The sequence below is a fragment of the Eschrichtius robustus genome, chromosome 14 (genome assembly GCF_028021215.1).
Source record: "Eschrichtius robustus isolate mEscRob2 chromosome 14, mEscRob2.pri, whole genome shotgun sequence".
Lineage (NCBI taxonomy): Eukaryota > Metazoa > Chordata > Mammalia > Artiodactyla > Eschrichtiidae > Eschrichtius > Eschrichtius robustus.
In genome coordinates this window covers 20,418,480-20,705,074 of record NC_090837.1, presented here as the reverse complement: position 1 = coordinate 20,705,074, position 286,595 = coordinate 20,418,480, and the positions used below count along the sequence as shown (strand labels likewise).

General features: G+C 46.1%; 4 protein-coding genes and 1 long non-coding RNA gene across 30 annotated transcripts in view; 2 read left to right on the top strand and 3 right to left on the bottom strand.

Moving 5' to 3' along the window:
• Positions 1-73,500, top strand: part of SFI1 (SFI1 centrin binding protein) — a 79,738-nt gene extending 6,238 nt beyond the window's left edge. Inside the window, exons 2-32 of one of the 12 annotated variants that reach the window (XM_068563622.1) lie at positions 1,578-1,707; positions 9,979-10,152; positions 11,414-11,485; positions 20,216-20,326; positions 24,323-24,417; positions 28,310-28,427; positions 29,461-29,563; positions 38,078-38,234; positions 40,078-40,239; positions 42,001-42,071; positions 43,100-43,192; positions 44,853-44,950; positions 46,049-46,115; positions 49,376-49,506; positions 61,144-61,225; positions 61,543-61,721; positions 62,413-62,488; positions 62,996-63,091; positions 63,504-63,580; positions 64,415-64,517; positions 65,687-65,783; positions 68,248-68,408; positions 68,844-68,918; positions 69,467-69,541; positions 69,633-69,803; positions 69,883-70,145; positions 70,767-70,871; positions 70,976-71,189; positions 72,317-72,654; positions 73,127-73,238; positions 73,313-73,500. In XM_068563622.1, coding sequence (XP_068419723.1) covers positions 1,610-1,707; positions 9,979-10,152; positions 11,414-11,485; positions 20,216-20,326; positions 24,323-24,417; positions 28,310-28,427; positions 29,461-29,563; positions 38,078-38,234; positions 40,078-40,239; positions 42,001-42,071; positions 43,100-43,192; positions 44,853-44,950; positions 46,049-46,115; positions 49,376-49,506; positions 61,144-61,225; positions 61,543-61,721; positions 62,413-62,488; positions 62,996-63,091; positions 63,504-63,580; positions 64,415-64,517; positions 65,687-65,783; positions 68,248-68,408; positions 68,844-68,918; positions 69,467-69,541; positions 69,633-69,803; positions 69,883-70,145; positions 70,767-70,871; positions 70,976-71,189; positions 72,317-72,654; positions 73,127-73,238; positions 73,313-73,417 — 3,879 coding nt within the window. In that variant the 5' untranslated portion in view covers positions 1,578-1,609 and the 3' untranslated portion in view covers positions 73,418-73,500. The other 11 variants (XM_068563623.1, XM_068563621.1, XM_068563625.1 and 8 more) reach the window with 11 other exon arrangements.
• Positions 73,452-112,837, bottom strand: PISD (phosphatidylserine decarboxylase). 6 transcript variants are annotated; one of them, XM_068563633.1, is made up of 9 exons: positions 112,753-112,771; positions 106,009-106,088; positions 101,582-101,757; positions 78,159-78,324; positions 76,483-76,719; positions 76,172-76,310; positions 75,789-75,935; positions 75,363-75,523; positions 73,452-74,773 (listed from the first exon to the last, which is right to left on the bottom strand). In XM_068563633.1, the coding sequence occupies exons 3-9, from the start codon at positions 101,755-101,757 to the stop codon at positions 74,549-74,551; spliced, it is 1,251 nt and encodes a 416-aa protein (XP_068419734.1). In that variant the 5' UTR covers positions 106,009-106,088; positions 112,753-112,771; the 3' UTR covers positions 73,452-74,548. The 6 variants fall into 6 exon arrangements, with proteins under 6 accessions (XP_068419734.1, XP_068419735.1, XP_068419739.1 ...); XM_068563634.1 differs by lacking the exon at positions 78,159-78,324 and having other exon boundaries at positions 112,753-112,837; XM_068563638.1 differs by lacking the exons at positions 76,483-76,719; positions 78,159-78,324 and having other exon boundaries at positions 112,753-112,837.
• A 10,750-nt stretch (positions 112,838-123,587) lies between these two features.
• PRR14L (proline rich 14 like) lies at positions 123,588-178,881 on the bottom strand. Of its 5 annotated transcripts, XM_068562292.1 has the most exons (10): positions 178,703-178,881; positions 171,193-171,716; positions 159,909-159,981; positions 144,680-149,849; positions 141,400-141,471; positions 140,582-140,753; positions 139,959-140,065; positions 129,092-129,163; positions 127,575-127,866; positions 123,588-126,162 (listed from the first exon to the last, which is right to left on the bottom strand). In XM_068562292.1, the coding sequence occupies exons 2-9, from the start codon at positions 171,664-171,666 to the stop codon at positions 127,587-127,589; spliced, it is 6,420 nt and encodes a 2,139-aa protein (XP_068418393.1). In that variant the 5' UTR covers positions 171,667-171,716; positions 178,703-178,881; the 3' UTR covers positions 123,588-126,162; positions 127,575-127,586. The 5 variants fall into 5 exon arrangements, with proteins under 5 accessions (XP_068418393.1, XP_068418391.1, XP_068418392.1 ...); XM_068562290.1 differs by having other exon boundaries at positions 123,588-127,866; XM_068562291.1 differs by lacking the exon at positions 178,703-178,881 and adding an exon at positions 172,258-172,330 and having other exon boundaries at positions 123,588-127,866.
• Positions 178,882-181,884: 3,003 nt separating this feature from the next.
• Positions 181,885-273,103, top strand: DEPDC5 (DEP domain containing 5, GATOR1 subcomplex subunit). Of its 6 annotated transcripts, none has more exons than XM_068563220.1 (43): positions 181,885-181,926; positions 182,785-182,902; positions 186,643-186,730; positions 187,125-187,171; positions 188,345-188,430; positions 189,101-189,184; positions 190,538-190,587; positions 193,888-193,957; positions 198,180-198,258; positions 199,134-199,195; positions 201,861-201,930; positions 202,263-202,335; positions 206,039-206,142; positions 206,805-206,879; positions 208,372-208,506; positions 209,297-209,358; positions 209,500-209,573; positions 210,358-210,427; positions 210,622-210,658; positions 211,556-211,676; positions 213,980-214,200; positions 217,242-217,445; positions 219,300-219,435; positions 220,422-220,519; positions 227,967-228,032; positions 231,428-231,584; positions 231,775-231,935; positions 234,908-235,025; positions 235,500-235,667; positions 237,583-237,802; positions 239,128-239,261; positions 244,589-244,697; positions 247,544-247,687; positions 253,488-253,642; positions 255,897-255,974; positions 256,446-256,578; positions 257,687-257,795; positions 259,173-259,397; positions 263,955-264,124; positions 267,261-267,432; positions 270,195-270,255; positions 272,243-272,325; positions 272,473-273,103. In XM_068563220.1, exons 2-43 carry the CDS (start codon positions 182,845-182,847, stop codon positions 272,763-272,765), a joined length of 4,860 nt encoding a protein of 1,619 aa, XP_068419321.1. In that variant the 5' UTR covers positions 181,885-181,926; positions 182,785-182,844; the 3' UTR covers positions 272,766-273,103. The 6 variants fall into 6 exon arrangements, 5 of the variants coding, with proteins under 5 accessions (XP_068419321.1, XP_068419320.1, XP_068419322.1 ...); XM_068563219.1 differs by having other exon boundaries at positions 181,913-182,095; XM_068563221.1 differs by lacking the exon at positions 247,544-247,687 and having other exon boundaries at positions 181,913-182,095.
• Positions 273,104-284,787: 11,684 nt separating this feature from the next.
• Positions 284,788-286,595, bottom strand: part of LOC137776125 (uncharacterized) — a 2,537-nt gene continuing 729 nt past the window's right edge. The window contains exon 3 of the long non-coding RNA XR_011076178.1: positions 284,788-285,163. This is a non-coding gene — a long non-coding RNA (uncharacterized lncRNA). The remainder of the gene's footprint in view (positions 285,164-286,595) is intronic.

Sequence of the window (286,595 nt, the reverse complement as noted above, 5' to 3'; positions counted from 1 at the left end):
ATGTTGGCACAGAGTGTCAGAGGAGTCTTTGACCACAGAAAACATTCCATAGCATCATTATTAAACCTAAAGCAGTGACCCATTTATTATAGCAGTATTTCACACCAAAAAAACTCTATTTGAATCATCTTTCAGTTTAATTTATTTACAGAAGTAGTCACTAATTGTGACTTTTGTTACTTGGAATGCAGTACCGGAAAGACTAGGACATAGGTTTGAGCTCAATAAGGACTATTCATTTTGTATGGATAAACTCTCTTTTCTGGCTGATTCCTTGTCTGATTGTCATTGAAATATGTGACCTTGATTATAAGGGGTAATTTCATTCTTTTAGAATTAATGTCTCATGAATGCATCACAGTTACTCAACACAGGACGTGTCCAACCTGTTAGCTTTCCTCCACCACATACTTAAATTTTCCTCCTTTGTTTTACTACTTATGTTAGTTTCCAGAGGCTGCTGTAACAAAACCCACAAACTGGGAGGCTTAAAACAACAAATTTATTGTCTCATAGTTCTGGAGGCTGGAAATCTGGAATCAAGATGTAGGCAGGGCCATCCTCTTTCTGCATGTTCTGGGGACAGATCTGTTTTCTGTGCCTTTCTCTAGCTTCTGGTGTTGCCAACAGTCCTTGGTGTTCCTTGGCTTGTAGACCCATTACTCCAATTTCAGCTTTCATCATAGTATGCTGTTCTCCTTGTGTGTCTGTGTCTTCACATGGCATTCTCCTCTCTGTGTGTATCTGTCCCTCTGTCTCTTCTCCTCTTTTTATAAAAACGCCAATCATTATTGGATTAAGCGTCCACCCTATTCCAGTAAGACCTCATCCTAACATATCTTAATTACATCTGCAAAGGCTGTTTCCAAACAAGGTCACATTCATAGGTACTAGGGGTTAGGACTTCAATATATCTTTCTGGGAGGCACAATTCAACCTACAACATTGCTATTCTTTGCACTAAGAAATAAATAAAAACTATGTTATTTATTAAGTTCATAATGAATATTATTGGTAGACATTATCACTAAATGAAAATGAAAACTGTACACTGATCAAAAACTGCCTGAAGATTCTTATAGGTAACATTGACAACCATAAATATTAATCTTGGAGTGGGGGGGAATAGGAAATCTTGGCCTCTACTGGTGTTCTTATGAAGGGAAGTTGACGGTCTTGGAGCATCACCTGAACAGGATGGATGAGTCAGTCATAACCTTTTTAGTGTGGCTCACTCTCCTCTCAGTTTTGTTTCTTAGAAAATAACTTTTAAAAATGCAATGAAAAATTTTGTTTTTAAATCAGCGACTTCCCAGGAATTCCTTGGAGGTCCAGTGGATAGGACTCCCGCGCTTCCACTGCTGAGGGCGAGGGTTCGATCCCTGGTCGGGGAACCAAGATCCTGCAAGCCAGTCAGTGAGGCCCAGAAAGAAAAAAAAAATCAGTGACTTCTCATGTTCATCTATTGTTGAATTAAGAAGGAGGTGTAGGAGACTAGAAGCTGATGTGTAGCTGTTGAGAAATGTGGCTCCTTAGAGGCTTCAGGTAAATTACTCTCATTCTACTTTTTCTTATAGTTAGAAGAGGAAGATAAAAGACTTTTTGATTCATGAAGAATCTGCTCACTGAGAAGTGTGTATCAAGCCACTGGTTGAATTTTCATCAAAAAGGGATTAAGTGGAGAATGGAAAGGAAGGTTGATTCCAGGTGAGTGATGGGACTTGACAAAAAAGATAACTGAAACTATGGCCCATATAAAAGCCTGTAAATATTTTGTGTGTGAAAATAATAAATTTTTTAAAAGTAGTTTTTTCCTAAATCATGAATAGTGAGATAGGAATTTTGGTTAACAGTTTTTTGTTGGTATTTTGGGTTTCTCATCTAGAGTGTAGCGTATAATGCACATTTCATACTTTATGTCACAGTCAAAATCCATTTTGAGTGTGTGGAGATACCTATCATTGAAACTTTGAGCTGAAATAAGGATGATTTTCTCGAGAAGTTATTTCATCGAGGCTAGCTAGTATATCTTTCTCCTACTTTTGATTGCTTTCAGCCTGCTTTAAGGTTCTTTTGATTCCAAATAGGAGACTCCCAACTATGGCTCGCCTAGGAAAAAGGAGGGAGTTTACAAGGAGACTGCAGTTTACTAACAAACCTCAGACTCACAGTGGCGGGCCTATGACTTGCAGCTGGCCCTTCATAAGTATCCCGCCTCCTAAGAGGGATTGGTTCAGGGGTGTGCATGTGACTGCATGGGGCCAATCAGAAGTTCTCCTCTAAGGCCGAGACAGGCATTAAAGAGAGAGAGAGAGAGACCCACCTAATGGGTTGCTGTGGCAGCTGTTTCGGTCTCCACCCTGCATAGGCAATAGGGACCCTATACTGTAGGAGTTACGCAGGTCAGCACACTGAGAGAAGCAGGAAGAGCTAACAATTTGAGACACCGGTTCTAGTCCTTGAGGCTCTGGTTCAGAATTCTTCTGAAGTACGTGAGCTAGGGAATTACCTCTTTGTGCTGGCTGTCTTCAATATAACCATCCAGATCTAATCTCTACTCGTGTATCCAGTGCTTCCCATTGGATTTGGCCAAAGAGGTGCTCTGGCATGAGATAGTGAGGAGGGAGAGAGGAGAGTGAGGCCAGACTATTTATCCCCTTGGCTCCCTCCTTGCAAGATGCCTTGGGTTGGCTGTGTCCCTCTGCTGAAGCCCACAGTACCTCATAAGGTAGCAGACTTTGTATGACTCTCCTGGATTCTAGTGATTATTCTCTCTTTTATCCCTTTGGGCCTAGAGGTGGTACCGCCTTCTCTTTCACCAGCTTCAGGTTTCTGCACTTTCCCTAGTGGTTCGTCTACACCCATACCTTTGTTAATATGCCATCCTCAAATTATCCTGTGTTTAGTATGTCATCTGTTTTCTTTTGGGATCCTAGAGAGTTTTTTTTTGTTTGTTTGTTTTTTGTTTTTTGTTTTCCCTTGAGAGTTTTTATCATGACTGGTGTTGGGTTTTGTCAAATATTTATTTGGCATCTATTGAAATGATCATATGGTTTTTGTCCTTTTTTCTATTAGTAAGGTGTATTACATTAATCGATTTTCAGATGTTAAACTAGCTTTGTATTCCTAGTATAAATCCAACTTGGTCATAGTATTTGTTATATGGTTTTTATATGTTGGATTTGGTTTGCTAATATTTTTCGATCATTTCTGTGTTTATAGCCACAAGGGATATTGGTCTGTATTTTGTGTGTGTGTCATATCTTTGTCTGCTTTTGGCATCAGGGTGTGATACTGGCCTAAAAGAATGACTCTGGAAGTGTTCTGACCTCTTTTGTTTCTGGAAGAGTTTATAGAGTACTGATATCATTTATTTTTTAAATGTCTGATAGAACTCATCAGTGAAGCTATCAGGATCTGGACTTTTGTTTTTAGGAAAATTTTTAGTCACTAATTCAATTTCTTGTTATAGATCTATTCAGAGTTTCTATTTATTCTCTAGTCAGTTTTTGTGATTTGTGTTTTTCTGGGAATGTGTTCATTTTCTCTAAGTTAGTCTAATTTGTTGGCATAAAGTTCATAGTATTCCTTTATAATTCTTTTAATTTATGAAGGGTCAATGATAATGTCCTTTCTTTCATTCCTACTTTTGGTGATCTGTGTCTTTCCTCTCTTTTTTCTTGGTTTTAGCTAAAGGGTTATCAATTTTGCTGAAGGACTCCTGTTGTTATACTAACAGCAGCTAATTTGAGTTGGGTTCCTATTGCTTGAAACCTAGGATCCTAACTAACATACAGAAGTTTTTTATAGAATCGACTAGGTCTTGGACAAGGTGGAAGCCAGGTAGCTGGAGAGACCTATTCAGCAGTGTTTGGACCCTTCCTCCTGAGCAGTGCCATCTTTGTGCTTCACCCCCCACCTCCTGTTCAGACTGTCTCCGCTCAAAATTCAGTCCTGGGAGAATTAATCTGGTTCGTCCAGCGTGAGTCAAATTCTCCTGCTGCTCTAATCAAGTGGGACTTGGAGGAGGGTCATGGAACTCCCAGCATAGCTGCTGAGGTCCTACCCCTGCTGATCCCACAGAAGAGGGATCCATCCTTGAAAGCTGAATCAACACCCTGACAGTGTTTACCAATGATCCACAGAGTACTCGTCAGGCCTGCCTTACTTCATCTTCTGAAGCAAATTAACCATGGCCTTAAAATGAAGCTCTGTTTCCTCAAATACTCTGCAGCTTTAGGTTGGGGAGCCTTGAGAAGGGAATGAATTCCCTGGGTATTCTGCTGTAAAGCAATCTGAGATCCCCTGTTGTGAGTCCTATAGGACTCCTTGGAGTTCCTTGACTCTCCGTGAACTTTCCTTCTACACTGCATGTGCCGAGTATTCCCACCCAATTCTTTCCAGTTCCCTACTCCTGGCTAATTTCTACTCATATTTCCAAACTCAACTCTAATATGATCTCCAGGAAGCCTCTTCTGACCACCCTATTCCCACCCAGTGTGTATGTTCCCATAACACCCTAAATTTACCTTTTTCTTAGCATTTAATGATTGGTATTCTCATTGTCATCTCAATACATCATAAGCTCTTGAGAAACTGTCTTTTATAGATATTGGGTGTGTGTCAGTGTCCTATGCTTGCTGTAAGCTATCAACGTCTTGTTTTCTCATTGTAAGACATGAGAAACACATTGAATACATATTTGTCTTTGTAGCCCCTGGCCTTGCTATGTTGCTGGGCGTATAGTAGGTCCTTGATACTGAGTGAATAAACAAACATTACAGGATACACCTGCCAAGTAAACAGTTAAATGAATTGGTCAGTGCATGCCTTCCCCTTGGCACTTTTTTGTTTTTCTAATTTTTCTTAATTTTTCAAAAATTGAAGTATAGTTGGTTTACAATGTTGTGTTAGTTTCAGGTGTACAGCAAAGTGATTCAGTCATATATATATATATATCTATTTCAGATTCTTTTCCATTGTAGGTTATTACAAGACATTGAATGTAGTTCCCTGTGCTATACAGTAGGTCCTTGTTGTTTATTTTATATATAGTAGTGTGTATCTGTTAATCCCAAACTCCTAATTTATCCCTCCCCCGCCTTTCACTTTTGGTAACTAGAAGTTTTCTATATCTGTGAGTCTGTCTCTGTTTTGTAAGTTCATTTGTATCATTTTTTAGGTTCCACATATGTGTATCATATGAAATTTGTCTTTGTCTGACTTACTTCACTTAGTGTGATAATCTCTAGGTCCATCCATGTTGCTGCAGATGGCATTATTTCATTCTTTTTTATGGCTGAGTAATATTCCATTGTGTATATGGAATATACACATCTTGTCTATCCATTCATCTGTTGATGGACATTTAGGTTGCTTCCATGTCTTCGCTATTGTAAATAGTGCTGCTGTGAACATTGGGGTAGATGTGTCTTTTCGAATTAGAGTTTTTAAATTTTATTTATTTATTTATTTTGGCTGTGCTGGGACATGGCACGTGGGATCTTAGTTGTGGCATGCAAACTCTTAGTTGAAGCATGCATGCAGGATCTAGTTCCCTGACCAGGGATCGAACCTGGGCCCCCTGCACTGGGAGCATGGAGTCTTACCCACTGGACCACCAAGGGAAGTCCCTCAAATTAGAGTTATCGTCTTTCCCCCTTGTCACTTTTGGATGAACATTTTCAAATTCTGTCTTTCTCCTCACTTCCATTTTTCTGTATTTCTTGGCTAATCATAGTCCTCCCGTTGACATTAAAAAAAAAATTGTATTCCTATGTTTTTATTCTCCTCCCCCATTCTTCATGATTTTTGGATTCCGATACTGTTTTTGAAGTGCCTTCTGTTTCATATTTCTTTCCATCATTCTGCCTTTCCTCTGTTCCATAATTTAACAATTTTTTTTAATATTTATATATTTTTATTTTACTTGTTTTATTTTTGGCTGTGTTGGGTCTTCATTGCTGCACATGGGCTTTCTCTAGTTGCGGCGAGTGGGGGCTACTCTTTGTTGCGGTGCGCGGGCTTCTCATTGCGGTGGCTTCTCTTGTTGTGGAGCACGGGCTCTAGGCATGCAGGCTTCAGTAGTTGTGGCACGTGGGCTAAGTAGTTGTGGCGCACGGGCTTAGTTGCTCCGCAGCATGTGGGATCTTCCCGGACCAGGGCTCGAACCCGTGTCCCCTGCATTGGCAGGCGGATTCTTAACCACTGTCACCAGGGAAGACCAATTTAACAAATTTTATATGCCTACCTACTATGAGTGCCTGGCAATATATTAGGGGCTCAGTATATATTAGCAGATAAAAATGGTCCCTATCATCATGAGGTCTTCCGATGGGAAACAGGTACATATGTATATAGACAAATGTGTGGTTTCAGTTTGTGATCTCTTCCTTTAGGTGTTAGAATAACTTAGATTTCTGAGGCCACCTGACTTACACCAATGTTGGTATCTTTATGGTCTTTAAATTTCCAGAGCTGTAAACAGTTCATCTGCTGCTTGATTCAGTAGCTGGTGAGGAGGAGCTCAGAGTCTGATGAAAGGAGAGAGCAGTGGGCAGGGATGACTTTAGGCATGGGCTTCCCAGTCTGACTACCTATTTCATTATGTAACAGGGCTTCAAGAGGGCACTGTCCCAGCACACCTTCCGTCAATTTGCTGTTTCATAGGCTCTTAACTTTTTAGAGCCTCTTTCATTTTTATTTTAAAATGACTGGGATGAAAGTCTTATTTTTAAAATTTTTGTTACTGTTTTATTTTGAAATAATTTCAAATTTAGAGAAAAGTTGCAAGAATAGGACAAAGAACCTTTCTTCTCCCAGATTCTCCTGTTGTTAACATTTTACCACATTCGTCTGTCTGCCTGTTTGTTTCTCTCTCTCTCTCTCTCTGTCTCTCAGCATTTTCATTTCATTTGTGGACATGTGCAGAGGGGCAAAACATTTTACTCACTGATGCACATGCTCCCAGCTGAGGTCAAACAAGGCAGTGTTCTGCCTTTTTGTTTCAGTTCATACTTCAAGCAAGGGTCCTTTTCCCAGTCTGTGTAGTGCCACGTTTTCACAGTTTTGTGCTTTTTGTTGACAGTTTTGCTGTTTAAAGTGGCCCCCAAGCGTAGTGCTGAAGTTCCGTCTAGTGTTCTTAAGTGCAGGAATGCTGTGATGTACCTTATGAAGAAAGTGTATGTTAGGTGAGCTTTGTCCAGGCGTGAGTTATAGGGCTGTTGGCCGTGAGTTCAATTTAATGACTCACTATATGTATTAAATAAGGTGTCTTTAAACAGAAGTACACATAAAACAAGGTTCTGTATTGATTAGTTGATGAGAATGTTTTTGAAGGCTGGCAGGAACCTAACCATGTATTTTCCCTTAGGGACAATGGTTCAGTATATTCACTAACTCAGTGTTTATGGACTTTATAGAACTTACCGCAAATAACGAGAATCAACTATATCTATATTTCCCCCCTCCCTTGGACCATTTGAGAGTAAGTTGAAGCCAGTTGTCCCAAAAATGTTATTTATAGCAAAAAGAAAACAACAAAATGTAAGAAAAACTTCCCTTTTTGTTCATTTTGTACTTTTAGTCCCCTTTAATTTGGAAATATTTCTCAGTATTTCCTTATCTTCCATGACCTAAGCATTTTTGAAGAGTTCAGATCACTTACCTTTTATGTATATTTCTCAGTTTGGGTTTGTTCAGTGTTTCTTCATGATTGAACTCAGGTTGTGCATTTTTGGCAGGAATTTCGCAGAAGTGATGCTGTGTTCTCAGTGCATCAGTACCAGGAGATTTGGTCCTATTACCATTGATGTTAACTTTTTTCTTTTTTTAATTTATTTTTGGCTGCGTTGGGTCTTCGTTGCTGTGCGTGGGCTTTCTCTAGTTGTGGCGAGCAGGGGCTACTCTTTTTTTTTTATTTAATTAATTAATTTATTTTTGGCTGTGTTGGGTCTTCATTGCTGTGTGCGGGCTTTCTCTAATTGCGGCGAGTGGGGCCTACTCTTCATTGTGGTGTGCCGGCTTCTCATTACAGTGGCTTCTCTTGTTGCGGAGCATGGGCTTTAGGCACACGGGCTTCAGTAGTTGTGGCTCGCAGGCTCAGTAGTTGTGGCGCACGGGCTTAGTTGCTCCACGGCATGTGGGATCTTCCCGGACCAGGGCTCGAACCTGTGTCCCCTTCATTGGCAGGCGGATTCTTAACCCCTGAGCCACCAGGGAATCCCGGGGCTACTCTCCTTTGCGGTGCACAGGCTTCTTACTGTGGTGGCCTCTCGTTGCGGAGCATGGGCTCTAGGCATGCTGGCTTCAGTAGTTGTGGCACGTGGGCTCAGTAGTTGTGGCTCACGGGCTCTAGAGTGCAGACTCAGTAGTTGTGACACACGGGCTTAGTTGCTCAGCGGCATGTGGGGTCTTCCCGGACCAGGGCTCTAACCCATGTCCCCTGCACTGGCAGGCAGATTCTTAACCACTGTGCCACCAGGGAAGCCCGATGTTCACTTTTATCACTTGGTTAAGATGATGTCTGCCAGGTTTCTTCACTGTAAAGAAATGAATAAGTATCTTGTGGCAAGATATTTTGAAACTACATTAATAGCCTGTTTCTCATCAAACTAGCACCCACTTGTTTTTACATCCGTTGATGATTCTTGTCTGAATCAGTTGCTACTGTGATGGTTCTTAAAAGTTTATTAATTGCATTCTACTGCAAAGTAGAGCTTTCCATTCTCTCTCATGTATTTATTTACTCATTTACTTATATCAGTATTTTGTGGATTCGTATTTTGTTTGGTGGGTTTTAATCTATTACTGCCGAAATTGTTCCAGGTTTGGCCAGTGGGAACCCTTTCAAGCTGGCTCCTGTGTCCTTTTGACACACCCCTGTCATTCTTTGATCATTTCTTTACTTTTTGACCCATTAAGATATTCCAGGCTCATCTTGTATTTTCCTTGTCTCAGACCTGAAAGTCAGCTATATTTCCAAGGACTGCTGCTTCCTCTTAGTTGGCAATGGTATTTTATTTTGTTTTGTTTTGTTTTGTTTTATTTTATTCTTTTTAGAGACTGCTTTCCTAGGGCCCGTTACTTGGAATACTAGTTGGCAGTGGTATTTTAGAAACAGTATTTGAGCTATCGGTTTGCTTATTGCTGATGGGATGTTGTTGCCTCTAGGTATTTCCTGCAGGCAGATCTCTGACATACATTTTTTAAAAATCTCGAGTTCATACCAATAAGATGATCTCTTAATGTTTCTGGAATGGGATTAAAAGTCATAAGTTTAGTGTTTAGTAAAAGTGTGTAGTTTCATATTGTTATAGTTGTCACATAATCTGAAAATCATTCCTAGTTTTTTTTTGTTTTATTTATTTATTTATTTATTTTTGGCTGTGTTGGGTCTTCGTTCCTGTGCGAGAGCTTTCTCCAGTTGCGGCAAGTGGGGGCCGCTCTTCATTGCGGTGCGCGGGCCTCTCACTATCGTGGCCTCTCTTGTTGCGGAGCACAGGCTCCAGACACGCAGGCTCAGTAGTTGTGGCTCACGGGCCTAGTTGCTCTGCAGCATATGGGATCTTCCCAGACCAGGGCTTGAACCCGTGTCCCCTGCATTAGCAGGCAGATTCTCAACCACTGCGCCACCAGGGAAGCCCCCATTCCTAGTTTTTTACGTAAAGGAACCTGTTTCCAATTTGTAAATGATTCCTGTTAAATGACACATTAAAAAAGAGTGTGTTAGGACTAATGACTCCAAGGTACCCTCCAGCTCTATAGCTCCTGCTTAGAGCCGAGCCAGCAGTACCCACCTCCAGAGAGGGTGGGTATTTCTGTCAGAGATTGGGCTGCTTATTGTCCTTGAAGCAGAGTTATTATCTTTCCGTCTCAGTGAGCTTATCTGTTCAATTTCACTTGTATGTTAAAAAGTATTTGTGTCACATGCAGAGATAATTTGATTCTCTCCTTTATCCCTTACTCCTCAAATTTAAGGTCTTCAAGGGATGGTGCAGTTAAGAAACCTTATTCTCCAAAGATAATATCCAAAAAGAAGTCTTCTGCCTTTTCTGGGATCTGGAGTGAGATACCTAGGGCCAGGCACCCTGTACAGTATCATCCCTCATATGCCTGGACCCGAAGGGGCAGGCTAAGAGAACTGCGCATCACGTGAGTTTGCGAGGGGTCCCCTCCCCTGCCTCAGTGACTTTTCCATTGTTCTCCCTTGTTGCTTAAAATGAGGGGATGATTCTTATTCTCTTATCTCAGTTAATTGGAGACCTTGCTGACTGTTCTTCATGGCACAATGTTCAGAATATTTAGGAATCTGCTGATGTAAAATCTGTCATTGAGTGTTTTCATTCATGGTCTCCAGTTGTGCCCCACAATATATAAGCTATAAAGAGTCTTCCAGAAGAAGTCTAAACATAGTCCAAGAAAATGATCATTTTCTGCTACTCTTGATTAGGTCTTTGAAAGGTATCCTTTTACTCATTCAACAAAAATTTATCAGGTGTCTACCCAGCCAGGTGTTACGCTAGATGCTGAGCGTACAAGGTGAATAAGACATTCCTGGTCCAAGACCTCATGAAAGCGTAAAATCAGGTAGGCTTGGCAGACTGTTAAACAAGCCACAACAGCGAAGTGTGGTAAGTGCTGTGAGAAGGGAGGATGTGGTGCCATAGGCCACCTGGCAAGAACAGCCATGCCAGCATAGCCAGCAGTGACTTCCTGGAGGAGGTGGAGTTTAGCCAAATCCTGAAGGATAATGTAAGAATAAGCCAGGTAAAGGGCAGGAGGAAGAGCATTCCAAGCTGAACCTGGAGATCAACTGGCCAAGACAAGCCAACTTTTTCTGTGTGTTCCAGGCACTGTGCTAGCTGGGGATACTGTGAGCCATGGTCCCTGCTCTCAGGGGCTCACAGTGCAGAGGGAACAACAGGCACCCTGCGAACCGCTTCCTGGGATTTGGTGTCATAATGTTACACTAGGGGTTGGAGCAGGGGTCTGAGAGTACCAAGCTACTTGCTCTGTTTGGTTGGGGAAGGTCCAGGAACGCTTCATGTAGGAGTGAGCATTGAAGATAAGCCTTGGTGGGTAAGTGGGCATTTGCCAGGTGTTTTAGGCAGGAAGAATAATATGAACAAAAGCACTAGCATGTACTTCCTTTTTCTCATCTCTGAAATCTTTATCAACAAAATACTTTATATTGAAAGTATTTTTTAAAAATAATCTGCTTGATGTTAGCTTTAGAAATCTGTCCCATCCTGTGCTCTGTTTGATGCAAGATTATCTATATATGATTCACCTTTTGACTCACACTAGTATCCCACTCCCTGGGACCTTAAAGTTTCCGTCTCCTTTCCAGAAAATTGACGATATAAACTAAATGGAGTTTTAAAATATGTATGTATTTCTTTCCTTCTTTCAGATGCATGGCCAGAAAGTTCTTGTATTTGTGGATTCGAATGACTTTTGGAAGAGTATTTCCCTCTAAAGCCAGGTAGTATTAGTTCAGAACACCAAACTTCTGCTGAGTTCATGCTAGGATTTTGTTTTGTATTAAGCCCATGTATAGCCTTTACTATGGCATGTGTTGCATTCCTTCCCTGCTCCTCCCCAACCTCCAGGAGGTATATCATATAATGGTAACTTAACACATATTAGTTTGACTGAATGAATGTTTGCCCAGGAGAAGTAAATGAGCTCTTTCAGGTCCCTGGCGAGACTGGCAGATTGACTTGGTCTAGGGCAGAACCTGGGGAAAAAGTTGGCATTTGCAAGAGGAGTGAAACTGAGTCAAGTGAAAGTCCCTCTGCCCGGTAGCTTCACTTTGTCTAGGCTGCCACCTGCTGCTGCGGGTTTTGGTTAACATTGCTTTAGCTGCAGCGCCCTAAGTGGGTCGCAAGGGGGAACCACCGGGGTCAGGGACACTGTGCGGGAGGCCAGAGGGATGGAGAGAAGGGGCAGTGTAGGGGATGTTTCAGCGAACTGACAGCCATTGAAAATGTAAGTGTTTTTTAAAAACTGAAATGTTATGGGTTCTCACCCTTCACCTCTCCCCTTACTATAGCCTTTCCTGTTTCATTTTTCTGATAGTATGGCTTTCCTGATCTGGAACATCAAGGTCTCTTGATTCAAGGTTTCTCAAGCAAATTTGGCCTGTGTGTGTTCTCTGAAATTTTTTCTTGGTATACCTTGTGGAGGGCCTTGCTATTCCCATCTTCTTCGTGTGTCTTTACCAGTGAGGCTCCCAGTGTGGCCACAGCCCATCGCAGCTGCAGGGATGAGGCATAGTCTACCTCTGCTTTTCCTTCTTTCCCTGGACCTTGGCCCTGCCCTTCTTTACTGCCTTGGTAGCTCTTCTTGCCTTCAATAATTTTTTTTTTTGTCTTTTCTTGTTCTCAGTGGGAGAACTGATCGGAGTAACATAGTTTGCCATTATCGGAAGACTCTTGTTTTTCTTTTTTTTTACTCAATTGAGTATTTTATTTATCTTCCTCCCTGTTAGCTTAGAAATTATATACTCTTTTATCCTTCTTTTACTGACTGCCGTAACAAATATAATATGTTTGTTTAACTTACTGGGATCTAATGTTAATTGGTTTTTTTGCCCTCTTCCCAAACAAGGCAGGGTCCTTCGAACACTTTAACTCTCCTGTCGCTGTCCCCACTTATATCCCCTTATCGTAATGTATTTTAATTGTTTATTTTTGTTTTTTTAAATTAAATTAAAAATTTTTTTTTTTGGCTGAGCTGTGCAGCTTACAGGATCTTAGTTCCCTGACCAGGGATCGAATCCAGGCCACAGCAGTGAAAGTGCCGAATCTTAACCACTGGACCTCCAGGGAATTCCCTTAATTCAGTTTATATTTTAAAATCTGCAGAACGTTATTACTCTTATTTTACACAGCCAATATTCATTTATATTTATTCATGTGTTTACACTTCTTGTTCTTCTTTGTTTCTTCCTGTATCTCCAGGTTTCCATCTGTGATCCAGGTTTCATATCTTTCACAGATGTGGCGGCTTGCTCTATGGGGTATCCTGGCTTGTTCCCCTACCACGCTTGGTCTGATCCTCTCTTTCCTTGTCTCCTTGTCCTTCTCCTGCTCAGTTTCTATTCTGCTCCCAGCAGTTCCTCCTCAGTATGAAGCCCTGTCTGTTTTTGAGGTCAGGTCGGTTTTGAGACCGTTGGGGCCAGACTGCTCCAGCAGCTTCAGCTCTTACATGAGCCCTGGTTTTGGAGAGAACAAAACTCCTCTCAGTTTCAGCTTCTGGTCTCAAGTTGGGCCTCTGCACTTTCCAGTGACTACTTATTGGCTGATTCAGGTTCTCCTGTTCTCAGCTTCCTCAGATACCACCTTCATCGCTCCTTCTTTCTTCTGTACAAATGTTAATACCATGGCGGTCTTTTGACTCTGGGTGATTTGTCCGCACCTGCTTGCATTTTGGGTTTGTAGGGATACCTTGTCACCTAGTTTTGTTGTAATAGATATGTGAGTTTTTGGTTTTACTACATGGTTGCTCTGTGTGTTTTGTAAGGATTCAGAGACTGAAAAGCTATGTTGCTGCCTTCACTCTCTTCCCCAAATCCTTTTCCTGCTTGATTTTGTTAAACTCATATTTGACTCATATTTAACTGGAAACCTCTTTTCAAATAATACCTATTTATATTCCAAGTACTCGGGAAACGCTGATTATGTTAGAAATGCATTTGACTCAAAGTAAGAGAAAGTCTGACGATGGCTCAAACAAATCGGGATTTGCTTTTTCTCACAGTTTGGAGGTTGGTATTGGTTCAGGTGTTTAGTGATGTCATCAGAGACTCAGGCTTTTAGATCCTTTCCAGTTTACCATCCTTAGTGTACTGGCCCTTTGTCCTTAGAGATGACACTGTATAGTTGCAAGATGACTGTTCTAGCTTTACACAGGAAGGGGGAGGAAGGGTGGTGTCAGCTGGACCTGTCTCTATCAGGAAGGCAAAACTTTCCTAGAAACCCTCAGCTGCTTCTGCCTCATTGGCCAGAGCTATGTCATTGGCCATCTTTAGCTTCTGAAGAGGCTGGGAGAGAAACCTTTCCAGCCTTCCTAGTGGATGCTGGTGAGGAAGCAGAGGCTTGGCGGTGGGTGTCGGGTATCTGCGACTGATGTCTGCCTCACTGTGTTAGAGCATTCACATTGTACTCTTTTTCCTTTCTTTGCTCTTGAATGGTGGCAGGAAAGAATACTGGACTGGATTTTAGGAGACCTGAATTTTGGTTCTTACCTAGACCCTAGATAATGGTTTGATCTGGGGTTAAGTTACGGCTCTAGGCCTCAGTTTCTCAAATTGTAAAATGAGAGAGTGAGAATATTTTTTCTCTAAGCATCTACCAGAATTATAATTCTGATACTATGTTTTCATTGACTTTGAAATTTGTGATGGGGTGGTCAGTTTCAACTTGTAATCTCTTTTTTTTTTTTTTTAAATTATTTATTTATTATTTTTATTTTTGGCTGTGTTGGGTCTTCGTTTCTGTGTGAGGGCTTTCTCGAGTTGCGGCGAGTGGGGGCCACTCTTCATCGCGGTGCGCGGGCCTCTCACTATCGCGGCCTCTCTTGTTGCGGAGCACAGGCTCCAGACGCTCAGACTCAGCAGTTGTGGCTCACGGGCCCAGTTGCTCCGCGGCATGTGGGATCTTCCCAGACCAGGGCTCGAACCCGTGTCCCCTGCATTGGCAGGCAGATTCTCAACCACTGCGCCACCAGGGAAGCCCTGTAATCTCTTTTTAAATCAAGTGGGTTATTTGTTACTTTGGGTAAAGTTGGGCATATTGATCTTTGCTTTTTTTTTTTTTTTTTGGTCTTTTTCCATATTGAATTATTTATTTCTCACTTTTAGGAATGTTAGAGGGGAATGATATCATACCAGAAACTTCAGAATAATACCTTTATGTGCTTGGAGAATGTTTTAACTTCTATAAACTGGAGTTGTTTTATCATTAATAAATGGAACCAAAATGACCACTGAATTAGTAGGGCAAAAATAATACATACAGTATGTGTCCATATGTAAGGCAGTCTTAAATAGGAAGTAGTCACCTCTTTTTCTGAAGAGAAGATCTGAACAAAATTACTTGGCTAATTTGGGAAGTAGATAAAACAGTCACGTCCACTTATAGTATTTAATTTATCAGTATTTTTCGTCATTCTTAGTTAAGGCTTTGCTTCCTATTTTCTTGAGAAAATAGAAGTAACAGAAGAGACCATCACTCAGTCTACTGACCGCCAGCATCTATCGCCATATGACCTGCTTTCCCAACTGTTAGACAAATGAACTGGCCATGTATTCATCTGTGGCAAAATCCTTTTGTGTTGCATTCCCCTTGTGCCTACTCCAGGCCATCACACTAGCAGTTTTTTTTCTGTCTCTTCTGTATCAATTTTTCCCTCTTTACTGGATCATTTGTACCAGCATATAATGCTATTATTTTCCTATCCTGAAAAAAAAAAATCCCTTTGATGCTACTTCCTCCTGCAGCTAGCTCTCCATCTCTTTGCTTCCCTCTACATTTCCTGCCATCCCCAACCTCTCCAGCACCTCTTTTTGTAGTCTCAAGTCCATCCTACGAGGCTTTTGATTCCATCATGACACCAAAATTGTTTTTGCTTTTGTAAGGTCACTACATTTGCTAAAATCAATGGTGAATTCTTAAATTTCCTCTCACTTGACTTACCAAGAAGCATTAGACAACCCATCATTCCCTTCTTCAAGGAGCCCTTTCTTCTCCCAGTGTCAAGGTTACCATCCTCTCTGTTTCCCTTCCACCTCTTTGTTCCCTCTAACTCTCTTTTGTTGGTTCCTCCTCATCTAAGTATCCCACCCCCAGTCCTTACACTGCCTCTCTGTCTACCTCCCAACCGTGGCAACCTCATCCCATGATTCCCAAAGGTACACACCCAGCCCAGACCTCTTCCTGGACTGCTACACACGTGACACTCCACTCTGCGTCCAATAGACGTCACAACTCAGTATGTTCGTAACCAAAGTCTAGACCTTGCCCACAGACCTCCCTGCTGAGTGTTCCTCTCTCCAGTAAAGGAAGCTCCCATCCTTCCAGGGACTCGGGTCAGAAACCTAGGAGTCATCCTTGGTATCTTATTCCCTCACTCCCCGATTGCAATGCCAAATGCCAAATGCCAAAATTACGTTGATTCAACCTTCAAAATAGATTCAGACTCCAAGCTCTTTTCAGTACCTCCAGTTGCTACCACCCTGGTCCAGGCCATCATGTCTCCCCTGAATGACTCCAGGAACCTCCTCACTGGTCTCCTGCTCCCAGCCTTGTCCTTAGTCAGTCTCTTCACACAGGCAGTCTTGAGTAATCCAGTCACGTCACTCTTCGGCTCAGACCTCGGGCAGCTTCCCATCCTGCTTACAGTAAAAGCCAGAGTCCTTACTGTGGCCTATAGGCCAGTCACCTTTTTGTTTTACCTATCTATGGATCTTTTCTTTTTCATTTCTGCCATCATAGTTTTAATTTCCAAGAGCTCTTTTTTGTCCTCTGAATATTTCTTTTTTTAAAAGAATAACATCCTGGAGGCTCATAATTTTTTTGATTTATTTAGGGTTTCCCTTTAGGCTTTTGAGGCAGAGACCAGATAGTTTCATTGGGGGAACTCCATCTGTCTGTATCTGAAGGCCTTTTCCCTTAGGTTGATCAATTTTCCCCAGAGGAGAGGAGTCCTCCAAACTCCTTCTGGGGTAGAGTGGGGCGGAGGTGGGGGGTGGTGGTTATAAGCTTGGCGGCAAGCAGAGGAGAGGGAATGTGGGTCTCACTGTTCCGTATGTAGACTCTCGGTTTAGGACTGTCTCCCGAGCTCTGCCTGGTGTTGGAGAGTCCAGTGCCCCTCAGGTTCAGCCTCTCCAGAGATAATCCTGAGTCTCTGCCTGGGTGAATAATGGGATCCAAGGGCCTAACTGCTTCTTACGCACAGGCTTCCAAACAATCCTGTGTTTTCATTTCCACCCAGGGCTCCCCCTTTCCTGATGGCTTCTTGTTCCCATGCCTCTCTGGGGTTCATGCCACCAGCCACTTGCCTCTTGACTCTCCTCCCACCGACACTTAGTTCTCTGCCTTCTTTCACCTGTTGATTCAGTTGCCACTCGCCTGCCTGCTTTCTGTCGTCTAAAATTTGTTGGCATCTCTTGCCTAACATTGTTGCTCCTGTTCTCTTTCTTTGTGGGCTTACACCTTTTGAAAGTATTTGCTGTTATTTTAGTGAGGTTTTGGGAAAGGAAGGAAGTAGATGGATAGATAGTAGATGGTAGAAGGAAGTAAATGTGCAAATGGGTGTGGTTCTTTTCCACTAAAAATTTTAAAAATTATGAACAAAGCTGTTGCTCAAAAATTTTTTCAAACTAAAGAAATGTGTAATACAGGAAATACTAGTCTCCTGGTAATAACAATCCCTCCCTGAGACAGAACCACTGGTAACAGTTTAGTATTTTGGAGATCTTTTCAGGCTTTTAATTTGTATAATATAATAACTTATATATGTACACATACATGTATGCATATAGATAGATATGTTTTTATGTATACATACAAATATGTTGGTGTGTGCATACATTTTATACATATATATTTGGTGTATATTATATTAATTCCAACATATGAGTCCTGGAAATACAAAAAAAAAAATTAGCTTTAAAAAAGAGTTTAGGGGCTTCCCTGGTGGCGCAGTGGTTAAGAATCCTCCTGCCAGTGCAGGGGACACGGGTTCGAGCCCTGGTCCGGGAAGATCCCACATGCCGTGGAGCAACTAAGCCCATGCGCCATAACTACTGAGCCTGCGCTCTAGAGCCCACAAGGCACAACTGCTGAGCCCGTGTGCCACAACTACTGAAGCCCACGTGCCTAGAGCCTGAGCTCCGAAACAAGAGAAGTCACCGCAATGAGAAGCCCACACACTGCAACAAAGAGTGCCCCCGCTCGCTGCAACTAGAGAAACCCCGCGCGTAGCAACAAACAACCAAAGCAGCCAAAAATAAATAAATAAAATAAATTTAAAAAAAAGAGAGTTGAGGGGATTTCACTGGTGATCCAGTGGTTAAGACTTCATGCTTCCCCTGTAGGGGGCGGGGGTTCAATCCCTGGTCAGGGAACTAAAACCCCACGTGCTGCAGCATGGCCCCAAAAAATAGTAATAAAAAATAATAAATAAAAAAATAAATTTTAAAAAGGTTAAAAAACATATCATACCTACCACAAGGTAGCTTTATTTTTTCATCCAGCAATTTTTCTGGAGCATCTTCCATTTCAGTATCTTTTGCTCTACTCTATTCATTAAAAAATTACTGAGTAGCGTTGATTGAATTTAAGCTGTCCCCTTTTGATGGGTACTTATGGTGATTTTCTCTTTTTATTTATTACTATGAACAACAGTGAGGTGAATTTCTTTTATTTTTATTTTTTTCCATTCTTTTTCAAATTCTTTTCCCGTTTAGGTTATTACAGAATATTGAGCAGAGTTCCCTGTGCTATACAGTAGGTCCTTGCTGGTTATCTGTTTAATTTAATTAATTAATTTAAATTCTTATCTTTATTTATTTATTTTATTTTATTTATTTTTGGCTGTGTTGGGTGTTCGTTGCTGTGCGTGGGCTTTCTCTAGTTGCGGTGAGCGGGGGCTACTCTTTGTTTCAGTGCGCGGGCTTCTCATTGAGGTGGCTTCTCTTGTGGAGCACGGGCTGTAGGTGTGTGGGCTTCAGTAGTTGTGGCACATGGGCTAAGTTGCTCCGCGACATGTGGGATCTTCCTGGACCAGGGCTTGAACCCATGCCCCTCCATTGGCAGGCGGATTCTTAACCACTGCGCCGCCAGGGAAGCCCTGGTTATCTATTTAAAATATAGCAGTCAATCCCAAATTCCCAGTCTGTTCTTCTCCCCCAGCCTTCCCCCCTGGTAACCATAAGTTCATTCTCTAAGTCTGTGAGTCTGTTTCTGTTTGTAGATAAGTTCATTTGTATCTTTTTTTTTTTTTTTTAGATTCTGCATATAAGTGATATCATATGCTATTTGTCTTTCTTTGTCTGACTTACTTCACTTAGTATGGTAATCTCCAGGTCCATCCATGTTGCTACAAATGGCATTTTTTCATTCTTTTTTATGGCTGAGTTATATTCCATTGTATATTTATGTACCACATCTTCTTAATCCATTCATCTGTCGATGGACATTTAGGTTGCTTCCATGTCTTGGCTATTGTTTTTTTTTTTTTTTTTTAATATTTATTTATTTATTTAGGCTGCAAAGGGTCTTAGTTGCGGCATGCTGGATCTTTGTTGTGGCATGCAGTCTTCTTAGTTGGGGCATGCAGGCTTTTAGTTGCAGCATGTGGAATCTAATTCCCCAACCAGGGATCAAACCCAGGCCCCCACATTGGGAGCATGGAGCCCTACCCACTGGACCACCCGGGAGTCCCATGTCTTGGCTGTTGTAAATAATGCTGCAATAAACATTGGGAGGTGAATTTCTCTATGTATAGTTTTGCCAGCCAGTTTTTTAAAACCTGTGAGTGGGTGAGGATGAAGGACATGTTAGTAACCTACAGAACCATGAAAAGAAATTTGGAGTGACTGACAGGCCAGAGTTCCTGAGTTACCAGTCTTCTTGACAATGCCTGTTAGCATCAGCACAATCTCACTGCCCTGCTGCTTTCTTTCTTAGTAGCTTTTTCCCTTCTTATTTTCTCTTCTCTTTTGCTCCTGTTATAACTCCCCTAGTCTGATTTCAGTTAAACTAATATATTCTGTTAAGTCCTAGGAATACCATTAGGCATTTGCTTATTTTATAACTTTTAATCTCCTGGGTATGTAAATGAGAAGTGTAGCTACTATCTTTTACTAATCAAATATATTTTTTAGTCTGGTGAATGAAAAAAATTGAGAATGTTAATTCTCAACTCACTTATGGTATTTGAAAAGTCAGATTTTTTTACTTTCACCTCTTTAATTGGTAAGATCTAGAGTATAAAATTTTTTAGCCTCATTTCTAGTTTAAGTAGTTCTAACGTTTTGATCTGAAAAAGTTAAATATGTCTATTTTTAATCTATTTTGGTGTTATCAAATAATGAACCACACTTTTCTATGAGAAAGCAATGGCCATGTGAAACGGTGATTTGGGAGTAGATACCAGCTCCAACATTGTCAGTTATGTCTCTCTGATTTTTTTTTCATTGCCCTAGGTTTTACTATGAGCAAAGAATTCTGCAGAAGGTCTTTGAAGAATGGAAAGAAGAGTGGTGGGTTTCCCATCGAGAGTGGAAACTCCGTGTTCGAGCTGACTGTCACTATAGGTAGGATTTCATGTTACATTACTTTAATTTTACTGATACACGTTATGAGATAATTACTTGTTGGCATGTTTCTGGTCAAAAGGATAGAAGTTTTTTTTCTGGTTTTATTGAGATATAATTGACATATATTAATTACTGTATGAGTTTTAGGTGTACAGAATAAAGGTTTGACTTACATATTATGAAATGATTACCACAATAAGTTTAGTTAATGTTTATCATCTCATATAGATACAATAAAAAGAAAAGGGAAAAAAAAAAGAAAAAAATTTTCTCCTTGTAATGAGAACTTCTAGGATTTACTTACTGTCTTAACAACTTCCGTATATATCATACAGCAGTAGTAACTATAGTCATCATGTTGTACATTACATCCCTAGAACTTCTTTGTCTCATAACTGGAAGTTTGTATCTTTTGACTGCCGCCCCCAACCCACCCGGCCTCTGGTAACCACAAATCTGATCTTTTTCTGAGTTTTTTTTTTTTAAGATTCCACATATAAGTGAGATCATATAGTATTCGTCTTTCTCTGTCTGACATATTTCACTTACCCTTATGCCCTCAAGGTCCATCCATGTTGTCGCAAATGGCAGGGTTTCCTCTTTTTTTTAATGTATATGTTTTTACGGGGTTTCCTCATTTTTTAATGGCTGAGTAATTCCATTGTATATAGATACCACAACTTTACCCATTCATCCACCTTTGGACACTTAGGTTGTTTCCCTGTCGTGGCTATTGTAAATAATGCTGCTGTGAACACGGTGGTGCAGATATCTTTTCAAGTTAGTGTTTTTGTTTCCTTTGGATATATTCCCAGAAGTGGGATTGCTGGATTGTCTGGTAGTTCTATTTTTAATTTTTTAAAGATCCTGCATACTGTTTTCCTTGGTGGCTATACCAATTTACAATCCTACCAACAGTCCACAAGGTTCCCTTTTCTCCATATCCTCACCAGTGTGTGTTATCTCTTGTCTTTTTTTTTTCTTTTTTATGTCTTATTTTTTGGAGACCTAATTTCCTACTTTTCCTTTTTTTAATTGAGGTAAAATTGGTTTATAACATTATATAAATTTAGGTGCACATTATAATTCTATCTTGTCTTTTTGATGATGGCCATTTTAACAGGTGTGTGGTGATTTTGATCTCATTGTGATTTTGATTTATATTTTCCTAATGACTAGTAGTGTTGAGCATTTTTTCATGTACTTGTTGACCATTTGTATATCTCCTTTGGAAAAATGTCTGTTTAGGTCCTTTGCCCACTTTTAAATTGGATTATTCTTTTTTTTGCTATTGAGTTATATGAGTTCTTCATATATTTTGGATATTAATCCCTTATCAGCTATATGGGTTGCAAATATTTTTTTCCCATTTTGTAGGTTGTCTTTTTCACTTTGTTGGCTGTGTCTTTTGCTGTGCATAAGCCTTTTGGTTTGCTGTAGTCCCACTTGTTTATTTTTTATTTTGTTGCTTGTGCTTTAGGTGTCATATCCAAAAAATCATTGCTAAGACTTATGTGAAGGAGCTTTTTTCCTATATTTTCTTCTAGGAATTTCATGGTTTCAGGTCTTGCATTTAAGTCTTTAATCCATTTCTGGTTAATGAGTGGTGTTAGATATGAATCTAGTTTCATTCTTTTACATGTGAATATCCAGTTTTCCCAGCACCATTTATTGAAGAGACTGTCTTTTTTCCATTGAATATTCTTGGCTCCCTTGTCAAATATTAGATGACGGTATATACTTGGGTTAATTTTGGGGCTCTCAACTCTATTCCATTAGTCTGTTTGTTTTTATGCCAGTGCCATAATATACTATAGCTTGAAAACAGGAAGTGTGATGCCTCCTGCTTTGTTCTTTCTCTGGATTGCTTTGACTATTTGGGGTCTTTTGTGGTTCCACATAAATTTTAGGATTGTTTTTTCTACTTTTGTAAACATGCCATTGGAATCTTGATAGGGATTGTATTGAATCTATAGATGGCTTTTGGTAGTACTAACATTTTAACAATATTTTTCCAATTCATGGACATGGAATACCTTTCCATTTATTTGTCTTCTTTGATTTCTTTCATCAGTGTCTTGTAGTTTTCAGAGTAGAGACCTTTCACCTCCTTGGTTAAATTTATTCCTAAGCTTTTTGTTATTTTTGATGCTATTGTAAATGAGATTGATTTATTTCTTTTTCAGATAATTTGTTGTTATTGTATAGAATTGCTACTTAGTTTTTTACGTTAATTTTATATCCTATGATTTTACTGAGTTCATTGATTAGATCTAACAATTTTTTGGTTGAGTCTCTAAGAGTTTCTGTATGTAAAATCATGGCATCTGCAAATAGAGACAGTTTTACTTCTTCCTTTCCAATTCCAATGCCTTTTCTTTCTTTTTTTTTTGTTTCCCAATTGCTCTGGCTAGGACTCCCAGTACTATGTTAAGTAGGAGTGGTGAGAGTGAGCACCCTTGTCCTGTTCCTGATCTTAGAGGAAAAGCTTTCAGCCTTTCTCCATTGAGTATGATGTTACCTGTGGGCTTATCATATGTGGCCTTTATTATATTGAGATACTGATGATCATATGATTCTTTTCTTTCATTCTATTATGTGAGGTATCACATTGATTGAGTTTGTGGAGGTTGGACCATCCTTGCAACGAGAAGAGTTTTGGATTATTTTCTGTATTTCTTCAAATTCTTTTTAGAGTAAGCAAGATCAAAGTCCTAAATTAAGACCAAGCACACAATACTGTGTGCATGTGAGCACATATACACAGAGATACCCCTCTAATTCAAGTAATCATTATGTAATGATCATGCTAATGATTTGAATAGGTTTTTCTCACTGACTCTCACTTCTATATAATTTCTAATTCTGTGTTTTAAAATAATAAAGTTGTTTTAATTTGTATTGATTGGGAGAAAATATATGCCCAATATAGAACATTAAGAAAATAGAAATAGAAAAAACTTTAAAATTTTATTTATTTATTTTTTTAGCAATAGAGAGAAGAAACTCTTAATCTTTGACATTTGTATTCCCAAGGATAAGTGGAAGAAAAAGTAAAAATTGGGAATTACATCACATACATATTTTTATACCTTTTTTAAAGTAAAAACTTAGTATGTCTTATACATTGTGTCTTTTTCAAATGGTATTCACTCATTATAATCATGTCTTTAAGCTCTTCGGGGCAGGGTTTCTGATTTATGGATATTTCAGATATCCATAAATATAGACATCGTTGAATCGTTCTATGAAGCTGGCAGAGTATGAAATCAAGTTTTAGGAAATGGGATAGTGAAGATATGGAGGGACTGACAGTCTTTTTTTTTTGGGGGGGGGGGTGCTTTTTGGTTCTTTGCTGTGCGCGGCTTTCTCTAGTTGCAGCAAGGAGGGGCTACTCTTCCTTGCGGTGCACAGGCTTCTCATTGCGGTGGCTTCTCTTGTTGCGGAGCGTGGGCTTCAGTAATTGTGGCTCGCGGGCTCTAGAGCACAGGCTCAGTAGTTGTGGCGCACGGGCTTAGTTGCTCTGCGGCATGTGGGATCTTCCCGGACCAGGGCTCGAACCCGTGTCCCCTGCATTGGCAGGTGGATTCTTAACCACTGCGCCACCAGGGAAGCCCTGGGACTGACAGTCTTAATGTGCATAATGTATGTATTGAGACAGAAAAGACAAAGGAGAACATTGACTGTGTTTTAGTGCAAAGGAGAGGTTATGTTTTACATGGTGTGGATGATTAAGATATGACTGTCATTCCAAATGCCACAGCTTTGTGGGTGCTGAAGGTGAAGTTATTCTAGGATAATTCACACCTTTCTTCCTTGGTAATAATATAAGGTGTGGAGAACGACACTCCAATTTTAGCTTAGGATATAGATTGGCTTTTATGTGTCAGAAGTGTTCCTGTTAATTTCTCCTAAGTACAGAACGGACTGGGTATGTCGGATTCGGAGTTGTTTTGTTCTAAAGAAACACCATTTGGTTTTTTGGCTCCTCAGATATTACTTGTACAACCTGATGTTCCAGACCTGGAAGACCTACATGCATCAGCAGCGGGAGATGAGGAACAGGTACCTGAGAGCCGAGGATCATGGTGAGAAAAGGAAGTACACGTCTAAAGAAAATGCCTCTGTTTATTTGTCTTTTTTTTCCTTTATTAAGATTTTATTTTTTAAGAGCAGTTTTAGGTTCACAGCCAAGTTGAGGGGAAGGTAGCAATTGCCCATACACCCCCTCCCCAACACATACATAGCCTCTCCCATTATCAGCATCCCCCATCAGTGTGGTACATTTGTTACAGCTGGTGAACTTACACTGACACATCATAATCACTCAAAGTCCATGGTTTACATTAGGGTGTATTTTCTTTGGTGAGGTGTCTATTAAGTTCTTTTGCCCATTTTTAATTGGATCGTTTGTTTTCTTGTTGAGTTTTAAGAGTTCTTTGTATATTTTGGATAATAATCCTTTGTCAGATGTGTCTTTTGCAAATATTTTCTTCCACTCTGTGGCTTGTCTTCTCATTCTCTTGACATTGTCTTTTGCAGAGCGGAAGTTTTTAATTTTAATGAAGTCCAGCTTATCAATTTTTTCTTTCATGGATGGTGCCGTTGGTGTTGTATCTAAAAAGTCATCACTATACCCAGGGTCATCTAGGTTTTCTCTTACGTTATCATCTAGAAGTTTTATAGTTTTGTGTTTTACATTTAGGTCTGTGATCCATTTTGAGTTAATTTTTATGAAGGGTGTAAGGTCTGTGTCTAGATCCTTTTTTGCATGTGGATATCCAGTTGTTCCTATACCATTTGTTAAAAAGACTATCTTTGCTCCATTGTATTGCCTTTGCTCCTTTGTCAAAGATAAGTTGACTATATTTATGTGGGTCTGTTGCCAGGCTCTCTGCTGTGTTCCACTGATCTATTTGTCACTTCTTTTGTCAATATCACACTGTTTTGGTTACTGTAGCTTTATAGTAATTCTTTTTTTTTTTTTTTTTTTTTTAAATTTTTATTTATTTTATTTTTGGCTGTGTTGGGTCTTCATTGCTGCACGTGGGCTTTTCTCTAGTTGCGGCGAGCGGGGGCTAGTCCTCATTGCGGTGCGCAGGCTTCTCATTGTGGTGGCTTCTCTTGTTGCAGAGCATGGGCTCTAGGCACGTGGGCTTCAGTAGTTGTGGCACACAGGCTCCATAGTTGTGGCCCACGGGCTCTAGAGCTCAGGCTCAGTAGTTGTGGCGCACGGGCTTGGTTGCTCCACGGCATGTGGGATCTTCCCGGACCAGGGCTCGAACCTGTGTCCCCTGCATTGGCAGGCAGATTCTTAACCACCGCGCCACCAGGGAAGCCCTATAGTAATTCTTCAACTCAGGTAGTGTCAGTCCTCCAGCCTTCTTCTTTAATATTGTGTTGGGTATTCCAGGTCTTTTGCCTCCATATAAATGTTATAATCAGTTTGTGATATCCACAGGATAACTTGCTGGGATTTTGGTTGGGATTGCATTGACTCTATAATCAGGTTGAGAAGAACTGACATCTTGACATATTGAGTCTTCCTATCCTGTACATGGATTCTCTCCCCATTTATTTAGTTCTTCTTTTATGTCTTTCATCACAGTTTTGTAGTTTCCTCACACAGATTTTATATATGTTTTGTTAGATTTATACCTAAATATTTCATTTTTTGAGTGCTACTGTAAATGGTGGTGTATTTTTAATTTCAAATTCCACTTGTTCATTGCTGGTATATAGGAAATCAGTTGACTTTTGTATATTAACCTTGCATCCTGCAGCCTTGCTATGAATTGCTTATTAGTTCCAGGAGTTTTTTGTCAATTCTTTTTGGCTTCTTTACATAGACAGTCATGTCATTTGCAAACAAAGACAGTTTTATTTCTTCCTTCCCAATATATATACCTTTTATTGCTTTTGTCTTGTTGCATTAGCTAGAACTTCTTATATGATGTTGATAAGGAGTGAGAGGGGTCATCCTTGCCTTATACTTGATTAGTGGAAAAGCTTTTGAGTTTCTCACCATTAAGTATGATATAGGCTTTCTGTAGATATTCTTTATCAAGTTGAGGAAGATCCCCACTTTTCCTAGTTTACTGAGAGCCCAGATTTACTTTTGCCATCACAAAAGCTCAGAAGCTTTTGTGAAGGATGAGTACATTGTCTCTGAGAGAGAATAACTCCAAGTCAAAGGGAAGACTTGTTCGATTCCCTTTCCTGTTTTCCAGGATGTGTGATCTCTGAGCAGGAACTCCTGTGTGATCATATTCCTATGGTTTTCTCTATATGGCATGGTTTTGGCACCTACCACTCACTTAAGCATGATTTGTGTGAACTGGCTGTTCCTGCCCTGCTGGTGCAGTGTTCCGGCTGTGTTTCTCTCGCAGCACTTGGGACTGTTATCTGTCTTGCTGCCATGTGTCACGTTGCAGTGCTTACTTCTGATCTTCTTTGTCCAGGTTGCCCCTTAGTGATCTTGTGGCCAGTTTAGCTCTGGTCAGTGTCTGATTCCTCGAGTTGCACCCAGAAACCCATGTGGGGAGCCTAAGGGAAAAAAGGCACTAACTTTCAAAATGATAATGCAGCCTGCTGTTTTTCATAGCCATTTCACATGAATGCCCTGCAGGCACCTCAAACTCAGCAAGTCCCCAGTACAGCTTGTCCACTGCTCCCCGTTTAGACCTGCTCTTCCTACTTTTCGTAGCTAAGCAAGAAACCTTACTTACGAATGGCTTCGTCGTAACAGCATTTAGTTATCTTCTCTTAGAACATGCCTCCCTGAGGTGTCCCTTGCACTCATCTTTTCTTTGCCAATGCCTGAGATTAAGCCTCATCCGTTTCCCCAGAGTATTATAAGTACCTCTTCTTTTATCTCCTTGCATTTATTTTCTTCTTTTCATAGATAATCTCATTTACTCTTTGCAAACATACCTTGAAGGGAAGCACCATTTTGCAGATGAGGAACTCGTGTGAGGTTACTTAGCTCAGTGACAAGGTCAGTACTCAGGCCCAGCTTATCTTACTCAGGAGCCTAAACTCTAAGCTACAGCACCATACTAGTCCTTATTGCCCGAGATGTGCTGATTCCTGAGGTCTGAGGTGGGCCCAAAGAAGCTACATGTTAAATTCTTCTTCATATTTTGACTTGACTTGTCAACAACTATGAAATATAAAGTATAGCTCTAGTCATCCTGACCACATTTTGGAGAATGTCCTGAAAATGTTTTACATAATTTTATTTTCTCCTTTGTGTTCTAAAAAGAAAAGAAACTTATTTCGTCAGTGATGACTTTCATAATGAAAATGGAATTTACCACAAAGGGAGACCTATGGACTTTTGTGCCTCCCATATTTAGTAAATTCTCTTTCCTCCAGGATCATTACTGGTCCTTCTTATTCTGTTTCTCAAACAGATACAAACAGATACAGATAGTATCCTTTCCTTTTGTCTTGCTTATTGTACTTTACAATTATTGTTTCAAACAGCAAATTTTATAACATGACTTCTTCTTTAACTTTATATTATGGAAATTTAAAAATATCTACAAAATGGAAAGATAGAATAATGAACTTCCGTGTACCCATCATCCAGCTTCCAATAATTACCGACTCACACTAGTCTTGTTATATCCATATCCACATTCACTTCTCTGCTTCCTGTGTTATTTCATGTGTAAATATTGCAGAATATAACTCTAAAAAAAAAGGACTTTTAAAATAAAAGATTTCTGAACAGTGCAGTACATTGATTTTCCTTTAAAAGTTTTGTAAATGTTATCACTTATATAACCATTCTTCACATCCAGCATCCTTATTAATTTTGTAGAGCTTCACAAGTTTTCCAGCAGAGGGCACTAGAAGACTGGAGGAATTTAGACATTCAAAGGAAGGATGAGTCAGAGCTTTTGAACCTTTGTCTTAACCCAGAGTGATCCATCTCCCCCAGCCCCTTTTTGAAAATCTCTTTGGTGCATCTAGATGCGAAACACAAGATGCGACAGGCCTGGAAGTCCTGGTTGATCTACGTGGTTTTTCGTAGGACCAAACTTCGGATGCAGACCACCGCCCTGGAGTTTAGACAGCGGAGTATTTTGTGGTGAGTGTGCTCCATTGCCCTACAGATAGCAGTGTTCATTTTACCTCAGCTTTGCTTTATGCTACTGGAAAACCAGCATAAAAACCCACCTTAAAACAATGTTTTGGGGATTTCCCTGGTAGTTCAGTGGTTAAGAATCTGCCTTCCAATGCAGGGGACGTGGGTTTGATCCCTGGTTGGGGAACTAAGATCCCACATGCCGCGGGGCAAGTAAGACCACACGCTCTGGAGCCCGCGCGCCACAACTAGACAGAAGAAGCCCGCGTGCCGCAACTAAGACCCAATCAGCCAAATAAATAAATATTTTAAAAAACCCCAAAAAACAATGTTTTGAACATAATTGATACCTAATAAATATTTATTGATAACTTGTTCAACATTAAGATCAGGTTTTCACCAAATCATAAGTAACACTAATTGAGTACTTACTAGTAAACCCTGTGTTAAGTTTCTGTGTGTGTTAATTTTTTAATGTAAAGTGTCTCATTTAATCCTTACCGTAAACTATAACATAAGTACTGTTATTGCACAGATTAAGATATATGAGCTCAAGCAAGTTACTCAACCTTTCTGAGACTTACTATATAAGTTGTAATTAGCAGAACTAGGGCTCACCCACCCATCTCTCTGATGCCAAAGCTCATGCTCTTAACTGCTGTCTTGCACTGCATCTCAGCAGCATTGTCCACACATTGGAGGGTGAGTTAGTCCACTCTGAAAGCCAGGTGTGTGTAGCAGTGAGCTGCTTTATAATGGGACTGATTCCACTGTGCATTGTTCCCAGTGGTCCTCTGGTGTCCCAAATGGCAGTGTCTTCAAAGCTCAGTTCCAGAGCATGTCTGTAGTGTCTAAGGCTGGATCTGGCCTTAGGAACCATCTGTTTCCAACCCTTAACTGGCAGCTCTAGAACTGTTTCTTGGCTGTTTAGGGAGAGGGACTTGAGCTCAGGGTCTGAGGCCCAGCCCTCACTGCCCTTCTCTTTTCTGGCTGGCCTTGCTCTGACTGGTCGCATCTTCGATTTGCTCTCTGACAGGGTGTGGTGGAGCACGTGGAGACGGCAACTGGGACAGGTCCGCCTGGGCCATGCCCTCCATGCCTCGGCTGTGAAGCACAGGGCCTGGAGCCTCCAGCTGCAGGTGAGTCCAGCAGACTCGGGCTTTGGTGTCCTCTGTCCACGTTGTCAGGCACCATGACCACAATGGGAGCTTGGGCAGGTGGGGTCGGACTCCCAAACAGAAAGCTGACCGTCATGCTGCTGCCTCTCTGCTGGGCCCTCCCTGCAGCTCAAGCGATGGAAGGGGGGAGTGGGAGGCAACTTGGAAGGCTGGACTCTTCAACAGACAGAGGCCGCTGGAAGGAATATGCTAGATGTGATTGCTAGTGATCTTTAGAGAGCTCCTGTTAATTGTGGAGCTGGAACGGGATTTATGAATTAATTATAAATATGTTTAAAGAAACAGCAGTATATTCTTTAATTTCCTCGTTACTCTTTTCCTACAGCAAATTAGAAAACGAGGGCAGAAAAGAAACTAAGACTGAAAAGAAAACCTGGCTTTTTCATATAATTTTGCTTATTTCTTAGAGTTCCTTTTGGGAAAGCCACTAGCTTTTGGTCAGTTATAAAGGCTTAACATCTGTACCAAACGTATGCTGTGGTGAAGCTTTTTTATGGCCTTTGATAAGCTATCTGAATTTCTGTCACTTTTTAGTGTCTCCTGGGTACTTAAAGGGCTGCCAAGTCAGTCATAGAGAATAGAACAGGGAGGAGGAGAAAAAGAAGTGCGTGTTACTATATTGTAGGAGTAATAACTTCTTTTTTCCATTTATTTATTGATTTATTTTTGGCTGCATTGGGTCTTCGTTTTTGCGCACGGGCTTTCTCTAGTTGCGGCGAGCAAGGGCTACTCTTCGTTGCGGTGAGCGGGCTTCTCATTGCGGTGGCTTCTCTTGTTGCAGAGCACAGGCTCTAGGCATGCAGGCTTCAGTAGTTGTGGCACGTGGGCTCAGTAGTTGTGGCTTGTGGGCTCTAGAGCTCAGGCTTGGTAGCTGTGGCACATGGGCTTAGTTGCTCTGTGACATGTGGGATCTTCCCGGACCAGGGCTCGAACCTGTGTTCCCTGCATTGGCAGGCGGATTCTTAACCACTGCACCACCAGGGAAGTCCCTGTAGGAGTAATAGCTTTTTAATCTGACAACATTTTGTATCATCCATGCAAGAATATGCAATATATGGAGATCATATGCAAACAGCATAGATTGGGGTCAGCAAACTTGCCCACGGATCAGATTTGGCCAGCTGATTGTTGTTGTAAATAAAGTTTTATTGGCATGCAGTTACACCTGTTCATTTATGTATTGTCTAAGCTGCTTTCAGGCTACAACGGTGAAGTTGAGTAGTTGCAACAGAGACCATGTGGCCTGCAAAGCCTAAAAAAATTATTATCTGACCCTTTAAGAAAAGAATATGCCGACCTCTGAACTCATAAGGTCTTCTGAAGCAGTAGCAAGGAAATAGACTTAGTTCTTGCCAGTGATAATAAAGGTAACAAGAACAGCAGGAGCAGTAATAGTATTTATTGTGGTCTTACTGTCCTAGGTGCTGGACTAAGTGCTTTACATGTGTTATCTCAATTTTCAAAATTATTATTATTTTTTTAAATAAATTTATTTATTTATATTTATTTTTGGCTGTGTTGGGTCTTCGTTTCTGTGCGAGGGCTTTCTCCAGTTGCGGCGAGCGGGGGCCACTCTTCATCGCGGTGCGCGGGCCTCTCACCGTCGCGGCATCTCCTGTTGCGGAGCACAGGCTCCAGACGCGCAGGCTCAGTAGTTGTGGCTCACGGGCTTAGTTGCTCCGCGGCATGTGGGGTCTTCCCAGACCAGGGCTCGAACCCGTGTCCCCTGCATTGGCAGGCAGATTCTTAGCCACTGCGCCACCAGGGAAGCCCCAAAATTATTTTTTAAATCCCGTATTATTATAGGTTAAATAACTCGAATGAGGGTCATGCACCTAGCAAAGGTCAGAGCCAGTATTTGAACCGAGGCAGCCTGAAAAGTGCAGAGAGCCGTTCCTTTAACTATCATGCTGCCTTGTCCTCAGTAGACTTGTGCTCTCAGGAGGGAGAGGGAACTATGAATGTGAAAATGCCAGAAGCATAGGAACATAATGAGGCTGGTTTTCTGTTGCTGATGGACTCCAGCTATGTGAGCGCTCGTCCCTTTCAGATAGTCACTTTGAGAGCCTGTAAACTCATTCTACTGGTGCCGCTATTGCTCAGAACACTTTTAGAATTCCTTTTTTGACTGTTGCCTTCAAAGCTTGCAACAACAGATTTGAATGAATATTTTTAGTGATAGCAGGTTTTCGTGGTTTGAGGTTGGATTTAACTTAGAAGACAGCCGAGAGTCATTCAGAATCAAATCCAATGAAAAACGTGAGCAATCAAGATAACACTGATACGGACCACACTATATGAGACTCTAAGGCAAATTTTATAGTGCAGATTATAAATAAAATCCTTGTCTGATAAATACCATATGATTTACCAAGAACTTAAATTTAAGTCATTTCTCTTAATCCTCACAGCATCTCTGAACTAGGCAGGGCAGACGTCATGAGATATGTGAAATTTTAAAAAATTAAATTATGTACTTCAAAATAAAAACATTAAGTATAAAACATGTATTAAAAATACTAACAGATATCCAAGTACCCAACATACAGGTTTAAAAGGTGTTAGCATTTTCCATACTTGCTCCAGAATTTAATGTAATTTAATGTAATTAAATTCACAGTTCAAGCCTTCCCCTTCCTTCCTTCTGCCACCTTTCCTCCTTAGAGATAACCTGTACCCTGATACTGAAGTCCTCATTTTCTTGTGTTCTTTTGCACTTGTAAAAATGTGTGCATACATATACATAAAGAATAAATGTTCTGACTTTGTGTTGTTAGGAAACTTATGAATGGTGTCATACTGTACATTTACTTTGCAGCTTGCTTTTTTTTTAATGCAACAGTGTATTTTTGAGGTTTATCCATGTTGATACATAGAGATCTGTTAACTACCTATAATATGCCTTTGTACTGAATAAGGCTCAGTTTACCTGCTCAGTGCTGCTGAACTGTTGATTCCTTCTGATTACGTTTTTTACAATTACAAACAATGTGGCAGACAGCACTCTTAAACACAGATCCCTGTGCAAGAGTCTGAGTTTCTCTTGTTGCTGGAAGTGAAACTTCTTTGGGTATCATCTCGTCATCCTTATCAAGCATCACCCATTTGCTCCAGTGCTGTGCCAGTTTATGTGCTAAAATTTCGGTTCCCATTTCTTTTGGCCTCATCAGCACTTTGCATTGTCAGACTTGGTCATTTTCACCAGTTTGGTAGGTCTGAAGTGGTAATTCCTTGTTGCTTTAATTTACATTTCGCTGATTCCTAGTGAAGCCCAGCATCTTTTCAGATGCTTGTTTGCCATTTGAGTTTCTGTTTTTCAGCTTGTTACTATCCCTCACTCCTTTTTTTCTGTTGGGTTATTTGGCTTTTTCTGCTCTGTGGACATTGTTGTAGATTCTGCTTACTAATCTTTTGACTATTAGGTACATTGCAAGTATTTTCTTCTAGCCCATAGCTTGCTTTTTTGCTTTGTTTATGGTGCTTTTTTTTTCATACAAGTGTTATTATTTTCAGTGTACCTAATTCTTGTATCTTATGGTTTGGTCTTTAATCCATCTTGGGTTTAATTTTATAAATTGTGTGTAACAGGGTCTTAGTTTGTCATTTTCCTTATGGATAATTTCTGCAGCACTGTTTACTGGTTAGTTCATCCTTTATCTTTTTTATACTGACTATTAGTCCACCTCCATTATAGAGCAAGGTCCCATTTGTTCATAGGTCTATTCTGGGCTCTGTATTCCATTGGTCTATTTGTCTATCTATGAGCCAGTACACACTGTTTTGATTATGATTTAATGAAGCAGGTAGGAAAGAACAAAGGTTCTCTAGTCAGACTGCCCAGGTGGAAATTCTGCTGCCATTACCTATTAGCTTTGTGCCTTTTTTAATGAGTTACCTAATCTCCCTGTACCTTAGACTTCTTTTTTTTTTTAATATTGCATTTTGGTTTTTATTTTTTATTGCATTTTATTTTTTATTTTTTAATTTTATTTTTTTTATACAGCAGGTTCTCATTAGTTATCTATTTTATACATATTAGTGTATATATGTCAATCCCAGTCTCCCAATTCATCCCACCACCCCCCCCCCACCTTAGATTTCTTATCTGTAAGTAAGTAATAATGGTACCGACCTCATAGGATTGTTGAGGATTAAGTGTGGTGATAACGTGTAATATGCTTAGAGCAATGCTTTGAGTATGGAAATCCTCAGTAAATGCTAACTGTTCATTACTACTCCTGATCTTACTGTATAGCTCTTAAGTTTTCATATGTGGAAAGAGATCTTCTTTATTCTTGTTCTTTTTAAAAATTGTCTTGTCAGTTGTTCTTTACTCTTATTAATTTTAGGATCAACTCGTCAAGTTCCACAACAAAGTCTACTAGGATTTTTTATTATAGTACACTGACTTTTTACATTAGATTGGAGAATATTGTCATGTTTGTGATGTTGAGTCACCCCGCCCGTGAGCTTGATGTAGCGTGAGAGGGAGAGTAGGAAAGATTAGGCCATGAGGTGACAAGGAGGCAGATGTAATAGTAAGGCTCTGCAGGCTGTGCCCACAAAGGCTTTGGCTCTTTTTCCAGGGGAGGGGGAAGCTACTGGCTTTGAGAGGAAGAGTGGTGTGATCACACCCCTGCTCTTAACAGGCTCCCTCTGGTTCATCGTGTGCTGCCTTTTGAGGAAGGAAGGGAGAGAGAGAGAGAGAGATGAGAGAGAGGGAGAGAGTGTGTGTGTGTGTTATATTTTCAAGAAGAAACAATGGAAAAATAAACCAAAAACTAAGGCAAAGTGGTTACCTATGGGGGAAGGGAGGGAACAAAATACTTCTGTGCATTTACTTTGTTACATAGGTTTAACTTTGGAACCATGTAAATATTTGATATAATTAAAAACAAAAAATCAAAAAGGAAACGAACCAATCCCTAGGATTTTAGAACACACTGAAACAAACTTATATCAAGTTTGTAGCAATGACTACAAAGAGAAAAGAATTACTTTAAAATACAATATTTTGGCTGTTCATCCCAAGTGGGATGTGTTCTAAGGACACAAAGAACTACTAAGAGATCTAAAATTGCATTCAGTGGTCTTATTGTAAGTAGCAGGTTTGGATTGTTGTGTTGAATCTGTTACAGCTACATTGTAAGATAAAGCAAATAACTATGGCTGTGTCATTAGGAAGCATGATTTTCAGTGTAAAAGGAAAGATTACAGGTACAAAATCAGAAATTAAACAAAAGCCCTGTTATCTGAAATTGGAAATGTCAATATCAGTATGGACTCATGATTTTTTTCCCTAAAATAGTGAATTTCTAACTCTATTTACTGAAAAGACTTAAATGCTTTATTACTGGCACTGCTTCTAGCATCCCCAGTGCCCAAGTTGTGGTCTCTTCTATTTCCCACTAAAGGGAACTGAGGCTTTTTGGAGAAATGGCTGATTCCAGGTATAGAGCAGGAAATAGACATCATAAGCCTAGGAGATAGTGTGCAGGAGTATGAGGAAATGAACAGAGGTTAATGGGGTTGTGTCAGAAGGACTCCCATAGGCTTAAGATAGAACAATTTGAGCATCGAAAAGAATAATGACTGCCGTGGATTGAAAACATATCAAATATGTAAAAATTCATGCATTCATAATGAGAAAAAAAAAGGAGTTCATTGGTCACAATTTTGGGTTGTTAGAGCATTAATTCAGTTCTTTGGAAATTAATGAAGGCCAAAGTCAAGCACTTATCCTGCCTTTCCTATACAAACTAATCTTTGAAAAACGAGAGGGTTAATGAGAGAGTAAGGCTTCTTTATAGAATTTCAGTTAATAAACGCAGGAGTATTAGAATTAGAAAATTGCCACTCCAGTGAGAAAATGGATCTAGGCAGCAATCACCCAGGGGAAAGACAACAGGGAAATATAAGGGAGGGATCATATTAATGCCATCTGAAGCCACTGAACAGTCTTGGCATTGCTAAAACTATGGCAGCCAACCACGATGTGATGTAACAGGAAGTACCCAGCAGCACTTGAGACATGTTCTTGTCTAAAATTTGAACATGATTCCCACCACGCCTAACATGAATCTGACTGTCAGTTCATGGGAAATACAGGGATCAGAGGGACAAGTTAAAGACATCTGGAGGAGACAATCGGACAAATCTAAAACGTGGGACAGTTTATAGCATACATGACCTGGTTTCTCTAACAAATTGGTAGCGTGAAGAGAAAAAAGGCAGGGAGGGAAATTGTCATATAAGATGGAGAGATTTAAGTGACATAACCACAGCAAATGAGAAAGGACAATTCTGGTTGTTGTGTTAAGAACAGACCTCAGAAAATCAAGGATAAAAGCAGGGAGGACAGTTAAGGAAGCAATTACAAAGTTCCAGGAGAGATTCTGGACAAGGATGATAGGAAGATGGTTTTGGACTCTGGGTATGTTTTGAAGGTATTGCCGACAGGATTTGCTAGTGGATAGGTAAGATGTGAAGTGTCAGAGAAAAAGTCTAAGAGGACTCCCAGGTTTTTGGCCTAAGTAACTGGAACAATGGAGTTGCTTTTTACTGAAATGGGGGTGTTGGAGGGAGAGGCAGGTTTGTGGGGAAAGATTAGGAGGAGCTCCATTCTGAGCTCCGTATCTTCAGCCTGATGGGCCTTCCAAATGTCCATGAGGGGGTGTCAGGGAGGCAGCCGGATATATGTGTGGAGTCTTGAGGATGAGTCCAGACCTGAGATGTAAAGTTGGGAGTCCTCAGCATGCAGATGACATTTAGAGCCATGAGATTAGGTGAAAGCACAAAGGGAGTGAGTATAGCCGGTGGAACTGAGCCTGTCCGCTGAAGAGATGGGAATCAGCGGCGGGAACAGAGGAGAGGCCAAGGTATACTGGAAGCCAGGTGGAGGCGGGTGTGATGAGCTGTGTCACATGCTTCTGGCAGGCCAGGGCAGGTGAGGACTGAGATTTGGCCTTCGGATTGAGCCACGTGGAGGTCATTGATGCCCTTGATAAGAGCAGTTTCAGTGAACCCGATGGGGAGAGGATTCAAGAAAACCAGCTTAGAAGAGAAATGAGAAAGGTAGAGAGCCCTTTTGAAGAGTTTGGAAGGGAAAGCACTTGGGTGTTAGCTGGGTGGCAAAGTGGTCTAGAGAGGGGTGCTTGGTGGTTGGTTTGAGGATCACTGATTTATTCCCTTCAGGAAGTATTTGTGTGACAATAATCTTTCATCCCCAACTTTTTAATTTTGACAAATACCAAATCACAGAAAAGGTGGATACTGGGTTCTCTTCACTAGTTTAACCCAGCCTTAACATATTTCCACATTTGCTTTCTCTCAAGTGTATCAGTATATTTTTTACATTTTCAGAGTTGCTTTAAAGTTGCAGACATAAGGTTTACCCTAAATACTTAAGCTCATATCTCCTAAAAATAAGGATGTTCTCCTATATAACCACAATATCACTGTCATATCTAAGAAATGTAATGTTGATATAGTAATATCTAGAATACAGTTCGTATTGCAGCTGTATATTGTTGCTCTTTTAGTGTCAGTTGCAGGGTCCAATCAAAGGTCACCCATTGCTTTTGGTTGTCACCTCCCCTAAGGGGGAAGTAACAACACACTCAAATGCTGATTTTAAAAATCTAGCAGAGAGTGGAAACTGATGATGCAGAAGGGAGTGGGGGGAATTGCCAGAGTGATAAACTTGAGAAGGTGAGAGAAGATGGGCTGTATGCATGGCAGGGGTAACCTGTGATGGGAGAGTGGACAGTTTATCCAGAGGAACAGGAGAGAAGGCAGAGCCTGTTGGCAGGTGGGGGGCGTGTGGGAGCTTGAGAAAATTGTCTTTTGATTGCTTTTATTTTCTTGGTGAAATAGGAAAAATGGTATTCAACTGAGAGGAAGGAAAGGGGAAGAGGTGTTACAGGTTTAAAAAGGTATAAGGTATAAGAGAAGGTATCAAGTCATCTATGACAGTCACCTTCAGAGTAGGGCATGTGTTTTGCTGAGTGTGCACGAAGACTTTCCCAAGGGTGTGCATTTATGGATAATCTTAAGGGAATCCTTTTGTAGACCCTCAGTTTCTGTAGGTCCACGTCTTGGAGACTAATGTCCCTGAGAAAGGGCCTCTTGACCATAGGCTTCCTCCCACTTTGAAAGAAAAGGCAGACCCTCCTCTCCTATCCCCGATCTGAATTAATTATATCACCCCTTGGATTGTCCCTGCTTCTTGTATATGCTCTGATTTTATTAGTCCTTTTTTTTTTCCTTCTTAATCCAGAAAAAAATTACTTTCTGGAAGCAGAGAATGCCCTTCTTAAAGATCTTTTCACCCCATATTCCCATCACTTACGATTCTCCTTGGGAATTTCCCCTCCTTTTTAGCCTTCCCAGTGTGTGTGTTTCTCTTTTCCCTCACCAGTACTTCACCTCTGTTTTCCTGCCTCCATTGACTGTTGTCTTTTCTCTGGTTTTCAGGCTTGGTCACGGTGGCAGGAACAGCTTCTGCATGTCTGGAGGGAGAAGCGGAAGATGGTCTCCGCAGTGAAACACCATCAGCACTGGCAACAGTGGAGGTCCCTGAGGGCCTGGCTGGAATACCTGCAGGTGCGCAGAGAGAAGAGGCAGCGGAAAGGTGAGCAGGAAGTCCTGCGCTCCAGGGACAGAGGGTTGGTCACAGTGCCCACTCTCCTGTTGCCTGTTACTGCCAATAGGGTGGTAACTTATTAAGGGGAGATATAACCGTGTTACACCACAGATTTTCAAAAAGGAGATTGAGGAGGAAGATAAATCATCCTCAATTCACAGTTAAGATATTTCCTTCTGTTTTTTTAATCAATATTTAATTCAATAGGATTTTAATTATGCTATAAATACTGTGATTATTATGATTAGTATGATACAATTTTGTATCTTTTTTTTCACTTTTAATTTTATATTGGAGTATATCCGATTAATAACGTTGTGATAGTTTCAGGTGCACAGCAGAGAGACTCAGCCATACATATACATGTATCCATTCTCCCCCAGACTCCTCTCCCATCTAGGCTGTATCTTGCTTTTTTTTTTTTTCACACAACTAATCAATACTTTCCTGTGTCTTTAAGTGTTGTTAATAAATGTTATTTTTTATTTATTTATTTTTTTTAACATCTTTATTGAAGTATAATTCCTTTACAATGGTGTGTTAGTTTCTGCTTTAAAACAAAGTGAATCAGTTATACATATACATATGTTCCAATAAATGTTATTTTTTAAATGATTGTATTTTACAGGAGAGGGGCTTACCTTAATCTACTTAACAATTCTTCTTTTTTTTTTTGCCTCGCTGTGCATCTTGCAGGATCTTAGTTCCCCGACCAGGGATCGAACCCATGCCCCCTGCAGTGGAAGCGCAGAGTCCTAACCACTGGATCGCCAGGGAAGTCCCTAGCCATTCTTGTATTAATAGATACTTGGGTTGTTTGTCCTCCGTTATGCAGATGCATGTGATTTATGATGTTGAGTTTTTGAACACTATTCTCATGGTTTTGTTTCCCCGAGAGAGGTCAGAAGTAATGATAAATAGGTCATGATTGTTAAGTACTTTTTGTACTTCAGTTTCTTGAGCCCACACAGAAGTGAGTTGAACACTGTGCTGGCCGCAGGGTTAGGCTCTCCTGCTTACCCTAGGCCTCCCTGTGGGATCTCCTAGGCTGCCTACACTGTCTCTTGGGAGAGGGAATGTGTCCGTGTGAAAATAGTGATGGGGGACCACCTGTCTGGTTGCCCAAGCCTGGAAGTTGAAGGCATGAAGCTATTTAATGATGAGCTGCCGACTAACATGCCTCCAGTTACGGCATTCTCATTCCAGGACCAGTACCCTTCCACTTGCTGGACTTATGCTCATCAGGCCATTAGCTAATTAGTCTTAAAAGGAGATGGAGCTGGCAGCCTGTAGCAGCCTGGCTGAAAGCTCACAAAAGCCTTTGACAGCATGTTGACCAAGTTGTGTGTCATTGACTCAGACCCTGAAATCCCATCCGGGAAACATTGATAAAGAGGCAAAAGTGAAATGCAGTCTTCTTTGAAAGCAGCAGTAGCCATTACTGCTCCTCAGTAACTAACTAGGAGTCTCAGCCCTTTGGTAGAACCCTTTTCTCTTTCCTGGGAGAGAAGAGATATACTGATAGCTAAGGGATTCCTCCTGTGTTTAAAAACCTTTTATTCTGGGACTTCCCTGGCAGTCCAGTGGTTAAGACTCGCGCTTCCAGTGCAGGGGGCATGGGTTTGATCCCTGGTGGGGGAACTAAGATCCCACATGCTGCATGGCATGGCCAAAAAAAAAAAAAAAACACCTTTTATTCTAACGTTCTTTGTGGGAGCAGCCTTGAAGCCCTGCTGCCTGCCAGTAGTGGGTTTCATCCTGTCTTAAAGGTGCTTCCAGCTCATCGCCCAACCTTGAGGGGGCAGCACTTAAGCTATTTTCTCTGTTGCAGAGATGGCTGAGGGATTCCACTGCATCATTGTGCTCCAGACACACTTCTGTGATTGGCGGTGGGCCTGGAAGCGGAGGGAGAGCTTGTACGTCCACCACGAGCGGGTAGAGGGGCTGGCCAGGAGGATGGTGCTGCGGAGGGCCTTTATTCACTGGAAACACTGTATCCTTTGCACCACCCAGCCCTGTCTGTACAGCAAGAACAGCAAGAGCTCACCAGCCTGTAAGACAGGAGTCAGGAGATACATGGGAAGTAGTTACCCAGCAGTTTAAGACAGTTCTGATCTCTGTTGACTTCTTTTTAAAATTTTTTGTTTCATTTTGGGAATATTCATGCAAAAGAGTGCATATAACAAACATTTATAGTCTAAAGAATAATGGTAAAATGACACAACTCAAAAAAATAGAACATTGCTCACACACCAGTCTGCTCCTCCCTGACTACATTCCCTTTCCTCCCCCTCAGAGGCATTGCCGCTGCCCTGATTTTGTTATCATTTCATTGCTTTTTTCTACCCATTAGATGGTAGAAATAGCCACAGCCATTTCTGCTTCATTTCATTTCTGTTTCAGATTTGTTTCATTTCATTGCTTTTTCAGAAAGCCATCTGACCTTGTTGGCCCTGTCATTATGATCCTAGCTTCCATTCATTGAGCTGTTTACTGTGTGCAGACATTTTGCATTATCTCGTTAATCGTCATAGCAACCCTGTGGAGTAGGTCTCACCGGCTCCATTTTACAGATGAGGAAACAGGTTGGGGGTTGCTAAGTGATTTTTCAAACTCATTGGCAGAGCCAGGCTTTTGACTCCAGTGCACCTTCTTAATCACTGCCCCTGCTGCAAATTGTGCCCAGGTGTGGGATTTGGACCGCCTTGGGTGTTCACCCACACTTTTATTTGTTCACTGAACTCTTGCTTTGTTTTAAACTCCTGCCTAAATTCTGGAATACAGGGAAACTTAGAGACTAACAGTAGCTCATTGTCTAGTGGGGAAAGTAGACATGAAAACCAGTCTTTGTAATGTGGCGTGATAAGTGCTATCATAAAAGTTTGTATCAAGTCCTGCTAGGGCTACTGTGGAGATCTAGCCGAGGAGGTGATGTTTGAGCTGAATTTAAGCCTTGGGGGATGACACATTCTCCCAACAGGGAGGTCGGGAAGGGCGGTTCAGGTGTAAGGAGTGGCATTTACGCAGGTGTAGGTGAGGAAGAGCAGCCAGGGGTGATGGCCGGGGTCTGCAGTGAGTTGTGGGGTATGGAGGGCAGGTGGATGCAGGCTGGGGACCGGCTTGTAGGGCCCTTGTGTGCAGTGGTCAGGAATTCGGGCTTAATCCCAGTGGCGCTGGGGATCCTCTGCAGGTTTTTGAGAAGAGAAGTGATGCAGCAGATCTGTACTTTAGAAAGGCTAAAGCTCGATGGTAGCAGCGAAGCTGGCACAGGGGGACCAAGTCAAGTGTACTGCACTGTGCTGGGGGTGGGGACAGAACCGGGGAGACCTAGGGGGGCAGCAGATGGACTTGGCAGCCGAGAAGATGGAGGGGGTGGGAGGAGAAAAGGTTTGAAAATAACTCCAAGGTTTTTAGCACAAACTTCTGACTGGATTGTGATGCCAAAACAGAATGCAGGAGAACTCGGAGCAGGTTCTGCTTAGATTTTGAAATGATTACTCAAACTGGTGGCAGTTTATCTCAACTATTTTTGCCTCTCATGAAATGGGCATGAGAGGGGAGAAAGGCAGATAAATAACTCACATGGTTCCCCTTAGTCCTTTCTTCCCTGGGTTGTCAGGGGGAGACAGAGGCGGACACCAGCCCACCTGGCATGCCCATCATCTCCTGCAGCCGGGACCCTTCAGATGGGTCATTAGGATCGCTCTGGGCTGGGGTGGGACCTTGTTGAGACAAGAAGCCTTAACTCTGGTAGACCTGCTGCTGTGTGCAGAGGCAGCTGTGCGGCGGCAGGTGGCAGAAGAACACCACAGGCGAGGCTTGCTGGTAAGGGCGCTACAGCCTCGCTCAGGCAGCCACTCCTGGGGGACCTGGCCCACGTCATGCTCCTTAAGTGCATCCGGTTATGTGGATGGCTTCCATCCTGAAGCCCCCTTCATTGTCACGTCCCTATTTTCATTTTGGATCAGAGATGGTGATGGTGTGGGGTCAGAGGGTTTTGGGGCTGCAAAGGAGCCTTAGAAGTGATCTAGTCCTGGGGTGTTCTACATGGCAGACCCCCTTTTTAAGTGGTGGAAACCTAGTCTTCGAAATCAATCAAAGTAGAGATGCTGTGGACAAGGCTAGGTCTGGGGAGTAGTGTCTGTTCTACCGGCTGCTCTTCCCCACCCTCACCACACGACGTGGCCTCCGAACACTTTCAGGAGCCTCTGGGGGTCCACAGAGCATGATATGAAAAGCCCTAGTTGCTTCACTTCTGTCTCAGAAAACTGAAGCCAGGCTGTGGGGGAATGTGCTTTGCTTAGTCATACATGAGGCATTTTTGACAGAGCTGGAGCCAGGCCAGCATGTCCTGCCTCTACCCCACCCGCACCCCCACCTCCCAGTCACCTTCTCTCAAAATTCCTTCTCTCCCTTCTATTTTACTCTTACAAAACTGCATTTATAATTGTGTAAGCATACACATTGACCCCACATGGTAAAAACAAACAAAAAAAAAACCCCACCATAGGCTGAAAGTCTGTCTCTTTTCTGAGAGGCAGAGTTGATGTTTTGACCTTTGTCTGGTGTTTCCATCTGGGTCACAGGGACCTCTCCTGGTCAGAGGTGCGGGTGCGTTTGTTCCTGTGCAGTATCTGTGGACGGCAGGGAGTGGTCCCACAGCTATTTATTAAGTGTCTACTGTGCAGGCTGGCTTGTATCAGGCTCTCAATTGAATCTCAAAACAGAGAAACACTCTCTGGGACATGGGAGCAGCTGTGAACAGCTACTACTGAGCTTCTTGCCACCCTCTTGGGCATTGCTCTTATTGTTACAGACACGCCACTGATTTGTGTCCATTCTTCTTTTCACAGCATTTTTGCTTTAGAGCCCTAAAAGACAATGTGGCCCGTGCCCATCTCCAACGAATAAGAAGGAATCTTGCTCACCAGCAACATGATGTCATGGTGAGAGTCCTCTTCTGTATCAAGGCACCTCTTCTGATGGCCATTCTCTTTTTCTTTTAACCTTTGTGCTTAGAGGTTTGTTCAGACCTTTAGACTCCAAAACCTTAGTGTCCATTTTCTTTAGTAATCTATGCCAGAGGCTAGAGAAACTCTTATTCTTCTCTTGTTTAATCCCATTTTTTTATCTGTTTGCTAAAAAAATTGATAGTTGAATCAGAGGTCAGGGACTGTGGATTCCAACCTTGACCTAGGGAATACACTTTGTCTTGCATTCCAGGAGGTTTTGGTTATGTTTGCACTGTGAGTCTGTTGTCTTCAGTGGTTAAATTTACCTGAGGGCAACAAACATTCTATCTCCACCTGTAGATTGTGTTTCTGGGTGTAGGAGAAAGGGACATTCTAATTGTGAAAATGTTCAAGCATACAGAAAAATAAAAAGAATAGTGTAATAAACCTCTATTTTACCATCTAAATTCAATAATTGTTAGTATTTGCTTTTTTTTTTCCCAAATCATTTCAAAGTAAATTACAGACATTATGACACTTTACACCTAAACATTTCAGTATGCATTGCCCAAAAATAAGAACATTTTCCTGCATAACCACAGTATCATTATCATCCCTAACAAAATGAACAGTAATGCTCTAATATTAACCAATACCCAACCCATATTCAAATTTCCCCAGTTGCCCCCAAAATGTCTTTATAGCTGTTTTTTTAAAACCAGGATTCAATTAAGGATTGATGGCTCACTCTACATTTGGTTATGTCTCTTAAGACTCTTATTAATCAATAACAGTCCCCCCACTTCTTTTGTTTAACATGTTTATTTTTTAATTGTAAAATACACAGAATTTATCATCTTAACCATTTTTAAGTGTACAGTTCAGTGGCATTAAGTACATTCACATTATTGTGCAACCATCACCATTATCCATGTCCAGAACCTTTTTCATCTTGCAAAACTGAAACTCTGTGAATTAAACAATAACTCCCATTCTCTTTCTCCTCCCCCAGCCCCTGGCAACCACCATTCTCCTTTCTGTCTCTTTGAATTTGACTGTTCTAGGTACCTCATATTTACAGTATTTGCCCTTTTGTGATTGGCTTATTTCACTTAGCATAATGTACACTATCTTTCTTAATAACATTGACTTTTTGAAAAGGAATGCCAGTTATTTTGTACAGTCTTCCATATTCTCCAGTTTTCTGTTTCCTTCTGACGTCATTTGATTTTCCTTTTTCCTGTGTAGCTCTTATAAACTAGAAGTTAGATATAAGGGCTTGATTAGATTGAAGTTAAACACTTTTTGGCAAGACTACTTTATAGGCAGTAGTAGGTGATAAGATCAGTTTTAACTTCTAAAATGGCTTTGTCTTCCATGAGGCCCAGATTAGGAATACCTTCTTCATTCTGATTTACATAGATTTGGTAGATCCAGCTTTTTGCCTTTTATGTTGGCCCAGAATAGATCCATATTGCTTGGCCAAAATTATTTTGCAAATCTCTTATATGTTGGGTGCTCCAAATTGAGGTAATTACTGCTTTGGGGGAGCTTACAGTCTTCTGGAATTACAGATTTGCTAACTAATGGGTCAAGAGAGATCATTTTACCTTTTGCCTTAATAAACTTCTGTTTCCTTCCTGTTTTGCTGCAGCTACTGCACAGGTTCTGGAACCTCTGGCAGTCTCAGATTGATCAGAGGGAGGAAAGTGAGCAGCTCCCCTTCCTGTGTGCTGCCTGGGACCACTACAGGTAGGGACTGTGGCCTTCAGGCTCCCCAGGGGCCCGTTGTGACTGACTGGCTGGTCTCCAGGAGTCATCATCACCCTCAGTGTGTTACTGCGGCAGATTGAGAAAGGCCCTGCTGTAAACCAGTGTTCCTGAGCTTGCCTTTTCCTTTTGGTTGATGGGATGGGAGGTAGAATGAGGATGTTTGTGCTGGTGCTCGGCCACCACTGCCTCAGTTTTCAGGTGTTAGTGACGTTCCATCTTGGAATGTAGGCACTGATAGTGTTACAGAGACGGCGCAGGCAGGTGGGTGTTTGTGGCTTGGTCTTGGAGGGTGTAGAGTGTGTCCTCAATTTTTTAGAGTTAATCATTCAGTTAAAATAAATAAATAAAAGCACCACATGTCCACAAGAAAAACTCAGAATGTATAGGAAAGAAGTAGAAAGTTAGAAATAAAGGCTGCCTGGACCCCTTCCTTCGACCCCTCAGTCTTACTATTCAGAGGGAACCACTGTTCACTTTCTTGCTGCAAGAAATGTTCGATAAACCCTCTCCCAAGAGTATAATTAACTTATTTTGCATAGTTATAGGTATGATTTTGGGGCACTTTTTAATGAGTCAGTGAGAATTGCAATATTTGACTGAGTCAGTTTGGAGTTGTCAGGATGTATCATTATTCTAAATCCTGGTTTACAAAGCTGAATGTGGTTCTCACTCTCAGTATCACTGTGTGAAAGCACAGTGTCACCTGTCACAGACCCAGGTGGTCCTAAACAGGCCCCAGAGTTTGGCCGTAAAATCAGAAAATTCAGGATATTTGGGGGATTTCACACATATTACCTGAGTTCCAGAGACACTGTGCTTGGTGGTCTAATTAGCTTTACAAGAAAGTTGTCAAATTTTGGGGGCAAGCCACAGTCCAAAATCGGGGTGGGGGTTTGGCAGATTTCATGTCAGAAAACAGGTTCTTATTTCCCTTAGAATGAAACCCCTGGGGTGCCTTTAACGCTCAAGATGTACCTATGCCCAGATTTACCTTCCTTAATATCAAAACAAAATTCTGAAAACCTGAAACCTGAAAGTGGGAGGGCAGTTACCTTGGTGTTGTGTGTTTCATTTCAGAATAACATTGCTACGCAAGTGTTTCAAATTGTGGTTACTGTATACTCAGAAGAGGCGATCCCAGCAGGTATGGAGTTCCTCAGAGCAGGGAGCTCTGCTGGCTTACATTCTTGGATGCGATTTCTTTGGAAAGATTCTTGGAAAAGGCCTGTACCAGGAGGTCTGGTGTTCTGATTTGGAAGAGAGGGTACTGTGAAAAGCTCAAAGGTATCTGCCCCAGACCCCCCCAGGGATGTCAGAAAGTCTGCATAACTCCTGTCCCTTCATCTGCTTTGAAAATGCAGCTGCTCTCTGAAGGTGGTGAGCGTATCAGCCATTCCATTCACATCTTGACCCAAATTGTTGATTATATTACTCAGCCAGCCCCTCCTGAGACCTTCAGGAGATGTTGGGGAAAGTGCAGAGCCTGAGCGCCATATCCCAGAGCTAAACGGTGTGAGACACAGGTGCCCACAGTGGTGGGAGGAGGTGGGGGTCAGGCTGAGGGATTAGTGAAGGCAGGTAGAGAAAGACGGATTCAGTTCCATTTAAGAAAGACTTACTGAGCGGCTGCTATGCCTTAGATGCCAGGCCAAGAACTGAGGATACAGCTGTGATGCAAAGCAGACAAAGTTCCTGCTCTCGGGGGGCTTGTAGTTTAGCCCCAGGGTGGCTCTAATGATGGCAGGTAGCCGTCTGGAGCGCAGAACCGAGAAGGATTTCCAGGCCACGTTCAGGCTCAGGGGAGTGTGTGTTCAACTGATGATGTCTGCACAGGCCTTGCAGTGGGAGGTGGACTGCGCAGGCCTCTGTTTGGCCATCCCTGCGGTGAAACGGGGAGGACACGAACGAAGCTCCTCCTGGGTATTTTTGTGCTGTCCTCTCCACCCCCTTCTCTATCTGCTGCTCGAGTCTAACAGTGAATCTAAAGAGTTTGGCTGGTTCCTCAGTTTTGGGAGGCATACAGACTCCTTTGGGAGCTGGTCCTGTCTACTTCTCTCCCCATTCCTGTTACCGCTCTGCCCCTTCACAGCTGCACACAGTCAAGCTGCCGGTCCTTCCCTGAATAGTCTCTGCTAGCTCCTGCTTCCCGATCTGCCTGCTGCCCTTTCAGCTCAGGTGTCACCTCTTCCCCCTGATCTACCCCTCGTGCAGCTTTCTCATAGCATGTTGTTGGCTGGCCTCCCTCCCTGCCAGGCTGGGGGCTCCTTGAGGGTACAGCCTGTCCTGCCTCATTCTTCTCCTGAACTGTTGACAAAGGGTACGTGCTGACTAGTATTTGGATGAGTGAATGAACACACGAGTGAACAAACAGATGAGCTGCCGGTGATTGCTTCAGAGTTTTCCCCAAGGATCACCTCAGTTCTTGGTGTTTGGATGGGGCTAACCCAGGGCATGGCTTGTTTTTGTGTCACCTTTGCCTTCCACACCTAGAAAATGTTTAGAATTGGTACATTCTTTGACGTCCCTTTGGATTATGTGGCTGTTTCGGAAAGGACATTGCCACTGGGTCTCTTAAGCTCATTGAATGCAAGCACAACAGAATGTGAAGAAAGAGCCCTTTTAGAAAAAGAACATGAGCCTCAGAGTTGAAAGGTTATGTTTATTCAAGGTGGAAAAGAAGCAAAGGGTCTCATTTAGTTTCTCCCTGAAAAAAGGGATATCCTCGACCCTGGGGCCCAGCACTGGTAGAAGGTCGAGGGTCAGAGTCCTTATCTCTTACAGGGCTCCAGCACGGCCTGCACAGTGGAAGGTCTCAAAAATAGTAAGAGCCCTGCTCAGCTGTTGTTTGTTTTGTTTTTTTTCAGCTGTTGTTTTTTAAAAAATCTTTAGCTAACAATCTGAATGTTATCTCTTGGTTTAGATATCCAAGAAGCTCATCAGTTCCTTCTATTTTAGGAAAAGATAAAAATATTATTTATTGTGGGTTTCTTTCTATTTAAAAAGTAATATATAAAGAATGGCAAGAATGTTTGCTAATTGTTGAAGCTGGGCAATAAGTTTGAGGGGATTCATTATATACTATTGCTTCTACTCTTGTTTACATTTGAAAATGCCCATAAGCAATATGTAGACATCACAGAAAATTTGGGAAGTATAGGAAGACATAAAGAAGAAAAAATTAAAACACCCATAATCCTGCCTCTTAAGATGACATTTGATGAGTAAACCTGGTATTTTTTTTCCTCTGTGTGGGTAGGAATGTGTGTACCCATGTATTCACAAACACACACATAGGCATGCTGTTTAGTTTTCTATTGCTCTGTAAAAACTCACCCCAAACTCAGTGGCTTAAAACAACCACCATTTTATTATGCTTAAGGATTTTGTGGGTCAAAAATTGAGACAGGACATAGCAAGGATGGCTGGTCTCTGCTCTTTGATTACTGGGACCTCCACTGGGAAGATTCTGGTGGCAGGGGGTTAGAGTCTTCTAGAAGTTTCTTCACTTACAAGTCTGGTTCCTGGGCTGGAATGACTTGAAGATGGGGCTCCACTGGGACTATTAACCAGAGTGCCTGCATATGACTTCTCCAAGAGGCTTGGGCTTCCTTACAGCATGGTGGCCCCTGGGTAGTCAGACTTCCTGTGTTGCAGCTCAGGGCTACAAAAGTGAGTGTTCAGTGAACAAGACAAAAGCTGTGTGGCCCTTTAAGACCTAGCCTAGGAAGTCACTTAGTGTCACTTTCGCCATACTCTACTGGTCAGAGTAGCCACTGTCCCCCCAGATTCAAGGGAAGGAGGATGAAAGAATTTGCAGTCCTGTTTTAAAAGCCGCCACACGTGTATATGCTTTTCCTCCCAAATTTTGGATCATGGAGGCATATATAGTCTTAAGTCAGTTGTCTGTCTTCTTACTAATGTATCAGTGAAATTTATAATTACATAAAAATTTAAAGAATCTGTACCACAAATAAACATTATAAACAAAATCAAAAGATATTTTACAGGGTAGGAACAAAATTGATAACACACAAGACAAAGGACTAATAAATTTAAGGTTGAAAAAGCCCTTATATATCAGAGTTAAAATGCTGACAACCAATAAAATGGGCAATGAGGATGAACACTTAGACCATAGGAAAAAAGTTTAGATAAATATATATCTATACACACACATACATAGACAAATGTATAGAGAGATGCTTAACTCACTTTTAATTAAAGGGAAGCATTTTCACCTATCATATTTCATTTTTCACCTGTCATGTTGGCAAAGATTAGAAATAATGATTTTCATTTTAAAAAATGTGTAGGAAGCAACCCTTCCTCGAGAGTGTGACCCTGAAAGGTCTTTTTCTTTTTAATGTAAAGTACAAATAAAGGTGTTTCATTGTTTTACTTTAGCTGTTGCAGGCCAGAGCAGACAGTCACTTTCAGCGGAGAGCCCTCCCTGGGGCCTTCCAGTCATGGAGAAGGCTCTGGCAGTGGCACCAGCAGGAGAGAGTCCTCTATGCCAGAGCAGCACGCTTTCACAGGTATGCCGTGAGGCTCCTGTCTGCCCTGGGCCAGGCGTCTCAGGTCAGTTCTGCCACCCACATAGCCATTTGCTTTGTTTCTTAGCCTGCCAGTCCCCTAGGCCCTGGTTCTTCCTTGATTTTCAATAATGTGGGCTCTTTGAGCTCATCTAGCAGAAAAAGACAGCCATTGTTTCCCCTGGGAAAACTTGTGTCTATCTGTGTAGCAAGTGCTTTCAGAACAGCCCTGGTTTTATGCCCGTTCCCTCGTTACAAGCCGCAGTGAGCCGCATTAAAGCTGCCCATTAGCTTTCTGGATCAGAGTGTGGTTGGACCTCGCATTGCCTTGGCAGGCTTTCTTGAGCGTGATTTCCCTGAAACGCTTGGTTCCTGTTCTGCTAGACCTGGCTTTTTGAAGTCTTGGAATTATCGTTGTCAACAAAATTAGAACGGGCAAGGAGCAGAGCTCCATCCTTTTAGCTCTCACAGGAGCAAACTTGCCCAGAGCCAGGTCCGTGCTACCTGTTGGTGGAATGTCATGAAGAGATTATTAATGACTAACTGTTGGCCACTGTGGTGGGTGCGGTGTGATGGGTAAAACGAAAATATAGAAGCTCATTTGCCTGTGATATCGTCATCTTCACTAATAATTTCCTTCTCACAGCAGTCCTGAGAGAACAGGTTCAAAGTGATAAATGACTCACCCATGTAACAACCATTAAGTGGCAGAGCCAGGGTTTACATTCAGTCTCCCTGATTCCAAAGTCCAAGTACTTGCTACTGGATCAAGAGGAATATCTTTTTGATGACTGGGTAGGAACTTTAAATCTTGGTGAGGAGGAGAGACTGATATACAAGGGACAATTGAAGAACAATCCAAGAGAATAGACCCATGTGTCCTCAATGGTGTCAGCACAAGTTCTTCCAGAGCTCAGACCTGGTGCTGAGGGAGGTGCCCTGGGGAGACTCTCTGTGAGCTGGCGGTGAGGATGGCTGGTGGGATGAAGAGGGCCAGACTGAGGGGCTGCCTGCTCCTACAGGTAGATGATGGACAGATGTTTGAGCAGGTGCGTGGAACTAGTACGGTGACAGTTTGGGAGATTGCCCTGAGGACAGTGTGCATCAACTTAGGACAGTGAAACAAGGGGGAGGGACATGCATTGGGAGAAGTTGCAGTGAACTTGGCTTTGGAGGACTCTGAATGCTGGTTTGAGAGGATCAGCCAGAACCCCGGGCTCCTTACACGAAGTTCAAGATGTTTCTAGGGGGTGGCCACAAGGAAAAGTGGCTGACGTGGGCTAGCATTTACCTCTGCCCCCTCCCCGGCAGAGAGCAGCTGCACCTTTCCTTAGTTCCTGTGTTGAGGTCTAGTGTAAGATTCATTCAAAAAATGGCTTCACTACGAAAACACACACATACACGCCCCTTTGTTTTCTTTACAAATGAGTCATGTTTGGTTCTATTGCTTTTTTGTATTTTGGCATGTTGTGGGGACCAGAAATTGAGGGTACCTTCAAAGCAGCCAAGAGGAGCTCCTAAAAGGGCTTTTGCTGGGGGGCAGGCATGGGTGAGTTTAGAACCATCACTTGAGACAAAAGGGTGGAAGGTGAATCAGAGGCAGGAAGTAGCACGGAGGCTTGAAGGATGGCGAAGAGGATCTAGGCGTTATCTTTTTCGGGTTTAGTGAGATCTTTTTAGAAAAGTTAGTTTTTCAGGTTCCCGCCTTCCTGGTTCACAGGAAGGCAGAGTGATTGAGAACCTGGCCTAGAAGCCGACAGGCCTGACCGAGTTCAGACCCTTGCTCCATGCTTGCCAGCTCTGTGACCCTGGACAAGCCACTCAGTCTCTCTGAGCCCCTGTTTCCTCAAGTTTAAAATGGAGGTGATTTGATAATAGTCCTTATCTCACAGGGTTGTCATGAAAACTAAGTGGGATAATCCATGTAAAATACAAGCAGAGTGCCCAGCATAAAATATTAACTGTCCCCTGACCCCTAGAATTGATTTGTGACTCTTAGGGTAAATTAATATCCATAGGTTTGGTTTGGAGTTTAGCAAATCAAAGTTCTAAATAGATGTGTATGTTCTATCTTTCCATAATTCTTAGGGTATTTAAAATATTTTAGGAATACGGATGGAATTTATGGTGGAATCTCATGAATTATGAATAAAAATGGTAGTTTATTAACCTGCCAGTGAAATATTATACTGAGAATGAGACAAGACTGGTTTGCCTTTTTTTTTTTTAATTGAGCTAAAATTTACATACAGTGAAAGGTACAGATGTTAAGTAAACATATTGATGAGTTTTTACAAATTACATCTCTGGATAATCAACACCCCAGTCAACATACGGAACATTTCCATCACCCCAGAAAGTTCCTTCAAGCCCTTTTCCAGCCAGTTCCTATCCTGCATAAATAACCACTGTTCTGATTTCTGGCATTCTAGGTTAATTTTGCATGTTTTTGAACTTTGTACAGTGGGATCAGGCAGTAATGTACTCTATTGTGTCTGCAAGTCTTTTAAAGCTCAGCGTAATGTTTTTGAGATTGTGCCAGGTTGTTGCATGTATCTGTAGCTGTTTTTTATTTGCTGAGTAGTATTCTATTGTATGAATCGAAGACAGTATTTTGATCCATTTTAACAGAGGAGTTGTTTCCAGTTTGAGGCCATTATGCGTAAGGCTGCCGTGAACATTTGTTTTAGTGGAATATGTTTTCATTTCTCTTGGGTAGATACCAAGAAGTAGACTTCTGGATCAGGGGTGGGTTTATGCTTAATCTTACAGGTGGTTGCATCATTTTATGCTCCCACCAGCAAATCTGAGAATTCTGGTTGCTCCAGATCCTCACCAGCTTTGTTTTTGACAGTCTTTTTAACTTAGCCATTACAGTGGGTGTGGAGTGCTGTCTCATTTTCCTGATGACTAATGATTTTCCAGCATTTCTTTAAAGCCTAATGAGCCAGGAACGGAAGCCTCTGTAATTTGACCAAGTCAGATTGATTGCCAGGAAGGAGGGAATTCCAGAGGAACTCTGGAATGCTGCTGTACCTGAGGGAAGGGAATTTGTAACCTTTGGGCTCCCACTGAAGGAACTGAGGAGACTCTAAGAGAAACAGGGATCTGTTTTGGATTGATTGCTGTTTCTGAGGCAAGTTGAGGAGGGACTCACTAGGGAGAGCTGTCATGAGTATCCTCAGGAGTGAATGAATGGACATAGCAAAGCTTGTCTGGGGCATCGCTGGTGAGGAAGCAATAACCATCCAAAGAGGGGGTCCTTGTGGCCTCTTACAACTGCTGCATGACGTTGGGAGAAACAGTTTCTTTGCAGTTGGCTTTCTGTGTGACTGATGAATGGTAGAGCTGTTCTTTCTTTTCAATCTGAGCTGATTTTCATTCTTTGAATACCAGACAGGTTTTGACTCTTTCAGCCTTTATCATGTGCTTATTGACCATTTTATATCTTTTGTGAAGTGTCTGTTCAAGTCTTTTTCCTAGCTTTTTAAAAAATTAGGTTATATGTCTTTTTAAAATTATTATTGATTTGTAGAAGTTTTTAAAAAATATATTCTGGTTCGTATTATTTCTTTTATTGGACTAGGTATTAAAAATATTTTCTTCCAGTGTGTGACTTGCTTTTCCATTTTTTAACAGTATTTTTTTTTAATTGAGAGCAAAGTAGGTGGTTATATATGTACTGAAATGAATTAATAGGTTTTTTTTTTTTGATGAGTGGAAGTGTTTAATTTCGATACAGTCCAGGGGAACTTTCCTGGTGGTCCAGTGGTTAAGACTGTGCTTCCAATGCAGGGGGCCTGGGTTCAATCCCTGGTCAGGGAACTAAGATCCCACATGCTGCACAGCATGGCCAAAAAAAAGAAATTAAAAATAATAATAATAAAAATAAATAAAAAGTAGAAAAATTATATTGTGGTGGTTTAAAACAATTTTTGATACAGTCCATTTCCTCAGTTTTTTTCTTTTATAATTAGTGATTTGGGGGTTCTCTCTAAAATAATTTGCCTACTCCAAGATCTCAAAAGATATCTTCCTACATTTTCTCCAGAAGCTTTATAGTTTTAGCATTTACACTTAGGTCTGTGATCATCTTGAATTTTTTTCTGTATATGGTATGAGGTAGGAGTCAAGGATTTTTTTTTTTTTTCTGTTCTTCGGTGTTTTCCAGCACCATTTCTTTTTTTTTTAATATTTATTTATTCATTCATTCATGCATGCATGCTGCGCCAGGTCTTAGTTGTGGCACACAGGATCTTTGTTGTGGCATGCGGACTTCTTAGTTGTGGCATGAGGACTTCTTAGTTGTGGCATGAGGACTTCTTAGTTGAGGCATGAGGACTTCTTAGTTGCGGCTTGCGGACTCTTAGTTGCGGCATGCAGTCCAGCACCATTTCTTGAGAAGACTTTCATTCCCCCATTGAATTGCCTTGGCACCTTTGTTGAAAATCAATTGGCCGTATATGTTTGTATCTATTTCTGGACTTTCTTTTCTGTTTCATGTATCTGTGTGTTTAATGTGTTTATTCTTAATGCCATTAAGATACTATCTTGATTACTGTATCTTTATAGCAGGTTTTGAAATGAGCTTATTCTTCCTGGGATTTTGTTTGGAATCACACTGAATCTGTATAGATCAATTTAGGGGAGATTGGATATCTTAACCATATTGAGACTTACCATAAAAAGAACTTGGTACATCCTCCATTTATATAGGTTTTCTTTAATTTTTCTCAGCAGTGTTTTGTAACTTTGCATTGAAGTTATATATATATTTTGTTAAATTTATTCCTAAATATCTTATTTTTTTGATGCTGTTGTAAATGGAATTACTTTTAAAATTCATTTTCTAATTGTTTGTCCTAATATATAGAAGGACAGTCGATACCTTGAGTTCCATGACCATTCTAAATTTCTAAATTCACTTACTAGTTTTAGTTCATCCTTCCTTTCTTCTTTTAAAATTGCATAGGGTTTCTGCATAAATAATCATGTCATATGTAAACAAAGGCAACTTAATTTATACTTCCCAGTCTGTTTGCTTTTTTTTTCCCTCTTATTGCACTGGCTAGGATCTCCAATAAGGTATTGAATAGAAATGATAAGAGGGTACATACTTGTCTTCTTCCCAATCTTAGGGGGAAAACAAAAGCAGTTAGTATTTCACTGTTGAGGCGTTAGCTTTTTATAGATGCCCTTTATTAGATTGAGAATGTTCCCTTCTATTCTTAGTTTTCTGACTGTTTTTATTATGAATGGTGGATAAATTTTGCCAAATGCTCTTTCCACATTTACTGAGATGATCATATAGTTTTCCTGGTTTTCAAACGTTAAATCAACCTTGTATTCCTGAGACAACCCCAACTTGGTCGTGGTGTATTATCCATTTTACATATTATTGATTTTGGCCTGTTAATGTTTTGTTAAAATTTTTTACACGTACTTTCACGAGGGATATTGGTCTGTAGTTCTCTTGTAATGTTTTAACCTTTATTTTCTGAAATGCTTTTTAAGGTTGGTATTATTTCTTTAAGTTTTTAATGGAATTTCCTAGTGAAATTATCTGGGCCTAGAGTTTTTGTTTTTGTTTTTTAATGAGAAGGTTTTTGATTACAGATTTCATTTTGTAAATAGATACAGAGCTACTGAGAGTTTCTTTTTGTGTCAGTTTTGGTAAGCTCTGTTTTTCAAGGAATTTTTCATTCTGTCCAGGGTGTCAAATATATTGGCATAAAGCTGTTCATAAAAGTTCCTTTTGGAACTTCCCTGGTGGCACAGTGGTTAAGAATCCACCTGCCAGTGCAGGGGACAGGGGTTTGAGCCCTGGTCTGGGAAGATCCCACACTCCACGGAGCAACTAAGCCCGTGCGTCACGACTACTGAGCTTGTGCTCTAGAGCCCACGTGCCACAACTACTGAAGCCTGTGCGCCTAAAGCCCATGCTCTGCAACGAGAGAAGCCACCGCAATGAGAAGCAAGTATACCACAACGAAGAGTAGTCCCCACTCACCACAACTAGAGAAAGCCCATGCGCAACAACAAAGACCCAATGCAACCATAAATAAATAAATAAATAAACAAATAAATTTATATTAAAAAAAGGTGCCCTTTAATGTCTGTAGAATCTGGAATGATACCACCACTTTCATTCCTGATTTTGGTAATTTGTGTGTTTTCTCTCTTTTTCTTGATCAGTCTTGCTAAGAATTTATTTGTTTTTTTAAAAAGCCAACTTTTGCTAATTTTCTTTTTTTTTTTTTTAAAGATGTGTTTATAATGTGAATGATATATCTAGTATAACATGCTGTGGTTTTTTCTTTTCTTTTTTTTTAAAGAGAGTGGTTGCTTGAGGATAAATAGCTAGTTTTTTTTTTTTTAATTAATTAATTAATTAATGGCTGTGTTGGGTCTTCGTTTCTGTGCAAGGGCTTTCTCCAGTTGCTGCAAGTGGGGGCCACTCTTCATCGCGGTGTGCGGGCCTCTCACTATCGCGGCCTCTCTTGTTGCGGAGCACAGGCTCCAGACGCACAGGCTCAGTAATTGTGGCTCACGGGCCCAGCTGTTCCGCGGCATGTGGGATCTTCCCAGACCAGGGCTTGAACCCGTGTCCCCTGCATTGGTAGGCAGATTCTCAACCACTGCGCCACCAGGGAAGCCCCTGTTTATTTTTCTTTAATTGATGTAAGCTCTTTATTTTGTTCTTTCTACCTACTTTAGATTTTTAGTTTGATGTAGTCCATTTGTTTATTTTTGCTTTTGTTTCTTTTGCCTGAATGAGGTGTATCCAGAAAGATATTGCTAAGACCAATGTCAGAGGTTGTACTGCCTGTGTTTTCTTCTAGGATTTTTATGGTTTCAGGTCATACATTCAAGTGTTTAATACATTTTGAGTTAATTTTTGTGTATGCTGTAAAATAGTGGTCTAGTTTTATTCTTTTACGTGTGGTTGTCCAGTTTTCTCAACACTATTTTTTGAAGAGACTATCCTTTCTGCATTGTATGTTCGTCTTTATCATAAATCAGTTGTCCATATGTGTGTGGACTTATTTCTGTGCTCTCAATTCTGTTCCATTGATCTCTGTGTCTTTTTTTTTTTTTTCCTGCCAGTGCCATGTTGTTTTGATTAATATAGCTTTGTAGTATAATTTTCAGTCAGGGAGTATGATATCTCTAGCTTTGTTCTTTTTTCCTCAGGATTGCTTTGGCTTTTCGGGGTCTACCTTTTTTATTTTTTAAAGTAGTTCTAGGAATTACAGTATGCATCATTAACTTATTACAGCTCTATTTAGAATACTATTTTTTTTTTTTTTTTGGCTGTGTTGGGTCTTCGTTGCTGCACGTGGGCTTTCTCTAGTTGTAGTGAGAGGGGGCTACTCTTCGTTGCAGTACGCAGGCTTCTCATTGGGGTGGCTTCTCTTGTTGTGGGGCACGGGCTCTAGGTGTGCGGGCTTCAGTAGTTGTGGCACGTGGGCTCAGTAGTTGTGGCTTCCAGGCTCTAGAGCACAGGCTCAGTAGTTGTGACGCACGGGCTTAGTTGCTCTGTGGCATGTGGGATCTTCCCGGACCAGGGCTCGAACCTGTGTCCCCTGCATCGGCAGGCGGATTCTTAACCACTGTGCCATCAGGGAAGCCCTATTTAGAATACTACTGTACTACTTCATGTTAAATGTAAGAACGTAAAAATAGTAAAATTCCTTTCCTCTTTATCTTGATGGTATTTGTTGTCATATATTTTGTGTCTACAATACTTTTTACCCAATACAATGTTATTATTTTTGCTTTAAACCATCAGAATTATTTTTTAAAAATCAGGAGAAGAAAAAATATAGTCTTTTATATTTACCCACATATTTTCCATATCTGGTGTACTTTGTTTCTTTCTGTAGATTTGCGGTTTTTATCTGTATCATTTCCTTTCATCCTGAAGAAGATCCTTTGGCATTTTTATAGAGTACGGGTTAGCTGGAGATGAACCATCTCAGCTTTTGTTTTATGCTCATTTCACTGTCTCATGTTTAAAGGACTTTTCCCTGGCTATGGAACAATGAGTTGATTTCTCCATCCCCTCACTTCCAAGTGTTTTTAAGACAGTGTTCTGTTGTCTTCTCACCTCCATTATTTCTGATGAAAAGTCACGTGTCATTTGTATTGTTTCCCTGAATGTAATCTGTCTCTCTTCCTTTCCTTTTAAGATGTTCTTACCAATCTTTGGTTTTCAGCATTTAGGGTGGGATGTATTTAGGTGTAGTTTTCTTATGTTTGTCCTGCTTGGGGTTCACTGAGCTGCTTGGATCAGAGGTGTCACCCCACCCCCACTCCAACCAACTTTGGGAAGTCTTTTATTTCTTCAAGTAATTTATCTGCTGTTCTCTCCTTCTGAGACTCAAATTATACTATGTTAGACCACTTAATATTGTCCCACAGGTCACCGAGGCTCTATTCAATATTTTTCTTCCCTTTTTCTCTCTGGTGTTTGGATTGTATGCTTTTCTGTTGATCTGTCTTCAAGTTCAGTGGTCTTTCTTATACAGTTTCTAATTTGTAGCCCATCCAATGACTTTTCTGCTTCAGATATGGTACTTATCAATTCTAGGATTTTCATTTGCTTCCTTTTTTTTTTTAAATTGTGGTAAAACATGTAACATAAAGCTTACCATTTTATATTTTAAAAGATGAAGTTTGCTCAATATTTTATGTATTTATTACAATCACAAAAGAAACAACCAAAGAGGAATTGTAATTATTAATTTTTTTAAAATATAAAATTAGTTTCATTTTGGTGTGAAGAACATGATTTTAAGTATTTCAGTATAAAGTGGCAAGATTTCTGTAAAGGTAATTAATTGTCTTGTCAATTGGTGTTTCTGTCTACTGTATCGTTTAATAGTTGGAAGTATTTCAGTCAAAAATGAGTTGTGGGGGACTTCCCTGGTGGCACAGTGGTTAAGAATCCACCTGCCAATGCAGGGGACACGGGTTCAAGCCCTGGTCTGGGAAGATCCCACATGCCGTGGAGCAACTAAGCCCATGTACCACAACTACTGAGCCTGCGCTCTAGAGCCCATGCTCCACAACAAGAGAAGCCACCGCAATGAGAAGCCTGTGCACCGCAACAAAGAGTAGCCCCCGTTCGCCGCAACTAGAGAAAGCCTGCATGCAGCAACAAAGACCCAATGCAGCCAAAAATAAATAAATAAATAGATTTATTTTTTAAAAATGAGTTATCCACACAGCATCACAGCAGACAATAAAATAAAGGCTGAGAAAATGGAAGGAAAATGTGGAGAAGAGAGGAATGGGAAAAAATTTATCTTTTAATCTTAATCCGTGAATATCTCTTGGACCTAAAATAAGTAAGTTATATGTCTTAGTAGCTATTATTATACTGAAAGAAAAGACTTGCCGAAAGGATATAATATTTCTTAGTTCAGAGAGAAGTTATGTTTTCAAGATGCTTAGTTTATTAGTCTCCTCAAATCTTTCCTCTTCAATTTGTTTGGCTTTATTTTCCATTTACTTTTAAATTAAAACATGTATATATACATATGCATCTATTTTCAGTTCTAATATTCCACTGAAATAAACTCTGAATCATTAAGATAATTTTTTTTTAAACTTACCATTTTAACCATTTTCAAGTACACAATTCGGTGGCATTAAGTACATTCACAGTATTATACAGTCATCACCACTATCCACTTCTAGAATTTTTTCATCATCCTAAACAGAAACTCTGTACCCATTAAGCAGTAACTTTTCACTGTCATCTACTCCCAGCCCAGGTAACCTCTAACCTACTTTCTGTCTCCGCAATTGCCTATTCTATGTACCTCATGTAAGTGGAACCATAAAATATTTGTCATTTTGTGCCTGACTTAGTCCACTTAGCATGACATTTTCAAGGTTTATCCGTATTGTAGCACATGTAAGAATTTCGTTCCTTTTTATGGCTTAATAATATTCCATTGTATGGACATACCACAATTTGTTTTTCCATCCATGTGTTGATAGATAGGTCAGCTTGACAGATAGATAGGTTGTTTCCACCTTTTGGCTATTGTGAATAATGCTGCTGTGAGCACCTGTTTGAGTCCCTGCTTTTAATCCTTTTGGCTATATACCTAGGAGTGGAATTACTGGATCAATATGGTAATTCTGTGTTTAACTTTTTGAGGAACCACCAAACTATTTAGTTCTTTTTTTGTAGTTTGTTTCTCTTATGAGAGTCCCTGTCAACTAATTTTGTTCATCTTTTCATTAAAATACAAAACTTACATATAATAGCTCTTTTTAAGTGTTTGCCAATTCCAACATTTGGGTCATTATTTTCAGCTTCTTTTCGTTAAAGTGTGTTGCATTTTGTTCTGGCAGGTGGTGGTTCATGTTTATTCTGGTGGTTCCTGTTGATCCTGTCCAGTGTGGTTTTATTCTTTCTTTGTGTGGGTCTTTTTTGATTTTGTCTTCAGGGTTAGGGCATGACTCTTATTCCTAGGGCCTAGCCTTTCTGAGTCTGAGGTTCCCAGCAAGGTCTCTTCACTCTGACTAGGCCAGAACTCCCTCTCCCAGCCCTGTCCAACCTCTGGTATCTGCATTCAGCTCTTAGCTCTGCAGCAGCTGCTCTGCTAGGGCTTGTGGAGTCTGCTTGTGCAGCCTCATCTGTGGAGGGCACAAGGTGTCCATGAGCATGCCTGGGGGTGGGGTAGGGTCGCTACCACCCAGGCCTGGGAAGGCCACATGTGTCCACCCAGTTCCTCCTCTCTGGTCTCGAACTCCAGTCTCTGCCTCAGCTCAGTGAGACTGTCCTGCTCTCCTTGGACTCCCTCCCCTGCCCCCAGTGCCCAGAAACTGCCCCCAGGAGAAGGCCTGGGCAGCCAAGGGGCTAACCTTGCATGTTTCCCATCTCTCAAGGATCACATCTGCATTGCCTCTTGCCCAGTGCCTGGAAACAGGTGCTTCATATATCTTGTCCCATTTTGTAATACACATGGCTGGAGGGCAGGCCTAGGACCAGTTGCTGTGTCGTGGCTGGAAGTGTTTTGAGTGGTGTGTCTGATGGGTTAAATGCCAGGGGAGCTGTCTTCTTCTGTCCCCCAGTGTCCTGATGGCTTTGCCGAGACACAGCCCCTGCAGGCTGTTGACCAGTCATCCCAGTGCTGCTTTTGCAGGTTTTGATGTCATTATGGTGTGCAAGTAGGCATAGGTGACAAACCTGTCTCTCTCTTCACCTCACCTGGAATACTTGTTTAAAATTCCGTTTCCTGGGGCCCAGCTCAGCTTTGGGGGTCTGGCATCTGTTTTTAACTACTTCCCCCAAGAATTTGTGTAGCAGCAGCCTGGCTGCTCAGCATGGACTGGAAAGACTTTCACTGTGAGCGTCGAGCACCATTGGTAATTCAGCGTGGGGTGGATGAAGAAATAGGGTCTCAAAGTCTGAGTCTTTTTTGTACCATGTGGGTGAGGCCAGAAATAACGTGGAATGTGTTGGGTCATTTGTGGGTTTTTTGTCTATTGTCTGCTTTCTTTCCTCCCCACCTAGGCTTATTTCGCTCTTAATGGCAGCTTATAAAAGAAAAAATCCAATTATTTGGAACTTCTCATTCTTTTGGAGTTGTTTACTCTTATTCATTTGGGTTCTTTTAGGGTGATGTTAGAGAAGCAGTTGTTTGCACTTTGGTGTCAGAAGATATCTCAGCATCGAGAACACCGCTTGCAAGAGAGAATGGTAAGTGGTTCTCCCCTAGGAGGTACTGGGACCGGGAGGACCTGCTTCAAGCCTTTGCACTCACTGCCTCCCCTCCTAGGACGCTACCCAGACCCAGACCCACCTTGAAGGGCGACCTGCCTGTGACCAGGACTCATGAGGCAGGGGCAGGGTCTGGGCATCTGTTTCCTTTGTCAGTGGAGTTTACAGATGGCGTCTGGGCCAGAGCAGCTCCTGCACATCCAGTTCTTCTGCCTTGGTCATTGTTTGTGGCCTGCAGACTCCCTGGCTTCTGTATCGTCTCCTACTTGACCCATTCTGATCTCTCCCTGCCGCAGGCCATACTCCACGCAGAGCGGCAGTTTCTGCGGAGGTCCTGGTCCACGTGGTGCCAGCAAGCAGCAGCACATCACCTGGAGTGGCAGCGACAAGCAGTGGCCTGTGCCCACCACCGCCTCAGGTGGCTCAGGAAGGCCTTCTGTGTCTGGAGAGAGAGTGCCCGAGGGCTCAGAACAGAGTGAGTGGCCGCTTCTGCCTTTGAAGCCCTTCCCGGCTCAGGGCAGCTTTGACTGTAGTAGCAGCGCTGAGCATCAGTCTGAGGGGTCATGTTAGCCTAGACTCTGGTCTTAAGTTCTGGAAATTCAACTTGAAACAGTCTAAGCAAAACCGGGGCTGTAGGGAGAGGCTCCTGGGGCACCACATGGATCTCTGGGCTCAGGAACTCGGCTGGTCAGACGTGCCTGTGGATCTTAGGTCCTGTCCATCAGCTACATCCTGCTTGCTGATTGGTGCCCATTAGAAGCAGCCGTGCCCAGGGACAGGTCGTGGCAGTTTTTACCTCACCATGTGGTTAAGGACCAGGGCAGGTGCCCCTGTGTTCCCTGCAGGCGTCATCCTGCCTTGGTTCCTCTCTAGACCTACTTCACGCTCTGAGGGTCTCTCACCTCTCAAACTCTGGCCACATTTAACCTCCTCCTCAGTTACCTGTTACCACATGAATACAGAGCCCTGTGAAGTTGTCCACAAAAATTTGATTTTATGTGTGCTTTTCTGGGTGGAGAACCTAAATCCTTTGGCAGCTCTTCTGAAAGGGTCTTGGTTCCCGTCCATGTTGAAGAACCACTGAGCAGGGGCCAGGGGCTACGAAGGGGTGCCCCTCGAGAGGGCCCTTGCAGGGCCTGGGTTGATCACTGACTGTCTCCCCACAGGAGGACGGGCAGGGCACGGGCTGCACGGTTCCACGCGGCACAGCTCCTGTGTTGGGCCTGGAGCAGGTGGAGGGAGGTGAGGCTTTGGCACAGGCGCGGCCTGCGTGGGGTTGTGGGCACGTGGAGCCGTGTGTCAGGCTGACTCAGGGCGAACATACGGTCTCCTCCACGGTCCCTCGGAAACCACCTGCCTCCGAGTATGGGGAGGAGGCCAGGTGGCAGGTGCAGTGCTAACCTGGTTTCATGAGATGATTGGCTCACAGTTCCATGTTCTGTTAGGTGCCAGGCTGTTCTTCCGTAACGCTCTGAATTTAAAGTTCCTAGTCTAACTGGTCACAGACATCCTCTTCAGGATGAAAAATGTTAAAGCTGAAATTGGTTAGCATTTACCCGCAGGCAGGTACTTGCTCCCTATGATCCTCACAAACCCCTAAGAGGAGCATGTTTATAGAGGAGGATGCTGGGGCTCGGAGGTTAATAAGCACCTTACCCAAGCTCCCCCAAACGAAGTGTGAAACGGAGGCACGTCCGAGCCCTCCTCGGCCCCAGGCCCACAGCGGCCAGCTGTTTCCTGTGTCCGCAGCGCCTGGCCCTGAACAGTGCCGAGCAGCAGAAGCTGATGCGAGCCGACCTGCATCGCCAGCACACCTTGCTGTACAGGGCGCTGCAGACCTGGGGGGTAGGAGATGCTGCTTTCCTCCAGATCTCCTTGCCTGGTAGGGAGGAGGATTCTGGAGGCTTTGTTTCCCTTCCTTGTTCTTCTTGCCCCTCCCAAAACAGAGTAGTAATTCCACAAGACTCAGGGCAAGTGCCCTGGCCAGTGGGTCTTACACTGCAGAGCTAAGTTCTCCCTCCTTGCCTGGGGTACCAGCCTCACCACCAGAGGGGCTCCTTGTCCAGGGGTCCAGTGGTTGGACTCAGCAGGTGAGAGCTTAGCAAGTCCTCTCCCTGTTGTTGCGTGGGCTCCTGCCCGCTCCGCACCCGCTGTGGTGAGCGCCCTGGGCATCACAGCCCCTGCACCTCTGCGGCTGCCTGAGAGTGGGGAGCGGTGTGGGCCTGGGGCAGCCTCCAGTCCTCCTGGTCATCTGCAGATTTACCAGAGCCGGGTGCGGAGCGTCCTTCAGGAGGTGGCAGCCAGGGAGAGCCGGCACAAGAGGCGGCTGCTGTGGTGAGTCTCCACGGCCCCGGCCCAGCCTGAGGAACAGGGAACAGACTGCAGACCCGGGTGGGTTGGGGGGCCCTGACGAGGGCCAGGCGATGGGGCCTGGCTGCCTCGTGCTGCTCAGAGCATGGCTTTGGCTTTTCCACAGCAAGCACTGTTCCCTGGGCCCCTCGTGTCTTGCACCCGCACTGTGTGCAGAGCGGGGCCTCTGGGAAGCAGCTGCGCCATCTCCTGCATGTCTCGCTAGTCTGAGCGCCTCTCCGGGCCCAGTTCAGACCTGCAGGATTCGCCTTTTCATCTCCTCTCAGCACCCAGTCAGTCCCCCCACCCCCGGCTCTCCAGGCCTTTCTCCCAGCCTCTGGGACCATCTGTGTCTCTCACACCCATGGACTCACTTATACCCCTCGGCTCCACTGCCTCCGAAGCCTGTCCCACAGCTCCTGCTGAGCCAACCTCTAACCTACTCCCTCCCTCATTTCCGCTCTTTCTTTTCCTGCCTCTTGTGTTTGTTCAGCACGTGCTGTTCCAGGCTGCCCGTGCCCTTCCTCCATTTTCCCTGTCTCCACCTCTCTTATCATGGATGCATCACCTGTGTCATCTTCACCTGGAAACAGCGTAGTGTTCCCCGTGGTGTGTGAATGCACGAGGCCGCAGTGCCTGTGGTGCTTCCACGGCACCTGCACAGAGCAGCTCAGCCGTGTGCAGGGTGTGCAGTCAACATAAACGTGGCTGTCAGCGCGACAGATACGCTTGGGCATGGGGAGACCTCAATTCAGGACCGGGCTGAAGAGCCTTGCACTGTTCACACCCATATCACCCAGTCCCCCCATGTACCCGCAGGGGTGCATTACGTCGCTGGAGAGAGAACGCCGTGGCCCAAGCGGACGAAGCAAAGAAAGCCTCTCGAGCAGCAGCTCACTACAGAAGGACCCTGTGCTCCAAGGTGAGCCCTGGCAAGCCAGCTGGTCGCCGGGGGGTGGGGGCCGTGTTCCTGTGAGAGGGTGGTGTGGGGTGGCTCTGGAGGTTTGAACTGAATGAGGAGCCTAGAAAACGAGATGGCTCCCTTCTCCAGTACATACAGCTGTGCCAGCAGGTGGGTTTATTTACTTGTTTATTGTACTGAATTATGAACCAATATCCATTAAAACAAAAGCATGGCATGTAGTGAGTATGAACCAGCTCTTACCAGAACCAGTATTTCCCACACACGTGGAATTTTCCGCTGGGACAAGTCGTGTAAGTTACCACACCTCTGTCCCTTTGTGTCGGCACAGGATGCTTGGGTGCCCCTCTTCCCCCATCCTGCTCATCGGCCTCGTGGGATTCGTGGCTGTGCGGGCTTTCCGTAGAGCATCCAGGAATGTGAGGTCATTGGTCATTGTCGCTGGGAAGCGGCCCCCAAAATGCCACTTGGTGTGGCCTGGGCCCACGTGCTGGGGGAGGGACATGGCTATGAGGGGACTCAAATGACATGACAGAGGTGGTCCCTGGACTCGGGGGTGTTTTAGAAGAAAGCAGTTCGCTGGGAGCCCCGCACTGGCAGGCCGTGGCTGGTGCTGACAGCTTTGGAGCCTCCACAGATGAGTGTTAATTACACATGGTCAAGGCCCAGTCTGCTCTCAGGAACGCTCCGAGGCCAGCATGTGTGTCCCCTCCCCTGGAAGGACGGTCAGGACTCTGCTTGGCTTCAGGGCTCAGAAGGGAGGAGGCCTTTGTGGGGGGATGGAGTTCGTGACTGTTTGGGGAGCAGGCGCCAGGCGTCCCCTGTGTTCTGCTGCTGTGATTTCGTATGTACCTCATATGTGAAAGTGCATGAAACGTAAGGCTTCCACTTAACAAATAGTAGAATGAAAGCCCACGTGGGGACTTGACTTCTTCGTGGCACGGTATGAAGTTTAGCTCCTCTGGTCCCGTCGCCTGAGATACAGGGCTTCCCGCGAGGGTGCTGGGCATGGTTGCCTGCCATCTGCATGGACGGCGGGCGCTTCCTGGAGCGTGTGTGAGTGCCATACGCCTGGCCTCATTCCATGAGGAGCCGCCTACAGAGCTGGGGTGACCCCGGGGAGTCGGGACATGCCGTGATCACCCCTCTATTCTTCTTCTGCCCCTTAGGTCCTGATCGCGTGGCGGGAGGCAGTGTCAGTGCAGATATACTACCGACAGCAGGAGGGCCAGGCTGTCAGGGACGCCCAGGTGGCGCTGAATAGGGGTAAGCGGGCCCGGAAGCTGAGGAGAGGCCTGTGAAGGACACAGCTTTCTTTATTCTCCCAAGGTGCTTCCCCTCAGTCTCTGTCTCTTTCTCATGTGTATTAGCTTCCTGTTGCTGAGGTAACCAAGGACCACAGACTTTAAAACAATAGAAAATTGTTTTCTGAGTCCAAACTCAGGTGTTGGCAGGGCTGTGCTCCCTCCGAAGGCTCTAGGGGAGGCCCCTTTCCTGCCTTGTCCAGCTTCTGGTGGCTCCCGGCAATCCTTGCTGTTCCTCAGGTTGTAGACAGGTCACTCCAGCCTCGGCCCTGTTGTCACGTGGCTGTCTTCCCTGTGTATCTGTGTCTCTCCTTAGAAGGACACCAGTCATACGGGATTAAGGGCCCGGGCCCAGCCCACTTCAGCTGTCAGTTACTGCACTGCACCGACCCTCTGCCCAAATAACATCAGCTCTGAGGTTCCGGGATGGACGTTAACTTGGTAGGGAGTAACTAACTATTCAGTCCAGTACATCTTCACTTTCTCTTCCCAACTGATTGCCAACTAGTTTATATTAAAATGAAAGGCCAAGGCTTGAGACCTACAGAGAAATGCAGACATGGAGCTGGAACGGGGGACTTGGGGGTTGCCGGGGTGGGGCGCTTGGATGGGAAGGCGGCGGCTGCTTGTCAGGTCAGCCCCGTCGTGTCAGAGTCCGCTTCCTTGCCCGTTTAGGGAGCAGGGACTTGCCTGGTTGGCCCCAGGTAGTCCCGTGACCTGCTGTACAAACAGCCTGGGAAACGGTCCAGATGGAGCCTCTGTTCAAGAGACGCATGGAAACAGAGGCCCTTGGCTCTGCTGCGGGGAGTCTGGTGCTCTAAAGAGGCAGCTCCTATTAGAATAAATGAGAAAACAAATGGAAATGGTTTAAATCAGACCGGAGAGAAAACGGACCAAGTTGTTAAATTGGCTTAATAGCATTTGTTCCAGGACAATCCACTTAGGTTTGGTTCTGACTAGTTCTTGTGTTGATGAACACAGATTCTGCTTCCCCCTGAATGGAATCCTGGGGTCCAGAATCCCACACCTGGTCCACCCTCAGCATGCTTCTCTGTGTCCTCAGGCTGCCCCTCGCCCCAGAAACCAGGGCTGTGTTTCTAGTCATTCCCAGGAAAGATGCCGAGGGGCTCAGCCCATCCCTGGTCTCTGCTTGGACCAGAGCTTTGGCACCGGCGCTGCGTGGGCATTCCAGTTTGGGTCAGGCGGCCGCGGTGGGGAGGTGACAGGCACAGGACACAGCTAAAGCTTCTTCCCTCCGCTGGCCTGCAGGCGGCAGCTTTCCTTAGACGGGGTGGCAGCACGTGGCTGGCCCTGGGCTCGCTGTGTCCATTAGGGCTGGTACAGAGGACTGGGGAGACCATGTGAGAAGACACTGTGTTGGCAGCACACAGCAGATGTGCAGTCAGTACCTGTGGGACCGTGTCTTGGCTTAATTAAGGCCTCTGAGTCTCAGGCACACCTTGGCGGTCGAGGGCTGGGCTAGGTGCTGCAGGAGGACAGAGTCGTGGACACTCATGCTGATCGGTGCTTGAGAGGTGCAGGCAGGGCCGCCTGCTGGCTATGCGACCTCGGGCACGGCCTCCTCTCAGCCTTGGTGTCTCCGTCTGTGGATGGGGATGATAGTACCTGCCTCTGGAGTTGATCATGACGGTCCAGTGAGGCTAAGATATCCCCGCGTAAAGCAGGACCTGGGAAATTTCAGCACTTAGTGCTAATGCCTCCAAGCTTGTGAACGTGGCTTTCCCTGCCCACCTCGGGCAGGTCCTGGAGGACACCCCATCTTGGCCTCTGTGCCTTGGGGTCAGCCCTCTTCTGTTGTCTCTAAAAGAAACTTCTCTTGGGGCTGAAGAGGAGGAAAAAAATCAGCAGAAGAGAGTGCTTGCTCCCTCAAGAGAGAAGCTGGTGACACAGACGCAATGCAGGATGTGGCCCCTGCCTGCCTGTGGAGCCCGGGCAGGACACAGCCAGCAGACACCTTGCTTCTCCCCAGCCTGTCTCAGGCTGCCTGGGCCTCTGAGCTTCGTTTTCCTCCCTGGAAAATGGGTCCACTGCCTCCCACTCCCTCAGACCCAGGGTCTTCTCGTTCATGTGCCCAGCAGCATTTTGCGGGCAGCTCCGCTGGGGCCCTGGCACACCTGCGGTCGTTGTGCACAGGCTTATGGCTGGGGGCGGGGGGTCCTTGGAGGGCCCAGTGGTAAGCAGCATATCTGGTTCCGATCAGGGTGTGCATAGTCACTGAAGGTGGGTGGCCAGAGCTCTCCTCCCAGAGTGGCTACCGTCCACACGTGGTGTCTCACCGAGTGTGGGCTGACACCCCAGTTCTGTCTCCGCACAGCCTTCTCCACCCTCTAAACTTTCACCGTTGCATAGTTGTCCATATATTGATACTTCCTCCAAAAGAGCAAACTGACTCCGACCCTCCTTAGGCTGTCTCAGGACCTGGTTTCGGCGCTGGAGGGACCGCAGCCGGAGCGCAGCCCAGCAGAGGGTCCAGATGGAGAGGGTGGCGCAGCATTACCGCCGGCAGCTGCTGCTGCAGGCCATGGCCCGGTGGAAGGTGCACCATCTGGGCTGCATCAGGAAGAGGGTGAGGCAGACGGCAACTCCCCGAGTTCCCCTGTGCTGCGGGGCTGTCTGGGCCAGAAGACCGCATCGCGGGGAGGAAAGGTCTTCCCAGAAGCACTTACTGCTTCCGTTGTGGATGCTGGGTGGTTGGAGTCCTGCGGGTGCAAGGCTGCCCTTCTGGGTGTTCAGTGAAGGCTGGGGAAGCTGGCCTCCCGGGTGGAAGACGGCTCAGCAGAGAACCTGGTTCAGTGTGAACCATGCCTGTCAGAACTGGGTGACCTACTGAGGCATCTGGACACGCGTCTGGCGCAGGAGACCCTTGGCTTCAACCAGGATGACTCCTGGTGGTGGGAGGATGGTTCACTTGGGCCTGGAGCCTGCACCGCCCACGGGGGCTCCGGGTGTGGGCACCTGGATGCACCAGGCACACAGCCCCCTGTGTGCGCTTTGTCTCCAGCTTCTGCAGAGACAGGCTGCCCAACTCCTGGCCCAGACACTCAGCCGGACCTGCTTCCACCAGTGGAGACGGCAGGTGGGAGCCGTGGAGAAACCCCTTCTCGCTCCCCCTCCTCCTGCTGCCTCCTGAGCCCACCTCTAGCTCATCATTTCTCATACCACCCTCTTCCCAGGGCTCCCCCACCCCCAGCCACCTCCTGGCACCACCAGCTTCCTTCACTTGGAATCTGTTTAAGGCCAAGTCACTTTAGGGCCATGTTTCTACAGTGTCATGTTGAAAACTTGTCAGGGTAATATCCAGAAATTAATAGGAAATGCATTTTAGGTTTTTGCCAAGGCCTTGATAAAACACCCGGTGGGGCTGCGTCCTGCTCAGTGGCCCTTCATGGGCCAGGTCCCTCTCACCCTCAGGCCCGCAGTGCAAGCAGTCCCAGCTTTTCTCCCTGGAGCCCGGCGCACTGCCTCACTGCTCCCGACCCCAGAGCTCCTGGCCTTTGTTCTTCCCAAAAGAGCTTCCTTGACCCCCCACCTCAGGGCAGGCCTGACTAGAGAGGGTCGGAGAGTGCCCGGGGCCATGGGGTCAGGGTGGCCTCCCTAAGGGGGCATTTGCTTTCTGGCCCGTAGCTGGCGGACAGGAGGCGGGAGCAGCAGAACACGGCACGGGCCCTGTGGTTCTGGGCCTTCTCACTACAGGCGAAGGTAATGGGCTCCCCGTCCCAGGAGAGGACCGTGCCCCGGTGGAGGGAGCCTGAGCAGGAGGGTTGGGCCTCACCTCCTCCTCTCCCTGGAGGTGTGGGCTGCGTGGCTGGGCTTCGTGCTGGAGATGAGGAGAAAGAAGGCGCGACAGGAGCGGGCAGTGCAGGCCTACCACCAGCAGCTCCTTCGGGAGGGCGTCACGCGCCTCCTGTGCTTTGCAGCAGGCATGAAGGCCTTCCGGCAGCAGCTGCACGCCCGGCAGCAGGTGCAGGTGGGCCGGGGTCCCCCACCACTCCGTGGGGAGCAGGTAAGCACAGCACGACCTGACCAGAGGCTGGTTGCAGGCGGCCCACAGTCTCCACCGCGTGGTCCGTCGCTGTGCCATGCTCTGGAAGCAGAAGGTGCTGGGCCTGGGCAGGGAGCCTCGGCCCCCCACGTCCACTGTGCACAGCAGGAGAGTGACGTTTGAGGGTCCCCTTCCCAGCCACATTGCTGCTGGGGCTGGCGATGCCTCCCTGGAGACCAAGAGGACAACAGCTCCTCGTGGGCTTCGGGGAGCTCTGGACAGCGTGGCGTCGGCTGCTGGGGACACCCAACTCCTAGAGCTGTGAGTAGCCCGTCCCTCACCTCTTCCTCCTCGCTTCCACCTGGGGCAAAGCTTGGACGGTACAGGAATGACACTGGGCCCCGAGGGTCATGGCGGAGCCACTTGGAACCCTCTGTACAGGATCCTGCGCCCCCATTCTTCGGCCCTAACCAAAGGGACCACAGCCTCTGTTCCTCCCAAGCATGGGAGAGAATGTATGGTTCCTTAGCAAAGGAATGGGCCGTTGGGCAGCCCCCCTCCTCCCCCAGACCTGGTAGTCTCCCCACGTCTCCCCTGACAGCCAGGAAACAGGTACCCTCTTGGAAACCCCACTTTTTTTGTGACCTGGCCCCACCCCACCCCCACATGCTGTGCTGCTGTAGCTGACAAGGGCCCCATCTCTGAGCCTGCTCCAGCCTGGTTGCCTGGGTCAAGTGAGACAGCGTGGGTGGAGCACCCGTCGCCAGCAGGCTCACTGGATTACCAGAAGTTCAGTAGGGCGCCTGGGGCGGAGCCTTTCCTTCTCTCTTCCGTCTCCCTGTAAGATGGAAGGGGTCTGACTGGATTACCCCACCCCACAGAGGTCTCAGGCTCCGAGCAGCCCCTGGGCAGCCTGGAGGAACAGCCTGTGTTTCTTCCCAGCAATGCTGCCCGCTGGGCAAGAAAGCAACCGCGACGCCCAAGCTTCCTGCTGGAGCCCGTTCAGAGCCAGACGCCCCTGGGGTGTGGCATCCTCGGGGGGCAGGGGTAGGTGGTGTGATTCTGGGGACTTAAAGGCCGGTGGCCCCCCTTCTGTCCTGCTCCTCGGGAGGGTACCATGCCTGACCAGCTCCTGTCTTCCCTCTGCTCAGGCCTGAGGCACTGTGGGAGCATGGCCTAGGCGAGGTCCAGCCAATAGGCCTTGCGCTGACAACACCCTTCCTGGCAAAGGCCCAGACAGCACTGGACCCAAGCAGCCCCCTGCCAAGCGCCCCTGGCCTGAAGCTGCCGCCCACAGCGAGTACAGGCCTGGAGCTGCTGCCCCCTTCTTCCTTCATGCTGCGTGGGGCGGAAGCACACACCTGGGTGAGTCCCGTTCTTTGGTCTGGTCTTCGTGCCAGTGCTCTTTTTTGTGCGCTTGGTGCTGTAGCCACAGCAGTACTCATTGCTTCAGGAAGATGCAGGGAGGCCTGTGCAGGGGTCAGTGTCCTAGGGGCACAGCAGGGAACAGCCCCCGAGGCCCATCCCTGCTCGTGACGCTTACATGGTGGTGGAGACAAAAGAAACCCCAGCATGCAGACGGATGAAGAGACTGCAGATCATGGAGGGTCATATAGGCCCTGGTGATAAGTCTGGACTTTAAGAACAGGAAGTTGTGGAGGATGGTTGGCGGCTGTGCTCGGGTCCAGCAAAGGGTGCTGGCGGCCGGGACTGGGGGGGTGGCTGTGGATGTCATGGGAGGCAGACTAGGTAGGGCTTGCTCTGATGAGTCTGATAAGAGTGAAAGAAGGAATCCTGGATGGCCTGAAAAGCTCAGGGAATGATGAGTTCTTTACTGTGAGAGGGAAGACGGAGGGTGGGAAGACGGAGGGTGGGAACCCAGCAGCTGAAGCACGATGAGTGTGTCTTGAGCCTGTCAGATTTGAGGTAATGCAACAGATTCAGCCTGGCCTTCAGGAACAAGGTCAGGGCTGGAGATCAAAGTTGACAATTCGCAGCACAGGTTGAAGGTAAAGAACCGATGGGGTCATGGGGAGGAGTGGGGCCGAGACTCTGGGGCCTGTGACGTAGGAGTCAAGGAGTTCGGGCAAGGAGGTGAGGAAGCACGAGTGTGCAGTGGGCTTGGGCCCCCCAAGGAGCTGGTGCCTGACGAGCTGCGACCTAAGTGGGGGTGGGGAGAGGCTGGGGGATGGGAGAGTGTCCACTCCCACCAGAGGACATTGTCACCGGGAGGGAAGGGAGGAGGGTTGTAGCTGTGGTTGGACAAGAACAGTTGCCTCTGAAATGCACGGTCATTGCAGGAGGGGGTGTGAAAGGTCAGTAAGGCTGGATGGAAACAGCTGCTTGGGTGGTCGTGGGACTCTCTATTGGTGTCAGGTGCTGAATGAAGGGGCAGGACCAGGTGAGCTGGCTGCGGCAGGGGCAGGTGTGGGGAACCCCAGCTCCCCACCTTTCTCCCGCTTCCCTGCTCAGTGTTCATCCTTCCTTTACAGCCACCAGCCCGGCCGACGATACCTGGGCTTTCGTCCCAGGCCCCTTCATCCCTGGCCAGTGTCCCCAACCCCCGTCTGCTCCTTCCTGGGGACTTTACAGGCACCAGGCCTGGGCCTGGCTCTGACACTGCAGGTGTGTACCTGGGGCCTGTCAGTGCCTCAAGTGCTCAGGTCACTCCCGGCACCTGGAATCCCTGGGTTCAGCCTGGGCCCAGACGGGAGGATGGTCAAGATCAAGCTTTTTCTCCTATTGCCACTGGCCACATGGACCTGGAGGCCGAGCTTGAGGGCATCCAGCAGCAACTGCAGGACTACCAGACCACGAAGCAGAACCTCAGGTGAGACCCAGAAACCCACCTGGCACCCATCCATGGGGAATGGGGGGAGCTGTCTGCCCAGTGATGGCCCCTGCATGCAGGCGGCACCTCTCCCCTTCCGTCCTGCTCAGGAAGGCCCAGGTTGGCCTTACCTTCAGGAAAAGCTGAGCAAAACTTTACACCTGTGTCTTGTGGAAGCCGGTGGTCTACCGGGCGAGTGTGACTGACGCGGGATGATGCAGTGAGCTGCCCTGCTTTGTCTGGGTCCACAGCCCACGTACCCCACGCCCAGGCCTGGGACCCTCAACGTGAGCAGCAACCTTAATCAGAGGGAAGCGGGCAGGTCCCACGTGGCCAGTTCTGCGCAGGGAAGAGCACAGAGGGCGTTTCTGCCTGATGGTGGAACAGAAGCCCTTCTCCCTCCACCCACACCAGAAGTGTGCTGGGCCTCTGCCTGGGGCCAAGCCAGGCAGCAGGTGCGTTACTCCCTCAGGTCCTGCCAACGGCAGGCAAGCAGCCTGCGGCAGTGGCTGGAGCTGAGCCAGGAGGAGCCCAGGCCGGATGAGCAGGAGGCGGAGCAGCAGGTTCAGGAAGAGCTGCAGGAGGTGAGACCTTGGGCAGCCCCGGGAACGGCTCCCAGTTGGGGCTTCCTCTCAGCCTGCCCCCCCAACCTCCCCAGGTGGAAGCGCAGATCCAGCAGCTGGCCTCCAAATTGCAGGCCCAGCACCAGCCCATCCGCACCTGTATCGCCCGTGTCCATGCCCTGCGGCAGGCTCTGTGCTAGTCACCACCCCATGTCCAGGAACAGAATGCAAAACTGCAGTGAGTTTTTTTATTTCAAAATGTTGCAATTAAATGAATTACTGTTCAGAAGTCTCCCACTTTTCATACAAAAATACTGTGCTACTGATACAGTTGAAAAAGTTCAAATGGCTTCTCCTGCAGGAGAAATTCACAGCATCCCCAGGAAACATGAAATCTGGCCCTGTCCCCACAATCAGTGGCTCCCTAAGGACTGCGTACCTGTTGCCTGGGGGACAGGTTTTCTAGGCACTGACATTCTCCCCTCCCCCACACATCAAATACACCACCACCAAGGTTCCTCTGCCTCCGACGTAAGCCCCTGATCAACAGCAGCAACTTTTCTGTATTTTACGTAGGTCTGGATACAGGGAGGGGACCCAAGCTCTCCCCTGGCCCCAGCTGGGCCACCACCAGCTAGCTGCCTGCCCCTTTTGCTTTGGACACCACTGAGGGGGTTTGGTAATGGGTCCTGCCTACTGGAAGGAGGACCTGCCAGCTCCGGAAGGTCACTCATCGGGGCCTGCAATGCACCAAGCCATTAGTGACCACCCTCAGAAGTTGATGGCAGAGTTGGAGGTGATGCATTCAGCCGCAAGTGCAAAGAGAGAAGACAGCTTTTCCCAACAAGCAGGGTGGGGCGAATTTGGGAGCAGCTGCATTAAGGGCCCTGGTCTGGGACCCACAGTCAGTGCCAGGAGGCACCTCACCCCATGCAAGGGAGGCCAAAAAGCAGTGATTGATAGGAGGAGCAGCAAGAAGGTACTTTACCACTTATCTTAAAATGGAAATCAGACCAACTGAATGCTCTGCCAGGCAACGTAGGGTCTCCAGTTTATACAACACATTAGAAAATCTCCAAGAGGGAATCAGTCGTCCTGGCCTGCACTTTCTCTTCAGGTGGGTAGGGGGAAGATGTAGGTCTAGGATATGAGAGGGGCTCTGACAACCTTGTCTGCACCCTGGACAGCAGGAACAGAAGTCACCCAGGTCCTGCCTGGTCAGACCCGACGGTCCCCTCCCTAGATGATAGCCTCAGAGGTTCCCCTTGAAAAAACCCTCACATTTCTGTGGAAAAGAAGACCCCTCAGCAGCTGTGGCCATGAAAGAGGCTCTAGAGAGAGCCCAGAGCCTCCCCGAATCGGATTTTCTGTCCCGCTTTCAGCTTGAAGTTGAAGTCCTTGGGGGCCTCGAAGATGAGCACAATGGTGGAGCCCAGGTTGAACTCGCCCAGGTGCTCGCCCTTGCGCATGGGGATGCCCTCCTTGTTGGTGTGCGTCACGAAGCTGAAGTCATTGTAGGAGCCCTTGCTGTACCGTGGGCTGTTTGTGTGCAGGTCCTGTGGGAGGCGGAGGCAGAGCACGTGGACCTTGAACACACGTCTGCCGCTGTCCCGAACCCTGTCCCCCACCCTGCTCAGAAAGGGAGGTCCGGACAGCAGCTCAGGCCATGGACCAGGCCTAACCTGATAGCCCCTGACCAGCTGTGAACTGGGGCCAGCGGGAAATGGAGGATTCAGACCCAACTGTTTGTTCACTAGTATGAACGGTGCCACAACACCAAGTCCCCCGGGGGACTGAGGGGCAAACCGACACCAAGAGGGGAAGCCCCAGGGGCACTGGCACCCCTCACACACTTGGCCTCTATCAGCATGCCCCACCCAAGCTCCCCTTGGGTTTCTGCAGAAGCAAAGTGCCAGGCAGGGAAGTTAATTCCCTCCCTCACCAGCCACCTCGAGACGGGTGGGTGGGGGATAAGCAGAGCAGGAGCTCAGGGCCCAGCCCCTCCTCGGGGCAGCTGCTCCGCACAGCCAGGCCTGGTGGGGGACGTGCCCTCCTAGAACTTACAGTCCCGATGGATCTGGCTGCACAGGAGACGGTGCAAGTGGCCTAGCCCTTGGGCTTCTGCAGGATCTGGGCTCTGCTTACCTGGTCAAAGTAGATGCGGATGGAGCCCACGTTGGTGGCCCCCACAGCCGTCAGTGAGAAGAAGCCGTGTTTCCAGTCCCCAGTCAGGACTACCCGCTCATTATGGCAGAAGAGCTCTTTGATCCAGCGGGCCATGCCGGGGTTCACAGACATCAGGGAGCCTGTGGGGACAGACACTGCCACTCCCTGCCCATCGGGAGGACAAGCCTCCCAGAGCCCAGTGTGTCTACTCTGGGAGGGCCCAAGACCCACTATACCCCCATGTCATTCCAAATGCAGAGAAGGCTGGCCCCCAGGCTGCCCCTGCCACCCATGCCCAGCAGTCACCTCACAGCTTTGGAGCCTGTGTCCCTTGACACCAAGAAGCTGAGGACCTCTCTGAGGCCCCCAGGGGCAGGTCCCACCCACGTGCTGGCCCGGGCCTACCTGGGAAGTGGCGCCGGTGGGAGACAGTCCAGTCAGTGGGGGAATGGAAGCAGTGGTAGTCCCCGGGGGCCAGGTAGATGACGCAGTGGTAGAGCTCATTCCCTTCTCGGGTGACCAGCTGGCTCCTGAAGGAGCCACAGGAGGTGGCTGTGGGGCAGACACGAGCCAGGCGCTCACACAAGCACTTGATACTTACTGCCCAACACGGAGCCTGCGTGCAGCCTGGACACTGGCTCCAAGGAGGCCTGAAGCTGCGGGCAGAGTAACTCCTGGTCCACAGGCCTCCCTCCCAGACCCATTCCCATCCCCACCCTCCACCCTCTGACATCCAGCGCAGCCACGCCACAGCACAGCTGCCTGGCCGCCACCAGGCCAGGACCCACCTGGTGGGAAGGGCAGGTCCTCCGTGGGGATGCGAGGGCCCAGGAATGACTCCAGCGAGTAGGTGACCCCCTTCACCTGCTCCACCTCGCAGTTCTTCACCTGCCCGAAGCTGAGGATCTTCCCATCCGATGGGCTGATCTGGAAGGGCCAGGAGAGGTTGGCTGTGGGGGAGGGGAGGGGACAGAGGGCAGGGCCACCTCCTCCTTGGGGTTTGGCCTGGGAGGAGTGCCCACCAGGCCACCTGTTCCTAAAGGCACAGGCAAGAGCTGCCTGTACGGAGGCAGGAGTAGAAGGTGGGGTTGGGCCTCACCACGCTGTGCAGGCCGCACACGGGCCGGGCCTGTGGCTTCAGCTTGCGCCGGAAGAACTCGCTGAGGTTCCGGTAGTGGTGCAGGTCCTCCACGGCGGCCTCCTTCATGTTAACCCCGAAAGTCCAGATGTACAGGCTGTAGACGGGCCTGCGCAACCAGTGCGGCAGCTCCACTTGGTTGAGGCGGCCCCAAGCCCGCGACAGCAAGCGCGTCGGCACCGACTTGTACAGGGCCACCTGCAGGCCGCGGGCAGGCGGGTGAGTCAGCCACACCGTGTGCTCACCCCCCAACCCCCCTCCCCCCCATCAGCCGGTTCCCTCTCCCCTCCCCGTGGGCCACCTCCCGAGGCCTGAGCAGGTTGTCCCCACGAGGGCTTTGTGACATGGTTGTCTCTCACCAGGAACCAGACTGAGCTTCCAAATCTCTCACACACAGTACTGGCCAGGCCTGTGACACAGTGACTTACATCTCAGCTGTCAGCCATTTCCTGCAGAGTTCCCTCAGCGGCTACCCCACTCCCTCCCCAGTCCCCTGGGAGACTGGCCAGCACAGCCTCACTTCTTGAGGTGGGGAGGGGCAAACACAGATCTGACACGGTCACATAGGCTGTGGCGGGCAGTACTGCCCGAGTCCCAGACCAGCACAGAAGGGAGAGGCCTCTGGTGCGCGGGCAAGTCCACAGCCCAAAGCGCATGTGCTCGTCCCCCACCCCGAAGTTGGGGACTCTCATGCAGACGGGCTGACCACTGACACCTGCGCTCCAAGGGCCTGGACACGCCCGCCGAGCCCGCCTGTCCACACAGCTGTCCCCACCTGGCGCTCCCCCAGGAGGCAGAGGGGACTCGGCCTCTCAGTCGGACCCTCTAGCCAAACTCAGGGCCAGACGACCCAAAAGGGGCAGCCTCTTAAACCTCAGGTGCCTCTGCCATAGTGGGACGTGCTAATTGGTGGCTGCTGCTTGCTGAACACAACCAAGACACCAAGTCCCCAAAGCACAAAAGCAATTCCATTCCAACTTTAAACACCTTTAAAGAGGCAATAAGTTAGCGGCTCCCAGCACTCCCAGCTGACACCCGTCCGCAGGGGCAGCCCAGGGCTGCCCTATGACCCCAGGCCTAATGCCCAGTGCCCCATAGGTGCCCCTGAGCTTTCAAGCCCTGGCAACGCCCACCTGGGCTGTCCAAGGGCCTGGGAGCAGGGTTTCCTCCTTGGGGCCAGCTTGCTGAGAGCCAGGCGCAACCAGGCCACTCCCTCACGCAGCCCTGCCCGGGGCTCCTGGGTCCTCAAAGGCATCCTCACCCAAAGGGGCCCACACAGGCTCCAGCCTCCCTGAACCACCCTCTGGCGTCCAGAAATTAATTTGGATTCTTCTCAAAATCACCCCTATGCTCTTTTCAGACACCATTTTCTGAATGCCCAATGTGGGTTCTTTCCAGAAGCAGAGTCCCCACATGGCAGAAATGCAGGCAAAGAGAGCAGGCAGTGGACAGTGGGCCGTTACAGTCACCTGTCTGCAGCCCACCCTCTCCACAGGCTCGCCTTCCAACGTGACCCTGCCGGAGCGCTCAGGCCCCACAGCACCACCTCTGATCTGACAAATGTCTCCTCGGTCTCCTGGGCCCCAACCTCAGGCCTGCCTGGGGGGAGGCCAGGCCAGCAGCCCCTGCACACTTACCCTGCTCACGGGTCTCCATCCCACCCGGCTGAGTGGCCTGAGGGCGCCAAGGGGCAGGAGGTAGTAGAGGACCGTCAGGGGCCAGGAGCGCAGTTTCAGGGCGGGTTTGGACATGCAGCTCAGCTGTCCCAGCCTTCGCCTCAGGGCCAGCTGGGGGAAGTACAACCTGCAGGGCACATGTCCGCACACAGCCAGGGTCAGTGGAGGACCGGGGGCCCCACCTCACCCTCTACAAGCTCGCCTCTCGGAGTCAGGCGGCACCGGCCAAACTCCTTCATCCCAACCCCATTCTGAGTTGGGGGCTTGGCTGCCTCTGGTCGGCAGACTCATTTCCCAGTCTCCCCAACCTGCCTGTCAGCTGAGACACACAGGGTGAGGCACCTCTCAGATGGAGTAGCTTCTGAACCTGGCAGGGGCCCCGGAGAGGACCTTGGGGCTGAGTGCACCAGGAAGACGGTGCAGAGCCTGCCTTGCGGCCCCCTACCGGCCTGGGGCCAGCTCTGCCCACACAGGCTCCGAGGAGAGCTAGTCTGATCCCCCTTAGCCCCTGGCAGCGCAGGATCTGGGAAAATCTCTTCATGGCTCCAAGCCTCTTATTTCCTCATTTGAGGGACTGGGCCTGACAAGATCACAAAGGAACACACACACAAACACGCACAAGCACTAGTGCGCGTGTACACACACACACACACACACAACCCCCCCCCCCCAACAGCTACTGCTCATCCATCCCCGTGGTCTTTCTGCATCAGGTCAGGTTCTCCAAAACAATCATTGGTGGGGATAAGCTCCCCGCCAACCCTCAGGCCACCTTCCAGGTCTGCTGGGGCCACACACACCTGACCCAGGCCCCTCCTTCCGATAAACATAGGTGGGCCTTCCCCAGACCCCACCAGCTCAAATTCAGCGCATTCAGCCAGGCTCAGCCTCGGGGGAGCCAACTCTGGGATGAGCCTTTCCACTGGAACCCTGGCCCTCCTGAGGCATGACGCTGAGGCCCAAGTCGCCTTGCCACATGCCTAGGACCTAGAAAGTGCTCCTGAGGCCCCAGTGTGGCCATCAGGAGACCACACTGCCACCCACTCTGAGAATGTCCCGGGCCTTTGGTTTCCTCATCTACAGAAACACTGCATTCAACTCAAGAATAAGGCTCCATCTGTGCCTGTGTGCTCTCAGAGCAGCTCTGTCCTCTGCCCGCAATTGCTCAACAAACCAAGGAACAAAGAGGCACCTCAGCTGATATGAAAAGCAGAAAAAACTGGAGAACTGAGTCGAAGGCCAGGCCTTGCAGCTCAATAGTGGCCCTGGGAGGCACTGCTTCTCCACTGCTCACCAGATCCCCTGTGTCCATTGTCTCTCCCATCCCACCCCCTCCAGCTTTAAAAAGGTCTGGCAAGTGGGTAGGGGCCAAGCAAAGCCTGACACATCACTGCTCTCCCCTGGGCTCCCCCCATCCGCCTTGCTCTCTGCAGAAGTACGGGGACCAATCTCGGAGGAGCTGCGCTGCAGCGGGGCGGAGGCGCAGCACAGACACTGGCCCACCAGCCTGCTGGCCCCCCAGTACCTGAAACGGGCTCTCCAACTCAGGCCCCCCCGGGCTGGACCCCTCCAGCCGCGGGGGCTGGTCCCCCGGCCCCCTGCCGCCGCCACCACCTCCACCACGGGGCCGCTGGACGTGAACTCTGACCTTTCGGAGGTCGAGGCGGGGCGAGGCCAGGTTAGGATGCAGCTGTGGCCCGCAGCATCTCACCATTTTGCCGCGCGGAGCTCCGGTCCTCGCCGCGCCTCTGACTGACACATGGTGGGCGGCGCAGGGAGGCAGTGCCAGGCTCGCTCCCTTTGTCTCTCCTCCTTCCTCCCTTCCCCCCTGGAGCTCCTGCGCTGTCACCGCTCCTCGCCCCGGCGGCTGCGGCTGGGGGACTGCTCCCTGGCTAGGTCCGGTCCAACGGATCAGGGCTGTTGCAGAGACAGGCACCGATCACACACCTGCTCGGCCTGCGCACCGGCCCCGCCCTCGGCCCGTTCTGTCCCTGGCCTGGCTGCCTGCCCGCTCCCGGCAGGGAGGGGACCCGGCGCCTCTGAACCCAGGAGCACAAGCGGGAATCTGAGCCCCGCGCTCCAGGCGGGCGCCCAGCGTCGGCCTGTCTGCGGCCCCTCCCTCGCCGGGACCTGACCCATTTTCCTTTCAGATAACAAAGTAGCATCTGAGGGATGAGGGCGCAGGAAGGCGGGAGAGGCGCGGCGGTGAGACCCCAGCATCTGGCCTGCTCTGGCTCTCTCCTCGTCGTCTCCCCCACCCCCCACCTCAGGGCCCCCCATACCTGCCTCCTCTGAAGAGGGGCACCAGGGCGACCTCAGGGAAACCGGCCGCCCCGCCTTCCCATCTCTCTGGGGAGGATCAGCACTTTGGTCCGCGGCCGCCCGGCTCCCTGCGAGGACGCCCAGCCTCCGCAGATCATGGGCAGGAGGAGAGCAAACATTCCGCAGCCTGGGAGTCACAGCCCCGCCCAGCGCAGCCCCCAACCCATGCGCCCGGCGTCGTCTTTAGATGAAGACATGCGGGGTCCCAGGCTGCTCCGAAGGCAGAGAACTGACCCGGCCCAGGCCCCCGCGCTGAGACCGAGCAAGAGGCCCCAACTCGGACATGGCTCGACCCTCACAGGCTGAACTTCTGAGGTCCTGGGCAAACCCACCTCAGCCAAGGAGGTAAAAACCGCCAGCCCGGCACCTGCCAGATCTCTAGGTGTGAGTGGCCATGGGGCTGGACTAGGCTGACTAAGGTTTGGACGTGAGCATGGATTTCCACCCCTGCCAAGGCCCACCCCACCTCAGACCAGGACCCCTCGGCAACCTCATCTCCCCAGGCCACCCGCCTCGCTGAGTGGCCGCTGAATGGCAGGAGGGCGCCCGCATAGGCCTCCTCCTGCCCGAGGCCCCATGGACCCTCTGGCTTTTGCTTGGCCAGGCTCGAGCTGAGGTCCCACTAACTCCCTTCCTACAGCCCACCTGCCGAGCACAGATCCGCCCACCTGCCAAGCACAGCCCTGCCCCGCCCTCCCAGCTTCCGGCCCCAAACTCGCCTCCTGCCGGCTCCCCAGGAAACAGGCCCAGCGGGGTGATAGGCAGTCAGGGTTGCGCCCGAAGCTAGGCTCCAGGACAAGGCTCTCTCCCCGACTCTAGAAACTCTAGAAAGCTTGGGCTGCGCGCACACCCAGGATTCACGGTGGGGGCTGGTGACGCCTTGTGGGCGGGGATGGGAGCCAGGCCTCCTCCTGCCCGTTTTCCTCGGTGGGACCTTGACCGCTGCAGAATGTTGTCAGAAAAGCACATTCAGGAACCCACAGACAAACCCAGCTTGGCCCAAAACCTCAGGACCTCAAAGCAGATACCTGTGTGTGCCTTTGCATTGCATTCTCCCCCAAGGCCTCCAGTCCAGGGGCCTGGCCGGACCACACAGCCCACCAGGGCAGTGGAGGGGACTCTGGGGGACCAGCCCAAGGAGCTGCTATCCTGGAGAGACTCCAGGAACTGCCCTGAGAAGCTGGGCAGGAGGTCTTCACGCCTCAGTCCTGTCTCCGTCACTACTCCACTTCCTCTTCTAAAACGGGACACTGAGACCAGGGTCAGGTTTCTTTTAAATCACCAGTGTTCCCCAAAAGGCCCCCAGCAAGCTGACATGAATTCAGCTGTCCATCAGGAAACAGGCCAACACCCTCTGACTAGCTTAGAGCCGCAGGACGGAGGGAAGGGGGTCCCTAGAGGTCACCCCTTCTCACTTCCCAAGAGCAGAGCCACTTGCTCAGCCAACAGTGCTCCCAGCATCCCCATCTCAGAGCCCCACTTGCCCTCTGTGCCTACAGTGGCCTTTGGAGGCCAAGCTAGAGCTTTCTCCCTCTCTGGTTCCCTGAGTGCAACTTGGGGAGGTCAGGCCTGAAGGAGGAGCCTGCAAGGACAGCACCCTGAAGCAGAGAAGTACAGACACCTTCCCTCTCTCCCGAGAGTCTCAAGGACACTCTGTGGAGGTGAGTTTGGGGCTATGACCAGTAGGACTTTAAAGTCATTACATGGCCATGTGGAACATGAGAACACAGAAGCTTTGGTGGGGGGCAAGGACAATCTGGTTACTGTGATCCTGGATGCCCTCCCCACCACCCTCGCCCTGAGAGCTGGGAAAGGCCTTGCAAGTCACACATGCTCTCTGAGTCTCAGTTTCCTCATCTGGAAATGGGAAGGGTCCTTCCTCCTGCTCACCCGCCTTGAGTCTCAGATCAAAGCTGTGACCAAGGCCAAGAACAACTCTGCTCAGAAACCCTGCGCCTCTCTTCCACCCAAGAGCTTAGTGCAGCCTCACCCCCCAGACCTGGCTCCCAGTGCCTCCCCTCCCTTTCCAAACCCACGCTCTGGGAGGACAGAAGTTTGCTACCACTGGGAAGATGGAAGGAACAGGGCAGAGGAGGCAGTTCTGACAGAGGAGCCCAAACCACAGGGGCAGCGATGATGTGAGTAGGAAGGGATGGCTCAACAGGACCATGTTGGGGGGAGCTCACCTTTGTCAGGACGGCTGTTCTGGGGGTTCACACCCCAGAGGTGCTGCAACATCCCCACCCACCCCTCACTGCCCTCGACGAAGGCCTTGTAACCCTGCACGTGTCCAGCCTAAGAGAGCCCAAGGATGTGCTCCTGCTCCCTGAGTGGAAAGCTCACTGGGTGCCAGTTATCCGGCCTGAAGCCTCAGCAGAAACCCCAGTGCCCCCCAAAACATGTGTCCCCAGCCTGACTTGCTGTGCACACTCCCAGCTCTGGAGGGCAGGGATGCTGGGTAGCTGTGTCCAGGTGGGGCCACCAACCATTCCTCCCCTGAGTTCCAAGGCTAGAAGCTGACAAAATGTCAAGTAGGGAACCAGGAAAATGGATTCTCCCGGGTGAAACGGGTGAGCCATCTTGCGGAAGCCTTGGGCGAGAGAAGAGGAAGCAAAGAGAAGGGTCCAGAGGCACCTCTTTCAAGGGCGGTAGAGATGGGGACAGGACTCGGCAGGACTCTTCCATAAATCCCCTCAAGGAAAGGAACCTTCTCTGGGGCAATCCTTAGCACTAGCGGGGAATGGGGTTCTGGGAAGGGCGGGGTGTCACCCCCTCCCGCCCCTTGGCTGGTACATGGTGACAACTGCAGCATATCCGGGTCCCACCGAGGAACACTGCCGCTTCCCTCCCTCTCTGGCGCCCGTCCCAGACCCTTCGGGCAGAACTGAGGAAATGGGCGCAGGAGGACATCGAGCCTCCCGCAACGCCCACATTTCCCTTTTCCGGGCCGGGAGGCGAGGAGATGCTACACGACGCGAAGGAAGTGAGCTCATCCTGCCCGGCCCCGTGACCCACCGTGTGGGGCCAGGGAAGCCACACTCGATCGGGGTTGGGGAGTGGGCTCCTCAGGCCCCAAGCGGTGAGGGGCGACCGGCCTCCCGGCTACGCGAGCAGGCCTTCCGCTTGCGCGGGGCGGCTCGGCCGCGGCCGCTCACTCACCGGCAGGTTGTCCGCTCCGCTGGCTTCCGCGCCGCGCGCCGGCTGAACTCGCAGGGAGGCGCCGCTCCTCGGAAGCCTGACTGCGGGCGGGCGGGCGGGGGCTCGGCTCCAGCCAGTCAGGCCGCCGGGGCGGCAGCAGGAGACCGGACACCAGGCTCGCTCGTCAGCCGCGCCCCGCCCCCCAGCCCGGGGTTCCTTTAAGGGGAGGGGCGGGGCCAAGGAGCGGCGGGAACAGGCGACCGGCCCGACGGCCACAGGACTTCGCGGGTGCCTCCTGGGGGCGGTGCTGGGCTCCCTGGGCCGCGAGCTCCTCCCACACACCCCTCCGGGCTGCCAGGGCCTCCACGTGCTGCGGACCTCACCCGAGGGCCGGCTTCTCTGGACTGAGCACAAAGCCACCTCCAGACACCTTTTCTAGCCCTCGAAGCCCTCGCTCCTTCCTACACCCGACCCTGAAGACAAAGGCTGCTCCTCACCCCACCCCCTCTCCTCCAGGCAGACACACCCTGACACACAAAATCCCCTAGTGCAGACCAGCAAACAAGACCCAGTGGGCAAGGTCCACCCCCGCCCAGCACATACGCTTCCTCGCGGGGATCAAGACCTGTGGGGTGATTCTCGCCTTATCTTTCTACCCCACTAGATGGTGGGGCCCCAGCCTGCAGGGTCAGCACCCTACCCCCATGCCTACTGAAAGCACTCAGTCAACATGGGATGGAATGAACCAGCTTAACACTTTTTAGGGGAGGAGGAGGGTCCAGCGGGGAACACCACCACTACTCAACCACAAAAAGCATGTGGAATTCAGGAACCTGATTAGCTGAACAACCCCAGCTTCTTTTGACCACTGGGAATTTAGTTTCTAAAGCAACATTTAGACCAGGAAGAGAGCTGACAGGGCTTGTGAAGAGATGGGCAGCTCAGCCAAGGCAGCCTGGAAGAGGACACAGCAGCATGCAGACACAGCCCCACACACCTGCCCCCTCATCCGGATCCAGCCCAACCAAGTGTTCCATAACAAGCTGGAGGGATCCTTGGGACGCCAGTAGGAACTGGGAGGCAGGGAGGTGCACAGCCGACCTCAGCCTCCTAGCCTGGGCTCACAGCATTCTTGGAGCCCCAGCGAGACTTTAGACCCCTGCTCACCTCAGAGCTCTAACCAACCACCACTCGAGATGGAATAAAAAGGAGTTAAAGCACAGAAGATGCTGACACACAATCTTAGCGACACTAAATTCCAGAACCAGAAATCCAGGAAGACTGTCCTGACTTCCCCAAAGCCTGCAGTGCATCCAGCAGGACCCAAGTTAGACCTAAGGGGGAAAAACAAGTCTGGATCAAAAGCCCAGATTCTTACTTGCTGAGCGGCCTGTGGAGCGCTGATGCTCTCCACTGTAAAATGACCAACTGGGCTGCTCCACATGGACCAGAGCTCCTCTGTAATCATTCAAAGCCTCCCAGGCTGACTGGCGTCTAGGAAACTCATAAACCAGCCCACAGGTCTGCCCTGAGATTAGCCCGCCCAGCCTTCTAACCTGCCCTCCACCACGTATATCTCAGGAGGGAAATGCCTTCTGGACAATATTCCAGACAATACTCAACATGATTTCTGGGAGTAAGAAAAAACCCCTTGGAAGGTTTACTCTCCCAGCCCAAATGAGGTCCCTTCTGGCCACCCACACTTGGTCCTTAATTTCTAGTCCTCCCACCTTGTTTGGACTCCCCTGGGCGGGAGTGCCACCTAGTGCCACTGCGAGGCTCTGCAGGCCCCAGGCCACTTGGCCGCAGCACCCGTGGACAGGCCAACCTCCTCAGGCAACCCACTGCCACTCCCCCGCTCCTTGCAGAGTGAACTCCGTGCCCTGCTGTGCCAGGGGACAGAAGGGAGTGGCGGGGCAGGGGTGGCAGGTGCTCTCTGTTAATTCTCATTCCCTGGGGGGCCGATGGAGGCCCCTCGAAGAAGAGAGGTGATGGTCGGTGTCCGGTGTCCCAAGGCTGGCACGAGGAGCCAGGGGCAGGTTATCAGCCTCACAGAAGCCTGGGCAGGAGCCCGGACAAGCACGGACTACCCTCAGGTGATTCCTTGATCTGAAGGCTTCTCACAGCCCTGCCAAATTCTCCCTTCGTGTTCTCGAATGTTTCCTAGCAATCCCACCAGCCCAGATGACTTCTCTGCCACCCAGGCAGCGAGGAGGGTGCAGCAGGGTAAGGAAGCCCAGCAGAAAGCTCCCTCTAGGCCGGAGCCCAGCCTTGTCCATTCCCTTTCCCCTTAGTGGTGCAGGCACAGAGCACCCCCTTGGGCTGGGGGAGGCAGGGGAGAGGAAAGGCTGGAGTGGCTGCCACAGCTCCTGGCACGTACCACGAAGGAGGTCCCTGAGGCCTTGAGATGTCCTCCTGCCCTGGAATGAGCCCAGGATTCTCTGAGGTCAGAGCTGGGCAGGCAGCAGGGTCTACTTCCCACCAACTTGACTGTCTGCCCATTTTAACATCCAGAACTGTCTTCTCAACACCTATTAGGTAAGAGGTAAAATAGTACTTACTGAATCTCCACCCCCTGCCAGCATAGGACCAGGTATTTATTTATTCCTACATCATTCTCATTTAAGAGCAGCCTGTTCACAGAGGGGAACAATAAAGCTATAACAATTACAGGAAGTTTAAAAATATGCAAAACACGTTCTACACTGTCCAGGGTCATGGACTCGTGGAGCGAAGGAAATGCCAAGTGCAGATCGACAGGGTAGGGGTGAGCGACGTGGGAGACCTGACAGGCTGACCTGGCTTTATTCCTTTTCAGAACTGGAACGTCACACCTCACATTTTAAAAATACTAAACTGAGGGCAGAAACAAGGAAGCGGTGCTAACGCACCCCATGGCCAGACAAGATGACAACAAACCATGTTATTATGCTCAGATGTGGACTTCAGTGTTTAGGGGTGAAGTTTCATAATGTCTGCTATGTACTTTCAGTGGCTCAGAGAAGAGTCCGTACATATGCACAGAGACAAAGCAGATACGAGGAAACATTAATAACTGGTCACTCAAGCAGTGTGTGTGGGTAACACTTCTCTCAACTTTTCTACTCTGTTCAGAAAGTATTCACAGTAAAAAACTGGAAGACTTTGCTTTAAGCCACAGAAAAACCTCTAAATTCTACTACTGGGGAGAAAAACGCAAGACCACATTCAGCACACAGCGCCTCTCCGGCCCTGAGGCAGCATCATGCCCACCGCTCCTGCTTCATGAGGCGGGTGGGGCAGTTCCGAGCCGAACCCCTCACTCCTGTCCAGGCAGCAGCCCTCCGATGACAGCAGCCGGCTCTGCAGCCTAGGGCCCCATCTCCGCAGAGTCAGCTCCTTGGTTTGCAGGAGGAGGGACACGTGGACAGCTTCTTCCCCAAAGGGCCCTCCTTTCTACCAGGCCAGCTTCCCCACCACCTGCACCTCTGTCCTCAGGACCCGTGAAGGCAAAAAGGACTCCTCAGAAGCGCCAGAGACCAAGGGAAATCTGCAACCAGATGCCACCCTTCATGGAACAGGAAACCCCGGCGGGAGGGGGAGCACACCTGGGCACTCCCCCCATACACACCTGCCATCCAGGTCACCTGGTGACCTGGGCTTACAGACGCTACACACCTTCCACCCCTCTTGGTAAGACACACTTATGAAGGTCTGTTCCCCCCTTTGACTTATAGGGACAAAAAGGACAGCATATCTGAAATCATAGCTGCCACACAAACGCAGACTGCGATGCTCGGGCACAGGCAGTGGCCTTCCAGCTCCGGTCAGTGCTGCTCCCTTGAAGCCAGTTCTCCATAGAGGCCCGGTGGCGACCACCCTCCCCACTGAGGCCAAACGCCAGGCCCAGGTAGCCCAAATAAGGTAGCTGGGCTCTTTGACCCCAAACCCTGACCTTTTTCAGGAAGGACACCATGAGTTCCTGAAAAGAAACTCGTGGACGCGTCCCCTCCTCCATGCCCGGCACTCGGCCTGCTCGCAGCTCCAGTTCTAAGGGCAGAGCGTTCTCCTGGTCTGACCAGAGCCGGAGGAGTGTGGTGGATTCCTCGTTCCGTGCCATTCAGATTAAACGTTAAACTTACAAATACTCTGAGCCAGTATAGACAGAGAATAAACACATGAAAATGTTGAAGTGGACTCACATTTTAAAAAAAGCAAATTACAAACTGTATTAAGGTATGATTCTTGATGTTCCCTATTTCCTCCACTGCTCTCAGTAAAGAGCTACTCCACCCCTCCATCCACTCAAGTCAAAACTCACGAGTCATTTTCCATTTCTCTCTCCCCCTGCATGCAATCCATCAGTGCATCCTGTCCACTCTCCCCTCAAAACATACCCAGAATCGAATGTGGAATCTAAAAATTACAACAAACTAGTGAATATAACAAAAAAGCAGCAGACTCACAGATACAGAGAACTAGTGGTTACCAGTGGAGGGGGGGTGGGGGTGGGGAGGAATATTGGGATAGGAGAGTAAGAGGTACAAACTATTAGGTATAAAATAAGTTACAAGGACTTCCCTGGTGGTGCAATGGTTACGAATCCGCCTGCCAATGCAGGGGACACGGGCTCGAGCCCTGGTCCGGGAAGATCCCACATGCCACGGAGCAACTAAGCCCATGAACCACAACTACTGAACCTGCACTCTACAGCCTGAGAGCCACAACTACTGAGCCCGCGTGCCACAACTACTGAAGCCCGCACGCCTAGAGACCACACTCCGCCACAAGAGAAGCCACCACAATGAGAAGAATGAGAAGCCCGCGCAGTGCAATGAAGAGTAGTCCCCGCTCGCCGCAACTAGAGAAAGTCCGCACACAGCAACGAAGACCCAACGCAGCCAAAAATAAATAAATTAATGAATTAAATAAGTTGCAAAAATATACTGTACAACATAGGGAATAGAGCCAATAGTTTATAATAATCTTAAAAGGAGTTTAAACTTTAAAAATTATGAATCACTATATTGCACACCTGTAACTTATACTGTACATCAACTATACTTCAATAAAAAAAAATACCAGAATCGAGTGCCTCCCCCCCACCCCAACTCCACTGCTCCCCACTCTGATCCAGGCCACCACCTTCTCTTGCTGGGATCCTGTCAGAGCCTCCCAACAGGTCCCCTAATCTGTCTCCACAGCAGCCAGGACGACTGGATCAGAACCCACTCAGCACTCACTCAGAGGACAGGCTGAGCTGGCGCCATGGGTCCTCCTGCCCTCCTACCTTCCTGCCCTCTGTGCCTCCAGCCACAGGGGCTCTTTGTTCTCCCTAAACAGCGACAAGTGTTCTCTATCCATCTCAAGCCTCTACCTGGACCACTCTCCCGGCCCCTCAGATGCACCCTCAGCCCACATGGCACTAAGCAGGGCCTTCCTTCCTTCCCTGACTGCCTTGGTCCCAGCCCAACTCTGCCCCAGCCTCAGACACTGTGCCCTTTACCTGTCTATGTTCTCACACGGCCTTTCAACCACTAGACATGTCCATGTGTCCGTCTGTTTCTCAGCTGTCTCAGCCCCTAATAAGGGAAGCTCTCTGAGGACGGGAGCGCTAGCTCTATTTACCAGTGGATCCCCAGCATCTCAACAGGGCCTGGCATCTGGAAGGAGCTCAAAGATTTGTTGAATGAAGCAGCAAATTCAAGAAGAGAGGAATGGTGTTCATCTACGACAACTGTTTCAGTAACACCCAGTGTGGTTCATATACCCAACAATGCCTATTACTAACGGGTACAATAGTTTTAGATGGCAAACATGTAGCAAAAATCGTGCAGGTGCCCAGACCCCTTCAGACAGCAATTCTACACTGAGGCATTCAGCCTGAGGAAAAGGCCTACGTGCAAAGATGTGCTCTACAACGTTAATCACGATGGTAAAAACCACCGGGGCACCAGAATCCACTATGGTAGTAGAGCCACTTAAGGTATGTAGTTACATGAAGTCTTGTAAAATCATCATATGTAGCAATATGTATAAGGTAAAAAAGGCAAGATACAAAACAGGAGTAGCTGACCCCTGAACAACACAGGTTTGAATGTGCAGGTCCACTTATAAGCAAACTTTTTTCAATAAATACGTACTACAGTACTACATAATTGGAGGATGTGAAGCCACGCATACCGAGAGTGGCCTGTAAAGTTATATGCATATTTTCAGTTGCTGGGGGGAGGGGAGTCAGTGCCCCTAACCCCCCGCATTGTTCAAGGGTCAACTGTATATCCATTTAAAAAAACAGGGCTTCCCTGGTGGCGCAGTGGTTAAGAATCCCCCTGCCAATGCAGGGGACACGGTTTCGATCCCTGGTCCAGGAAGATCCCACATGCCGCGGAGCAACTAAGCTCGTGCGCCACAACTACTGAAGCCTGCGCGCCTGGAGCCTGTAGCTCTGCAACAAGAGAAGCCGCCGCAGTGAGAAGCCCGCTCACCGAAACGAAGAGCAGCCCCCGCTTGCCGCAACTAGAGAAAGCCCGCGTGCAGCAGCGAAGACCCAACACAGCCAAAAATAAATAAATAAATTTATAAAAAACAAAAAAAAACACAAAAAAGAAACCAGACAGACATGAAGTGAAAAATAAAGCCCGTGATTATGCAACAAGTCATCAGGTGAGAAGGGGTGGGAATCATGACTGTCCTCCCAGTTCTCCAACATTCTGTCAGATCATCACATCACCTCTGTCATTTACAAGAGAATGAGACTGACTTCCAGAAGGGGGCCAAGACCATTCAATGGGAATGTGCTGGGAAAACTGCACATTCCCATGAATGAAGTCAGATACTTAACCTTACACGATATTAAAAAACAATTCAAAATGGATCAAAGACCTAAACACAAGACCTAAAACTATAAAATTCTTAGAGGAAAATAGGAGAAAATCTTCATGACACTGGATTCAGAAATGATTTCTTGGATATGACACCAGAAACACAGGAAATAGAAGTATAAATAGATAAATTGGACTTCATCAAAAGATATGACCAAGAGAGTAAAAAGATAAGCCATAGAATGGGAGAAAAATATTTGCAAATACATATACCAGATAAGGGTCTAGTATCCATAAAAATAAAGAACTCCTGCAACTCAGCAACGAAAAACCACACAGTTCAAAAATGGACAAAGGGGGACTTCCCTGGTGGCGCAGTGGTTAAGAATCCACCTGCCAATACAGGGGACACGGGTTCAAGCCCTGGTCTGGGAAGATCCCACATACCACGGAGCAACGAAGCCCATGCACCACAACTACTGAGCCTGCGCTCTTGAGCCCGTGCTCTGCAGCAAGAGAAGCCACCGCAATGAGAAGCTCGCGCACCACAACGAAGAGTAGCCCCCGCTCACCACAACTAGAGAAAGCCCGTGTGCAGCATCGAAGACCCAACACAGCCATAAATAAATAAATAAATAATTTTTTTAAAAAATGGACAAAGGGCTTGAATAGACGTTTTTCCAAAGATATATAAATAGCCTATAAGCATGTGAAAGGATGCTCAACATCACTAGTCATTAGAAAATGAATATCCAAACCTCAATGAGATACCATTTCACACCCATTAGGATGGCTATTATAAAAAATAAATTAAAAGGTGGATTAGAGACCTAAATGTAAGACTGGACACTATAAAACTCTTAGAGGAAAACATAGGAAGAACACTCTTTGACATAAATCACAGCAAGATCTTTTCTGATCCACCTCCTAGAGTAATGGAAATAAAAACAAAAATAAACAAATGGGACCTAATGAAACTTAAAAGCTTTTGCACAGCAAAGGAAACCATAAACAAGACGAAAAGACAACCCTCAGAAAGGGAGAAAATATTTGCAAACGAATCAATGGACAAAGGATTAATCTCCAAAATATATAAACAGCTCACGCAGCTCAATATTAAAAAAACAAACAACCCAATCCAAAAATGGGCAGAAGACCTAAACAGACATTTCTCCAAAGAAGACATACAGATGGCCAAGAAGCACATGAAAAGACGGTCAACATCACTAATTATTAGAGAAATGCAAATCAAAATTACAATGAGGTATCACCTCACACCAGTTAGAATGGGCACCATCAGAAAATCTACAAACAACAAATGCTGGAGAGGGTGTGGAGAAAAGGGAACCCTCTTGCACTGTTGGTGGGAAGGTAAATTGATACAGCCACTATGGAGAACAGTATGGAGGTTCCTTAAAAAACTAAAAATAGATTTACCATATGATCCAGCAATCCCACTACTGGGCATATACCCAAAGAAAACCATAATTCAAAAAGACACATGCACCCCAATGTTCATTGCAGCACTATTTACAACAGCCAGGTCATGGAAGCAACCTAAATGCCCATCGACAGACGAATGGATAAAGAAGTTGTGGTACATATATACAATGGAATATTACTCAGCCATAAAAAGGAACGAAATTGGGTCATTTGTTGAGACGTGGATGGATCCAGAGACTGTCGTACAGAGTGAAGTAAGTCAGAAAGAGAAAAACAAATAACGTATATTAATGCATGTATGTGGAACCTAGAAAAATGGTACAGATGAACCGGTTTGCAGGGCAAAAGTTGAGACACAGATATAGAGAACAAACGTATGGACACCAAGGGGGGAAAGCGGCGGGGGGTGGGGTGGGGATGGTGGGGTGATGAATTGGGCGATTGGGATTGACATGTATACACTGATGTGTATAAAATTGATGACTAATAACCTGCTGTATAAAAAAATAAATAAAATTAAATTTAAAAATTAAAAAAAAAAAAGGTGTTGGTGAGGATGTGGAGAAAGTGGAATCCTCATACAATGCGAATGGGAATATAAAATGGTACAGCCACTGTGGAAAAGTTTGGCAGTTCCTCAAAAAGTTAGTTAAACACAGACTGACCATATGATCCAGAAATTCCACTCCTAGTTATACACCCAAAAGAACTGAAAGCAAAGACTCAAACAGATACCTGTACATCAATGCTCACAGAAGCACTATTCCAACAGCCAAAGTGGAAACAACCCACTATCTATCAATAGATGATAAACAAAATGTGGTCTATCCATAAAATGGAATACTATTCAGCCTTAAAAAGGAATGAAACTCTGAAACATGCTATAAACATGATGAATCTTGAAAATATGGTAAGTGAAATAATAAGCCAGACACCAAAGGACAAATGTTGTATGATTCCACTAATATGAAGTACTTAGAATAGTCTTCACAGAGACAGAGTAGAACAGTGCTTAAGGGGGTTGGGTGGGAGGTAGACTAGGGAACATTATTTAATCGGTACAAAGTTTCTGTTTGAGATGATGAAAAAGTTCTAGGAATGGATAGTGGTAATGGTTGCAAAACAGTATGATGGGGCTTCCCTGGTGGCGCAGTGGTTAAGAATCTGCCTGCCAATGCAGGGGACATGGGTTCGAGCCCTGGTCCGGGAAGATCCCACATGCCGCAGAGCAACTAAGACCGTATGCCACAACTACTGAGCCTGTGCTCTAGAGCTCATGAGCCACAACTGCTGAGCCCATGTGCCACAACTACTGAAGCCCGTGCACCTATAGCCCGTGCTCTGCAACAAGAGAAGCCACCTCAACAAGAAGCCTGCGCACCACAACAAAAGAGTACCCCCGCTGCCGCAACTAGAGAAAGCCCGCGTGCAGCAATGAAGACCCAACGCAGCCAAAAATACAATGCAGGGAACATGGGTTCCATCGCTGTTCCGGGAAGATCCCACATGCCGTGGAGCAACTAAGCCTGTGCGCCACAACTACTGAGCCTGAGCTCTAGAGCCCACGAGCCACAACTACTGAGCCCGTGCGCCACAACTACTGAGCCCGTGTGCCACAACTACTGAAGCCTGCGCACCTAGAGCCCATGCTCCGCAACAAGAGAAGCCACCGCAATGAGAAGCCCACACACTGCAACGAAGAGTAGCCCCCGCTCACCGCAACTAGAGAAAGCCCGCGCACAGCAACGAAGACCCAATGCAGCCAAAAATAAATAAATAAATTTATTTTTTGAAAAAAAAAAAAAGAAATAGACCCCAAAATGACAGAAGATGATGAAAAGGAGAAAAGGACTTTGAGACAGCTAAATAAACAAGCACAATATGCTCAAAGATTTATGGGAAAATATGATCATAATGAGAGAAATGGAAGACATAAAAAAGAACCACTTGAAACTTCCAAAATGAAAAACAGAATGTCTTCAATGAAAATTTCTACAAAAAGCTACTAGAATAAGTGAATTTAATAAGATTAAAGAAATTTTCATATATTGCTAATGGGAATACAAAATGGTAAAACAACTATTAATATTTTCAAAACAGTTTGGTGGTTTCTTATAAATACACAGTTACCTATGAATAGTAATTGTACTTTTAGGTATTTACACAAGAGAAATGAAAACAAATGTCTACACAAAGACGTAAACACAAATATTCATATAGATTTTATACATAATAGCCAAAAGATGCAAACAACCCAAATGTCCACCAACAGATGAAAGGTTAAAAATAATCTGTGGGGGCTTCCCTGGTGGCGCAGTGGCTGAGAATCTGCCTGCCAATGCAGGGGACACGGGTTCAAGCCCTGGTCTGGGAAGATCCCACATGCCGCGGAGCAACTAGGCCCGTGAGCCACAACTACTGAGCCTGCGCATCTGGAGCCTGCGCATCTGGAGCCTGCGCTCCGCAACAAGAGAGGCCGCGATAGTGAGAGGCCCGCGCACCGCGATGAAGAGTGGCCCCCGCTTGCCGCAACTAGAGGAAGCCCTCGCACAGAAACAAAGACCCAACACAGCCAAAAATAAATAAATAAAATAAAAAAATAAAAAACAGTATAAATCATAGCAATTAAAAAAAAAAAATCTGTGGGGCTTCCTTGGTGGCACGGGTTCAGAATCCACCTGCCAATGCAGGGGACACAGGTTCGAGCCCTAGTCCGGGAAGATCCCACATGCTGCAGAACAACTAAGCCCGTGCGCCACAACCACTGAGCCTGCGCTCTAGAGCCTGAGAGCCACAACTACTGAGCCCGCGTGCCACAACTACTGAAGCCCACATGCCTAGAGCCCGTGCTCCGCAAGAAGAGAAAACACTGCAATGAGAAGCCCGCGCACCACAACAAAGAGAAGCCCCCGCTCACCGCAACTAGAGAAAGCCCGTGCACAGCAACGAAGACCCAACTCAGCCAAAAATAAATAAGTAAAATTAAAAAAAAAAATCTGTGGCATAGCCACCCAATGAAATACTATTCAGCAATAAAGAGGAATGAATTTCAACATTATGGTCAGTAAAACAAACCACACAGAACAGAGTACATTCCATTTAAATAAAATTTCTTAAAAGAAAAAACTCATCTATAGTGATAAGAAGCAGATCAGTGATTGCCTGGAACCATGGGTGGATACTGACTGCAAGGGGATACATATTTTCTGTCTCCAGTGTGGTGGTGATTACACAAATCTATATATTTATTAAAACCAATGAATTATATGCTTAAAAAGGGTTTTATTGCATGTAAACAATACCTCTGTAAAGTCGACTTAGAAATTGAATCAGGGCTTCCCTGGTGGCACAATGGTTAAGAATCCACCTGCCAATGCAGGGGACATGAGTTCGAGCCCTGGTCAGGGAAGATCCCACATGCCACAGAGCAACTAATCCTGTGCGCCACAACTACTGAGTCTGTGCTCTAGACCCTGCGAGCCACAACTACTGAAACCCGTGCCTAAAGCCTGTGCTCTGCAACAAGAGAAGTCACCACAATGAGAAGCTGGCACACCACAACGAAGAGCAGTCCCCGCTCTCTGCAACTAGAGAAAGCCCACGCTCAGCAACGAAGACCCAATGCAGCCAAAAATAAATTTATTTCAAAAAAAAAAAAGAAACTAAATCACCACAGCAGCATTATTTACAGTAGCCAAGACATGGAAACAACTTAAGTGTCCATCAAGGGATGAATGAATAAAGAAGTTATGGTGTATATATTTACAATGGAGTATTATTCAGCCATAAAAAATAAGGAAATTCTACCATTTGCGACAACATGGATGGACCTTGAAGGCATTATGCTAAGTGGAATGACTCAGACAGAAAAAGACAAATACCATACGATCTCACTTAAATGTGGAATCTTACAAAAAACAAAAAAACAAAACAAAAAACCCACCAAACTCAGAAAAACAGATCAGACTGAGGAGGAGGGGGAGCAGGGAATTAGAGGAAGGTGGCCAAAAGGTACAAACTTCCAGATGTAAGAGAAATAAGTACTAGGGATGTAATGTACAACATGATGACTATAGTTACCACTGCTGTATTAACATACAGGAAAATTAAGAGAGTTAATCCTAAGAGTTCTCATCACAAGGAGAAACTTTTTTTTTCTTTTTTCTTTTCTTCTTTATTTTCTTTTTATTGTATCTATATGAGATGATGGATATTAGCTGAACCTATTGTGGTAATCATTTCACAATGTATCAAGCTATCATGATGTACAGCTTAAACATATATACAGTGATGTATATCAATTGTTTCTCAATGAAATTGGAAAAAAATTAAATCAACTTTCAATAAATATGTAAGTATGGAGAGACTTTCTGGAAGATACACAAGAAATGTTAAAAATTCTTGCTTGGGGCTTCCCTGGTGGCACAGTGGTTAAGAATCCGCCTGCCAATGCAGGGGACACGCGTTGGAGCCCTGGTCTGGGAAGATCCCACATGCTGCGGAGCAACTAAGCCCGTGCGCCACAGCTACTGAGCCTGCGCTCTAGAGCCCATGAACCACAATTACCGAGCCTGCATGCTGCAACTACTGAAGCCCACATGCCTAGAGCCCGTGCTCCGCAACAAGAGAAGCCACCACAGTGAGAAGCCTGCACACCACACGAAGAGTAGCCCCCGCTCGCCACAACTAGAGAAAGCCTGCCCACGGCAATGAAAACCCAATACAGCCAAAAATAAAATAAACAAATAAATTTTTTAAAAAAACATGAAAAATTCTTGCTTGCTTCTGGAGAGCAGGAATGGGATTAGCAGACGGGGTGGAGAGTAAAGGCTCATTTTTATGTAATCCCTTCTTTACTATTTGAATTTCCACATGATCATATTTTATTTAAAAATTTTAAACTATCTTATTAAAAATAAAAATTAATTTAACAATACATACTCCTAAACAGAGCCAAAAGCTTAGAAGGGCGATGTTCAACAAAATGTTAACTGGTTTCCTGCGGGTTGTAGGATTACGGGTCATCAACTCTTTTCGTCTTCATATTTTGCAGCATTTTCTTATTTTTTGTAGATGAACACATCTTTACAAGTAGATGAAGGACAAAGCTATTTCCACATTGGGGAAAGTGATGCCATATATAGAGAGAGAAAGAGTGGAGCTACTGGAACCTGGATGCTTCTGAAAGCTTCCAGAGACTCCACTCTCTTTAACAGGTTACTTTGTTGCTAGTTACAGAATTCCCTTAATCCCACAGCAGCAAACACACAGGTTTCATTTCTACTCAGCAGATTACGTGAACTTTTTTTTTTAAATTTTATAAATTGATTGATTGATTGATTGCTACATTGGGTCTTCTTTGCTGCACGCAGGCTTTCTCTAGTTGTGGCGAGCAGGGGCTACTCTTCGTTGCGGTGTGAGGGCTTCTCATCAAGGTGGCTTCTCTTGTTGTGGAGCACGGGCTCTAGGAGCACAGGCTTCAGTAGCTGTAGCACGCGGGCTCAGTAGTTGTGGCTTGCGGGCTCTAGAGAGCAGGCTCAGTAGCTGTGGCGCACGGCTTAGTTGCTCCACAGCATGTGGGATCTTCCCGAACCAGGGCTCGAACCCGTGTCCCCTGCACTGGCAGGTGGATTCTTTTTGTTTTTTTAAAATATTTATTTATTTATTTACTTTTGGCTGCATTGGGTCTTCATTGCTGCACGCGGGCTTTCTGTAGTTGCGGCGAGCGGGGGCTACTCTTCATTGCGGTGCACGGGCTTCTCATTGCGGTGGCTTCTCTTGTTGCGGAGCACGGGCTCTAGGTGCGTGGGCTTCAGTTGTGGCTCGCAGGCTCTAGAGCGCAGGCTTGGTAGTTGTGGTACACGGGCTTAGTTGCTACGCAGCATGTGGGATCTTTCCGGACCAGGGCTTGAACCCGTGTCTCCTGCATTGGCAGGCAGATTCTTAACCACTGCGCCACCAGGGAAGTCCGGCAGGTGGATTCTTAACCACTGTGCCACCAGGGAAGTCCCTGCACGAACTTTTTTTTTTTTTTCTTCTTTTCTACCATAAAAACAACATGAATCGGGACTTCCCTGGTGGCACAGTGGTTAAGAATCCGCCTGCCAGGGGGCTTCCCTGGTGGCGCAGTGGTTGAGAGTCTGCCTGCTAGTGCAGGGGACACGGGTTCGAGCCCTGGTCCGGGAAGATCCCACATGCCGCGGAGCTACTGGGCCCGTGAGCCACAATTACTGAGCCTGCGCATCTGGAGCCTGTGCTCCGCAACAAGAGAGGCCGCAACAGTGAGAGGCCCGCGCACCGCGATGAGGAGTGGCCCCCGCTTGCCACAACTGGAGAAAGCCCTTGCACAGAAACAAAGACCCAACACAGCCATAAATAAATTAATTAATTTAAAAAAAAAATAGAACGATTTACTTTAAAAAAAAAAAAAAAGAATCCGCCTGCCAATGCAGGGGACACGGGTTCGAGCCCTGGTCCAGGAAGATCCCACATGCCGCGGAGCAACTAAGCCCGTGTGCCGCAACTACTGAGCCTGTGCTCTAGAGCCCATAAGCCACAACTACTGAGCCCACGTGCTGCAATTACTGAAGCCTGCATGCCTAGAGCCCGTGCTCTGCAACAAGAGAAGCCACCGCAATGAGAAGCCCTCACACCGCAACGAAGAGTAGACCCCACTCGCCGCAACTAGAGAAAAGCCCATGCACAGCAACAAAGACCCAACACAGCCATAAATAAAAAATAAATAAATAAAAACGCTCCCAATCTTTAAAAAAACAACATGAATCTTAGATCAGGCAAAAATCTTAGAAACATTTTCTTAAATGTGTAAAAACAGAAGCCCCAAGGTGACACAACTCACCCAAGGCCTTGCAGCTGCTGGTTCCCAGATCTCAAGTCTCCTGACACCCCGCCCCTCCCTCCTTACTGCTCCTACGTGAGAGCTGCACCCACCCCAGCCCAGAGAACAGCCTGCAGGGAGGGAGGCGGCATAGATTTTGGAGTTATGGTTTCCTCTAAACTGTTACCAAAAAGAGGAAATTCTATTTACATGAAGGAAAGATGTGAGCATGAATTCTTCAGGAGCGCTGTGCTGGGGGCGGGGTGGGGAGGGGGGGCTAATGTGAATGCTCGTCACATTATCGCAGACAACAACTGTTCAAGTCAGGCCACTCAAATTCACCTCCCATTTTAAACAGTCAGAGCCCCAGAGAATGGAGGTACCTCAAATACACAGCAAGCCCTCCCTCCATCTCTCACTGCCACCGTCGAGCTCCTATATTAAGAGCACCTTCTGTGAGCAACATGGTATTTATTGTTCCAAGAGTACGGCATTTGGCATCGACAGACCTCTGTTCTGGAACCTGTTCTGCCACGAACTAGTCTTTCCATTTGTAAAATGGCTCTAACACCTGCCCTTCCTACCTCAGTGAGCTGTTGTAACTAAAAGGGTTCAGAAAAACTGCGAGATGCTGTTCAACATAAGGTACTACAACCATGCTCTTGAGAGTTTTGATACAGAGGGAAGACCAGAGGGTTCTCTGCAACAAGAGAAATTCACAAGCTAGGAAAAGACAAAGGCTTCCTGCTGGCACTCTGACCAAGAGGGGCTAATAGGAAGGCTTCATGTGTGGGGATGGTTATACTGCCCATGTCTGTCTCCTGGAAACCCAGAAAACACTATTTGGTAAGAAAAAATCACCCAGTCACCTCAACTGTGCCACTGACCCCAGAGGCCATCTCAGCAGTAACTTCCAACCTGTCTTCTTTCTCAGCTCTGGAGATGCCAGACTTGACTTCAGGGATAGGAAGGGATTATATTGCAGCAAAATCACCACCAGAAATTTTCACCTGCCACATACTAATGGAGCCCTGAAGGGACCCTTACAGCTCATCTGCCCATGATTCCTAAATCTGACTTGTCATGAGAATCACCTGCAGGGCCTTGTGAAAACAAAGATCTTGAGCCTTGCCCAAACTTTCTAAATCTCTAGGGCTGAGACCAAAGAATCCATATCATTAAAGCTCTCCAAACAATTCTGAGGATCAGCCAGACTGGGGTACTCTCTCATTTTTCATATGAGGTGTCAGTGATTAGGTGGAGCCGGGGGTGAGACTAAGATCCAGCCCCCATCTGCCCGTTCAAGAATCGCCCCCCACTCCCCGCCACCAACCTGCTGCCTCTCCTGAAATCTTACAGCGTCTACTCTGAGCCCAGACCATTTCCCCTTCATAAATGAAATGTTGCCCAACTTGCAAACCCAGGAGCCATCTTACTCCACCGAAAGAACAGGACCTAACTTAAGCCCAGTTCTTTACCCACAGGGGCTTCAGACCTCTCACTCTACTAGGCCACTCTGCTCCTGTGTCCTGTCACTGTCCAGAGCCTAGAACTTAGAAGCTAATCAACCCTGTCCTCTTTACAAATAATCGTTTTTCAGGTATTGACTCATATATGGCAGTAATCCCAATTATACAAACAGTGGATGCTATGAAAAACTACTGACATTAGTCTTTTATGAATGAGGAAGTAGCAAATTTCTTCCAAATGTAGATTCTCTTGCGATACCTCTGAAATGAGTGGGAATTTCCTGAAAGCAGGTGGGCATGTCACCAGGTGGGTCAGCCTGACAGATGTCTGGGGTCAGAGGGAAGCCAGCTTGGGTTTAACACTTGAGTAGGGTCATGGATCACAGTCTTAACAAGTACTTTACTAGTTTGAAGGAGAAGGATATGTTTACAGAGGAAACCACCAATGTTATGGGAAACAGTGTTCAGCATACTTAAAAAGTATGACTCACATACTATACAATTCTGTAAAAAAGGACTCTGTAATATACAACCAAAAAACAGAAAACTTGGAAAGTGACATGTCCAAGTCCACACAGCGACTAGGAGCACGGTTAGAACCTGCCTTCAGGACTGGGACCCTGGCCGCTGGGTGCAGCTGAGCTAGATTACTGATATGGCGCAGTTCATGGGGAAATCCAAATGCATCATCCCAAATACCATCGTCTCTGCTTTCACCCCCTCTATTGCCCAGGCTATCAGGGTCTATTGATAGTTCAGATATTTCACTCGTTAAATTATGGGTAAAAAGAAAGCAATTTTTAAACTTACACCTTTATATTCAATTTCAGTATTTACTGAATGTCTGCTCTGAGTCAGATATCCTGGGCCTAGGGAAGCACAGATGAGTAAGACGGTTCATTACGTATCACACAAGGCACAACGACACCGAAGCCTGCCCCAACTGCACGGCCCAATTGCGGAGAGAGCATTTTGAGCAGTAACGATAAAGGAATTTGATGATTTCAGTCTGGTCTCTGGTGAGAACTTATCCACATCACAAAAGTCCAACCCTTCGAGCTCATCCTCAGACTTGAGAAGGCGTGAACTGTCAGGACGCCAGCCTGAGCATAAGGCACAGGCTCTGAAGATTTCAACAGCAGGAAATTTCCACTCGGAGGCCTTGGGGAGACCAGGGGTGGATCTGGAGACAGAGGGAAGCCAGACATGATGCCCAAGGTATAACTTCTCTAACAGCCCCAAAACCACTGGAGATGTGAACTCCAAGAAAGCACATTTCACTTTTTCAAACAGTTTAACTTTGGGGCAATTTACAAAGTGACAGGCAGTTGTGCTCCATGAGAACCCAAGGTGGTTCCATCCTGTTCCTACCTCCCAGTGACCAGCAAGTTTGGGTGGGATCTCCAAGCCCAGCTTCTCCCATTCTCGCTCCTGGTACTTCTCATACTGCCGGTAACCTGCGTACCCGCCACCCGTTGCGACCAAAAAGAGCAGGGGGCGCAGCAGGGACAAGGTTCGGGCAGGGGCAGTGTGGACTTTTCTGGCATCTGTAACAAAAAGCAGGAAAATTTTGAGCCTGGGAAAAGGGACAGGTATGAGTCACGCAAACACAGCACCAACAGGAGGGCTGGGAAAAGCCCTCAGCAAAGCTGACTGGACCCAGAAGGGATCTGACAGGGAGGTGCAGCCCTGAGTCACTGCAAAGACCCTGCTGCCTCCAAATTCTATCTAGTAAGGTACAAGCTTCTTTCCTGTGACACTACAGTGCACCCCAACTGCCACCATAATTACAGAATTTAAGATGAAAACATTGAATTGCAAAGAGGTCAAGAAACGAATCCAGGGGGCTTCCCTAGTGGCGCAGTGGTTGAGAGTCTGCCTGCCAATGCAGGAGACACAGGTTCGAGCCCTGGTCTGGGAAGATCCCACATGCCGCGGAGCGACTAGGCCCATGAGCCACAACTACTGAGCCTGCGCATCTGGAGCCTGTGCTCCGCAACAAGAGAGGCCGCGATAATGAGAGGCCCGCGCATCGCGATGAAGAGTGGCCCCCGCTTGCCGCAACTAGAGAAAGCCCTCGCACAGAAACGAAAACCCAACACAGCCAAAAATAAATAATAAATAAATAATAATAAATAAATAATTTAAAAAAAAGAAACGAAACCAGGTTGCCCCGCTGGCTACCAACAGGGCCAGGACTAGGACAGGTACCATTTCTCCCGCAGGATCTCTGATTTTACTTTTACGATCCAGGCCCAGCTCTGACTGGACAGAAGTATTCTCCCAAATGCAAAATCTCATAAGCTCTTACAATTCAACGATAAAAGATAAATAGTCCAATTTTAAAATGTACTAAGAATTTGAATAGATATTTCTCCAAAGAAGATATATGAGTGGCCAGTAAGCACATGTAAAGATGCTCAACATCTGTTATGGTTGAATTATGTCCCCCTAAAATTCATATGCTGAAGTCCTAACCCTTAGCACCTCAGAATGTGATCTTACTTGGATAAAAGGTCTCTACAGAGGTAATCAAGTTAAAATAAGGTCAGCACAGTGGGCCCTAATCCAATATGACTAGTGTGCTTATAAAAAGAGAAAATTTTGGGACTTCCCTGGTAGCCCAGTGGATAAGAATCTGTCTTACAATGCAGGGGACACCAGTTTGATCCCTGGTTGGGCAACTAAGATCCCACATGCCACAGGGCAACTAAGCCCATGCACCACAGCTACTGAGCCCACGCGCCACAACTAGAGAGAAGCCTGTGCACGCACAGCAACAAAGCGAAGAGCCCATGCGCCGCAATGAAAGATCCTGCATGCTGCAACTAAGACCCGATGCAGCCAGAAAACAAATAAATAAATAAATTTTTTAAAAAATAAATTAAAAAATAAAAAGAGAAAATTTGGAGACAGACATGCACCCAGGGAGAATGCTATCTGAAGACGAAAGCAGAGATCGGGGTGATGTTTCTATAATACAAGCCAAAAAAGCCAAATATTGCCAGCAATCCATCAGAAGCTAGACAAGAGGCTCTCCCTCACACCCCTCAGAAGGAAGCAGCCCTGTGACACCTTGATCTTGGACCTCTAGTCTCCAGAACTGTGAGAGAATAAATTTCTACCGTTTAAGCCACTCAGTTTGTGGTACTCTGTTCCAGTAGCCCTAGCAAACCAATGCATCATTAGTAATCAGGGAAATGCAATTCAAAACCATGATGAGATACAACTTCACACCCACTAGGATGGTTTTAATCAAAAAGACAGATAAGTGTTGGTAAGGATGTGGAGAAACTGGAACACGCATACACTGCTGATGGGATTGTAAAATGGGGCTTCAGTTCTTCAAAATGTTAAACATAAAATTACCACATGACCTAGCAATTCAGCTCTTAGGGAAGTGAAACATACATCTACACAAAAACTTGTCAAGCATGCTCCACAGCAGCATTATTCATAATAGCCAAAAAGTGAAAAAATCCAAATGTCCATCAACTGACAAATGAATAAAAAAGTGGTATAACCATACAATGGAATATTGATAATAAAAAAGAAATGAAGTATTGACACATGCTACAACATGAACCTTGAATACATTATGTAAAAGAAGTCAGCCACAAAAGGCTGCATATTGTATGATTCCATTTATATGAAGTGTCTGGTATAGGAAACATACCAGAGAGACCTAAAGTAGGTTAGTGGGTGCCAGGGACTAGGGGTAGGGAGAAATGGGGAGTGACAGTTTAATGGATCAAGTGCTACTATTGTGGGGGGGCAAGGAGGGAATGAAAATATTCTAAAATTAGGTAGTGCTGATGGTTGTACAACTCTGTAAGTATACAAAAAAAACACTGAATTGCATACTTAAAAGGGTGAATTTTATGGTATGAAAATTATATCTCAATAAAGTTATTGTTAAAACAAAATCTCAAGAGCTGACTTCTCAGTAGCCTGAACAAAACCTTCATCCTGTCCTTGGCTTCAAACGGAAGGAAATGGTCCTGCCCATTTGTCCCTGTCCCTCCACCACCTTTTGGTTGTTGCTGTTTCTTTTTCTTTCTTTCTTTTTTTTTTTTTTTGGCCGTGCCGAGAGGCTTGTGGGATTTTAGTTCCCCAACCAGGGATTGAACTTGGGTCCTCAGCAGTGAGAGCGCAGAGTCCTGACCACTGGACCATCAGGGAATTTCCTGCTGTTTCGTTTTTTTAACAAACAAGTATAGATGTCATTAATCTCCTCCATTTTCTTTTTTTTTTTTTAAAGCCAACTTATTTCTCTCTAGCTTATTTTATTTTTTATTTTTTTAACTTTTTTTGGGTTTATTTATTTATTTAATTTATTTATTTTATGGCTGTGCTGGGTCTTCGTTTCTGTGCAAGGGCCCTCTCTAGTTGTGGCAAGTCGGGGCCACTCTTCATCGCGGTGCACGGGCCTCTCATTATCGCGGCCTCTCTTGTTGCGGAGCACAGGCTCCAGACGCGCAGGCTCAGCAACTGTGGCTCACGGGCCTAGTTCTTCCGCGGCATGTAGTATCTTCCCAGACCAGGGCTTGAACCCATGTCCCCTGAATTGGCAGGCAGACTCTCAACCACTGCGCCACCAGGGAAGCCCCTCTCCTCCATTTTCTGATTACTCCTAATGAACCCTTACTACTGAACAACTAAATATTCTACCTCTGACCAGAAAATCTTGTCAAAAAGCAAGAAATATTTTTTTTCCTCTTTCTGAAATATTTGGTGATGAGAGAACTGTTGTACACTCCCTACCTGCACTGAAGCAGCACCCAAGGCTGACTGGTCACACTCTCCTACATGCTTCTGCTACACTGGACCTTTCTTCAACTATAGGTCTTTCTCTTGACTCTCTCTGCTTACTACTCTCTCTTCTCTTCTTCTCTCTCTTACTACACACTCTCTCTTCTCTACTCCTCCAACTGGTCACACTCTCTCTGCTTACTACTCCTCCAAGTAGTAAGCACAGAGTGCCCTCCACTCCTGACCGCCTCTCTGCTGCATTTGTCACTTTAAAAAAGAACAGCTTTTCTGCAGATCCAAGCTTCTGGCTTGATTTCTGAGGCTCCCCCTGAACCCTTCAAGTGATTCCTATGTGTTCCAGCCTGCAAGTCCTAATTAAATAAGTAACACCTATTAACTACCTTAATAAGCCTTTTGTTTTTATTCTCATTAACCATCTCATTTTATTCCCAAGGTATGATTACTGGACAGTCAAAAATAGCTTCCAGTATGATAGAATAAAAAGGATATTTAGTTAATAAAGACAATATACATTTTTGTACAGGTTCCAATAGCTGCTTACAAGATCCAAAAAGTTCATAAGCCAGTGCTGATGAGGGTGTGGGGAACTGATGTACTCATGAGCACATCCTGCTCAGAGGAGTGTAAACTGGGACAACCTTCTCTGAAGAGTAATTTGGCTTAAATACCAAATTATAAAATACACAAACCTTTTGATCCAGCAATTCTAAGTCTACAAATTTATTCTGAGGATGCACAAAAATATGTTAGTACAGAACTGTCTGTAATAGGAAAAGACTAGGAGCAACTTAAATGTCCAACACCAAACAGTACAGTCATGCGACGGAATACTACACAGCCAGTAAAAACCATCAGATAACAGCAGCTAATGCTTCAGTGGTACCTACATGCCAGGTACTCTAAGCACTTTGCAGGCACAATTCCATCTAATTCTAACAACAACCTATGAAATACGTGCTGTCTTTATCCCAATTTACTGACAAACTGAAGCAGAGAGGCCAGCATTGCCTCTAACTGCTACTTACTTGTGGAAAAAGTTCTGAGAGGCAGCTTCCTTAAGGACTGAAGGAAATGGCTCAGGGCAATGTCTTCACAGTGATGGCGCCTACAAAAGCAAAAATGAAGCATTAAACACTTTTTTAATTGAAAAGAAATTAGTGGATCAACTTCTAAAGTTTTTTTTTTTTTAATTTATTTATTTATGGCTGCATTGGGTCTTTGTTGCTGCATGCAGGCTTTCTCTAGTTGCGGCAAGCGGGGGCTACTCTTCATTGCGGTGCACGGGCTTCTCATTGCAGTGGCTTCTCTTGTTGCGGAGCACGGGCTCTAGGCACGCGGGTTCAGTAGTTGTGGCACGTGGGCTCAGTAGTTGTGGCTCACGGGCTCTAGAGCGCAGGCTCAGTAGTTGTGGCGCACGGGCTTAGTTGCTCCACGGCATGTGGGATCTTCCCGGACCAGGGCTCGAACCCGTGTCCCCTGCATTGGCAGGCGGGTTCTTAACCACTGTGCCACCAGGGAAGTCCCCAACTTCTAAAATTTGAATATAGTCTATAGATTCAATAATAGTATTGTGTCTGTGTTAATTTCCTGGCTTTGACCATTGTACTGTGGTTTTTGTAAGAAAACGTCCTTATACAAAAAGGGCTCAAATATTTAAAGGTAAAGGGGCATCAAGTGTTTCAGAAAAAAATATATACAAACACACTCACAAAGAGAAAAACAGGGAGAGGAAGGGAGAGAGAATGATAAAGCAAATATAGTTGATATATGGGGAATCAGAGGACAGGGTATTTGCGAATCCTCTGTACTATTTTTATAACTTTTCTGTAAGTCTAAAATTTTTTCACACACAAAGTTGCTCTTTTCTTAATTAAGTATAAGAGCATAATAAGTAAACCGGGCACTTACACAAAGCCATACGTTTCTTCACCACAAACAAAGAGCTATACACAGCCTTGCAGCCTCTAACCCCTACTCATTAAAGAACCTAATAAAGTGGTTGAAATTTTAAACTGTTTTTTTTTTTTTTTGGCTGCGCCACAGCTTGCAGGATTGAACCCATGGCCCCTGCAGCGGGAAGTGTGGAGTCCTAACCACTGGACCACCAGTGAATTCCCTGAAATTTTAAACTTTAAATGTTTGCCCTGGAAAAAAAAATGACACAAACCAGGCTGAACTATTCTAATCTACTTTGAGTCTGGAAGGCTCAACTGGTTTGGAATCTTTAAATTAATATTTGTGGCTACTTTGCCACAAAAGCTACTTTCAAAGAGTGAATAGGGTTTTCAGGCATTCTGAGAAAAAAGTGACTATTCTCATGGCTTCAAGCTCTAAGAAAATATTATTTCTGATTCTTTGTTTCTCTTCTTTGTTTCCTCTTCACCCAGGGAAACTGGACATATCCCCAGTGGCAATAAGTGACTTGGCCAGCAAGGAAAGCATGAATGAATTTTTAGTGAACTGGCTCTCTCCTTAATCAAAGAGCAAACACCCCACCTTCAATTCAGATAGCACTTCAGTTCCCCCAAATACTGGCCTGAAATCTAAAGTAAAGAAACTATGTCCTTGTCAGTGTGTGTTTCTTTTTTTTCCTTGAAGCCCTTTATGAGAGAAGCAGAAATCTACTCTATTATAAATGTCTAAACTGCTATTTTTATGGAGAACAGAACTGCATTTATGACTTTCATACAATGATATTGACATTCATGGATAGTCAGTAGTTATGTCTCACACAGACATCCTGTAGATTTTATCAGATTTAAACACCTTCGTTTTTTCACATGAAATTTCCTTGACTTAACAACGCTCTCACAGCATGGTGCTAACATGACGACTCTGATTCTCCTACAGGCAAGCAAGGTCTGTATGGAGAACAAGCCTGGGACCATGACAATCACCACCCCCCCAGAGGCCAGACAGATGGACAGTTATTAACACAAAGGAGGGTGTATTGCAGTACCTGAATGTTCTTTCAGCAGTGAACAATGCTCATCTCTTAGACTGGGCACTCCCACTGCAAAAGCTAAGCGCCTAAAAACCTGCTTTCCAAATGGAATAAGAACAAGAAGTGTAAAATCTGACTAAAGGCTGTATTGTTGTGTTGTGCACACTGCTACATTGTGTGCTCCAGAATTGCTGCTGAACCCCCTAACTGAAAGAATGTTTGCAGACTGTTGAATAAGGCTTTTTTTTTTTTGTGGGGAGGGGGGTGTGGGCTGGGGGAGGTACAAGTGGGAGATAATCACTTATCCACTGTAACCCAATGCGTGGCACTCAGGTGGCTGGTTTGCATACGGATCTTCCTGAGAACAGAGTCTTGGTCTCTCGTTCACTGCTGTAGCCCCAGCTCCTGGAACAAGTGCCTGGCAAACACCCCAGTTGCATCAGCTTGTCTTTCATTCCTGGATCATTCCTATCCTCATATAAATGTTGTACTTTCTCCAATCTTACAGAAACACTGTCCACCCCACTGCAGGCTCTTTAAAAGAGCAATGTTCCCTGTCATCACTTCCTCCCCTCCCCCTCTCTCTTCATCCCAGTCAACCAGGCTTTTGTTCCCACCACGTCATCTCTTGTCAAGGTCACCAACTTCCACGTTGTCAACCCCAACACATATTTCTTGGACCTCGTGTTATGTGACTTCTCAGCAGCATCGGCCACTGGTGAGCCCTTCCTCCTCCCCACCCCCCGCACTGAGGTATAATTGACATGTAACATTATATTAGTTTCAGATGTACAACATTATTCCCTATTTGTATATATTGTGAAAGGATCACCACAATAAGTCTAGTTAACATCCCTCACCATACATATTTACAAAAAATTTTTTCTTGTGATGAAAAAGATCTACTCTCTTAGCAACTTTTAAATATACAATACAGTATTGTTAACTGTAGTCACCATGCTGCACATTACATCCCCAGGACTTAGATATTTTATAAGTTGTATCTTTTGACTTCATTCACTTTCTCCTTCTTGAAATACATTTAGCCTTTGGGACCCTGATCTTCCTACCTCTCCAGCCTCTCCCTAACTTCAAACAGCTGCCGTGCCCAGAGTTCAGACCTCTTCTCTGTCTGTGCTCTCCCCCAGACATGTTCACCCAGTCCCGCAGCTTTAAATAGCCAGATACTGAGGACTCCCTCACTGCTCCTTCAAAGACCTCTGGACCATATTTCCACCTGGCTACCCAACATCCCCACTCTGAATCACCTCAAACTGAGTTTGTCCAGAACAGAATTCCTGATACTCCCTCACTCCCGTTCAACCTGCTCCACCCTCAGAGTTGTCCATCTGTGGCAGAGACTAGCCAGATGGTTATTAAATCCACTTCCTCTACCCAACAGACTACATTTCCCAGCCTCCCGTGCAATAGGGTGTGGCCACATAACTGAGTTCTAACCACTGTAAGAACAGTTCAGACTTCCCAGGCTGTCCCGTTTCAGCCTGTTTGATGCAAACATGCAGACTTTGGGAAGCCTTGTATTAAAGATGGCAGGAGATGGGTCCTCAAATCACTGCTGCCCTGCAGATCAGGCGCACCCACTGGGACTTTACATGATTGAGACAAAAACTTTTACTGTGTTAAATCACTGAGATGCTGGAGTTTACCTGTTACCACAGCAACACTGCTATAATTAATATACCATCTCAGAAAAAAGGCACCACCATTCACCCAGCTGCACAAGTCGAAACCCTAGGGACTCCTTTGTAAGTCCTTTCTTTCTCACTATCCACATTCAATCCACTGACAAGGCATGAAGTCTCTACCTTCAAAATACACACTTATCTGCCTACTTCTCTGCCACCACTCTCACTCTGGCCTGAGCCACCAGATCTATCACTGAAGGACTGCACTAGCCTGTTCCCCCTGCTTGGCTTCTGTGTCCCATTCACCACAGAACAGCCAGAGTGACCTTTTCAAAACAGAAAATAAGACCAGACCCTATGTAAGTGGTCCTCGCTGAACCCTCAGACCTCCTGCTGCTTCCCTTCTCCTCACTCACCTGCCCCCATTCCTTGCACACTCACGCCTCTGCATTTGCTGTTTGCTCTGCTGGGCATACCCCTCCAGCTGGCTCAGTCCCTCCTCATTCAGTTCTCTGCTCAAATGCTTCCTCCTGGTTGGTTTCTCCTCACCACAAGCCCAAAAGTTGTCCCTCTGGAGCGTTCTTTAACCCCTTAATTACCTGCCTTTATTTTTCTTCGTAACACTTCTCACTACCCGAAATGAACAGATTTTATATATATTCACTCATTTGTTTACTGTCTGTACCCCTCAAATGCAGGGGTTTGTCTGTCTTCCCCCTGGACCTCAATCTCAACAGTGAGATTAAGCTTCAGAGAAATGAACGGCTGGCTAGGTTCAATCACATGTACCTTCTACATGGTGAACTCACGTGGGCCTCCTGCAAGTGGGCAATTAAAGCCCAGGAGTAAGCACGCAAGTCTGATTGTGTGGCTCAAATCTCCATCCTGCCACTTATTAATTAGCTCTGTGACCTTAAGGCATTCCTTAACCAATCCTAAGCCTCAGTTTCTCCACCTGTAAAAACAGGACCTACCTCATTAGGAATAAATGAGACAATCACATAAAACCTTAAGCCCAGGCCCTGGCACCTAGTTACATATTACTATTATTAAAAGTAACAGAGTTGACATTCAGCTGGCACACACTGGGATGGCCATATTAACTGTCTGTGACCACTCTGAATGGTTTGTGTCCACACTGTCATAGTTTTAAATTATTTTTAACATCACCCCTGGTGGCAACACTAACTATAGTCCTTATGTCTCTCCTGCTTTTTAGAGCTGTGAAAGTTCTGAAAATGAACTGGCAGGCCTCTTGAAGGCCTCATTCCACTTTCTATCTCATATTATTTAGTAATGTTCCCTTGCTCTTCTACTAAACTGTAAAGTTCTTTAAACACGAGGCCTATATCTTTTAATTCCTCTCTCTTCCCCTGCTCTCCCTCCCCCTCCCGATCCCTGGCACCGCAGTTGGCAGTGGTAGGAATGTCATAAGTATTCCTGAAGGAAAGTCTTGCACAAGCAACCACTCCTTGGGCACTATGTCCATACTTGCCTGAACCTAAGAATCATCCAGGACATGTGTAAAGAACACAGCTGCCAGAGCCCCAACCTACATCTACTGAACCTGAATTTGGCAGTATTGGGGGATGTACCTGGGAATCTCTTTTTCTAATAAACACCCACCCCATTTTTTCATCAAACAAATTTGGGAAACATGGCCCTAAATTATCACCCATAATTGCTTTCTTTTTTGTTCTCTCACCTTTCACCTATCACCCAGGTACTGAAAAACTTCCCTGCAATATGAGGTTTTCAAACATATGTCTCACAGACACTGCTTTACTTAAAAATCATGGAAATGGTCTCTTTTGGGTTTTTTTTGCATCTAAATATAGTTCCCATCTGGATACGTAATACTTTTGAAAATTGAGTTTTTACTGTACCCAAATCCTCACCCTCCTTAAATTGCACCTAAATCCAGTCTTATCTACCTACACTGGTACTAAAGTTATGACTTTTTTTCCCTTTCCCTTTCTAAATGATAATGAGTGAAGTACATCCTCCTCACCATCGTTAAGCAAAAAAAAAAAAAAATTTTAGGAAGGTCATTTTTTAGTCTTTCCAACTTATGACACATTTTAGATGATTTCACGACTGACTCATAAACAGCACACCTGGTAACAACATTAAAATCACAGAGACCCTTCTGTCCAAATCCTAACAGTTACAATTACATTGCAGAGCCTCCTCCTGAGAAAGTTACACCATTTCTGAGTAGTTAATAATAGAGTGAAGCTTTCGTGTTCAGGGCAATGACAGTTTCTGCTCCCTTTCAGTCCGAAACCAGTGTCCTTACTTCCCAAAATTACAGCGCAAGCTTTGGTCAACGCTGACAAAATGAAGGTTGCCTGAAACACAAAAGTACCGTGTGTCTCTCAAACCTTAGCTCTTTGAAATGACACGGAGCAGCAGACTCTGAGTCATAGCTACCAACATTTTAATCCATTTTCTGAGAGTCCAAATGTTCCCAAACTGGTTCTTACATAAGCTATTTCGAATAATGAATGTCCTCACGGTAGGCAGCCTGAGGGAAAGGTCCTTGCCTGAGAGAGAGAGAGGTAGCCGGGTATGGGTCCCGGCTCTGCTACTAGCTGGCTGGGTGAAACTGAGCAAGTCCCTCCCTCCCTCATGGCCTCAATTTTGCTAACTCCAAAAAGAAAGAGCTTGATTTAGATGACCCCTCTAACAACCTAAGAGTTGGGAGTCACCGGGGTAACTAAGACCCCATTTCCATCATGGACGATTTTGAGATAACCGAGTCCAACCCTCTCGCTTCAAAGACCAAGAATCCGAAGTGAAAGCCGCCCGACTCCCAGTCCAGTGCTCTTCCCACATCACGCCGCCCCTCCCAGCAACACGAATCCCTGAGAAAGAGGCGTCCAGCCCTGCCTCGGCTATAAGTGGCGGGCACACAGCCTATTTCACTGGTTGGGTTTTTTTGTTTATATCTTTGCTTTTTGTCCCTTGTGAAAAGGGCAAGGAGAGAGCGCTTAGGCCAGACGCGGACCGCCCTACGCGGCGGCAGTCGTACCTGCTCGCGAGCTCCAGGTTAAGGTGAGTGCCTACGTCTCCACTCGAGCTCTCCTCAGGGCAAGCCCGCGACAGAGAAACGATTCCTCTCTCCAGACCCCAGTTTGGCCCCGGCCACCCCCCCGCAGGTCCCCAAGCAGCTGTACCTGCTCCGCCACAGCGCGACCCCGCGCAGCAACCTCAAACATCCCGGAGCCACAGACGCCGCCATCTTGCCTCCAGCTTCTCGGCGGGACACGCCCCCCTTTTACACGCGAGTCGCACGCGCGTGACGTCACGAGCCTCGAACTCACGGGGCCAATGAAGAAAGCGGAGTGTGTGAGGGCGGAGCTGTCTAAGCTCCTCCCCCGGCTGCTCCGGGTACCCTCCGCCTGAGTAGGCGGATAGGTGCCGCCGGTGGTGGCGCTTACAGTGCTAAACCTGGACCTGGGCACAGCGTTGCCAGTCCTCCTTTTTCCCTCTGACGTGCGTTTCCGCATGTGCCTGGAATATCTGATTCACCCAAGGTCCGAGAATGGATCAACTGAGCTAAATCGTTCATTTTACGGATGGGGAAACTGAGAGCGTCCACAACTCAGCTACCATTGACTAAGCGCTTCCTAAGTGTCAGGCTCTGTGCTGATGACTTAGCATGCATCGTGTCTCATTCTTACCTCCCATCGCTGTACTATCTGGGAGTCTAGAGACCAGAGGCCTTGGATCACCTAGAAGTGCAATTAGTCGTCGAATGAGGTGCCGGGTGTGATAGTGCGTGCTCCTGCAAAGATTCCTGATCTTCAGATTTAAGGGAAAACAGACTTTTCAGTAGTATCAGCTTTTTTTTTTTTTTTTTTAAAGGGGAAAAAACTAGAGACCGCCAGCCAGCCCTGAGAATTATTCTCATTTTAAAGATAGAGAAAACAGAGCTCAGGAAAGTTAACCATTAGAATGCTCAAGGGCACACAGCTATAAAGGAGAAAAGCTAGAATTTGAACATACATCTCTGATTCCAAAACCCATGATCTAACATCCTTCCTTTTAAGCCCTTTGCCTAGACTCTGGCTGAGTATGGGTCCCCAAACTGAAGGAGTACAGCTCCTCTTTTTTCTCCCCTAAGCTGCTAATAGCACTTGTCTTCATCAGGCGTTTGACACAGCAGGAGGGGTATATTGCCTGGTACCTGCAATTATTTCTACATGGTTATTTAAGCTCAACTAGGGCATAACCGGGCCCTACAGGGAGCCTAACAGGCATCAGATTTCTTATTGGAGAGGAGACACTTCCCTCTATGGTTTTCAAAAGTCTGAAGAGGAGAAAAAAATAAAAGTATAGAATTGGTTTTACTATTCAATTGAGAGTAGTAACTCAAAACTAGGGGGAAGAAAAAAATGGGAGGGGGAGATTATTTCAAAATGAAATGCATTTGGGGAAATTGGATATTCACATGCAAAAGAATGAAGTGGACCCTTACTTTACACCATATACAAAAATTAACTCAAAATGGATCAAAGACCTAAAGCTAAGAACTACAACTATAAAACTCTTAAAACATAAGGGAAATTTTCATGACATTGAATTCAGCAATGATTTCTTGGATATTACGCTGAAAGCACAGGCAACAACAAAATAAGATAAATTGTATTTCATCAAAATTAAAAAGTTTTGTGCATCAAAGGACACTGTCAACAAAGTGAAAAGACAACCCTGAGAATGGGAGAAAATAGTCACAAACAATATATCTGATAAGGGTCTGGTATCCAGAATATATAAATAATTCCTAAAATTCAACAAAAAAACATATAACCGAATTCAAAAATAGGCAAAGGACTTGAACAGACATTTCTCCAAAAAAAATATACAAATGACCAATAAAAGATGCTCAACATCACTAATCATTAGGGAAATGCACATCAAAAGCACAAGATATCAACTTCACACCCATTAGGATGGCTATTATCAAAAAAGAAAAAGAGGGCTTCCCTGGTGGCGCAGTGGTTGAGAATCTGCCTGCTAATGCAGGGGACACGGGTTCGAGCCCTGGTCTGGGATGATCCCACATGCCACGGAGCAGCTGGGCCCGTGAGCCACAACTACTGAGCCTGCGCGTCTGGAGCCTGTGCCCCGCAACGGGAGGGGCCGCGATAGTGAAAGGCCCGCGCACCGCGATGAAGAGTGGCCCCCGCTTGCCGCAACTAGAGAAAGCCCTCGCACGAACCGAAGACCCAACACAGCCAAAAATAAATAAATAAATAAATAAATAAATAAAAAAGAAAAAGAAAAATAACAAGTGACAAGTGTTGGCAAAGATTTGGAAATATTAGAACGCTTTTGCATTGCTGGTAACAATGTAAAATGGCTGTGCAAAACAATTTGGTCGTTCCTCAAAAAGTTAAACATAGAATTATCATATGATCCAGCACCTAGGTATAATCTAAAAGAATTGAAAGCGGGGACTCAAATAGAGACTTGTAAACCAATGTTCATAGCAACATTATTCACAATAGCCAGAAAGTGGTTCAATAGATGAATAAATAAAATGTGATATATCCATATAATAGAATATTATTCAGCTATAAAAGCATGTATGAAGTACTGTTACATGCTACAACAGGAATAAACTTTGAAAACATTATGGTAAGTAAAATTAGCCAGACACAAAAGGACACATATTGTTTAATTCCACTTATATGAAGTGCTTAGAATAGGCATATTGATAAACACAAAAATTAGAATAAAGGTTACCAGAGGCTGAGAGGACAGGGAAGGGGGATGGGTACAGAGTTTCTGTTTGAGATGATGATTAAGTTCTGGAAATGGATAGTGGTGATGGTTGTTTAACATGTGAATGTACTGAATGACACTGAATTATACATTAAGTAAAAAATGAATTAAAAGGTTAAAATGGTAGATTTTATTATATTTCAACACACACACACACAAAGCAGTTAATAACAAGTGTTGATGAGGATGTGGAGAAATCAGAATAATCTTTCTGTCCCTATAGATTTCCCTATTCTGCATTTTCATATGAATGGAATCATATAATACGTGGACTTTTGTAACTGGCTTCTTTCACTTAGCATAATATTTTCAGGGTTTGTCCATGTTGTAACATGTATCAGTACTTCATTCCTTTTTATGATTGAATAGTATTCCATTATATGGATAGACCGCATTCCTTTATCCAGTCATAGCTATGGACATTTGAGTCATTTCCGCCTTTTAGCAATTATGAAAAATGCTGCTATAAACATTCATATACAGTTTATTGTATAGACATATATTTTCATTTCTCTTCTGTGTATACCTAGGAGTGGAATTGCTGGGTTGTATAGTTTAATTGTTTGAGGAACTGACAGATGGTCTTCCAAAGTGGCTGCCCCATTTTACATTCCCACCAGTAGTGTATGAAGGTTCCAATTTCTCCACATCCTCACCAACACTTGTTATTTTCTCTCTTTTCAAAATTACTATCATTATATCCAATCTAATGGGTATGAAGTGGTGTTTCATTGTGGTTTTGATTTGTATTTCTCTGATAACTAATGCTGTTGAGAAATTTTTCGTGTGCTTATTGGTCCTTTGCATATCTTCCTTGGATAAATATCTATTCAGATTCTTTGCCTGTTTTTAAATTGGGTTATTTATCTTTTTATTATTGAGTTGTAAGTGTTCTTTATATATTCTAGATACAATTCCCTTATCATATATATGATTTGCAAGTATTTTCTCCCATTCTTCAGGTTGTCTTTTCATTTCTTGATGGTGTCCTTTGAAGCAAAAAAAGTTTTTAATTTTGATGGAATCTCATTTATTTTTTCCTTTGTTGATTGTGCTTTTGGTGTCATATCTAAGAATTCTTTGCCAAATCCAAGGTCATGAAGATTATACCACGTTTTCATCTAAGAGTTTTAAAGTTTAAAAGAGTTTTGTATATGGTGTGAGGTAAAGATCCAACTTCATCCTTTGCCTGTGGCTATCCAGTTGTCCATTGATTGATTTTCGTTTGTTAAATCAACCTGACATTGCTGGTTATTGTGTATTATCCTTTTTATCTATCACTGGATTCAATTTGCTAATATTCTGTTTAGGATTTTTGTATCTACTTTGTGAGAGAGAATTGGACGGTTACTTTCATCTCAGACTGATTCATGTGTATGAAGTTTGGTTCATTTTACCATACACTTATCCAGTTGTTCCACTACTATTGCTGAAAAGACTTTCCTTTCCCCATTGAATTGCATGGTGTCTTTGTCAAAAGCAACTGGACATCCATGCATGGGTCTATTTCTGGGTTCCAAAGATTTCCATTTGTTCCATTGACCTATCTTAATTACGGTTGCTTTAATTATAAGTCTTGAAATCAGGTAGCATGGATTCTTCAACTTTGTTCTTCTCTTTCAAGATTATTTTGGCTTTCATAGGTCCTTTGCATTTCCATAAAAAATTTAGAATCAGTTGGTCAATTTTAGCAAAATGCCTGGTGAGATTTTGATTGGGACTGTGTTGAAACAAGAGATCAACTTGAGGAGAATTGACATTTTAACAATATTGAGCCTCCCAATCCATAGACCTGATAAATCTCTCCATCTTTGACTGTTTACAACCAAAAGTAAATTAGTACTGGCATACTCATTTTATTGTACTTTGCTTTATTGTGCTTCACAGATATTGTGTTTTTTTTACAAATTGAAGGTTTGTGGCAACCCTCTGTCTAGCAAATCTACTGGCACCATTTTCCCAAAAGCATTTGCTCACTTTGTGCCTCTGTGTCATATTTTGGTAATTCTCACAATGTTTCTAACTTTTTCATTATTATTATATTTGTTATGGTGATCTGTGATCAGTGTCCTGTGATGTTACTATTGCAAAAAGATTATGACTCGCTGAGGACTCAGATGATGGTTAGCACTTTTTAGCAATAAATTTTTAATTAAGGTGTGTACATTTTTACATGTAATGATATTGCACACTTAATAGACTAAAGTATAGCATAAAGATAACTTTATATGCACTGGGAAACAAAAAAACATGTGCGACTCACTTTATTGCAATATTAGCTTTATTGCAGTGGTCTGGAACCCAATGCCCAATATCTCTGAGGTATGCTATACTTTTACTCATTCCTGGTCAATGCAAGCACCTTAGAACATTTAAATTCCATTTATTCTCTTCCAGCCTTTTGTGATGACATTGTTATACTTTATTCTATTAGATTTTGTTTTCACGAGGATGTACATAGCAGCTGTATTCGTAAGATGCCCAAACTGGAAACAACACAAATGTCCATCAGCGGGCGAGACTATGGACGAACAAATCATGGTGTGTTCATACAATGGAATGTGACCGTGCAACAAAATGAACAAGCTCACAGGACTTGCAACAAGGAGGATGAATCTCAAAAACATTACATTGAGCAAAATAAGTCAGACATCCATAGAGTAACATTGTCTGGTTGCAGTGCTATGAAATTTAAGAGAGGGCAAAACTATAATATTAGAGGGATAGAATTCTGAATAGTTGCCTTCCTCAAGGCAGGAGCGATTAACTGGAAGGTGCCTGAGGGAACTTTCTGGGGCAATGGAAATATCTGGGTGGTGGTTACATGGGTATACATTTGTCAGACCTCATCAAATAATAAATGTTAGTTCTGTGCATTCTCCAGTGGGTAAATTATACATCAAGAAAAAGAAAATATCTGGGAAAACCAAAACCAAAAACTACTGATTTCCTTTTTTTTTTTTTTTGAGTTTGTTCCATGAAAGCTTTTCCATTTTCTCTCTGACTTATACTGCAGCCAAGCAAGTTTTGAAAAAACAGTTTTCTACTTTTGTTTTCCAGAGACCATTTCTGGAATGATCCTTTTAAAGCCCAGGCTCGATGTACAGTGAGGGACATGACCCTTTTCTTTCCAGCCCACCTACTGTCACACCAGGTCCTAGTTGTATTAAAAGGAGGAGGAAACAGTGCAGCTGCTTGAGATAGATTCCAGGGAATTTGCCATGGTCAGATGGAACTCTCTGCTCCAGACTCCCCTGGCTACCTCCCAGCAGCCCTTTGACATGCACTGGACTAGAGGCTTCCAGCTACTTCTGTGTCGACAATGGTCTTCTTTGGTCAGGGTAAGTATATGGATTTCATGTGCTGAAAGATTTTGTTTCATCTCATTTTTCCTTTAAGTCATCTCATTCAGAAATGCATTAGATTGGTGAGTCCCCGGGTAAAATCCTAGGGGGAGGAGTTTCTGAGTCCAAGTAGAGATGCTTATCCTCCAGAGTGAAGGTTGGCAAACTAGGTGTCACTGCCTGTTTTGTAAATAAAGTGTTATGGGAACACAGCCACACTCATTTGTTCATATATCACCTACAGCTGCTTTCCTGCTACAACCACAGAGATGAGTAGCTGCAAGAAAGATCATATGGCTTGCAAAGCCTGAAATATTTACTATCTGACCCTTCATAGAGAAAGTTGGCTCAACTGTGGTCTAGAGCACCCTGCATGGGGGCCTCTGTCCTGGCATCAGAGATGGGGGCCGGCCACAGCCTCATAAAAAAACATAAAGGACAGGGTTTGGATATAGTTTACCAAACGGGAAAAGTATCTCCATAGGATGATTTACGCTCTTTGACCTTCAGTTACTACCAAGAATTCAGATTGGAATCAGAGGAATCTGGATCAGGTTAACTGTCCTGGTGGAGAAAGACACAGAGGGCTTTGGAGAACTGGAAATCCTTGTGGAAAAGGCCAGGGAAGGCTTGCTGACGAGTTCAGAGGCAACAAAGGGACAAGCAAGTACCCAGCCAGTCCAGAGGAGTGGAGGTCATGGCTCTCAGCACCTCATCTCATATCTGAGGCTCCACATAGGTTGTGGGCACAGAAACTTCCTATAGAAATCCCTAGCACAATTCTGCAGGGGAAGGTCATCAACACTTTTCAACAGTGAACAACAACAAATTAAAAGACATCAAGATACAACCCCTTACATTTTAAGTATATATATAAGCGTGGACGTGTGTATATATATATGCATATATATGTATACACATGCACGTGTTCCAACCCTCTTAAATTTTAAGAATATATACATTGGGCTTCCCTGGTGGCGCAGTGGTTGAGAATCTGCCTGCCAATGCAGGGGACACGGGTTCGAGCCCTGGTCTGGGAAGATCCCACATGCCGTGGAGCAACTAAGCCCGTGTGCCACAACTACTGAGCCTGCGCGTCTGGGGCCTGTGCTCCGCAACAAGAGAGGCCGCGATAGTGAGAGGCCCGCACACCACGATGAAGAGTGGCCCCCGCTTGCCGCAACTAGAGAAAGCCCTCGCACAGAAACGAAGACCCAACACAGCCAAAAATAAAATAAATAAATAAATAAAAATAAGTAAATTAAAAAAAAAAGAATATATACATATATGTGTCTGTGTGTATGTAAAATATTTATATATCAAAGCTTTAAGGCCTCTTTCCAGCTATAAAGTTCTATGATTTTAAGGCAATATGTGCCTGATTTGGGATTCTGTTCTATAAATTTTTAAAATAATAAATCAGTTCTAGATTGTGTCTAATGAGGAGAAGGGAGAGGTACTAGACAAAGAGAGAGGGAGGGAGAGAAGTTGGGAGAAAAGGAAGAAGCAGCGATGGAAACAAACACACCCATAAGGAGCTGCAGATAGGAAAAGGAGACTGTAAGGAAGGTGGCGGGTTCATGGGGCCCTCACTTCCAGCGCCCGGCCTCTTAGAGAACATTGTGAATGTTGTTCCAAAGCTGTGTTGCAGACCTAACTGCGGTGCGTGACCTGTACGCAGATAAATGTAGTTGGTGGGGCTTCTCCGGAAGCTCACAGGGTGGCGTGGGGTGCCGAAGTTAGAGCAGGCAGTTCAGAGGGTGGGGGGCGGGGTGTGGGCTGAGGGAGCAGCTAAGAAGCCTGCCTGACAGGGAAGGGAGCGGGAGAGGGAACAGGTGGGGAAAACCTCCAGAGATCTGAAGACATGGAAGCAGTCAAGTGAAGGGGTGGGAGAAAGAATATTTGCAGCTGACGGTACAGCTTTTGTGCAAAAAGCTTCAAGGCAAGAGACAGCATGGAGGATTTGAGGAACTAGAGGAAATTCAGAGTGTGGAGCGCCTGTGGGAAGCCGGGCTGGAGAGGCAGGTGTGGGGGGAGGTGTCTGGTTTGCTAGAGCAGATCCTGGGGGCAGGAATAGACCTGGGCTCTAACACTTACCACACAGGCGCGGCCAATTAATGTCTTTAAGCCTCAGTTTCCTCATCTACAAAGTGGGGATTAAAAACAAAACATCTACCTCATCAAGTTGTTGTGAGGATTCAAGAAGGTAATAAACACAGAACGCTTGGCACTTGGTCAGAGCTCAACAAACGCGAGTTACTATCCTTATGTGGGGGTGAGGGGAACCCGCAGAAGGATTTTAGGGGAGTGGTTCTGACAAGTGCGAAGTTGTATTTTACAAAGATCACTTAGGCTGCCAGCAGTAGGGGAAAAACTCATCGGCTGCTGCAGTACCTGGGTTATTTGCCGCCGAGTTTGTACACTTCCAGACCATTTTACCCTCTCCCAAAATCTGAAATGAAAATGCAAAAGGGAGAAAGATTCTCAAGACGATTCTTATCCACATGAGCCTCCACCCTCAGCATCCCAGCATGCCCGTGCCCAGAGGCAGGGATGCAGGCTCCAGGTTGGGCCGCGCGGGCCTACCTTCCAGGTAGATCTCACGGGCGGTGGTAACTCGACTGGCCCCGCCCCACCTGTGAGCTACAGCCAATCAGACGGCACAAGGTCAGCAGTGGGTGTGGCTGCACCAGAAAAGCTCCCGGTTCACCTGCGACTGGTCCTTTGAAGAGTAATTGAAGAGAGGGGAATTACGAGGTCTTCAAACACTCACAATCGGCAGGATGAAGAGGACCTCGGCCGCTCTGTCAAGCAACAGGGTCTGTTAATGAAGGCGGCCATTTATTCACCCATCAAGTGTTTACTGAGCCCCTACGACTTATACCAGGCACTGTTTTAGGTGCCTGAGGGGTCACAGGAGGGACCAGAGAGGAGCCTCAAAAATAAAGCGTCGGGGACTTCCCTGGCGGCCCATTGGTTAAGACTCCATGCTCCCAATGCATGGGGCACGGGTTTGATCCCTGGTCGGGGAACTAAGATCCCGCAGGCTGCAGGGGCGGCCTGAAAAAAAAAGAAAAAGAAAAAAAAAAAAAAGAAAAATAAAGCATCAGAAGTAGGATGTGGGGTGGGGGGAGACACACTTTTAGGAGTGATCTGGGAAGGCAGAGATCTGAACAGTGCCTGCGGGAACCATGTGGCCGTGTGGGAGAAGAGCCCTCCGGGCACAGGGGACGCTGGGTGAACATATCATAGGGAGGACCATGCCTGCGCTGGCCAAGGAGCTGCAAAAGGGTCCGCATGGAAGTCCAATACAAACAGCTTCCACCTCAGGAAAACGCAGAAGCAGAAGCACCGGCTGACAGCAAGGAGGGAGAAGACGCTGTAAGTTTGAGAAGGATGTTAGAAAGACTCACCGGTGACCCTGAAAGTTGCTGAAGTATTGGGAATTTTCTAGAACACTTCTCAAGAGAAGTCGCAGAAGGAACTGAAGAAATGAGGTCTCCATCATGTGAAGAGGGCAGGACACAGTGGAGGATTCTCCCATAGGTTTGGACCTCTTACTCTCAGGAGGCCCTACCAAGGCTAAGATTCTGTGATGGGGGTGCTAAAGGAATGACAGGGCCGTAGGTGATCATTGGCCTCTTCCTTCTAAAGGAAGAAAAAGTGGAGAGGATTCTTCTCCAGGTAATTGTGAAACCTAAGCAGCAGAAACACAGCTGCCAGGCAGGAGGACAGAGAGAGGTCTTGACTGTAGAAATCCAAGAATTGGAAGAAGGCCAGGAGGGGACATTGGGCACTGCTTTCCCTCTGGCCAGAGTAAGAACATCCTCAGGAATCTCGCTTCTATCTGGAACACGTAGGCGTGGTGTTAAATAGCCTTGTTTTCAGTCATTCTTTCACCAGTTTCCACTGGTTAAACAAAGAGTTGAGAATCAGAGGACTCACAACCTAACCTCATGTACAGCTGGGAAGGATATGAGATAAAAGGCAAGACCTTTTTATTTTTTTAAGACCTTTTAAAAAGTAAATGAATGTACTCCACCGTATTTATACTCTCCCAAGTAGCCTCCTTCGCAAGCTAAGCTCTTATTCCAGATATGTTGCTAATATTTGACATTTTGACCTGAATTTTTTTTTTAATTAATTTTTGGCTGTGTTGGGTCTGTTGCTGAGCACAGGCTTTCTCTAGTTGTGGTGAGCAGGGGCTACTCTTTGTTTCAGTGCGCGGGCTTCTCATTGCGGTGGCTTCTCTTGTTGTGGAGCACAGGCTCTAGGAGTGTGGGCTTCAGTAGCTGTGGCTCGCGGGCTCTAGAGCGCAGGTTCAGTAGTTGTGGCTCACGGGCCCAGTTGCTCCGCGGCATGTGGGGTCTTCCCGGACCAAGGCTCGAACCCGTGTCCCCTGCATTGGCAGGCGGATTCTTAACCACTGCGCCACCAGGGAAGCCCCATTGACCTGAATTTATTATTGCTTTTTCATTTCCCAGCCATGTGAGAAAATAAACACTATTCAAAAATCACACCTAGAATACTGGCTCGGCATCCCTACCCAACTTAATTGGGTGTGACTCATCTGAGTGAGTCTTGGCTGTTTCCAAATACCAAAGTCCCTCACAAGAGATGATCTGCCACCTGAGTAAATTTTAAAAGCTCCACGACAGTCTTGGAAGGCCACCCAGACGTGGAGCTCTACACATGTTCTGAGCACAGTGCAGTCCAGAAAATGGTGACCGCTTTGGAAGGGAAAATGCTTGTGTGATATATATAACTTTGGAATGTTTTATTAAAAACAACAGCAACCTCATGATATTACAGGTAGAATTTTAACTTAAAATGAAGCCATAAGAATAAAATAACAGCCTTGAGAGTTATTTGAAAGGTTTTCAAAAAAAAATTTCCTTTTTATTTTCATAAATTAACACACATAACAGTGGGAATTTTAGAGTCACAAACTACCAAACAGAAAAGGAACTGCAGGGGCATCATGTATGCCAATGTTACCAAAAATGTACAAATTTCACTGAACTATTGACCATGATAATATACAAACACTTCAGGCAGCTATTTACTGGCCTAGACCAGCCCAAAGAGATGCTGAGGCCTCTTGCCAAGAATTAAAATCCGATTCAGCACCAGAGAGGGGCTCGTGGAGACACACAATGAACAAGCATCCAATCTGAGAGAGTGCTGTGCTAGATGGCAGGCTATGCGGGGACCCTCACTTCACAATAAAAATAAATAGCCTTTGCTGCTCAATTTGTGATTAGATGATAGTACTAAACTTTGATTTCAGTAAATTAAGCCTTCTTCCCGGCCAGCTTTTTATACAGGAAGTTCAGTCGTGGCAAGGAGCCCTTCCCTCGCATGAATCCAGGAAAGGATACTCCGCACCTCTGGCCAGCTACTTAAAGACTTTGGATACAGCCACCCATGATGTGGTGTTTCAGAGGTCCTTTCCATGATACTGGGGTGGGGGAAGCTTACAGAAACAAAACACAAGGGAATTAAAGAAAGCACCAACTGCATACTCCGCCCCCAGGGAATGGGAGAAAAGTACCACCGTCTAAAAGTTGGTCTTTCGCGCATCTTGATGTACATTGATTATGAGATGAAATCCCAGCCTGGAGACGGAGCACTGGCTCTGCGTTCCATCAGGCCGCACCAAGCCTTGGACCGGCGGCCCCAGTCCTGCACTCTGTGCAGCCCTTAGCCTGGCAGACAGGGAACCAGCCACAGGGGGAGGATCATGCCCAGAGGGTGGGATCTGGAATCTACCTCAGGTTGTCTCTGGCACTCATGCAAAAGACCCTTTCAGGCAAAATTGTGACAAAGTGTCATGATTTTCACAGCTCTTGGAGGAGCACTGTTTCAGGATTCACAGCATGAGTTTCTGAGCTCTTCAGGCTCCGAGTAAGGCAAACGCTGTTATGTCTCTCCACTGTACCTCCCTCAGCTGTAGCTCTTAGAATACGGTCAGTAAAAAAAAGTGGACATGATCTGCTTGAACAGGTGATGAGGTACATTTAAATTAATAGAGAAATGTAGCTGGAAAGGAAACCAAAAGAAAAGAGGAGGGGGAAGGTGTGGGGGGGCAAATATAGCTATAAACTGACAGATGGAAAACACTATAGTTGAAAGTTTCAGTGAAAAGCTGACGTGCAGAACCCTGACTGGACCTGAGATTTCTCCTCTCTTTCCCATATTAAAAACACTAAGTGTCTTTGGGTGGTAAGTCCCCATACTCAGAAACTGTACCAACTCCCACCCCAGAACCAGACCTCCTGTAGCTATGGGCAGGTGGCTGGCTCTGAGGACCACAGACTGCAGCTGGCTAGGCCAATGGTAAAAATGGATGTTAAGACAGGTGTGGCTGAGCACGGCTAGAACCCGATGTGGCAACTTCAGGTAAGCAATTTCAAGTTTGCAGTGGGGGCCCCTTCTTAACTTTGGAATGAGGAAGGGCCTTGGCCAGACGCAAGCCAAGAATCACAAGGAGAGGGCTGGCCTCAGCGGAGCTTTTTCCTGTGTTCCCAGGACAAGGAAGGAACCCAGGTCTCCACTTCCTCCAAGCCCCCATTCCAAATGCCAATGTTCCAAATCATTGCTCCTGGCCCTGACAAGTGCCACTCCTGCAACGGGCAAACTTGAAATTGTATCTCCGTAATGTTGGTGATGCCACAGCTGCACCCACGTCAACTTCAGTCTGCCACGCTTGCCACGTTGCACACCTGTCTACACTGGCAATGGAGCTGGCAAACAGGGCTCTGTAGATTTGCTGGGAGTTTGCAAGCTGTCCAGCAGGAGCTTCCTAAAAACGTTTGTACAAGGGCACAAACTCATCCCACTCCCTTAAGCAAAAAGACAGAGAGAAGCATTTGTGTCTAAGGACCCTGTCCCAGGAAGGGAGAGGTATTGAGGGGAAACACAGGTCGTGTCTACACAGTCTGGGCAAAGCGAATGCACAATGGCAGCATCTGGTTTGCATTGTTCAGAGCTGGTGCGGAAGCCGGGCTCCCCTCTAATGCTCCGTGGCTGTGGCCTTAGAAGCCTCCGTGGATCACCAGGTGTGTATTTCACTTACTAAATGCTCTGTCTGAGGCAGTGGGCCTACAAGACAGATGTGGCACTTCGTTTTTCTCGCACTGTCAGTTTTTCTGCTCCAGTGTGGCACAGACTGTCAACCTGCAAAGGAAAGGCACATAGAAACCCCCACCCCCACCCCATCCTCCCATCCCATGACAGACGGGGAAACCAAAGGGACCCAGGAGACATGATCCAGGAGGGCACCACTCACTCCTCTCACAGACTGACTCGAAAATGTCTCTGGAGCTTTGACAGTTCCCATTGGCGCTGCTCCACGGCAGTGGCTCCTGGGAGGATGGGAGAGGTGACCAGTGTCCTGAGGCTGGGCTTAGCATCCCACTCACCAGCCAAGGAATGTTAATTCTCTGCACTCTTGTTTTGAGAGAGAGAGAGAGAGAGAGAAAAAAGATAAAACACAAGGGAAGGGGAGGAGGGGAAGCAAGGCAAGGGCACACAGGCCTTAAGTGGGAAAGGAATGAAACCTCCGGGCTTGTGGCCTCACACGGCACGCTTCTGGTCCTCTGACCACAGGCTGCCGCAGGCACAAACGGAGAAACCCAGAGATCTCTGTCTGGCATTCTACCAAACTTCCAGTAGGTCTGACGCAGGAGCCCAGAGTACAGTGAGCTGCCCTCCAAGAGGGCTGGCCATGGAACTTCGTGACCCCAGCCTGTCCTCCTCCCCACTCTGGAGCGGGCTGCTCTGGCAGCTGCGAACGCTCTGGGTCGGCTTCATCACCACCTGAGCCGTCGTGGATGCCTTTGTCATGGACCACCACTTCAGATGAAACCCACTAAGACCACACCCAAGCTTCCAACTTTTTAAATGACTGGGGGAGAGACCTGCTCTTAACTTCCGTCATTAAAATAAATACCACTACTTAAGCAAGAATGAGAACCCAGATGAGAAATGAGTCGCACTAGGAGCTGGAGGCAGGGAAGGGGCTGCTTGAACACGTCAACGGGAAAACGGCTCTCGGCTGCCTCACACTACGCACCGACAAACCAGGTCAAATGCCTGTCGTGTGTTCTGAAGACGTGTACTGTCTTTCTCCTTGATGTCTTAAAAAACTGCTTTAAAATCACATTTAAAGGCTCCAAACATGCAGCAATAATTAAAAAAAAAAAAGGGAAATAAAACAAATGAAAATAATCAACACCACCACATTAAAAAGTGCAACTTACTTCAAATGGGGCCTGGACGGGCTCCTCTGGCACTAGTGACCCACAGTCACAGAGGGGAGAAAATGATGGGGAAAAGCCACACACACACACACACACACACACACACACACCTGGTTCTGGACAGATGGGCTCAAAGGATTAGAAAACACAGCAGCTCATCTTTCCTCAACTACTGAAATGAGCCGGTGAGACCACACGGGACAGGACGCCAGGTCCCCCTCCCTAGGCCACGTGTCTAAATAATCTTGGTCTAGCACCACCGTAAACGACGCGGAACTTTCACATGGACGTGCAAATGCTGTGAGTCCTTGGAAACCTAGTGTTACTGAAGGTATGTGGTGTCCTCCTCCTTGGATGGCAGACAGTGTGGGGAGGAGGCCGACATCATTCAGGACCATTTCCAGGAGAAAGGGAGCGTTCCTGAGGTTCTATACTCAGCAGTACAAGTTAGAGGACCCTCTTTCACCAGTTCCTAAAAAGGCTGCACCTTGAAATAGGTAAAAATCCATAGTTTGCATTTTGAGTGGTTTGGGCGGTAGGGCAAAATTAGGCAACCTCTTCCAAGGAGGCCGGGAAAGTCTAAAGTTGAGACCCCCCCACCTGAATCGCTTCTCAACAACCGGACGACCGCTCCTGCTCCTCCTCTTCCTTGGCAAAGAAGGTCTCCAGTTCCATCAGTTTCTGTATCAACAGAGCATCCAGCTCTTGACTCTGCAGTGCCGCCTTCTGGGCCCGGGTAAAGCTGCCTGCCACCTTGACCTTACCGCGAGCCCTCCTCTTCCGTGGGACTGTGAAATCCTGAAACTCCAGAACTCGCTTCCTCTTCTGTTGGCTGATTGAGATGAGCGTACCATTCCGTTCCTTAGGTTCCTCAAAGATGGTCTCTAAACACCTAAGGGTGGAGCACAAAACAGAATCACCAACATGCTCACCCTGGGGGCCACCAACCCTCCCAGTCAATGGGCGCTAAAGGCTAACTGCTCCTGACAGCTCTTTCCTCTGGTCTGCAGCTATTTTTTGATGACAAAACACATATATCTATGAATATGTAGTACAAGCACATAGTGAAGAAATTTAAACTGGACAGGAGGGTAAAGAATAAAAGTAAGATGAACCCCCCACTCCCCACCGCGGCAACAGCAGCAACAGTGTTTTGTGTATCCTCCCAAAGCCACTCAACGTACAGATGTGCATAGGTAAGCATGTATCATCAGAGGTTAGCCCTTTTGTGTAAAGGGCCAGGTAGTAAACATCTTAAAATTAACGAGGCACACAAGTCTCTGCTATATATCCTTTTTTGTTTTCTAAACAACCCTTTAAAAGAATAAAAACCATTCTTAGCTCACAGGGCTGGAAAAAAAGAAAGAAAACCGGTTGCTGGTTGGACCTGGCCTGTCGTTTGCTGACCCACAGCATCTATCCAACACTTTGGTTTCTTCTTTACTAAAATGGCAGCAAACTACATGCACTGGCCTATGCACTGTGCCACTCTGACCTATCAATAACGTTTAAGATTGCCCCAGCTGGGTACACAGGTATCTGATTCATTCTTTTAAATGGCTATGCAGTGTATCCCATTACAAGGATGGACTATAATTTAATCAGAACCCTATTAATGGATATTTTAAGTTGTTTCCAATCCTTTCCTATTATTTAGCAATGCTGCAATGAATAGTCTTATATCAATGCCTTAGTTTTATCTTCTAGGATAAAACTCTCCAGCTACATCCTGGACACTACAGGAATTTAATAAATGTTCAATGACTTGAACTGAGTTTAGACGCAAAGGTAGCCAAGTGAAATGCCTTCTGTACTTGGGTTTGGAGTCATATCTGAAGATCAATGATTATTAGTCCTGAAGACAGCCGGCATATTTGCTAAAAACGCAAGTACAAGCGAAAAGGAGACTACCTAACCTGACACACATCTCTTTCCCATCCTACCACTGACCCCAATTCAAGTGTTGGGAACTAAAAATACCAATTCTAGTTATTTTCAAGACCCCGGTATTGGAAGAACTGAACATAAAACCCTTTCCGAAGCACAAGGATTGGAGATTTGCATCGATCATTTCGGAAGCCCCCCCAATCTATTATTTCCTGCTCATAGGTACTTACCTGTTTGCAGGAGGAGATTTATAATTCTTGTTGGTATATATTTCTTCTAAACTAAACTCCTTTTTCTTTAACCTGTAAAGAGAAAAAAATAAATTCTTCATGGTCTCTTACAAGAGACAAGATCGGTTTCCCAACTCTATGCTTTCCATTCTTCTACTTTCCAAAAGTAAAAGATGAGTCCTAGATGTGTCTCATGAGAACGAGTACTGGATCTTCTTTTCCAGGGCATCAATCTTCAACTTTGTGAGATTTAGTCCAGTTATACTTACTTGGAGGGATATAACTGGATGAGTACCTATTATCTTAGTTTACAGCTTCTTCTTGTCCTACTTTTTCAATGTTTCTTCTGCTTAATTGACCACTCTCTTTTTTTAATTCTCCCCTCCTGGCTTGAAAATTATACGTATTCTGTTCTTTAGTGGTTGGCAAGAATTTTAATGAGCATATTTAACTTATAAACCCTTCTCTCAAACAACACAAAGTCCCTGGAACCTCTAAGTCTGATCAATACTGTCCCAATTTATGTTAGTAGTGTCCTATTTTGCCTTTTTATTTTGTAATTTTTTTGTGTAAGAAATCAGGTCATTTGGTCTGTGGCTTCCCCAGTCTAGATTTTCTTGATTACATCCCACTGATGTCATTTAACATGCTCCTCTGACCCAAACATATGGGAAATACTACAGGTATTTCCTATGGACTGGTAATTAAATAGAGAGGTATGATCAGATTTAGGTGTTCCGGGGTTTTTGATAGACTTTTAGGTGTCCATCACGAGGGACATGATACCCAGCTGTCACCCTTTTTGTGTATTAGCAGCCAGCCACTGACAAACACTAAATATATTTATTAGTTCTTTAGGATTGTACATGGTGACAGTCTATCATTCTCCCAGGAGAATTCTTCCACCTAAAGAAAACTTCATGCTCATCCATGGTTTGGTAACCCTGAGGTACCGTTTGCACAGGAAAAGTGGGTTGTATGCTTGGTTCTCTCCCTTTATTTACCAGTTTACAAAACAATGAATTGTTTCCCTATTGTCATCCAAATACGGCCAATGAGTTGTGAACTCATTCATTATGAACTGTTGGACTGAAACATATCTCATGTGCTTCAATCTACTGCAGTTATTATTCCTTTTGATGCTCAGACTGTCTCATCTGTGGCAGTCTCTTCAAATTGGTTCCTGTGTCTCTCCGACATGACCCCAGTTGCCTCTTGAGAGCTCATCACTTTCTGGCACAAGACAGTCTATACTCGTGCATTTCCTGCCCTAGACCTGTAGCCAGTCTTCAAGAAGCCTTGGTTCACATATCATAAAATTCACCCTATTATTTGTTTATTTTTATGAGTGTGCTCAATCTGTCTGTTCACTCTTAGTTTTTGGTACTATGTAGAAGATAATAGCTTCAACCTTCAGGCCACCACTCTTAGCAGAAACTTATTTTCAGACAGCACAGTACCTTTATTACAAAAGAGCAAATTATTATAAAGTTTCTGTGCTTTAAACCTTTTTCAGATAAGTTAAGGAGTGACTGAACAGCACAGCAATAAACTTTTCGGCATTGTGCTTTAGTTTCTTCCTGGCTTTTTGAAAATCTTAATTGAGGTTCAGTTTGGTTCAATTCCAATTCAGCAAAGAACATGCTTGTGGAAAAAATACATAAATAATAGCATAGATAAGATTTTTCACAGGGATTTCCAACAAACAACTGTTACTTTGCTTCTTAACAACAGCAATAGCTACGTTAGATTAAGGATGTTGGATGGGTTGTTGGAAAGTGAAAGATTAGGCTTCTGACAGTCATTCTGACGAGCAAATCAGGGCAGCGTGCACCCATGTCCAGTTTCTGAGCTGAGGTGAGTGCTGAAGCGCCAAGTTCAGATTCTGGGATTCCTAGGCTCTCAACAAGCTTTGCCTTCCTCAGAGGGGCTTCACTCACTGGAGGTGGTGGGATGTGTAGACGTCCTCAAAAGCAGACACTTTCTGTGCAGATGCCACTTTGCCCAGAGTGGCTCTGCCAAGAGTCTACGCTCGAGCATCTTCTGTCTGGTGGTTCCTTGCTCCCTCCATCTCTTGATCTGTTTTTATGACTTGATTTCCCTCCGGTAAAGAAGCATCTTGAGACAATTCTGAAGCAAGGTTGTGCTATTCTAGTATTGACAAAACTGAGGCTCTGAAGGGCTCGCTCGGGGGTCAAGCCCTGGTCCCTGGGGTCTCCTGTGAGGACCATGCCACTGTGACCCCCAAAGCACACTGCTGTGCTCATGCTGTGGCAGATCTGGCCCCTGGAAAGATGTGGCGGGGCCTGGTGGTCAGTGGGTGCAGCACCCCCGATCCTGTGCTGGGGCACCTACAGGCTCTCCTCACAGCCAGGTGACGGTGGCCTTAAAATTCACCCTTTAAAGTGTATGTACGGTTCAGTGGATTTTCGTAGAGGCACAATGTTATTCATCACCACTAATTCCAGAACGTTTTCACAACCCACAGAAGAAACCCTGGACCAACGAGCAGTCACACCCATCCTCTCCTACCCCAGCACCTGGCAACCACGTATCTACTTTCTGCCTCTATGGTTCTGCCTATTCTGGACACTTCATACAAATGGAATCATACAGTATGTGCTCTTTGGAGTCGATCTTCTTTCACTTAGCACACTGTTTCCACGGTTCATTCATGGTGTAGCACGTCTCAGTACTTCTTTTTAACGTTCTATGGATAGACCACCCTTTCTTAATCTATTCATCAACTGATGGACATTTGGATTGTTTCTACTTTTTAGCTGTTATGAAGAATATTGCTATGAACATTCATGTACAAGATTCTGTGTGAACATGTTTTCAATTTCCCTTGGACATATACCTAGAAGTAGTGATATGGTAACTCTAACATTCTGAGGAACTGCCAAACTATTTCCCACAGTGGCTACACTATTTTACATTCCCACAAGCAATGTATGAAGGTTCCAATTTCTACCCATCCTCAATGCAAACACTTAATTTGTTGTTTTTATTTGTAAAAAAATTACTGCCATCCTAGTGGGTGAGAGCCATCTTGTGGTTTTGATTTGCAGTTCCCTAATGACTAATGATGCTGAGTATCATCTTTTGGCCATTCATCTACATCTTCTTTGAAGAAATGCCTGTTCAGAATCTTTGCCTACTTTAAAACATTGCGTTGCTGTCGCTTTGTTGTTGAGTTGTAAGAATTCTTTATATATTGTGCATACTAGAGCCCTATCAGATATATGACTTGCAAACACTTTTTCTGATTCTGTGGGTTATCTGTTATCTTAAAAAAACAAAACAAAACAAAACAAAAAAGACTTATTTAGAGCAGTTTTTGTTCATAGCAAAATTGAGTGGACAGAGTTCTCATATACACCCTGCCTGGAACCCCCTGCAACTCCCCTACTAAGCACAGCAACCCCTATTATCAACAGCCTGCACCAGAGTGGAACATTTGTCACAACTGATGAATCTGCAATGACACATCATAATCACCCACAGTCCATGGTTTACATTAGGGTTCACTCTTAGTGTTGCACATTCTGTGGGTTTGGAGAAATGTATAATGACATGTATCTACCATTACAGTATCATTCAGAATCATTTTCACTGCCCTAAAAATTACTGTACTTGCCTATTTCTCCTTCCCTCCTCCCTACTGCATGGCAGCTATTGATTCAATGACAGTCTCCATAGTTTTGCCTTTTTCCAGAATGTCACATTGCCGGAATCATACAGTATGTAGCTTATTCAGACTGGCTTTTCACTTAGTAGTATTTCAGTAAGGTTTCTCCATGTCTTCTTCATGGCTTAAGAGCTCATTTCTCTTTAGTACTGAATAATATTCCATTGTCTGGATGTACCATGGTTTAGTATCCATTCACCTACTGAAGGACATCTTGGCTGCCTGCAAATTCTAGCAATTATGAATTAACCTGCTATAAATATTTCTGTGCAGGTTTTTATATGAATATAAGTTTTCAACTCATTTGGTTAATACCAAGGAGCATGACTGCTGGATCGTACGGTATGAGTATGATTAGTTTTATAAGAAACCACCAAACGCTTCCATTCCATTGGTTTACTTTTTATTTTGTTGGCTACACCACACGGCTTGGCTTATGGGATCTTAGTTTCCCAAACAGGGATTGAACCCGGGCCCTCGGCAGTGAAAGCACGGAGACCCTAACCATTGGAGCGTCAGGGAATTCCCTATTCCATTGTCGTTTTTTTAAAAAATAAATTTATTTATTTTATTTTATTTATTTTTGGCTGTGTTGGGTATTCGTTGCTGTGCGTGGGCTTCTCTTGTTGCGGAGCATGCGTTCTAGGCGCGTGGGCTTCAGTAGTTGTGGCACGTGGGCTCAGCAGTTGTGGCTCTCGGGCTCTAGAGTGAAGGCTTAGTAGTTGTGGTGCAAGGGCTTAGTTGCTCCGCGGCATGGGGGATCTTCCTGGACCAGGGCTCAAACCCGTGTCCCGTGCATTGGCAGGCAGATTCTTAACCACTGCGCCACCAGGGAAGTCCCCTCCGTTGGTTTTATGTCAATCCTTATGCATTACCACACTGTTTTGATTACTGAAGCTTTGTACTAAGTTTGTGTATATATATATTTTTTTACTGTGGTAAAATACACAAAACATACAATTTACCATTTCAATTATTTTTAACTGTGCATGTAATAAGTTTTGAAATGGGTTACTGTGAGTCTTCCACTTTGCTCCTCTTTTTCAAGGTTGTTTTGCCTATTTTGGGTCACTTGTATTTTCAGGATTTTTAGGATCAGCTTGTCAATTTCTGCAAAAAAAAGGTAGTCAACATTTTATAATAGGATTGCAGTAAGCTGTAGATTGCCTTGCATAGTACTAACTTATTGACAGCATTAAGTAGCCCAATATATGAATGGATGTCTTTCCATTTATTCAGGTCTTTAATTTCTTTCAACAGTAGTTGGTAGTTTGTAGTGTTTACTGAACAAGTCCTACACTTCGTTTGTTAAATTTATCCCTAGGTTTTTTTTTTTTTTATGCTACAGTAAATGGAACTGTTTTCGAAATTTCATTTTCAGATTGCTCATTGCTAATGTATAGAAATACAATTATTTTTTTCTTGTATCTTGATCTTATATCCTGCAAACTTGCTGAATTCATTCACTAGCTCTAATAGTGGATTCTTTAGGGTTTTCTATATACAAGAAACTGAAAAGATAGTTTTACTTCCTTTCTGAGTGCTATCTCATTTTCTTGCTTAATTGCCCTGTCTAGAACCTCTAGCAGAATGTTAAATAGAAATGGCTAGAGTGAATATCCTTGTCTTGTTTCTGATCTTAGGGGACATCTTTCAGTCTTTTACAATTAAGTAGGATTTCTGCTTCGGGTTTTCGGGTAGATGCCCTTTATTCATTTGAGGAAGTCCTTATTTCCCTCTCTCCCTTTTTAAAAAATATTTATTTGGCTGCACCAGGTCTTAGTTGCAGCACGTGGGATCTTTGCTGCCATGTGTGGGATCCTCGCTGTGGCATGCGGGATGTTTAGTTGTGGCATGTGAACTCTTAGTTGTGGCATGTGAACTCTTAGTTGTGGCATGTGGGATCTAGTTCCCTGACCAGGGATCGAACCCGGGCCCCCTGCATTGGGAGCTCAGAGTCTTAGCCACTGGACCATCAGGGAAGTCCCTCTTATTTATTCTGAAGTTCATGGAGTGTTTTTATCATGAAAGGGTGTTGGATTTTGTCCAATGCTTTTTCTGCATCTAATGAGATAATCATGTGCTTTCCCCCCTTTATTCTATTAATGTGGTATACTCCATTGATTAATTTCCTGTGTTCAACTAACCTTGCATTCCTGGCATAAATCCCACTTGGTCACGTGTATAATCATTTTTTAATATGTTGCTGGATTCCGTTTGCTATTATTTTGAAGATTTTGATGTATACATTTATAAGGTTCCCTGGCTTCTTTTAAGATTATCTCTTTGTCTTTGGAACTCTGAAGTTTTCATACCTAACTTCTTTCTGAAGTTAGGTATGAAATTCTTTTTATTGATCCTGCTTGGGATTAGTATCTTTTGCCAGTATACTAAAAAACACAGAATTACATAGTATGTGAACTATTTCTCAATAAAGCTGTTTAAAATTTTTCATTTAGATGCTGCTTTACTGAGGTATAACTGACACATAGAACTGTAAGATATTTCAAGTGTACATTGTGATGACCTGATATATGTATACACTGTGAAAGGATTCCTCCTATCTAGTTAATTAAGAGTTTGTGTTTTGACTTTGTTTATAGTTGGTTTCTTTTTTTCCCAGCAGAAGTGATAGATTTTTATGACATATATTTTTCAGCTTTTTATTTTATGGCTCTGAATTTTCTGTTATAGTAACCATTTCCTATAGTTTCTTCAATTATTCTTACGGCTTCATTTGTTTACATTTAAGTCTGATTTTATTTGGAAGATATTCTGGTGAAAGGTCTAAGGTAGAGATCCAGCTTTCTTCTTCTTTTTAATATTTATTTATTTATTTATTTTGGCTGCGCCAGGTCTTAGTTGGGGCATGTGGACTCTTAGTTGCGGCATGCAGGATCTAGTTCCCGGACCAGGGATCAAACCCGTGTCCCCTGCAGTGGAAGCGCACAGTCTTACCCACTGGACCACCAGGGAAGTCCCGCAGCTTTATTACTCCTAGAATGGCCACCCAGCTGTCCCACCCAGTAGCATTTTACTGAATAGTCCATTTTCACCACTGATTTGAGGGGACACCTTTGTCACATACTAAATTTCTCTATGTATTTGTGTCTAATTATGGACTTTGTTTTACCAATTTGTATATTTATGCTCTGGCATCATACTGTTTTAATTATTGAGACTTGACAATATATTTTAAGATCTCTTAACACTAGTACTCTTATTTCACTCCTTTTCTGAATTTTCCAGGCTATTCTTGCTTCTTTATTTCTATAATTGTGTTAAATACATGCCTTTCCATTTATTCATATCTCTTCCTAAAAGAACAGTTCTTGGTCAAGTGAATGTGTTTAAATTTTTATTGTTTACTGGAATGTACCAGTTATCTAATTACTGCTTCTCAGCTCAGAATGCACCCTCAGTACCTGCTCTGTGACAATGGCATCTTGGACTCCTAATGCATCTCTTCTTCACAGTGAGTTGGTGCTGAGCTTCGGCAGAAGGAGGCACTGGAGGACACTGGAGGAGCAAAGGAGCTTTTCTTCTTGCTCCTGCCACATGGCCCATCATGGGTGCACGTGTACTGGGATGTCTGGGGCGGGGCCGGATGGGGACAGTTGCCCCAGCTGTATAGCCAGAGCGTGGAGCACCCCCCAGTGCCCCTGTAGCACTAGCCTGGTGACCACCACACCGCAGATGGGGCACTCGGGGACTGAAGCCCATAGTGGGACCCCAACATCCTCAGGGTTGTTTCCTGTGACTCTCCTGGAGCAAACGCCACATGCCCCAGGCCACGCACCTGCAGCAGCACCCTGACACCCCGGCTGCCTGCCCTCCAGCCTCAGCTCATGCCCTGGAAGGCTATTGTTGTTGTTTCCTGCTCGCCCAACTCTGGCGTTAGCAACCTGGCCATCCGATGGGCTGCAACCACACCTTCTCCAACAAAGTCAGACTCCAATCTGGGGGAGAGGGCCCCCTTCTCCCTTGGCCCTAGGATGCCCTTCAGAATTCTCGGTACACCTTAACAGTTACTCTCCTGTTATACTTTAACACTTTAAACTTCCACTGTTTAAGATACTGTGTGGTTTCCGTCTCCTGACTGGACCTAGACTAATAACATGATACTAAGGTAAAAGCCCTAAGGTTTTGCTAGACCAGGGGTCCTCACACCAGTGTACTAGAAGACTTTCCACAGACACACTGAAACCCAGCTCTAGGGTAATCAATCTCCCGATCTTTAATCTCCTGCACGTGACACACCTGAGAAGTGTCCTTACACTCATGTAGACGTCTCCATTCCCACAAATTCTTTCTTTTTTTTTTTTTGGCCACGCCACACGGCAATCTTAGTTCCCCAATCAGGGATCAAACCCATGCCCCCTGCAGTGGAAGCGCAGAGTCTTAACCACTGGACCGCCAGGGAAGTCCCCTCACAAATTCTTTTAGAACAGCCCCTATCTACCCTGAATTCTACTTTGGTATCGGAATAAAATCACTGATCTCACTAGGCCCTCCTCAGATATTAATGAAATCACCGTAAACCTGTCTTGGACGTGTCTTTCCCCACCTTACACACGGTTCTGCTAAGAGAAGAGAGGCTTTAGCAAGAGGGGACTCAGCCTAATTTCAGATATGGTGTGGAATGGGGCTGTCAGAGGGACTTTGCCTCACTCACCTCCTGACTATCATCAAACAATGCCTACTTAAGAAAGAGAGCTTCAAACACCAAAAATAGCTTGGTCATGTATTTAACTGTACACAATGTCTTTTCAAACTATTCTCAACTCTCATGCACAGTCTGTTATCACTTAGAAGAACATTAATCAAATCATATAAGGAAATATTTAAGTCAATTATTCAATCTTCATCTTACAAAATATTATAACTTCTACTTCTTGTTAATAACAAAAATTATATGAGTTGCCATGCCAATTGGTTTGCAGTGATACACTTTTCTCCTACATTAAATACTGAAGCAATCATGAGATTTATATAAATTAATGGATTTATTTCTGATTATTTACATGATTCTTAATTGTTCCTAAAAGTCTAATAACAGAGTTTTATTCGTGCACGTCTACACATTTACTGAAGCAATACCATGCTTTCTAACATACTCCTCACTTCATAATTTATTATTTTAGCTATAAATTACATTGCTTTATTATAAATTCAAAAATGGGAAAGTCTTATACATAACTTTAATTTTGACTTATGGCTTTTAGAAATCCACGTTACAAGAAGTGTTCCATAATTTATTTTTCAATGGTCTGTATGATTTTCTTGAAGGTAAATATTAACATATTTACTGTTTCATACCCAAGACATGGAGGGGAGGCTGTATTCATTGTACCAGGTCATTTTATGTAAGAGACTTGAGCATCCATGGATTTTGGTATCGGGGGGTCTCCTGGAACCGACTCCCCGAGGATACTGAGGGATGACTATATTATAATTGGAAAGCAGAAAAGTTAGGAAGTAAGAATGATTTGGCCAATGGGCTTGAATAATAAAAACTGCCTTCACCAAGTAAGCTGTATGTCAAAAATTTTCCATAAATTTAATGCCCTAAATCGGCACCTTCAAAGTGTCTATAAAAAAGTGTATTTGAAGTAATAAAAGCATTTTACCAAGATGTCTTAGGTAAAGATTTATTGAAGATCTTTTATTTTTCAATCCTTTCATTATATAGGATTAACTAAAGTGCCCCTAAGTGAGAAAGTAACATAGAATTCTTAGGTATCTGAAACTGGTCAGATCCCCTCGGTGCACGTCCCATAAACTGAGCCACTGCTGGCCTCCAAAGTCTGGGTGACAGAACCCGAGTGAGTCAGCTCTTTTTGATTCTTTGCTTTCAAAAAAGATTAGGTGATAAATCATTAAATATGATTTGTTGATAGATCATTCTGATTTTTTGATATTACTTGACAGAAGTTGAAAGGATTGAATGTCATTGTTCTTTTAAAACTCTTTCCACTCCCAACTACCTATCTTTATTAATAAGGTTTTCCAGAACTTCTATCTACATAAAAATTCAAGAGAGAATACCATGATTCTGAACCCTATTTCATTCTAGTAAAAAGTACTATTCAACCCAGGATATCTGAAATACTTTAAAAATTTCTCTTGAAAAGACATGGTAGGATGATCAATAAAAGAACTGTAGGATAAAAACACAACACGTTAAGATAAGAACCACGTGGGAAAAGTGGAACGTAAATCACAGTAACAGTTAACTATCGCATTTGTGTTGTGTGAAGCAATAAAATAGATACAGTGCACATTTTTTTCTCAACTGGACTGTACAGCAATCTTAAGTGTTGGGAATTCTTACTCACATTCTACAGGTAAGTCCTTGAAGCTCAGGAAGGTGAAATAACTTACCTTGGGTTAATCAAGGGACACAGGCTTCCATTTGCTGATGAGAAATTAAGGAGTGAAATCCATCACAAGAAAACATAACTCTGGAGGTCTTTTTAAAATGTTTATATCTTCATAGTGTCTGTGTAATATACATCATCCCCAAACTGGAATCATGTCAAATACACAATTTGGAATCACGCCCAACCAATACATAATTTAGTAATCTTTTTCTTTCCACTTCACTTTATAGGAATTAGCAATCAGCTCTGTCATAAAAATCTTTAGAATCCAAATTTTTAAAGGCTATACTATGGACCATAACATGGATCTAGCATTTTCTTGAAAACAAAAAAAGACATCTTTCCTTCATGATGTGTAGGTCCCTTCCCAGTTCTGTGCACAGAATGTTGTGAGCCTGAGCTGTGGGGTCGGGTAAGACCTGTGAGAGACAGGAACCACCTGTTCTGTCATGAGGGACGCTCTGGCCTAACACAGATTTCTCAGCTACTGAGCCTTGGCACCGTCACCTAAACCTGGGGACGACGGCTGTGCCTACCTTCCAGCACCCCTGGAGGATGAACTGGGACTGTGTACACAGAGCGACAGCACCCGGCATAGAGAGCTCAGGAAAAGTGATCGAGAACGCGTTCAAATATCCCTGCACACAAATCTCTGGCCACAGTACCGATGAATTCTTTTGGATAAATTCCTAGAAGTATAACAAAAGCTCAGAGTATATGATCATTCAAAAGGTCATTATATTCTGCCAAATTCCAAAAAAGTGCACACATGCATGTTAGAGAAGGCGCTCACCTTTTGGGTCGAGGAAGGCCCATGGGGGTAAGGTTAGGGTCCGGCTTAGGAATGGTTTTCCGGATGCGAATCTGTGAGACCTTCTTTGGCCTCTTCTCCGGCTCAGTCTATTTTTAAGAAGAAGAAAGATGGTCAGGTTGTAAGACATTCTAAATATATGAAGTCCCCTTTCCTGACACCCACCGCATTGCTTCCTCAGTGTACAGATGACTTCAGGAAGTAGTTTATGACAAATCTCCCACCCCCCGCCGCCCCCACTCCTGCCAACAGCGTTTTCAGCAACCGCCCCCTTTATGTTACTGTACATGCAGTTCAGATACTGAGATTATCAATATGGAAATTTGCAACTGTTGGTGACAGCAGATACTTCAAAATTGAAGCACACCATTGTTCACTCGTCTCTGTGGTTCAGTTCTCTAAACACTGTTAAATGCATCATCAAGAAAAAAGGGTCTGGAAGGCGATGAGGAAGAAGAGATTCAAGGTATCCTTTAGTGTCTTGCTAACCTCCCATACTCAGCTGAAGGTAAACGTGGTAGCAAAGAGACTCAGGGGCCCATCTGTACCTGTCACGTCATCTGTGGTGCCACCGTCACCTGACCCCATCAGCACTTTAAATTTACCTCTTTCTGTTCTGGGGGGCTGCTCTGTGGTCGCGGGCATGGGGCTGTCACACCATCCAGCTCATCAAATCCAGGAACCGGGAACTCGGAGGCTGAAAGCAGGAGCTTGCTGACAGCTGAGTCTGTTACCAAGTGAGACTTTGGTACCAAGGCAGGGAATGGAGGCTCTAGCCTAGCACCACGGAGAGAGAGACAGAGAAGAACGACATGGGACGGGTTCACCTTCTATGTCGGCACATTCGTCTTAACATCCAGACAAGAGCTGAATGACGTTCCCAGTAAACCTGTCCTCTTGTTACTTCTGGACACACCTGTGTCTATACATGTAAAAAACGACGAGAATGTGGTCAATCCACTTCACTGTGATGGAATAACGAACGAGGAAGGTGCAGTGAATAATGAAAAACGTAAAAAGGAACAGGTTTTTTGTGGGAAGAAGACATTTAGTGAACTGAACAAATGGATTGTGCTCAGACGACATCAATCCCATCTGGGCACCGAAATCGGCTAAATGACCAAGAAGTATCTTGAGGGGACTTGTGGTACAATGAGCCGGCTAGGGATTTTGACTTTTTTTTTATAAATGGGATTGATCACACAACTTTAGTTACACAGGTTGAACCTCAGATTGTTCATCTGAGAGATGCAGATCAGGCTGAGAAGGAGAACAAGAGGTCAGAATTATACCATGCCCGACCCACACCAGCCGCTAGTGCACTCGCCCACTTCTCTCTCTCTCACACACACACACACACACACACACACACACACACTTCAAGCCACAAGCCCTCACGTGCCAGGCGCCACTGGAGCCTCACCTCACATGACTGCCGCTGGTGCTGTAAGCAGCTTCCAGGCCCGGAAGAGGCACAGATGGTAACGCAGTGTGGCTGAAGTGGAGCAAAAGTACAAGAGAGGCAGGTTAGGGCAGCGGGATGGCAGGAGAGGCTCTGGTGTATCGTGGGTTTGGAAGGATGCTCAATCCGAGCCCAAGGAAGACGAGAAGTGTCAGTCACCCAGAAAGACGAAAACCTCCCTCCCAGGCATGAGGATTACATGTACGTGCCCATCACTGGAATGGAGGCAGGCTGACAGGAGGATTATATTCTATCTTAAATGGAAAGAAGGCAGAGAGAGATATACAGAGGACAGTAAGAGAAAGGAGGGGGACAAGAATACCCTTTACCTTATACCTTTTAATCAAGTTGTTGAACATGTATGTTAAAGTTTTTAAAAAGTAATTTAAAGATAAAAATACACTCCTCAGTTCTGTATTAACCGTATTAAAATAAAAGCTGCCAATTTCTATAGACGTACAAAAAATTGTGAAGAAACCTTATCTTCTTTAAAGCCAAGTTCCACATAAAACATGGCCATGTAGATGAAAACTGTTCACAGGGCTAGTTCCTTTATAATTAAGCTTTGATTTTTATAGATGAAAAATGGTATTAATCACTTATAGATACATTAATATGCATTGTTGGAGAGCTTTTGGTACCCCTCAAAGTAAAGCTTGTATCCATTTCTACTGAATTTAGACACAGTACAGGTTTAATTAATCAGATGTTTATATAATGACCATATAATCCATCTCCTCTGGGAAGTTAGAGAAATTTGTTCAATGGCTGAAACACAGATAATTCAGATTGTTAGAGAGTTTAGCACCAATCTGGAATACTGGGAAAGGGGCTGACCAAATCAGAGGCCTCATCTGGGTCTAGCTCAGTTGACACAGCAACCAGCTGAGTGGCCCGAGTCAGAAAAAGCCATGTGCCTCAGTCTCATCATCTATAAAAAAAAAAGGCAAAAAAGATGCCTGTCTGACCCATATTATGGAGTGCTGGAGGATGAGGTTCAAATGAGAAAACCCTGTGGAAACATAATTTAATCTTGGTTAAGTCTTGCTTTCTGGGGCTCCCCAATTTATCACGCTTAACATTTCTAAGTGTGTCTACAAACACAGCAAACTTCTAAGCTCTAAGCCAAGGATATATATGATGTTAAGGCACTTTTAGAGCCAACGAGAAAAAAAGTTCCCACAAATACCACCCCTACCACTTCAATTAAAAAAATAGGGACTTCCCTGGTGGCGCAGTGGTTAAGAATCTGCCTGTCAACAATGCAGGGGACACGGGTTTGATCCCTGGTCCAGGAGGATCCCACATGCCACATAGCAAGTGGGCCTGTGCACCACAACTACTGAGCCTGTGCTCTAGAGGCTGCGAGCCACAACTACTGAAGCCCGTGCTCCACAACAAGAGAGGCCACTGAAATGAGAGGGCCGCGCACCGCAACAAGGAGTGGTCCCCGCTCGCCGCAACTAGAAAAAGCCCGCACGCAGCAACGAGGACCCAATGCAGCCAAAAATAAATAAAAATTTTTTTAAAAATTAAATCTTTAAAATACATATATACACACACACACATATATATAATTAAATTAAAAGTAAACTAAAAAATAAAATAAATGAAATGTCAGATACAGGATCTAAGGGAGAGAGAAAATATTCCCCACCAGAAAACAGAAAAGTCAGGTGAGGAAGAGTTCTGGAAGAGGGAAAAGGGTCACAGGGTCATTCACCTTCACAGGGTGAAATGAATAACTACCCTCCATGCTACCTTAGGACTGGACATAGTTTAAAGAAGGTAACATGATTTAAAACTGAGTGTACAGGGCTTCCCTGGTGGCACAGTGGTTAAGAATCCGCCTGCCAATGCAGGAGACATGGGTTCGAGCCCTGGTCTGGGAAGATCTCACATGCCGTGGAGCAACTAAGCCCGTGCGCCACAACTACTGAGCCTGCGCTCTAGATAGTCTTCGAGCCACAGCTACTGAAGCCCGCGCGCCTAGAGCCTGTGTTCCACAACAAGAGAAGCCACCGCAATGAGAAGACCCCACGCAGCCATAAATAAATAAATACATGAAAAGAACAACAAAAAAACTGAGTGTACAGACACAGAGCAGAGTTTGTTGTAGAGGCAAACAAACTATGCAACAGAAGCAGTGCAGCATCATTTAAAACAATTTGATTCATCCTGTTGTATTTTTATGGCTGCCTGATAAGAAGTGAACATTTTCTTGTTTACCTACAGGACAAGAGCTCACAATCAGCCACATTCAGGTTCTGGGGTGTCTTTCTGAAGCTCTTTTATTTAGTTAGTTTTCTGCTAAGATGCTGGGTAGCTTCACAGTATGCGCCTCAGAAGCTTTTCAATGACAGGATGATTCTGCGTGAGAGACTCTGCCCAGACACACAAACAACAAGGCCTCTCCCAGGCCGTTTGGAATTTTAAGGCTTTTTTGGTGTTGAAGTTTTAAACTACAGCAATGATAAGGGCAAACCAAATAATGTTTAAAGTTTCTGTTTATCCAGAGGATTACAAATAGGAGGATTTATCTATTATGTCTAAAGCAGATCTTTAGGGATGTAACTCCCAAATTCTTTTTCTTCTCTCATTTCCTGTTAGAAGGTAAAATGATATTGGTGAAATTATTTTCAACTATTCTCAGTGGTGAAACCACAAGAACTCTTTTCCAGTTCACTTAAAATTCTATAAATTCTATAGCTATAATATGTAAATGCCAACCTCTGAAGCTTCTCTGCTCCAGAAAGAAACACAGAGGTTCCTAAACTAGATTTGGTGATGCCTATGTAATTAATTAGTTTATTTAAAAAGTATTTCTTCTGTATCCTTTACACACCAACCACTGAGTTAGGTGCAGGCTGTTATAATACCTTGTGAACAAGTAATAGTTACAAGTCACAAATCACTACTTATAGTAATGGGATATGTTCTTTGCAAGGTGAGGGCAAGAGGAGAAAAGGAGAGATTCAAGATTTAATGGTTCACAGAATTAAATGGACAGAACAAAGGAAGGTACAAAATAAAGGGTTCTGCAAGAAATCTAGATCCTCCAGGAAAATTAGAGGGGTCTACACTTCAGAATTACTGCTGCATGTTCTTAGCAGAGATCTGGCAATAAACAGGAAATGCAGACACAGACTCTGAGCCCTGCATTTTCAGGAGCGCCCTTTCCTCTCCCCAGTGGTAGGATGCAAACATGGGACTTTAGCAAAGAACAGGGGATGGATTTTACCTGCTCATGGTGCCCAGACGTGGCTGCCGCTTGCTGTGAGAGGAATGAAGAGCAGAGATTTCGAAGGGGCAGGCAGAAGGCCCGTGCTGGCTCCAAATGGACAGTACTCGGCCCACCGAGTAGGGCAGAGAACAGAAGACCTTGTCTGCTATGGAGGTGGGAGACCGTAACCCTTTCAGACCCTGGGTAAACTGGGTCAGGAAGAGCCTCTGCATGGTGGGCATGTGGCTGGAGCAGCTCCGTTTTTTCGTCCAGATTCGGTAACATCCTGGGGAACAAAGTGCTAGGAGTGTGTGAAGGCCAAGGACGGAGCAGCCCGCTCTGGTCTGGACTATGGCGGTGGCTCCATGGTCTTGGAGAGGAACTGGAGGCTGCAGTGGAGGCTGGGCGCCTGCTTGACAACAGAGGCCAGGGTCTTCCCTGAACGTGGCCACCCCAGGGCAGTCGTGGGCCAAGAAGAAAGAGAAGGTCCACTTAGGAGGTGAAGACGGGCACCGGCGGGCCTCTCCTAAGGCAAGCCTCGCGGGTGCACAGTGCTCGGGAAAAGTCCTTGGGGACTCGGTCCCGCCCTCAGAGCCTGACTTCACGTGAAAGGATACTGGGAAGACTTCGGAACCAAACAACAGGGATGGCATCTTGTCGCTCAAATCTATGAAGCTCATTTTGATGGCTTCGAGCGAATAAAGCGTCAAGGGTTTACTGTTAGGTCTCCTGTCCCAATTACTACGTGCCAACCATGGATTCAGCTGCATTGTGCTGTAGGAAAACCCATCCAGGAGCCTTTTGTATCTGAGCCGCTTGTAGCTTTTAGCCACTGGAAGAAGGTCAGAGGAACACCGCCGATATCGTAGCTTCTGGGTCTTTGTGGCCGGGGCCAGTCTGGAGGCAAGGATGGACAGCTTGCTGAGTAAGGCTGATTCTTTGGTAGGCTTCCGAACATTCAGGCTACCCGAGGGCTGGCCTGGAGTGGCCTTCTGCTTTGGTACGTGGCTAACAAGGCTCCTGGCAGGGGCTGTTTCAGGTTCCGGTTGTGTGGGTGCAGACACAGCATGTGAACTGAGAAATCTGTGTGCGTTTGTGGGGATGGTTTCAGAGGAGCTCTTTAAAAAGGCAGAACTTCTGATTTTACTTATTTTCCTCCCCGTGTTGACTAGCTCCTGGCAGGAAACTTTCTTACACATTCGGTGGGGCTGCTTCTTTAAGGGAAGCACTCCTTTCTGATGTGAAGTGTTCCCAAAGGCACCGTGTAGTTCATCACGCCCAGCAGAGTTGGGGTCTTGTGCTTTCCGGGGGGCATCATGGAGGCAAGGGCCTGCGCACGACTCAATATCCTTTTTTGATGGGCGACGCAAGCTTTCCTCCTTTGGGTCTTTCAGCTTCTGAAACCCTGCAGCAGTGTCACCTGTGGCTGGCTTTGCTAGGGTGATTTCTTTCACCACGGTGGGCTCAGCTTTGCGATCCTTAGGTTGGCTCTTACTTTGCACCTCATCTGACAACATATTAGATGATGTGCATCGTTCCAAAGCTGCATGTGCTTCTTTTTGATGCATCTGTTCCTCTTCCTTGTAGTCCAAAGCCTTCTGGCTCTGTTGGTCCTCAGCATCACGCGGCATCCTCGTGGGTTTAAGATGGGTCTGAGACACCCGGCTCATGTTATCACCATGAACACCTTCTCTGACAGTCATCTCTTCGGACTCCTCCACAGCAGGAAACTGACCCCGTGGTCCCCTCTGGTGTTCTGCAGTTTCTTCTCTTTTCACTTCGGTTTCTGTTTCCATCGTCAAAGGCAAACTTTCCGCAATGAGGGCTGTGCTGCTTTCTTCGCTAGGATTACTCTTATCCCTTGGTGCTCTTCCTTTCATCTCAGGCAGGACCATGCAGTCCTTTACATTCTCACAGGGCATTTCACCATCTTTTGGTTTAAAAAGGTTTTTCGGGTCAGTTTCCTCACTATTCATAATTGTTTCTGATTTTTCTTGAGACAACGGATGCAAAGGAGTTATCTCAGTGGGTTTCAGGCTTCCCGGGGGAACAGAGTTCTCCTCTTGGTGTCCAGAAGATGTCAGTTCTTCTGAGGAAATTCCAATGGCATTTCCCTTGTCGTGCTCAGAATTTATTTCTAGTCTTGATCCTTCAATCATTCCTTGTGTTTCTCTCAGAGATGCTTCTTTAGCTTGCTGTTCAAGATGAATATAATTTAAAGACACATTTATTCTATCCAATACTCTTACATTTGGTTTATGATCTGCCACAGACCCTGTCTCAGGGGCACAAGAGTCTGGACACACTTCCATTTCACAGTCTTTTAACAATCTGCATACTTTCTCTTCATAGGATTTTTTAATTTCGAGAAAGTCTGCTGTCGAGGAAGTAGCATCTTGGGAATCTGAATCCTGGTCGATCCTTCCCATAAATGCAGCAATAGGCTCTCCCCTCTGTGACAGCACACTCCTTGAGGTTTCCTGTAACACTGGCCCATCCTGCCTTGCATGCCCATCAAGAGTACTAGACGCCCTTATGTCCACAACGCCTTCTGTGCCCTTATCACTACAGCCTGTGGAGATCACGTCTGCCATACCGTCTATGGGCTCCTCACAACCAGAAATCCTTTCAAAGGCCCCTTTCTTCAGGCTTCCACCAGACGATGAGCTGTTATGGCCTGAACCGACTGGCAGATCCTTCAGGCTGTGGCTCACCTCTCCATTAGGCTCTGCGACCATCTCTCTCTGGTCGCTGCCTAGTGTCTCCTTAGCTGGGTTATCTTCACTCCTGCATTCATCGGATCTGTTTGGGTTGCTCTGGCAGCTGAGGGCTTCATCTGCCTTCTGCTCAGGAGTTTCAGCTGCTTGGTTCATGTTTCTAACACCGGAGAACGTAACAGTAGGAAACTGGTCCAACAATTTTTCAGGGCTTGGAATGTTTGCAGGTTGGTCTAATTCCTGTGCGGCACAATCACAGATGTTATGTTTGCAAAACACAGTCTCTTTGGGTGTGTCCTGTTCTTTTTCTTCTAGCCCTTCCTCGCTGGGATGGATGTGACAGGTGGTGTGGATGGTCCTGTTTGGAGCTTCACTATTTAACATGGCTGCCGTCATTTCGTTTCTGATCTTACCTCCTGGAAGGCTGCCTTCAGTTTCTCCCCCACCTGGCTCACTTTCCGCCGATGTACAACTCACTTTATGGATACAACTTTCCACGGAGGCTTCTCTCCCTTGGGGGCGGTGATCGCTGTGCTGAAATGCATTTTCATACTTGGTTATCAGACAGTTCTCAACTCCCAGGATGGTTTCGCTGGGCTCCAGGGCAGCATGGGCAGAACACGCGCTCTCCTCTGGGACGTTTTTTCTTACACAAGGGCAGCTAGAGAGATCCCGAGATTGAATGCTTTGACATTCCACAGCAGAGACCTCTTGAGGCAAGCCTGCGTCTTCTTTCTGATTTGAGAGAAGTCTGGAATGCAGACCTTCTGCTCCTGAATCAGCTGTTTCAGTTTTTCTTTCTAGGCTTTCTGATTTGCTGTTTAAGGTGGGATTGTTTGAAGAGGCACCACAGGTTTTGTCACCTGGTGGAGAGATGTCTTTCATTTTTGTCTTTACAGGAACAGTCTGGGTACCAGCAGTGACATCTGCTCCATCCTCTGACAGAGGGTGCTGGCTCCATTGGGAGCCCTCGCTCGCTGCTACAGGCATCTCTTTGTCAGTTGGCAACTTCGCATGGTTTTGACAATTAAGGAACACTTGATTTAAAACACATTCACTTCCTATTTTGTTTACAAGTAGTTCATTGGCATAAGGAAATTCATTCACCTCCCATGCAGTGCTCTGTTTATCTAAATGGGGACCGTCGTCCTGGGAGTTCTGTACATCTATTTCTGACTCAGGTCTGTCATCAAATTCTAGGGCTGGCAGTAACGGAGCAATGTCTTTCTTGGGTTTCAACACCTCATTTATAGAACTTATCTGGTCCTCTGGCGTTAAACTCACAGGGGATTTTCTTTCAATCAGAAATCCGTCATGTGATGCTTCATTTAACTGGGTGCTGTCTTCCAGATTTCTCTGGGTGCTGACTAAGGAGTTAGAGTCTTTACTGTAAATCTTTTCACTTAACATACCGGGCTCTATAGTGGTTGTCTGTTCTGGCTCCTCAATCTGCATTGAGGAGGAAAAATGGTTCTCTTCAGAGGGTGTGCCTGGATGGCTTATATTAGCAAAAGTTCCTCTATGGTCCTCATGGTTTGCCAAGTTATCCTGAATGTCTAAAGTGATTTTTAAATCATTTTTTTTAAACATTATTTCCGTGGCTTCAGTAAAAGAATTGGCCATTAAAGAACTAGAGCAGTCTGTATGGATACTGCCTTGAGGGCAGTAGTGATCGTGGATATTTTCTTTGGAGAAGTCAAGAGCCTCTTTTTTTCCAGAATAGTGACCACTAGCATCCTCTTCTGCTTGCCTGGCATTAACAAGAAAGAGTTCCTCTCTTTCACTCCTGGGGTTCAAAGGCTGTTTATTTTCTTCTCTAGAAGCCAAGTTCTTGCTTTGATCGTCCCCATCAAAACAGGAATTGTCTGTCTTTTTAGCAGATCCCTTTGGCAAGCTATCACCATCAAAACCACACTTTTTTGAGGATGTTGTTCTGAATTCTGGACCAGACAAACATGATGTGAAATGTGAAACTTCCGAATTTTCTTCTAAGGGTTCTACAATAACCACCTTTCTCATGGCTTTGGGACTACCATGTGCAGAACTGTGTCTCTCACTATGGTGGCCAGGAACCTGTTGGCGATTGTCATCTGCTTCACAGACAAGGTTTAATGTACACAACTCTTCCTTTCCATTGTCCACTTTGGAAATGGCACTCTTCCCTGGTAATAATGACAACCAAGGAGGACAGGTTTTTAGTTCTTCACATTCTTTTTCTTTAGTTGCTTCTATTAATCCAGGGTCCACAGAGTTTAAAGGCTCTGGGGAAACTAACGTGCTAGTCTCTGAAACCTCACCACTGCTCATGATTTTGTCTATTTCTGGGTATCCGCTGCACCCAGCCGAGAGACCTTTACTCACATGGCCATTCTCGTGTCCTTCATTATTATCCGTCTTAGTCCCACTGACCTTCATACCTTGTACTTCCTCAGTAGATTTTAGCAGAGTTTCAGCTGTAATTTGTACATTTCCTTTTGCACAAGAGAAAGAAATCCAAATCAATATGTAATCATTAAAACAAACCATTTGCTATATCATCCTAAATTTAATCATGCAACAAACGGCAGCAACAAAAAAGACGCAACTCACAAAGAGAATTGCAAAGTTAGTGTTACAATACCATTGGCTTTGTTCTTCTCTGCAAAATATGACAGAGGGCCAAAAGAGTACCTGGAAGAAACAGGTTATTTTGAACAAATGCCTTTCTTTAAATGTTACTTACTTAAATGCACTTACCTAGCTGGACAAATGAATATAATGGGGAGACATATGCCTAATTCAGATCTTAGGAAGCTTCCATCCTAAAGCATTAATAAAGTAGACTCACAATAAAATAGCTTATATTACTAAATGACCATCTTCTTAATACTTGAATAAATAGATAAAATTATCTCTTTGACAAAGAACAGTTATACATAAAACCTATGTAAAAGAGATTAATCTGTAAGTTGAATATTAGTCTTGAACCCAATTACCTGCAATACTTGCCTCCCTACAGGACTGGTCATTAGTTGGTAATTACTGAAGGTGAGTGATAGGTACACAGCGGTTTAATATATTCTCCTTTCCACTGCTGAATAAATGTGAAATTTTCCGTTACGAAACATTAAAAAACAAACAAAAAACCTTTCTAAGCAGAATATAAACACAATTCATAAAGGAGTTTACTGCACAAAGTTTCTCTGAAATTCTAAGCACACAATGTAATATAAAGAAGTTCCCCAAACTTGTTAATCTGCAAAAGACTTTTCATCCTTCTCTCTTTACAGAAAACAACCCGAAGCTATTCACATTAACGTAAATGTAAATGTGTATATGCATGTACGTATGCATGCATGTACATAATAGGACACCTGCATTAAGCAGATAAAGCAAAATGCAAATCCATCTACAGATCTAATTCCCACTAGAACATAAGCTCCACGAGGGGAAGGATCACGTTTGTTTTAGTCTCTCCACCTCCCTACTGTCTAGCATAATACCTGGTATGTAATAGCACTCAATAAATATTTGTGGAGTTAATAAATGACTACAGTTGGGTGACATCAGCAAATGCTATTAATAACGTCTTCCTAGGGCTTCCCTGGCCATTTCTTAACTAGTTCTGAGAGCAGTAATTTTGAGAGAAAGAGCAGTGACTCTGAAGGCAAGCCAGCTGGGCTCTGTGATGTCACCCACCTCTCTGAGTCTCCTTTGTAAAATGAGGGTAAGTATACTTACCTCAGTGTTACTCTGAGGATTAAATTAAATGATACATATAAAATACCACCTGGTACAGTGCCTGCCATATAAAGGAAAAGTGTTTTTCCTTTGTTCTGCTCTCTCTGATTCTTATTTTACTGAATCTGAGAAGAGTTTAAATGATAAACTTAATAACTAGGCTAGGACACAGCATTTAGAAATATTCAGAGTCACCAAATACTAGATACATAAATGTGTACTGCATTCCATAAGTGTGCAAAGCTACCAATCACTGACAAAAGGCAGCCTTAAAATCCTAATGGTCCACAGAGTATTTATCTTTGAAACTGGCCCACTTTCCATATCATAGCAGACAATTCTAACCTATTCATGAATTTCTAAGCAAAATACTCCAAATGGTTTTACTATGTCTCTCTGCTGGACGCGGCAGCATTCATGAAACCGGTCATGTATATTCTGGCCCCTCCCCCACTGCCCTCTCTGTTCCAGCACCACACTAGTCCTATCCCTCACTATATCTACTCAGGAAAACACTAAAACTCTTCATCCAACCCCAACCATTTACTGTGCAAGGTACTTAAGGCAAGATTCGCGCTTAGAGCCCCCACCTGCTGGAAGACCGCCTGTTTTCCACACGTCCAGTCTTAGTGGGGAGGCCGGGGAGCAGCCACTTCCCAGGCGGTGAGCAGAGGGGCGGGTGGGGAAGAGGGGTTGTGGACAGCGCGAAAGCAAAATGATACTGTGCCCACTCTTTTGGCTTGTTTTTAATCACATTTATTGTGAAATCACAAAGAACTTTAAAGGAGCCTTTAAGAAAGTTTTCTATTTATTAGTAAGCTTTCAAAAGGCCGTGGAACACTGACCTGGGTCCTCATCTGTAATGTGGGAGAAAAAGAGTATCCACATCACAGGACTTGTAAAGATTAGATGAGTTGGTGACCTGTCCGTTACTTCTGACAGGTAAAACTGTCAGAAGTGCCAGACGGAGTCCACGCTTAGTGAGTTTGAACCACTCCCCTGGAACTTCACTCCCTTGAACATCTCTATCAAAGCCTCTGTAAGGCTGTTTCTCAATTATGTGTCTCATTTATCAGCTCCATGAGACTGGAGGTATGTGAGAGCAGAAACTGGATCTTAATGATCGCTGTGTACTCAGTACCCGACTGTCACCCTGGAGACTGGCAGGTACATACAGATGTTAGCAGAATGAAGAATTAAATGAGGGAAGGTGTTAGAAGTATTAGGTACACTGGAGGGTGAAATGTGTATTCTATGAGGTATGTGCCCATTTAAGAAGCACAGGAGTTTCATGACCTCAGCTGAAGATCCTGGATTTGTAGTTCTATGATAACTGCTTAAATGGTGCTTGTGTTCTCAGAAATTGACAAACATCCTACAACTCGTGTGAAAATGCAACGGGCACATAACAGCCAAAACAATCTTGAAGAAGAACAAAGCTGGTAGACTCATACTTCCTGCTTTCAAAACTTACTACAAAGCTACAATAATCAAGTCCGTGTGGCCCTGGCGCTGGGGAGACATAAAGATCAATGCAGCAGAACCCCGAGTCCAGAAACAAACTCTAACATTTATAGTCAGTCAACTGATTTCTGACAAAGGGACCAAAAAGAATACCTTTCCAACAAATGGTCCTGGAAAAAGTGGATATCCACATGCAAAAGAATAAATTTGAACCCTAGCTCACATCACACAAAATAATCAACTCAAGGTTGATCATAAACTTAAATGTAAGAGCTGAAACTATAAAACTCTTACAAGAAAAACACAAGAGTAAATCTTCATCACCTTGGGTTAGGCAATGATTTCTTTCCTTCCTTTTTTAAAATTTATTTATTTATTTTTATTTTTGGCCGCCTTGGGTCTTTGTTGCTGTATGCGGGCTTTTCTCTAGTTGCGGCGATTCGTGGGCTTCTCATTAGGTGGCTTCTCTTGTTGCAGAGCACAGGCTCTAGGTGTGTGGGCTTCAGTAGTTGTGACACTCGGGCTCAGCAGTTGTGGCGCACGGGCCCAGTTGCTCTGCGGCATGTGGGATCTTCCCAGACCAGGGCTCGAACCCATGTCCCCTGCATTGGCAGGCAGATTCTTAACCACTGCGCCACCAGGGAAGTCCCAGGTAATGATTTCTTAGCTAAGAAACCAAAAGCACAAGTGATTAAAAAAAGGAAGACTGGGGCTTCCCTGGTGGCGCAGTGATTGAAAATCTGCCTGCCAATGCAGGGGACACGGGTTCGAGCCCTGGTCTGGGAAGATCCCACATGCCGCGGAGCAACTGGGCCCGTGAGCCACAACTACTGAGCCTGCGCGTCTGGAGCCTGTGCTCCGCAACAAGAGAGGCCGCGATAGTGAGAGGCCCGCGCACCGCGATGAAGAGTGGCCCCCGCTCGCTGCAACTAGAGAAAGCCCTCGCACAGAAATGAAGACCTAACACAGCCAAAAATAAATAAATAAATAAATAATTAAAAAAAAAAAAAAAAGAAGACTGATAAGCTGGACTCCATCAAAACTAAAAACTTTTTATACTTGAAACTAAAATAATATTGTAAATCAACTAGACCTCAATTTTTTAAAAAAAAGCTAAATTAGTCAATTAAAAAAAAAAACTAAAAACTTTTGTGCTTTTTAAACATTTTTTTTAATGAAATAAAATTTTTGGCCGTGCCATGTGGTATGTGGGATCTTAATTCCCCAACCAAGGATCGAACCCGCACCCCCTGCAGTGGAATTGCAATCTTAACCACTGGATCACCAGAGAAGTCCCAAAACTTTTGTGCTTCCAAGGACAACATCAAGAAGCAAAAAGACAAACCACTGGTGGGGAGAAAATATTTGCAAATCATCCATCTGATAAGGGATTTGTACTTAATATATATAAAGAAGTCTTACAACTAAACAATGAAAAGACAAAAAGCCTAATTTAAAAATAGGCAGAGGGAGCAGAGCTCCCCATTTCTCAAGTGTTGTCTGTACATAGTGACTTCCTTCCAAAGAGGACAGTATGGAAAGGGGGAGGCGGAGTAACCTTACAAACACCACTTCACGTTTATAGTAAGTACCCTTGATATGTGATGAAAATGGCACTTCACCTGTGTGAGTTTCCTCTCCCAAACCCATAAATAACCCTAGTCTTAATGAGAAAAACATCTGACAAACCCCAATGGAGAGGCATTCTACAATACACTCGACCAGCATTCTTCAAAACTCTCAGGGTCACCAAAAGTAAGAAAGTGTGAGAAACCAGCATAGCCAAGAGGAGCCTAAGGGGTTAAGAGGACTAAATGTGAGGTGGGATCCTAGATGGGACCCTAGAACAGAAAGAGGACATTAGGGAAAAACTAAGGGAATCGGAATAAACTATGAACTGTATAACAACACTGGTTCATGAGCTGTAACAAATGTACAATACTGATACATTAACAATAGGGGAAACGGGGTGGGGGGGGGTTGTTGGAGGGCATGGGGTGGGGAGTGAAGGTTGGGATGGAAACCCTCTGTGTCATCTGCTCAATTTCTCTGTAAATCCTACACTGCTTTACAAATAAAATTATTAATTTTTTAAAAAAGAAAAACAAAAGGGCAAAGGACTTGAATAAGCATTTTCCCAAAGACATACGAATGGTCAATGGGCACATAAGAAGATGCTCAACATCATTAGTCATAAGAGAAATGAAGATCAAAACCACAATGAGATGTCAATTCACACCCATTAAAATGGCTATTATTCAAAAGAAAACAAAAGATAACTGTTGGGGGCTTCCCTAGTGGCACAGTGGTTAAGAATCCGCCTGCCAATGCAGGGGACACAGATTCAAGCCCTGGTCTGGAAAGATCCCACATGCTGCAGAGCAGCTAAGCCCATGCGCCACAACTACTGAGCCTGTGAGCCTGGAGCCTGTGCTCCGCAACAAGAGAAGCCACTGCAATGAGAAGCCCGCACATCGCACAGAAGAGTAGCCCCCGCTTGCCGCAACTAGAGAAAGCCCGCGTGCAGTAACGAAGACCCGATGCAGCCAAAAATAAATAAAAGATAACTGATAAAGGATGTGGAGAAACTGGAACATTTTGGGAATTCCCTGGTGGTCCAGTGGTTAGGACTCGGCACTTTCACCGCTGCGGCCGGGGTTCAATCCCTAGTCGGGGAACTAAGATCCCACAAGTCGCGGGATGCAGTCAAAACAAAACAAAACAAAAACAAAAAGACCATATGTTGTAAGGTCTCATTTATACAGTGTCCAGAACAGGCATATCTACAGAGATACAAGTAGATTAGTGACTGGAGGAGGCTGGGGGTATGTGGGGATAGGGAATGACTGCTAACAGGTACAAAGTTTCTTTGGGAAGTGATGAAAATTAAACTATTGAAGTATACACTTTAAATGGGTGAAAATTATTGTCTATAAATTATATCTCCATGAAACTGTTTTTTTAAAAAGTGCTCATACTCCAATTATAATGAAAGTTACATCAGAAAACTCAGACACCTTTTTGGTGTTATCTCCAAATGACCCTAATTCAGGATAGACATGCTGGAGGTTGACAAAGATTCAATAGCATTTCCATGACAACATTTTCCTGGATCAAAATTTAAGTGGCTAGACATGGAAACTAAATATGACGTAAGTTTTGGTTTATCCTGCATCTTGTCCTTGGAAAGATGTGTAATGGGTTAGCAATGTTGAAATGCCTTATAAAAGGAAGCTCTCTGGTGGAGGTTCACAAAGGCTGCCTCCTGGTGGGAGGATTGCGGCAGACAGCCCTACAAGTTCCGTCACCTCCTATGCTTGTACTGACCACTGGATACCTGGCTTTCTGAATTCCAGATAAGTCAACAAATAATGAGATAGCATTCAACTCCTCACCTGGAACTGTTATATATTGCTGGTGGGAATAAAAAAGGGTACAACCACCCTGGAAATCAGTTTGGTAATTTCTTGTAAAATTAAACACATACTTCCCAAATGACCCAGCAGTCCCAAGCCTAGGTATTTGCCCAGGTGAAATGACAACTCAAGTTCACACAAAAACTTGTACGAGGGACTTCCCTGGTGGTCCAGTGGGTAAGACTCCACGCCCCAATGCAGGGAGCCCGGGTTCGATCCCTGGCCAGGGAACTAGATCCCACATGCATGCTGCAACTAAGAAGTCTGCATGCCACAACTAAGACCCAGTGCAGCCAAAATAAACTATAAATAGATAAATAAATGAAAGTAAATTTAAAAAAAAATACTTGTACAAAAGCGTTTACCGCAGCTGTATGCATAATTATCAAAACTGGAAACAACTCAAATTTCCCTCGAATGAGAAGCAGATAAATCGTGATACAACTAGACGACAGGATACCTTTCAGATGCAAGAAGCAATGAGCTATGATACGCACAGCACTGTGGATTAATTGTAAATGCACTACACTAAATGAACAAAGTCAGGCTCATAGGCTTCCCCCGCATGATTACGTGTATACGGCATTCTAGAAAAGTCAAAACGATAGGGAAATAACATGGATCAGTGGTTGCCAAGGGCTGGGGGTGGCAAGGACCGACTATAAAAGGGGCCTGCAAGAGATTGCTGGGTGATGGAAATGTTCTATTTCTTGATTGTGCTGGTACAGTTGTGATTACACAATTGTATGTGTTTGTCAAAACTCATAGAACCATATACACACCCAAAAAAAGGGTGAATTTCAGTATATGTAAGTTATACCTTAATTTTTTTTAAAATGAAAAAAAAAAAATTAGTTCCCCAAATGTCTAGACCTCCTCCTTGTAGCCTAATAAATGGGTGTGGTACTGGCTGATTTTTCAACTTTCCACTCCCCAAAATGTAAATTATAGGAGGATAATGGCATAAACAGGGAATACAAAACATGAGATAGTAATTCCAAATTATACAAACAGATCAGTAAACTCCAAGAATCTGGATGCATATACCACCTAAGGGCTTTATTGATAGGTTCATTCCATCTCCTTAAAATGCTTAATTTATTCACATAGTAGAAATAGAGGCTATGAAAAGGTTGTTTCAACTTTAGTTATTCTAAATAATTTAAACTATCTAGTTCCAAAAATTATATAAGGTAGCTTTTCCCTCCTTGATGCTTTCTCCTCTGCATCAAAGTTTACTTCCTCAACGCTCTTCCAATTTCTGGTGACCCTACTATTTCAGAGGATTCCCACATAAGCCTTAATGGAGACTGTTACTATGGGAACTAAGTCCCACAGTAATTAGTGGGAACTAATATTTGTATTTTTCCTGGAGCCCATTCCATCTTTCTTACGCAATCTTCCCAATCAAGCCCAGTTACAAGGAAAAAAAAATTCATAACATTAGTTTTATAAAATATTGAACAGAAAATTACGGTGAAACAGCCAGGTTAACACTCAGAACAGCAGGAAGGGAGAGGCACAGTCAGAGGGCCTGATGGGACATTCTTCCCTTGTGAAATGGCCTCTTGACTAACACCCAGCACTGGTCCCCATGCCCGCTTCTCTCGGATCTGCCTTACGGCAATCAAGAAATGGGGAATGATATGCAAAATAGCATTCTACAAATTAAAGACTCCTTTTGGTTAACACAAAGGTCCTTTTTATTAAAGAGTCAATCGTGTTCTCATTTTACCTCACTGAACCACAGCAGACAGAACGACTGTAAGGAGCCTCAAAAGCCTGGAATCCCATGTGAACTTGGGAGTGTGCTGTGAACGGGACATTTATAGAGAGAAGGAAAAACAACACAGAGAAGGGAGCTGTGCCAGGATCACTTACTAGATAGCTCAGTACAAGGGGCCCAAATTCACCCCCCGGCAAATTTATAAATTATTACAGAACACTGACCTCAGAGGTGCCCCCATTTCAGAATAATCAAAACTTAGTATAAACAAAACTATGTACAGCAATTTGCACAGTGCTCAACAGTACAAACGCTCACAACAAAGGTAGCAAGGATCCATTAGATTTCCATCAGGAAAACTTAAAATATCTAACATGCCCAGGGCTAGGAGCTACAATCCCGGGCAGAGTGAAAATTTTGGCCGCTGGGGCCCCTGGAGAGACAGTACAACCAGATTTCCAAGAAACATCATTTACTTCTCAATTCTGTAGTAAATGGTAAGTTAGTAAATGTTTGACCTTGACCTTGGCAAAGCAAGCTGAAATGCTGGTCACACGACATTAGAGCATGTGCATCTGTTTAACTCAAATCCGTGGTGGCAGCTGCACGGCCTGCTTGCACTCCCAGGGCTCAATTCCTGCGGAGACCTGCCTGCTTAGAACCCTCCTTTCTGCCTGGCCATGCCTGCCTGGGACACTGGACAGCCGAGCTGGTTCCTGCAAGTGTAACACAGGGCCAGCTTGCAAGGTTCTCAGGGGCTGCATGGAAGAACGCCTCACAGTCGGGCACTAGGCCATCGCTGCTAAAAGTCAGGCAGAGCTGCCATTTCCAGGCTCCCCCACATCAACCTGAGAACCTTCCCTATGGCTTGGGAGGAAAACAATTTCATTTTACCAATTTAAGTCACTAAAGAAGAATGGCATTAGGACAGGAAGAAAAGTGCCACAGAGCAGTTTATCTGAGAACACTTTTCAGAAGAGCTCAACTTATCCAGGTCCAGTGGGGACCAGCTTTTTAGGTGCAGAGTACCCAGGTAAGTCTGAGAATGCAGGTTTCGTCATAGAAAATAACTCTGGTTCTCTTGTTTAAAAGGTCCATTCAGTGGTTAAATGAAAGTAGTTAAATGTAGTTCATAACATACACAGTGAATTTTGTGATAAGATGTGGGTGAAAATACACCAACACACCTACGACTCAGTATACCAGTACTGGAGCCCCACTAAAAAGATCCAGGCGGGGACAGGTGACGGCACTAAACTGCATCCCTAGTAAAGCCCTGAGACCGGGTGAGACATGCACAAAGCGACACTTCTCATCTTCAGAGCTTTACTCTCTACTGGACAGCCAAGGCTTTGAGCCACAGAGAGAATCTCCAGCAGCAGGAAGCAGGGTGATAAACTAGGACAAGCGTCCTTTCTCATAGGGATGGTCTGTGCTTCCTTTTCTGTCCAGGCTGCCAAGAAGCAGAGTCAAATCTGACGTTGTATCACAGTAACAAAATGTTCACACAATTAAACATATTTGCTGTATATTTTCTTTTTTTGCAGTTTTGATTATTCTACATTGTTAACCTTAATTATAAAATAGATACACAGAGTCCCCGCTAAAGTTACCTAAGATTATTTTCAGCCTGGGGCAGGGGGAGAAGAATCTTGGCTCAGTACTCTCTTCTGGGCCTCGGCTTCTTCCTCAATCAAATCAATCAATCAATCAATCAATCAAATTAAAGGCAGTATCTCAGATGCCCATATTCAACAATTGTTTTGAGGAGCAAACGAGGTAACGGAAGTGAGAAACTGTTCTGCAAACTCTCAAGGTGACCGCGAGTGGACACGCCATCTACGAGAACAGAGCAGGATGCCCTGCACGGCCAGGGGTGGTTCCTCCCAGGTCCACGTGAACCCTTCCACACAGCAGTGCAGCTTTATAAAGTCAAATGAAAGATTTCACACCAGCATTAAGGTTCAACTCACAGTCAATGGGGACTCATTATAGAAAAAGTGGGAAGCAAACTTTTGTCACAAATGAGGCATTGCTCGATCATACCAGGGGCCTCCGAGTACGTCTGTGGGCAATGATACCAAGAGCTGCTACAGTGAAGTCCATCTGGCAAGGCAGGGACCTAAAATCCTCACGTTCCCAGTGCGAACTAAAATTGTGTGTTTAATAATGGAAGAAGGAAAAGATGTGAGAGAAATAAATACCTTTGTTCCTCAGACCATCTTCACGGAGGTCCGTGCATAGATGTTCTTTGCTTGCCTGCATCAGGAGGTCCTCCTGCAGTAAGAAAATCCAGCGGTCAGGGAGGATCCAGAGACACCCAAGCTCACCAATGCCAATGATTCTCTGAGAGTCTTCTTTCCAACTCCTGGAAATTTGCTAGCCAAGGACTGGGAACTGAAGCAAACCTCAAATTCAAATTAATATAATCAATAAAACTTCCACTTCTCTAGAATTTGAGCTTGAAAAGCCAAGTTTCTCAAGGTCTGGACAATAACAGAGGTTTAGAATGCTGGGCTGCAAATCCAAACAAAACCCTATAAGTATCCTCCGAATCAAGAAACACATTGATGCAATGTGATCTTAATTAAGTGAAAATCTGAATGGAAACTATCAGGAAGTTGGATGTAACTCAGTCCCTAACCATTCTCAGCATCACGTACTCATTTTCTTCTCAAACCTCCTGGAAGGGCTATTTTTCCTTTTCATCCTTGTTCACTGGAGGAGGGTATAAGGAGGAACACCATCAATGACAACCTACAGAGGGACTTCAGGAAAATGGGATGGGGCAGCAGCAGCAGCGCATGTGTGGCATGGGGCCCCGTGAGGAAAGGGTCCAACCAGGCTGACCAGCTGGAGACACTGACAGACCAACGATGGCTGCTCACATCAAAGTTTCCTTCTGGGTCACCTCTTTTTCTCTGCCCAAAGATTTTCTTTCACATGGATTTAACTGGTAAGTAAAAGATTCTGACATAGCACTCACTTAAATTGACAGACGGTGAAATCATTGCTACAATGCTTGATAACTTTTACAGCACTTAAAAAAAAATCACTGCCCACATTCTCCACCAAAAAAAATGCCCCCCAGAAAACCCCAAAACAACAACAACAACAACAAACAAGCAAAACCACTTCATTTCTAAGCAAAGTTCTGTGGTGGAAACAGAAGATCAAAGTGATGGCAAATACAGGTGGACACAGGAGGAAATAAAGCATCATCACTGCAAGTGAGAGAAGAGGCCCGGCGTGGAGTGTCATGTACAAAGCAGGACTGTTCCTTCACTTGTTATTGCAACTTCAGTGTGGAATGCTTTTGCACAGTGTGAACTTAAAACAACCATCTCCCACAGAACTTACGTGTTACCACGTTTGGCCAAAAGAGTATAAATTCTAGTGTGATGCCAGGTCAAATTTATTTGTAAATGGGGAGAAGAAAAGCTCTTACTTACCGTAGAAGGAATGATGGAATTAGAAAATTACCATTTGGCAACCATCACAGTGATAATTATCTCAAGAATCATCAATGGATGTTAAAACTAGTCGCTAAAATTTTGAATGAGAAACAGAAATATTTACATAGTTTCAAAATATCTCCCCACAAGATACTCAATAATTATGAAGGGGAAAATAGTACCTTCACAGTGGAGAAGCCTGGCAGACCCCACCTGAACCAGGTGATGGCAGTTCCCCTGCCCAGGAATGAGGCACCTCGATGCCAGGCGCCTGCTGAAAGGATGCACAGGAAGAACCACATCACTTCTGTGGGGTTCCTGCCCCCCAAATGCACAACCAGGATCTAATCATGAGGAAACATCAGACAAACCCAAACTGAGGAAAATTCTACAAAATAAATGGCCTGTACTCTTTCAAGTGCCAAGGTCATGAGCTGAGAAAATGTTACAGATTAAACGAGACTAAACAAACATGACAACTGAATGCCACAAATGATCCTGGATTTTTCCTAGACCGAGAAAACATTTTCTTTTCTTTTGCTACAAAAGACTTCAGTGGGACAATTGGCCAAATGTACTCGGATCAGTGTTAATTTCTTGATTTTGATTAGGGTACTGTGGTCACCTGACAGAATGCCCTTGTTTGCTAGGAAATACACAGTCAAGTATTTAGGCATCACGTCTACAACTATACGCTCAAATTATTCAGAAGGGAAAAAAAGCAAATGTGGTAAAATGTTAACATGTGAGGAATATGCATGAAGGGTAATGGGAATTCTTCACACTACTTTTGCAACTTTTCTTTAAGTCTCAAATGATTTCAAAATGAGAGGTTAAGAAAACATTGTTATTTGTAGTTACCCTTGATCCTTTCTCCAAAATGATACTACCCTCCACACTTCCAGTTCTCAGGCTGAATGTCTGAAGTGTTAGATTAGATGCTATTTAGAGTATTTCTTCAAATTAATACTTTATGGGAAAGGCCGGGTGCTGGAGCAAAAGCCGAGGGGTGAGGAGTCAGATGCAGCTCTGTTCCAGCCGCAGGACTCCCACCTGCTAGCTTTGCTGCACAGAGTGCATGCTTACAGGTGGTTTTATAAATGGGGACCACAGACACCTCGCAAGATGCCCTGTCAGGACGGGTGCTCCATGAGCAGAAGTTCTCACCATCCAGTAGACCTTAGACCTTAGATCTCACTTTCCTGTGAGAAAAGCCAATAGGACTGTCACCAACAGAGCCCGGTGTCATCTGGAGTGACCGCCCTAAGCTCTTCTGGGCCTAAAAGAGACTCTGCAGTGAGAGCTGACCTCCTGCCAGCAGCATACAGGTCCCCTCAGATTCCCAAGGACTCTGGTGAGCTCGTATGATGAACCCTAAGGGCTCCGGCTCCTGGAGGGACTGCTGGGATTTTAGTCTGGCCCCACCTGCTGCTCTAAGGAGATGTCTTAGCTGGAGCCCGCACACACCCTGGTGGAGTGCCAACCTGACTGCTTCAAGCCATCCCCCCGTCTCCCTGCTTAGCCACGACCCCTAACAGTGAAGAGGAGCAGCAGAAGCCAGGAGTGACAGACTCCTCTCTCCCCCTGCCTTGCTGACTTCTCCTGAAAGGTTCTGAGTTATGAAAAACAAGTTTCCCCTCACAGAGGGCTGTGGACCCTACAAAGTTTTAAGTCTAGATATGATCAGGAATTGACAGGGTTGAAAAAGAAACAGTGTGAGGCTGAGTTCAGATGTGAGGGACCCCCAACCACCAGCACCACGGCACTGGGCGATCTTCAGATCAGGTGGGAGCTCAACCAGCCCTGGGCCCCAAACGCAGATGAAGGAACAGAACAGACCACTTGCGAGCAATGGCCGTGTAGTGTAAGCATCCTGTGTGCAACTCCCTCCATCCCCTCGAGCCAACCGATCATGTAATAAACACTTGAAGAAATTTATCAGACACAAGGTCCTTTTCCTACAATATTTTATCAGCTAAGTGTTCTAAGTTTCAGGATTCCTAGAGGTAAAGTCCTAAACATTTCTCTCTACCATCTAGATTTTACTAAATCTTGACATCTGATCATTAATATCCTAACATTCCTTGCAAAATCTGTTTCCAAGATAAAAGTTCACGTGGATCCCTCTTGCAAAATCAAATGAGATCATTACAGTAGTTTGTAGCGTTATATAAACTATATAAAATACGAAATGCCACATAATAGTGCAATTTGTCAAACTGACAGCAAATGCTCTGCCTCAGCCTGGCACAGCCAACATGTCATCCTCCTGCCCACTGCCTGGAACCAAAACCAACTTAAAATACTTCTTCAAAGTTTAGGCAGATTTTAGGAGGGTCTTGAAAACCATTCTTACTGTTCATCTGTAATCTTATTTCCCATTAAAAGCTGGCTGTTTATCCTGGAAAAGACGCAATACTGATTCATTCCTATGAGGCTAGTATTGAGCCAGAAAAAAAAAAAACCCACAACTATCTTTAGGAGGGAAATGAACATACACCAGGCCCTTCAGCTTTTATAAGCAGGGTAGTTATAAGCTCCTCAGGGCCTGACGTACACCTGAGCCATGAGCCCTGGTTGTAAGCAGATCTCGCTGACCTCCTCCAAGCCTGAGCTTCCTGAGCTGGAGCAGTGGTGGTCAAAGCTTCAGGTGGGGGCTTCCCTGGTGGTGCAGTGGTTGAGAGTCCGCCTGCCAATGCAGGGGACACGGGTTCGAACCCTGGTCTGGGAAGATCCCACATGCCGCAGAGCAGCTGGGCCCGTGAGCCACAGTTACTGAGTCTGCGCGTCTGGAGCCTGTGGTCCGCAACAAGTGAGGCCGCGGTGGTGAGAGGCCCCCACACCGCGATGAAGAGTGGCCCCCGCTTGCCACAACTAGAGAAAGCCCTCACACAGAAAAGAGGACCCAACACAGACATAAATAAATTAAAAAAAAAAAAAAAAAAAAGCTTCAGGTGGGACTGCCGACACACTGAACACACAACAGGGCCCCAACACAGAGCAAATGAGATACCTCCCATTTCCTGGCACTTGTGGGAACAGCAGTGATCATGTTCACAGTGAAGAACACTGAAAATAAACAAGACGTTGGCTCTCTAGATGAACCTTTCAGTTTCCTACACTTGCATATCTAGGGAGGAACAGCTGTAGGACAGCAACTTTAAATCATCTTTACTGAGCCTAAAAAGGAATTTTCCTCCATGTATCTCAATTCAGAGAAACTTTAAATGAGGCACTGATCACATTAGCTGGTTAAGGCATTTAATAACAGTCCGCCACAAGGATTTATCTAAGAGAACTGCTAAACTAATGAGGAGAAAGTTCCACCTTAAGTCCCAGCAATATGTGAATGGTGCTTTGGGCACTTCTTTGTCACACACTTTTAACAATATGAGCTGAGAACCACAGGCAAACCATCACTGTGGGGACCACGGTACCCTGGCAGACCGGGAGAACAGCTTATGGCCACCAACGGTACTACTGAGAGTGTGAAGTTCAGATTTTTTCACCTTTAAATCACTGAAAATGAGTTCTTTCCAACAAGATTTCCTTTTAAGCAAACAGCAAGCTGCTTCACACTATTGCAAATTTCCCTTAGGATCAGAGACTCTTAGGGTGACGAGGAAGGAAGCTTAATGGGCATTTAGCGTAACAGCCTTTCCCTTAAGTAAAGTCACATAAATTGCATAAGATTGGGTCTTTTCTGACCATGCCATTAAATAACAAGTTTCTCCAATAGCATAACATGCCTCGGGTGATCAACAGCCATTGTGCTTCCTGACTTGATGTCTCCTGTCCATATGCCTTCAAATATCTGTCAAAAGATGCATACTGAGTCTTCGTATGTTTCTGCTAACAGACAATTCAGAACTTTTTCTGTGTCTGTGTTGAGCATGAACGATGTATCTTGAAGCCAAAGCTTTTACAACACATTCACCCCAGCAGATCTACCCCTGTGTACAGCTTATATCTAAGCACCAAGAAAAACAAGCAAAAAACCAAGCATGGTATAAAGAGTTTTCACAGATACAAGGATGTAATGTTCAGCACAGGGAATGTAACCAATATTTTATAATAGCCTTAAATGAAGTATAACCTATAAAAATGTCAAAAATCACATTGGGCAATTCTCTGATGGCCTAGTGGTTAGATTCCGGGCTTTCGCTGCCATGGCCTGGGTTCAATCCCTGGTCGGGGAACTGAAATTCCACAAACTGCGCGGCCAAGAAAACAAAAATTAAATCACTACGTTGTACACCAGAAACTAATATAACATTGTAAACCAACTATACTTCAGTTAAAAAAAAGGAAAATAAAGTTGGTTGTTCAAATCAGGAAAAAAAAAGTTTTCAATGTCAAATCACCTGTGTGGGATGTCACATACCCGTCTTTCCACTTTATTCTTAAATAAGACCAGTCTTTTCCGTATCCTGGTCCGTAACCTCTGTGTGCACCGTAGTTCTTGACCTTCCTCCTGTGAGTGCAGAGGTCAGAGCTGAACGGTTCTTTCACCACTCAGCGTGCCTCCTGCAGCTGTCCCTTCCACGCACCTGTTCCCAGACTCTTTCCCCTCCTTGTTTTTGCCCTTCTTCTCCCCTCCCGATAACAGAATATCCCAGATCAAAGGACAAAAGTACTAGTTACAAGTCTTTATACCTTTTTGACACAATCATAAGGCAGGAAAGAATGATTTTTTTGCTGGTTTAACTTTTCATGATTGAAATATTTCATGACTGCAATATTTATTTTAACTTTTTAAGTGGATCTTATTTTTTATTAAAAAAAATTAAAAAAAAAAATATTTTGGCTGCACCACACAGCATGCAGGATCTTAGTTCCCCGACCAGGGATTGAACCCTTGCCCCCTGCAGTGGAAGCGCAGAGTCTTAACCACTGGATCGTCAGGGAAGCCCCACGTGGATCTTTAAAGAAAATGTCAAGTACAGTCACAAAAGGACAAAGACTGTATGATTGCACTTATATGAGGTCCCTAGAGCAGACAAATTCATAGACAGAAAGGTGGCGAACGGGGGTTACCGGGGGCTGGGGGAGAGCATATGGGGAGTTATTGTTTAATGGGGACAGAGTTCCAATTTGGGAAAATAAAAAGAGTTCTGGAGATGGATGGTGGTGATGGTTATACAACAATGTGAATGTACTTAATGCCACTGAAGCGTTACAAATAATAAAAATGGTAAATGTTATATGTATTTTACCACAGTAAAAAAAGCCAAAAAAACAGTTAAGACCAACATTTAAAAATAAGTTGCTTCATAAAATAACATGTACTTTGTTGTTTTTCTTTTACAACAAAAAAAAACAAAAAAACAAAAACACAACTAATAATGACCTTAAGAGAGGTTAAATGAGTGAATGAAATGAATATTTAACAAAACCACTTTAGGTTTCATCAGGGCCCAAGGTACAAAAAAGCATAAACTTCTAATTCTAAATATTGGTGCCGTTCTTCTCCATGAACTGGGAAATTCACCAAGCAGACTTAACTTCATTAAATTCATTTAATTCATGCAATCCATGCCGGAAAGTGTAGGTGGCCGTCCTTCACAACCACAGCAAGTTCTTATTCCTGGAGCCGAGCTCTGTTGAAGTCAGTACCCTTCCGCCTTGACTGATTTTGGTTCAGAGGGAACAGAGAAGAGTGGGTTAAGTGATAACCTCTGAGTACTCTTCCCCAAACTGGAGCCAGTGCATGATTGTGGGCCTCTTTTCTGGTTTGAGATGAACAACAGCTGAAGGAAAAAACTTTGTGGAATGCTGCTAAAGGCAAATCAACTATTAGAACAAAATCACAGAATGTCAGCATGGAAAAGAACACCTACCTCTGAGGTTGCTTGTCCGAGTTAGAATCCCCTTTGCTATATTCCTGACAAACAGTTAGAGCCTCTTTATAAACAGGACTTCCCTGAGTAACCTAAGCCATTTCTAGACTGGTCTAGCTGTTAAAAAGCACCTCTCATACTGAGTTAAATTCTGTCTCCCTCTATCAACAAGAGGTTTTTTTTGGTTTTAATTGTTATAATATTTTTAAAGTTTTTAAACATCTGATTTAGAAATAATCTTTTAAATACACCAAAAAATTGCAAATATTGGTCAAAAAAGTTTCTTGCATAGTCTTCATCCAGCTTTCCCTAATGTTAACATCTTACATAACCACAGTATAGTTATTAACACTAATAAAATACTAACTAATCTAAAGACCTTATTCAAATCTTGTTAATGGCTCCATAACACCCTTTTCGGGACCAGGATCCAATCCAGGCTCCCAGAATGCATTTAGTCATCGTGCCTCCTCAGTCTCCTTTCAACTGAGAGGGTTCCATACGTATTCATCTTTCATAACTTTTGGAAAGAAAGTCCCTTGGTTTGGGTTTGTCGGATGTTTCCTCATGATTAGATCCTGGTTGTGCCATCTGGGTGGCAGGAACCCCACAGAAGTGATATGGTTCTTCTCTGGCTCATTCATCCTGTGTGTACACATGTGTGTGTTTTATACAAATGAGCATACACTTGTACACTTGCTTATTTCCCCTTCTTTCATGCATGAAAGGGAGAATACTGTAGAAAGTCCTTCACAGTTTGCTTTCTTCACTTAGTATATCCTCCTTTGCAGAAGAGTTAACAGCAGCAGGCCTGTTATTCTTAGAAAGGCGTGCTTACAAGGGTAGCCTTGGCTAGCATCTGTGAACTTAGATTGCAGGAGAGTCTCCATCACTTCCTAAATGATCAGAGTGGCTCATGACACCTATGCAACAATGTGATTCATGGGGAACCCCTGCTTTCCTCCTGTGACGTCTGGGATTTTGGTATGTGCCAGCCAGAGGATGCCCATGTGACCAGCCTGAACTCTTAACAAGCTTCCATGGTAGTCATTTCACATGTATGAGCAGAATTTGTTCCCAGAGGAAGTGAAGTGTGTGTGACTACACTCGGAGAGCACTCCTGGGAGTGTGTGCGTGATTTCCTCTAGACATTGCCCCCATGCCCCTCTTCCCTTTGCTGATTGCTTTATGTCCTTACACTGTAATTAATCTTAGCTGTGAATCTGACCATGTGCAGTGTCCTGTGAATTCCAGAGAATCACCAAACGCAGAAGTGGTCTAGGGGACACCTGTACCTGTACATAGAGATCTTCATTCTTTATTACAGTTGCACAGGGCTCCAGGGAAGGATGTTTATATACCATAGTTTATTCAACCTGTCTCCTATATGTGGACATTTAGGTTGCTTCCAACATTTTGCAATAATAAACTACACTTCAAACAATAACCTTGTGTATACATATTTTTATGCTGTGGGAGGTGTATCTTCAGGGTAGATACTCTCTAGAAATGAGAGTTCTGGGTCAACAGATCAGGGCATAGTTTTGTTAAGTGTAGCCCAATTCCTCTTCTGCAAGGTTGTATCAGTATGCGTTCCCACCAGCCATGTGTGAGAACAGCCTTTTTCCTCACAGCCTTGCCAATTCTTCATGTTCACCAATCTGATAGGTTTCATAAAAGTAGTATCATGGGTTGTTTAAATTTGCATCTCTAATTATGAGTGAGGTCAGTCATCTTCATGTGTTTAAACACAATACACACACACACAAACACACATGCATGCAGTGACTTATCTACTCAAGTGTCTCCTCCATTTTTCTATTGAGTTTTTTCATTCCCCAATTTAAGAGGTCTTTATACAGTAGAGATATAAGCCCATTATCCATGATATATGTTGCAAATATGTCCTCCCAATTTGTCAGTTGTCTTTTGACTATGTTTGTGGTGTTTTGCCAATCTAGCAAGAGTTAACCTGGGGTCCAAGGATGTCTGGAGTCTGCAGACCTTCCAGGATGGCATGTCTGCTTTTCTGAGAGGCCTGCAGCATTCATCCAGATTTCCAATGGTGCTGTGACCTAAGAATGTCAGGAGCTGCCCCGTCCCACCCGTCTTCCCCTGAGCTTAACTGTGCCCAACAGAACTGCTCTGCTCAACCCTCCAAAGTCTCAAAGGCTTCTCTCATTCCTCCTGAGTTTTCAGGAAGACCCAGCAACTCGGCTTCCAATGGGGTATTTTCACGTTGTGTCCTTAGTGTGAATCCTTATCCATGAATACATTCCTCCCACATGACCCCAGGCTCAATGTGAAAAGGAAGGGACAGGCTCTGCTTTGGCCAGGAACCCCAACACTGACTCATTCCTTGCTTCCCCTCTGCCCCCCACCCCATCCTCCCTGTATCTTGAGCTCATCTGAGTGCTGGGGGGGTAGGGGAGAGAGAACCATGAGGATGATACTCTAGGTACAGGCAAACCAGCACACAAGCACACAACCACCACCTCTGTCCAGGCAACACATTTTGTTAATGTATATTAAGAGCAAACTGGCTTTTCTTGGCAGCTACAGAGTCTATTCTAATTAACCAGTTAAAACCTGTAGGGCTTCTGTTTTTCACTTCTGTTTTCCACTTGTGTGTAGTTCCCTTTATGAAACCAAGTACAAAATCTTGCATTTATATCTATTAAATTTCATTTTGCTTTACACAATTCAAAATGTAATTTACCTCTGGTGGAGTTAAAAAGGAGAAAGGGAATGGTTTAGAAAAGGAATAGGGAAACAGTAATCTTCTAGTTCTCGGGTTGGGTGGTACGTATATATGTGTGTATATACATGTACTGATATAAGTATGTTGTGTTCATTTATATATGCATACTTTCATTTTATATCAAATTTTACATGAAGAAAACTTTCCATCTTGTTAGACGCAGCCCACCATAACAAGGAGTAAGGAACTTCTGGATCTGTTACGTTGCTCATTTAACTATATTTTTAAGGATAGGTCACCACAGCATAAAATCTGATATTTTGTTCAACTGTTACTTCATGCTTTATCTATTCTTAATTATGGTTAATATACGCAGCCTACTAATGACAGTCAATTGCCCTGTAACCTGTGTAAATAAATGATGTATTTTTATCAGGTGGGGAATGGAGCCTAGCCCAGGAAGCCCAGAGAATACGAATTTATTAGTACATAGAGCAGGGGTTTACAAACTACAGCCTGTGCTTATAGACAACACTTTACTGGAACACAGCCACACTAATTTTTGTAAGAATCACCTATGCCTGCTTTCAAGCAACAATGGCAGAGTTGAGTAGTTTCAACAGAGGCCATATGGCCTGCAAAGCCTAAAATATTTACTGTACGACCCTTTACACAGAAAGTTTACTAACTCTTGATCTAAGGCACCATCCAGGGCAAAGAGTAAGCATTCTAGTCCACTTGGCAGGTAAAACTTCCTTTAGGAACTGGGGTCCATCAGGCTACCTTAGCTCACTAACCATTAGTCTCACCTAACTAATCCCTCTTACTCCAATATCAAATTCACAGAGACGGGATTTTCCATGCCACAGCAAGCAGTGATTCCACTTTTCACCGTGTATTAGTTAAAGAACTGGCTTTCTGATTTAAGCTTCAGCCTCTCATGAAGGGGGGTAGCTTGGATCAGTCCTTTGGAGATCATCACCTCTGACGTACAAAAGATACAAGTCAAGTTTCTAGACCTACAAAGCTTAGGACTTACTTCTGAAATATGGAGACCCCACGAGGGTATCCATCCTATGAAGCCCTAGCTGGGTCAACAGTCTCCCTCAAAGATACCTCTGTGACACCTCACTCTATCCTAACCATGACGCTACCAAAACTCAAGGAACGAGTACACATCGTTCCTTAACATCAGACACAGAAATCCCACACGACCATCACAAAGAGACTCAACATTCCATATACAGTAGCTGTGTGAGAGGACTGACACGTTTTCATGAGATAAGCACTTCCTCTCAAGTGTCTGATGCGACACGAATGTTTTTAAAAATCATCAAAAGAAAGTTAACATCAAAATCAACATTTTGGAAATGTTTCAAGAATAAATCATAAGCTACCTCTCAGACTCTGTAATTTATTCTGCGAAGTGTTAGTCCAGCTGGAAAGATGCCATCCCCACTCAACTGATCTGCATCAAGATCTCATTTCTTACCTGGCTGGGGCAGAGCTTCTCTTCAGCAGCTTTGGAATATTGACGTGTGTCTTCCTTTGCTCCCTCACAGGGGTCTCTTACAATCTCCGCCTGGTCCCCTCCATCTCTGAAGACCTTTTGCTCCATGCTCTTGGCTTTCACTTCCCTATCCAAGATCCCAGAAGCCACAGAACCTTCTGCTGTGGGGTCCACCAGCCCACACCGCCCAGGCTCACCCCCATGGTCCAAGGTCTCAGGGGTTTCTTCGCGACAACTTTCCACAGGAGTCCTCTGCAGCTCCAAGGGCACTGCCCTACTCTGACTTATACGAGAGCTTGAGGCTCCAGGTTTTACATCTGGAATCGCACTTGGCTCAGGGTCAGCATGAAGCTCTTTGGAGACACTCACTGGGAGTTCAGAGTATAATTCCTGCACCTCGGCAGACATGGAGGAATCGAGTGGAACGGGCTGGGTCTCTACGCCGGATGACAGCATGGGGGCAGATGCAGATATGGAGTCAAGTCTTTTACACCAAACGGCTCACCCTGACACAAATCAAAGGAAGGGATAAAAGTTTAAAACCTTGCAGGGTAGTAGAAAGCTGTCTCAGCTTAAACTGGCTAAAACAAAGGCAAAAAATTCTACCTCAAATGCCAGCATTATCTGGCACCAAAAAATTCTCTGTAAGAGACTGAGTTTGAGGAAAATAAATACCTTAAACCTTTAATAGACATCTGTCTAATTTCAATGCAAATACTGCCTTGTGAACAATTCTTAGTATAAATCTGGATTTAAGTGAGATCTCATCAAATGTAGATGAGAATAAGACATGTCTAAGCATCCAAGGATAGACCCGATATAAATAAGAAGGTAAAGAAGGTTTTTGAATTGTTTTCAGGTCGTGAACCTTGCGCGTTTTGTTCGCTGCTATATCCCTGCTGCCTGGAATAGTTGTTTCACCCATAGCAGGTACTCAGAAAATATTTGCTGAATTAACATATACTGAGGGACTCTGTAGAATTCGATTCACTGACTTTTCTTCATTAAGAATTCTCTTTGGAAGAAGATATAGAGAAAAGTGCTCACCAAACACCTGAGCTGTGTCTACGCAGGCTGGCACCCGACACGACTAAATCAGCTCTTGGGCAAATTCTTCCTGACTTCAACTCAGCACCTCGAGATTTTCCAAGTGCCTTCACAGACACCACTCATTTGATTCTCATAACAACCCAGTGAGCTAAGCAGGGCGGCTGTTGTCCTCCTGTTACAGGTTCTAACACCACACCTGAAGAGGGTAAAGGTGACCTGCCTAAAATATTACATGGTTAACTGAGGGAAGGAGGGGGGACACCCAGGGCTTCCACTGTGTCGGTCATGTTTCACTTCTCACATTGGGTAATGGGAACATGGGTTATTTGCTAAAATGTATATATTTAAGTAGTTCATGATACTGTATTATTAAAGTAATCAAAACAAACGCACACACAGATAGGGAATGGTACACCCAGAACCAGGGTCTCCTGGCCAGTAACTTTTCCATTTTAGTCTACCAAACGCGTGTGGTTTCCACCACAAAATCCACTTGACCTGACCAAGGCGGAAATGATAACCAAATGAGATACTGCACGCTTTCGTTCTTGATGTTTTCCTTAACCCTAAACAGGAGGAGAGAGAAGGTGAGAAATATTTGGAATCTCCGAGTTGATAACAAGAATTTATCAGAAGTACTGACGGCAGATCCCTTTGGCCGAAATGCACGTAGGAAAGGATGTTTCAGATGTACTCTCACCACTTCCTAATGTCCATCTTTCTCCAAAATAAACATGTTACATACAAGTAATACCCAGAGCTCGCTACGGAACTGTTTTGACTGTTAGGCTGTCTCACCGTCTCTCCACCAACCACGATCAGATTTCTGAGCATGAGGGACTCTCCGAGACACCATGTAACTCCCTCCTTACGACCCAGCGGCCCTGGGCCCTGTCTCTGTTCATACCCTGATTATGGGGGGAAGCCCACCGATGCCGCTTACACAAAGGCACACGCTCTGCCTCCCCGTCAATGAGCAGCCCGCTCCTTGAGCACTCCTGGGTTGACGACTGTTCCTCCTTGACAGAAGGTCCCCTACACTGGCTTGTGCTGTCTGGACTGGAGCTGGGGCTGAGGAAGGGCAGATGACAGGTCCTCTCATTCCAGACCATTCTGCCTTTCTCCTGGTTTTCCAACCTGTGGTGGCTGATTTACTCACGTCCCTATGCTCTCATCTGCTGAGCGAGCGCCTTAGTGTTTTCAAGGAACCCTACTCAAAGGTGAAAGGACATAACGCAACACCACTAACTTAAATACGAATACTAGAAATTACAGGAAAGCAGACTGCTGGTCCATAAGGTTGAGGTAACACAGGAGGGCTGGTGAAGAAACCTGAATCCAAAAGAGAAGCAAGGAGAGACGGACTGGCATGCAAAGGAGTGAGGTGAGACTCACAGGGGACTTTCATAAACCGTGCTGACAAAGGCATCCTTTCTGGAGCTAGTCTTCCCCTTTCTCCTCTAGCTCCTGGATTTCTAGGGGTACTTTAGATTTTAAGCCATTTTGTGTGTGTGTGTGTGTGTGTGTGTGTGTGTGTGTGTGTACGTGGGGGTTAAGGGATAAAGTGAAACTGCTATTTGATGCCCCCGCTCCCAAAAGGTTGGAAGTGCTCCATTTTAATTTGGTTCAGTTTCCCTTTCCCATCGACAGATAACAATCCAGCTTTTGGTTGTCACACCACATACGCACCGAAAGAGTAAGTGCAGGAAAGACTACTGTAGAAGAGAAGGTGGAGACAAGCTCCGTGGGTCTCCCTGCCTGCCAAAGTGTGGGTGTTCTCAAGTTCAACCCTCGATACACCCCCTTCCCAGGCTTCACTTTTTTGATGACCTCACCTTTTCGTGCAGCTTCTCTGATAAGAGGATGACTCAAAACTGTCCCTTTAAGCACAGAGTAACCACATGATCCAGCGACTCCACTCTGAGGAACATGTGCAAAAACCACATGCCCGTGCAAAAACCACATGCCCGCACAAAAACTTGTACACGGATGCTCACCGCAGAACTGTTCACAAGAGCCAAAAAGTGGAAACAAATCAAAATGTCCATCAACTGATGAACGGATCAACAAAATGTGGTCTATCCACACAATGGAGTATTACTTAACTATGAAAAGAAATGATGTGTTGATTCATGACACAACATGGATGAACCTTGAAAACCTTATGTAAGTAAAAGAAGCCAGGCACAGAAGACCACATATTATAAGATCTCACTTACACGAAATGTCCACAGCAGGCAAATCTGGAGTCAGAAAGTGGATTAGTGACCACTTACTGCTGGAACAGTTGGAGAAATAGGGAGTGGCTGATGGACAGTTTTTCTTTTAGGGGCAATAAAAGTGTTCTAAAATTGATTGTGGTGATGGCTGCACAACTCAGACTATGCCAAACACCACTGAATTGTACAATTTAAGTTGATGAATTACAAGTTATATGAATTATATCTTAATAAAGCTGATTTTTTAAAAAAAGAAATCCGTCCCTAGCCCCAACTTTTTCTCAAGCTGTGACCTACATTTCACTCACAAGGATGGCACCCCCCCCAAAACGTAACATGCCTAAAATAGAACCCATTCAACCCAGTGAATAATCGAGTATTGCTACATGCAAGCAGCTATGAGAAACAGGATGAGTAAGAGGCTCTCAGGAGCCTTACATGCTTATTTTTGATCCCATTGCCTCTCTTAGTAATGGCACCCCTGTTACCCCAGAGCTCAGACTTGAATCCCCAGACATAACCATATCTGACCATCCACATGCCGTTCAATTAGCACTTGTACCAACGGTCCCAACTCCAGCTGTGTCTCTAACAAATCTCACTCCTTTCCAACCCCACAGTCCTAACTCAAGATTTTGTTCTGAACACAAAATCACGCACAAATACATGCTTCCTAAACAGATGCTTATCACAAAGAGGCAATATTGATAATCACATAAAATGGCTCAAAATATTCCTCAGGGAAAACAGTGCCATTACCTTTCCTACACCTCCATCTATGTTGTAAACTGGTGTGGACCAAAACAGAATTGTAAAGCTTGGTCACCAAAAGATAACTTCCAATATACAAAAGCCAAACGCCACAAAACTACCATCTCTTGATACATGTGTTTGGTAGAGACATAATTATAAGACTTTTCAACCTGTAAAACAACTAGGCACATCGGCTGTCGAAGCAAAACAGACACTCCTTCCTTTTTGCAGCCTGATTCTGGTCCTCAAGTTTCTCAGCAGTATGTGAAGTGGAGTCACCAAGGACAGCTAAGTGCCTCAGCTGGAGCCCTCAGAGGTGAAGTCATATTTAGATGCAAGCCTAGAGCAGTTTACAATTATTCTCAGCTCACCAGCTCACATCACTAAACTCTCCTCTCAACTATCACACGTGTTAAAATTTTTTTAAAACGTTGTATCTCAAGATCCAAATATGAAGCAATAAAGAATAACCGGTAAGTGTATTATCCCTTTATCAGTATCTTTCCAAACGTCAGCTCTCTCCCTCAATCATAAATTTTTTACACTAAAGTGTTAAATAAACTTGAAGTAAGAGGAAAGAGTAACACATGCTTATAAAATGTAGACAGGGATTTATGGCTTAATCCTTACTAATGATTTATAACCAACCTACTGGGTGAAGACATCAGATAATTACCTAGTTTGAGGTATAAGCAGAAAATAACCCACAGATTCATTCACAAACAACTCTCTCTTTACCATTAACACAAATAAGAATTACATTGTTTAGGGGATGGATTTATCCCAGGGGTGGGGATGGGGGGAAGACTAATGTTTATAAGGAGTATGCAGTACAATTATTCCAGTAAAAGAAGAAAGCCCTTTTAATTGAGAATTATCATCTCCCAGTCTTTCTGCTTCAAATGCAGAATCAGTGCTGGGAAGCAGTCTAGTTGTCGGTCTCCAAGCTGGGAGACCAGGGTCCCTATCCTGCCTCTCGCTTACTAGCTGCACGGCCTTGAGTGTGTCACTGAACTTTCCTGGGCTTGTTTTTCACATGTACAAATTAAACAAAATAATCGCAAAGCATTGTGTTACCCGTAAAAATCCTAAGACTCTAAATAACTTTTCTGTTTCAGTTTGTTTCAGCACAGCAGACCTATAGACACCAACAAAAGTGGTACAGAGCTCAGACTAATCCCCACTGCAAGTACTCAAGGGCAAACAAGGTAATTTAAGAACACTTTACATACGAAAAAGATAGAAAGCTGTTCTTCAGTGTGTCTTCAGGCAATTTGGAAGTGTTAATTCCCATCCCACCAAATAACAAAAGCCAAGGGGAGGATGGGGAAACTACGAATGAAAGATTAACATTGCAGCTCTCGGCCTCATTAGAATACGTTTTATAATACTAAAAACCTGACAAAGTGGCAACTTTAGTCATTCAAACATGCCCCAAAACAAAAGTTCTGGGGGTACAAAGTTTACAGCAGTAAGCAAAAGAAGAAAAAAAATCAAACAAAGAAAACAACAGAACAGAAAGCCATGTGCCCCAATAATCCCATCTGACGGTCTCCCTTCCCTTTAATTCCAAAAGCAAAGGGGCTGCTCTTAACCAAACGAAGCAGTTAATAACACTAGGCACTACCACACTTGTGACAAGGGCCAATACTCAAAATAATGATCAGGCCCTCAGAAGTTCACCACACTCCTTTCACCTTGAGAAAGGGGCTTTCTTTTCCAAAGCTTCGGACACTGTAGCCAATCCCTCCCTGAGGGAATTCGGAGAAGGGGGCCTCTTCTTGAGTAACAGAGAAAGAAGAATCTTTGAACAAGATCTCTAGACAAACTGAAAGTGGGGCAGGGAAGTCCATATACTGAACAGGGCCTGGCTCTTCCCCACGGAGTGCACAAGAAATCTCAATAGCATCAAGCACGGCTTCCCCCCGTTCCTCCCTTTATCAGCATGCAGAAAAAGGATCCCTCTGTCTCCACATGGGGAGTGAAACAGTGAAAATACTCCTGATTTCTACTGACAAAGACTCTGCATAAAAGATTTTCATTCCTTTTTCAAAGGAAGGGGAGAAAAGAAACCATCTGTGCCACTCCAAATATACAGCAGGAAAGCGTTCTCCTCTCATAGGTCTAGAGTCTTATTTTTCTTGGGAGAGCAAGAGAAAGAAGTTGGAATCTCCATCTTGGGTGTAGGGGGGTGTGCACATCAGATAGAAGGAAGCTTTTTCGTCACTAGAGCAAGTAGGGGGAGTGGGAGAGGGCATCTCTAACCAGTCGGGAAGGAGTGATAGCTTCTGTGGACAAAGGAAAGGTTGGCTTCTATCAGTTCTCCCTCTTGGAGTACAGACCTGCTTCCAAAAGCAGTCTTTTTTGCAGATTATTCTAACTGAGGCCCTCTTTGTTAATTTGGTAAGTGTGGTCGGATCTAAGACAGTACAAGTGCCTCTTTCTCTGCCCCAGGGAAAAGCCTCCTCAGAAAGTGATAGGGGGTGGGGAGGGATGGGAGGAGGAGACATGCATGGAAAAATCTGTGTTTCTCTGTGGAAGATACCAGTTTCCTTTTTTAAAAAAAACAAAAACAAATTAAGTAACAGTAATAGCAACAGTTTTCCAAAAGGTTACTATGTACCAAGCACTTACACAAAATTTCCTTTAGCCCTTAGGACAATTCTTTGAAGAGAGTACCCAAATTAGAGATGGGAGGACTGACAAAAGGTTAAGAAATGAGTCAAGGTCACAAAGATGGGAAGTGGGACACACGCGGGCTTGCATCCATCACACTCCAAACGCCACGCTCTTCACTGTGCGAGGGAAAAGAGCTCCAGGCACACCAATAAGCTCAGGGGCGGAGAAGCGAGGCTCACTCTGTGGACACGACTGGGGGAGGGGAGAAAGGCTGACTAACACCATAAAGTAAATTCAGGATCTTCCTCCCTCTGTACCAGGGTAAAGATAAAAAATAAAGAAGGGAAAATAAATCTATCTTTTACAGGGAAGGAAGAGCCCCCTGTCACTTTTAGGCAACTTGAGTCTTTCTCTCCACCTGAGGGGCGCTGACCAAATCGAGAGAGATCTTATCCCTCCTGAAAATAAGTTCAGAATCGCCCTCTCGCACCCCGGGAGCGGGTCTCCCTCTGCTGACAAGCGCCGCAGCCGGAGAAGCGCGTTCGCCCACGACAAGGGGCGTCGCCCGCCCCGAGGAGAGAAGTTGGGGGTCCCCCGCCGTATCGAGGTCGAAGAGGAGTCGTTCTCCCCCGCCGGAGCCATGACTCGGAGAAGCCGTTTTCCCCTCGCGACGCGGGGCCCTCTTCCCGGGTCGCTCCGCGCCCGCAGCGCAGCCTGCGTTCCCTTCGGCGCTCCGAGAGGGCGGGGGGCCCGGGCTCCCCTTCAGCCTGCACCGCCCGGCGAAGGGTCCGCTCAGGCTGGAGTAGGGCGGGGCGGCTACGCCCGAAGCCTTCCCGCCCCCGGCCTCTTACCCTGAGGTCGGCTCCGCGGCCCGCGCTCGCCCCGCCAGCCCGGCCTCTGCAGCCGCTGCCCCGTAGCCTCCAGGTCTACCTGAGCCTGCGGAGCCGAGAGAGCCCGGGGGCGCTCCGGCCGCCGCCGCCTCTTCGTCTCTATGGTCGCCCCGCACTTCCTCATCCGGGGCCCGAGCTAGCCATGCGGACTCGCCCAGGTCCCGCCCCCGCACTGCGCGCGCGCTCTCCTGGGGCGGCTCTTCCCGCATGGAGCCTCCCGCCCTCGGCTAGCTCCAGCGGCCTCTGCCCCGCCCCTGCGGCCGGGACTCTTAAAGGGGAACACATCTTTTAACTCTGCTCCTGCTGAGCTTCAGGTCCAGTGTCTGACTCCACTGAGACCACTCTGGTCCAGTCTCTTTTCTGGCCCGAACGGCTGCAACTCTCCGAGCCTCCCGGCTTCTACCCTGGCAACCCAAGATATCTTTTTATACCTGGAATCAGTATTTTAGATCATGTCACTCCCCTGCTCCATCTCCTTTCTGGCATCTTGTTTTAATTTCTTCATAGCTTTAACACTAGCCGAAATTGCCGTTTCATGTTTATCGACTCTTTTATCATCTGTCCCTTGCACCCTTGTCTGTTTTGTTCATCATTCTTTGCTCAGCACCTAGAGCAGTGTCCTGCACAAGCAGGCACTCAACAGATATTTGAAGGAAGGAAAAGAACGTTTATTCAAGAGGGAATTGAGACGGTCCAGAGAGTGCAATCAATCCCCAAATCACACAGCCCTGTGTTAAACAGAAATCTGTTGTCTCTTGGAGCTTATCAACTTGGCTGAGTAGAGAGCTAGAGGTTTGGAGGTTTGTGGGAGATTTTAATTTTCTCCTCTCCAATCAACGTATCCTTGAACCAGTCAACATGTGGACCATTTTATCTAAGACACTGGTTTTCCCAGCTTTAGTTAGGGCTGGAGATATACACACCTAAATGCCAACCCTATTGTTTACAGCCTGTAAGTCCATCCATCGTCTATATACATACACAGTTTACATATAGGCTACCACAGATGCTATTGGGATGAATTAACTAGAAATTCACTTTAGAACATTCCTACACTTATAGTAGCCAAGTCCTCAAGTTCTTTCTCAGGCAACTACGTGCCTATAGAAGAGGATCTGAGAAACTCAGTATTACTGGTTTGTCTTTTCCCTCAGGATCTAATATTACTGCACAGCACCACTATTGATCTTGTCTTTAAAAATGTGATATTTTGTTCAACATGGATTTTTTTGTATTCTTTTTTTAAAAAAAACACATTATTTACATTGCTGAGTTTGTTGGCACCCCCTTAGCATTTTGTGCTCTAAATAAGGCAAGTGTCTCATTAGCCCCACCCACCTCACCCTAGTCCTAGTCTTGCTCCTAGCTCTGTGTTAAGCACAAACGGACCCCAAAGAAGCATCATATATAATTCAATCCCCTAAAAGTCGAGAAGAGCCAATTTCCTGACAAATTCCATGCTTTTGGTGACATTTACTTGGCACTTTAAGTTCTTCTAATTTCAAAGACAACATGTCCCTCCCCTCGCTTGGCCCTCAAACACCTTGTGAAGGAGGAAGAACACGTACTTTTTATTCCCATCTGTCAGGGGAGAAATTTGAGGAAAGAGAAGTATCCTGTGCAAAGCCACACAGCAAAAAACAGGCAATCCTGCATGTGATTGTAGCACAGTGATTGTAGATTGTAGAACCAAGGCCATTGGCTCTCCAGTCTGGGAGCTACCCGCTCCAGCCTTCCCTAACCCGTAACTTTGACCAGCTTTAGACTTTTTTTTTTTTTGGCCACATGGCTTGTGGGATCTTAGTTCCCCCCACCAGGGATTGATCCCGTGCCCTCGGCAGTGAGATCATGGAGTCCTAACCACTGGACCACCAGGGAATTCCCTACGCAATTTTTTAAAATCTCAAAACTCGTCAAGGTTTTTTACAAATTTTTGCCAAATTAAAAAGTGAAATATTTGTATTTCTAAGATACGACACCAATTTTGGACATCTCTCAGGAGAAGGAATCAAATTCCCCTGAGGGCCAGGGACAGAGAGTCCCCTAAACTCTGGGATGGAAGGACTTCAGCTACTGAAAAACAGCCTAGGGGATCTGGGTGTGCCCCCTGAATTGGCAACATAAACATGTATTTTATATTTAACATTTTATCCTTGACAGGTTTTGCAACTGTTGCAGTCTGCTTGATTACATGTTTTTCTTTACTATTAAAAAATTACAATTATTTAAGAGTTAAGTTATTTAACTTCCGAATCGAATCCTTCACTCACTCCCCAGTCCCTCTGAGGTATGTGACGCTTTTTTTATTTCAACATTCAGAAAATTTCTGAAAACCGTAGGTCAATTAGATGGAGCTGGCAACTTGCCAGGAGTCCTTGGCCAGCTTCAGGCACTGCCCACACAGCTCTGATTTTTAACTTGAGAAGAGAAAGATGTCCCAACAGATAAGGGCTTAGGCTGAACCCTTGGGTGAGACACGAGGATGCTGGTTAAACGCTCAGCCTTCGGAGCCAAGTTGGACTCCACTGGGTCAAGATCTGTCCTTGGAGGAGTTTGGTGTCCTCAGCCTGTTCCCCTGTCTGTGAAATGAGATAGTATCTGCCACCTAAAAGGGATGTGACGATTACATAAAAATGTTTGTGAAAGCTATGGTAGCTATTATTAACAACCAGAGAAGCACAGAACACCACTTGGGGTTTGGAAGGATTTGAAAAGCCCCCCAAGTGGATACTTCCCAGCAGGGGCCATCGCACGTGCTTAGCCCTTTGCATTTTACAAAAGTTCTCCCAGAAACTCTATTTTGTGCCTCTCAGTAGCCCTGAGAGGCCTGGCGAGGGTCCATAACATCGTTTACAGATCCGGGGACATTCGCCCGAGTTTGCCCTGTTGAGGAAATCACTAGGTCGGAAGCGAACCGCTTGTGCTCGGATCTATTTCGGAACTTCTGGGAGAAAAAGGATTTCCTGTACCGGGACGACGGCCCTCAGGATAGGGAGCGGGAAACGCAGGTGCTCAGCCCGACCTACAGGCCGCACGCGAGGCCCCGCCCCCGGCACGAGCCCCGGATGGGGAAGTGGCGCGGGAACCGAGACGAGGCGGAGGCCCGGCCAGAGCGGCCCAGGGCGGGTGGGCGGGAAGGGGGCGGTGCCCCGGGGCGGAGCCACCGGAGCCGCGCGGCTTCTCAGGTGAGCGCTTGGTGACCGGGGCGGGTCGGCTGGCGCCTGGAGCTCGGGCTGGGGATCTGCACAGGCTCTGCGGGCGTAGGCGGAGCGTCCCGAGGAGGCGCGGGGGCCCTGGCCAGGGTCCGACCCTCGAAACCCCGGCCTCAAGCGGGAAGGGGCTCCGGAGCTGCGGGTGAGTGGAGCTGCCCGCCCGGGGCCCGTGTTTGGGGATCAGGAGGGAGGGGGCCGGGGCCCAGGTTCGAAACCTGGCCCCACCCCCAACCCGCTGTGTGACCTTAGGCAAGTCTCTCTCCGTCTCTGAGCCTCAGTGGCATCAGCTATGAAATGGGGGTGGAGGGTGCGGGGAGGAACCGCTGAGAGTTTGTGCAGATGGAGGTTTGGGGAATGAGCCTTCCTCTATTTACACTCTCCTTGCCCAGGACGTCGATGGCGAAACGTGAGCAGTGGGAATGCCTCTCTGTCTCAGAGACCTTGGGCAAGTCCCTTGCACTGGCTCTCACTTTCCTCATGTACAGATTGTGTGCCTAACCTCTTTTAAGATCTCTTTAATATTTGGGTGTTATTGGTTTATATAGAGGCAAGGTAATGAATGCCTCATTCACTCCAAGTTTTCTCTTTAGGGTATGATAAAATATCTTCTTGGAGGTTGGACTAGACCCTGGCCCGAATTCCCTTTCGTTCCCAGATTCATTGGTTCTGTTTGTTCAACGTCCCTCCTGGTAATTGGAGGAGTGATTTCATCCGAGGGTTGGTGCCACCTCTCAGCTGAGCAAGGGCAGTATTTTCACTGCCCTGAAATCAAAGAGCAGTTGCAAAGAAAAGTCTGACATTCCAGCCTTTTTGTTTGTGTTTCACTGGCAGGGAGGCAAGATGATTTCTCTCCCCCAAGCTTGGAACAGCTGAAGGAAACAACAGTACAAGATGAGAACAACAAAGGTCTACAAACTTGTCATCCACAAGAAGGGCTTTGGGGGCAGTGGTCAGTATTGATTGGTCTTAGGGAGGTTGTGTAAGTTGGCCGAGGTTCTGATGTGTCCGGTGCCTTGAAATTTTCAAACTGACTCGTGACAATCGAGGCTAGGCAGGTAGCTTAACTGAGTGAAGCAGCAAGTGTGATACTGTAGTGGGGAGAGTAGCAGGCCCCTTCTAGAAGCATTTGCATCCTGCATTTTAACAAACTTTGTGAATATTGCCAGCTTACTACTCTTCATTTGTTTTTGTTTTTAAAATTTTTTTATTAATGTATAGTTAATTTACAGTGTTGTGTTTCAGGTGTATAGCAAAGTGATTCAGATATATAGATATATATACCTATATATATGTATATATAGATTTTTTTTTTAGATATTCTTTTCCTTTACAGGTTATTACAAGATATTGAATATAGTTCTCTGTGCTAGGTCCTTGTTGATTTGTTTGTATCTTTTTATTACATATTTACTGTGTATGTTCTGTAAAATTCCAGTATGCACTGGTTTGGCAGATAAGAGAAACTTATGTTTAGTGAAAGAGAAGTAGTGGATGTGCATAAGACAGGTATGATCAAAGCATGAACCTTTGCCTGGCTCTGAAGCACGGTGAGATGGGGCAGGACACAGCATCTTGTCCTGTGTTAAACATGAATCCGGGTATCAGCTGTGCCTCTAACTTTCCCTGTGACCTCAGGCAAGCCCCTAGTTTACCTTAACTACAAATTCCAGCTCTTTAGAATAATTTCTCCATTTCTCTTAGCACCCTGAGTCTATAAACCTGTAGAATAGGAAAGCACCTACTCATATGATTATTTTTTCTTTCATAAAGGAATAAATTTCCCTCTGTCCTAACAACCTTATTTGCTTCAGAAATTAGAATTAACAACACAGTGAGTGTTTTTAAAATTGTAGTTTAGTATGCATTTGTTCCTATGTTATATATGTATAAGCCACCCAAAGGCAAGGACTGCCAAAAAGGGAAAATAATAGTTTCTATATCATAAGGTCTTATGGGAATAAAGTAAAATGATGTATGTATAGTATTTAGTAGAGTACCAGGCTCCTTCGACCTGCTTAATAAATGTAGCCATTGTAATTACCAGGACAAGGATATACTAAGCATTGCTATATTTAAAACACTATTTCTGCTAAAACCACAGTCTGTTGTTAACCCCGTACTTTGTATGCAGCTGAAGCTGCCTAAACGTTTGTGGAGCAGAATTGAACATGCAACAGAAATAACTTTTGACAGAGGAGGGAAGGATACAAGGATACAGTATATACAGCGTATATACAATGTATGCGAGTCTTCTTTTTCATGTGTACAAGACAAAGGTAGCTCTGTGCTGTACCCAGTCTGCTGCAGGACTATAAAGAAAAATAACTAAATAAAATACATCCAGCAATATTACTCAGTCATAAAAAAGAATGAAATACTGCCATTTGTAGCAACATGGATGGATGTAGAGAATATTATGCTTAGTGAAATAAGTCAGACAAAGACAAAAATACTATATTATATCACTTATGTGTGGAATCTAAAAAATAATACAAATGAATGTATATGCAAAACAGAAACAGAGGGCTTCCCTGGTGGTGCAGTGGTTAAGAATCCACCTGCCAATGCAGGGAACAGGGGTTCGAGCCCTGGTCTGGGAAGATCCCACATGCTGCGGAGCAACTAAGCCCATGCGCTACAACTACTGAGCCTGTGCTCTAGACCCCAAGAGCCACAACTACTGAGCCCAAGAGCCACAACTGCTGAGCCCGCGTGCCACAACTACTGAAGCCCGCACACCTAGAGCCTGTGCTCCGCAACAAGAGAAGCCAACGCGATGAGAAGCCCACACCTGCAATGAAGAGTAGCCCCTGCTCACCACAACTAGAGAAAGCTTGCGTGCAGCAACAAAGACCCAATGCAGCCATAAATAAATAAATAAATGAATAAATAAATTTATTAAAAAAACAAACAAACAGAAACAGACTCACAGACATAGAAAACAAACCTGTGGTTACCGAAGGGGGGAGGGACAAATTAGGCGTATGGGATTAACAGATACAAACTACTATATATAGATAAGCAACAAGGATATACTACATAGCACAGGGAATATACCTGTTATCTTGTAATAACCTATAATGGAATATATTCTGCAAAAATACTGAATCACTATGCTGAACAACTGAAAACTAACACAGTATTGTAAATCAACTGTATTTCAATAAGTAAAGTAAAAATCAAATTTAAAAAATACATCCAACAAGTATTTATTAAGTACATACCCGTACCAAACTTAAAGATTTTGAATATGACAAGGTCCCTTCTCCCTACGGAGCTTTCATGAGCTTGATGAGACAGACATGCAAAAAGGAAATGATAAAATGGAGCAGGAAGGAATATGTGTTCAGGGAGCTTAATTCAGACTGTGGAAGTTAGGGGAAGACTTCATAGAGGATTTGGTATACATCTGTCAATGGAAACAATATACAAAAAAAAAAGCAACTGTGGGATTAACCCAGTACTTCGCTTTCCTAGGCTGAATTTTTGTTAGATCTGATTATATTTGAAATCTGGACATACTTATTTGTCATGGTTTTAGCATAACTGAAGGCCATGTCTTTCCCTAAAAGCTACAACAGAAAGAAAAAAAAATCACCCTATCTTTATGATCCTGAGTTTGTTATATTTGAAAGAATTCTCCCCCACCCCCAGTGGGGGGCAGGGGTAGATAAACATATGAAATCACATTCTCCTTATATTTTAAGGGTCTCATTGGACTCTAATGTGAACTGATATATGAAGTTTTCCCCTGATCAGGTGCTGCCCTCCAAAGTCCAGGGTGTTTTATCTGGCTTGATTTTCATGTGTAAGAGGTGGTTGGTTTAGGAACCCTGGACTAGTAACCAGTCCTGGTGTACTGTTACTAGCTATCTACCCTGTGGCAAGTTGCTTTATCTCCTAGGTCATTTCCTTGCTTCTGTTAGATCCAAAGATTTATTGTGAGGGTCACATTCAGACAGTATTTTGAGAAGTTCTGCGAACACTGTAAACAGAAAGGATTTTGTTGTATGTGGGACCCCGGCTGTTTTGTTCCTGGCATATGCCAGATACATGCTATTTGAGGGAGTCAAGGATTGTCACAGAGGCCTAATTCCCAGAGAAGAAGAGTTACCCTCTCCTTGGGAGCAGTGGGCTAGTAGGAAAAGCTCTGGAGACAAAGGTCCCTGAACACCGTCCCCCTCAACTACTCACTAGCTCTGGATTCCTGTGCAAATCCTTCAGTTGAGCTAAATCTCAATTTTTTTTTTGATTAATTAATTTATTTCTTTATTTCTGGCTGTGTTGGGTCTTCGTTTCTGTGCGAGGGCTTTCTCTAGTTGCGGCGAGTGGGGGCCACTCTTCATCGTGGTGCGCGGGCCTCTCATTATCGCGGCCTCTCTTGTTGCGGAGCACAGGCTCCAGACGCGCAGGCTCAGCAATTGTGGCTCACGGGCCTAGTTGGTCTGCGGCGTGTGGGATCTTCCCAGACCAGGGCTCGAACCCGTGTCCCCTGCATTGGCAGGCGGATTCTCAACCACTGCGCCACCAGGGAAGCCCTAAATCTCAATTTTAAATGGAACTTCATCTTGCGAGATGGGGTCATAATACCAAATGATGGGGTTGTAAGGACCCCACATGAGAACATACACAGCAACCTGCTGCCCAAGTGAGTTCTTTGCTGCCTGAGATGGCTGAATTGTCTTTCAGATGATGAGCTAGTCGTGAACCCCAAAGTGTTTCCTTACATCAAGCTTGGAGACATTGTGGAGATTGCTCACCCCAACGATGAGTACAGGTGAGCGTCCGACAGGAGCAGGGAACTAACTGGGCAGCCCGCTCTTTCCAGGTGATATTTTGTCTAAGGGGATTGAAGGGGAAGATGGCTCTTTGCCTTTGGATAAAAATGGTCCTGCCCTCCAGGATTTGATGAACCAATCATCTTTTAAAAAGTGGTCCATTCTTTTTGTTTTTAAAGCTGAGATGACAACTCTGAACAAATCTGTAGCATTTATCCATTTCCTTGAATACAAGTGCAGGGTTTGTTTTCTAAGGGAACTTTCTCCCATTGTTGTGCTGCCAGTTAGAATATGTCCAGAGTGATCTGTTTGTGTTTTGTGGGTGGTGAAGAAAGCTGGTTAGTTACTGCTGACAACATCCCTTCTCTCTGTTGCTTTTCTTTTTTTCCCCAGCCCTCTGCTTTTGCAGGTCAAGTCACTTAAGGAGGATTTGCAGAAAGGTAAAAATTCCATCTCTCTTCTCTAAGATTTTTACACTTTACTGTTTGAGAAACTGTAAGAAACCCCTCTTCACAATCTCTGGGAGTGAGGGCACAGTACTTCTCTCCTTATCAAATTGTGTTCCCGCTAAAAAAAAAAAAATTGTTAGGTATAAAAATTGCCAAGGAATCTCATTTGTCAGCATCTTGAGGGCACTGAAAAAACTATATTTAGAGTCAAGAGGATGGTTAATCTGAATAGGTGAAGCTTTACACTTCAAAAAGATTGTTGGCAAAGCATGCTTTTCTCAATATTATATTTTCTTCACAAAATATTTAAGTACCTACTTTGGGTCGGGGCAGGGGAGGAACATATATTGTTGATTACCTGCCACTTGTGCAAGGCACTGTACTGGGAGCTGTTTGTCATTTATCTTTCTTGATTTTCCCACCAACTCTTGAGAGAGTGGGGAAACTTTGTCTTACCGGGGTGAGTGGGTTTGCCTGGAGTCAGTAAGTGAAGGAGCCAGAGCAGTGATTCTATTCACTCATTCTGGATCCAAATCCTTTCTTTTTTCCTCTAATGACTATACCATACTGATCAAGGTACTAAAATGTTTATCGATAGCTAATAAAGTATTTCCTTAAGTGGCACTTAAAAGAAAAACTTTTAATTTGCTCTAAAGGATTTTGGTGTCAACCACTTTTTTTGTATTTTTTAACTTGTTGGGAAAACAGTCAGTAAAATCCAGATCCTGAGTGTCCTTCTTACTCTTAACCTCATCTCCTGCCACCTGTTAAGTTTCTTACTTACCAGACTTAAGGGCTCATCGAAAAGTTTATTTCTTCCTTAACTACCTCTGCTACTTTCATTCCAAAAGAGAAAGGATCTCTTTCCTCTTCTGAATTTTCACAACCCTTTGAACGTTCTTATGTTGCTTCTTAATTTCTTTCCTTTCTCTCTCTCTGTTTGTCTCTATCTCTGTCTCTCTGTATTATTTGTTTGTCTCTCTCATTTTTTAATTGCTTGGGTTCAGGTCTTATTTCACCTGAAAAGCAGAGAACTCTCTAAGTTTTAAGCTGCTGAAGGCTGAGAACATGTCTTGCCCTTGGCAAAGGATGTTGTTTGTTGAATGTCTGAGTAATTATGGATTCGAATATATTTACCTGATCCAGATTCCTTCTCCGTTTCAGAAACTATCAGTGTGGACCAGACCGTGACGCAAGTGTTTCGGCTAAGACCTTATCAAGATGTGTATGTGAATGTCGTAGACCCTAAGGTGTGTCTTTGTTCTGGATTTGAATATCTTTTGAGGAATGATTAACACCCTTCCTCAAGATTAGGTCTCTAAGGAAATAATGAGTTACTTAAGTATAGTGTTAGGCTGTTAAATACGTGGTCATACATAGGTCATTTAGATTATAGGTAGAATGTAGGTTGCATTTAAAATCCTCACCCCTTTTTAAAAATCTTGCCCTAAAAAGATTATGTATGTATATGTGTGTTTGTGAAGGTAAATGTAAAATTTTCTATAAAAGTACTAACATTTCTTTATGTGTTCTTCTTTTTCTTTGAGAAATGATGCTATAAAATTAAGAGGTAAAAATCGTTGTCCAAAAGATATTATTGACATTATCTAGGGAAATAAAGCCCACAGTTCAATGTCGTGTTTGTGTGCCAGAATCAAGACTAAAACACAGAATCACTACTCTGGTGCCCTTTGCACTTAACCACGCACGATAAGCAGCTATAGTATCTGTTGGAGACTTACCTGTCCTCCAAAGCCTTCTTGGGCAGGGTAAAATTCTGTTTGTCAGGGTTCTACTACTGAATGGTCTTCCAGTAGTTGTCCTTTTGTCAAAAGGTTTCTCCATGGTGAGTGAGTGTTATCTTAGACTATAAAGTGTGGCAGAGTAAAGCAGAGACATATATTTGATTATCCCTTTTAGGATGTGACCCTTGACCTAGTGGAATTAACCTTTAAGGATCAATATATTGGCCGTGGGGATATGTGGCGACTGAAGAAAAGTTTGGTAAGATATTATTTTTTAAAAAGTCTGTTACTTTTTCCATTATGTTAATAATCCATGTCACCAGGGAGATGTAGATCTAGTATGGAGAAGAGTATAAAATCCTTTCTGATTCCAGCATCACAGACAATTATTGTAAACATGTTGTATGTCTCCTCCCATTCTCTTTTCATGGTTTTTATAAGCTTTGTTTTGCTTGTTTGTTATCAGAGAGTTTTGCTCTGCATTTTTGGTTTGAATGGGGAGAGTGTAATATTATTTTACATTTGAACTTTAGTTTTCAGGTTTTCACTTGATCTCTTTTGCTCCTCACATCTCCTCTTGTGGACAGGCATTTATTACCCTGAATTTATAGATGTGAAAACTGAGATTGAGGCGTTAAGATGAGAAAGCTAGTAAGCAATTGACTCTGGGCTGGAACCCAGATCTTTTTTTCTTTTAAACATTTTTTTAAATTAATTTATTTATTTTGTTTATTTATTTTTGGCTGCGTTGGGTCGTCGTTGCTGCGCGCGGGCTTTCTCTAGTTGGGGCAAGCGGGGGTACTCTTCATTGTGGTGCGTGGGCTTCTCATTGCGGTGGCTTCTTTTGTTGTGGAGCATGGGCTCGAAGCGCACGGGCTTCAGTAGTTGTGGCACACAGGCTCAGTAGTTGTGGCTTGCGGGCTCTAGAGCGCAGGCTCAGTAGTTGTGGTGCAGGGGCTCTTCCCGTACCAGGGCTCGAACCCGTGTCCCCTGCATTGGCAGGTGGATTCTTAACCACTGCACCACCAGGGAAGTCCCTGGAACCGAGATCTTGTTCCTTCCAGGTTAGACTCCTTTTTTGCTTTACCCTCCTTCCATTATCCTTGTTTATTTATTTTTAATGGACATTTTCCGCTGAACATGATCAGTTCATCAGAATTGTGAGCTGCTGCTGAAAATTCTCCTTTTGGACTTTTTGGCTATTATGATACAACAAATCATAGGTATAATGTCCACACAGTGTATATTTTCAGAAAGAGATATCTTTCCTCTTGTTTTATTTGGTGGGAGAAGGTTCCATTTTCTAAAATGAGAAACAAATGTTCCATATGTAAATGTGCATATGTATGCAAGTGTATGTGAACATAAGTATATTACTGAAGCTGGCCACTTATTATCCACCTGGTCTTTACTATTGTCTGTACTTGCCAAACCTGTAAGAACCTACTGTTATACCTGCCCCAGCAGGTTTTCCTATGGGATAAATCTATTACTCCCATATGTTAATTGAACTTCGGGTTAATAGAAGAGATTCGAAAGCCAGGAGGCGTTCTTTGTGACCTTTCATGGCCTTGATGTATTGTTGAATCTCTCTCTCTCTCTTTTCCCTTAGGTCAGCACATGTGCCTATATCACTCAGAAGGTGGAATTTGCTGGCATCAGGTAGATACTATGTCACTCTTGATTTATTAGCTTGTAGCTGGGAATAGCATGTAATGCAGTAACTGCTACATACAGCCTTTGAGGCATGTGGACGTCCTTATAATAAAATACACAATAGCTTAAAATGTTAGATTGTGGTAGCTAAAACAATCCAAAAGACCCCGAAATGCACTATAGTAGTTTTAAGATGGGTGGATGTTGCTGAAGCCGCCTGGTATTCTGAACAAAGGAGGGATAGACTCACAATTTTAGAACTGGAAAAAGCCTTAGATGAACATATTTCATCAAACTTTCTTGTTTTACACTTTAAGAAACAGGTTTGGAGACATAAAATGACTAGCACAATAGTTCCTGATTTGCTGCCTTTTTAGAGATATCACACTGCTCTTGATTTATTAAAATGATTTCTGTATTTCAGTTTGTGAAGAAGAGAGAAAAGGGGACTTTTTGAAACCCCCTCTAAAGTCAAAAAGCAAAATATCCACATAGTGAAGGCTTAACAGCACCAAAAAAGTGTGTAATGAAATATGTCCTTTTCCCTAGAGGAAACTGTGTCTTTCTTGAAATTTACTGTATATATTCAAGCATATTTACACCTGGTTGACTCACTTTTAATGTGAGATTGACCACTGGATTCTGGTGATGCAGCCTGGTCCCCTGTTATGAAATTCCCCATCAGCTTTTCACAGAATGGTTTCATCTGTTGATGATTATTGCAAGATGGTGATTTTCTAATTCAGCCATTCCTCCTACCTTTATCGGCCGGAATCCTTTTGTAAAGACCTTTCACCAGCAATGAGGGCTATTTGGTTAGTCTGAATTACTGATCCTGAAAGAAAGAAAGGATAAAGGATTCATTTTTTTCTTTCCAAAAGGGGATGTTTTAGAAGTTGTTATAAGGTCAGAAATTCTTTGAAAAAATTTTAGCAACGAAAGCACAGTTCAAGAAGTGACGAAGTCTCAAGCAGAACAAGAAATGCAACCTATTTATGCCATCAAATACAAGCTGGTCTCTCCCAGGTGGTGGGCCAGGAGTCAGGAAACCTGTATTCCATTCCTGCAGCACCAGTGGTTAGCAGGGTGATGCTGGGCAGCTCAGGGGGTCTCTGCATCTGTTCCTCTGCAAAATGAAGTGGTAGGTTTAGGATCTTTTTCTGTAAAAGACCAGATAGTAAATATTTTAGACTTTGGGCCACGTGGGTCTCAGGTCTCTGTTGCAAATTTTTTTTTAACATTTAAAAATGTAAAATCTACTCTTAGCTGTGGGCCATACAAAAACAGGAGATGGGCTGGATTTGGCCTGCAGGCTACAGTTTGATGAGTACTGGTTTAGAAACCCTCTCAGAATCCCTTTCATAATTAAATTCCTTGTTTCTCCATGTAAGTGCCTTCATACACCCTGACATATTGTCAGTTTTAGACTTTTCAAGATCTGTCCTAATATTTTGCTCATTCATGGTTAAATGTAAACCACAAAATCTTCTACCATTTTTCCAAGGAGACTTATTTATAGTCTTTCTACGTTGAATCAAAAGTCACTTTCTTTTCCAAAAAAAAAAAAAAAAAAAGTGTTCTGGGCCTCATATGAGAAAATAAAATCAAATCATAATAAATTATTAGAGAATTTCTCTGTAACTTACCCTTTTAATGTGGTAATTTAGTCAACAGTTAAGGACATAGTTTCATTACCTTGAGACCCTACCTTTGAAATGTTATTTTTCCTTAAAGATAAACATTTTGTTTTTCTCTCAGTAAATTCACAATGTATTCTTTAAAAAAAAAAAACAACTTCAAAATCAGTATTTTAAAAAATTGAAGAAAAATTTTAAAGAAAAGTATTGCACTAAAATCTATCTTCTAACAGCACTCTGCTTTTTTAAAATATTGAACTTAGATGAAATAAGTCAAACAGAGGAAGACAAATACTGTGTGATATCACTTATATGTGGAATCTAAAAAATACAACAAACTAGTGAATATAACAAAAAGGAAGCAGACTCACAGATATAGAGAACAAACTAGTGGTTACCAGTGAGGAGAGGGAAGGGGGGAAGGGCATTATAGGGGGGGGTTGGGGGCGAGAGTGGGAGGTACAAACTATTAGGTATAAAATAAGCTACAAGGATGTATCATACAACGGGGGGAATATAGCCAATATTTTATAATAACTATAAATGGAGTATAACCTTTAAAAATTGTGAATCAGTATACTATATACCTGTAACATATAGTATTGTACAGCAACTATACTTCAGTAAAAAAATAAATATTTTTTAAAAATTGAACTTAGAAACCTAGTCTATTTGATCTCATTGTGAAGAGATACCATTTTCCCAGATATAATTTTGGGGATTACTGACTAGCTGCCTATTTTTTTTAACTTAAAAAAATTTTTTTTTGTTATTTTTTCTAACTCACACTCCAGAGGGAGCAACACTGAATAATTTCTGGCCCTGACTTCCCAGCTGTCCTGGGGCAGATAGATCTGTTTGAGAGTCACACTTAAAGCCCATTGGAACATCCAGTTTGGGTGTTTTCCTGCTAGAACCGCCCCACTGCAGAGGATCTTCTGGGATCTTCTCTGACTTGAGCTCTGATTCTATGGTGGCCAGTCTCAACACACCTGTCCTGATTATAGAATTAATACTGTCAAGTACCAGTTGTTCAGCACATGCTATGTATCAGGCCTATGCTAAGTATTTTTACATACAGTGCTTGCTCATTGTAGACAATATGAAAAACAGAATAAAGAAGCAGGGGGAAAAGACATAATATTACATTACTGAATATTGACATAAAAATTTTTCAGCGAAATGGCCTCCATTGAATAGGGACCCTGTCCCTTTGTGCCCCCTGACTTCTTTCTTGTCTTCTAATTTGATACTGCAGTGGATCTTGTTTTTGTTGAAACTCATTGACTCAAAGCTGGGGTTAGCAAATTTGTTCGTCAGTGCCTCTTAACTGTTTTTGTGACGTGTGCCCTTTTGAGGTTTGCCAGAAGGTACAATTCTGTGCTCAGGTAAGTTTGCATCATTTCAGAGGGTTCGTGGGTTCCCCGAAGCCCTTCCTTAGACCCACATGTTGTCTGCAGACCCCCAAGTTAAGAGCTCCTGTTGTACAGATTCAGTGTACTCTGAGAATTCTTTATGTTGTGTAATCTGTTCATGGTCCTCTGGAAATCTGTAACTGGCCAGGTCATTTGGGTGTAAATGATAGAGTAGAGAGAGACACCCCAAAGGCACCCCTGTTTCTTCTCGGTTTATATAGGACTCGTAATAACGCATGTGCCTCTCCTTTCAGGGCACAGGCCGGGGAGCTGTGGGTCAAGAATGAGAAGGTCATGTGTGGTTATATAAGCGAAGATACCAGGGTAAGGGTGATAAAGTGCTTTTTTGGGTTTGTTTTCCTGTGGTATTATGTCTATAAGTCGTGAAATCAAAAACAAAACAGAAACCAGCAAAAACTTGATCTCATGATCAAGCTGGTGACCAGCTACTATCTGCTCAGCTGGATAATATTGTAATATAGTTGGGGACTCCTGAAATTCTAGTGTTTTACAGTTGGATCTCTCCAGTTTGGGGTTGATCTTCATATTCTTCTGTTTAATATCAGATGTAGAGATGGAACATGTAGCTCTCAGGCTTCTGTGTCCACTAATACATAGCGAAAGTTAAATTCAGTAGAAGATTGTGTTGGTAAACACGAAGAAAGACCTTTGCCAAGGAATCTCCTCCTGTGACTCTGTTTCAGTTGGAAAAATCCAAACTGAACAGCTGTGAACGTTACCCACGTTGGTGAAAGCACCTGTCTGCTCTTCCAATGTTCCCATCCCCCAGCCTCCCTTGAGAGCAGTGGTTCTCAACCCGGGGGTGATCCTGCCTCCCCAGGGGTCTTTTGACAAAGTCTGGAGACATCTTTGGTCGTCGCAACTGGGGTTATGTGGAGGATGCTGCTGATCGCGCTACAGTGTAAAGGACAGCCCTCTAGAACAAAGGGTCACCTGGGCCCCAAGGGCAGTAACATTGTGGGGAACTGTCCTGTGCGATGTGGGGTGTTCAGCATCCCTGGCTTCTACTCACTAAATGCCAGTAGCACCCATCCCCACCCCCTGCAAGTCATAACCACCAGAAATGTCGCCAGACATTACCAGATGTCCCCTGGGCAAGCAAAATAGTTGAGAACTTGGGGCCGTTTTTAGAGGTAACCACTATCTGAATTTTATTTTTGTAATTTCCTTGTTTACATAGTGATAATACATATGTATTTTACCCTACACAGTATATTATTTGTTTTGCTCCCGTTTGAGTTTTTCTTTTTTTTTATTTTATTTATTTATTTTTTTAGCTGTGTTGGGTCTTCGTTTCTGTGCGAGGGCTTTCTCTAGTTGCGGCGAGCGGGGGCCACTCTTCATCGCGGTGCGTGGGCCTCTCACTGTCGCGACCTCTCTCGTTGCGGAGCACAGGCTCCAGATGCGCAGGCTCAGTAGTTGTGGTGCACGGGCTTAGTTGCTCCGTGGCATGTGGGATCTTCCCAGACCAGGGCTCGAACCCGTGTCCCCTGCATTAGCAGGCAGATTCTCAACCACTGCACCACCAGGGAAGCCCACGTTTGAGTTTTATTAAAGTGGATTAAAATGTATTCTCTTCCCCCCTGCCAACTTTAGCTATCTCGTTTGTACTCACTATATTTTTCATCATTGATTAGGAATATATTTGTTGGGTCATAGCTTCTACTCTGTGAGGTAATGCCAAATTATTTTTCAAATTCTTCGGACCATTTTATACTCCTAGTAGCCATATATAAAATCTTGTTTTTCACTTTTTCCAACACCAGGTCTTAGATTTTGAAAGTTTTTGCCACTCTACTGGGCATACATTGGTATTTTACAGTGATCTTTCCCCCAGTTTTCTGGCAATTGACTCTTAAGTATGGCTTATAAAGACCATGATAATTTGGCACATGCTTACACACTGAGCGGCTTGTGGGATCTTAGTCCCCCGACCAGGGATTGAACACCGGGGCCATGGCAGTGAGAGCGCCAAGTCCTAGCCACTGGACCGCCAGGGAATTCCCCATTGAAGGATTTTAAGTGGGGGAGTGATACCTGAATTATGCTTTTAAAAGATCACTTATTCATTCAGTTGGATTTTGTTGAACAAAACTCCCAAAGTGGGCTTCCCTGGTGGCGCAGTGGTTAAAGAATCCTCCTGCCAATGCAGGGGACACGGGTTTGAGCCCTGGTCCGGGAAGATCCCACATGCTGCGGAGCAACTAAGCCTGTGTGCCACAGGTACTGAGCCTGCACTCTGGAGCCCACAAGCCACAACTACTAAGCCTGCGCTCTGCAACAAGAGACGCCACTGCAATGAGAAACCCGAGCACCGCAACGAAGAGTAGCCCTCACTTGCCACAACTAGAGAAAGCCCGCATGCAGCAACGAAGACCCAATGCAGCCAAAAATAAATAAATTTATTTAAAAAAATAATACTGTATAAAAAAAAAAAAAAACTCCCAAAGTTACAGTGGCAAATTGATACTTAAAGGTCAGCTTTATTCTCTCATATAAAAGAAGTCCATGGGTAGGCAAATTATGGCTGGTGTGACAGCGTCACAGTTACTGGTGGTCTAAGGCCCCTTCTGCCTTCCTATTCTGCCTATCTCAGGATTGGGCTTCCGTGGTCTGGCTGGAGCTGCTGTGCCCACATCTATATGCCAGGCAGAGGAGGGAAGAAGGAAAGAAAGACAACAAGGGGGCACCCTCCAGCCGAGTCAGCTTCCTTTCAGGACACACTTCCATTTATACCTTACTGACCAGGGTTGAGTCATGTGGAACTGCTCAGCATGCCTGGAGGTCTGGTCTCTTGGCGGGTCCCTTGCCTCCCAGAATAGAATCGGCTTCCCGTGACTTAGGAAGGAAGGAAGTTGGCTGGGCGTCCACAGTACCCGCTGTAGCCCCTCTGGCTCTGGAGCAGAGAGTCGATTGTCGGGGCAAGAGTGGAAGCAGAGAGATGAGTTAGGAAGTTAGAAGGTGGTGGCGTGGGCTAGGCTAGACACTGGAGCAGGGGAGAGATGGACAGATTGGTGAAACATTCTGGGGTCGAGTCCACAGAACTTGCTAATGCGTTGGGTGTGAAGAGTGAAGAAAGGAATAATTGAGCAGCTGGTGGAGAGATGGTGGTGCCATTTATCATATGGAGAAGGCGGGGGAGGAGTCGTTCAGGGGAACTTCAGTTTGTGAGATGTCTGGACAGCCGAGTGGAAAAATCAGGGGAGGCAGTTGAGTCTGGAGCTAATCTGTCACTTCTCCCATGTAGTCCCCCACCCCATCCAGCCACGGGAACCACTCACCATCCCTCCAACATGCAGCGTGCTCTCTTGCCTCCGTGTCTTTGTGCGTGCTGCTCTCTCCCGCCTGCGGTGCTTGCTCCTCGCCTTCCCCCTTTCCCAAGCCTCTCATCCATCCCTCAGTACTAGTCTCAGGCTTCCCTGCTCCTGGAAAGCCTCCCTGGATGCACCAGGCTGGAAGTGCCCCCGTGGCACCTGGGACATGTATCTATATCAGCACTTGTCACACTCTGGTGGATGCGTTTCTTACCTGCCTTGCCACCAGACTGCAAGCGCTTGGAGGGCAACGACTGTGTCTTTTACCTTTATATCCCAAAGTTGTCTGGCATAGCTCCTGGCACTTAATGTCCCAAGGCTCTTTTACTTGAGATAATCTTTATAATCAGTTCAATTACCTGGTACACAAAAGATTCGAAGGAGCAAATGTAAAAGGAAAGGGAGTATTGATGCCTGCAACTTACACATTTTATACATTTTGCTTTCCCACCAAAGCTCTTTAAAGTCTGCTGGAGGAGGGAAGGGCTGAGTAAAGAAAGGGCTTTGTGGTAAAGCACACAGGCCAGGGAAACCACTAGGGCTTTTCCTGGAGGCATTCTGGGTATGGAGGGGGGTACGATGTGGATTAGTTATTAGATCAACAACTCATCAACTGGCACATCTTAGCCCAAGTTCTCCTTCTGTAATGAGGTCTCATCGACTTTCCCAGTAGATTCACTGCCCCTTCTCCAACGTTTCTTGTGGGAAGCTTCAAGGAATGTTTGTGTATAGTTGCAATGTTTTGCATGTCTTTATCCTCTGCCATGAGCTCCTAGAGGGTAGGGACAGGATCTTCCCCTCATGGCCTGTGATGCCAAGGATGGAGCTTGCTTTTAGAAGTTCCATGTCTCACAATTAACAGAAATCTTCCAGCATTGCTTTTTTTTTTTTTTTTTTTGTAAAAAACATATACAATTTAGCTTTTTTTTTTTTTTTTTTTTTTCTGGGCTGTGCCATGCAGCTTGCAGAATCTTAGTTCCCTGACCAGGGATTGAACCCGGGCCCCGGCAGTGAAAGCACCTTGTCCTAACCACTGGACTGCCAGGGAGGTCCTAAAATTTAGCATCTTAACCATTTTTAAGTGTACAGTTCAGCAGTTTTAAGTATATTTACATCATTGTGAAACAGATCTGCAGAACTTTTTCATTTTGCAGAACTGAAATTCTATCCATCATTGCTTTTTAATGCAATTATGTCTTTGTTTCTTTCAGGTGGTATTCCGTTCTACGTCAGCTATGGTTTACATATTTATTCAGATGAGCTGTGAAATGTGGGATTTTGATATTTATGGTACTGTTCCTAAGTGCGGGTCGTAACTGCTAATGGGGAGACGTTTCTGGTTTCCCCCAAGTTGGTATCATTTATAGCAATCTCTTAGCATTCTCTGAAGATATGGCCTGAGATTTTAACAAATCCTCAAATGCTAAAATAAATAAATATTTTATATATCTAGTGAATTGCATGAAATGTAGTAAAGCATTAACGAAAAATCTGAATTCTCAGATCTTCAATTATTCTATAAGCATAGATCAAAAGTTATAGAGGGAGTGATTCTATGGCCAGGAACCAGCACCTTCTTTGATATCTTTCATTTTATGTCCTATCACTCACAGAAATCACCAAGTTTGTCTCATTTTATTAGAATTACTACACAATAAGTGGAGTACAATAAAGCTGCTATGAGGTGTGGACACTGTGCCCAACACACCAGCCTCATGGTGCATGCATTTCTAATTTGTGTTTAGCAAAATTACAAATTAATTTTTGATGTAGGGCATCTTGGATGCTCAAGAACAGCAGAAACTGCAAATGGTAATTTAGTGAATGCCCAGGGGCTACCAGATCACCTTCAAACAAACTTGAAGCGTCACTGTGAGAATAATTATATTTAAAAGTTAGACGGTTCTCTCATTTTGAAGATACACTGTCTTTTTCAATCATCAAGGCTTTTCAATCTTGTATTTTACCTTGAAGCTATGACCTCTTACTGAGTGAGGTAAATATTAAATTTGGCTCCATAGAAAGTCTAGGTTGAAAATGCTTTTAGGATGTAGCAGTACCCACCTTCTCTTTGACTAGTCCTATTCCTGTTAATTTACTGAGAGAAGAAAATGTAAGCAAGAAATAAAGATAATTCCCACCTTCTTTCTATTGTTTATTTTCAGGGGATCTGTATTTTGAGAAAGCTGTGAATGGTTTCCTTGCTGATCTCTTTACCAAATGGAAGGTACGTTTCTTCTCATGCACTAATTCTCATTGTGTAAACATTATTCAATGCAGATTTTAAAAACTTACTCTTTCTATTAAGCTGAATTTAATTGAGGTACCTTAGCTAAAGTCTAAATTGATAAGACTCTAGATTTAAATTACCTTCATCACCTCAACATGGTCAAGTGTATTTATGAAGAACCCACAGCTAACATCATACTCAATGGTGAAAGACTGAAAATGTTCCACCTTAAGAAGATCAGGAACAAGATAAGGATGTTTGCTTTCACCACTGGTATTCATTGTTTTACTGAAAATTCTAGCCAAAGCAACTAGGAAAAAAAAAAAGGAAGAAAAAAGAAAGAAAAAAGGAAGGAGGGGAGGGAGGGAGGAAGGAAGGAAGGAGGAAAGAAGGACAGGAAGAAAGAAAAGAAAAGAGGAAATAGAAAGCATCCATATTGATTAGAAGAGCAAAAGCAAAACTATCTTTCTTCACAGATGACATCCTGTATGTAGAAAACCCCCAAATATCCATAAAAAAACAAAAACAAAAACTATTAGAGCTAATAAATTCAGCAGAGTTGCAGGATACAAAATCAACACACAAGATCATTTGTGTTTCATCAGCAGTGAACAATCTGATCAGGAAATTAAAACAAGGAATAAAACATTTTAAAGGGAATTAAATTAAAAAACAATTCCATTTACAAGAACATCAGAGAGAATAAAATACTTTGGTATAATTTACCCAAGGAGGTGCAAGGTTTGTGCACTAAAATCTATAAAACATTGCTGAAAGAAATGAACGAAGACCTAAATAAATGAAAAACAACTCATGATCGTAGATTAGAAGACTTAATATTGTTAAAATGGCAGTACTACCCAAAGCAAACTATGGTTCAGTACAGTCCCTATCAAAATCCCAATGGCCTTTTTTACGAAATGGAAAGGCTGATTCTAAAATTTATGTGGAATTGCAAGCGATCCTGAAGAGCCAAAACAATCTTGAAAAAGAAGAAAGTTGGAGGACTCTCACTTTCTAATTTCAAAGCTAATTACAAAGCCAAAGTAGTCAAAGCAGTGTGGTACTGGCATAAAGGTAGCTATGTAAATCAATGGAATAGAATTGAGAGTACAAAAGTCAACCCATACATCTATGGTCAGTTGATTTTAGATGAGAATGTGCAGTCCACTCAATGAGGGAAATAATAGCTTCTTCCACAAATGGATTCAAGACAATTGAATATCCATATGCCAAAGAATGAATTTTGAGTCTTACCTCACATGATATACAAAAAGTAACTCAAAGTGAATCAGAGACCTAAATATAAGAGCACATACCAGGTATTGTGGTAAGTGTTTTACCCGCCTTATCTCACTTCATCCTCTTGTCACTCAAGGTAGGGAAAGCACAGCTGAAAGAGGTTAGGTAACTTGCCTGTGATCGATAGCCCGAAAAAGCAGAGCGAGGATTCTAATCCAGTTCCATCCATTCATCCAGTGCTCGCCTGAGGTCATAACCCCTGGGCCGTCCTGTCTGTTTCTGTAATCCTGAGTCACGTCACCACTGTTGTATGTTACCTCCTCCATCACACATGAGTTGAGAGGCTCTCATGTGCACACCAGCCCACTGTCAGGCATTTTTCCTGTGTAAAACTTACACCAAAATCAGATCAGTTTGGAGCTGCGTTTGGAGCACTAGATGTCCAATAAATTAGTTGGTGGCTACTGAAGGTCTGCTCTTGGTACTTTGGCTTGTATTTAGGAATTTCTGTCTACTTGAGCGATATCGGTGGAAGAATATAAGGTGACGTGATGTTCATTATGTTGTCTTCCTTACACGGTGAATGCTGAATTGTGTGGTTAGTAAGTTGAGTTTGAGATGGGGTTGGTCAGTTTGGGCTGTTGTCTTCGAAGACCCAGGAGGAACTGAAACTGAGCTTTCTCGCTCACTGGTGCAAGCCAAATTTCATGCCGTCTGTAAACACCCTACTTCTAGAATATTGAACTCCAGACTGCATGGAAATATGTATTCTCACTGGTCCCCATTGCAGTCCAAAGGTAATTACCTTGGTTTCAACCCGTGCATCTTGAGCAGCACCCAGTCCTCGTCCTGTGGCCCTGGCAGTAGGTGGGAGTGTCTGGTGCTTACATCCACCACCATGGGTTCCATTCTTCCCTAAACCACAGTCCTGAAGAAGTTAAAAAACACCATGAAGCAGGTACAAATACCATGATCCTCTGACAACAGGCTGATCTATTTTATGGCAAATCAAGAGCTGGGAGACAGCACCCCCAACTTATTGGTGATTTGCAGGTTTTTTTTTTAACGGCCGTGCTGCGCGGCATTCAGGATCTTAGTTCCCTGACCAGGGATGGAACCCACGCCCCCAGCAGGGGAAGCATGGAGTCTTAACCACTGGATCGCCAGGGAAGTCCCGTGATTTGCAGTTTTCAAAATACCTTCCACATTCCTAGGACTTTAGATAATTTGCCCAAGGTCATGTAGTGTTAAGTTTCAGAGCCAGGAGTCAGTCCCAGCCTTCTGACTCTGGCAGAACTGTGTCTACTGCATTATGCAGCCTACAATTACATGATGCTACCCAATGCCTGAGCCCCCGAGCCTCCCAGAATTGAAGTAAATGGAATAAACTTGAGTCCTCTTTTTCTCTACTTATCCCTAGGAGAAGAACTGTAGTCATGAAGTAACAGTGGTCCTATTTTCTAGGACTTTCTATGATGCAAAATCTCTTGGTGCGTAAGTCTTTCTCCTACAATTATTTTTTTGTTAAGCTTTCCACACGCCCATCCCAATTCATTCCTTATCATTTTCTTTCCTTTGGCACTGCTCCGTCTGTCCCATCTTTTCTGTTAGAGGGTAGGGTAGAGTGGAAAATGACACAGTCCATTAGCAGATTCAAGGAGTCTGTGGGCTGTAATTCATCTTAAAACCAACTTAACAGATACATAATTATCTTTGTGTGTGTGTGTGTGTGTGATGCAACTCTTCAACCCAGAAGGGGGAAGCAGAGAAACTGAATTTCTCTTTTTAATCTTATCTGTATATGTTGTTTTCTCTATTTCAGATGAATTTCCTGAAATAAACCGAGCCTCAATTAGGCAGGATCACAAGGGGCAATTCTATGAAGACTTCTATAAGTATGTTTGTGTTGCTTTTGCCTTTTGTTTTCCCCTGGTTGTTTCTTCCCTAACTTAAAAAAAAAAAAAAATTAACCTTTTTACTTTGGAATAATTTTAGGTTTACAGAGAAGTAGCAAAGATAGTACAGAGAGTTCCCATATACCCTTCACCCAGTTTCCTCTGTGAACATTTCCTATCCAAGGTACATCTATCAAAACTACGAGATGAGGACTGGTACATTGCTATGAACTAAATATCAGACTTTTCTCAGATTCATCAGTTTTTCCGCTTATGCACCTTTTTTGTTCCAGGATCCAATGCAGGATACCACATTGCATTTAGACTTTCCAAACTTTTTACTGTGAAAAGTTTCAAACTCGCAGAAAAGAAGAATGAATTAATATAATGAACCCATATACCCAATTCCTGGATTAAACAGTTATTATCATGCCATATTTGTTTCATATTTTTTAAATTTATTTATTTATTTTATTTATTTATTTTTGGCTGCATTGGGTCTTCGTTGCTGTGCGCGGGCTTTCTCTAGTTGCGGAGAGCGGGGGCTACTCTTCATTGCGGTGCGCGGGCTTCTCATTGCGGTGGCTTCTCTTGTTGCGGAGCACGGGCTCTAGAGGGCAGGCTCAGTAGTCGTGGCACATGGGCTTAGATGCTCTGCGGCATGTGGGATCTTCCCGGACCAGGGCTCAAACCCGTGTCCCCTGCATTGGCAGGCGGATTCTTAACCACTGTGCCACCAGGGAAGCCCCACTTCATTTGTTTTTCGGCTAAATTTTACTTAAGAGCAAATTATAGATATTAAAACATTTTGTTCCTAAAGAATAAGGGCAACTATGGACTTTCAGTGATTATGGTGTGTCACTGTAGGTTTATTAATTGCAACAAATGTACCACTCTGGTGAGGAATAATTGATAATTGGGTGGGGGGGCATGAAACATGTGTTAAGGGAGAGAGTATATGGGAAATCTCTGTACCTTCCTCTCAATTTTGCTGTGAAATTAAAACTGCTTTAAAAAAAGTCTTAATAAAAAAAAAAGCAGGAAACACTCAGGGATGCATAACTGTGTATCTGTCTCTCACAGTGACATATAATTTTAAAAATTAGAAAAAAATTAAATATCAACAATAAAGAATTAAATTATGGTAGAATTTCAGACTGACAAAGTATTATACAGCCATCCCATTAAAAATGATGTAATCCTCTTTGATAATTGTTGGATATGAGGGGTAGGTACATGGAGGCTCACAGTGCTATTTTCTCTACCAAAGTATATTTGATTTTATTAAAAACAAAAACAAATTTAAAAAAAGGAACGTCCAATTTTAAAACAGGCTAAACTGAAAAGGGTCTGGAGAAACACATATCATAGTGTTAAAAGTACTTCCCTTTGGATTGCAAAGTCAGACCAGGGGTAAGACCAAAAATAAACGAGATGAAAAAATGGGCTTCTTGGTGGTGTATATTCACTGCGTTTGGACAAATGAATAATGACACGTCTCCATCATTATAGTATCACACAGAGTATTTCCACTGCCCTAAAAATCCTCTGTGCTCCACTTACTCATTCCTTTCTCCACCCCCAACCCCTGGAACTACGGATCTTTTTAGAGTCTCCATAATTTTGCCTTTTCCAGAGTGTCATATGGTTGGAATCATATAATATGTAACTTTTTCCTATTGGCTTCTTTCACTTAGTAGTATGCATTTAAGGTTCCTTCATGTCTTTTCATGGCTCGATAGCTCATTTCTCTTTAGAGTTCAATAATGGACCCTTGTTTGGCTGTACCATCCACCTCTTGAAGGACTCTTGGTTGCTTCCAAATTTTGGCAGTTATAAATCAAGCTTCTGTAAACATCCATGTGCAGGTTTTTGTGTAGACATAAGTTTTCAACTCATTTGCATAAATAACGAGCACAATTGCTGGATTGTATGGTAAGAGTTCTGTAAGAAACCACCAAACTGTCTTCCAAAGTGGCTGCACCAGTTTGCATGGATGAAAGTTCCTGTTGCTCCACATCCTCGCCAGCATTTGGTGTTATCCGTGTTCTGGGTTTTGGCCTTTCTAATAGGTATATAGTGTTGTCTCATTGTTGTTTTAATTTGTATTTCCCTGATGGCGTATGAGGTGGAGCATCATTTCATCTGCTTATTTGCCATCCATCTATCTTCTTTGGTGAGGTGTCTGTTCAGGTCTGTTGCCCACTTTTTAATTGTATTGTTTGTTTTCTTATTGTAAAGTTTTAAGGGTCCATTGTATATTTTGGATGATAGTCATTTATTCAGATGTGTCTTTTGCAAGTCTTTTCTCCCAGTCTGCGGCTTGTCTTCTCATTCTCTTGACACTGTCTTTTGCAGAGCAGAAGTTTCTTCATTTTAATGAAGTCCAGCTTATCAATTTTTCTTTCATGGATTGTGCCTTTGGTATTGAATCTAAAAAGTCATCACCATACCCAGGGTCATCTAGGTTTTCTCCTGTGTTATCTTCTGGAGTCCTATAGTTTTATGTTTTGTATTTAGGTCTGTGATCCATTTTGAGTTAATTTTTATGAAGGCAGTAAGGTCTGTGTCTAGATTTTTTTTTTTTTTAGAGAGTACGTTAAATATCAGCTCAGTAGAGTTATTTATAAAGCACCTTTTTAGTGTTTGTGGTCCACTGTACTAGTGCTTCTAAAACCTCTGTGTACAAATGAATCACTGGGAATTTGTTAAAATGTAGGTTCTGATTCAGTAAGTTCTGGGATGGATCCTGAAAGTTTGATGATCCCAATGCTGTTGATTGGTAGACTGCAAGTAGATTTTTTTCTTTCTTTCCCTTTCTTTTTTTCTTTCTTCCTTCCTGCTTTCCTTGTTCCTTCCTTCCTTCCTTCCTTTTTTTTTTTTTTTTTCATGTGGACAGCCAGTTGTTCCAGCACCAGTTGAAAAGACTATCTTTGCTCCATTGTATTGCCTTTCTCATTTGGCAAAGATCAGTTGACTATATTTGTGTGGGTCTATTTCTGGCTCCATTCTGTTCCATTGATCTATTTGTTCATTCACAGTATCACATTGTCTTGATTACTGTAACTTTATACTAAGTCTTGAAGTTGGATAGTGTCTGTCCTCCAACTTTGTTCTTCAATACTGTGTTGGCTATTCTGGATCCTGTGTGTTTCTTTAGGATAAATTCCTAACATTAAATGGAAATGTATCTTTCTCTTCTTAAATTTAAATTTTACTTATTTTTTGGAATACATTCACATGGTTCAAAATTTCAAAGGTTCAGAGGTATACAGTAAGCAGATTCCCACCCATTCCTTTCCACTGATCTAGTTCCCTGACCTAGATATATTTATTGGCTGTCTGTGTAAAAACATATATATGGATGTTTTCTTTTAAGGCTTTTCGTATATACTACCTAATTGTAATTCAGTCTGTAAGAATATTCATCTCCCTGCGCAGCACTGGGCATTTATATAATCTCTAGGCAATTTTGAAATGTTTTTATATTTTTTTTCAATTTTTAATTTTCACTCTCTTGATGTGATTACATTTCTTTGTTAACGTTTGTTAAACGCATTCGACTTTACTACATATTGCTATATGATAGATGACCCCAGCTCCAGGCGTCCCCTCTTCTCCTTTCCTTGAAACCCAGTAAGGGACCCTATGTCCTGTGTGTCATCACTGCTCGATTCCTATCTTGTGATTGTGCTCCTTTCAGGGTGGTGGTGCAGAATGAGAGGAGAGAAGAGTGGACCTCCCTCCTCGTGACCATTAAAAAGCTCTTCATCCAGTATCCAGTGCTGGTGCGACTGGAACAGGCAGGTACTGCACTTATGTGCTGGAAGGTGCGGCAGGGGAGGAGGTGTCAGATGGAGGCTGGGGGACCAAGAGGTTCCTGCTTGCTTCCCTTCCAGTGTTGAGTATGGCTTCTGCTTCTGGCCGGGTTTCTATGTCAGGTTGGGTCCCGCTGGTCATTGCATGTGCAGTAAGTTCAGTCACGTCCCTTCTGCAGGGGGAGAGGCCTGTGGAGCAAGGCACCTTCCACTTGTTTCTTTTCTTTTAAAATAAATTTATTTATTTTATTTATTTTATTTTTGGCTACGTTGGGTCTTCGTTGCTGTGCTCGGGCTTTCTCTAGTTGCGGCGAGCGGGGGCTACTCTTCATTGTGGTGCGCGGGCTTCCCATGGCGGAGGCTTCTCCTGTTGCGGAGCATGGGCTCTAGGTGCGCGGGCTTCAGTAGTTGTGGCGCATGGGCTCAGTAGTTGTGATTTGTGGGCTCTAGAGCGCAGGCTCAGTAGTGTGGCGCACGGGCTTATTTGATCCGCGGCGTGTGGGATCTTCCTGGTCCAGGGATCGAACCCGTGTCCCCTGCACTGGCAGGCAGATTCTTAACCACTGCGCCACCAGAGAAATCCCCCCACTTGCTTCTTACGAGTCCATCTTTCATGAGATGTTGTTCCTTCTCTTGTGTCTTTTGCTTCAGAGGGCTTTCCTCAAGGAGACAATTCTACCTCAGCACAAGGAAACTACCTAGAGGCCATCAATCTGTCATTCAATGGTGAGTAAGGGCGCCAGCCACAGTGAGCAGATGTCTTGCTGACCACATGGCTGTGACCTTCTTTTTACTAATGTGCAGAGACCCAGACCTAGCTGGTGATGCCCCCACCCACCTGCCCCCCAGATTAACTGAAAGCAGTAACTTCTGTTTGGATGGTTTTAATGGCCACCATGTAGCTCTTGGGTTTTCTGTTGGGAATCAACTTGCTCTTCTCATCTGCTTCTCATGGTGATCCAAGAGTAAAGAGCTGGAGAAAGTCCTCCTTGGCCACTTTGTTTTCCTAAAAAAACTGCGTTCTTATTATTTTCCACTCCATCCTTCAATTGCTTCCAGGTAATTTTTTTTAATCTACTTTTTTTTTTTAATTACAGAAGGAGCCCATTGTTCCTAGAATTCAAATAATAGAGAAGTGTATCAAGTACAATGAAAATCTCCCCCTTCCCTCCACTGTCAGACCCTTCCAAGAGGGACCATTGTTAATAGCGTGATGTGATTTCTTCCGAACGTTTCTCCCTGCATTTATGTGTTAGCTGAGATACTTGTTTGCAGATAACAGAAACCTACTGAATTCAAACAAAAAAGGAAGTTTAAGGATACAGGGGCTCTTGGGACAGCCAGAAAAGGCTTGAACACCTTGTTGAGGAAGGCGGGGACGAGGGTGGCTCTGGGAACCGCAGCAGCAGGAATTCCTAGACCCGAGTTCAGCTCCCAGTGACCCTGTCTCTGCTCTCTGGTTAGAATTCCACATTCCCAGCTCTGGTTAGGTGTCTGTCCGTCACTGGCAACTGACGGAAGAGATGGTGTGTGGTCACTTCACTGTGTGTATCGCCTGCCCCTGTGTCTGTACCCAAGTGCTAGGTATTCTAGAGCACGGGGTCTTTTATTAGTAAACCTTTTTGTCACATTTGAATGGCACTAAATTTCCGTAGTAAAAATCGCACAGCCCAGGAATAAGAATTAGGGAATTCCCTGGCCGTCCAGTGCTTAGGACTCTGCTTTCATTGCTGAGGGCACAAGTTCAATCCCTGGTCGGGGAACTGAGATTCTGCAAACTGCATGGCATGGCACGGCCAAAAAAAAAAAAAAAAAAAGAAATAAGAATTAACTTGCCAAATTTGCAAAGTCATCACAAGATTCTGGTCCGCTCTCTCAAATATTGTCTTAAATCAATATTTGATTCTTCTAAGTTTCAATACAGATCCATTTATGGATGGTTTAAATTAACGACATGAAATTTTGATATTTAAGGCAGCACAAGGCAAGTATTCAGCCTCGAAGAGGGGTATTAACAAAGGCAACAGGGACACAGACCTGTATTCAAGCAGTTCTTACTGTAGAAGCGGAAGGACAGAAGTGAATTCAGACCAGGAGGTGACAACCGCTCTAACAGAAACATGGATGAAATGGTCCGAGAGCATGGAGACGCTTGCCACTGTCTGGTTTCTGATAAGCTGTAGCATCTTCACAGGAGGACTTTTTGCTTTGTTTCAAGTGTTTGACAAGCACTACATCAACCGCAACTTTGACCGAACTGGGCAGATGTCTGTGGTGATCACGCCCGGGGTGGGTGTGTTCGAAGTGGACCGGCTACTCATGATCCTGACCAAGCAGCGGATGATAGATAACGGTAATGCTTCTGGGGCGCTGCTGTGTTTATAGCCTGATTTACCGTTACCCATCGGGATCTGGGAACATGACTAATGTCAGGTGACAAAAAAGAGTTCCATGGTCAGTCAGCTTGGGACATGCTGGGTCATGCACAGTTCGGCACAGTTCCTAATTGCCAGTTTGAATATGTTAGTGTATCTTGTTTATCTCTAGAGGACATAACAGGCACTCTGAGTTTCCCAAACATACTTGACGCTGGAGAACCCCTTTTGGGGATTGTTTCCAGGATCCAGTGTCCATCAGCCCATCCTGGGAAGCGCCATGGGATCACCCAGTCCTCCCTCTGTTATGTGCCGTGCATCTCCGACTTGCACCCCCTCCCCCTATTTGATTTGTGTTCTAACAACAAGATGGAGTTGGGAACGTAAATCCTGATGATGGCCAGTAAAGAAACTCTGTTGAATGATGTGAATTATTTTGCTTTTTACTGAGATGACAAGGTTCCCTTTCCTTTTGGGCCTTGAAACTGTAGTCATGGAGGCCTGACGGTCTGTTTGACAAATCATGATCTGCAAGGCAGTCAAAAGCTGTCAAGCACTGATTAGTGGCAGATGTGGTGGGACTTGGTAAAGAGGACACAGACAGAATGCACCTATTTACTTCTTAACTGCGTGGGCAGAGCTGGTGAGGAGAATAAGTCAGCTGTGCCTTGTACCCCTGACCCACTTAAATCACATGGCTAATAGATTGGGATGCGTATCTCTACACTGCCCCCCCCCCGCCAACTCTTTCTGTCTTTCCTTTTTTAGGAATCGGTGTGGACTTGGTGTGCATGGGGGAGCAGCCACTGCATGCTGTCCCGTTGTTCAAGGTGATTGATTTTGCAATGCTCACTAAAGGCCAGGTTCCAGCGCAGGGTGATCTTGAGAATAGTTAGAATCAGAGAAGCTGGAGCAGTTCCGGGTCCTACCTGCTTTCCAGCTGACCTGGGCCCTGCCTTGTTCCCTTTCAGCTGCACAATCGGAGCGGCCCTCGCGACTCTCGCGTGGGTGACGACTACAATATCCCTCACTGGATAAACCACAGGTGGGTGAGATCTGGATTCGCCGTAGAGGATCAGGGATTCCATTAGCTTCCTTGCCATTTTTTTCTTCAAACCTGTTAAGTTCTTACTATAAAATCTTTTGTCAAGAGAATGTGGAAACCAAAGTTCTAACATTTGCTTAAAGCGTCTCTATATGCAAAGTCATGGCTGTGACATAAGAACAGTCTATGGTGAAAAACATAAAAACAAGTTTGAAGGACTTATTTCCACAACTATTCCCAATTCCCCCTGTTCCCAACTCACACAGACCATAGTGGACCAACACGGGGCCTGGGCCTCTCCATTTGTAGAAAAATCCCCATGCCTCCTCTTCACATGAGACCAGGCCTCAGTGTTCCTGCTAATTTCAGCTCAAGGAGGAGATTCTAATCCAGTTAGGAATCAGGACTAGCGCACATGAGACAATTTATAGGAAAAAAAGGAATAGAACAATATTTTAAAACATAATTAATGTTTTGTAGTAATTACAAAAGAAAGAATTGGGAAGATCAGTGAGGCCTGAGACAAAGGTGTTCCTGGGAGGGCTGATCCATGGCTGGGATTCCAACTGTGTCTTGAGGTTTAAAATGAAAGGGGTTTAGGGCTTCCCCAGCGGTCCAGTGGGTAAGACTCCACGCTTCCACTGCAGGGGACACGGGTTCGATCCCTGGTCGGGGAACTAAGATCCCGCATGCCGTGTGGCATGATCAAAAAAAAAAAAAAATTAATTAAAAAAAAAAGAAAGAAAGGGGTTTAGATGAGTGACCCTGTCTGTTTCTTTTGCAGTTTCTACACATCCAAAAGCCAGCTCTTTTGTAATAGTTTCACCCCACGAATAAAACTGGCCGGAAAGAAGGTAGGTTTCACCCACCAGCAGAGCCTTTAGGGACTGTCACTGACGTTGTTATTTGGGGCCTAAGAAACCCCCTATCCCCCAATGGTCATGAATAACGTTTGAGAAATTTGTCTTAGAACTTTATAGTTTTCTGCATTAAATAAATAAACAACAAGGGATATCCCAGGAGTGATTAACTCTATTTAATTTTACAGCCTGCCTCTGAGAAAGCAAAAAATGGCCGTGATACGTGTGAGTATTTTTTTCTCCTTTCATCACTTTTAGAAAGAGTCAGCTAACCCATGGCAACAAGATTTTGTGAGATTGCGTATAAAATTCACAGCCAAGTTTGGAAGACCAGAGTTCCCCTTCTGTGATCTTTAGAAGGTCCCCTAGTGATCCTGTATATTTTTGTCCTGTCAGCTGCAAAATGGGTGATAACAAAACCTTATTTTTCTTTTCCATAGGTCAATTGTAGGGATCGGGTGGAAAGTTTTAAAAGACTAAATATACACATTAAGATGATATTTTTATATTTTTAAAATTTATTTATTTATTTTTGGCTGCATTGGGTCTTCGTTGCTGTTCGCGGGCTTTCTCTAGTTGCAGTGAGTGGGGGCTACTCTGTTGCGGTGCGCGAGCTTCTCATTGCGGTGGCTTCTCTTGTTGCGGAGCACGGGCTCTAGGTGTGCAGGCTTCAGCAGTTGTGGTCACAGCCTCTAGAGCGCAGGCTCAGTAGTCGTGGCACACGGGCTTAGTTGCTCCGCGGCATGTGGGATCTTCCCGGACCAGGGCTCAAACCCGTGTGCCCTGCACTGGCAGGCGGATTCTTAACCACTGCACCACCAGGGAAGCCCAAGATGATATATATTTTTTTTTTTTTCCAAGATGATATTTTTAAAGTGGGATCACAGAAGGAAATGCTGCCATCATCTTGCCTTTACTTAATGCTAGTAAATAGTAATCCCTATATCGCTTTGACATATAAATCATTTAATCTTAGTAACCTGATGAATGGGTTATTATCCCATTTTTTTCAGGGGGAGATGGTGATGATGACCTATATCTTGCAGATTTTCATGAAGACCATCCAAAGGCCTCTTGTTGAAATGTGTTTTGAGGACAGTTTGTATTATTTGTGTGTTTCAGCTCTGGGGACTCCCAAAGAATCTGAGAACACCCTTCCCATCCAAGTGGATTACGATGCTTACGACGCGCAAGTCTTCAGGCTGCCAGGCCCGTCCCGGGCTCAGCGCCTCGCCACCTGCAGGTTTTCTGCCACACGCACTTTGGGGTGGATGTAAAAGCTGATTAGGAAAACCTGAGGCCCAGTAGGGACCTGCATGAGAGCAACCTTGAAAACATCTTAAATTAAAATTAGCCAAGTGGAAGCCATAGTATGTGGATCATTAGGGAGTCTGTTTTCTGGTTCTCTGGCCCAGCCGTTTTGTTAGCTATGTTTGCTATGAAGTATCGTCCCCTCATAAGGAGAGCATTCTGCTTTTTCTAGCCAAGAGAAGCAATTCGTGAATTCTGGAATTTTCATTTCACTGGGAGGCCACTGATAGATAGATAGATAGATGGATAGATAGATAGATAGGCAGCCACTAATAGATAATAGATAGATAGATAGATAGGTAAATAGATAGATGGATCGATTGATCCCAGGGCCCAGAGTTTCTTTTAGGTTTATTATTCCCAGAGGGCGAGAGACTTTTCTTTCTTTATTCCTGTTTTTAAAATTTGCTCCATGGTATTTTGGTCATGTAGTAGTTTTTCATTGTGAAATAGTCAGATTTACCAACATACTCATTTCTGGGTCTTGTGTAAGAAAGCCATCCCCACTCCAAGGTTAGAAACGTGTCTTTTGTATTTTCTTCCAATACTTTTTTGGTCTTGGTTTTTATACTTAGTTCTTTGTATAGAATTTTTTCTTTTTTTTTAATGAAATGTGAAACAGCGCTCTAGCTTATTTTTTTCCCTAGTTGACCAAGTACCGCGAGTCCATTTTCCACATTTCTTAAACATGGAAAGTGTGCTTTGATTGGAAGAATCACTGATTGGAGGAATATTCCGGCTCTTCACATTGTGACAAATAGGCTTAGAGTGGCCACGTGCTCTTCTCTTGTCCTTTCCCCTCATCCCATCCTGATGTCTGGTCCCGAGAATGCTTAGAGGTCAGAGTGAGTGCTGTTAACAGCAGCTCCCCTGCACGTAGATGCTGCCTAGGGCCTCGGCGGTGCTTTTCTTCTGAGTGTCTAAGAACCCTTTCATGGTCCAAAATCCTTGGTTTTCTTTCTTCTGGTCAAAGACGGCGAAACCTGGTGTCTCAGAGACTCAGGCTGTGTTCCTTGAGGGCACAGACTGTGCCCTAATCTGTGCTCTATCCCCACACTGGGCTGAGCATATGCTGGCGCTCAAATATTTACTGTTGAAATAATGAAAAGTGTAGTCAGCCCTTGGGATCTATTTTCAGGTTCCATTTAAGCTCTCCCTTAAAATCCTTCCATGTGGAAAGAGAACAGCTCTTATGCCGGAGGGGTGGCCCTATCGGCAGTTGCTGACTCTTCCGTTCTGAATTTTTGTCCCCCATTGGGCTCCTGTCCTGCTGATCCTTTTTCCTGCTGTTTCTAGAGGTTTTCCCCTCAGGGAGTTTCATGTTTTAATAAGGGCATACTGTTTTTTAAATTTTTATTAAGGAAACATTCAAACAGAGAGACCAGTGAAATGAACAGTTATCAGTGTGTTGTCAATCTTGTTTTATCACTTCTCCCACATTTGAAATTTCCTTGAGCATTCTAAAACAGATCTCAGGTATCCTTTTCTTTTTTTTTAAACCTGTAAGTATTTCAGCATGTGTCTCTAACAAATAAGAAAACAAACAAAAAAATGTGATCACAGTACCCTCGTCACTGGTAACAAAATTCACACTAATTCCTTAATATCCCTGATAGCCAGTCCCTCTGTAGATTTCCCAATTGTCTCAAAACTGTGATTTTTACAGTTACTTAGTTTGAGTTGGGATCTGAAGAAGATGCCCATGTTGCATTTTCTCTTATGTCATTTTCTGTGACCGCAGAGTGTCTTGCTTTCTTCCTTTGTCTGTTTATTTCCATATGACATTTAACTTTTCCTGTTGTCTCTGAATCTCCTGTAAACTGGCAATTATCTCTAGAGGCTTTGTTAGATTTAGGTTCAATTTTTGATGCCAGAAGACTTCTCAGGCGGTGCTGTGTGCTTCCTCTTGGGTGACATCGGTTCACAACCCCATTCTCAGTGACACGAGCTTGATGGTGGGATGAGGTGGGGTCAGGCTGAGCGATCGCTTCTTTACAGCTCTGATCCTGGGACTCCGGCCATTGGATGACTGTCAGGCATCTCCCCCGTTTCTTCCACAACGTCTCCAGCTGCTCAGGGCAGAGTCCCTCCTATATTACCTCCCACTCGGAGATCCCATTGGGGGTTTTCGTTATTGGCCTCCCATGTAGCCCAGGCTGGGGATCCGTTTGGGAGTTGTAACTCGAGGTGGGACAGCATCCCCCGCTTGGTGTGACTTGATCTCTCACCCACCAGGTCCGTGCGAGAGCGGGAGAGTCACAGTCGGAAGAGCGCCAGCTCCTGCGATGTCTCATCCAGCCCTTCCCTGCCTGGCCAGGCGCTGCCCACAGAGGAGGTGAGGAGCCAGGCTTCTGACGACAGTTCCCTGGGCAGGAGCACCAACATCCTGATGATCCCTCACCCCCACCTGCACCAGTATGAAGTCAGCAGCTCCTTGGGCTACACCAGCACTCGAGGTCAGAGGGCAGGGCTGGGAGGGCTGGGCAGGGTGGGGACAGCTGCCTTCCTGTAGTGGGGATGGGCAGGGCTATGGACAGGTGTGGGCTGTAAGTCCCACATGTTAATTATTTCCATGCAGGTGCAGTGAGTACGAATGGCCTTAGCTGTTTGTGTGTGTGTGTGTTACACTATTTTTGTCTTTACCCTTTCTTCTCTCTTCCCTGTAACTGTCTACCTTTACATATGTTAAGGTAGAGCTTTTCTTAGGCCTAAGGTCAAAGTGTTTACTTATTTCCTTAGCATTTCCATTCGAGCCACACTTAAAATAGCCTCTTTCCTCTATTCCACTTCAAGTGACCTGTTAACTTGGCATGGCCCAGGGAGTACAGGTGCTGCTTTTCCTGTATCTTATCTTACCCATCCAGCGGCATCTGCAGCTCAAGTATACAGCCCCCTCCTGCCTGTCTGGAAAACTTTCTGTTGTGAAATAATTATGGATTTATAGGAAATTCCAAAAAAAAAAAATCCAGGGAGGTCTTGTGTAGCTTTCACTCATTTTCCCCCATGATAACATCTTGCATAACTAGTACAGTATTAAAACCAGGGACATGACCTTGATACAATCCACAGAGCCTATTTGGAGCTCACTGGTCGTACATGCATTTGTGGGTATGTGTGGGTGTGTGTGTGTCTGTGCAGTTTTAGCACATGTGTAGACGTATGTAACCACACCACAATTAAGATATTCCATCCCCACGGCCTCTCTTCTGCTACCCCTCTAGAGCCTCACCCTCCCACTAATCATTCTCCTCTATAATTTTGATATTTCAAGAATGTTTTCTAAATGGAGGAGTAGCCCTCCTGACTTTTAATCACTGACTTAGGACTGTTGTGTGCACACAGCTGCCTCCTGTTGCCCTGGAAGGATTCCCAAAGGGTGAGGAGTGTTTCCCAGAACTTTGAAGGGGAAGCTGGTGGCTCCTGGGATCTGAGGACCGAGGAGCAGGGCGCTTTCATTCATTAGACACCATAGACACTGAGCCAACAGCCGGAAATCTTTTGACTGCTGAAAAAAGTTTGTTTTTTTTTAAACTGGTTCGAAGTATAAAAAGGAAATTCTGAAAGAGAAAGGAGCAGATATTTAATTACACGACTATAGAATATAACCTATGTCACCTACATTAATTAGGGTTAGTATTCAAAAGAATTTTAATACATTTGAAGATTTCTAGGAATTTCCCGATGGTCCAGTGGTTAGGACTCCGCGCTTTCACTGCCAAGGGCTCGGGTTCAAACCCTGGTTGGTGAACTAAGATCCCGCAAGCTCTGCGGCCAAAAAAAAAAAAAAAATTTCTAGGTTAGCTTTTTCCCACCTTCTGGAAATTTCTGAGTTTGCATGACAGTTATATTCCCATTCTGTTAAACGTATTCTTAGAAGGGTCTGTAGTAAAAGTTAAACTACACATTAATCCTTTAAAAACCTTTGTTATTCTAAAAGCCAGTTCTCCTCTGAGGAGATAAAGTTGCTCTTAATCCAAGTAGCTTTGAAAACAAGTTTTCTTAAAAATTATCTGAATGGTAGAATTGACTTCAACATCGTTAATGATATGTGAGAGTTTATTGGAAAAGCCAAAAAGCAATTCACTGGAACGGTGTCAGGCAATGCCATCCACATGGCCTTTGTTTCCAGTTTCTCTGTTATGTTTAGGGATTCTCACCCATCCACCTACCCAGTGTAGCATAGGAAACATTTCCCCTTTCCTCTACCCATATTTTTGACCCATTTTAGCCCTTAGTCCTATTTCTTATCCTTTTCAAAGTGTGTACTCAACTTTTTAAAAGTTGAGTTCTCGCCTTTTATTTCCATGATAACTAACTAGACTGTATTCTTTCTTATTTGGTAAATTGGACCATCAATTCATTAATTTACAGTGAAAAATACAGTTTTCACGGAGAACTGAATGTTCTCTTCTTGCATGCACAATGGCTTGAGGAATAAAATATTACTATGTGCCATGTTCTTTGGTAGGAATTGGGTAGATAATGGTGGACAAGACATTCCTTGATGCCATGGCATTTGCATCTGCTGGACCCACTTTCTAACCTGGGTGTTTGCTTAGTAAACATGGGATGCTCACCAACAGAGTTGGTTGTAGGTTTCAGCTCTTGGATCCACTCAGGTTAGGGACCTGTCTGCCATTGAATGGGACAGGTTGAGTCTAAATATCATGCCATCTCCTTACCTGATCAAGGCTGGATGCAACCATTTCTTCATTCTTTTCTCCCAAGAATTTAGTTTTTTTAACACAGTGACGTTTGATTGCTTACTCATGTTCCAGGCTACTGCATTAATGGGAGGGGGTTGTGATCCACCCAGTCACTCAGGGCCCCATGGTCCTTCCATCCCGGGATGCCATGGTTATCAACACTGGTCTCCAAAGTTTCCACAGCAGGGCAGAGGAGAATGGAGATCACGCGTGGAGAGGTTTGTGGTCCAGGCCTTTGGGTGGAGCATGTCACTTCTGCCTGTGTTCTCTTGGCTGGAACTCAGTTATTTGGCCCCAGCGCAAAGGGACTGGAAACTGCAGTCTCCTTGTGTGTCTCAGAGGAAAATCAAACAGGTCTAGTGAACACATTGGCTATCTCTGCTAGGGTCTGCCTTTCTGGTCACCAACTATCTACATGTATTGTTCCTCCCACATGCAGAATGCACCCGCCCCATCCCCAAAGGGAGACAACTCAAGACCCACTATTGAGTCATTGCATCCAGCTCAACATCTAGAGTCTCCAGGCAATGTGTGGTCCTCCCCATCAGGTTTGGGTGTGGTTTCACTGGGCCAGTAATTTAGGAACCAGAACCCCCTTCTCCCAGGTATTTAAAAAGTAAACCCAATATTTCATTCCTTTATAGTTTGGCGATTTCACTCATTTCCCTCGTTCCCTAACATGTACGCTCTCCAAGGTCCTTGTCAGCCTCCGCAGATCGTCCTCCTAGTTCTGCTTTCACCGTGACCCTGTGCTTTCTCTCTGTGCCTGCCCACCCCACGGTAACTGGCAGATGTCCTGGAGAACATGATGGAGCCACCACAGCGGGACTCCAGTGCGCCGGGGAGGTTCCACGTGGGCAGCGCAGAGTCCATGCTGCACTTCCGACCTGGGGGATACGTGCCCCAGCGGGCACTGATCAACCCCTTTGCACCCTCGCGGATGCCCATGAAGCTTACGTCCAACAGGAGGCGCTGGATGCACACTTTTCCTGTGGGTAAGTTGGGCGCTCGGGAAAGAGCCCTGACTGGGAACTCCTAGTCCTGGCATCCCCTGAGTGGCCTTGGTCAAGGGTGTCATCTTCTCTGCACCTGCGGTGCCCCACCTGGAAGATGGGGCGGCCATGCCCCCTTTTTCTGCCCCGGGGCTCTTGTGAGGATCCTTGAGGACTTTGTAGCTAGCTAGCTGTGTAGACCCAAGGGCTCCTTTTTCTGTTTGCAAGGGACTGTGCTTTGCCACCTGCTTTCTTTCCTGAGACGAATGTCCCTCTTCTTGTTCACTCCTTCCTTTCCTTACTCTCTCTGGATGTCAGTGTTACAGTCTTGGTTACACGGAGTTATGTTACTTTGTTTCCTCTCAGGGTCTCTGACAGCAGAAAAAAAAACTTTTTTTTTTTTTTTTGAGAAATGGGTGAACAATTTCTTTTTTTCTTTTTCTTTTTTTTAGTTTAAATAAATTGGGGAAAAAAAAGCTTAAAATAAACGAGTTCTATTTTTTATAATGGGAAGCTGAAATAAAAACGAACTACAGCCATATCCCAAACCATGTTTAAATTTACAAACATAATGAAAGAAGCCTGCCATAAAAGAGTACTTTCTGTATGATACCATTTAGATAAAGTTCAAAACCAATCAAAACTAAAAAAATTTTTTTTTCAAATTCACTGTTTTTCCTAGCTCATCCTTTCTGATCTGTGTTCTGTCCTAAAGAAGATGACAGTAAGGTTTTATAAAGCTGTGGCTAAAATTAAACTTCAGCTTGATGGGCTCTTACTGGGCTGGGGAGGAACAGGTACATTAACCTCCTGGGTGTTTTCGTGAAGGCATCCTGCTGAATGCCTGCAAGTGTCTACTTATTTTCTTTGGTACTTGCTTTCAGAGTTACAAGTTAAATAAGTGAGCAATGAATCTGGTTCCTTTGGCTGTAATTGGGGGTCATTCCCAACCCCCTTTTTGCCCCCCCTTATCTCTATCCTAATCTGTCACCTGACCTGTTTCTTTCTGGTGTCCCTTTCTCCCCATCATTGTCCCCACTGGCTCCCTTCGAGTTCTCTTACGAGAACTATTGATGTTTCTTCCATGACCGTCAGCTCTTCCTGCTTCTGTGCTTTCCCCCCCAATCACACACGCTTTTCTAAAGCTAAATGTATTTACTAAATACTCTGCCCACCTGGCCCTCTAAGAGCCGAGGCCCTCCTCTGCCAGGCTCCCCAACCTCCCACCTCCTCACCCCCATCCTCAGAGGTTTTTCTCTTTCCCAAGCGAGTTTGTGGCCTCCAGCTTGTGTTTTGCCTCTTCCACGTTTGGGGTTTGCCCAAATACCCTCTCCTTTAATCCCCGCTAACCTGGTTGGACACTCAGCTGTGAAACCTATCATTCTCCAGGAAGCATATTTCCGTAGCTGCGACTAATTCTGACTTATCTCCTACTCGATGTCCGTTTTGCCCTTGTGCGTCCTCTGCTCTTGAAGTAGGAGATGTTATCGTCTCAAGTACCAACAGAGTCATCGGTGTTTCTCTCGTGTGTCCCTTCTCGTTTCGCCTGTGTTGACCTTCCTGGGAGGGGCCCTAGTCTCCCATACTGTTATCTTTCTTTACTGTGTCTCAGTTGACATGTGCGAGACAGAGGACCCCAAAATATTCTTAGGCTGAGGCCTCACAGGAGGATGAGCCTTGCTTGGAAGAGGCGATGTCCCATCTGGGAGCCAGAGGGTCACAGACAGGATGTGCCTCTGTGGTGTGGTCGCCTTTCAATCACCCGCGTCCCAGCAGCGGGAAGGAAGGAAGGTTGAGGTGAAGTGCACAGCACTGGCTGTCGGGGGAATGATGCTCAGTGGATCTTTGTCTGGGCAGGACCATCTGGAGAGGCCATCCAGATCCATCACCAGACCCGACAGAACATGGCAGAGCTGCAGGGCAGCGGGCAGAGGGACCCGACCCACTCCTCTGCAGAGCTGCTGGAGTTGGCATACCATGAAGCCACTGGAAGGTGAGGCTGGGCACTGGGTACCGGGAGGGAGGTACTGCGAGAACGCGCTCGGGCACCCAGGGCGACAGCAGAATAGACCGCCCGCGAAACGTCACGTTCGTGAGACTCGGAGACACCGCACGCGTGTGGGCCTTTCCTTTGTCAGCGTCGTCCCCGCCACCGGGCCAGTGCACAGCAAATAGCCTGAGATGCTTTTGCCAGAGATGTTCCCCAGGCCCTGCTTTAGCTTCTGCTTTAATTCAAAACATGCTTTGTCAACCTCAGTCATGAGTTTCTCCTAATCCTCAGTCATGGGAGAAAACGAGTTCCAAGGCAGGTGGTTCCCGCTGTGTGTTTTGGGCAGTCAGTCTATGACTTTTGTCATTTTGGTCATTGAGGAATTCCACCGTTGGGTTTAGACGAAGTTGATGCTAAAAGCAATGGAAACCAAGGCCTGTGTTTGTAGAAACAAGTCTTTTCAAACCAGGATCCTGAATGTGTTACAAGGCATCCGAAGAGAGTCAGCCTAGGAAGAAAGTAATTTAAGCCTTGACATGCTCGAGTCCATGCTACACTACCCGCTGTTGCTGTGATCTGTTACCTTTGCAAAGAGCAATCATTGGTCCCTTTTCAGTCATCCCAACATCCCATGGGATGGATGAGGGATACAGGCAGGGCATAACCTCTTTCCCAGGTTAACTTGGTACCTCTATTCAAGCACCTCACATTGTCCTGTGGGTATCAGCAAGGGGAGTCTTAGGACGGAGGGGGCAGGCGTCTGACATGGCAGTGGGGAAGCAGCTGGGGTGCCAGGGCAGGAGGCCAGAGCTGGCACACACTCCAAGCCCTGCAGCCTGGTGGCCATGGTATGGGTCTCAGTGTTTGCCAGCCTGTGTGGCCAAATGTTCAGGCCTGTTTTTGATGAAAACCCCCGGGAGACAGGGTGAGCAGGATAAAAGAGGTGATGATCCGCATTAAGCCAGGCGGCTGGGCTCTGTTCTCTGCAGGCACAGCACTTCCCACCAGCCTGGCGATGGCACGTCCTTCTTGCACTTCACTGGAACAGAAGAGCTTTCTGCCGGCCTGCTCAGCAGCAGTGGTGCAGGTAACCAACCCAAGAGGTAACAGAGTGGGGATGCTCAGAGCAGGCCCACACCTAGAAGCGAGGTGGGAACCAGAAGAGCAGGGCCATGTCTATTTCCGAATCATTTCAGCCACAATTTCGGGTGACCTATTTAGAAGCAGTGCTGTATAATGCATGGAATTATAAATGGGCTGCACTTTACGTTTTTAGCCGAGAACGTGTTGGTCAGGAACACATTTATCATTGGACTGTCAGTGAGTCGTGATTGAGGGCTGCTTATGAGATCACTGTTGAGGGCAACACCAGGCCTGGGAGCTTTAAATTATGTGTGTGTGGGGGGGCAAACACACCCCCATAAAAACAATCAGGAGAGACCCAGAGGGAGCAGTGTGGTTCCAGCTACGAGTTGAGAGAAGAGAAGGGTGACGTTGTTACTTACAGAAGTGCGCACGCATCTCAGATGTGAAGGGGTAGAATTTGGTCAGGAGGAGAGTGAGAAGGTGAGGGATTCTAAGTGGAGGGAGAGTAGGAACTTGTATTAATACAGGGTTTATGCTTTTTGGAAGCACTTGTATATCTGTTATCTTATGCGATCATCCCAGTAGGGCGTAAGTTATTAAGTATATTTTACATATGTGGCAACGTAACACCCAGAGATGTGAAGATGTTACACTAATCTCTCAAGCCAGTAGCCAGGTGTCCTGCTGTTTCTGATTTCAGCAGCAGTATTCAGAGAGCCTTTATGGGGTAGGGGAACATGAATTTGGATGGGTGGGGGGCAGATTTTGGAAAGCCTCAAAGGACAGATAATTGTACAAAATGAATATGAAAAACGTTAAAACTGAGAGAAAAAATGGTGCTGCTACTTTGTGTCTTAGCTTTCTATCAGTTAACTTGCATTTGTGGAACTTGGCTTAAGGAAGGCGTAATGAAAGTGAAGTTGTATTAAGTTGGTGAATGAAGTTTTCCTCCATTCACGGGTGGATTCAGCCAGCGATGTTTCTAGAGGCCTATAGCTAAGGCTCGGAAACTGGACTGGCAGTGAGAGAATTACTAAAGGATTATACTTATTTCCTTCCTATTTCTAGTGCATCTTTTCTGTCATTCATTTTGAATGAGGAAACAAATTGAATAAAAATTTGGGGATGAATAAGATACTTTTTATCCCTGTACTCAGGGGACGAAAAATGTTACTTGGCTACCAGACTCTTTTAAAGTACCTTCAGAATATGCTAAAGGCAATGTTTCTATTGTTTTGCTAAAAGAAGGAGCCATTTTATAGGAACCCAGAGTTTGACCTTCCCGGCTGTTTGGGGTCAAGTTGTACCAAGGAGGGCTGCTCTGGGGCTCATGGGACCACACTTTGAGCAAGTTTCCTGGTGACCTGAAGCTGGGGAACCATGGGCTCAGGTGGTAACAGCACTGGGATTTGCCCACAGTGGTCGTGGAGTGCTTCCGGGCCTGGGGTGGGTAGCTCACGTAGACCAGATGATTCCTCAGAAGATGAGTCTTGGAATTTTACAATCTGGTCTGGGGAAAAGCGGAAAGTTGCAAAGAATCCTTATTCAGCGATTGGTGTGGAAGATCCTCAAATGACACCATCCTGGAGGCCTCTGAGCTAAGAGTTCCCTGGTGCACACGCATTGGGAAAGCGGTTGCTGCCCCCTGCACCTCGGGCTCACCTTCTCCCTGTTGGGCTCCTGAGTCATAGATCCATCTACCTGATGGACTCCCCACCGGGATGACTCCTGGCTAACTCATCCTTAATTACCGGCAGCTGAGCTCACGTCTTGCTGTCCCCCCACCTGCCCACCTGCCTCTCCTTTTCTGACTCTGGGCCACATTCTCCATTCTCATCGCTGTTGCTTTGTTTCAGACCCGTGTCATTTCTGGCCAGGATTGTCACCGTAGCCTTCAAATCATCCTCCTGCTCTGTTCGTGTCCCCTCCGATCCATCTCCTGTACTGTCACCAATGAGCCATTTCCAAATGCAGGTCTGGTCTGATCACCCTCTCTGTCCCACATATGAACCATTTAGTGGTTCTTCACAGCTTGTAATGCCTGTCGTCACCTGGGCCCCACCTGCCTTTACACCTTCACCTGCCTCCACTCCCACGTAGCCCTGCATGTGGGAAGAACACAGGCTCTGGAATCTTAGGACATGAGTCCTGACTCCACCTCTAAAGAGCGGCGAGGCCCTTGGGCCAGGTACTTAACTGCTCTGTACCTCGGTTTCTTCATCTGTGAGGAGGGTTGAGTATTAACTGTGATAATAATCCACACAAAGCGCTAAGGACAGTGCCTGGCACGCATGGTGAGCACTCAGCAAACGAGAGCTGTTGTTGTCATTACTCTTATTAGATGAACACAGTTTATATTCCAGCTGTTGTCGTGGCTTCTCAGAAGATCTTTGTCCTGATGTTTCTGTGCATAGACTAGTCCATCTACAGAATATGCTTTTTCCTTTATCTCCAACCCCTGATTCTGCCTTGTAAACATCCACTTGGTCTTTATGGATCAGCTCCAACAACACCTCCTCCTTGGAGCCCTCCCTGGTGGTTTTGCTTCCCCCCGCGCCCTCCCAGGAGGTGTGAGGCACATTTCCACGTAGCTCCAGACGCAGTTGTACACTTGGCATATCCCGGTCCCACTGTTTGTTTCTGCGTCTGCTTCTCCACTAGACTGAAAGAGCTTATCTTTATTTATCTTCTCCTCACAGTGTTTAGTGTGTTTATTGACAAGACATTTATACTTCTAAAACCAAGCTGCCAGAATGACAGCATTTGAACAACCCACAAAATTATTCTGTTTAATTGGTATACGAGCTATCAATTCGTAAATATGTCCTACAGTGTTTAGCTTCTTAGAGCAGGTATCGGCTCCTTGGGTTCTTTCTCCTGTCAGGGCGATATAGTTAAACAGGGTCATCCTTACCCTTTCCCAGTCCCTTTGTGACCAGGAGCATGTGTTTTCTAAGGGGCCAGGGCTGGGACTTCCCTGGTGGTGCAATGGTTAAGAATCCGCCTGCCAATGCAGGGGACACGGGTTCGAGCCCTGGTCTGGGAAGATCCCACATGCTGCGGAGCAACTAAACCCGTGCGCCACAACTACTGAGCCTGTGCTCCAGAGCCCATGCTCCTCAGCAAGAGAATCCACCGCAATGAGAAGCCCGCACACTGCAACGAAGAGTAGCCCCCACTTGCCACAACTAGAGAAAGCCCGCGTGCAGCAACGAAGACCCAGCGCAGCCAAAGATAAATAAATAAATTAATTAATTAGAAAAAAAAATTAAGGGGCCAGGGCTCATGGGAAGGTGGTTTAGCAGTGGCCTCGCGTGGGAACTGACTCTAGTCTTTGCTCTTGTACTTCTTGATCAATTATGTCAGCTAGCCACAGAGAGAAATTAGGGAAAATCATTCTAATTTGTATTACCATGTGCAATGACCAGTTACCGTCAGATCTACCTTCAGGTATATCCAGAATCTTAGCATGTCTCATCACTTCCACCAGTCATAGCCCAACCCAAGAAGCCTTCATCTTTCACCTGGATTGTTGCAGTGGCCTGCTAACTGGTCTCTCAGCCTCCTCCCTTTGCCCTTCCGTAGAGTTTATTTTCAGCATAGTGGTTCAGAGTGACCCTTGGAAAATAGAAGTTAGATCATGAAATGGACATAAAGATCTTCACCTGCCTGCCTGCCTCACAGAGTTGTTGAAGGATCAGAAGTAGATCGGGTTCCTTAAGGGCAAAATTATCACATCGGGTCCTTGTCTGGGGACAAAGTGGGGGCCGAAACAAAACTAATGAACATTTCGCTCATTAAAAAATGGAAGAGAAACGGGAAAACCTCATCTGTGACCCACCTCTGCCTCCTGGCCTTGGCGGTTTGCACCATGTGCAGGCATGCAGGCGTGACTCCGATTTCGCCTGCATTTGGACCTGACTCATAGGTGAGTTGTGATTCACAGGGCTGGCATCTCTGCGGGTTTCCCTCCTGGCCCTGTGCTGCCCAGCAGGAACCAGGTTGTTGGTGGGTCTGGGCAGGCAGCGTTTATCCCTCTGTGTCTTTAACTGGGCACCCGTTTATAAGACTTGTTAGTGTCATCCCCCTGATGGGGGTAACTGTGCTAGAGAATTTTGATAAAGAAAATCAGTGGATGCCAAGTCTTCTGTCTCTTTACTGTCGGGACTCAGAATCTGCAGCTTGGTGTTTGTGTTGAGTATTAGGTATGTGCAGCAGGTTTGGCCCGAGAGCTACCAGGCAAACTAAATCAGAGCGCACAGAGTTACTCATCCAGGCCAGGCTGGGTGTTTGTGGGGAAGTACCATCTCTGTAGCCCAGAGAGAAGAAGTGACTCGCCCCAGGCACAGGTGTCCCCTGGAAGCAGCCCCAAAGGCCCCACACAGATTACCTTTTTTGGCCGAACGTTAGCAACCAGAGAACACATTCACACTTCTTGACTCCGAACAGCTACCAAAAGAGACAGAGCTGAGTTGGCTCTTCTGAGCATTAGCTCCCCGAGCGGTGTGTCTGGCTTTCAACTTTGAGAGAGAGGTTCATTCCCAAATGTTGGGTTGGAGCAGAGCCGCCCGCCCAGGAGGTCTCCCCCCTGCCCTCCCAGGTCGTTGGGTTCTTCACATGCCAGTGGTGAGTCTGCGGGCCTAAAGCTGAGCCTCAGAGGCAGAGCTGCAGGGAGACTGTGTGCTGGGCTTGAGCTGTAAGGAAACTGTGAAAGTAGCTTCGAAGAAGCCTTTAAAATATTTATTTCTTCAAATTCTTTAAATTCTTTTCATTTCTTTCAAATAAAATGTGTTTGGGGACGGAAGACAGGGGAGGCACAAAAGACTGAACATGCTTTATCCCTTAGAGATGGGCAGGTCTGCTCTGGGCCTAGAAGCCAAAGGTGCTTCGAGAACCCTTTGATGGGTTGCCTCTTTGAACGCAAACAATTGCTCACACAATTCTTAAGTTGAACTGTTTCTTTATGAGGGTAAGAATTTCAGTTCTCATAGATGAAGTCTGGATTGGGTTTAAAAAAAAAAAAAAAGGTGCTCTAATGATGAAATTTAGAATCCAAACCCATGAGGCGATGTATTAGTAATTCTCCTATTGCTCGCATCGCTCGGAGAATGCCGGTTTTGTAATTGCCTTCATACCAGTTCTCAGGCCAGACAAGAAAAATCTACCCCATTGCTTCTTCTTTGTTATGCTTTGTGTTTGTGTGAAAATGGATGCTGTCGGTCAAGCTAGCTTTTTCAGAAAATTTAGCTCCAAATGGCTTTTGGCTGTTGACAGAGAACAGATAACGTTTTCAGTAGCTGAAAACTGGTGCCCCATTTGGATAGTCAGGAAATAAAGCATCTGTAGAGTTGTACAGAAAGAGTCTAAATGCAGGTGTCACTTCCTTACTGTGTGATCTTCAGTTAGTTACTTAACTTTTCTGTGCCTCAGTTTCTTTATCTGTGGAAAAGGGATAACACCTACCTCACATCTGCCTCTTAGTGTGGGTTTGAATAAAATGAAGCAGTGTTATTTTTCTGACTTAATAGATTGTATCTTCTTATTATGATGGCTAGTAATTTTTAAAAATCTACTGAAGGCAGCTCCAAAAAAGAAGTTCTAAAATTGTTTTGGCCAAGTGACATCATCTTTCTGAATTTAAAAAAAAATTATTTACTTTTAAATTTACATAGAGTAAAATTCACTCTTTTTAGTGTACAGTTCTATGCGTTTTGACAAATGCATAGAGTCATAACCACCAACAAAGACATCAAGATACAGAACATTTCCATTACCCCTCAGATTCTTTGTGCTGCTTCTTTGTACTCAATCCCTCCCTCCTCCCCTGGCAACCACTGATCTGTTCTCTGTCCCTTTAGTCTCTCCCAGCGAGTCTTGCACATGGAATCATACAACATGGAGCCTTCTGAGTCTGGCTTCTTTCACTGAGCATAATTCGAGATTCATCCAAGTTGTTGCCGGCATCCAAAGTCATGTTCAGTACTTTTTATTGCCATATCGTATTCCATTGTATGGATGTATTAGTTTATCCCTTCACCAGTTGGAAGACATTTGGGTTGTGAATAAAGCCACACTTACATAACTTACATAACAGGTTTTTGTGTAAACATCAATTTTCATTTCTCTCAGATGAATTCCTAGGAGTGGGATTGCTGGGTCAAATGGTCAATATATGTTTAACCTTTAAAGAAACTGCAAAACTGTTTTCCAAAGTGGTGCGCCATTTTGCATTCCTACAATCAGTGGATAAGGGTTTCTGTTGCTGCACATCCTGGTCAGCACTTGGCGTGATCAGTCCTTCTAGCCGTCCCAAGAGACCCGGGTGCAGAGGTATCCCACCGAACTTCTGATTTGCCATTTCTCTAATGACTAATGACATTGAGCATCTTTTCACGTGCCTTCTGGATGTGTGTCCATATCTTTTGCCCATTTCCTCATCAGGTTGTTCTCCTGCTCTGGAGTTTTTAGAGTTCTTTATATGTTCTGGATACACGTCCTCTGCCAGAGGTGCGATTTGCAAATACTTTCTCACAGGTCGTAACTTGTCCTTTCAAAAATTTCACAAGGGATTTGTAAGTATTTGTTCTTGTTATAAAAGACTCAGCTGACACGAAAGTATTTACAGTAAAAAGCCCAAGATCTCCTTTCCCTCCCACCACTTCTTCCAGCTTTCTTCTAGGAGATAGCCACTGTTGACAGTTTCGTGAGGATCTTTCCAGTCCTATCCTAATTTTCTAGTAAATGTAAATGCACGGCTTTCGGGATCTTAGTTCCCCAACCAGGGATTGAACCCGTGCCCTTGGCAGTGAAAACGCAGTGTTCTCACCACTGGACTGCCAGGGAATTCCCTAGTAAATGCGTTTTGAAAGGGACATTTAAATATTGATATGTGTGTTTTGAAATTCTATTACTTTTCAGTCAATAAGTTGCATTTCAAAGACTCTCTGTTTTTCCTTTCAGCCCAGTTACAGGCAAAATCATTGCTTTTCTCTTGCAGTAGTGAGTTTTGATGTCCTGTGTCATACTCCAGGAAGCCATGATTCAGGAAAGAAAATTTCAGAGGATGACTGTTAAGTGGACTAAATTTAAATAGGTCATCTTGTGTTTGCTAAAGGTTGCTCTAATTAGTTGAAATGACTTTGAAATTCGTCCCGTTTCTTATTCTAAGTGGTGGGTTGCTGTTTGCTTTTGTGCATGTGCACTAAAGGTGCCATTAGGCAAACAGTATTGATAACCTCAGAGTAAAGTTCTGGCTCCTTCCCGAACTTTAGATTGCTCATTTTTCTTTGATGGATTCTTTTGTGCTGTTGGAGATACTCAACACAGAATTTGTACTTGGTTTTTTATTTTTAGCTACAGTTTGGGGCTTTTTTTTTAAACCATAACTGGTCAGAACTTTTTTTGCAGAATGAGTCTCACTGACACAGATTCTTTTCATCTTTCCACAGGTATGAATCCTAGGACCCAGAATAAGGATTCTTTAGAGGACAGTGTTTCTACCTCTCCAGACCCAAGTAAGAGGGGCCTGCTGACGGGGGAAGGTGGCAGGGAGGTGGGGACGTGGGGTGGGTGGTCAGGGCACTGGGGGAGCAAGAGGGAGCCCTGTGCGAAGAGAATGGTCTGGAAGTTCACACGTCTCCGGGTGGTGAGGGGAGAGGGGAGACTCTGCAGCCTCTCCGATGGAACATGAGCGGCAGGGAGGCCAAATGACCTGTTCTGGAATGTGATTCGGGGCCACACAGGAAGGGTAGCGGAATTCCCAAAGCTGGCCTTGGCTCTCAAATGCTTAACGATGGCTCTGGGGAGAAGTAGGAAGGAATAAGACCTGAAACTGTTTACATCCCTGTAGTTGGAAGTGTTTGGGTTGCATTTGCTTTGATCATCCTTGTCTATTGAAATAGCTGAACATCTAAATATCAACAATAGCAAAAGACCAGAAAAAAAAAAATTCTACTGCTTGATCGACTTTGCTTTACTTCACTGTGACCAGTGGATATGTGTACATCACCGAGTCTTTTTATCCCCACTTTTAAGTAACTTAACAATCATTTCACTACTTCTCCAGGTCCGGCATACTGGTCATTTTTCATGGCAATATCAAACACATTATTAAATCGTGCTTTGGATAATCATGCCTTAATGGTGGCCATTTGGGTGATTTCTAGTTTTTTAGCATATAATGCATGGTGCAGTGGGTGTGTTTTTTTCTCTTGGTTCAGATCCTCGGAATATATTCCAAAGAATAGTTGGCAGATTGATTATTTTCTAGAAAGCTGCCAGCCCTGAATAGATTAGCCTGTTTCTTCTCTACAACCCCAGCACTGGATTTTGTCATCTGTGTTTATTACTGTTAACTGAATGATTCTGAGGTGGGACCTCCTCAGAGGCCTCTGCAGGGCCTGAAGATACTGGAGGTAGAAAAGAGACCACACAGACCTTTTACCCATGAAAAGAACATCATCAAGCTAAGAATTGGGAGCTTTTCTCACCACGGGGTTTGAATTCTCCGTATCTCAGTGTGTGCCCGCAGACACCATTTCTAAAAGGTTTTTATAATCCCTGAGGGTCAGGAAGCTGGTGACGGCCAGAACGATGTAAGAAGGCACAGTGATAAGAGTGTCCTCTGTTTCTGGCCTCCCCACGGGGGCTGCATTGTGTGCCCACCTTCTGCTTCTGGTTCTAACCAAAAAGTGTGAACAAATTCATCCCTCGTCTGCCCTATGGGGAATTGGGGTGTTAACTAGGTTGTCGTGGGCTGTGTGGTTTTTAAAAAAATTTTATTTATTTATTTTTTAATTGAAGTCTAGTTGATTTACAACATTGTGCCAGTCTCTGCTGTACAGCAAAGTGACTTGGTTATACACATATAGACTTTTTTTTTCCATATTCTTTTGCATTATAGTTTATCACAGGAGACTGAGTATAGTTCCCTGTGCTATACATTAGGACCTTGTCGTTTATCCATCCTAAATGTAATAGTTTGCATCTGCCAACCCCAAACTCCCAGTCCATCCCTCTCCCTCCCCCCTTCCCCCTTGGCTGCGTTTTGAGTTCTTGAAATGTTAAGGAGTTAACAAGGCCTGTATAGAGTCAAACTCATAGACTCAGAGAGTGGAGTGGTGATTGCCTGGGGCCTGTGGGAAGGTGGGCAGTGGGGGGGGTGTTGCTGATTGGTGGGCGTGAAGCTTCAGTCCTGGGAGATGAGTAAGTTCTGGAGACCTGCTGCTCGGCACTCTCCTCAGTTAACAATACTGAATTGGACACTTACAAATTTTGTTGTTGTTGTTGTTTTTGTTTGTTTTTTAAAATTTTATTTTATTTATTTATTTATTATACAGCAGGTTCTTATTAGTTATCTATTTTATACATATTAGTGTGTATATGTCAATCCCATTCTCCCAATTCATCCCACCCCGCCTCACCCTACCCTCCGCTACACTTAAAAATTTGCTAAGATGGTAGATCTCATGCTAAGTGTTCTTACCACAATAAAATAAAATTCAAACCAACCAACCAAAAGTCACCCCAGGACCTGGAGTGGAGACCGTGGAGTTAGGCCTGTTGCAGGTCAAGTCATCTTCCCCAAAGCAGGGCTGCCACACAGGGCATGTTTCCTGCTGGGACTCAGGGTGCAATCCCCTTCTTGTCCCCTAACTCCGGGCTCAGGGAGGCTCTGTTGCCCTGGGTGGTGTGTGTCGGTCACGGTAGGGAGGAAAGATCCCTGAGCAGAGTGGCTTCTGGCCCTGTGACCTCTGGTGGGTTCAGCTCGGCCAGGTGTTTAAAGGGGCCGACGATGCCTCCACACCTGCTCAGAGGAGGTGACGTGAGGGGGTACAGCACGCGGTAAGCTGCAGGGCACCACGAGAAGTGAGGTGCATGAGGGTCTCACTGGGAATGCAGAGGCAGAGGCATGGAGTGTTTCTGTTGCTCGTTGCTCCCTCGCATGGAGATTTGACAAATAATTTTCACTTAAATGACTTAGAGAGATAACCGCCCCATTACTTTAACTCTGATTCTCAACCGGGGAATATTTTGCACTTCAGGGCACATTTGGTCATGTCTGCAGACATTTTTGGTTTTGACAACCAGAAGATGTCACTGGCACCTAGTGAGTAGGGACCAGGGATGCTGCTCACATCCTACAATGCCCAGGACAGCCCCCACAACAGAGTTATCTGGTCTAGAATAGCCTTCATGCCCCGAGGTGGAGAAACCCTGCTTTACCCAAAGAGCAGGCGGTTTTGGACAGACGCGTGTGGTCGGGCCCACTCTGCTGATGGCAGCTTTCATTTCTAGATTGTTAAACTCTGTCTCCTAAAGTTCCGGCCTTGTAACTCCCAGACATCCTTCCTTGATTCCTCTTCCTACCCTTTTGGATCTGTGACTTATTTTTGCAATCCTGAATTCTGCTCCCGTGTGCTATTCGCTCCAAAATCCGGCTCCAAAATCCGGCTGCGCTCTCCTCCTCTCCCCATCCAGCCCCTCCATCAGCCCAGGGGAGGCTTCCAGCTTGAGCCTCTCTTCCAGTCTCGGAATGTTGATTTGCTTCGATGTGTAACTGCCTGGCCTGGCCTGACCTGCGGTAACCTCACTGGCATTGCGGCTGTAGCTCATGATCAGCAGAAAATGAAAAGTATCGGCTGTGCATCCCATTTGCATGATGGGATTGGATAAGCACTGCATTATCTAACAGCCTCTGTTTCTCTCTCTTTCTCCCCCCCCACCCCTTTCCTGGCAATTTTATCACCTGTCACCACCTACTTTCTCCTTCCCCCTCCCTTCGTCCCTCCCCCCTCCCCCCTCCCCCCCCCCCCCCCCCCCCCCGCCATCCTACACCTGCCTGGTGACCACACGTACCTTCCTCCCTGTTCACACGAGGCAGTTCTGACGCTGTCTGCTCCCCCTGTAGTGCCAGGCTTCTGTTGCACAGTTGGCGTGGACTGGAAGTCTCTCACCACTCCGGCGTGCCTCCCCCTCACCACGGACTACTTCCCCGACCGCCAGGGCCTGCAGAACGACTACACAGAGGGCTGCTACGATCTCCTCCCAGAGGCCGACATTGACAGGTCGGTGGCAGAGGAAAGGCGCGCAGTTTTTGTTTCTCCCAAGACTGGTTTACAAATCGTTAGTTTCACGTACCACCACGGAAGGGTCATCAGGGCTGGCTCGTGGGGATGAAGCCAAGGACCCAGGGACTCTGAGTGTCACACGGCCCCGGGCCAGGCATGTCCTGTGAACAGCCGTCTGTCTTTTCAGGAGGGACGAGGAGGGTGTGCAGATGACAGCTCAGCAGGTGTTTGAGGAGTTCGTCTGCCAGCGGCTCATGCAGGGCTACCAAATCATCGTGCAGCCCAGGGCGCAGCAGCCCAGCCCCGCTGGCCCGCCCCCACTCAGCAGCAGCCCGCTCTATGGCCGTGGTGAGCTGTTCTCTTTGGACTGTAGTTTCTCTTCTCTACTAAGTTTGTGCAAGCAGGTTCTCAAGATAGTAGGGAATACATACATTTAGGAGTCATTGTCTTTCAACACACATTTTTTTTCCCTTCTAAATCTAACTTTACATGAGAATTAAACTCTCCACTGGGTTCAGAGTTATGTTAAAACTCTCTTTAATCTCCAGCTCTCCTTTTAAGGGAGAGGGTATGACCAAGTTCAGGAAGTTCCAGCCTGGCTTGAGCAGTATCTCTGGGTCCCAGGCAGCCAAGCAGGGGCTGAGCTGTCAAACTACAGGGTGAATACTCCAGACCCAGGAGCCTGGGTTTATTTCTCACACAGTGCCTGACACAGTAGGTCTTCTCATGTTACCTGAACCTCAAGTTTAAACTTGTTGTTTTTGTTTTTGTTTTTCCCATTCTGGATTCATCTTCTCTTGTTTGTCACTGCAGCTCAGAGACTTGAAGCCGGGATGGTTTGTCCGTGAGTGGCAGAGGCTAGTGAGTGGCAGAGACTCAGTGGCGCCAGCTGAGTCAGAGCTGGGCTCTGGAGGGCTCCTCTGAAACAAGTCAGGCAGCGAGAATTACGTGGAGGGGCCTGGAACCACACACCAGCAGTCACTTCCTGGAACCATCACTGAGCATCTGTTAGTCCCCTGCTTCCTCCTTGTAGCTAATGAGCTCCCCTGCTCCCTAACCAGCCAGCACCAAACCTCAGGCCATCTTTGGCTTCATTAAAGCTCCTCTGGGGACTTCCCTGGTGGCGCAGTGGTTAGGAATCTGCCTGCCAATGCAGGGGACACGGGTTTGAGCCTGTTCCGGGAAGATCCCACATGCCACGGAGCAGCTAGGCCCATGTGCCACAGCTACTGAGCCTGCGCTCTAGAGCGTGGAGCCACAACTACTGAGCCTGCGTGCTGCAACTACTGAAGCCCACTCGCCTAGAGCCCGTGCTCCGCAACAAGAGAAGCCACTGCCATGAGAAGCCCGCACACCGCAACTAGAGAAAAGCCCGTGTGCAGCAATGAAGACCCAATGCAACCAAAAATAAAAAAAAAGCTCCTCTGGTTAGAGGATCAAAGAAGTGTGGACCTGTTAATGGGAGCTTAGCAGTCCTCCAGTCCAGGCCCTGTTGTTCGCAACAAAGCTTTGGATTCCCTCTGGATTTTCTCTAAAAGCCCCTTGTGATACGTATCACGTGATGCCTTCTTCGCACATTATAGACTCTACTGAATAGTAACCTTTCTGAGTGCCAGGGTGATTTCAGCTGCATCTTGTTGTCCTCCACCACGGAAACCACTGTGCCTGGTGTACGACAGTGTGCCTTGAAGAATATATGACTGTGTTCATTCATTCGTTCATTAGTATTTTTTTTTTTGGCTGTGTTGGGTCTTCATTGCTGCACGCGGGCTTTCTCTAGTTGTGGCGAGCAGAGGCTACTCTTCGTTGCGGTGCACGGGCTTCTCATTGCGGTGACTTCTCTTGTTGTGGAGCACGGGCCCTAGAGCGCGTGGGCTTCAGTAGTTGTGGCAGGCGGGCTCTAGAGTGCAGGCTCAGTAGTTGTGGTGCACGGGCTTAGTTGCTCTGCCACATGTGGGATCTTCCTGGTCCAGGGATCGAACCCGTGTCCCCTGCATTGGCAGGCGGATTCTTAACCACTGTGCCACCAGGGAAGTCCTCATTAGTATTTTTGAAGCTTCTGCTCTGTGGGGGAAAATAACATTAGTCAAACTATGATATACAATTCCACGTTGCAATAAAGACTGTGAGGGAAAAATCAGAGGGCTGCGAGAATATTTAATACAGGACCTGATCTGGTCTGGAGAGTCAGGGGCGGCTTCTTTGAGGAGTTGATGTTTGAGCTGCTGCTGTACCTGAAACACATGCAGGAGTCTTTAGTGAGAGAGGAGTGGAGGGCAGGAACAGGTGGGCCCAGCATGCCAGGCAGCAGGGTTAGTATGTGCAAAGGCCCTGTTGGCTGGAAGACCTCGTGAGACTTTCTGGGCACCCAAAAGAAGACCGGCGTGGAGAGCACTGGGAATAAGCCAGCAATGTGGCCGGAGATGTCAGGAGACCCAGGCTGCACAGGCCCACGTGAAGGATTTTGTTCTTATCCCAAGAGCAGTGGGATGAATCTGCTTTTCGTGTCAGTGGCTCTGTCCAGGTTGCCTACTTCCTTTTCTCTGAAATAGCACTTTATCAGGTGCTACTGAAAATACAAAGACGAACAAGATTTGGGTCCTGGCCTCCTGGAACTTTTGGTTTGTCAAGGTGTGAGACAGAGACACACAAAGAGCTGCATCCAGGGTAGAATTCACCGCTGATGGGGTCTGATAGCTTTCTGGAGGAAGTGGCATTTGATGGTGACCTTAAATGATCCCTAGGATTTCGACGGTCGCCCAGGAAGAGAAGGCAGAAGAAGCAACAGGAGCAAATGTTTGGAGAAGGAAATTCGAGCAAATAAATAAGTCTGAAACGTGGTGGTCCTTTAAGTCTGAAACGTGGTGGTCCTTTAAGTCTGAAACGTGGTGCCGCAGTGTGGGCGTCACGGGGGCTGAGGGCCAAAAGCTAGGTTGGCCATCCCTGCGGTTGAGGGCCTCAGATGCCAGGTGGCAGTTTGTGCCTTAGGGGAGTGGAGTTCCATTTTAGTCAATTAACATCTACTCTGGAACTTTCCTTCACAGAGGACAAGGCATTGGGCTGTTCGGCCAGCTGTTGTAGGCACCCCCAGGCTCTAACCTCCTGCTGGCTAGTTCAGTAACAGAAAAATCTGCCTACTTCAGGACTTTTTTTTTTTTTTTAAACCAAGAATATTTCTTTTCCATGAAACTGCCCCTGGAAAGAAAGTGTTGCCTCTTTTGTTTCTCCTTTTCTAAATCTATATGGAAGAGAAGCAATTGCCTGTTAAAGGAATGACCCTCAACCAGATGGAGGAAATTATTTATTTTTTTCCCTGTTAGGCCTTGTGTCCCGAAACCGCCCTGAGGAGGAAGACCAGTACTGGCTGAGCATGGGCAGAACTTTCCACAAAGTCACACTGAAGGATAAGATGATCACAGTGACACGATACCTTCCCAAGTGAGTCCTTGGGTATTTAAAGTTTTCAGCTCTGTCCTAAATTATGTCCAACTACTAAGTTATGTTTCTAACACATACTGTCCACATACTGAATTATGTGTATAACACGTAATTCAAACCAAGGAGGTTGAGTAATTGGTTTTTCTTTCGGAGTTACTGTTTTGCTCTCTAGGGTTGTACTTTATGGCTGTAGCTCACCTACTTCCAAAAGGGATTTGATCCAGCTTATAATGTTCAGCATGAGTCTTAACATGCCAATTAAAAATAAAGAGTATGAGGCTAGAAGAATGAGAAAGTTTAAGAAGAACTGAGAAATCTCCATTACCAGTCCCCTGGGATGAGTTTTGGTTACTGTGGTCGAGGGTCGAGTGCCAAGGATACTGCTAAATGTCTTGAGACAGAAAAGGTACAGGAGACTTGGGGGGAGGCGGGGGATCCTTGTTTGGACCTCAGGCCACGCCCTTTGTTTTTCAGGTACCCTTACGAATCTGCCCAGATCCACTACACCTACAGCCTCTGCCCCTCCCACTCAGACTCGGAGTTCGTCTCCTGTTGGGTGGAATTCTCGCACGAGCGGCTGGAGGAGTACAAGTGGAATTACTTAGACCAGTACATCTGCTCTGCCGGCTCCGAGGACTTCAGGTCAGAGACCCCGATTTCACTTTCTATCCTCGCCGCCTTGCGTGTGTCCGTATTTTAATGTCTCTGTCCTTTCTCCTGATTGCAAAATGATGCCTGTTTTAGAAAAAAAAAAAAGAAAAAGAAAATGGAGGGAAAAAGCACATCTGCATTGGGTTAAAAACTCAGCGATGAGATGGACGTGGATGGTTGCGCAACAGTGTGAATGTGCTGAATGCTGCTGAATTGTGCACTTAGAGATCATTAAAGTGGTAAACTTTGTTATGTATATTTTACCGCCTGAAACAACAAACAACAGCAAAAAACCTGGTGAAGATGTGCTCTTTTTTTTTTTAATATTTATTTATTTATTTGGTTGCACCGGCTCTTAGTTGCAGCAGCTGGGCTCCTTAGTTGTGGTTCGTGGGCTCCTTAGTTGCAGCAGACGGGCTTCTTTAGTTGCAGCACATGAGCTCCTTAGTTGTGGCTCTCCGGGTCCATAGTTGCCACACACAGGCTCCTTAGTTGTGGCATGTGAACTGTTAGTTGCAGCATGCATGTGGGATCTAGTTCCCTGACCAGGGATCGAACCTGGGCCCCTGCAATGGGAGTGCGGAGTTTTAACCACTGTGCCACAAGGGAAGTCCCAAGATGTGCTCTTTGGTGGAATGTCAGTGCTCTTCACATTTTCCTGACTGCTTGTGACATCTTTTTTTTTTTAATTGAAGTCTAGTTGATTTACAAAGTTGTGTTAATTTCTGCTGTCTAGCCAAGTGGTTCAGTTATACACATATATACATTCTTTTTTTTTTGTATTCTTTTCCATTATGGTTTATCATAGGATTTTTAAAAAATCTTTTTTCAGCTTTACTGAGGTATAATTGACAAAAATTGTACATATTTAAGGTGTACAATATGATGGTTTCATATAAATATAGATTTTTTTCCTTTTTTTTTATTGGAGTATAGTTGATTTACAATGTTGTGTTAGCTTCTGCTGTACAGCAAAGTGAATCAGTTGTACATATACATATACTCACTCTTTTTTAGATTCTATTCCCATATAGGTCATTACAGAGTATTGAATAGAGTTCCCTGTGCTATATAGTAGGTTCTTATTAGTTATCTGTTTTATATATAGTAGTGTGTATATGTCAATCCCAATCTCCCAATTTGTCCCTCCCCGCCCCTTTCCTCCTTGGTAACCATAAGTTTGTTTTCTACATCTGTGACTCAATTTCTATTTTATAAATAGGTCCATTTGTACCATTTTTTTTTTAGATTCCACATATAAGTGATATCATATGATATTTGTCTTTCTCTGACTTACTTCACTCAGTATGACTATCTCTAGGGCCATCCATATCCCTGCAAATAGCATTATTTCACTGTTTTTTATTATCATAGGATATTGAATATAGTTCTCTGTGCTATACAGTAGGGCCTTGTTGTTTATCCATTCTATATATAAAAGCTTTGTGACGTCTTGTTTTTATTTTATTTTATTTATTTTTTTTGGCCATACTGCGAGGCATGCAGGATCTTAGTTCCCCGACCAGGGATTGAACCTGGGCGCACAGCAGTGGAAGTGCCGAGTCCTAACCACTGGATCACCAGGGAATTCCCTGTGACATCTCGTTTTTAATTTTTCATTTTTATGCATGATTTATGGTTGTGATGATAAAAGGCCACAGCGGCACTGGGCCTGGGTGCACAGAAGCATTCTGACATCTCTGGGATAGAAAGTAAAAGCAGCCTTGGAGTTCTTCCCTCTCAGCCTGCGTGAAATGCAGCATCAGATGAGCACGTGCTCCTGGGCGGATGGACGCTCGCACCCTCACTCCCGGGGACGTGGGTGTTGAGATGGGATGCTTACTGGGGTGCTTTTATCATCTACTTTTTCTCACCACCACCCCTTTTCCCCTGTGGCCCTCTGTAGCTTAATCGAGTCTCTGAAGTTCTGGAGGACCCGCTTCCTGCTGCTGCCGGCCTGTGTCACCGCTACCAAGCGCATCACGGAGGGGGAGGCCCACTGTGACATCTATGGGGACAGGCCCCGGGCGGACGAGGAGGAATGGCAGCTCCTGGATGGCTTCATCCGATTCGTGGAGGGCCTAAACCGGATCCGCCGGCGGCACCGCTCCGATCGCATGATGCGGGTGAGGCTCCACGGACCCCTTGGGGGCTGGGCCCGGTCTGGGATGCAGGGACCACCTCCTCCTGTGTCTGGGGCCTCTCGCCAGCCAGTTTCTTTACTCCACAGCTGCCCAGCATTTATCTTCAGTCCAAAGCAGTGGGTTCTCCTCCAGCGCAGGGTGAAGGGAGGGTGCACAGCCAGCCACCCGGCTGGGGCCACGCCTCTGACCCGAGGACACAGACCTTTGTGAGCTCCCCACTGGGGACCCGGCGTCAGGCACAGCTGCTTATGTGACTGGATTGCTGGTGCTGGATTGCTGGATAGAAACTCGCTCAAGAGGGTGACAGCAGCAATGTCACTTATGTCACTTGTAGTGTTTCCTGCACGCTTGGGCCTTCATTCAACCACTCACTCCCCAGTGAGGACGCTGAGGCTCGTGGGGGTGATGGGATGTGTCTGAGGACACCGAGCTAATAAAGGGCTGATCTGGGATGATTCAGTGTGTGTGTGTGTGTGTGTGTGTGTGTGTGTGTTTGTGTGTGTACACATACAGCTCTGTGAATTTTACAAATGTATAGATTCACATAACCCCCACCACCACCATAATCAGGACATGGAATAGTTCCATCAGTGCAAAAAAACTCTCACACTACCCTTTAGAGTCACACTGTCCCCCCATCTCTAACCCCTGGCAGCCACTGGTCTGTCCTCCGTCACTATACTGCTGTCTTTTCCAAATGTCCTATAAATGGAATCATACGATAAGTAACCTTTCGAGGCTGCTTTCTTTCACTCAGCATAATGCCTTTGGGGTTCATACAACTTGTCGCTCAAATCCACTGTTCATTCCTTTCCATTGCTGAGTAGTGTTCCATCATCAGCCGTGTTTTTATTTTTTGTTTTTAACCTCAAGTTCAGTGTTCTTTAACCCAGGCCAGCTGCCTCTCGTACACAGCATCACTTCTGTGAGAGCTTATGTAGTGGAAAGAACCTTGGTTTTGAAGTCAGTTAACTGGAGTTTGAATTCCAGCTGCAGTGCGATTTGGGATAAGTTACTTCACTTCTCTGAAATTTAGCTTCTTTTTCCATAAATTAGATGTGACGTTATTTACTTCCTTGAGCCGGTGATTGAGAATAAAATGAGATGCTATACGTAAACCGCCTCAAGGAGGCAGTGTGTTTTGAGTCCACAGCTATTTGGGACCTTCAGTTCAAGTGAAAAGCCGTTTCCTGGCATTTCCTGATCCTGAGACCCCGTCTTCCCTGACTGCATTGATGGGCTCCCAGAGCCTGAGGCACAGCAGACGCAGCAGCATCTGATGGCCTGTCTCCTCCTCTGTGCTTTAGAAAGGGGCCGCCATGAAAGGCTTACAGATGGCTGGGCCCATCCCCACCCACTCCCTCGAGTCGACCGGCCCCCCGGTTGGGAAGAAGGGAACCTCAGCTCTGTCTGCCCTGCTGGAAATGGAAGCCACTCAGAAGTAAGTGCCTGGTGGACAGAGACTCGTTCCCATCCCCCAGGCTCCATTGCGGTGAAATGTGACTTCTGTCTACCAAGGAGCCAGTAACTGACAAAAAGACACATACGTGAAAAGAAAGCTAGGTTAATACCTGGTAAGTGTTGAATGTCATGAAGTAGGTCAGAAGTTAAAAACTTGCAGTCTGGGGCTTGATTTGAACTGCAGATACAGTTGGTTTGGTCCACAAGGTGTTTTTTTGTTGGTTGGTTGGTCTTTTGTTTGTTTTGTATTTTTAATAGACTTTCTTTTTTAGGGCAGTTTTAGGTTCAAGGCAAAATTGAGTGGAAGATACAGAGAGTTCCCATCTACACCCTGTCCCTGCACATTATCCACATCCCTCACTGAATGGTACATTTGGTACAATCGATGGACCTGCATTAACACATCATAGTCACCCAAAGAGCACAGTTTATTTACATCAGGGTTCACTTTTGGTGTTGCACATTTTATGGGTTTAGACAAACTTATAATGACACGTAGCCACCGTTATAGAGTAGTTTCGTTGCCCTAAAAACACAAAATATTTTTTAAATATTTGAGCCAAATTTTTTTCATTTGAAGATTTCATATAAAAATCTTGATTTCTTAATGAATTCTTACATGAAAAAATATATAACATTATGGTTATATTGTATAAAAAATATAGATAATGTAATACGAAATTGTATTATGGGTAATATGTAAAATCCAGCTTTGCTCAAAGTGGTGGAGGCTCAGTTAGCACTGGGTCCACGTTCAAGCCCAGCCACGATGGGCTGGCACTTTAGGTGGACTTGTGTCCCTGGTTTACCGTAGAACCAGCACGCCGTCTGCTCTTGGACTTGTCTTGGCCCCTCAGACAAGGGCCACCTGACCAGCTTTTGTAGGCATTTGAGTGTGTGGTCCCTTTGTAAACAGTAGGTGCTGCAGCTCTTAGGACCCTGGTGGGACCACATCTTGCTTTGGGAGGGCAGGGACAGCGTCACAGGAGGTAGGATTTAAGATGTCCTTGTAGAAAGGGACACATTTATACGGGGGGTAGGGGGAGGACTTGGGGAAAAGGAGAAAACATTGCCACGAGCAGGTGGGACCTACTCTGGGAGGCCTTCCCTGCCCCCTCCATCCTTCCAGCCAGATCAGAGCCCCACTGTACTTCCTGGTGTCTGTCTGGTGAGGGGGTCCGTGCCATGCCCGCGGGACCCCAAATATGTTAAGCTTTCAGAAGGTAACATGAGTGAGCCCGAGGCCCAGTGGGAGATGCAATTGCAAAGACAGCATGGGAAGTTGGATTCCAGGCTGTTCTTACACATTTTCATAGCAAGAGCGACCCTTTGAAAGTTTATTTTAATGGAAAATTTCAAGCAGATTAAAAAAAGTAGACTCGTTTAATAAATCCCTGTTTACCCATCACCCAGCTTCAATGATTATCAACTCACGGCCAATCTTGTTTCATTTATATCCCGCTTGCTCTCATCTTCCTTTTTATTTCTTATGAAATCCCAGACATCACACCCCTTTGTCTATAATATTTCAGTGTGCATCTCTGAAAGATAAGTACTCCTAAAACAAAACTGTAATACCATAATTTACCTAAAAAGTCACAGCAGTTCCTTAATATCATGTAATATTCATTCAGCATCTTTGGCAGAAGTGGTGTTTGCAGAGATGGGTCCTGCGTATAGGAAGGCCTGGTGGGTGGGCCCAGGAGGCAGAGGCCTCACTAGTCCAGGCGAGAGGCAGCAGAGGCTGGAGGGTGAGGATGGGATGGAGAGGAAGGGATGCGGGGAGAGAAGGGAAGAGCGTGGCCGGGGTGACAGGGGAGCAGATGAGAGGAGGAGAGCTGGGGTAGGTCAGGCTCATTACTGAGGGCGCTGGGGCCTCCAGAAAATACCTTTATCTGACCAAGGAAAGACCCCAGAACTCCGCCTGGCAGGTTGTCCCTGTAGCTAATCACAGACCTTTCCCGCTGGAAAAAAGAACAGGGAACATATGTTGCTGGGAGGGGTGTGAAGTTGGGGGCAGGGGAATCTTATTTTAATGTGTCAGTGAGTCATCGTTCAGTGCACCCCAAGGAGCCTCTTTCTGCTCGGACTCGAAGAGGACGGGTAGCTTGGGGTGGCAGTGTCCCTGGGTGTGTGTGGAGAGCTCAGCTGACCCCACAGCAGGAGGCAGGACAGGGAGCCCCGAGCTTTATTCTCCCCCCAGATGACCGCTCCCGGGTGATGTGGTGCGTTTTCTCAGAGCCGGAGGCCGAGCAGAGGGAGCCAGACCTTTACATAACGTTTGCGCACACAGCATTTTTTACTTTGTGTTTTTCTTTATTGTTTTGCTACACCAAGCAGATCCAATTTTATTATGGAAAACTGTTATAGCCATACGAAGAAGAGTTTCAGAAGTTTCACCCGTAGTCCTGTCATCTTACCACGCGTGTCTGTTTCCTCCATTTCCCCTGGGTCTTTGCCTGGAGGCATGCACCTGTTGTCAGGCTCTCATGGGAGGCAGAGGCCCCAGGAGCGTGGCTGTGGGCAGTCTGGGCTGCAGGTGCCAATCCGCAGCTCTGCGGCTCCTGTTAGATGGGGATAAACTGATGTCAGGGAGTCAGAGCAGGGAGAGAGCCCGCGTGGCAATCGTCACAGCCTCTGGGAAGATGGCAGCGTGCCCCATGCATGTTCTCACATGTGGGCTTGCACAGTATAGCTGGTCCTTTTGTGACATCCCCTCCCCTGAGCCGTGAGACAAGGAACCTCCAAGGGCAAGGACGGGTCCTACTTGTCTCTGAATCCCCGACCCCTAGTTCACGGGTCAGCACGTAGATGGCAGCTCAGTACATGAGGGTTGTCATGTGCATCAGACGAGGAGACCCTGGGGGGCAACCGAGGCTTCCAGCCACCACCGTCCCAGCCACGGGCTAGGCCACGGCCCCCAGGAGGCGCAGGAGAGCGGCCCAGTGTGTGTTTCCGGATGAGGCCCAGAAGAACACACCGCGATGTGGTGCAGAGACAGTGCGCTGTACGTGGACCAGGCAGAGTCAAGCTTTTAGTCCGCTTTTCTTACATGAATTACACCTCAGAGTACCCAAGTGATTGGTGCAGGAGGTGTCTCTCTCCAATATTCCAGCTAATGGGTCCAGAAGGAGCGCTGGAACATTACCACATGTGGGCTCTCATGCGCTCACAGACCTAGCAGAGATCACCAGTGACCGCTCACATCGCCAGATGCTGTGGGCCTCCACGTAGAAGCACACAACACACTGAGGAAGAATTACTGCCCCGTCAAACCTAAATGTGCTCAAACCTCTAAATATAATTTCTAGTGCTCAGGAAGTATGGGGCGCAGAGGAACACGATAAACAATAAAGGGATATGATCAGCACATCCAGACTGTAAATTTACAGGACGAGTGAGCTACTTTCTTCCGCAAATAAATTGCAGGGGTATGGAGGGATGAGCGGAGCTTTTAGCTTAAAGAAGACTCGAGAGACATAACTGAGTGCAGTGTAGGGATTTTAACTGAATCCTGTTTTGAACAAACACACAGTAAAATCTTTTTTTTTTTTAATTTATTTATTATTTTTGGCTGCATTGGGTCTTCGTTGCCGCACGCGGGCTTTCTCTAGTTGCGGTGCGCGGGCTTCTCGTTGCGGTGGCTTCTCGTTGCAGAGCACGGGATCTGGGTGCACCAGCTTCAGTAGTTGTGGCTCGCGGGCTCTAGAATGCAGGCTCAGTAGTTGTGGCACACGGGCTTAGTTGCTCTGCGGCATGTGGGATCTTCCTGGACCAGGGTTTGAACCCGTGTCCCCTGCATTGGCAGGTGGATTCTTAACCACTGCGCCCCCAGGGAAGTCCTAAAATCTTTTAAAGATACAATATATACTGAAATGTTTATGGATGAAGTAATAGCATGTGTGAGTTTTGCTTCCAAATAATTGGGTAGATAGGGATAGATGAAACAAAATTGGCTCTATCAGTAAATAATTCTGGGGTCCAGGTAGATAAGAGTTCGATTACGTTATCCTCCTTATTTTCATATGGGTTTGAAAATTTTCCATGACAAAAACCAAAAAAAGAGAGTGTAACAGGTTACTATGGAAACTGATTTTTAATCTCCGAGATGAGGTTACTTCACCATCAGTAAGAGATGTGTCAGGATTTAAGACGAGGGAAATGTCACAAATTGGCTTCCCGGGGAAACGGATGGAGACGGAGTTTAGTTGTGGGCTCAGCCCCCGTGGGAGGGAGGGGGTGGAAGGCGGAGGAGACAGAGGGAGAAGCTGAGATGCAGGAAAGCCTAGTGACGGCCTCGGGCACCTCCCTCAAGCTCTGGAGCTAGAGCCACGTTCGGAGATGAGCTGGATTGGACCAACAGGGCCAGGACTTTACACCCCTTGGTGATGGTTCACTGTCCACAGGCAGCCCAAGGAGGGGCTCGGGCTCTGCAGCTGGGCCGTCTCTGGAGGGGGACAACACGCCCAGCTCCCATGTCATCAGGGCCACGGCAGAGGGTCTGGGTGGTGCCTCGAAGTGCCCACCACGAGAAGTGTGTGTTATGGTAACAACGAAGCATTTTAGACTGTAATGTGAGCCTCCTGGAACTTACCAAATAAAAATTCAATGGTATATTAAAACAGTCTAATTTGGGGGGGGCGTATAAGTTACCATAGTGCGTGGCTTATCTTAGTATGGAAAAAAAAATTAGGAAAATATATGTGAAAGTAGGCATTTATGGATACCAGAACTGAGATGGGAGGAGATGTCATAAGAAAACCATAGTTGTCTTGTGTCTGAGATAATGCCTGTTAGATTAGAGTGTGGCATTTTTTTGGGGGGTGGGGAGGGCTCAAGTGTGTGCGTTTGCAAGATTAACGAATCTTCAAAATGTATAAAGAGTCGACACGTTTCACCCTGTTTAGTTAATGCCTAATGGTAACGCAGCCCTAACGTTCAGAATGTGCTTCTGCTGGTATATTTAATAAAAACTGAGAAAAAGTTTCTCCCAGAGAGTTAAAAAAATGGTGTTCATGGACGGAGTCACTCAAACCATGTCACTTGCCTTTTCAAAGTAATACATAAGGCCAGGTGCTGCCAAGAGGCTTTTAAAATTGAGCTGTTTTCTGATTTTCTGTGGCAGCTGGTGAGCGTTCAGGACAATGAATGAAATTAAGGGCACCACGTAGGGCCTGAGGATTAACAAAGCGGAAGAGTGTGTTTTGAAGGTGCTGGCAACTGCTGCCTTCGCTTCGTTGTGGCTAACATGGGTCCTTCCCCAGGGGGCTCTGAGTAAGGACCGCCCTGTGTTTTCCCCCCTCTCAGGTGCCTGGGAGAACAGCAGGCGGCGGCGCATGGGGGCAAGAGCTCCGCCCCCCCGGCTGAGAGCAGCGGCGTAGCCATGACTCCCACCTACGTGGACAGCCCACGAAAGGTAAAGGAGCCCCTCTGGCGGGGGGCTGGCGTGTGCGCTCAGGGACCCAGTATGGAGGGTAACACACAGCCCATGAGTCCAGGACTAAGTGTGCTGAGGATTTGGAGGAACCTTTTGCAGCACTGCTATTTTGATGGAGGAACTTGCCTGCTCACGGTTGTAAGGACGCTAACTGCTAGACGAAAGCAGATGTAAATCAGTCAAGCTAAACTCTATCGGTCCGAGATCTGGCTCAAGCTGTGATACTGGCCTCTGGTTTTCCTTCAGCCCCATCTTCAGCCCTCCTGGTGGGGGGAGGGAGGTAGAAAATGACTGAAGCAGCTTCTGGGAGAGCTCACTCTTTGGTGAATGAAATTCCCATCAGTTTGCTTAGACTCCTGAGAAGTAGTCAGATGGGAGCATCCTGGGAGACGGAAACCAAACCTGAGGCTTTGGCCTCCATACAGAATAGCGAGTACAGTAGAGGAGCCGAAAGCTCCACAGGTCAAGCTTGTTGTAGCTTTTAAGATCAGTAGATGCGTCTCTGCCAACTCCTTCTCCTTGGAAATTCAGAATCTGAGATCGTTCTGATGTGGCAGGGTGAGCTGGCCGCACATTCTCTTACCTGGTCTCTCTCACTCGGAGATGAAGGAGATTCTATAGATGTATTTTATTTTTCAACGTTGTGGTCAACTTGTATATCCATCTGCATATTTATTTATTTTACTTCCACATCGTGAAAATTTCCCCATGTCATTATTTCTCCAAAGTATGATTTTAAAAAATAACTATATAATATTTCATCATATGGATAGACCTTTGTTTATAACTTCATTTTTTGTTTAAAATAATGGTGGTTTCTGATTTTTAAAAATAGTTTTTGGCAATTATTCCATAAGTTTGTATAATTATTCTGCAGTGTATCACAATTACAAGTAATACTGCAAACATCCTTGCACATAATTATTTGACCACATCTCTGATTGTTTCTTCAGGATAAGTTCCTAGAATTAGACTTCTAGGATGGAGGGATTAAAACCTGAGAAAAAGTAGCAACTGAGGCTGCAGGCAGTGTGTAGCATCCATAGGCCAGAGACAGCAAACCTCAATAAATATTTTAGGCTTTGTGGGCTGAGAGGGAGAATCAAGGCTATTGTGTGGGCTCTTCTGTAACCATTTAAAATCTTAATGGTTCTCAGCTCACAGGCTGGAATAACCAGGTGACTGGATTTGGCTGTAGGCTGTCGTTTCCGCAAACCCAGCTCTAAGGCAGTGACTCTAGGTACAGTCCCAAGGATAGTCTGTGCGTCAAGAATGACCTGTTGGTGAAGAAAGTCTTTTCACCTGTCCTCACTCACGGGTACATCATCTCAGCAGCGTTAGCACCTCTGCTTCTGTATGTTCTGGCAGAGAAGGGACGCAAATAGAACTTGAGAACACATAAGTGCCTGTGTGCTGTTCACTAGCCGTTACGTCCACCCACTGCCGTCTTTGAGGATTAGAAACAGTGCGGGGGACAGTACTGAGAAGTACAGAAATTACAGAACCACAAGCATTATGGTTAAAATACACCAACTGCCAAATAGGAGATAGTGGTCTAGAACACTCCCTTCATCTTCCAGCTGGACACTGAAATCCATGTGGATAGCCATCGGTCTGCTGGGTGTAGATTCCCAAGTGGTCCAGGAGAAGCAGAGGTGTTAGGAGATGGCCCAGCGCTCTCCAGGCAGCAGCTGTGTCAGGATGCGTAGAGGGTACCCGAGTGTGCATCTCTGCAGACACGCGTTTCCTCGGCTCGTTACTTGAGCTCGTAGTGGCTGATGGGCGTGGCAGCAGTCCTGGTAAAATGGACACCGAAATACTTCAGTGATTCTACTTTTAGAATTTAAAAAGTTGTAAGAAAGCAGGGACCTTCAGGTGTATCCAGTGGCATTTACGAATTTCAGTGATAATAAAGCATAAAAAGTAAAAAGATTTTGAAGGGACAAGAGGACACTTCTTGACCTTAAGAAAGAGGGAGGGAGTGGGTCTTTGGAAAAGTTCTCTCTGTCATTTATGTTTCAAGTACACGGCAACTTGAACCCCACAAGAATAGGGTGGGGAGGGGAAGGCTGCTTCAGGAGCCCCTCCCGGGGACTGCATACGATTTTGTTACACAACCAGTGGAGGAGAAGGTATTGCTGCTCCTGTGTCCCCAGGTTGCTCGGAAAATTAAACAAGAACTTTTCCTGCAGTGAATTCTCTTCTCCCATCTGGCTGCCATGTTACAGGCGGAAACACAAACGTCAGGCCTCCGTGCATCTCCCAGAGGCCTGCTGGTCACCCAGCCAGGCGGGAGGCCAGGACGCTGCCCCCGGTCCTGCCCCGTGCCCCCCTCTGCAAGCTGCCCTGCGGCCTTCTCCCCTCGGCATAGGTCTGAGGATGTTCAGAGCTATGTGGGAGGACGCAGGCAGCCAAGCCAAGCTCTGATGAGATCTGAGGCGCTTGGACACACCTTCTCCCCCAGGTGCTGGCTCCCACCCCACTGGGATATTCTGCCCAGGAAGGTGTGAGTTTCTGCTAATGCTTCGCATTTGGATATTTTCCTCCTGGGTGGATCTCTCTCTCTTTCTCTCTCTCTCTCCCTCTCTTTTTTTTTTTTCCCCCCCTTTCCCCTCATGTGCCCTTCTTTCTCTCCTTCCCTCCTTGTTTTTGTTTTTTGCTCTTGTCCCCCACTCCTTCCCCGATGGTTCGCTGCTGGGCCGCGTTCCGTCCCTCCGCCCTCTCGCACCTGCTGCCGCTTCCTGCCGCTCTGACCTCAGGACGGGGCCTTCTTTATGGAGTTTGTCCGCAGCCCGCGCACAGCATCGTCCACCTTCTACCCGCAGGTCAGTCCAACCCCAGGGCCCCGAGGCCCGTGCATGCCTGTCCGTCGCAGAAGCCGCGACCTGGCCTTCAGCTCGGCTCTGAACGCATGGAATTGGGCCGAAGCCGAGTTTGAGGGGCAGTTGAAACTGAATTCAGTCTCAGAGGTGCATTTTCTTTCTTGGTGTTTGTGGTGACACAGGGGGATGAGGAGACTAACGTCAGAAAACATGCTGGCACATGTGGCTTATGTGTCCCCGTCTTTGTCATGTGTTGCCACTGACTCTTGGCCACGGGACAGCATCTTCCTATTTAGGTGTTTTTGTCCATATGACATAAGCAACATGATACATGCTGACTTAAGGACAGAACTCTTATTTTTTTCTTCCTAGTACAAGCAGATAAATTTATAGCAGTGCGGCAGGAAGTGGTGAAAAACAGAGCAATCAATTACTACCAGGCATGTGCTTTGTCATAGACTGAGGGTGTGCGACCCTGGGCAGCTCGCCTCTGGACTGTCCTGAACTCGCGTGTCACATAAAGGGTTTGGACCCATCTCAAGGGGCTTCCAAGCCTTAAAACTCTTCACTTACTATGTGCCAGGCTCATAGTATTATTTCATCTCATCCTCACAGCATAGCCTATGAGGTAAGCAGAAGTTTTATCCCAGTTCTACTGATGGAGAAATTGAGGGCCAAAGAACTTGTGCTTCACACAGTACAGGGCTGAGCTGGGATTTAAATCAGGACCAAGAGGCTTGATTCATTACCCCCACCCCATAATTAGCATCGGTCATTGCTGTGCTGACAGATCTTGGTGAAGAGAACCTGGGCTCCCTGCCCTTTATTGAGGCCCCTGAGTATATGTGATTGACCTGGTCATAGATATTTGAAAGGGAGGAGAGGGTTTATGCAGAGCAGGGCAGGCTCAGGAGGATGGACGTGGGAGGTTCGGGGCAAAGGTTTAGGAACCCTGATTTGGTGGAAGTGAGAAAACCAACATGGATTGAAGACCTGCTCTGCCAGCTACTGTGCAAAGGGCTTTGCAAACAGCCTGTGAGTCCATGAGGTACACGTACTATCACCCCATTTTCCAGATGAAGAAACTGAGGCTTAAATATGTTGCCTGGTCAGAGGGCCTGGAACCAGCGAGTGGCAGAGCCCCTCCACTGGTCTGTAGTTCACACTGGTGTCTCCCCTTTCTTGGGAGGCCAGAGGGCATCTCGGGTCTGTGCTGGGCTCTTCCCAGTGAAAGCGCGACCCTGGGCGGGTCCCCGTTGGGGCCTCTGAGTCCTAATCCAGCAATCACCATCCGTAGGAGGCAACCTGCCCTTGTGGTTTAAAACAGACTCCGGTTGGAGTTTTTAACCTTTTACTTTCTAACAATAGACCCTCTTGTGAAAAGCTTCAGACTTAGATTAGAATTTAACCTAAGAAAAATCAACAGAGCCGGGAGAGAATTGTTTTATACATCCTATAATACTCCACACAGGTTCACGTGGTGGAATTCACCGGAAGAACAGAAGTGGATAAGTTCCTGGAATTGGAAACAGCAAACAGAGATGAGGAGTTTATGTTACCCACCATTAAAAAAAAAATGATCCCGTGTAAGATGTAGTAAGGGAGCGCTCTGTACTGACATGAAATTAAATTGAGCTATGCTGAGTGCCGTGGGAGATACAGGGATGAACACGACACCCTGTGGACGTTGCTTGTTTGATGTCTGTTCCCCCCTCCTCACCCCCAGATGGTGAGCACCATGAGGGCAGGGGAAGTTTGTTTTTTGGGGGGGTTTGTTTATTTAACATATTATTTTATATTGGAGTATAGCCGATTAACAATGTTGTGTTACTTTCAGGTGAACAGCAAAGTGATTCAGTTATACATATACATGTATCTATTCTTTTTCAAATTCTTTTCCCATTTAGGTTGTTATGTAATATTGAGCAGAGTTCCCTGTGCTATACCATAGGTCCTTGTTGGTTATCCATTTAAAATATAACAGTGTGTACATGTCAATCGCAAACTCCAGGGGAGGGTTTTGATGAGGGGTGATATTCCTTCCTTCCCTGATGATATTAAACCTTGGAAAACATCCTGGCTGTGGGGCTGGGGTTATTCTCCAGCTCTACAAGGTATATGGGATTCCATCATGAGTGCTTTTATGAGGCCTCTCTGTGCCCGGATGGTGCTGGGTGGCTGGAGGCCAGGAGCCCTGCTTAACCCACCTCGTCTTCAGGTGGGACACTGGCCTCAATGCACAGTTGAGGGCTGGGCTGGCGGGTCCTGCTGTGTCCTGGTGGCTGGTTGTCCTCCAGCAGGAGCAAGCAGGGCTCTGACAGGCACGGGGTTGGGGGCCATGGGGGCACGTGTTGTGGTTGATGCTCATTTCAGAGGTGTCCTTGGGAAAGCCCCCTCTCTCAGCTTCTCCCACAGCTTTGGGTGTGTGGGAAGGCAGGAGGAGAAGGGGTTGGTGTTGCCAGTGAGGGTTGTTGGTTTGTTTGTTTAATTAACTAAATGTCAAACTTTATTTGGATTTCACTGGTTTTTCTGTGAACGTCCTCTCTGTTCCAGGGTCCAATCGGGGGCACCACGTTGCATTTAGCTGCCATGTCTCCCCAGTCTCCTCTGGTCTGTGACAGTTTCTTAGTCTTTCCTTGTTTTTTGGGTTGTTTTTTTTCTAATGACCTTGATGGTCTGGAGGAGTCCTAGCCAGATATCCTGTAGAAAGTCTCCAAATCTGGGTTGGTCTGATGTTTTTCTCATGGCGAGACGGGAGTTATAGCTTTTTGAAAAGAATCCTCAGAGGTGAAGTACCCATCTCATCACATCCCATGGAGGTCCACAAGGTCTACACAACATCACTGGTGACGTGAACCGTCATCGCTTGGTGATGTGGTACTTGCCAGCTGTCTCCACTGTGAAGCTGCTGTTTCCCCTTTCTATACTCTGGAAGCAGGTCACTAAATCTAGCCCACTCCAAAGAGGAGATGGGAGATTAAACTCACCTCTGGAAGGTCCCATCTGCACAGGTTTAATGGGGTCCTTCTGTAAGGAAGGTTTTGAATGAGGTTCCTAAGACAAACCCATCCCAGACCAAGCACCTCCCTCTGCTGCTTGGCTCTTTTCCGCTCTCCGTGTGAGATGATGGCGGTTCTGTCCATCTAGCCCTCCTTGTCTGTCTTTTCCCACTGGTCTTATTCCAAAAAGTTTCTTCAGGTGGATTATGGAAATAAATGCAACCTCCAGAATAAAAATGTGACTAGATGGGGAAATTCAGGAAAAGAAAAAATAAGACAGGACATCCTACGAGGTCTTATAACGTACTTAGAGTTTCCTGCTAAATTCAGCTCTGCACTTCCTGGTAGCCAAAGAAAAGTGGGAAACATCTGTTCCAGGATTCAGAGTGGTCATGAGATAAAGACAAACCAGTTGTTGGGGAGAAGCATAACTTTTCCTGGTATTACGATCTGAGCAAAATGCCTTTCTCTGCGGCCTCTTTTTTTTTTCTTTTTTTAATATTTGTTTATTTAGGCTGCACTGGGTCTTAGTTGTGGCACACAGGATCTTCATTGAGGCATGTTTAGTTGCGGCACGCAGGCTCTTAGTTGCGGCATGGCATGTGGGATCTAGTTCCCCGACCAGGGATTGAACCTGGGCCCCGTGCTTTGGGAGTGCAGAGTCTTACCCACTGGACCACCAGAGGAGTCCCATCTGAGCAGCCTCTTGAAAGATGGACGTTGTGTGATATGGAGCAGGGGTGGGGCAAATCTGGCCCACCATCTGCTTTTGTCAATAAAGTTTTATCAGGACAAAGCCACACCCCCTTCACTTACATCATCGATGGCTGCTTTTGTGCTTTTTCACTTATACAGAAACTGTATAAGTTTCAACAGGCTTTATAGCCCACAAAGCCTAAAATAATTACCATCTGGTCCTTGACAGAAAATATTTGCCAATTTCTGATTTAGAGGATAACTCTTAACCACTTCCTGGTTCAGGCTGGTGGGGCATTCTCAGGGGCAGTAGACGAGAGATGACCCCACCAGAGAGGCAGCACCTAGAGGCTTCTGTGCCTGAGAACTGAGTCTAGTCCCCTCCGTTAGCTTCTAACTTAATTTTACGGTGTAGCATCTATTCCTAAGTCTTACTGGTTGGGGGCAGGTGGTGGCTGGTAATTGCAAGCTGCTTCTTGCTGCATTTCTCAGTATTTATGGTGCTGGCAAAGACTTGTTGGTCCTTTTTGTTTTGGCAGTTCATTGAGCCTGATGTAGGAGAGCAAATTGGTTCTTTTAGAACCAGGGGTGATTTTGTCTCCTAGGGGACGTTTGGTAATACCTGGAAACATTTTTATTTGTCACAGCTGGAGCAGAGGGAGATGATAAGGGGGTCATCACTAGCATCTGGTGAGTAGGAGCCAGGGATGCTGCTCAGCACCCCAGGATGCACAGGACAGTCCCCACAACAAAGGCTTATCTGACCCCTAATGGCGATAATGCCGTGGTTGAGATGCCCTGTTTTATTTATTTTATTATTATTATTTTTTACTATTTATTTATTTGGTTGAGCTGGGTCTTAGTTGCAGCAGGTGGGCTCCTTACTTGCGGCTCTCCAGCTCCTTAGTTGTGGCATGTGAACTCTTAGTTGCAGCATGCATGTGAGGTTTAGTTCCCTGGCCAGGGATCGAACCCGGGGCCCCTGCATTGGGAGCGTGGAGTCTTAACCACTGCGCCACCAGGGAAGTCCCGAGATACCCTGTTTTAGAAGGAGTGATTTTTCCATCATCCAATTGAGTATCTGATAATATAAGGCTACATTCTGGAAGTACTCGAGAACCCCATGTAAGAGGGACTAGGAGTCTTAGATTTTTCCAGAAGTACTCTGGAAGGCTTGCTGTTCTCTCCAGATGTTTGCTGTGGGGTGCAGCCTCTCTAGGTGGGCAGGTCATAGTCCTGCCCTCCAAGCTGTTTAAAGGGAATGAGACAGATAGAAAACCATGAATGAAGCAAAACCTGGCAGCTCCCAGGCAGGGGTCAGAGACCCAAAGTAGAGAGACAGTTTCTGTTTGGGGATGGGGGCAGAGTGAGTCAGGGAACGTTTCACTAAGGGAGCAGCATTTGAAACACAGCGTTTGTAGCCTGTGGTGGCGGGGAAGGGCGTCCCAGGTTGGTGGGGCACACAGACAGGATTAAACGCACAGGGTTGACTCGGCTGGAAACAGAGCCGTGGGTGAGCGTGGGCGGGGCAGTTTGAGCCAGAGCCCCGGTGCCACGAGTCGGTTCTCAGTTCGGTAGCTCGTGGGGAGACTTGAAAGATTTCAGAGTAATGGAGTGATGGGATTGGAGCTATCCTTTAGGAAGATGAAGCTGGAGTGCTCACAGGTAGGGTGTGTGTGATTTGGGGGGGTCAGTGGGAGCCAGGCGGTGGGGCAGGCATGCCTGAGGGGTCGTGGGAGTTGGCGGAGGGGAGGCCACAGGAGAGGCCTCTCTTTAGAGGTGAAGCTGGAGAAGGGAGCTTCAGATGCACCTGAGCTGTGAACCTGGGCAAATGGGAAGACTGATTGCACCTGCGACAGATGCCAGTGAGGAAGACTGGGGGCCAGAAGAGCTGCTTGTCTCTAACCGTGCTCTCTCCCTTCTCCCAACCCCGAGGAATGATGCTGACTTCTTTACTCCTTTGGTGGGGGTTTTCTTTAGTGTAAATCTTGTGGTTTGAGTCAGGTCCTGGTCCCAGGGGTTCACTGTGCACCTTGGCCTCCCGTGGCCTCGGTTTGGGGCACAGGAATTGCCCCCCGCACTGGCTCCGATCGAAGGGGGCACACGCCACCAGGGTGGTCCCTGGACTCCTTTAGCTCCTCAACCAGGGACTAGTGGGGACTGGGAATGAGAGGAATGGGAAAGACCGTGCGTGTGAATAGCCTGAAAGATTTTTTTTTTCCCTTTGGTGTTAACTTTTAAATCTCCTACAGGTGTCTGTGGACCAGACGGCCGCCCCGATGTCGGACAGCACCAGTCTGGGGGTGAGCACAGGCCAGTCCGTGGACAGAGGCAACAGCCACACCTTTGGGAACTCGCAGAGCTCAGGGGAACAGGGCTTCCCCTCTGCAAACTCCAGTGACAGCAGGTGAGACTCAGAAAGGCCAAACTCATGCTCCTGGGCGGTGGGGCTGGTCTGACCTCAAAGGCTGCAGAGGCTGGGGGTCCGCATCCCATGCCCAAGGTCTGACTTGGCCACAAGTTATATCTGGGAGCCCAGACAGTCAGTCCTCACCAGCACCTTTCGACAGGGCTAGTAGTCAGTGCCCTGCCTTCCTCACAGGACAGCTAAAGAGGTTGCCGCAGAGACACAGAGAAGCATCAAGCACTGTGCAGGAGTGGGCTTCAGGAAGGGGGCCCAGAGCGAACCCGTCCTGCCGCACGGGGCGCCCGTGGCCCGATGCCTTGCCTATATCAGGTGCAGTCAGTCCACGCCACCTGAGGAAATGGACGAACAGTGAATGGGTCAATTATCGTGCCCCAATGTGGCTCTTTTCTTTTCTTTCTTTCTTTCTTTTTTTTTTTTTTTATTTTGGCCGCGCTGTGTGGGATGCGGGATTTTAGTTCCATAACCAGGGATGGAAACCGTGCCCCCTGCAGTGGAAGCGCAGAGTCCTAACCACTCGACTGCCAGGGAAGTCCCTCCATGGCTCTTTTCTTGTTCCTGAATAACCAGGGGAAAAGGAAGCTGCTTGGAGCTCATTTGCTGGAGGAAGTGCCCAGCTTTTAATGCTGTTGTCAAATCTGAGAAACTTCTTTTTTATATCCTTCCCAGCTGCGTTCGGTTTATCGTAATTCTGTCCAGTCTGCTCTTGTTCCCTCACTGCACTGACTGAGTGGTCCTCAGCTAAATGGTCTAAGAGACATGACTTTGGACCTTTCACCTGAGCGCAGAAGGTCATCTGAGGCAGCTCACCTGGCTGGTCCCCGTCAGCGGCCACGCAGTTTCCTTTGCATGTCACACATCCTGTGCTGGTTTTACCTGCATCTCGTCTATACTGGCTGGTAGAGGTGGTCAGTTTGGAGGCGGCCGCAGGCCTGGCCTTGTCTGGCCTCTGTCTTCTCCCCAGGCCCACGTCCCTGCCAAGTCTGGCAGACGCTTCGGCTCCGGCAGCCCAGGGCACAGGAAAGGCGTGCACTTCTCTGCTTCCTCGTTGCTCACGTGGCAGGTTCTCTTCTGCTTTTGGAAGAGGAACTGGGAATGTTTAGGCTGGAGATGAGAAGGCCAAAAACAACATGAATCAGGACCAATGACTGAATTACAGAGAACACACTCTATCTCACGATAAAGAGCTCCCCAGCAGCTGGTCCTGCCTCAGGGAAGCAAGCTCTTTGCCACTGAAGATGTTCACACAATGGAGCGGCCTCTGTCCAGACTCTTGTCGCGAGGACTCAGGCATTAGTTCACTTCCAGGGTCTTTAGAGTCTTCTTTAACCATGAGATTCTGAAATGCTCCAGTGGGTCCTGGACCCGCCTAGTAGGAAGAGGAGGCTGGGACTGAGGAATGGGAGGGGTTTAAGGAGCTTCCGGATAAGCCCCAGGTTTGGTGTGATGGGTGGCCCTGTGTGTCCCATGCCCAGTAATCTGGGCTCGGTCGCTGAGTATTAAGCATGTTTAAGGGACCATAGTACCATCGAGGAAGAACTCGGGCAGCAGGTGACGGAAAGATCTGGGCGCTGGAGCAGGCAGATGGGATTCAAATGTTGACCCTGACGCTTCCCAGCTCTGACCTTCACCAGCTCTTTGTACGTCTCCAAGTTCCAAAGGGTGGATGTTACTGTTACTGTGTTTAGTATGCTCTACCGTTTTGGACTTTGTGGGTGTCAGTCCCATGCACAGTATTTTACACACACTAACCTCAGAGCAACCCTGGAAGACAGGAATAGTATCGTCCCCAGCTTTCAGACGGGGAAACTGAGGCCAAGAAAAACCAGAGGCCCTCCAGCTGGTGGTGATGATCCTGGGATTCTGTCCCCTGTGCTCTGACCACGTTACCGAGCATTCTCTGGTGAGATTAAATGATGTGATGTGTGAAAGGCCCAGAGCATTCTTCTAGAGAGATTTCCTGGAAGGGGTCAAGCCTGACAGATTATTCAGAGGGGAGATGCTTATTAAAGGAAGCAAGTTTGGACACAAAACCACTTTGAATCTTTTTTTTTTTTTTTTTTAAACGTATACACTTTGGAAGCAGGAACCCCCCTGTGAGATATCTCCAGGATGTAACTGTCCAGAATTTGCTTGAATGCCTTCAATGTCCATATCATCCTGGTTTCCAGCTCTGTAAGAAGCAAAGAAAGAGGGTCAAGACTCGGGAATTTCACTCTCCTTCTCTGTATTACAGCTCTCAACAGCTGGCGGCCAGCTCCTTGACGTCCTCCTCCACCCTGGTGGAGATCCTGGAGGCCATGAAGCACCCCTCGTAAGTGGCTTCTCTCATGAATGAGTGCAGCAGTGGGAGGATCCCGTGGCCCAAGCTGGGGTGGTGCTCAGGCAGCGTGGTTTGGTGGGTTTATACCTGACTACTGCTCAGCAGCTGTGAGACCTTGGGCAAGTTACTTGACCTCTCTGAGCCTCTGTTACCTTGTTTGTAAAGTGGGATTATAATGGTTGATTCACAGGATCGATGTGAGGATTGAATGAAATAATCATGTAAATTACCCAGTGTAATGCCCGACAAGCATAGGTGTTCTCTGAAGGCCAGGTTCTCTCCTCCCCCTTCTCCTTTTCCTCTGTAACACCTTCTTCTGTCCTGTCACAGGGATTTCTCTGAGTCTAGGATTAGTGTGGAGAAATTGAGCTGTGGGGATCCTCACTTCAGATATCAAATGCTTTAGTGGGGGTCCCTTCTTTTTTACCTTCTCTTTCTGCTTGTTGCCACCTTGGAACTCAGGACAGGAGTCCAGCTGCTCCCTGAGCAGAAGGGCCTCTCACCATGCTGCTTTATCAGTGCGGAGGTGGTACACTGGCTGGTGAACAACGTGGACGGGGTGCAGACGCAGGCCATGGCCATCGACATCATGCAGGTAAGACCACAGAGCGGGGGCCTTCGCCAGTAACGAGGTCGCCAGGTGGAGTAAGAGTCTGTTTTTAGTCAGTGTGAGGCCTGTCTGGGATCAACGAATCATAGAGCAGGTCTTGGTTCGAAAGACGCTACTTTACCCTGACTTAAACATCGGGCATAATCTGCCACCGGAACTGAAATGTTTTGGGCAGAATCTGTGCTTTTGAACCTCGGGGGAATCTCTGTGAAGGATCCCCAGGCAGTGCCCTCCCTCTGCCTCAGCATCTTCCTGGCGCCCTGCGCGTCATCTGTCGAGCACTGGGCACAGCAGAGTGGGGTCTGTCCACATCTCATTCGTCCTCTGCCCTGACCAGGCCCCCCGAGCACAGGCCATCCCTTACTGTGCGGTTCCACATCACCAGTGCCTGCCGTGTTGCTTGGAACATGGTAGGCACTGAGCAAGCACTCGTGAATTTAATGACACTGTTCTGAACTGGAATTAAACTCAAGAGGAGGGGAAGGGGAGAGGTCGGTTCACACTGTCGTGTCCACACAGAGGCCCCCATGGGGAATCAGTGCCGTTTGATCAATACGTGTCTATATAATAAAATTATTAAAAACGTGCGTGAGAATTACATTTCACTAACCATTTATTTCTGGAGAGAGAGGAAGGGGAGTGAGACATGGGAGAATCCATAGAGATTTTTTATTTTTTATTTTATTTTATTTTATTTGGCTGTGCTGCGCAGCTTGCGGGATCTTAGTTCCCCGACCAGGGATCGAACCCACACCCTCGGCAGTGAAAGTCCTAACCACTGGACTGCCAGGGAATTCCCGAGATTTTTTTTTTTTTTTAAACAAAAAGCTCTGAAGTCTGTATAGCAAAAAGTTAAATTAGTTGAAGTTGGCTGATGGTATGACCTGGATTTTCTTTATACTTTTCTGTATGTTTGAAATATCTGATGATACTGTATTATGCATTTGCATTTTATAATGTAATTTACACCAGGCACAGCATTTAACACAGTGCAGTCGTCACAGCTGATGGGGGTGGAGAGTGGGGTCTGAGGGCTGCACCTCTGAGATGTTCCCCTGCAGGAATTTCAGAGCTTCGTTGTCTCTCCTTCTAGAAAATGCTGGAAGAGCAGCTCATCACACACGCCTCTGGCGAAGTCTGGCGGACCTTCATATACGGCTTTTATTTCTACAAGATAGTGATGGACAGAGAGCCTGAGCGAGGTGAGGCGAACTGTTGCCCGTGGGGCAGGTGTTTCCTGGTGACATGCTCCGTTAAATGACGGTGCTTCTCGGGCTTCTCGTGTGATGCTGTCCCCTAAGTTGAGGGATCCGTCAGCCTCCTTGAGCATCTGTACTTACTTTGAGCATCACCAGAGTGACAAAGGGTTTCTTAAAGCCACAGTACATTCTTGACGAGCACAGTGTGGATGGAAGATAAGCCTAAAAGAGGCTGAGGAAATGCCCGCGGCTCACTTGCTGGTCTCTGTCTTTACTCACAGCGCCCCCGACCCCCACCCAGTGCAGGTGGGTCTGAGTATAACATGACAGCTCTCATCTAACTGAGAGCACTTTTTACTTGCTGGGCCTTCAGACTCCATCTCTTCCCCCAGGAAGACTAGCAAGCTTTCCAAGATAAATTTCAAGTATTTTGTTTTTTAATGAATAAAAGGGGTTCCCAGAAGGGGAGCAATTTCCAGCCTGATCAGAGCTGCAGGCACCCAGGGTTCCGACCAGTATCTCCAGTCCCTCCCGAGCGCACAGGGACCTTGGCGGGGAGTGACTCCCACCCTGCAGACAGACGGCTTCTCGGCTTCTGGGCTTCGGGAATCCTCCATCAGATGAAGCGGCTGGTGCCACTCACTGGCGCTCTTATCCAAGCATGTGTTGGAAGTGGATCCGTCTAGGTTTTTTCCTCGTAGACACCAAGTGTGTCCATCACCCCTCTTCCCTTAAATTCTGAGTTTGACCAGTAGACACCCACCTTACCTTCAAGGTGAAAAACCCCCAGTTACTGTCACATGCTCTGAAATTAGAGGTCTGAAACCGGGGATAAAATATTTTTTTAATTGAAGGAGAGGTTGCGTAACATAAAACTAACCATTTTAGTTATTTAGTTATTTGGCTTTTTTTTTTTTTTTTTTTTTTTTTTTGCCGTGGGGCACAGCTTGCGGGATCTTGGTTCCCCTACCAGGGATTGAACCTGGCTGGGCCACTGCAGTGAAAGCACCGAGTCCTAACCACTGGACCACCAAGGAGTTCCCAAAGCTAACCATTTTAAAGGGAACAGTTCAGTGGCTTGGAGTATTCTAGGTGTCATGCAACCACCACCTCTATCTAGTTCCAGACCTCTTCCATCGCCCTGAAAGGAGACCCCGTCCTCATTAGGGCTCCCTCCAAAACTCCTCTTCCCCCAGGCCCTGGCCACTACCAGTCAGCTTTCTGTTTCTAAAGACTGGCCTGTTCTGGACATTTCACCCAAGCGGCCTCACGCACTCCGTGGTCTTTTGTGTCTGGCTTGTTAGCGTTGTGTTGGGCGTGAACCGGTGAGAACACGAGAGCTTGCGCTGAGGGCTCCCCCCTCCCCTCTGCCCTTCCCAGTGGCCGTGCAGCAGCCCACTGCCTGGCACACGACGGCGGTGGACGACTTCGCCAGCTTCCAGCGCAAGTGGTTTGAGGTGGCCTTCGTGGCCGAGGAGCTCTTGCACTCGGAGATCCCTGCCTTCCTGTTGCCCTGGCTGCCCAGCCGGCCGGCCTCCTACGCCAGCAGGCACAGCTCCTTCAGCCGCAGCTTCGGGGGCCGGAGTCAGGCGGCTGCGCTTTTAGGTAGGTGCCCAAGCAGGTGGAGCCCGGGGACACACTGGCGGGTGGCTGAGCAGAGGGGCAGCCAAAGGGGTGGTGCCACGGGAACCAGGGTTAGGGCCCCTGCGGCTGTCACACTGTGACTGTTAGCACCGCAGCTCCTGTGCGGCTTCCACCAGCCTACTGGGTCGAGCTCATCATTGTCCCAACCAACCAACAGGGCTCGGCAGTTGTCAAATCAGGGAAGGACACTAATCTTCCATGGACAGGAGGGGACAGACAGTGTGGCCACTTTTCCCAGGAGGCTCAGGACACAGGGGATGTGAGCTGGTGCTCCCTGCTGGTTTAGCTCTTGCCAGAGGCTGTCCCATGACTACAACATCCTAGGACCTCAGAAGAAGAAGGGACCTCAGAGGTGGTCCATTCCAGGCACTCACCCTGTGCATGACCCTTCTCTCTGCCCTCCCTCCCCAAATGTGCTTACCCCATCAAGGGATGCACACCGGGATTCTTCTCTCCCCTCCTCGGTTCCTGCAGCCCTAAGATGGGGTGAACACCTGCTTATTGAACAGTGGTGACCTCTGCTCTCAAGGACCGGACTGATGGGTCGAGATGTGAGCGTCTTTAGAAAATGCGTGCTCTAGGCAGGGCGTCGTGAGATTTCCCTCAAAGGCAGGTTGGAGAGACCCTCAAAACCCTCTCGAAGGAGGGAAGCAAACGTAACATAGGCCAAACTCCAGGGAAATTCCCCATTCTACTTGGTTAGCCCAGAAGTGCCCGGCTAATTGGAATTCTTGCCTAGCTGGTGGAATGGAAACGTTACTAGTCGTCACAGTTTCCAGATTCTCAGGGTTGCTCAGAGCCATCGTGGCCAGTGCTTTGTGTGAGAGGCAGGGGACAGACCACCACTTCTCACCAAGGTCCCCACGGGGGTGTGTGCAGGGTCCCAGCCCGTGTGCTGCACTTACCCCTTGGTTAGGGTTACTGCTTCTGGGAAATGCGTCGTCATTTTGGTTCTGGAGGCTATCTTGACAGTTTCTATAGGGACATCCTCATTTCCAGAGTCTTCTCCCGCAGTCGCTGGTACAACCCTCTCGTGACTGCCATCATCTGAAGCTCAGGATGAGATTTGTGTCATTTGGTTTAGCTTTGGTTCTTAGTTACTTCAAAAAGTGTGGTCAAAAAGGAAAAGCATATGGGAAAATACGTCCAAAAAAGAGGAAGAGTCGGGGCAAAGAGATTTATGTCTACAGCGGGTAGTTTATCACCCTGGGGTGTTCTTCACCCTGTGCAGGGGTGTCAGGAGGGTCGGTGGTTCTGAAACTAGGCAGAATCTTTCATATGTGCATGTTTTCTGGGAAAACATCCACTTACTAGGTTTTCAATGGCTCCCATGATTGTTATAGTGGAATTTTACTCCATCAGCTTCCTTACCCACCACCCCTCCCACAGGAAGTGGTTTTCTTTTCCTTTTAAACCCAACACGGCATTATTACAGCTACTTCTCTCCAGTAACACCCCTCCCACCTCTGTGTTAGGGCATGAGATCCTTCTTCCCAGCATTTTTTCAGGTTAGAACATAGACTTTTACTGTATTGTTTACTTAAGTGAAATTGGTCTATCTGTAGTGTTGAGTCTTTTTCTCAGAAAAAAATCAACATGATATAGAAGGGGAAGAAGGCCTTTGTATCATTTATGACCTGCTCCCTTTTTCGTTCATTCATTTTGATGTGTTCCTTTTTAGACATTCCTAATTCTCAGTTGGAAGTTAGCAGCAGAAAACTTGTTTTGAAATGCCTGACGGTGGCACATGGTCCTGTCTGGCTTGGTCTGTGGTGGCTCCACTTCCCCACCCCTGTCATCCTGTGTCGCTGAGCCGTGAAGCTCAGGGGCATCCGAGACCCCGGAAGAGGCAGCACTGCTTCCCTTGAGCCAGTCCCACGCCTTTTACTTCTCAGCCTTCTCTTGACAGCCCACCGGATCTCAGGCTCAGAAGGGGCTGTAGGGCACCTCGGTCCAAACCCTGATGCTTGAATGTCTTCTTTAGCAGACCTGAGGAGTGGGGAGCCAGCCGCTCTTTGAAAACTCCCACCCACGTGGCACTCACTCCCGAGATCGCTCGTTCTGTCGATGGGCAGAGCTGGTTGTTACCTTTACCTTCACTGCTCTCCCTGAGATACTGTTCTTTCTCTGCCCGTGACACCGATCCCCTCCTCGGGTCTTTGACAACCCCTCTCTGTGACCCGGGTGAAGGATGCTCAGCCTGGGTTTGTCCTTATTCACTGGCCTCGCTGTATCTCCCTATCCCAAGGGGAACAAGTCGGTCCTCATGGAAGTCAAGGAGAGATGCAGAGAACTGGCCGGGGGCTGCACCTCAGCTGGGCTCACACCGTTGTCAGCATCCTCAGCCCGCTGGCAGCGTCTGCACTGTCACCTCCCCTACTGAGGAGCGAAGCCAGTGGTATCTTGAGCCCGTAACCACTAGGCTGAACAGTGCGCTTCCTCTGCCTTCCTCAGACCAGCCTGTTCTGAACTTGACGTGCCACATGGGAGAGGAGACATGTGCAAAGTCACTGCTGGTGTTTTCCGAGTGCCCTTTCTTTCGTGACTGGGGATTTTCACCTACAGAGAACACACTGTCCAAGCCCAGAGAGCAAACTTCCTTGAGTTTGGGCTGTTCAGTAAAGGGTTACTCTGGTGGTGTCAGGAGTCAGGAACACGAGGCAGAGACAGAAACTCGTTTTGATGAGACTTTTAGCACCAGAGCCGCCTAGTTCTTTAACCTTAAGCAGCGTCCGTGGCAGTCTTGGGCAGACCTCTGATGGAGCAGTGGTGATAAGCCCGTGGCTTAAACTGGGAGGAAGGAATAACAGGAGCAGGAGGAAAGGAGGAGAGTCACAAGGGAGGGTGGCCAGAGGAGAAGGCAGGAGGGGGGTCCGAGAGCCCTTCTCATCCACGTTTCACTTGACCCCCCCCTCTCCTCTGCAAAGCAGCTGGACGGGCGCCCCCTCAGTTTGCAGATGAGGAGCCAAACCAGGAGGGGTGGAGCAACGTTCTCAGGGGCGCAGGGCTTGGACGGCAGGGCTTAGGTCTTCCCAGTCCAAGTCGACAGCGTCTCCCACTTTGCACATTCTGGTTTTGAGAGAATGACGAGCTGTGTACCTCACAGCTGAGTGTTGGTCTGCCTGGGTCCCGTTCAGCGTCCGAGTGGCAGCTCCACTGCCCCCCCAGCACAAGTTCATTCAAATTGCTGACTCAAGAGCCGTTACTTGTGTGTGATAAAAGCCACTCGGGGCTTCTACCTGCAGAACCCAGAACTAAGCTGACCGCCGCAGACAAAGAAATGCCACTGGATTCGAGGGGGCAGGGGAGAAAGAGGGTCCAATCGTAGTTTGCGGAAGCCCCATGTGTGGCAGTGCCCAGCCAGGCGGAGCAGAGCCCTGATCTTCTTACTTCTGAGCCAGCTTCGGGCCTTTAGTCTGGTCAGGAACTTGACAGTCTGACCCATCTCTAAAACACCCCTGTCTTGGTTGAGAAGGATTTCTGAGCAGGAGCCCAGATTGGATGAGCTACTTTGGTGCTGACCTGGCATCCTTGGGCAGCACACGGTTGTTGGGACAGAGCGTTAGCCTTCATTAAGAGGTTTCATTTCTTGAGAAAAGATTATAGAACTATTGCCTTCCTGGGTTGAAACCAGAAAAGCAAGACCTCCTCCTCGCTGTGGTCCGGGCTGCGTGTCCCATCGTGTCCCATCGTGTCCCTTCGTGGTCACTGGAATCGGAAGATCTGGGGCTCAGCCTGGCTGAGGTTCTGACTCTGATCTTGGCCAAGACGTTTTTCCTCCATGGGTTGCTGTTTCCTCATCTGTAAATCAGGAGTTGGATTAGATTAGGGGAAGCGAACTATGGTTTAACCAGCCACATCTGGCCTATCACCTGTTTGTTCATTTGTTTGTTTTATAATAAACTTTATTTTTAGAGCACTTTCAGGTTCACAGCAAAACTGAGCAGAAAGTACAGTTTCCATATACTCCCTGCCCCCCGCAACCTGCACACATGCACAGCCTCCGCTGCTATCAACGTCACCACCGGAGTGGGACATTTGTTACAGTCGACGACCCTACACTGACACATCATTATCACCCAAAGCCCATGGTTTCCCTTAGAGTTCACTCTTGGTGCTGTGCGTTTTATGGGTTTTGACAAATGTATAATGACATATATTCACCATTATAGTATCATGCAGAGTAGCCTGACTGCCCTAAAAATCCATTTGTTTTTGTAAGTAAAGTTTTACTGGAACACAGCTGCGCCCACTCGTTTAGGTAATATCTAAGGCTGCTTTTGCACTATAACGGCAGCATTGAATAGTTGGAACAGAGACCTTGTAGCCTGCAAAACCTAAAATATTTACTACGTGGACCTTTATGGAAAGCACTTGCCAAGCCCTGGACTAGCTGATTTCCAGGAAGCGTCTGGAATCTGCAGTTTCACATCTGGATGCTCGGTTGTTTGCTCTTCCTCCTCACCCCCTGCCTTCCTTTCCCTCCCCTGGCCACCAACCTCCCCCCCCGCCATGTAGCTGCCACTGTCCCAGAGCAGAGGACCGTGACCCTGGACGTGGATGTGAACAACCGCACAGACCGACTGGAGTGGTGCAGCTGTTACTACCACGGCAACTTCTCACTGAACGCGGCCTTCGAGATCAAGCTGCACTGGATGGCGGTGACCGCCGCTGTGCTCTTTGAGATGGTGAGACCCCCTTATGTGCGGTTGGGCCTGGGCTCACCTGGCAGACGGGCGCGCGGGTGCTCGGTAGAGATTCACGCCACTTAAAAAATTGTTTTCACTTCAGGCTCCTATTACCTTCACCTGGACTGTTGGAATAGCCTCTTTCAAAAAATTAAACATAGTGAAAAATTCAAACAGTCGAAAAGGGGATGTAGATCAGGGTTTCTGACCCTTGGTGTGCTACTGACACGTAGGGCCAATGGTTCTGTCATGGGGGGCCTGGCCTGTGCATTGTAGGATGTTGAACAACATCCCTGGCCTCTACCCACCAAATACCAGTAGCATACCCTCCTGTGACAACCAAAAATGTCTCCAGATATTGCCGATGTCCCCAGGGAGGGGGGGGCATTGCCCCCAGTTGAGAATCACTGGTGTAGAGCAAAACGTAACCCTCTCTCCCACCCTCACCCTGTTCCCTGGGACTTCTATCTACTGCCCTGCCACTTTGCTGGTACTTGCAGAGAGATTCTGTGCATATAGAGGCCCCGTTACTTTTACTTTTTTTTGTTTTTTGTTTTTTAACAGATATAGTAGCTCAGAATATTTACTATCCTTGTTGTGTTTTTCCTATCACCTATATATCTTCTGTATCAATATAAATAAGTCGGCCTCACTGTTGTTTTTTTTTAAATTTGTTTTGCCTCATTTTGGGGGGAAAGTTTTTAAAATAACATTTGTTTCTTAAAAGTTAACATGTGCGTAATAGGAAACTAAAAAAACACAAGAAGTAAAAATCAAAGTCATCCGTAATCACAAGTATTTTACAGTCTGACATGTCCTTCTAGGTCCCGTTTGTGTATCTATGCAACTAAGCATCCATTTTTATGTAATTAAGATTCTACAGTTATGTATCATGTATTTTTTTTTCTGTTTGGCCACACTGTGTGGCATGCGGGATCTTACTTCTCCGACCAGGGATCGAACCAGCGCCCCTGCAGTGGAAGCGCAGACTCTTAACCACTGGACCACCAGGGAAGTCCCTGTATCATGTTTTTTTTATACATCATGAATATTTACCATTTCAAAGTTCCAAAGCTACCTGAGTATTTTGGTAACCAAGAATACACTACATCAGCTCAATTTGGAAGACATTGCCTCATTATTTTTAAGGGCTGCAGAATACTCTATTGCTTGTTTGTATCATAGTTTATCTACTCAATCCTCTGTTCGTGAACATCACTGCTTTTAACTCTGGTTCTCTACAGGGGTGGGGGAGGTGTGTGGTTGTGACCTCTTAGGAGCATTTGGCATATCTGGAGACATTTTTACTTGCCCCAAATGGTGGGGGTGCCCCTGGGGTCTAGCGGGTGGTGGGGAGACCAGGGATGTAGCCCATCATCCTATAGCACAGAGCACAACACCGCCTCTAAGGCAAAGACTCCCCCAGCCCCAGTGTCTCGAGTGCCAAAGCTGAGAAGCCCTGTTTCAGCTGGTCTCCTGCCTGTTTCTGCTTCTCGTCCGCCCTGGTGCAGCTGCCTCCTCAGGTCACTCATTGCTCCTGGCCACCCCCCATCCGAGGCTGTGTGTCTAAAATAAATGCTCCTTAGCCGAGCTGTCAGTGTCTTCCAGGAGCCCTATTGAGCCATCTTTACAGTCTCCTACTCTTTTTTATATGCTTTCTCCTTCAGCCCCAAAGAGTATTTCTCTATGGCTTCAACTGAGTCCCACGCCCCTCCAACACTGGCCCAAACATCTCATTGCACAGCTGAAAGCAGCTGGAAAGTTCAAAAAGAGTTTGTGAAGAGCCTAGGAGATGACCAAAGGGAAAGGAGCACAGTGTCGGCTGGCAACGTACAGGTTTTTTTATCCGGGGCTCAAAAGCCTAGTTTTATCCCCATAAGATGTGGGAGAGATTGGTCCACGTCTCTGTCTGCCCAGCCCCTGTCTGCCTCCAAATGGCATTACTGTCTTTGAGGACCCCTCCCATGGAGACACTCCCATCCAGGGAACATTGTTAAGGTCCAAATCAAAAAAGACGCCCAGCTGCCCATTCTGCTCAGCTTGCAGGGGACACCAGCTCGTCCCCAGCGGGTCAGCGCCGGGATGACCACTCCCTCCAGCCAGAACTAACCCTCTGGCCCTGTGCGATAGCGTCCTCCTCAGAAGCCCCACCAGGTGACCCTGTCTCAGAACCACACAGCCACAGTGTTCTCTCTCACTCACACACAAACACACACACGCACGCACACACACACACACAGATATAGTTTGGCAGGAAGAAGAGTATTTATTTCCTCAGAGGAGTTTAACATCCATCTTTTAAAAAGTACACTTTTCACATCAATTCATGTAAAACCCACTGAAAGCTGCTCGTATTTTTATCATGATTTTATTAAGTTTTTAAGAATCTCGAGTGTAGGTTAATTATTATTTTAAGGCCATGTCCACATTTGTGATAAATCACATTTTATTTAGATAAATATTACATAAGCCTTAGAAATTACTCGGTCAAGCAGAGACCTTGGTGTTTTGGTCATGGTTAGGAGTGTTCCTGGGAGAAAAGCTAAGAGTGGGGAAGGTTTGTCGTTAAGCCCCAGTAACTTTCATTCTCGGTCAGTCTTCAGACAGATGGCGTTTGGGAGCTTGCAGAGAGCAGCTCTCATTCTGCGAGGTCAGCGCTTGTCACTTTTGGCCAGAGGCCACCATGATCATCTTGCAGCCCGCGTCTTGTCCCTCTCAGCCAGCCTGAGTGGATTGTTTTCCTATTTGATACTTTGGACTTAGTAAATTTTTGATAAAGGACAAAATTAGAAGGACTTAACCTATATCCTGTGACTTTCCTCCAACATCCTATGGAGCAAGAAGAGGCAGGACATAGCTCTCCCTAGTCTGTTCCTCCCGAAAGAGACCCTGAAGTTGCAGAAGCTCAGGCTGTGAGGAGGAGCCATGCGCTTACCTCCCAGTCTTTCAAGGATCCACAGGAGGTTCAACTGTGTTTCTTCCTCCCAGGGTGGGTCTGGAGCCGGCGGACATTAATCAATGAATGTGTGGATCAATACGCAGGCCATCACTCGGGTGGCTTCGCTCCTCAGGAAGTTACTTCTCTTGTCAGTGTGAACTTGGAGGTGACGCTGTGTGTTTCTGTGCTTCCCACCAGGTCCAAGGTTGGCATCGCAAGGCCACCTCCTGTGGCTTTTTGTTGGTGCCGGTTTTGGAGGGTCCCTTTGCACTGCCCAGTTACCTGTACGGCGACCCGCTCCGGGCCCAGCTCTTCATCCCGCTCAACATCAGCTGCCTGCTCAAGGAGGGCAACGAGCACCTGTTTGACAGTAAGAGACACCCCACTCCGGAGGGCCTGTCACCCGCGTAGACCCTTCCCCCAGGGTCGCCTCTCTAGGCGCCTGGAGGCCAGCTTTTTTTTTTTTTTTTTCAATTTGGTAAAATGGAGGCCAGCTTTTCACGGGCCAGTGAAAAGAAGGAGCCTTGTAGACAGGGGGCCAGAGGTTTTTTTGGTTTGTTTGTTTTTTATGAATTGATTGATTGATTGATTGATTGATTGGCTGCATTGGGTCTTCGATGCTGTGCGCGGGCTTTCTCTTCATTGCAGTGTGCGGGCTTCTCATTGCGGTGGCCCCGCCTTGTTGCAGAGCACAGGCTCTAGGCACGCAGGCTGCAGTAGTTGTGGCACGCAGGCTCAGTAGTTGTTGCTCGCAGGCTCCAGAGTGCAGGCTCAGTATTTGTGGCACACGGGCCTAGTTTCTCCGTGGCATGTGGGATCCTCCTGGACCAGGGCTCGAACCCGTGTCCCCTGCACTGGCAGGCGAGTTCCCAACCACTGCACCACCAGGGAAGTGCTGGGGCCAGAGTTTTAATCCTGGTTCTTCACTTAGTGGCTGAGCAACCCTGGACAAGTCACTTAATGTCTCTGAGCCTCAAATGCCTTATTCCTAAAATGGGGGCGACCAGAGCTGCCTCACTAGCTCAGGAAGACCCTTGTAAGGCCTGGAGGGGACGGTGGGTGGGAGAGGGCGCTGTGCTCTGTAAATCTTGAGCAGCACCAGGCTTCTCCCTACACCCTCCTCCCTCTGCTCCAGCCTTACTGGTTTGAGCAGCAGGAATCTGATCCTCACTGGAGGCTTGGATCTGCTACTCCACGAGAAAAGGCCGGAAATGGGAGGCATTGAAAGCAAAAACAGGACACAGTGTGCTGTTGTGCAAAGCTGAGATGCGTCAGCACCTGGAGGACGCGGGACCCCCTCAGAGTGCTTCCCCAGAATGGAGACCATGGGGCCGACCCCACCCGCTGCTCCACCCTCGTCCACCAGACTCTGAGGGCAGGTGTAGACAGATGGAGGGATGAGCTGCCTTCACACAGCACGGACTTTTCATCACCAAGCACTCATTTCGATGAGCATGTAATTAGCTCCTACAAAGCACCCCATGAGCTCATGGATGATCTTTTTATAACGAAAAGCTAGAGTCGCTGCTGGTGTGTCAGAGCCCTGTAGATTCTCAGGCGTAGAAATTATCTATCAGTGTGGAGAAAAAAACTTTTGAGGTGAAGGAGATGCTTTTTCCTGAGTTCTTATGAGTCTGTGCTGTGTTTGGTGGCAGAGAAACGGCGCCCCCATCCCCAGGGTGCAAAGAGCTTTTGTTCCGAAGGCCCACCTGTACGTTCTTTACATCTTGGAAGACATTTTTGTATAGACACAGTGTTTTAAGTGATAGTTGGGATTCCAGGTGAGCCCCACGGTCCCTGGAGGCTGAAGATCCCGGGATCTTTAGGGTTTACAAAGCACCCCCCAACCCCCCCACACACACACGTTCTCGTTTACCCTCACGGTGTGGCCGAGGGGGGACTGTTTTTTGCCGTCCTGAAATGGCAGGTGATTATGTCTGCGTCTGATGACTTTAAGCCAGGCACCGCCTCCTACTGCTGTTTTTAATATGTTGAGGGGAAGGTGAGATCTCCCCCCATACCACCCAAAGACTCTTCTGGGGTTTTCCACCTTCACTGTAACAGCACAGGGGTGCTCGCAGGGCTGGCACTGGAGGACATTTCTGTGTAAACCGATGGTTTTCCCTGCCAGTCGTAACCCAGTCTTCAAGACCAGCATCCTCTGTTGGTTGCCATGGTTACGGCTGAACGAAAGGAGTCCTAGTTGAAAGGAATAAAGACTTGAATCTAAAAATCAGTTTTCTTGCTTCTGTGCCACCTCTCTTCCTGTTATCTCCCATTCTGATAACAGGGAATTCAAAATCTTAAAAATCTGACAAGAATACGCTGTGTCTGTTTTTATCTATTAAAGCCAAAGTCTTTTCTCTTTTCTGCTCTTTGGTTACCCGGAATCCTCAAATCTATCCTAGATATAAAATTCCAAATATGGAAAGAGCAACAAAGCCCCTGCGGGCACCCCTGGCCTCTGGGACGAGGTCTCGTGTGGTTGCTGCCCCAGCAGTACCTTGATCCCGAGAGCAGCCCTGGCCTGTTGCCTCTTATGTGTGACAGCTGCCTCAGCCCTGCCACCTCCTCACCCTGCTCCTGCTCTCACACCAGCCAGGCTGCAGCACGAAGTGGGCGGTGGGGGCGGGCACTCATCTGCCCCGCCCCCTTCCCCTCCCCTCCCCAGCTGATCACGTTTCCAAAAATCATTTTATATTGATTTGCTTCAGTTTCCCCACCCCTAAAATGGAAGACTGGGAATTTTTTTTTTTTCTCCTTAGAAGCAAATAACATGCATTTCAAGCTTATCTTTTGGTTGTAGTTTAACATCCTGCTCCTTTCCGCTTTTGGCACAGACGGTCATTAGAATGAGTCTCATACCAAGTTCTGGTAGCTCACACTGGTCGCTGAGGACTCATATTCCTCTCCTTTCTAGACCCTGATGGAGCTTGAGGGCTGTTACTGTCTTTAGGATATCCCTCCTTGGGGTGGAGGCTGGTGCTTCTGAAAGCAGGTGGTGTGAAAAAGCAGAGCTCAGGCTCCAGGGGGGAGCACTGCCAAGAGTAGTGAAGGATACCCAAGGCTGGACCCAGGGAGATTTTCAAATCTTGGAATCACAACTCGGCATTTATTCTTTTTTCCTTTTAGGCTTTGAACCAGAAACGTACTGGGACCGAATGCACCTTTTCCAGGAAGCCATCGCACACAGGTTTGTCCCTTAGCAAGAGGGAAGCGTGGGGAGGCATCATTGTTGGTCTCAAATAGCAGTTACCACAGTGAAGCCCAGTTCATTCCCTTTCTGGGGAGATGGACCCAGTCCACCAGTGACAGCCAGTGACAGATTCACTGCTTATCTCCGGCTGGTCCCTCTGCCTTGGTTTCAGAGATGAGCACCACCTGTCCAGTTCCTGGAGCTGTAGTTTTTCAGACTTGCTTCCCTCTTCTTCCAGTCCGTAGGAGAGCAGAGAGCTCTCTCCTCAGCCTCCTACAAGACCTGGAGCCAAACTGTCCAGGAGATGAAAAACTGTAGAATCTGTCAGGAGCCTCCTGACACATGTTGAGAAGACAATGAATGGTTAAAAAGCAATAGATATGTTCAGTAGATATTTACTGGTACCTAATATGTATAGCAGGGAGAGCCTTTCCTAGGCTTAGCTGTACCCCCCAGGCCGGTCCAGCTGTGTCTCTAGAACATCACTAACTCAGTGTCCGGTTGCTGCCTTGTGTTATTCATAGAAAATCAGAGCCTCCTGTGCCTGCTTCAGTGTCATATCATCTTGTTCAGGCGCCTTCAGCTGTCCCCGCCCCACCTGGCACACCCCCCTCCGTGCACAGCCCCCCACCAACCGCAGGATAAAGTCCGGAATCTTCGGCCTCCCCCACCCAAGCCGGCCCAGGCCTGCCTTAGACCTTACTCAGCCCTTTTCTTCGATGCTTGGTAAAGGCTGTGAAATGAATGCCAGGGCACCTGACTTCCTCCGTCCAGGAGGAGGGGGTGCAATTCGGGGCGGTCAATGAAGAGGTCAGTGGGAAAGGACTTTGATGTGGGAAGCAGACAGGCCTGGTTCACCTCGGCCTCCACCGGCATCTGGCTGAGGAACCGTGAGGTGCTTTGCCTTCGAGTTCTCCCCCTTCACAGGGTTGTTGGGAGGGTTCCCTGACGTTCCCAGCACCTATTAGGACCCCAGGAGATGGTAGTTATTATTAGGAAGACGAGTTTGTCAGCAGGTCCTGCTGATCCACACTGAGTAAGTAGAGAGCCTTGATCGGAAAGTAGAGAGGAAGAAGGGCAGACCCCAGAGCCGCTCCTGCATGTGCTAGAACCAGCTGACAGTGATGAGCTGGCGGTGCCCGTCAGCCGATCTGTTTAATTTATGTGTCTGACTTCACATGTTCTTCAGTAAATAATTATCAAGTGCCCGTGTAAAGCCAGCAGCCTCTGTAGAGGATGCAACACAGCACCTCCCTGGAGCTCAGTCCGGGAAGGGAGACAGGGTTTTCCCTGCTTTAGTTCTGCCTCATCACAGGCTTCATTACATAAACCCCTCAGACTCAGGGCAGGGGCCATATCTGCCAATGCATCCTTTACAGCACTTAGCAGGTAGAGTATAATATATGCACTTTGTGGAAATAGAAAAACCAGGAATAGAACAAGCCATGGATGAAAAATGGCCCCTCCTGCCTGTTTCCAGAACACAGCGAGGCAGGGTCCCAGCTTTCCTTGCCTTAAGGAAAGGACTCCAGTTATGATATTTCTCAGCGCAAAGCCTTTATTGAGAACTACTGTGTGCTTAGTGTGGGAGAACAGAGGAAGGGGAGAGGGGCCCGGCTCAGCAGAGTTAAGATAAGGGCCTTCCCCGGGGGAGCTGACAGTCTTGGGGGTGGGTGCAGGGGGGAGGGCCGATGCGAGGGAGTGGGGGGGTGGCTGGGTGGAGATGAAGGCTGGATGAGGGAGAGCTGGGCAGGTGAGAGGCTCTCAGCACCCAGAGAGGAAAGGGGGCCAGGGTGGTGGGAAGTGGTGAGGACAGTGAGAAGCAGCCTGAACGTTCCACCCGAAAGAGACTTTCCAGATCCCTTGGCCGTCGGAGAGTCGTGTTAGCCACACTCTCGCTCCCCCCAGCGCGCCCCCCTGCCCCCCACCGTGTCCCTGTAGCCCAGGGGCCCCTCATCGGCCTGTCTCCCTGTCCTTCCCTTAGGTTTGGGTTTGTTCAAGATAAATATTCTGCCTCTGCTTTCAACTTCCCTGCTGAGACCAAGCCTCAGTACATCCACGTCACAGGTGAGGCGCTCCAGGCGCAGCGTGGACGGGGTGGGGTCGGGGAGGCTGAGGTAGGACCGGGAGCCCTGGGGGTGGGGGCGGGGGGGCTGGCCCGGGCACCCTCCCTCCCTCCTTCCCGGCACTGTGACCTGGCCCCTGTCCCCACAGGCACGGTGTTCCTGCAGCTGCCCTACTCCAAGCGCAAGTTCTCGGGGCAGCCACGGCGGCGCCGCAACTCCACCAGCTCCACCAGCCAGAGCCTGTTCTGCGAGGAGAGGGTGGGCTACAGCTGGGCCTACAACACCATGCTGACCAAGACCTGGCGCTCCAGTGCCACCGGTGACGAGAGATTTGCTGACCGGCTGCTGAAGGACTTCACGGACTTCTGCATCAACCGTGACAACCGGCTGGTGACCTTCTGGACGAGCTGCCTGGAGAAGATGCACGCCAGCGCCCCGTGACGGGCGGGGGGTGAGGGGCCGGGGGATACTGTCCTGCTGCTGATGGTACTCGGTGGGGTCAGGCAGGCTCGGGTGGTGGGGGCTGTGGGTGCTGCTTGGCCCCCGCCAGCCTCCATCTGCTCCAGGAGGAAGACTGCGGAAGCCTCCGGCACCCGGGAGCAGGTGGGAGAGCGCCCCCGTGCATGTCCTCAGCAACAGACTGGCTCCCGTGAGTGTCCTTTCCTTCATCGTCCGCAGGTACTTCCCGCCCAGGAGGAGTGTGCAAAGGATGTAAGATAACTTTGTGAAATAATGTACCATAGGCTCACACCAACTGTATATACCTGTACAGAGCAGAAACGGGAATAAACTGGCCCGTGTGGCATCTCTGTTCCCAGCCTGGTCCCGGGCAGCAAGCAATCCTGTCTTCGGCTGGGCAGTCGTGCCCTGTCGCTGGGGCCCTGGAGGCCGATGAGACGGCCACAGACGCTGGGGAGGACTCCAGAATTCACTTGGGGGTCTGGCTGTGAGTTTACTGAAAGGTTTCTCTTCACGGGCCCTCGGGCAGGAGAGGAGAGTTCCGGGCAGGCCTCATGAGCAGACAGGACGAGGTGCTGGGATCCCGCGGGCCTGGTTGTGGGAGGTGAGTCTTGCTAAGTAGGTGAGCCTGGCGTGGCGCGCAGATGTCACAGCATTCCGAAAAAAATCCAAGGAAGCCTCTGTTGACTCTGGCTGAGGTTAGGACCCACTGCTCGATGGGATTAGACTCAGCATGGTCCTCAACCTCAGCCCCGCCCTCACTGGCCAGGGGGTAGAGGGTGGGGGGACCTGACAGCTCCCACCACTTCCCCTCCCGCCACTTCCCCTCCACCCCGAGTTAATCACAAGCCCTATTGATCTACCACCTCAATGGCCTGCAAGTCCGTCCCCCTCTCCCAGGAGCCCTGCAGCCGCTCTCAGCCTGGCCCTCACTTCCTCTTCCTCCTCCTGCATGGCTAGGAGCATCTCCCACCTGGTCTCTGCTTTCCCTCCAGGCCCTTCTCCGCTCGGCATTCACCACTCTGATTGTGCCCCCCACCTATTTAGACCTCCCCACCACATCCCTCCTCCTGCTGCTCCACACCTCCTTCCACCCACTTGTCCAAGACCGAATCTGGGAGTCAAACTCAGTCCTCCTCCTCCATCAGACTCCCACCTGTCCCTCAGGCCCGCCCACCACCTCCCTCCCTCCCTGCTGCCCAGGTGCGGATCCCGGCCTTTGGGGAGGGCACGGTTTGGTTAGACTCGGAGGACGTGTGCGGATCGCAAGGCCACCACCGGGTGTAAGGATGTGATAGCCATTAGTTGGTGAAGAGAAAAGCAGTGGGCTTGGGCCCAAGAGGACCTGGCTTTAAATTCCAGCCCTGCCATCTCTTAGCTGTGAGAACCAGGGGTGGTTCTGTCTCTTGAACCTGTTTCCTCCCCTATTAAATAGGGATGGTGTGGCCTCAGCTTCCTCCCCAGCCCCCACCCGGACACACACACCTGCGAGCACGCCTCTGAGTATTTCTCTTTTTCTGTGCTTGCGACACTGTCATTATTTGCTGACCCGTTTCAGCTCACTTGCTGGGACTTTCTTCTGGCACATTCTTCAGCTAATGAGAGAGGAGTGAGTTGGTGAGATCAAGGGAGCTGGTGCACGCTGCAGGGCCCCTCACGGGGTCCAGCATGTAGGAGGGACACAAGAACTGTGAGAAAGACCTTGAAGGGATCCCCGGTCTGCCTTCCTAAATTGACTCCTGGAAGGCACTCATTTGTGTTGAGAAGTGACACCATTGAGTTCCCGACACATGCGTGACATGCCTTGGGTCACCCCACCGCGGGTGGAGATGAGGCTGGTCCCATAAGGCAAGAGCCCCAGAGCAGGGGGTTCTTAGAGATCTGGTCCAACCTCTTCATTTTCTCCCAGATAAGAAGACAGTGACCTGCCCCAGGCTCAGGGTGGGATCAGCAGGAGGACCCAGGACCTCCGGCTCCCGGCCTAGTACCTTTCTAGGCGCCGGATCCAGATTCCAGCAGGGCCACTTGCCAGCATGTGACCCTGAGTGAGTTACTGCGCCTCTCAGAGCCCTGGTTTTCTCATCTGAAAAATGAGACAATAATACCCTCGTGGGGTTGTGAAAATTGCCTGAGAGAATTCGCATAAAGAGCTGAGTTGGTGCCTGGAAGGTTGTGAGCCCTTCCTAAACATGAGCTGTTATGATGATGATGATGACTGCCTGGGACTCTGTGAACCCCAGGGGATTAGAGATGGGAATGACCACAGAGGGCAGGAATGGACAAGGCAGTCTTTAAAGAGGAAGTAGCCTTGGGCCTTGTAGGATGTGTAGGAGTCAGCGTGGTCAAGAGGCTGCACTCCTCTAACAGCTGTGGCTGTTCTGCCTTATCTGGGTCCCAGGAACTTCTGCTGGGAAGTTTTCTCTGTTGGCAGAGGTGCCGCGTTGCTAAGAGCAGGAAGAAGGGCCTCCTGGCTCCCGCCCACTGGGAACAGGGTTGTGGCCCGAGGCTGGCAGCTCTGGAGACATTTCTCAGTTCTGTGGTTGTGCTGGGGGCAGGGGGATGCACATGGGCCCCTGTACACCTGGGGCGGCGCCAGTCAGCCTCCTGGACATAGAAATGAGTCTGGGGTGAGGAACCACACAGGTGTGGGATGCAGAAAACATGATGGGGAAAGAAACACATCCCTTTACCGAAGGAACGAGAAATCAGCCAAAGGGGCTTCAAAGCAGAAGAAGGAGCTGCCTTAGTCCCACCCGTGATTCCTCAAGGCTCCTGTGCCTAAGAGCTGCTTAAATCACAGATTCCACAGCCTCCCCCAGAGATTCTGATTCAAGGGGTCTGGACTCTGTGCTGTAAACAGATGCTTGAGTGACTCCGGTCTCGGTGGTCCATTTGAGAAACCCTGCTGCAGACCCCTTCTCTGGGCTTTCTTCCCTCTTACTTTACACGCAGGCCTAACCAGCCTGGAAATCTGGTTCTCAGACCAAAGCAGAGCAGAGGTCGCCACACACCGGAAGGCAGAGAACTCAAGAGCAGGGTGAAACGACAAGTGACAGCACGATGGCAGCAGGGGCGGACAGAGAACCTCCCAGGGCACGGGACCCCTACAGGCACGGGACCCCCCAGAGGATGGGCCAACGCTGCCAAATTCTATGTTGGAGAGGCATGGAAGCCTGTCTCCCATTTGTAGGAAGAGACCCATCAAAACAAAATGGAAACTTCAGGTATTACAAGGAACAAGTACACAATACACACCTGAGATACCACGAGGTTTTGCTAAAGTGGAAAGAGTGGGAGAGAAGACTGAATAGTTTCAGATGCATGAAATAAAAATGGTTTCCCCATTTCTCGAGCGTTCCCTGCATTCTGGGCAGCGTAGCATACTTTACGTGCCTTTCCATCTTGTAATCTTTGCCGGAGTCACACCAAATGTGGGTAGGAGCCCCAGGTGGCGGAGCCTCAGGTCACAGAGCCGACAGCGGCTGGAATCAGGTCTGTGGGACCCCAGAACCCAGCCCTGCCCACTGCGCTGTCCCCCTCCCCTCCGGCTGGAGCTGGGACAGTGAGGCGTCGCCCTCTGCTCCGTCCTGGGGGTCCCTCTCTCTCTTTCGGCTGACTATGCTCCTATGCTCCGTGTGTGGTGCGGCCCTGCTGGGGTGCAGGTGTGGGCATGGCCTCAAGGCTCTGGTAGGAAGGGTGCGGGGTCTTTCCTCTCCCACAAGGCTCCTCCCCTCTGGCCCCTGACTTCAGCCTGCAAGTGCTTCAGGCAGCTCCTGGCCTTCACACTGGCCCCAAGCCTGGCCTGGAATGTGCGGGTACCATGAACTCAGTCACACCAGCCTTTAAATTTGACCTCCACCCGCTTCTCTGGCTGCAGCAAGATCCATCTGTTTCTCAGTGAATCACGACACTGTCCTTCCAAGAAGGCGCCCTCTTCCCCCACGAGGGTGAGGGGAGGTGGGGAGCTGCGGTGCCACCCCCAGAGGCCCCTTGCTCTCCGAGTGCTGTCTCCCTTGGCAGTGAGTCTGGGTGAAACCTGGGGGCCCACAAGATTCCAGACCTCCCCTTCTCAACTGACGGGAAGCTGAGTTCTGAGAGGGCTGGCATCCCTGTCGATCCCTCAGCAGCTCGTGGCAGCCGTGACTGGAACGGAGTCTCACGTACCAGATTGCTTATGCAGGCTCCATTCCCGTCCCCCTGCCCCCCATCCCTGTTCATCCTCAAATGTCTCTTAAGCAGCAGAAAATTTTATTTTTAAGCCCGTGGCATCCCAGGAGAGAAACGTTTCCCTAGTGCCTTTGATGTTCATCCAACCCTAGTGGTTCACATCCTGGGTCCTCCTCCTACCCAGGATGAGAGCTCTGGGAGGTGTGATCAGCTGCTGTCTTGGGGAAGGGGCCCCTTTTCAAGGTGTCATGTTCTGCCTTTCCTCAAGCCCTGTGTCCTCAGAACCTGAGCTGACACAAGGGGGTGGGCAGGGCTCTGCCAGAGGCAAGCCCGAGAGACTTTTGTCCAGCTCCTGGCTACAGCGCTGGAGGAGAACCAGGAGAGGCCACGGCCTCTCAGCTGGGGGCAATTTTGACCCCCAAGGGACATGTGGAGACAGTTGTCACAACTGCGGGAGGTGCTACCTGCCTCCAGTGGCTGCTTCTGGACACCGTATGGTGCACGGGACAGCTCCTGCCACAAAGAATTATTCAGTCCCAAATGTCAGTAGTGTTGATGTAGAGACGCCCTGAACTAGATTCTGGTGGGGAAAGAGGTCCAGATGGGGGGCCCCTCCCTCCTGTGACTTTGGAGGAAGAGGGCCCGCCACTTGCCCCTGATGGTGGAGATCTGAATCCTTTCTTGATGACATCCCCATCCCCAATGTCCTGTAGCAGTTACTCTTGCTGGGTTCCAAGACCAGAGTGGCTAAGAGACCTGCTTAGAGGCACATAGCAGGTTATGGACAGAACCAGGGTCAGAATCCTGGTTGTATTTAGCGCCCACGTGCTACAATGCGGCTCTTGTGTTTCCCTTCCCTTGTACACGTGGCTTGCCTCTCCAGCTGTATCTAAGCTCCCCAAGAGCAGAGAGCACATCTTGCTCATCTTGTATTCCCCACTGTGGGTCCCCAACCCACAAAGGTGCTCATTTAGAATCGGTTGAATTCATTTTTTCAGCCCAACATTTATGCAAAGCCGAACCAAGGCGGCCCTGCTTTCCTGGTGGAGGGCAGCAGACATGTAAAGCACTACAGAAATAGAGGAGGGGGCTTAATTCTGCACAGGGGCTGCTGGGGAAGACTAGAGAAAGGGGCATTGAGGCCATCCAAACGTTCTGATTTGAATGTGTCTGGAGGTCCACTGAGAGCCTGGTACACCACCAGCCGGTTGGAAGCTTGAGAAGGGAGGGAGAGAAGCAGAAGAAAAGTAACATTGGACCCCAAGCTAGTGTGCATCCATTGGCCTAGTGCTGGAGCCTGAGGACAGTTCCCCCGCTTCTCAGGGAAGTGGAGGGACTTACCCTGGGTTACTGAGCACACACGTGGCAGAGGAAGGATTGGGCTCAGGGATTCTCCACCTCACAGCTCTTCCCTTAGAGAGAGAAGCGGGGGATGTGGGAGAAAGCAGCCCACCGACAGTGGCTTTCAGGGTGGGGCAGCCACGTCCTGGAAGTAGGGAGGACAGGGCTTGTGGCCTAGACGCCCTGCACAGTGATGAGGGCCTTGTCTGGCCTCCCCATGGCCTGACCACCGCACTAGCCACCGTTGGTGGTTGGCACTCGGAGGATGGGAGCACTCCAGGGTGGTCTGACACACAGGATGTGTCTCACCTCAAAGCAGAAGTGAAATGGGGCACACTTCCCCTTGCAAGACAAGAGGCAAGTCCGACCACCCTCTCACCACCACCTCCTGCAGGAGCCTGGCTGCCACCACTGGGATCTGAGACTGGGGGACGACAAAGAGAAGCCGTCCTGGTCTGGGGAACCACACAGGGAGCTGGGGTCTACTTCCCACCGTGCACGCCTCCTTGGGCAGCATCCCTGTGATTGGAAGATACTGTTTCCAGTTTTTATGATTTAGGCTCTAAGGGAGATGGTCTCCTGGCAGAGCCACAGCCAGCCCATCGCTGCACAAGGGAGGTTCACTTGTGGTTTGTTCATTGTTCACACACTCAACCTCCACTCTCCCATCAACCAATATATTAAGAACCATCTGTGTGCCAGGCATTGTGTGGATACAGGAGGGAGAAGGGCATGAACAAAAACCACACAAATAACTATGGTTATGGCTGTGGAATAAGAATAGTTGTGAAAAGTGCTCCAAAGGCCATGGAGAGGCCACTGTGGGAGGTCTGATGGGCCCCCGACCACACATGGGGCTCAGGGGAGGCTCCGGGGCATTTCTGTGGAGACTTGTTGGATGGCAGGGCTTGCAAAGGGCAGAGACGGCAGGGAGGGGGAAGAGCTGGCTGGAAGAGGCTGAGACCCTGAGATGGAAAGAAGCTTGGGGGGCAGGAGGGAGAGGGACGGGGGGACTGGTGTCACTGCAGAGAACGGATCACGCAAGATCTTGCAAGCTATGTAAGAGTTCCGCCTGTTGGATGCATCCTCAAGAGGAGTGTCGAAGGCTGGGGGACCTTGGGCAAGGCTTTCTCCTCCCTCTGCCTCAGTTTCCTCATCTTTTCAGTAGGAACATGTTCGCAGTCCTTGCAGGGGTGTTGATGAGCCTTTACGGAAAGCACTGGCGCGGCGTCTGGCACGGTGGAGGTGACCTGTAAGTGCAGCCATTAGTCTAATTGTGACTGAGGCAGGCCAGGAATCCAGGCTCCAGCCCGACTCCCCTTCCAATGGCTGTGCCTGCAGTTCCTGCCTCCCCGCCTCCCCCCCACCCCCCACACCGCCCAGGGCTGCTTCTAAGAGACACGGAGCCAGGAGCCGGTCATCGGGGCTGAACACATTGGCCTGAGTTCCAACTAGCTCTCTGATAAAGCATTTCCCTGCTGTCATTTCACTGCCCTTTGCCAGCCACGCTAATGCAGCCTGGGAAGAGGCTCTGGTCCACAGCCATGGCCAGCCTAGGAGCCGATGTCCCCTCCCACCTCCCAGCCCCCGCGGCGCCCCAGGTTCCGGCAGATGACTGATCAGCCAGTCTCTGTGATGGCAGCCACGTGCCTGCAGGCGAGGGGCTGGGGTGACGCAGAGCTGGCAGCCCCGGGGTTGACCGGCAGCAGGACTGCATTATTCTGCAACGGTAGAGCCACCCTGGAATCCCTCTCTTCTCATTCAGGGAAGGAATCTCCCTAGAGGGGAAAGGACCTGGCCCGGGGCACACGTGCCTGGAGCCGTGCAGGTGGTCTGCTTGCTACCTGGCTTTGTTCTAGCAACAACCCCTCATGCTGGGTATTACTGGCCACTTGTACAGATAAGGAACTGAGGATTGCGGTCACCCAGCTGACAAGTGGCAGAGTCTGGATTCTACTCCAGGTCACCGTGACTTTGCCCTGCCCCCTGCCCCTTGGTAGTGGCCCTTTGGGCTGGGTTTTGCTGTATTTTTGTATTTCATCCGGTGTGAGCGGATTGTAGGAGGCCTGGAAACGAGGTGGGCAAGGCTGAGCTTTGGTTTCTTCACCCGGCAAGGGGCCGCGGGAACTTCACACAAGCTACAGGCACCTCGGCGATGGGTGGGGCCACGCTTCTGGTTTACAGAGACGAAGCTGAGGTCTGGAGGTGGAGAGCAGCTTGCCTGAGGTTACAGGGTTGGTTGGCGCAGAGCCGGTGGGCTTTCCTTATGCCTCCTTCGTGACCTCCCTTGCTTGCCTCTGGGCCCCTGTCCAGTCTCCGCACGTTGGAGGATCCCAGCCCGGGGCCCCTGGACCTCCTTTCTGCATCTCATTCCCGGGGCAACCTGGTCCTGTAATTCTAATTACCATCTACGTGCCTGTGAGTCTCCATGTGAGACCTCTAGCCTTGAACTCTGAACTCCAACCTGTTTGTCCAGCTGCCTTCCTGGCCGGTCTCTAGAGACCTGAGAGCATAACAAACTGGTTGTGTCTAAAACACAGCTCTTGGGAATTCCCTGGCGGTCTAGTGGTTAGGACTCCATGCTTTCACTGCCGAGGGCCCGGGGTTCGATCCCTGATCAGGGAACTAAGATCCCACAAGCCGTGCCAAAAAAAAAAAAAAAAAAAAGGCAAGAACAACAACAACAATAAAAAACACACACAGCTCTTGATTTAGCTGCGTCCTCCCAGCTCCCAGCCAAACCTGCTCTACCTACAGTCTTCCCAGTTTTAGTCACTGTACCATCATCTACCCAGTTTTTCAGGCTGAAAGCCTTGGAGTTATTCTGTATTTCCTTCTCTCAACCCCCAGATCTAATCCATCAGCAAAAATATATTGTAATCTGACCCTTCTTCCCATCTCCACCTTTATCTGATGCAGCAGCCACCGACTGGTCCTCCTGCATCCTCCTTTGCCTTGAAGAATTTACTCTCCTCACAGCAACCAACATACTGTCTTTCAAACGCAGAACAGGTTGCATCCCTCCCCTGCTTGAAAACCCTCCAGTGACTTCCCAACAATTTGGGATGAAACCCCAACTCCTTGCCCCATGGGTCCTGGGCTTCTGGAGGCCTCCATCTCCGTTTTCACCTCCTCTTGTTCATTCTGAACCATGCAGTGTCTCCTCTTTCTGTTCCGTGGACGTCCCAAGGTTGCCCCTGCCTCGGGGGCTTTGCATGACTCTCCCCTCTTCTTGGAATCCTCCTCCCAAGATCATGGCTCCGTTGCTTCCTCATTGTTGGTGTCGCTTGTCGCCCTGCCTGACTCCCATGTCTAGAGAAGCACCACCCCTCTGCCCGCCACTGCCCATCACACTACCTTGTTATCTCCCGCGCACAGCCCTTGTCATCACCCAAAACCACCTGCATCACTGGCACACTTGTGCACTGTCTTCTCTCCTCACTGGAATGCAGGTTCCAGGACTGTTTTTCATCCCCTCCACGTCCTCAGTACTTACCACAGTGTGCCTGGAATGCAGTAGGCGCTCAATGAGTGCTTGTTCACAGAACCAACCACAAGGGCCTAAGCTACAAATCAGGTTCATCCCGGGTTGCTGTCCCCGGACTCTCCTGTAGGACAGCAGTTCCCTGTCCTTTGACTTCTTGAAGACATTAATTTCTTTAAGTGCTCAGAGGTTGCTCATTTACCTGCCTGCTCTACCACCTACAAACTACGTGACCTTGGGCAAATTACTTATTCTCTCTGTGCCTCGGTTTTGTCGGCTGTAAAGTGGGGATAGTAACAGTGCCCGCCTCATAGGGCGAATGTGAGAATTACATTAATGCAGGAAGAGGCTTAATTGCAGTGCATGGGACCCAGCGTTCAGTACCGTTAGCTCTCCTGCTGTGATCACCACCGTCATCACCAGTTTGACTGGTGTTTCCTCTCTGCCTTCAAGTAATAACACTTACCTGGCCACTTTGCCTGCTCAGCACCCTTCAGTGGCTTCCTAATCCACTTGGGAAGAGACCAAGCCCCTGGAAGTAGCCTGGCAGCCCCACCTCCCTCTCCAGCCTCACCTTGCATGAATCACCACCGTCATCACCAGTTTGACTGGTGTTTCCTCTCTGCCTTCAAGTAATAACACTTACCTGGCCACTTTGCCTGCTCAGCACCCTTCAGTGGCTTCCTAATCCACTTGGGAAGAGACCAAGCCCCTGGAAGTAGCCTGGCAGCCCCACCTCCCTCTCCAGCCTCACCTTGCATGACTTTCCCCCTTGCTCCATCCCCTGCAGTCACACGGGTCTTATGTCAGTTCTTCGTGTGATTTAAGCTCGTCCCGTGCCAGGCACTCTGCCTGGAATGACCTTTCCCTCCTCCTGCCCCTGGTTGAAGCCCCCTCAGTGTGGTCATGGCCTCTCAGCCTCCCTGCACGCCCCCAGGCACTGTGAACCTGCGCTGCAGCCCTTGTCATAGCTGTGAGCGGGCACTCATTCCTTCCCTGGATAGATCCGTGCCTTTCCTACGAGACCCTGAGCTCCACGAGAGCAAAGACCCAGTCATCCTTTGCCCACTTTTGTACTCACGGTGTTTGCACATGGTAAGTGTTCAGTAAATATTAACTGAAGGAGTGGGGAGAAAGCCTTTGGGCTGGGCACACAACGCCCCAAGAGAAAATCTGCTGCCTTTGCAGAACCAACCAGCCTTTCTCACCGGCCTCTGGCCACAGAGCTGGAACAGCCCCCCTGACTTCCAGTAGGGTCCACTTGCTTGCATTGTGGCCTGGGGTAGCCGCTGCTTGCGTGCTGCCTTCTTTCACACAGTGCCCACAGAGTTACAGGAGTTGGGAGAGCCTTTGCTCGGCGAAGCCAAGACAGAAACTGGATGTGAAGCAGCGACGCAATGGGGAAGTCTGTCTGGCTTCCTGAGCTCTGCCGGCTCACGGCCAGACATCCAGCTCTTCCTTCCCTCTCAAAACAGGGTAACTGTGGGGTCCTGAAGGCCGAGTGCTCTGCTCGGGTTTTTCTGGCTGATGGTATTTCCTTTGATTGCTTGGAACAGAGGTCCTCGCAGGCTTCAGTCCTGGGCCAGTCCCCATGCCTCGAGTCTGAGCCAGGACATGGCAAAATGAGAAAAATAGGGACACTATAAGGTGTTCTCATAAAGCTAAATTAATTCTCAGATTGTCCTCCTTTTTTGTGTGTCAGGATGCCCTTTCGTTTATGAAATAAGGTTGATGGAGGTAGTGATAGATTCTCTCTCTCTCTTTTTTTTTTCTGCATGGCATGTGGGATCTTAGTTCCCGGACCAGGGATCGAACCCGTGACCCCTGCAGTGGAAGCACGGAGTCCTAACCACTGGACCACCAGGGAAGTCCCAGTGATAGGTTTTCCTTCTTCCCTTCCTCCCTCCCTCCCTTTCTTTCTTTCTTTCTTCCTTCTTTCCTTCCTTCCTTCCTTCTTTCCTTTCTTTCTTTCTTTCTTTTCTTTCTTTTTCTTTCTCTCTGTTTCCTTCTTTCTTCCTTCCTTCCTTCCTCCCTCCCTCCCTCCCTTCCTTCCTTTCTTTCTCTCTCTCTCTCTTTCTTTCTTTCTTTCTTCTTAATGTCCTGGCTTGTCAAATCACCTACTTAATTTCTTTTGAAATTTCCTGGTTGGTGGACAGTGGCTGAGCAGGGATGAGAACCCAGGTTTCCTGGTTCCAGTTTAACTGTCTCTCCACTCTGCAGCCCCTCCCTGGAGAAGATAAGATGCAGGGGAGACACGAGAGCTGGCTGTAAATTACTGACGGGCTGCCATGTGGAAGAGGGGACACGCTTGTTCTGGCTGCACCCCTGGGGTCTCCAGGGAGCAGTTTCAGGTGGGCACGTTCATGGCTTAGAATAGTTTCTGACAGGCAAGTACTCAACAACAGACAAGGCTGCCCCACCCGGCAGTGTTCAGGCACAGGTGGGGCAGCTCCATTCGGGCCTGGTGGAGAAAATATTCGGGCCGGGGGGGTGGGTACCAATTAAGGGTCTTGGTCTTAGATTCAACCTGCTTTCTGCACCAGTTTCACCACTTACTATCCGTGTGACCTTGGGCAAGTCTGTTTCCTTTTATTTAAAATGGGGGTAATTATTGCCACCCTCAGGGTCCCGTGAGGATTAAAAAAGGGAGTGAGGCCTTCTAGGAGATGTGAATCCTGCCCCCAGGGAGCTTACTTAGAGTCTGGTAGAGAGCAGCAGAATCACAGAGAAAGGATAATGTGAAGCAACTTATGAGCAAGGACCGGCAAGAGTGGCCCAGACGTCTGTGCTGGGGTGTTTCTGAGTATGGGCTATCAGGGAAGTAGGTAACACTTAAACTGAACCTTGAGACGCTGCCTGGGTCTGGATAAGTAGAGAGGAAGGAATGGGGAGCTTTCAGGGAGGAGAGCATATAGTGGTCTATTAAGTACGGGTCTAGCAAGTAGCTATATTTTTAAATATAAATTTATTTATTTATTATTTATTTATATTTAATTTTGGCTGCCTTGGGTCTTCGCTGCTGCGCACGGGCTTTCTCTAGTTGCGGCGAGCGGGGGCTACTCTTCGTTGTGGTGCACGGGCTTCTCACTGCGGTGGCTTCTCTTGCTGTGGAGCATGGGCTCTAGGCACGTGGGCTTTAGTAGTTGTGGCTCACGGGCTTAGTTCCTCCATGGCATGTGGGATCTTCCCGGACCAGGGCTTGAACCCGTGTCCCCTGCATTGGCAGGCGGATTCTTAACCACTGCACCACCAGGGAAGTTCAGTAGCTATTATTATTACCTAAATTTCAAGGGCATGGCAATCTCTCTTTCCTTGGGCTCCCATGGCTCTGTGGGCACATTCCTGGCTCATGAGAGATGCTTGGTGCATGTTGTATGAGCAGGACTGGCTGCCACAGAATAGAGGGAGATATGATTAGATTCTAAGTGACCTGGGGAAAATAAGAGCATCCTTCCATATAGCCATACACCTGTCCATCATCCAATAGCACGCACATAGATACATACACATCCATCCATCCATCCATCCATCTATCCATCCATCCATATGTTTCAGGCAGAGAACAAGACAAAGCCACTCGAAACTTACATCAAGGGGGGCAGGGCTTACAGATATAAATCAAATAATGACATGAATAAGTGTAAAACTGCAACTGTGGTAAGTGCTACAGGTCAAAGGGGTTCATGGTGCCAGGAGAGTCCAAAACAGAGCAATTCAGCCTATACAGGGAGGTCAGGAAAGTCTCCCCAAGGAAGTGACCAGTGAACTGAGAACTCACGGGCAAGTTGGAGTAACTAGAAGAATTGGAAGTGTATTGGGGATGGGGAATGTTTCAGGCAGAGAGGGCAGAGCACACATGGCAAGATGAAGTTGGGGGGTGTCGGCCCGATGATGCAGGACCTCCTGGGCATGTTCAGGATTTCGAATTTTATCCTTAGAGTTTCTAAGCAAGCATCAGGTGACATGCTCAGATTTGTATTTTTAAAAGACTGTCTGGCTATGGTTATAGAAAATGGAAGTGGGGGGATGGGATGGGCAGGTGTAAAACAGGAGACCTGTGAGAAGCCAATGTAGTTGCCCAGGAAATCCATGATGGAACCTCGGACTGGGAAGGGGTTGGGGAGGGGAGGAATGCGTGAGGAGGCCATTTAGGAGATAAATGGACATGATGGGGCGATGTGTGTGGTGGGAAGAATGAGGGTGAGGGAGTTGCCTAGGATGATACCCAGGTTTCTGGATGGAACTGTTGCTAGGCAACGGAGTGAAAGCCAGGAGAGCGCGGGGAAGGGGTGGGACACACTTTCCCTTGCTGTTGTTATGTCTGTGTTTGCAAAATAAGGGTGTCAGGAGTGTGGGTGTGCACCGCTCCCTGAATGCCTGCTCAGGGGTGAGAAGGCTGGGTTAAGGAGGCTGCACGTTGCAGGCCGAAGAGCAGGGCCGGGGAGCTAGCCTTCCAGTCTTGGCTCTGCATCCAGGTAGCTGTGTGACCTTGAGGGGGCAGCTTCACCCCTGTGGGCTTCAGCTCTACAACTGACAGCCCTGCTGGTCGGGCGTTTTAAGGGCATAAAGCAATCTGAGTCTCATTCGTGTCCACTGGCATTATTTACAGGGCTCCCCCTTGGAAAGTTATTCCTTGTAGACCCCCTTTATCCAGAGCCTGAAGGTTAAAATAGCATTGAGTCTAGAATGTGAGCTCTGAAAGGACTCACAGAGCCCGCTTGCCCCATCCTCTGATTTTACAGAGGTGCAGCACCTGTGTCTGATCCTTCTCTCTCTCCTCCTGCCCGACCCTGCACATAGCAGAAGAGGAGGAACAGTTT

Excerpts from the sequence above, each read along its gene's own strand:
- PRR14L (XM_068562290.1), bottom strand. The coding sequence starts at position 171,666 with ATGCTGTCATCCGGCGTAGAGACCCAGCCCGTTCCACTCGATTCCTCC. Across the intron at positions 140,066-140,581 it reads GCCCCCCAGAACAGAAAGAG|ACTGAGCCGGAGAAGAGGCC; the intron begins GTAAATTTAAAG and ends TCTTAAAAATAG. Across the intron at positions 129,164-139,958 it reads GGCCTTCCTCGACCCAAAAG|GTTAAAGAAAAAGGAGTTTA; the intron begins GTGAGCGCCTTC and ends TTCTCTTTACAG.
- PISD (XM_068563633.1), bottom strand. The coding sequence starts at position 101,757 with ATGCCAGAAAAGTCCACACTGCCCCTGCCCGAACCTTGTCCCTGCTGC. Across the intron at positions 75,936-76,171 it reads GGACCTGCCCTTCCCACCAG|CCACCTCCTGTGGCTCCTTC; the intron begins GTGGGTCCTGGC and ends TCTGCCCCACAG. Across the intron at positions 75,524-75,788 it reads CCACCGGCGCCACTTCCCAG|GCTCCCTGATGTCTGTGAAC; the intron begins GTAGGCCCGGGC and ends CTGTCCCCACAG.
- DEPDC5 (XM_068563220.1), top strand. The coding sequence starts at position 182,845 with ATGAGAACAACAAAGGTCTACAAACTTGTCATCCACAAGAAGGGCTTT. Across the intron at positions 186,731-187,124 it reads CACCCCAACGATGAGTACAG|CCCTCTGCTTTTGCAGGTCA; the intron begins GTGAGCGTCCGA and ends TTTTTTCCCCAG. Across the intron at positions 259,398-263,954 it reads TCAGGCGGCTGCGCTTTTAG|CTGCCACTGTCCCAGAGCAG; the intron begins GTAGGTGCCCAA and ends CCCGCCATGTAG.